Source organism: Ranitomeya imitator, chromosome 1, assembly GCF_032444005.1.
Source record: "Ranitomeya imitator isolate aRanImi1 chromosome 1, aRanImi1.pri, whole genome shotgun sequence".
NCBI lineage: Eukaryota > Metazoa > Chordata > Amphibia > Anura > Dendrobatidae > Ranitomeya > Ranitomeya imitator.
Genome location: NC_091282.1, coordinates 374,537,525 through 374,825,882, shown reverse-complemented (window position 1 = coordinate 374,825,882; position 288,358 = coordinate 374,537,525). Strand labels below are relative to the sequence as shown.

The 288,358-nt window shown below is 42.9% G+C and overlaps 3 protein-coding genes and 1 long non-coding RNA gene across 6 annotated transcripts; 1 reads left to right on the top strand and 3 right to left on the bottom strand.

The window, feature by feature from the left end:
• Positions 1–25,582: 25,582 nt before the first annotated feature.
• Positions 25,583–40,564, bottom strand: THTPA (thiamine triphosphatase). Of its 2 annotated transcripts, XM_069761803.1 has the most exons (4): positions 40,427–40,564; positions 32,888–33,433; positions 29,078–29,363; positions 25,583–28,351 (listed from the first exon to the last, which is right to left on the bottom strand). In XM_069761803.1, the coding sequence occupies exons 1-3, from the start codon at positions 40,434–40,436 to the stop codon at positions 29,263–29,265; spliced, it is 657 nt and encodes a 218-aa protein (XP_069617904.1). In that variant the 5' UTR covers positions 40,437–40,564; the 3' UTR covers positions 25,583–28,351; positions 29,078–29,262. The 2 variants fall into 2 exon arrangements, with proteins under 2 accessions (XP_069617904.1, XP_069617903.1); XM_069761802.1 differs by lacking the exon at positions 25,583–28,351 and having other exon boundaries at positions 29,047–29,363; positions 40,379–40,508.
• Positions 40,565–64,972: 24,408 nt separating this feature from the next.
• ZFHX2 (zinc finger homeobox 2) lies at positions 64,973–167,043 on the top strand. The gene is made up of 10 exons (XM_069761800.1): positions 64,973–65,015; positions 105,638–107,779; positions 108,377–108,930; positions 116,315–116,531; positions 121,364–121,435; positions 122,673–122,731; positions 134,086–134,286; positions 134,835–134,928; positions 137,711–141,916; positions 162,717–167,043. Exons 2-10 carry the CDS (start codon positions 105,679–105,681, stop codon positions 163,514–163,516), a joined length of 8,304 nt encoding a protein of 2,767 aa, XP_069617901.1. The 5' UTR covers positions 64,973–65,015; positions 105,638–105,678; the 3' UTR covers positions 163,517–167,043.
• On the bottom strand, positions 96,582–168,008 carry LOC138673459 (uncharacterized). 2 transcript variants are annotated; one of them, XR_011320091.1, is made up of 5 exons: positions 167,213–168,008; positions 154,181–154,261; positions 111,925–112,038; positions 110,286–110,444; positions 96,582–99,611 (listed from the first exon to the last, which is right to left on the bottom strand). It is a non-coding gene; the product is annotated as an uncharacterized lncRNA (long non-coding RNA). The 2 variants fall into 2 exon arrangements; XR_011320097.1 differs by having other exon boundaries at positions 111,925–112,033; positions 167,213–167,949.
• A 398-nt stretch (positions 168,009–168,406) lies between these two features.
• AP1G2 (adaptor related protein complex 1 subunit gamma 2) lies at positions 168,407–276,738 on the bottom strand. Its single transcript, XM_069761801.1, has 22 exons — positions 276,607–276,738; positions 276,289–276,490; positions 273,225–273,349; positions 272,474–272,615; positions 272,080–272,176; positions 270,061–270,137; positions 261,288–261,380; positions 260,931–261,011; positions 259,685–259,783; positions 254,054–254,109; positions 252,638–252,751; positions 250,824–250,964; positions 250,397–250,451; positions 206,966–207,088; positions 200,423–200,512; positions 186,912–187,039; positions 186,725–186,829; positions 172,780–172,915; positions 171,762–171,894; positions 170,874–171,037; positions 169,491–169,589; positions 168,407–168,795 (listed from the first exon to the last, which is right to left on the bottom strand). The coding sequence occupies exons 2-22, from the start codon at positions 276,487–276,489 to the stop codon at positions 168,694–168,696; spliced, it is 2,361 nt and encodes a 786-aa protein (XP_069617902.1). The 5' UTR covers position 276,490; positions 276,607–276,738; the 3' UTR covers positions 168,407–168,693.
• Positions 276,739–288,358: the final 11,620 nt, after the last annotated feature.

Here is a 288,358-nt window from a genome sequence, read left to right as displayed (position 1 = left end):
CATCACCCGCTCAATCATTAATTCCATCACCTATGCAATGCTAAGGAAATCCTGAAAACATGACCTGTTGGTGGGTCTTGAGTTGAGAAACACTGATGTAGATAAATGGGTACATCCCGTCACCAAAGAATGCATGGATAAGACTACTGATAGCGATGATATTGAGATGGAAGGTCCTAGCAGGGTAGTATATAGGTTTTTTGTTTTCTACAATAGCATTGGAGCGCACAACCAGTGCATGTGCAACAATCCAGCAGCCAAGCTAATAATGGTAAAACATTTTGGTAATAACAGTCTACTTTTTGTAGACTTCTACACAGTCTTCCTTCATTAGCGTCCCCGGCGCCTGCGCAGTTATTTATTTTTTTTCGGTCATGCGCAGTTGCGCTGCCCTTCGAACTTACAGCGCCGGGGACACTAATGAAGAGGCGGCGGCGCCGCCCAGCGCGCAGAGGCCATGATTGATAGCTGTGGTACGTCTGGATTAGGGGGGGAAAGCCTGCCCCCGTGGCGATTTCACGGTATGAGGGCCAAATTTCAAAAATGATTCTTTCAGCAGTGCCAGGGACCCGAACTAAAGGAGCCACCTTGTCAGAATGCAGCATTAGTGCTGCACAAGGTGGCTCGTTTGGTTACAAACGCCTGGGAGGGGAGGGGAGGGGGTGACAGGTTCCCATTAACCCTTTCACCCCAGAGCCTGTTTTCACCTTCATGACCAGGCCAAAAATTACAGTTCTGTCCACTGTCGCTTTATGTGGTAATAACTCTGGAACGCTACCACATATCACACTGATTCTGAAATAGTTTTTTTGTGACATTGTACAGGTGCTTCTCACAAAATAAGAATATCGTCAAAAAGTTAATTTATTTCAGTTCTTCCAATACAAAAAGGGAAACTCATATCTAGAGTCATCACTAACAGAGTGATCTATTTCAAGTGTTTATTTCTGTTAATGTTGATGATTATGGCTTACAGCCAATGAAAACCCAAAAGTCATTATGTCAATAAATTAGAATAATTAGCAAAAAACACCTGCAAAGGCTTCCTAAGCATTTAAAAAGGTCCCTTAGTCTGTTTCAGTAGGCTCCACAATCATGGGGAAGACTGCTGCCTTGACAGATGTCCAGAAGGCAGTCATTGACACACTCCATAAGGTGGGGAAACCACAAAAGGTCATTGGTAAAGAAGCTGGCTGTTCACAGAGTGCTATATCCACCATATTAATGGAAAGTTGAGTGGAAGGAAAAAGGTGCACAAGCAACCGGGATAACCGCAGCCTTGAATGGATTGTTAAGGCCATTCAAAAATTGGGGGCGATTCACAAGGAGTGGACTGCTGCTGGAGTCATTGCTTCAAGAGCCACCACACACAGACGTATCCAGGACATGGGCTACAAGTGTCGTTTTCCTTGTGTCAAGTCTCTCGTGACCAATAGGCACCATCAGAAGCGTCTTACCTGGGCCAAGGAGAAAAAGAAGTGGACTGTTGCTCAGTGGTCCAAGGTGTTGTTTTTAGATGAAAGTAAATTTTGTTTTTCATTTGAAAATCAAGGTCCCAGAGTCTGGAGGAAGAGTGGAGAGGCACACAATCCAAGCTGCTTTAGGTCTAGTGTGACGTTTCCACAATCAGTGATGGTTTGGGGAGCCATGTCATCCTCTGGTGTAGGTCCACTGTGTTTTATCAAGACCAAAGTCAGCCCAGCCATCTACCAGGAAATTTTAAAGCACTTCATGCTTCCCACTGCTGACGAGCTTTTTGGAGATGGAAATTTCATTCTCCAGCAGGACTTGGCACCTGTCCACACTGCCAATACCTGGTTTAACCTTCCTCTAGTGTTAGCTTTCTGTTACTCTTTCTTATGTTTTGACCCGTGTCTTAAATCACCCCTAGGATACCCTAAAAAACAGTTACCGTATATACTCGAGTATAAGCCGACCCCCCCTAATTTTGCCACAAAAAACTGGGAAAACTTATTGACTCGAGTATAAGCCTAGGGTGGAAATGCAGCATTTACCGGTGAATTTCAATAATAAAAATAGATCATTAATTCCCCATAGCTGTGCCCCATATAGTGCTCTGCACCGTTCATTATTGCCCTATAGCTGTGCCCCATATAGTGCTCTGCACCGTTCATATTGTCCCATAGCTGTGCCCCATATAGTGCTCTGCGCCGTTCATTATTGCCCTATAGCTGTGCCCCATATAGTGCTCTGCACCGTTCATTATTGCCCCATATAGTGCTCTGCACCGTTCATTATTGCCCTATAGCTGTGCCCCATATAGTGCTCTGCGCCGTTCATTATTGCCCTATAGCTGTGCCCCATATAGTGCTCTGCGCCGTTCATTATTGCCCTATAGCTGTGCCCCATATAGTGCTCTGCACCGTTCATTATTGCCCTCTAGCTGTGCCCCATATAGTGCTCTGCACCGTTCATTATTGCCCTATAGCTGTGCCCCATATAGTGCTCTGCACCGTTCATATTTCCCCATAGAAAGCTGTGCCATTGTCGCTGCTGCTGCAGTAAAAAAAAACAAAAAAATACCTCTCTTGCTTGCAGCTCCCGGCGTCCGGTGTCACGTCCCGGCGTCTCTGCACCGAGCCGCGCACACTATATGCGTCATCGCGCCCTCTGACCTGAACAGTCAGAGCGCAGAGACACCGGGAAGATGGAGCGGCGCCCGGCGGCTGGAACATGGACAGGTGACTATGCGATACTTACCTGCTCCCGGCGTCCGGCTCCTCCCGGACAGCTGTCTTCGGTGCCGCAGCTTCTTCCTCTATCAGCGGTCACCGTTACCGCTGATTAGAGAAATGAATAGGCGGCTCCACCCCTATGGGAGGTGGAGCCGCCTATTCATTTCTCTAATGAGCGGTCACACGTGACCGCTGATAGAGGAAGAACTGCAGCACCGAAGACCGTGGGACTGCAGGGGGAGCGCCAGGATCGCTGGAAGCAGGTAAGTATGCCTCAGCGCCCTCACCCGCCGACCCTGCCACCCACCTTGACTCGAGTATAAGCCGAGAGGGGCACTTTCAGCCCAAAAATTTGGGCTGAAAATCTCGGCTTATACTCGAGTATATACGGTATTTATGATCCAATTTGTTTCTTACCTCTTAGTTACCTTGTTAGGGTTTCTCATCCATGGAAGGATTGATTTTAATATTTTTGTTGTGGCCCCCTGGGCCTTTCATTTGAGAGCATACCCTTCATTTTCAATATAAAAATATTGTCAAATGAACCTCAAGAGAATAATATAAACTATACTCTGCAAAGTACCAACTCTAAGCTGATTTGACCATACATGCCTGGACATGTCCCTAACTCAAGTTGTTGGAGGTAGAGCTGGCTGTGGGCTGTTGGTTTATATTGTGTTTATGAGTTCAGTTTTGGGACTTATTGTTTTTTACTCTTATATTAGACCTGGGTCGAAATTGACCCCAACAACACAAATGTTATAATTTTAATAAGAGCATTTTACAATTTAGTAAAATAGTTTTATTTTATTGTATTTTGTTTAACAATAAGTTCCTGAAAAATTCAAAAAGTCTTGATGCAATAAACAAATGTGTGTAGAATTTGTATGCATTTAAAACCTAAAACGGGTCGGTCACGACCCTAACACTAGAGGAAGGTTAAAAACAGTATCACTGTGATTGGTCAGCAAACTCGCCTGACCTTAGCCCTATTTAAAGTGACTTTGAGGAGTCTATATGATAAATACCCAAAATTGTCCCAATTCTAAAAACTGCACCATTCAAGGTGCTCAAAACCACATTCAATAAGTTTATTAACCCTTCAGGTGCTTCACAAGGACTGAAGCAATGTGGAAGGAAAAAATGAGCATTTAACTTTTTTCACAAAAATGTTACTTTAGACCCCAATTTTTATTTTTTTATTTTCACAAGCGTAACAGATTAAAATGGTCCCCAAAACTTTTTGTGCAATTTCTTCTGAGCACGCCAATACTCCATATGTTGGGGAAACCTACTGTTTGGATGCACGGCAGGGCTCGGAAGTGGAGGAGTGCCATTTGAATTTTTGAATGCAAAATTTGCTGGAATCATTGGCAAGTGCCATGTTGCATTTGGAGAGCCCCTCATGTGCATAAACAGTGGAAACCCCCCACTAGTGACCCCATTTTTGAAAACTATAACCGTCAAACTTATCTAGATGTGTAGTGAGCACCTAGAACCCCCAGGTGCTTGACAGAAGTTTATAATGTTGAGCCTTGAAAGCAACTCGCATTTTTCCCACAAAAATATATTTAGCCCCAAATTTTGCATTTTCATAAGGGTAACAGGAGGAATTGCAACATACACTTTATTGTGCAATTTCTCCTGAATATAATGATGGCCCATATGTAGGGAAAAATTACTATTTCGGCTGACAGCAGGACTCGGAAGGCGCGCCATTTGACTTTTTGAATGCAAAATTTGCTGGAACTATTTGCGGATGCCATGTCACATTTGGAGAGCCTCTGATGTGCCTAAACAGAGGAAACCCCCCACAAGTGACCATTTTGGAAACTAGACTCCTTCAGGGAATTAATCTAGATGTGTGATGAGCACCTTGAACCCACAAGTGCTTCACTGATGTTTAGAATGTTGAGCCGTAAAAATATCAATTTTTTCACAAATGTTCCTGTAGCCCCAATTTTTTTATTTTCACAAGAGTAGCAGGAGAAACTGGACCCCAGAATTTATTGTGCAATTACTCCTGGTACGCCAATACCCCATATGTGATCAAAAACTACTTTTGAGCCACCGTGCAAAGCTCAGAAGGGAAGAAGCGCCATATCTGAGTTCAGATTTTACTGGACTAGTTTGATCCCTTGGGATGCCAGAACAGAAGAACCACACCCATAAATTACCCCATTTTACAAACTACACCTCAATGAATTCAGGGGTGCAGCAATGATATTGACACCACAGGTGTGTCACAGAATTTTATATCATCGGGCAGTGAAGAATAATTAATTACACTTTTACCACAAAAGTTTTGTTTTAGCCCCAGATTTTACATTTTCACACTGGGAAATGGGTAAAAACGGCACCAAAATGTGTCCACAATTTCTGCTGAATTTAGAAACAACCCATATGTGACTGTACAATACTGCTTAGCCACATTAAGACTCGAAAAGAACGGAGGATTATTTGCCTCCTGGAGTGCAGATTTTCCTGGAATAGTGTGCAGACTCCATATACAGAGCCCCTACGTGCTAGAAGAGCAGAATCCCTCCTCAAGTGACCCCATTTGGGAAATTATACCCGCAAATTTATCTACAGGTGTAATGATGATTTTGACTGCATGGGTATTTTCCAGAAACAAGCAGTAGTGGATTTTGCTCAGTGAAAATTGCAAACTGCCATTGTATGTCACAGTATGTTATGCCCAGCTCATACTTCTGGAGACGCTCACATATAAATAATTATAATTTTATTTATATAGCGCCAACATATTCCAGCGCTTTAGAAATTATAGAGGGGACTTGTACAGGCAATAGACATTACAGCATAACAGAAATCACAGTTCAAAATAGATACAAAGAGGAATGAGGGCCCTGCTCGCAAGCTTACAAACTATGAGGAAAAGGGGAGACACGAGAGGTGGATGGTAACAATTGCTTTATTCGGACCAGCCATAGTGTAAGGCTCAGGTGTTCATGTAAAGCTGCATGAACCAGTTAACTGCCTAAGTATGTAGCAGTACAGACACAGAGGGCTAATAACTGCATAAAGGGTATGAGAACATGTTGCGAGGAACCTGATTGGTTTTTTTTTTAATGGGCCACACAGGGATAGTTGGGTTAATGCGTTGATGTGGTAGGCCAATCTGAACAAATGAGTTTTTAGGGCACGCTTAAAACTGTGGGGATTGGGGATTAATCGTATTAACCTAGGTAGTGCATTCCATAGAATCGGCGCAGCACGTGTAAAGTCTTGGAGACGGGAATGGGAGGTTCTGATTATTGAGGATGCTAACCTGAGGTCATTAGCGGAGCGGAGGGCACGGGTAGGGTGGTAGACTGAGACCAGGGAGGAGATGTAGGGTGGTGCTGAGCCATGGAGTGCTTTGTGGATGAGGGTAGTAGTTTTGTACTGGATTATTGAGTGGATGGGTAACCAGTGTTATGACTGGCACAAGGTAGAGGCATCTGTGTAACCATTGGTGAGGAATATGATCCTGGTTGCAGCATTCAGGACAGATTGGAGCGGGGAAAGTTTTGTAAGAGGGAGTCCAATTAGTAGAGAGCTACAATAGTCCAGACGAGAATGAATAAGTGAAACAGTAAGAGTTTTTGCAGAGTCAAAAGTAAGAAAAGGGCGAATTCTAGAAATGTTTTTGAGATGCAGATAAGAAGAGCGAGCCAGTGATCGGATGTGGGGGGTGAATGAAAGCTCGGAATCAAGTATGACCCCAAGGCAACGGGCATGTTGCTTTGGAGTAATGATGGACCCGCACACGGAGATGGCAATGTCAGGCAAAGGTAGGTTAATAGAGGGAGAAAACGAGGAGTTCAGTTTTTGACAGGTTCAGTTTCAGATAGAGGGAGGACATGATGTTAGAGACAGCGGTAAGACAATCACTGGTGTTCACTATAAAGGTCGGCGTGATAACAGGAGAAGAAGTGTGTAATTGGGTGTCATCAGCATAGAGATGGTACTGGAAACCAAATCTACTGATTGTCCAATAGGAGCAGTTTACAAAGAGAAAAGGAGGGGGCCTAGGACTGATCCTCGAGGAACCCTAACAATAAGGGGAAGGTGAGAGGAGGAGGAACCAGCAAAAGATACAGTGAAGGATCGGTCAGAGAGATAGGAGAACCAGGAGAGAACGGTGTCCTTGAGGCCAATGGAGCGGAGCATAGTGAGGAGGAGCTGATGATCCACAGTGTCGAATGCTGCGGAGAGATCCAAGAGAATTAGCATGGAGTAGTGACCATTAGATTTAGCTGTTAGTAGGTCATTAGAGACTTTAGTGAGGGCAGTTTCAGTAGAGTGTAAAGAGCGGAAACCAGATTGAAGAGGGTCGAGTCAAGAGAGTTATCTGAGAGATAGCGGGTAAGACGGAAGTGGACCAGGCGTTAGAGGAGTTTAGAGATGAAGGGAAGATTAGAGCCAGGCACAGTTTTGATCGAGGGATGGTTTTTTAAGTAATGGATGTATGATGGCATGCTTAAATGAGGATGGAAAAATACCGGAAGTGAGAGAAAGGTTGAATATTTTTGTTAGGTGAGAGGTGACAGCCGGGGAAAGGGACTGGAGAAGATGTGACGGAATGGGGTCACTGGTGCAAGTGGTTGGGCGAGAAGATGCAAGGAGCCTGATTACTTCTTCTTCTGTAACTGGTTCAAAACCAGAGAGTGAACTAGATGCAGTAGGGGAGGGAGGACAGTGCATGCTATGAAGAGATTGGGAGATGATTTCCTGTCGCATGTGGTCAATTTTTTCTTTGAAGTAATTTGCCAGATTGTCAGCATGGAGATCCGTGGTTGGGGCCTGCACTCTTGGGTTGAGTAGAGACTGGAAAGTGTCAAAGAGACGTTTAGGGTTATTGGACAGTGAGGTGATGAGGGTGTTGAAATAGGTTTTTTTGGAGAGGTGAAGGGCAGAGTTGTATGTTTTTAGCATGAACTTATAATGGATGAAATCTTCGGGTAGATTAGATTTTCTCCACAGACGTTCGGCGCACCTGGAGCACCGCTGCAGGAAATGTGTTTGCAGCGTGTGCCACGGTTGTTGCCGTCTGTGCTGAGTTGTTTTATGTATAGGAGGTGCAGCTTCATCCAGAGCACTTTGCAGGGTTTCATTGTAATGCTTCAGAGCAGAATCAGGACATGAGATGGAGGAGATTGGGGCCAATGAGGACTGCAAGTTCTTCATAAGTCTGGGTGTTAATGGCCTGTATGTTTCTATAAGTGTGGAAAGTGGGGGTGACCTGAGCGGGATGGCAGTTCTTGATAGAGAATGAAAGAAGGTTGTGGTCAGAGAGCGGGAGAGGAGTTTGTGAAATCATCCACTGAGCAAAGCCGGGAGAAGACCAAGTCGAGGGAGTTAGGCGAAATTAGGCGAGCTGTCATTTCTACAGAAATGCCAAACATGGGGATGCTAAATGTGGTTTCGGCACACTGTGGGCCTCAGAAGGGAGGGGGCATTTGGATTTGGGAGCGCTGAATTTTTTCCAGAGCTTTTTGTATTACCAGTAACGTGGAAACCCCCTATATTTCCATTGACAGATGATGGATCTGAGTGGGGACTTGCTTTTTTGTGTTGATTGAGTTGAAGCTTTTATTGAGTACATTTTATATAACACTAGATGGTGGCCCGATTCTAACGCATCGGGTATTCTAGAATATGCATGTCCATGTAGTATATTGCCCAGCGACGTAGTATATTGCCCAGTCACGTAGTATATTGCCCAGCCACGTAGTATATTGCCCAGCCACGTAGTATATTGCCCAGCCACGTATATAGTAGAGCCACGTAGTACGGTATATTGCCCAGTCACGTAGTATATAGCAGAGCCACGTAGTATAGAGACTTAAAACAAAAAAAAACATATACTCACCTTCCGAAGGCCCGTTGGAAGTCCTGCTATGATGCAGGACCTATGATGACGTCGCGGTCACATGACCGTGACGTCACGGCAGGTCCTTGTCGCACACCAGCTCTGGGAGCGGAAGCTGCCGCTTGCAATGGAGCGGTCCCGGGAGCGTGGTGAGGAGCCGGAAAGGCGGCTGAGGGTGAGTATAGCAGTTTTTTTTGTATTATTTTTAACATGACATATTTTTACTATTGATGCTGCATAGGCAGCATCAATAGTAAATAGTTGGGGACGCACAATGTTAATAGCAGCGGTAACGGAGTGCGTTACACCGCAGGCCGTTACCGCTGCCATTAACCCTGTGTGAGCGGTGAGTGGAGGGAATTACGGAGCAGGCACCGGGCAGTGAGTGTAGGGGAGGGACTAATCGCACTGTGGCTGTCGCTGAATGGTCGCGGCAGCCATGACAGGCAGCTGCCGAGACCAATCAGCGAACAAATAACCGTGACAGAAGGACAGACAGACAGACGGAAGTTAGACAATTATATATATAGATTTGGGATCATATTTATCCAGCACTCTACGCTTAGCACTTATACCGGGGTTTCCATCTAAATCTCCCAAGTGATTCAGATGAAAACCTTGTGGGGTTCATTCACTATAATGAGGCAGCAGAGTTACTCTGGACTTTGTCTGGCCTCTGTTCAGCTGTGTCCTTCTTTTAGAAGTGCCCAAAACTGTGGTCGACCAAGCTGTTATGCACGCCTACAAAGGGGACAGAAAACACAAAGAGGTTAAATACCCCACCCCTCCCTGCAACCACCAGTGCTCTTCCTGTCCCCTATGGGGCATGAAGAGGTTCCTGATGGTGCTGCCATGGCCGGCGATCTGGAGCACCCAGGCTTACATACTTACGGTCGTGCAGCTGAGGTTGGGGGCTCCGCTCTCCTCCTCCATGTGCTGCTCCCGTCTCTGATCTTCATGCGACTCGGGACCTTTTCCCATCCCTCCTGCTCCTCCTCAGGGGGTAAAGCGGGGCAGTGATGCGTGGCTCGGGTCCTGCAGCTCCCCGGCGTCGTCCTCTCCACATGCCGGCAGTATCCGAATGCCACATGTACCAGAAGTGAATTTATACCATACTTCCCTTTCACTTCCTGGTGCGTTCCTCGGAATGCACGCGCTCCCGGCTTGTGTTGGGTTAGCTCCAGAGCTGCTGGCTTGTTGAGGTGTTCCATTCGGGGTTCCCCCCTGGGGGAGGAGGAGAACATGCATGGAACGCTGGGATCTCGGTTATTTAAGACTGGTTGGGGGATGCCTCCAGGTAAGGCCCATTGTCTGTGTCCCTCTGTGACTTCTGACGGACTGACCATGAAAGGCGACAAACCCTCTCTTTCTGCTTCTGCAAAGCCCAGCGTCCACCCTCCTACTGTAAGGAGTGGATAAAGGTCCCTTGCTAATAAGGTTATGTCCTCATGGGAGACTTAGCCCACTTTTTTCTCTCTCTTTAGGGAGACAGGGTCCCTGACCCTAAGAAGGATAAAGTGCCCAGCCGCAAGTGTGGTGTATGTGCTACCAAGCTTCCCTCAGCATATAAGAAGAAGCTTTGCCAGCCCTGCACAGATGATGTGTTGCGTGCCGAACAGCCCTCCCTGTTGGACAGCATCAAATCCCCCATCAAACAAGAGGTTCAATTCTCTTCCCTTTTCCCAGGCTCCAGTAGGAAAACCCCTCCTCCTAAGAAAAGGAAGATGGCACCTGTGGAGTCTGATTCAGGCGAAGTCTGTAACTCTGGTTCGGAGGATGTTTGGGAGAATTAGGGTTCCACTTCCACCCCCAAGTCCGATAATAAAAAGTATTATTTTTCCTCTGAGGATATAGAGGAATTGGTTAGTATGGTGAGAAACACCATGGGACTGAGGAGGAGGAAGTTAAGCAGTCAGTGCAGGACGAGATGTTTGGGGGGCTGAAATAAAAAAAAAAACACAAAGGTTTCCCCTTATATGAGAACATCCAAAGCCTTATCTTTCATGAATGGGACTTCCCCGAGAAAGGGCTTAGCTTCCAGTCTGATTTAAAAAATCGTTTTCCCCTAGACTGAGATTGTTATCTATGGGAGATTCCCAAAGTAGATGTGCAGGTGTCCAGGGTGGCAAAAAAAGACGGCTCTCCCGTTTGAGGACTCGTCTCAGCTCAAAGATCCCCTGGATCGTAAGATCGAAAGCTTGCTAAGAAAATCCTGGGACTCCTCCACTAACCTGCTAAAAATAAAGGTGGCTTCCACCTGTGTCGCCAGATCTCTATTCCGCAGCTCCATACATTAGAAGACCACCTCACTCAGGGAACTTCTAGGGAGGAGATACTTCACTCTCTTCCACTCCTTCAGAAAGCAACAGGGTCCCTTGCTGATGCTTCTGCTGAATCTGTACGCATAGCTGCGAAGTACACAGTCCTCTCCAACTCAGCTAGGAGAGCTCTGTGGCTGAAATCATGGAGTGGTGACGTCACCTCTAAGGCTAAACTTTGCGCCATTCCCTTTCAGGGACACCATGTTTTCGGTCCATCTCTCGATGAGATCTTGGAGAAAGCTACAGACAAAAAGAACGCTCCCTGAGAAAAGAACCCTAGGAAACTTTTTGTCCCTCCCGAGATCAGTATTCCCAGAGGGAATACAAAGGGAAAGGCAAATCAGGCCGTTGGAGCTATCCAAAACGTGGAAAGGGCAAAAATATCCTTGTCCCCCACCACCAGCAAACTCCTGATAAGCAATGACTGCTCCCCTGTCGGGGGCCGACTCTCGGGCTTCCTCACTCAGTGGCAATCCATCTCCACAAACTAGTGGGTCCTCCGTGCCATTCGGGACAAATTGAAACTAGAGTTCGAGAGTTTTCCCCCTCAATGCCTGAGAATTACCTCACTACAATCTCTACACCTTCAAGACTCCTTACTGTTAGGTCTTCAAGGTCTACTTCAGTCAAAGATGATCTCTCGAGTACCCCTACAAGAGGTAGGCAGGGGGCACTATTCTCACCTCTTCCTAGTCGAGAAGCCTTCAGGGAAGCACAGAATAATCATCAATCTGAAACCCCTGAATTCAGTGATCACATACAGATGGTTCAAGATGGAATCGATCAGATCGGCAATCCCACTCATTGGACAGGATTGGGTAATGACTAAAATAGATCTGAAGGATGCCTATTACCTTATGCCAATTCATTCAGATTATCAGAGGTTCCTCATATTCGCAGATTCCCATGGTAACCTGGTCAGCCATTACTAATTCAATATCCTCCCGTTTGGCATTTCATCAGCACCACAGGTATTCCCCAAGATCATGACAGAAGCAGTAATCTTTATTACTAAAAAACACATGGAAGATGCCTTGGTGTTTTCTGCTGTGCGTCTTTTTTTGTTTCTGCTTCGAAAAATGCTGGCGTTTCCTTCTTTGCTTAATGAATTTAAAGTTTGTAAAATGCTGGGGGAAAAACATCATAAAAGCACTCGGGAAACAACTAAAAGAAGTGAAAAAAGATACTCTTCAAGATTATAAAGTACCAGCAAAAGGAGCCTTCCCTTCCTTCTCTGGCTCCAGCTCTGCTACATGAGGCTGTGCTGCACAATTTGGCCATTCAGTCATTCCAGCACTGCTGTATTGTGGTAACTAGAGTTGAGCGACTTTTACTTTTTTCGAATCAAGTCGGGTTTCGCGAATTATTGCGGCCGATTATTGCGAAAAGTTGGGGCCCGACTGAAACACGAAACCCAATGCAAGTCTACGGGGAATTTACCTGGATCCTTGAACAAATAGTGAGAAACCCTCTTTTTGTATAACTACTTTTGTATTGCTATACGTAGATTGTTTTATGATGATGTATTTAATAAATGTTATACTGTTTTATTTATGAGTGAGCCTCTTTGACTCCATCTGCTTTATTGTTTATAGACTATTGGGAGTTGCTCTGCAGTAGATTATATGTTGCTCTAATCTATATACTTATATGCTGATTTCTGTGTCCTCACAGCTTCTGGTTTTGAGCACATGGATTACCGTGCACGTGAAAAATCATGGCTAAGTCAACTTGACAAAGTTTTTTGTGAAGGATCCGGTAATGTTTTAGATCCGAAATCCAGAGACATTTTTGAATTGAGAAATAAATTTAAGGAATTACTAAATAAACGAACACGTATTTGGTGGAACAAGGCGTTCCTTGAGAGGTATATAGCCTGTGGTCTGATACCCAGGGGACTGAGGGTCCAACTGTTCCCCTCATTTTCAATTGAAGAGGAGACGTTTAAAAACAAGTGGGAGGAAACTGCCTCACAGTGTTCTAAAGGCTTTATGGAATTACAAATCAAATCCAATGAGACGAAATTGATGGAATTAGACGCAGAACTAAACTCCTTACAGAGTGACATCACCAAACAGGCTTCGGCCGATTTGGTAACTAAATTTAGTGGGGAGATGGATGCGGATTTGGAGAGATGGGAAACAGATATTGTTTCCAGAAAAACAAAAAAATATCAGCGAGATTTGACTGATCTAAAAAACAACAGGATTTATAAATGGAGAAGAAATATTCCTAATCTAAATCAACATATACGTGGAAGATCAGTCTCATTTTCCTCAATATCATCTAATGAGGAGAGGAGTCTGACCACTGAGATACGGAGACCCTCAGTGGAAAGAAGGGACCCCCCAAAAGAGAATTGGTTGAGAAGTGGAAAGATGTATAACAAACGGAAAGCATTCTCTTCTCCACAAAAAGAGAAAAAAGCTAAAACAAACAACTTGGAGGTAATTAACCTCTCTTCTCAGCCTCTAACTAGTGATCAGATTGATGTATTACAATTGGGGTTATCCTTTGCGCCCACTAATTCTTTTGATTTATTTACAGTCCTAAAAGATTTTAATCTTTTTTCACGAAAGTTGGTGCTTAAACGTCTACATTCCAAATATGGGCCCCCTTCGGATATAACTCCTTTATCGGAACAAGAGATGATTCATGTCCTGGAGGAATTGGAATCTGAATCACTTCCGGATAATTCAGGTATTTCTCCTCCGCCTTTGGCCCCCAGATCGACCACATTCCCCCCCTTGTCACTGGTACCACAGGTTGACATCTTTACCAGATTGGTAACGGATGAATTAAGAAAAATGAGTAAATATAAGAGAAGAGATAATCTCACTTTTAGTCAAAAACAGGCTCTTAGACAATTACAGGATAGAACTGACGTGGTAATCAAGCCAGCTGACAAGGGGGGGAATGTGGTGGTCTGGCCGGTTGAGAAATATGAAAAAGAGGTGTTTAAACAATTGAGGGATAAAAATACCTATACCATACTTACAGAAAATCCAACTAAACAATTTCATACCGAGCTGTGCCACATATTGGAGATAGCCTTTGAAAGGGGGGTCATCACGAAAAAACTACGTGATGGCCTGACTGTGGACTGCCCTAGAACACCTACACTCTATCTCCTCCCCAAGGTCCACAAGGACGCTCTGAATCCTCCTGGGCGTCCTATTGTCTCTGGCATGGGAGGGCTAAACGAACTAATCTGTAAATACATTGATTACTATCTGAAATCACAGGTTGAGACGTTGCCCTCCTATGTCAGGGACACTACGGACGTCCTTAGACGTCAGGACGGATTGCACCTCGAGCCTGACATGCTCCTCGTGACGGCAGACGTTGAAACTTTATATACGTGCATTGATCACGAGGATGGCATGCGGGCTGCGAGTTTCTTTCTTGAGGTTAGCAATCTTGATCCAGATGTCCGAAAGCTGGTGTTGGACTTGTTGCGGTTCATCCTGGAACATAACTTTTTTACGTTTAAGGACCGTTTTTTTCTGCAAAAGCGTGGTACCGCAATGGGGGCGACATGTGCGCCTTCATATGCTAATTTATTTTTGGGATTTTGGGAGAGGGAGATTTTCCCTGATGACGCACATGCCGCCCCCCAAATCCTTAGCTGGTACCGCTTCATAGACGACATCTTTTTCATTTGGCAGGGGTCGGTCAGGGATTTAGATCTTTTTGTCTCCAGGTTGAACCGCAACAACTACAACATCAGACTCACCCATACTTACCATACTCATGAGGTTTCATTTTTGGACATCAAGATACAGGTGCAGCCTGATGGTTCACTAGGCACTGATGTGCACAGAAAGGACACCTCAGTGAATGCACTTTTACATGCCTCGTCAGCGCATACGGAGTCAACCATCAAGGCTGTACCTGTGGGACAGTTTCTCAGGATGAGGAGAATTTGTACCTCTGATGAGGACTTTGAGCGTCAAGCTGTGGACCTTGGGGAGAGATTTAGAGAACGTGGGTACAGTAGGAGGTGTATCAAAAAGGGATATAAAAGAGCAAAAAGAACACCAAGGACCACGTTGCTGTCCCAGAACCAACTCGGACAGGTTTGTACTAACAAAAAGGGAATGGATAAGACACAACAAGTGTCAACAAGATTTATCACAGTTTTCAACTCGAATTGGGACGAATTACGCTCCATCTTATCTAAATACTGGTCGGTTCTCCAAACCGATCCAATATTGAAACAACATCTCTCAGAATACCCACTGATGACGGCCAAACGTAGCCGGAACCTACGTGACATTCTCGTTAAGACTCACTATGTGGCAAAACCACCCATAATCCCTGGTATTGGAAAACCACGAGTGGGATTCTTTCCCTGTACTGATTGCTTGGCATGTAAAAACCATCAGAGAACCTCTTCGTTTTTCTCTTCAGATGGGGTACAGGAATATAAAATCAGAGAATCTATAACGTGCAAGAGCACATTTGTCATATACTATGCAAAATGTACCTGTAACCTCATATATATAGGCCTCACCTCACGTGAGTTACGTGTTAGGACACGTGAACACGTGAGGGAAATTACAGCCGCAAGAGAGGAAAAGGAAATAGGGAACCTCAAAACCATCCCAAGACATTTCAAGGAAAAACACAACTGTAATCCCAATGATTTGAGAGTATGTGGGATTGATAGGGTTCACACCGGGATTAGGGGTGGGAATTTAAAACGTCTTCTCTTTCAGCGCGAGTGTAGATGGATCACGATTCTTAATACATTAGTACCTCACGGTTTGAACGAACAAATTAGTTTCGCCCCATTCCTTTAAACCATATAGATTATCTCTGGATTTGGTTTTTATTTTTGTGTGTCTTTTATATTATGTGATGTCTCATTTTATTTTTATGTTCATTTCTAGTTGTATAACCAAGGGACTAAATCTATTTGTAATAGCCACTTTACCGAATGGATGATGAACGATGCGGGAATTTGAGCCACTTCTTCACTTCTATATTTCAAGAAAGAATCGCACTGAAGTTTTCATGTGTATTTTTAATATATACATTGCTCTACATGTAGCTATATATGTATTTATAAGTTATGTTTATTAATAATGTTTTGCTTTTTTGAAATTAGCTTTTATGTATTTCAACTCAGCATGTTTTTGGAACGCGCTAGCGTTTTATCTAACACAGCAGTATGCACCTTGTTAATAGATTGTTATGTGCTTTTTGACCCACACTCAATGTCACTTCTGCGTTTCATTTGATACGGCTCTATGCACTTTTACGACTTCACTGCTATGTGCCTTAATCTGGTACACATTTAGGAACGTTTTTGCGTTCTATTTAGTACGATTCTATGCACTTTTTATGATTCTGCTGTCAGGCACTCTTAAATTCTGGGCGCATTAAGGGTCGTTTCAGCGTCCCATTTAGCACGGCACTTTGCACTTCTTGTTTAGTCCCCGCTCTCGTCTTTTCCATCATGGGCCAGTGCGCATGACCGTGACGTCGGTGCTTCGGAGCATCGTTCCTGGCGCCCATTGGGTGATGCGCGCTGACCACGGTTGCCATGGAGATGGCTCCCTGGCATCGCGCATCGCTCGGGAGGCCGGGAGTGATGCAATTTCCGGCGCCTTTGTCGCGTGTACATGCGCCGCTGTTTAGGTCCGGTTATCCGGTGCGTCAGGTGCGGTAACACTATTTAAGACCCGGGAATGACACACTTGACACGGCCCCCTGAAGAAGCCTACGCGAAATGCGCGTAGGGGCTGGCGGTTCCCCGTCCACACTAAGGCAAACATGGGTGAGGTTCATTCCTTGTAATATCTTTACCATCTCGTAACGGTAGCCCCTGTATAGTGGCTATCTGTAATTGTAAGTCATATGGTGCTGAGAACTTGAACCTCTGGCCGATATACTTTATGTTTGTGTGGGTGTAGGAACGTTTTACCTGGATCCTTGAACAAATAGTGAGAAACCCTCTTTTTGTATAACTACTTTTGTATTGCTATACGTAGATTGTTTTATGATGATGTATTTAATAAATGTTATACTGTTTTATTTATGAGTGAGCCTCTTTGACTCCATCTGCTTTATTGTTTATGGGGAATCAAAGTCGGCAGTGAGTGGAGGACAGGAAAACCCCTACGGTGCCCATTTTAATGCCTAAAACATCAATTCTTATTACTTAAGCTTGTCATTCTTAATTTACTTTATAATAATAGTTAGGCATTGAAAACTGGGGGTCATTTGGCTAAAGTTGTGGGGGGGTAGGGCTGGCTCAAGATTTTCGTGGGCCCAGGAAACGCGGCATACGTCACGGCGGTGTAGCAGGGAGAGGTAAGTATTTCAACTTTGCAAGTGCTGTGATCCTGAGCAAGCAGGGGGGGGGGCACTCGTTAGCACTGGCATAGGGCCCCTCATAGTACGGCGGTGTGTTCGTGTTTGACGGCGGGTGGTGCCTCCCACTGGCAGACACTTTTGCGTACTAGGAGGGGCCCTGTGCCAGTGATGTCGCCAATGAGTATGCCCCCCCCCCCTACCTGATGAAGGAACCTGCACTTTCATCTGCACCTTCCTCTTTGTCCCCGTGTAAGGTGGTATAGTATGCGGGAAGGGGAACCTGACTTTCAGCAGGGTCAGATTCTGGCTGTGTAGAGTGCAAGGGGAATGTAGTGGTCTGGGTCAATGTACCAGCAGACTCATCTAGCAGTGGATGGGCAATGGGCAGGATGAGGAGGAAACACAGATATAGGCCCAAATAATAAAGTAGGCTAAATGCAGTTCAAAATTGGTAACGGGACTAAACAGGTGGCATAGCTAGGTAGAGGGGTGGGCTCCTCTGCTGAGTAGCAGACAGTGGTAGTAGGCGCAAAGTATTAACTGGTCAAAATCGAGGCCAGGGCCCCTGTATATTTTAACTATCATCTATCATTTCAACAAATTTGTATTGGCAGTGCCATTGAAGGATTTAACAGCACAGACTACTCAATGGTGGAGCAGGAAGAGGTAAGAATTGCAAGTGGTAGAGCACTGTTCGAGCTGGGGGGTGTTACGACGGTGTGTCTGACGTTGGTTGTGCACCACCACCGTCAGAGACACTTCATTGTACTGAGGGACCCTGTGCCAGTGCCGTCGCCCAAGAGTGGGCGCACCCACCTGTCCAGGCAAACGGCATGCGCACGGGTGCTTGCGCCAGGTGGTGACCACGGCCCTGTGGGGGGAATCAGCCCATTTAGGGAGGTATAAAAATGGCCTATGGTGGACATTCAGCAGCTGCAAATGGAGGAATTGGAGAAGTCAGTAAGAGGAGGCCAAAAGCAAGACATTTTTCAGGCAAGCTACGTGTCAGCAGGGGAAGGTGGGGCAAAATAATTTGAAATCCATGATTGGTTCATTTTAATGAAGGTTAGATCATCCGGCTTTAAAAGCTGTTTTCCTACTCCAAGATAAGGGAGCCTTCGAGGCCTTGTGTAGCCAGACGATGACGCTGGCTCAACACCTCCAGCCTTAGGTGCTATTGTGCTTTTGCCACTATCACCAAATGCACCACCACCACCATCAGTACCAGCTGGTAACCACGGCCCACGGGTCTTCCACCAGACTTCCTAATTTTTTGGAAAATCTAACCAAAATAACAACTGTTATATGGTACTGTAAAACAAGGTAGAAGGTGTATATAAACTTGTTGAGAATTTAAATCTCCCTTTTTTTTGGGAGACTGAACCAAAATTCAGGCCCAGTGTATATAACAACGCAATCTAAGTGGCAGAAAGTGGCTGGCTGACATACGACAAACTAACAGGACTGAAGTATATCCAATTTGTGAGAATTTGAATCTCACTTTTTTGGGGGGAGACTGAACCAAAACTCAGGCCCAGTATATAAAACAACACAATATAAGTGGCAGAAAGTGGCTGGAAGATATATGAAAAAATACCAGGACTGTAGTACAATTTCAATCTCCCTACAATGATCTCAGGAAAAGTATGGCAGCAATAAAAAGGACTGCTGCACACAAAAGTGTGGACAAATAAACAAGATAACTGTGCAGAAAGGAGCAACAGGATTTTTGCTTTTAAAAAAGCAGTTGGTTTGCACAGCAGTGTGCAAACAGCAATGCAGCTATCAGGGAGCCTTATAGGGCAGCCTAGTAAGCTACAGAGATGATGCACAAAAATCTAGCCTCCACTGTCCCTGCAAAAAAATGATGGTGTTGGACAGTGGAAATCACTACAGCACAAGCTGTTTGGGGGGTTAATCTTCCCTCCCTAACTATATCCCTTCTTCTGATGAAGCTGCAGCAACCTCTCCCTATGCTAAGATCGGCAGAAGTAAGATGGCGGCCGGCGTGCACGCCCCTTTATAGCCCCTGTGACGCCACAGAAAGCAAGCCAATCACTGTCATGTCCTTCTCTAAGATGGTGGGGACCGAGACCCATGTCATCACGCTGCCCACAGTCTGCGTCCTCCTTCATTGGCTGAAAAATGGCGCTGAAAGCATCATACGAAACGCGACTTTTGCGCGCAGATCGGCGACCTCATGGCCGATCCCACACTAGGATCTGGACGGGTTTCATGAAACCCGACTTTGCCGAAAGTCGGCGATTTTTGAATTTGTCCGATCCGTTTCGCTCAACCCTAGAGGCAACTTCTGCTGCTTTGCAGATCCAGCTTAAAGAAACCAGTCACTTCTTATCCCTCTCTGCCAGTGGCTTAACTTGAAGGTCATGGGCTCAAATGCAAAAGCTCTAATGGGGCCCCCAATTATTGCAAGTCTTTAATAGTACTGTTTTTTTCATATAGGCTAAAGAGACTTTTGGCTAAAGACTTATAGGCTAAAGAGACTAAAGGGCCCAGGTGCGATTGCCACTCCTGCACCTATTGTAGTTTTGCGTCTGTTCTTTGCTACATCAGTCATTGCTTGTCCATCTCTGCTAAACCAGACCCCTCTGATTCGACACCTCTTTTGTCCTGCTGCACCAACACCATTACTTATCCATAGTGCATTAGAACTGATCATTGGGAATGGACCAGGTGCTTTGTGAATCCACCACACCACTGGACATAACAGATAGGAAAGAAAGAGGGGCCCTCATCACCTTGGTAGAGTGGAGGCCAATGTCTAAATCGGGATTTCCAAAATGGAAATGCATTTAATTTCTAAGCATTCCTCTTAATAAAAAACTGATGAGGGGTGTTTAGTAAAGGGGATCATAATTCTTTCCGATCCCGAACCAATGCATGGAGAGCAGTTAAATGTTCAGATTATTTGGTTGTTTGTAGTTAGAAGGATTTGCTTGACACCTGATGATTGCGATCTTCTTCTGTTGATTTCCGCTATGGCACGTGTAGCAATAGAGCAAAATATTTGCCACCTAGAGCTATGCAATGTAATCAGTGTGGACATATACTTTATCTTCTGCATTCACAACTTCTAGTCCTGGACCTCGCTGCACACCTCCCGTGAAAGAACAATCTTGTTAGGCTATTAGGAGGAACTAGTGAGATCGAAGGTATTGAGCGAGGAGAAGGCAGCGGATTTCAGACAACTTAAACACTGATCAGCGCTAAGTGAAAGTCAATATGCACAAGCGGGAAATCAATGCGGGGCAGAGAAAGAGTCTGAGGGAGGGTGTAGGAGGGAGAGACTGGGAGTTTGTGTGTACGCCAGAGACTAAATGAGATGAAGTGACACAAGGTACGAAAGATAGATTATGTGTATGATTAGCAGTGTAGATCAACATTGCATGGGACTGGATACGACAGCCCATCATTACCTGCTATTTATACAATGTAGTATTATACAATGCTTATCACAACTTTCTGCATGGCTCGCTCATATGCCCAGACAGGAAATATGGTAGCATGGAAATGGCCATCAACACATGCCACAGAGAATGCAGAATCAATCTGAAAATTAGCTTTACTTACAGTTTTACCAGAAACATTACTAAATTCAGAGAAGCATCCTTCTGTACTTAGAGGTTATCCACTAGCCTAATTCAGTTACTGTTTTGCCATAAATACTTAAAGCGTAACTAAATATTTGCTGTTTTTTTATGTTGTTCACTTAATTACAAGTAGATCGATAGGGGGGTCTGGGACCCCATTGATCGCAAAACCGCTTTGAGGGGTGCATAGCTCTGGAGACATGAGAGCACACAGATCCGAGTATGGATGCAGTAGAAAACAATATGAATGGAAAAAAAAATTCTGGATGAAAAAATGGACGATTTTGCATACCTGTGGGTGATCCCGGCCTTATAATGAATAGAAGTAATGCACAAAGCACCAGAACACCACTGCATGCAATAAAGTTTATCAGAAATATAATTTTAAAAATGTCAGAAGTTATTAGGTATGTATGAAAAGCAAAAGTGCCCCTTTAATAAATACTTGTATTTCAAGATATCAAAATTTAAACCAATCCAAATACTCTGCAGTATGGCTATTAGGTACTTATAAAATGTCTAATTGACATTTAGAGGCATATTGGGGTTTATGATTCATAGACTAAAAAGGCTCATTCAGACGTCTTTGCAAATAGGTCCGAGATCGGGCTACAATACATGAAGCTGTCACACTCGGGTTGCGAGAGCCGCAGCCAGTCCATGCCTGGACCGATTGGCATGAATGTATGAATGAGCCCGTAGTGTTGATATGAATAATGTGCAAACAAATTAGCCAATTATGTACAAGATTTACTGTACTCTGGACTACCCAGATAACAAAAACTTGCCCCTCGTGTGCATAAACAGTGGAAACGCTCCACAAGTGACACCATTTTTGGAAACTAGACCCCTTAAGGAACTTATGTAAATGTGTGGTGAGCACTTTGAACCCCCAAGTGCTTCACGGAAGTTTATAACGTAGAGCCGTGAAAACAAACAAATCGCATTTTTTCTACCAAAATTATCTTATTGCCCCCAAATTTTTAATTTCCCAAAGGTAACAGGAGAAATTAGACCACAAAAGTTGTGCAATTTCTCCTGAGTACGTCGATACCTCATATGTGGGGATAAACCACTGTTTGGGTGCACCGCAGAGCTTGGAAGAGAAGGAGTGCCTGTAACGGGTCTACCAAGCTGGGGTACCTCTTTCAGTACCACCCCGTGTTTCAGGAGGTCCACTCTGCTTTGGCTGGAGTCTGAATGAAGGACGCTGGCTCGAAGTGCTTGGTTACATGGGCGCATATAAAAGATCACTGCTTCTCCACGTATTTCCAGTCTGACAACACTTTACTTACAGGACACAGAATATATCACACAGATACAGAGGGCAGGCCAATAGAAAAGCGGCAGGCCAGACATACAATACAATAGCTGCAGGTGGCCGGGGCCTGCCGATATTTACTGTGGGAATTACAAAGGTGGGGGGATCGGACAAAAGGAGAATATCGTGTCCCCTCTGCCCAGGGGCGCAGCCTGTGGGCTGATGCATTAAGGACATGCATCTCACATGGAACCTATTATACATACATATAACTGCACAACATATTCTGGGTGCTGAATGGTTCCGTAACACGCAACAGTGCCGTTTTACTTTTTCAATGTAGAATTGGCTGGAATTGAGATCGGACGCCATGTCGTGTTTGGAGAGCCCCTGATGTGCCTAAACAGTAGAAACCCCCACAAGTGACCCCATTTTGGAAACTAGACCCCTTAAGGAACTTATCTAGATGTGTGATGAGCACTTTAAACCCCCAAGTGCTTCACAGAAATGTATAAAGTAGAGCCGTGAAAATAAAAAATCCTTTTTTTCCTCAAAAATTATTTTTTTAGCCTGCAATTTTTTATTTTCTCAAGGGTAACAGGAGACATTTGACCCCAAAATCTGTTGACCAGTTTGTCCTGAGTATGCTGATACCCCATATGTGGGGGGCGGGGGCACTGTTTGGGCAGCCGTCGGGGCTCGGAAGGGAAGGAGCACCGCTTGGAATGCAGACTTTGATGGGATGGTCTGCGGGCGTCATGTTGCATTTGCAGAGCTCCTGATGTACCTAAATAGTAGAAACCCCCCACAAGTGACCCCATTTAGGAAACTAGACCCCCCAAAGAGCTTATCTAGATGTGTGGTGAGCACTATGAACCCCCAACTGCTTCACAGAAGTTTATAATGTTGAGCCATGAAAATAAAACAAATCATATTTTTTCCACAAAAATGATCTTTTCACCCCCAAATTTTTACTTTCACAAGAGTAACAGGAGAAATTGGACCCCAAAATGTATTGTGCAATTTATGCTGAGTAGGCTGGTATCCCATATGTGGGGGGGACCACTGTTTCGGCACATGGCAGAGCTCGGAAGGGAAGGAGCGCCGTTTTGGAATGCAGACTTTGATAGAATGGTCAGTGGGCGTTATGTTGTGTTTGCCGAGCCCCTGATGTACCTAAACAGTAGAAATCCCCAACAAGTGACCCCATTTTGGAAACTAGACCCCCCAAGGAACTTATCTAGATGTGTGGTGAGAACTTTGAATGCCCAAGTGCTTCCCCCAGTTTTTATTTTCATAAGGGTAACAGGAGAAATTGGACACCAAAAGTTGTTGTCCAATTTATCCCGAGTACGCTGATGCTCCATATGTAGGGGTAAACCACTGATTGGGCGCACGGCAGAGCTCAGAAGGGAGGGAGCACCATTTGACTTTTTGAGCGCAAAATTGGCTGTCGTGTTTGGAGACCCCCTGATGTACCTAAACAGTGGAAACCCCCCAATTCTAACTCCAAACCTAACCCCAACACACCCCTAATCCCAACCCGATCCATAATCCTAATCACAACCCTAACCCCAAAACAACCCTAATCTCAACCCTAATCAAAACTCTAAATCCAACACACCCCTAATCCTAATCTCAACCCTAACCTCAAACCTAACCCTAATCCCAATACACCCCTAACCCTAATCCCAAACGTAACCCTAATGCCAACCCTAATACCAACCCTAATCCAAACCCTAACCCTAACTTTAGCCGCAACCCTAACCCTAAATTTAGCCCCAACCCTAACCCTAACTTTAGCCCCAACTCTAACCCTAGCCCTAACCCTAAGGCTTTCACACTTGAGTCGTGTGGCATCTGTCGTAATCCGTCGTTTTGGACAAAAACGGATCCTGCAAATGTGCCCGCAGGATGCATTTTTTGCACATAGACTTGTATTGCCAACGGATGGCCACACGTCGCGTCCGTCGTGCACTAGATCTGTTGTGTTTTGGTGGTCCGTCGTCACAAAAAAACGTTCAAAGTAACGTTTTTTTGTAATTCGCGTCCGACATTTCCGACCGTGCATGCGTAGCCATAACTCCGCCCCCTCCTCCCCAGGACATAGACTGGGCAGCGGATGCGTTGAAAAACTGCATCTGCTGCCCACGTTGTGCACAATTTTCACAACGTGCATCAGGCCGACGCCTTGCGACGGCCCCGTACCGACGCAAGTGTCAAAGAAGCCTAACCCTAGCCCTAAATTTAGCCCCAACCCTACATTTAGCCAAACCCTAACCCTAAATTTAGCCCCAACCCTAACCCTAAATTTAGCCCCAACCCTAACCCTAAATTTAGCCCCAACTCCTCTAGCTGCCGGCTGGCAGATCATGGCGGGAGCACTGCGCATGCGCCCGCCATTTTCTTACCGGATGAAGAAGCCGGCGGGCAGGAGGGGACGCAGGAGGACCCAGGGACACCGATAAGTATGATAGGGTCCCTGAATCCCCCTATTTCTCTGTACTATGATGTGCAATCACATCAGAGGACAGAGAATTACACATCGCTTTTTTTTTTTTTGCGGCCGCCGATAAACAGTTAATTGCCGGCGATCGCAAAACAGGGGTCGGTACCTGTACCTGCCGAGACCCCAAAGATCTTCCAGATGCCCTGCGCCCGCCATTTTTTGGCCGGGACAAGATGGCTGCGCCCATCGGGAGCCATGAGAAGCACCGGGAAGACAGGTGAGTATCGGGGGACTATCGGGAACCCCATTTCTCTGTCCTCTGATGTGCGATCACATCGGAGGACAGAGAAATTAAATGGGAAATCGCGGTTTTTTTTGCGACCGCCGGTAAATGGTTAAATACCGGCGATCGCAACCCAGGGGTCGGAAAAAAAAACCCGAATCATGTTCTCTGGGGTCTCGGCTACCCCCGGCAACCGAAACCCCAGAGAAAATCTGACTCTGGGGGGCGCTATTCACTTTTTCCACAGCGCTGTTAAAGGCGTATTGGCGGTCGTTAAGGGGTTAAAGAACCTGTCAACATGAAAATGCAGACCAATCTGAAGAAAAGATGTTTTATAGCAGGAGGAGCAGGGTAGATTGACACATGGATTTGTGAGGAAAACAAAATCATTATAGTCTGTGTTTTCATCATTTTTGAACCGGTGGGCGGACCCATCAGTGATTGACAGCTGTGTGAGATAGCTGTCAATCACTGATAGGACTGCCTACTGGACTGCAAATCCTAGAAAGAACAGAGGTTTAAATGATTAAAACACAGATTGATACATGGATTTGTGAGAAAGTATTCGGTATAATCTGCTCAGGTCCTCCTGCTCTATAACATGGTGCCTGCAGATTGGTCTGCATTTTCATGGTGACAGGCTCCCTTTAAGCGCCTTTTCCCCCTCACACACACATTAGTCAGTGCTTCCCAAACTTCAGTCCTCACGGACCCCATGGGTCATGTTTTCAGGATTTCCTTAGTATTGCTCAAGTAGTGGAAGTATCATCAAGGCATCAGGAATTGTCTCACCTGTGCAACACAATGGAAATCCTGAAAACATGACCCGTGGGGTCCATGAGGACTGGAGTTTGGGAAACACTGCATGGATTAGATGGTTGTCGGTGGAACGATTGTTCAGCTGGCAGCTATCATGGTTGTGTCTCCCACACAAGAATGCTAGCGCTCCTGAGAGAGAGCAGTTGCCAGACATCTTAGGCGGTGAAATTGGACAGGTCGGATCATTAACCCCTTAATGACCAAGCCAAATTTTACAATTCTGACTACTTTGAGTTTATGTGGTTATAACTCTAACGCTTCAACGTATCCCACTGATTCGGAGATTGTTTTTTGTGCATAATGTACTTCATGATAGTGGTAACATTTCTTCGATATGACTTGTGTTTATTTGTGAAAAAAATGGAAATTTAGCAAAAATGTAAAAAATTTCACAATTTTCAAACTTTTTAATTCTTATGCCGTTAAATCAAAGACACATTTCCACAATTTTGAAAAACATTTTTTTGTTCGGAAATTAGAAGGGTTAAAAGTTGACCAGCGATTTCTCGTTTTTCCAACAAAATTTACCAAACCATTTTTTTAGGGACCACATCACATTTGAGGTGACTGAGGCATCTATGTGACAGAAAGTACCAAAAAGTGACACCATTCTAAAAACTGCACCCATCAAGGTACTCAAAACCACATTCAAGAAGTTTATTAACCCTTCAGGTGCTTCACAGGAACTGGAGCAATGTGGAAGGAAAAAATTAACATTTAATTTTTTTTTTTTTTCACAAAAAATAATTACTTAAGACCCAAACATTTTTATTTTCACTAGGGTAACAGGAGAAAATGGATCCCAAAATTTGTTGTGCAATTTCTCCTAAGCATGCCAATACCTCATATGTGGGAGAAAACTACTGTTTGGGCACATGGCAGGGCTCGGAACGGAAGGAGCGCCATTTGACTTTTTTAATGTAAAATTTGCTGGAATAATTAGCAGCCGTCATGTCGCGTTTGGAGAGCCCCTGATCTACCTATACAGTGGAAACCCCCCACAAGTGACCGCATTTTTGAAACCACACCCCTCAAGGATTTTATCCAGGGGTATAGTGAACATTTTGAACCTACAGGTACGACACAGAATTTGATAATATTAGGTCGTCACATTGAATATGTCATCATTAGTGTTGAGCGCAAGTGCTCGCTACTACAGTTTGCATTGGGTGCTCGGGTATGCACCAAATATCACGGGTGCTCCAGTGACATGCTTGAGTCCCTGCGCTGCATGTTTCACAGCTGTTAGACACCCAAAAAAAATCATACCGGGATCCGCGATACTCCATGCATACCCTAGCACCCCATGCAAACTTGGCTCACCATTAGCCGTCATAACGTCATTTTTTTTACTTTTGAAAAAAGCCCAATTCTAACCCCAACTCTAACTCTTACACACGCCTAACCCTAACACACACCTTAGTTCTAACCCCAACACACCCCTTACCCCAATCTCAACTGCAAAGAATGGAAAAAAAAATGTTATTTTTATCTAAGGGGGTGACAAAGGGGGTTTGATTTACTATTTTTTTATTTTAATCACTGTGATAGGGTCTATCACAGTGATCAAACGGAACCTATAGGAAAAATGTCCTATTGTTGATGGGTACCGGCTGGCAGATCTCGGCAGGCGAGCATGCAATATTTTTCCCAGGAAGATGACACTGGGCCAGGAGACGGAGCAGGAGGGACCAAGGGATGGGGATGGTGGAGGTACTGGGGATTCTCAGGGGGGCATCATTTTATCATTTCTCTCTCCTCTGACATGTATATCATGTCAGAAGAGAGAGAAATCATTGAAACACTTTTTTTTTTTACTTGTATGATTGCCGTTGTTCACTGAACAACGCCAATCATGTGCTTGGACACCAGAAAATCCAGCCCTGATCATGTTCTTCAAGGTATTGGTAGCTTAGACCCCAGAGATTTTTCGACTCTGGGGGGTGCTACAGTCTTCTTCCTGATCGCCCTTTTTTGAAGCGGGTAAGAGGGATAAGAACCCTTAGCAGCTCCCGTTTTATTGTGTATCGGCAGTAGCTAATGGCTTCTTTCAGCAGGACCCACCTAAGCCATCTATTTGGACATTTAGGTCATTGAGAGCTGAATAAAATGATACCTGCAACCGATTTCTTATTCCGGAGATATCCATATTTTCTTAATATGTAAATGAGCTGTTAAAATCTATAGGCCAGACATATAGTGTATCTCCTTGAAAATTTGCCTCCAGAGCTTATTTTAAACGAAGATGGCATTACCAGCATGAGACATGTATATCAGAAGATCAGACTGTCAATCATTACATCAGTAGAATAGAAGGACAGCATCCAAACTTGAGTAAAGTAAAAAATCTTTTTATTCTTCCAAGGCAAATACAGTGCAATGTCAGCCATTACATGTCTCGCACTGGTAACTCCCACCTTCTTTTAAAGCTCTGGGGGCAGATTCTGGGGGAGATCTATGTCTATGTCTGGCCCATATATCTTAACAGCTCATTTACATATAAGAAAAATGTTGATTTCTCTGTAATAAAACAGAGGATTGCAGATCAAGAGTTTTTTTTTTATTCAACTTTCTTTGTCCTGCTTGCTCATAGGAGGGTTAACCCTACTGACAGATTCCCTTTAACGCCTCCAACAATCAATTTCCCGACTCCTATACACACTAGACTGTCTGCCAAAGAAGTCGTTATTTGCGGGTTTAGCCAACATTACTCTAAAGGTACCGTCACACTAGACGATATCGCTAGCGATCCGTGACGTTGCAGCGTCCTCGCTAGCGATATCGTCCAGTGTGACAGGCAGCAGCGATCAGGCCCCTGCTGGGAGATCGCTGGTCGGGGAAGAAAGTCCAGAACTTTATTTCGTCGCTGGACTCCCCGTAGACATCGCTGAATCGGCGTGTGTGACACCGATTCAGCGATGTCTTTGCTGGTAACCAGGGTAAACATCGGGTAACTAAGCGCAGGGCCGCGCTTAGTAACCCGATGTTTACCCTGGTTACCATCCTAAAAGTAAAAAAACAAACAGTACATACTTACCTACAGCCGTCTGTCCTCCAGCGCTGTGCTCTGCACTCCTCCTGCTCTGGCTGTGAGCGTCGGTCAGCCGGAAAGCAGAGCGGTGACGTCACCGCTCTGCTTTCTGGCTGCCCGGCGCTCACAGCCAGACCAGAGAAGCAGAGCGCCGAGGACAGACAGCGGTAGGTAAGTATGTAGCGTTTGTTTTTTTACTTTTTAGGATGGTAACCAGGGTAAACATCGGGTTACTAAGCGCGGCCCTGCGCTTAGTTACCCGATGTTTACCCTGGTTACCGGGGACCTCGGGATCGTTGGTCGCTGGAGAGCTGTCTGTGTGACAGCTCTCCAGCGACCAAACAGCGACGCTGCAGCGATCCGGATCGTTGTCGGTATCGCTGCAGCGTCGCTATGTGTGACGGTACCTTAATGTGTATGGGGCTTTAGAAATTTGCAGTGCAGCACTATTTGAGGACTAGTTACACCTGATGTTTGGAGGAAACTCTTGCTAACTTGCATATGACATTTATTCTAGATTACACTTACAGCTTCATTTATTACAATACAATGGAGTGTCCATCAGACCGTTCCTGATTAGTTTCTACAAGGATCAAATTACATGGGCTTCCAACAGCTGCCTGTAATGATCAGCACGATTCATCTGGAGAAACGTTGACACTTTGCCCTGGACCGGTGTCTCCCGATACACTCCTGAAATAGGAAAAGTCACTTCAGCTGCTGGATGAATAGTAATACAGTCAGAACTAGCACATAGCCAAGTAACATTGCCACAAACCTTGTAATTTACACTGATTTTCCAGTGTAATTTTCATTACAGTACTTTAGACTGAATTACTATCACTGTAATTTGCTAATTGTGTAGGGTAGCAACAAACAACATTGGCTGTGGGAGAACTAGCTTGGATTTCCATTGTCATTGGGAGTGTAGGAACCATTCAAAATGGTGCTGTCTGGAAGCACTAAAAAGATTGTTCACCTTTAGAGGAATTTTCTTTATGCATGAATTGGAGCTAAAAATTACGTTTCCAAAATCTTGCACTTTTTAATATAATATTAATAATAATTTTTATTTATATAGCGCCAACATATTCCGCAGCACTTTACAATTAAGCGGGGACATGTACAGACAATAAATTCAGTACAAGTTAAGACAATTTAAACAGTGACATTAGGGGTGAGGTCCCTGCTCGCAAGCTTACAATCTACAAGGAAATGGGGGGACACAATAGGTGAAAAGTGCTTGTTATTTCAGGTCTGGCAATTATAATAAATAGTCAGTGAAAAGAGGGAGACACAAAAGCGCAAATAGGGTCTTATCAAACGTTACACAAAGTTGCCCACCAAGAGAACTACTCACCTGGTGAGATTGAAGGAAGGACATATATTAATGGCGGCTGCTGCAGATCCACAGGTCAGTGCAGGACCTGATTGAAGCACACACTTAGATAGGAGAAAAAAGGATCATCCCCGCGCTGCCGCAAGAAGAATTTCAAAAATTGTAGAGGTTTTCAACGTGGTTTATTCTACGCGTTTCAGGGTTCAGATGACCCCTTCATCAGGACATACCACAAATATTGTACCATATTGTACCAAATATTGGTACAATATTTGTGGTATGTCCTGATGAAGGGGTCATCTGAACCCTGAAACGTGTAGAATAAACTACGTTGAAAACCTCTACAATTTTTGAAATTCTTCTTGCGGCAGCGCGGGGATGATCATTTTTTCTCCTATCTAAGTGTGTAATTATAATAAATAGGGATTTTCATATAAAGCTGCATGATCCGGTCATCAGCCCGTGTGTTTAAGTGCAACAGTCAAGTATGAAGCGCAGTTATCGTGTGCATGGACGGTGTGGAGACAGATGAATAGTAGGGTGCAGATTCAGAGTAATATTTGGAAGGAGGGAACAGGGTAAAGTTAGTTTACTGAGTAGTTGATGTGGTAGGCTTGTTTGAAGAGATGGGTTTTTAAAGCGCGCTTGAATAGGTCGGGGCTAGGTATCAGTCTGATCGTCTGATACTTTTTGCATATTGCCGACTACAAAAGGAGACATTCGAGATGATTCTGACAGCACAATGGGAGAGTTTATTACTTTATCTGTCTTTTCCTTTTTACGACCAAAAACTACATAAAAGTTGAAAGTGGAAGGAAACAAATAGCTTGTAAAAGCCAAAGGGTGCAAAAAAACATTTCTAGCCCCAAATATCTGCTTTTAAGTAAAAAAAAAAAAGAATACAAATGTCCACAAAGCTGGACAACCGATTTAAGATTTCTAGTAGGACTCAGTAACGGCAGTTGTTGCATTTAGTCTCAGATCATTTTCACAGTATACAAAAAAAAAATAAAAATAAAACTGGAAATGAATTTTAAGGAGTACTATGAGGAAAAAGGATTTTAGCAAATACCTGAAAATGACAACATTGAGGCCAACTTAAATTTGGCAGAACTTTAGAGTTTATTGCAAGTTTACATAATCTATTTTTTATTTGAGGCCAATAACTTACACCGATTTTGGTGCAATTTTTAATGCACTAGATCTCCATGTACGTCACACCGCTTTTCCTGACAAAACAAGCCTCCTTTCTGATAGGCCATGCCCCCTTGTTGAGAATGGCTGAAAATGTGTCTTCAATCTTCATACTTTATTTTTGTGGTGCAAGTTGTGTTGTGCCAGAACTCTGGTGCATCTGGCTTAGTAAATCAGCACCAATGCATTCAGGGAGTTACATTTTTGTCCTCCACTTTTATTCTCCTGCAGGTGTCCAAGCACCTTGGTCCATTCTTGGATTGTAATGCATGGATTGCCTTGGGTCTGCCAACCCAAGAGCAACAGTTTTATAAAAGTACATGAAGAGGTCATGCTCCGGTGAAGAGACCCATGGCCAATCCGTGCATTAGTGGATCGGGCTCGGACATCTGCAGGAGCCCTTATTCTGGTTTTGTAAATCACAGCATTTTTTAAATTCTTTAAAAAGGAATGGATCTAGAAAAGAGTTAGCAGTCCCAATCACAAACCGCAGTGTTTGTCTTTTAAGCTAAAGGTGCATGTTAAAGTTTTCTTAGAGTATGTGGCCACGATCAGGAATTGCTGCGATTTTGACACTGCGTATTTATGCAGCGTCAAAACCACAGCGTCCAGATGTTACAGCATAGTGGATGGGATTTCTATAAATCCCCTGTACATCTACAGTATGTGCACCTGCAAATCACCCACAGACACTGACATGGGGTGCGTCTTTCAGGACCGCAGCATGTCAACTTCTCTTGTGGAGACACTGGTCATCAATAGAATGTATTGGACGCGGTGAATCTGCACGGTTCAGTGAACACACGCGGATTTACCTGCGTTCAATAGACTGCAATCTTTTGGATGCCGCAAAAATACTCTGCATCCAAAGCGCTGCTACTTCTGGATCGTGGGCACATAGCTTTACTTCACTACATAATGATGAGCAGTACCATGAATGGTTTGGTTCACACTTTGGATTGCATTGGCATTGTACCGTAGAACACAACAATAATTTTAATGTATAGACGGGCAACCTAAATGTACCGCAGTCTTAAAATGCGCCAATTTATCAAAGCTGTTAATGTTGTTTGATAAAGCTGTTCGAAGATAACACCCTTAATTAGCTTACTTTGTGCCAGAACTGTGTGCAACAATTTTGGCAGATGGTGTTGCATGTGAGGCCGCGTCCATTTGCTCGATAAGCCATGCATCTTTTCAGTGACACGTCATAAAAAATACACGTTGAGTATTTGGTGAGTTTTTACCTCAGAGGCTGAAAGCCAAACCAGGAGTGGGTGATAAATACAGAAGTGGTGACATGTTTCCATTATAATTTTTCTCTGATTGCCCTACTCCTAGTTTTGTCTTATACATACTGAGGTAAAAAACTCACCAAATACTGAACATGGTCTTAAGCATATAATAAATATGGTTCAAGTCACGAAAGACACCTTTGACCAGAATTCTGCATGTGGGTAGATATTTCCCAAAACGTTCTCCGTTTTTCTTTTGTACATTTACATTGGGCAATTATCTGTGAATAAACCTTATCTTTCATTGCAGGAATAAAATATTTGCAGAATTATGAAAAAAATATTTTAAAATATAATAGTTTTACAGTTCTTTGAGTTCCACAATATTGTCTGCTGTGATTTATATAATTTAGACCCCAACTTGTATTATTCCACGTAATTTCTCTTACCTAGTTGTCTGCAGATTTCTTCCACCTTCTGAAGAGCATTTTCAACTTCTTCCTGTGTTTTCACGAGGACTTCCACTTCACCTACTGCGAAACCAAAATCTGCCTCATCGAGGTCTACAACAACTTTGGTATTTGAGTTTTCAACCAAAGGCAACTGGAACCTGCGCCTGCGTGTCACAAAGCTGGCAAATTCATTTAGTCCAAAAGATTCTATGTTGTGGGGACGTGGGACACCCAGCTCTTCGCTCACTCTGCTAATAATATCATCTTCCGAAGTAAGCTCCATGTACTGCGTGGATGCTCCATATAGGCCTCTTGCTCCTCGTTGTGGTGGGTGCTTTAATTCCCAACTGCCTTCCCGTCTCCGCAACCACATGTCGTTCAGTGTCAGGCGCAGATCAGAGTTATCATAGTACGAGTCTTGAAAAGTTATTTCTTCAAGCAGACCTGCCCCTAGTGCACACAGTTTTTTTTCTACATCTGGTCCTGGGACAAACTTGCGTTCCACTTCGATGGGGCCAGGTAAATGCACAGAAGGTGACATTTCTGAAAAATAAGTATAGTATGATGTCTAACTAGAAAAATTAATGTACAGGGAATGAAACAGATTAGTAGTATTGTGTGTAAAGGCACAACACAGGATTTATAGTGATAAGACCATGGTCACATGGTCTGTACAAAACCAAAAACGTAAAATTATTATTTTCTGAACCAATAGCAAAGTTTCTATGTGAAACCAACTGCTCTATCCTTTACTGTACAGAAATATATTTATTGAACTGGAAATGCAAATTTATTTTCATGGTATATTTGTCCCTGATAATCAATTCTCGGCAAGCAGGAAAAGCCAAGTCATAACCCAATGTGAAATTAAGAACTTGAAAACAGAAGCACTAACAAAGCATCTGTCTATATACGTTTGAAGGAGTTTTATGCATATGTATCTATAGTGGATACCGTAAATAAAAATTCTACACGACTGATAAAATGCCAGGTTTTTGTCATGTAAAAAAAAAAAAATCATACAAAGAAGAATCATTTCAGATGTCACAACAATCTATAGAAACAAACAAATCATTTTGAGGGGAAAAATAAAAATAACAAAACTAACATAATGTGAACACCCTTATAATTGATGATGCTGTGTTTAAAATTAGCCAATCACATGTAAACTTACGTTAAATAGTAGTCAGTACGCAGCTGCCATAATTTAATGTGATTCTGATTCATTCCATATAAAGTTTAGCTGTTTCAGTAGGATTTTCCTAACATCTTCCTAGTTGCATTTTACAGCAGAAGCAATTGTTCGTAAACATCTTACAAACAACACAGCAAAGGAATCACATTGTTGAAAATTATCAGTCAGGAGTAGGGTACAAATTTTTTTACAAGGCATTAGATATACCATGGAACATTGTAAAGACCGTCATCAAGAAGTGGCTTAACTTTGGAACAATAGTAAAATTACCTCGAACTGGCTCTGATTGGCTACTGCATGTGACAGCAATGCAATCTCCTGTTTTTTTCATATGTGTTATGACTGTATAAGCATATTCACACAGGTTACGTACAATCAAGGAGAGCTCAACATTTGTACTCAACAGGTCCCTGTTCATACCAGCAAAGTCCATGATTTGTCCCTGCCTGACCTACATTAACCCCTTCATGACCTTGGGATTTTCCGTTTTTCCGTGTTCGTTTTTCGCTCCCTTCCTTCCTAGAGCCATAACTTTATTATTTTTCTGTCAATATGGCCATGTGAGGGCTTATTTTTTGCGAAACAAGTTGTCCTTTTGAACGACATCATTGGTTTTAGCATGTCGTGTACTAGAAAACGGGAAAAAAATCCCAAATGCGGTGAAATAGCAAAAAAAGTGCAATCCAACACTTGTTTTTTGTTTGGCTTTTTTGCTAGCTTCACTAAATGCTAAAACTGACGTGCTATTATGATTCTCCAGGTCATTACGAGTTCATAGACACCAAAAATGTCTAGGTTCTCTTTTATCTAAGTGGTGAAAACAAATTCAAAACTTTGCTAAAAAAAAAAAAAACAAATTGCGCCATTTTCGATACCCGTAGAATCTACATTTTTCATGATCTGGGGTCGGGTGAGGGCTTATTTTGTGTGCACCGAGCTGGCATTTTTAATGATACCATTTTGGTGCAGATACGTTCTTTTGATCGCCTGTTATTGCATTTTAATGCAATGTCGCGGCGACCAAAAAAAACGTAATTCTGGCGTTTCAATTTTTTTCTCGCTACGCCGTTTAGCGATCAGGTTAATTCTTTTTTTATTGATAGACCGGGCGATTCTGAATGCGACAATACCAAATGTGTAGGTTTGATTTTTTTTTACATTTATTTTGAATGGGGCGAAGGGGGTGATTTAAAACTTTTATTTTTTTTATTTTTTCACCTTTTTTTTTTAACTTTTGCCATGCTTCAATAGCCTTCATAGGAGGCTAGAAGCTGGCACAACTCGATCGCCTGTGCTTCATAGCAGTGATCATCAGATCGCTGCTATGCAGCAGAAATGCAGGTGTGCTATGAGCGCCGACCACAGGGTGGCGCTCACAGCTAGTCAGGTTCAGTAACCATAGAGGTCTCAAGGACCTCTATGGTTACCATTGTGATGCATCGCTGACCACCGATCATGTGACGGGGTCAGTGATGCGCTCATTTCCGGCCGGCTGGAAGCGCCGGTTAAATGCCGTTTGACAGCGGCATTTAACTAGTTAATAGCGGCGGGTGAATCGCGATTTCACCCGCCGCTATTGTGGGCACATGTCAGCTGTTCAAAACAGCTGATATGTCCCGGCTTTGATGCGGGCTCACCGCCGGAGCCCTGCATCAAAGCGGGGATCTGACCTCGGACGTACTATCCCGTCCGAGGTCAGAAAGGGGTTAAGTCTGCCAAAAGCATGTGGGAAAACATACTATGTTTGAGGAGACCAGGGTTGTACATAATTCCAAAAGGTATTTTTGGTGCAAAGCCAACACTATGCATCACCAAAAGAACACCATACCCAGAGTGAAACCTGATGGAGGCCACATTATGCATTGTGGCTGTTTTCCAGCAACTGGAACTTTAGTCTATTAGGAGGAATTTCATCATTCCGTACAACAACATGCCAAAGCATTCCTGCAACTCAACAATAAAAATGACTTTGCCAGTAGAAGATGAAGTTTTGGAATGCCCCAGGCAGAGCCCAGACTTGAATCCAATTGAAAACTCTCTGGGATGACCTGTAGAGGGTGATGTACACAGGAAATGTCCCCATAATCTGAAAGATTTGGAGCAATACTGCAAGGATGAGTGGGCAAACATTTCCAATTCTAGATGTGCTATGGTGATAGACCCCTAAGCAAAAAGACGGAATGCTGTCATAAATTCAAAGGGTACTTTAACAAAATAGTAGTTTAAGTGCATGCAACTGTGCATATTTATGCAACCACAGAATTTTAGTTCTTTATGTTTCTCTTACCACCAGCAAAGATTAAAGTTTGGACAGCTTATCAGTGATATTAAAGTTCTGAAATTATTCTTCTTGGTATTCTTTTGTTTTACGTGACTAAAGCCTGGCATTTTAATAGGGGTGCATAGACTTTTGATGGACATAACAGTGTGGTTTTATGTTATAAGGTTCATATAGTTTATTTATTTGCACTTATGAACAGAATTGTGTGTACATTGTTGGAAGGGATTTTGATATAACTTTATTATCATAATGGTGCAAGAACAAAATGTGACAATGAGCGCCATGTTATTATTCTCCAGAAGTGTTGCTTCTAGGTGATCGCATGGTGCTTAATATAGTACTTAGTCATGTCTGTTGGATCTGAAGGTCAAAACCAATGTGTATGTTTTAGTTACATTCCCATGAAGTGAATATGATGTGCATTTTCCATACCAAAAATCCTCTGTGTATTATTGTGTTGGATGATGTTGAAATTGTAACATCGCATTATGGTTCTCTATGGTGTTGCATTGGAATGTAGTCGTAATGGTTTCCAAATGTGTAAGGCTATGTTCACACGCTGGGGATTTTGCCGCGCAAGTGACATACTCGTCTCCGCTATTCCCACACAGGTGCAGTAACAGCCGCATCAATACTATGCGTGCTCGGGAATAGTGGTCAGTGTAAGTCTTTGAAAGCATGGTTCCGGGTCTCAGACTTACATTGAGTTGTGACTTCCAACTCGCCCAGCAAGCGATCCAGCAGGTCACAACTTGCAGTACATCTACTGGAGTGGTGCCGTTAAAAGACACTAGTGGCTGGTTAGTATGATACTATGTGCAGGGAACTTACATTAGTGGTGTTTTAAAGAGAACCTGTCAGCATAATTTTCCATTCTGTCATGTGCTGCTCCCATCCTGCGCCCGTTCTGTCATGTGCTGCTGCCATCCTGCGCCCGTTCTGTCATGTGCTGCTGCCATCCTGCGCCCGTTCTGTCATGTGCTGCTGCCATCCTGCGCCCGTTCTGTCATGTGCTGCTGCCATCCTGCGCCCGTTCTGTCATGTGCTGCTGCCATCCTGCCCCCGTTCTGTCATGTGCTGTTCCCATCCTGCGCCACCATTGTATTATATGCCCCCATAAGACGCTCCAGTGTGTATGCCCCCGTATGCTGCTGCCATATAAAAAAAAAAATATACCATACTCACCTATCGTCCGGCTCCACTGCAGGTCTGGCTTCAAGAAAATGGCACCGGAAAGCGCGGACTGTGCAGGCGCCGATTCCGGCAGCAGGAATCGGCGCCTGCGCAGTCCGCACTTTCCGGCGCCATTTTCTTGAAGACACACCTGCAGTGGAGCCGGAGTGTGTCTTCAAGAAAATGGCGCCGGAAAGCGCGGACTGCGCAGGCGCCGATTCCGGCAGCAGGAATCGGCGCCTGCGCAGTCCACGCTTTCCGGCGCCATTTTCTTGAAGATACACTCCGGCTCCTCTGCCTGTGACTGGTCAGAGGGCGGCGCAGGCACGCATTAAGCGCATCATCGCGCCCTCTGAACTGTCACAGCAGAGGAGCCGGGAGACGGAGCCGCACGCAGCGCTGGAACGGGGAAAGGTGAATATACTTACCCTCCTGGCGGTCCCTGACTCTCCAGTGGAGATCGCAGTATGCGTTCAGTGCTTACGCATACCGCGATCTCCTGGGAGCGTTACTCTGTGGGGGCCAGACTGCGCCGGCGCTTGCGCCGGCGCAGTCTATAAAGGCTTCGGACAGAGTGACGCTCCCAGCGTTATATTATAGATTATATATATATATATATATATATATATATATATATACACAGTGTCTCACTAATATATATACATATATATATATATATATATATATATATATATATATATATATATATAACATATGTTTTTATTATTTTTTTGAGCACATGGATCCCTTGTATATCCGTATGTCGGTTTTGCAAGCCTGCGAGAAAATCTCGCAGTACGAATGCCATACGGATTATATACGGAGGATGCCATGCGCAAAATACGCTGACACACCCTGCCTACGGAGGAGCTACGGACCACTATTTTGGGGACTTTTCAGCGTATTACGGCCGTAAATTACGGACTGTATTTTTATACGCTGAGTGTGACGCCGGCCTAACTCTTTAGAAATGGCCATTAATAAAGTTCAGAAAAGATTTGTCCAGCTATGTCTTTCTCTCTCATGATTAAAATAAAACCTATCAATATAGTTTTTTCATTTAGACAAAAAAAAAACCACATCTTAGCTATGTGTTCACTACCTTGTCCCAAAAATTAGATTCTGATTGAACATCTTGGCATCGGTTCAAGGTTTAATTTTTAATGGTTTTTGTATTTAGTTATCTGAAGACATATAGTCTTGGTTAGGCCGGCTTCACACATCCAACATCCGCATACATGGCTGTCAGGCTGTGGAGTAAGGGTCAGGAGACCCGCGGCCACTTTGTAAATTGCGGTCCAAGCCCAGATTGTGAATGTGGCATGTTTGAAGACGGCCATAAGGAAGAAGTACATTTTTCTAATAAATATCTTTGTATCTAAATGGCATCTACTTGGATTGTCACAAAGCTTAGTACTAGTGATGAGCGAACGTGCTCGGATAAGGAGTTATCCTAGCATCTTCGGCGTACTCAAAAAGTATGTTCGAGTTGCTGCTGCTGCCTGTCTTGCGGCTGTTTGACAGACACAACACATGCATGGATTGTCAATATCTGAGCACGTTCGCCCATCACTACTTAGTACACAAGTAAAAATCCAAAAAGATGAACCCTCTTGCGGTGTAGAAATTCCCCACATTGGATCTAACCCAATTGTTTCCCTGAATTGATTCATTGACAAAGATCAAAATCTATTTGATGAAAATGGCATTTGTGGCTGTTATTTAATTTTTTCATATGTAACAATTTATTGAATTTTTGCAATCATAAGTTGATATACTGACAAAAAAAAAAAAAACAAGGAGGCAGCTACGTGGGGATGAGCATCTTGTGACCATAGCTCTTAGTGAGAAGAGGCTAGGTAATGGAACTATGCTCGATTCTGAAATGATGTTCCCCCTGCATTTTTGTGTAAGTCTAATAGGCTGCCGTCACACTAGCAGTATTTGGTCAGTATTTTACATCAGTATTTGTAAGCCAAAACCAGGAGTGGGTGATAAATACAGAAGTGGTGCATATGTTTCTATTATACTTTTCCTCTATTTCCACTCCTGGTTTTGGCTTACAAATACTGATGTAAAATACTGACCAAATACTGATAGTGTGACGGCAGTCTAAGAGTGGACACATACTGTTCTCTCGGGAGGGAGATCTCTAGCTCTCCAGTGGATTCCCCCATTTCTCGCCTTCCCATACAGTCCTTAGTGTTCTACATAAGGCCACGTTCACACGTTCAGTATTTTACCTCAGCATTTGTAAGCCAAAACCAGGAGAGGTGATAAATACAGAAGTGGTGTATATGTTTCTATTAGAATTTTCCTCTGATTGTCCCACTCCAGATTTTGGCTTACAAATACTGAGGTAAAATACTGACCAAATACTGAATGTGTGAACGTGGCCTAACAGAGTAATTAATTTAAAGTAAGGAACTGATGGCAGATTTTGTTGCATTTCACACTGGAAGCACATACACTAATAGGCGTGAGATTTGGAATGTGGATAGCCATGATCTGCCCTTGTTTTCCTATATCTGATGTCAGCAATTCTCGTCTTGCCTATAAATGTCTGTGTGTGTGAAATGGATTGTCATACAGGTAATGCAAGATTTTCCTGGCGTGGACAAGTGTGTGTAAATGCGCGTAAAAGAAAAAAAAATGAGAAAATGTTGCGTTTACGGTGTTTAAATAACGTGTATTATAGGATCATGTCTGGATCATGCAAGAATTCATTAGTATGTATAAGCGGTGTTTTATATTGAATGCAGTTCCATTCCTAGACCCTGACTATAAGACGACGGGTATGCAGTGCGCATGTCTATGCTCCCACCAGCCATGTACATACTGTTGGCTTTTTTTATGTTTTTTGCTTCCGTAAATCCACAAATCAAACCTGAATTCATAATGCGGGAAATCTGCAGCCAAAGCACATTGCCCAGGAAGAATTCAGCAGTGTGCTCAGTCGTTGGAGGAGGGAATCTGGTGCTGCTGTGCTCCAGTTGGCTGGGTCAATCAGAGGCTTCTCTGCTGTGCAGTGTCTGATGGGATTTGTAGTTGTTTCCTAGTGAAATACCAATAGGTCGTGGCCAGGAAAACTACAAGTGCCAGAAGCCTGTGTTTAAATAGGACATGCTTTTTAAAGGAAACTGCTGAAAATTACAGCAACTCACGCACTGAGCAGGTTAAAAAGGATATACATGTAATAAAGGGAAAAATAACTGATGAGTCAAGGGGAGCTTTATATATAAAATAGAGATCAATTATTTGGCATCTTTTTTTTATTTTTTCATAGGATTTTGTTTTTCAAAAAAATTGAATAAAAGAACATATTGACTCTACTCCCATTTATGTCTACATGAGAGTTAACATGTTTATTTTACTCACTTATATAGCACTATTAATTCCTCAGCGCTTTACAGATATCATCACTGTCACCGATGGGGCTCACAATCTAGACTCCTTATCAGTATGTATTGGAATGTGGGAGGAAACCGGAGAACCCAGAGGAAACCCACGCAACCACGGGGAGAACATACAAACTCATTACAGATGTTGTCCATGGTGGGATTTAAACCTAGGACCCCAGCACAGAAAAAGCTAGCATTTTTTATAAAAAAAAGAACAGTAGCAAAATATATAGTGTCTTCAGAAAACAGCTGAAGAATGGTCAGCTCATATCTTCTAACCACTCGGCATCTTTGGAAACCTGCAGCAGTTAAAAAAATGCTCAAAAGACTGAACATATGACCAGAAAGTCGATTTTATGGTTGTGTGAAAAAGTGTTTCCCTTCCTGATTTCCTATTCTTTTGCATGTTTGCCACACTTAAATGTTTAGATCAACAAACAAATTTGACAATGATAACACAAGCAGCCACAAAATGCACTTTTTAACCTCTTCCCAACATTTGCAGTATATATATATAGAGAGAGAGAGAGAGAGGTGCTTCTCACAAAATTAGAATGTCATCAAAAAGTTAATTTATTTCAGTTCTCCAATACAAAAAGTGAATCTCATATATGATATAGAGTCATTACAAACATAGTAATCTATTTCAAGTATTTATTTCTGTTAATGTTGATGATTATGGCTTACAGCAATGAAAACCCAAAACTTTTGTATGTCATGGTCAGGAAGTATTTCCTGACCGTTGCAGTATATACAGGTCCTTCTCAAAAAATTAGCATATAGTGTTAAATTTCATTATTTACCATAATGTAATGATTACAATTAAACTTTCATATATTATAGATTCATTATCCACCAACTGAAATTTGTCAGGTCTTTTATTGTTTTAATACTGATGATTTTGGCATACAACTCCTGATAACCCAAAAAACCTGTCTCAATAAATTAGCATATCAAGAAAAGGTTCTCTAAACGACCTATTACCCTAATCTTCTGAATTAACTAATTAACTCTAAACACATGCAAAAGATACCTGAGGCTTTTATAAACTCCCTGCCTGGTTCATTACTCAAAACCCCCATCATGGGTAAGACTAGCGACCTGACAGATGTCAAGAAGGCCATCATTGACACCCTCAAGCAAGAGGGTAAGACCCAGAAAGAAATTTCTCAACAAATAGGCTGTTCCCAGAGTGCTGTATCAAGGCACCTCAATGGTAAGTCTGTTGGAAGGAAACAATGTGGCAGAAAACGCTGTACAACGAGAAGAGGAGACCGGACCCTGAGGAAGATTGTGGAGAAGGACCGATTCCAGACCTTGGGGAACCTGAGGAAGCAGTGGACTGAGTCTGGTGTGGAAACATCCAGAGCCACCGTGCACAGGCGTGTGCAGGAAATGGGCTACAGGTGCCGCATTCCCCAGGTAAAGCCACTTTTGAGCTACAGAGAAGCAGCACTGGACTGTTGCTAAGTGGTCCCAAGTACTTTTTTCTGATGAAAGCAAATTTTGCATGTCATTCGGAAATCAAGGTGCCAGAGTCTGGAGGAAGACTGGGGAGAAGGAAATGCCAAAATGCCTGAAGTCCAGTGTCAAGTACCCACAGTCAGTGATGGTGTGGGGTGCCATGTCAGCTGCTGGTGTTGGTCCACTGTGTTTCATCAAGGGCAGGGTCAATGCAGCTAGCTATCAGGAGATTTTGGAGCACTTCATGCTTCCATCGGCTGAAATGCTTTATGGAGATGAAGATTTCATTTTTCAGCACGACCTGGCACCTGCTCACAGTGCCAAAACCACTGGTAAATGGTTTACTGACCATGGTATTACTGTGCTCAATTGGCCTGCCAACTCTCCTGACCTGAACCCCATAGAGAATCTGTGGGATATTGTGAAGAGAAAGTTGAGAGACGCAAGACCCAACACTCTGGATGAGCTTAAGGCCGCTATTGAAGCATCCTGGGCCTCCATAACATCTCAGCAGTGTCACAGGCTGATTGCCTCCATGCCACGCCGCATTGAAGCAGTCATTTCTGCCAAAGGATTCCCGACCAAGTATTGAGTGCATAACTGAACATTATTATTTGTTGGTTTTTTTGTTTGTTATTAAAAAACACTTTTATTTGATTGGATGGGTGAAATATGCTAATTTATTGAGACAGGTTTTTTGGGTTATCAGGAGTTGTATGCCAAAATCATCAGTATTAAAACAATAAAAGACCTGACAAATTTCAGTTGGTGGATAATGAATCTATAATATATGAAAGTTTAATTGTAATCATTACATTATGGTAAATAATGAAATTTAACACTATATGCTAATTTTTTGAGAAGGACCTGTATACGTCATGGCGATCTCCCACGCACAGGAGGCTGATTCTTACAACCGACTCCCTGCACTGCTCCTGGAAGCCCTCCCCTGAAGCCAAGTATGCGGGGAGGTCTCATGGGAACACAGACCCTACAGTTTATTTTTCATTTATTAGTTTAATTATCACTTTGCTGTTATATTGGTTGGTTTCTGTTATGAATTTTTAGGGTTAAATGAGTAATGAGTAAAGCTGTGGTAACACGAGCTGGTTATTTCTGGTTTTTTTTTGTTGGCGCTCTTTTTATGCCTTCTCATTGGTCAGCTGTAAAAGACCGGGAAAAATCTTGTCTATAAATAGGCAGGTTTACCTCAGTTTTCCTCATATCGTTTATGAAGAGAGAAGATCCCGCCCGCCCTCCCTATTTTGTTGTGTTCCTTTCCTTGTCGTGGTTGTTTATTTGAGGGTAAAACCCAACTATTGGGTGGATTGTTTCAGTTATTTATTGGTGTTATTTAATTAATTTATGAAATTCTTGGTATTTATTTATTAAGATATTTATTGGTAATATTCAATTAATTTATTTCATGTCAACCTAAATAAACACCACGGCCATTGATTTCCAACTTGAGGTTTTGTGTCTTTATTTTAATTAAGAATGGGTTTTGTGTTACCATGGCACTTTAACCCGCTAAATGCTGTGATCGATATCAATCACAGCATTTAGCAGGCATGTGGAGGGAGGCAGGTCCCTCTGTTCTCCGATCAGCGCCCCCACAACATCATTGCGAAGGCCAATCGTTGCTATGGTGACCTAATATCATCATGACGACATCTGGGTCAACTTAACTACCAAACTCGCTAAATCATACTCGGAGCATGATGTAGCAAGTTTGTCTGTCAGTGCAGCGCTGATAGTTTGCAAAGCATAGCAAAGCTCCTCCTTTGCTATGCTTTACAAGAGATCAGACTGAAAAATGTGAAAAACTCATAATTGGACAAAAATAAAAAAAGTGAAAAAAATGTAAAAGCATTTTTTTAATTAATCACAAAATAATAAAAATATATTGTATCCATAAATAAATATTTTTCCGAAAAACAAAATGCACATATTTGGTATCACAGCGTCTGGAACAACCAGACCGATAAAACTGTCCCACTAGTTAACCCCTGAACACCGTAAAAAATAAACAAATAAATAAATAAAGAACGAGGCAAAAAATAATGCTTCATAATCATACTGTCGAACAAAAAGTGGAATAAAACGCAATCAAAAAGACAAATGTAAATAAATATGTTATCTCTGAAAACGACATCTTGTTCTGCAAAAAACAAGCCACGATACAGCTCCATCAAAAGAAAAAGAAAAAAGCAAAAATAATAATTTTTTTCTATAAAATAGGTTTTTTTGTGTAAAAGTGCCAAAACATAGAAACACTGAATGGCATTTAAAAAAAAAAAAAAAAACAATTCCTGAATTGCTGTTTTTTGTTCATTCTGCCTTCCAAAAATCTGAATAAAAAGCTATCAAAAAATGTCATGTGACTAAAAATGGTATCAATAAAAACGTCAACTCGTCCCGCAAAAAGCAAGGTTGCACATGACTCTGTTGGCTGAAATATGGAAAAATTATAGCTGCCAAAATATGGTGATGCAAAGAAAAAAAAACGTTTTTAGTGTGTGACAGCAGCCAAACAGAAAAAAACAATATAAATCTGATATCGCAGTAATCGCACAGACCCGAAAAATAAAGTTGTCTAATCACTTATATCGTATGAGAAACAGCTTAAAAAATAAATAAAACCAATTCTTCACCTGCTGTTGATTTGTTTATTCTGCCTCTCAAAGATTGCAGTAAGGCTTGGCTCAATATTTTCCCCGGGATTTAACCCTTTAATTTAATAGCTAGAGACCCCAAATTTGACACAAAGACACTTCTTACATTACTAAAGAGGAATATTTAATAAAAGAAGGGATATGAGATGGTTTACTGTATGTAAACCATGTCTCATATCCTGTCGGGTTTGTGAAGGAGATAGGAAAAGCCGGCAATTGAATTACCGGCTTTTCTGCTATCTAGCGCTGAATTAAATATAAATATATATATACATATATATATATATATACATATATATATATATATATATATGTGTGTGTCTCACTGACATATATATACAGTTAGGTCCATATATATTCGGACAGAGAGAACATTTTTCTAATTTTGGTTATAGACATTACCACAATGAATTTTAAACAAAACAATTCAGATGCAGTCGAAATTCAGACTTTCAGCTTTCATTTGAGGGTATCCACATTAAAATTGGATGAAGGGTTTGGGAGTTTCAGCTCCTAAACATGTGCCACCCTGTGTTTAAAGGGACCAAAAGTAATTGGACAGATTAAATAATTTTAAATAAAATGTTCATTTTTAGTACTTGGTTGAAAACCCTTTGTTGGCAATGGATGCCTGAAGTCTTGAACTCATGGACATCACCAGACGCTGTGTTTCCTCCTTTTTGATGCTCTGCCAGGCCTTCACTGCGGTGGTTTTCAGTTGCTGTTTGTTTGCGGGCCTTTCTGTCTGAAGTTTAGTCTTTAACAAGTGAAATGCTGCGCGATTGGGTTGTGATCAGGTGACTGACTTGGCCATTCAAGAATATTACACTTCTTTGCTTTAATAAACTCCTGGGTTGCTTTGGCTTTATGTTTTGGGTCATTGTCCATCTGTAGAATGAAACGACGACCAATCAGTTTGGCTGCATTTGGCTGGATCTGAGCACACAGTATGGTGGCTCTGAATACCTCAGAATTCATTCGGCTGCTTCTGTACTGTGTCACATCATCAATAAACACTGGTGACCCAGTGCCACTGGCAGCCATGCATGCCCAAGCCATCACACTGCCTCCACTGTGTTCTACCGATGATGTGGTATGCTTTGGATCATGCGCTGTACCACGCCTTCGCCATACTTTTCTCTTTCCATCATTCTGGTAGAGGTTGATCTTGGTTTCATCTGTCCAAAGAATGTTCTTCCAGAACTTTGCTGGCTTTTTTAGATGTTTTTTTTAGCAAAGTCCAGTCTAGCCTTTTTATTCTTGATGCTTATGAGTGGCTTGCCATGCAGTGAACCCTCTCTATTTAATTTCATGCAGTCTTCTCTTCATGGTAGATTTGGATATTGATACGCCGACCTCCTGGAGAGTGCTGTTCACTTGGTTGGCTGTTGTGAAGGGGTTTCTCTTCACCATGGAGATTATTCTGCGATCATCCACCACTGTTGTCTTCCGTGGGTGCCCAGGTCTTTTTGCATTGATGAGTTCACCAGTGCTTTCTTTCTTTCTCAGGATGTACCAATTTCTCGGATGGGTTTTTTCTGTTTTCGCAGCTTAAGGATGGCTTGCTTCACCTGCATGGAGAGCTCCTTTGACCCCATGTTTACTTCACAGCAAAACCTTCCAAATGCAAGCACCACACCTCAAATCAACTCCAGGCCTTTTATCTGCTTAGTTGAGAATGACATAACGAAGGGATTGCCCACACCTGTCCATGAAATAGCCTTGGAGTCAATTGTCCAATTACTTTTGGTCCCTTTAAAAACCAGGTGGCACATGTTAAGGAGCTGAAACTCCTAAACCCTTCTTCCAATTTTAATGTGGATACCCTCAAATGAAAGCTGAAAGTCTGAACTTCAGCTGCATCTGAATTGTTTTGTTTAAAATTAATTGTGGTAATGTCTGTAACCAAAATTGGAAAAATGTTGTCTCTGTCCAAATATATATGGACCTAACTGTATATACAGTATATACATATATATATATATACTAGCTATTGAACCCGTTCTACGCCCGGGTGGCGAGCATTTATATTGGTATATGGTCTCCATCCTGGTATGTACTGCTCCATCCTGCGTCCCCATCCTGTCATGTGCTGCTCCATCCTGCGTCCCCATCCTGTCATGTGCTGCTCCATCCTGCATCCCCATCCTGTCATGTGCTGCTCCCGTCCTGCGCCCCCGTTCTGTCATGTGCTGCTCCCATCCTGTGCCCCCGTTCTGTCATGTGTTGCTCCCATCCTGCGCCTCCATTCTGTCATTTGCTGCTCCCATCCTGTCATGTGCTGCTCCCATCCTGCGCCCCCGTTCTGTCATGTGCTGCTCCCATCCTGCGCCCCCGTTCTGTCATGTGCTGCTCCCATCCTGCGCCCCCGTTCTGTCATGTGCTGCTCCCATCCTGCACCCCGTTCTGTCATGTGCTGCTCCCATCCTGCGCCCCCGTTCTGTCATGTGCTGCTCCCATCCTGCTCCCCTGTTCTGTCATGTGCTGCTCCCATCCTGCGCCCGTTCTGTCATGTGCTGCTCACATCCTGCGCCCGTTCTGTCATGTGCTGCTGCCATCCTGCGCCCGTTCTGTCATGTGCTGCTCCCATCCTGCTCCCCTGTTCTGTCATGTGATGCTCCCATCCTGCGCCCGTTCTGTCATGTGCTGCTGCCATCCTGCGCCCGTTCTGTCATGTGCTGCTCCCATCCTGCGCCCCCGTTCTGTCATGTGCTGCTCCCATCCTGCGCCCGTTCTGTCATATGCTGCTGCCATCCTGCGCCCGTTCTTTCATGTGCTGCTGCCATCCTGCGCCCGTTCTGTCATGTGCTGCTAACATCCTGCGCCCGTTCTGTCATGTGCTGCTGCCATCCTGCGCCCGTTCTGTCATGTGCTGCTGCCATCCTGCGCCCGTTCTGTCATGTGCTGCTGCCATCCTGCGCCCGTTCTGTCATGTGCTGCTGCCATCCTGCGCCCGTTCTGTCATGTGCTGCTGCCATCCTGCGCCCGTTCTGTCATGTGCTGCCATCCTGCGCCCGTTCTGTCATGTGCTGCTCCCATCCTGCGCCCGTTCTGTCATGTGCTGCTGCCATACTGTGCCCGTTCTGTCATGTGCTGCTGCCATCCTGCGCCCGTTCTGTCATGTGCTGCTGCCATCCTGCGCCCGTTCTGTCATGTGCTGCTGCCATCCTGCGCCCGTTCTGTCATGTGCTGCTGCCATCCTGCCCCCGTTCTGTCATGTGCTGCTCCCATCCTGCGCCTCCATTGTATTATATGCCCCCCATAAGACGCTCCAGTGTGTATGCCCCCGTATGCTGCTGCCATATAAAAAAAAAAAAATACCATACTCACCTATCGTCCGGCTCCACTGCAGGTGTGTCTTCAAGAAAATGGCGCTGGAAAGCGCGGACTGCGCAGGCGCCGATTGCGGCAGCAGGAATCGGCGCCTGCGCAGTCCGCGCTTTCCGGCGCCATTTTCTTGAAGACACACCTGCAGTGGAGCCGGAGTGTGTCTTCAAGAAAATGGCGCCGGAAAGCGCGGACTGCGCAGGCGCCGATTCCGGCAGCAGGAATCAGCGCCTGCGCAGTCCGCACTTTCCGGTGCCATTTTCTTGAAGACACACTCCGGCTCCTCTGCCTGTGACTGGTAAGTCAGAGGGCGGCGCCGGCGCGCATTAAGCGCGTCATCGCGCCCTCTGAACTGTCACAGCAGAGGAGCCGGGAGACGGAGCCGCACGCAGCGCTGGAACGGGGAAAGGTGAATATACTTACCCTCCTGGCGGTCCCTGACTCTCCGGTGGAGATCGCGGTATGCGTTCAGTTCTTACGCATACCGCGATCTCCTGGGAGCGTCACTCTGTGGGGGCCAGACTGCGCCGGCGCTTGCGCCTGCGCAGTCTATAAAGGCTTCGGACAGAGTGACGCTCCCAGCGTTATATTATAGATATATATATATATAGACTGTATAAATGTTTTTAAGAATATTTGAGCCGATGGATCCATGATATGTCCATTTTGCAAGCCTGCGAGAAAAAAATCGCCGTACGGAAGCCATACGGATGCCATACGGACGACACATGGATAAATTTGTGCATAAAAATCGCATCCTCGCATTGAATATGGAACAGTGTTTTGGGACAATTATTGCGTATTACGGCCGTAAAAAACGGACCGTATTTACTTACGCCTAGTGTGACACCGGCCTTAGTGTCCACATGTTTGCCATTTCTGTAGTGATGAAAGCCCACCTAATTTACAGGTGCATTAGCTGGGCAAATATACAGGCACTACAACGTACTGGTCATTACAACGGCAGTTTGCAATTTTCACTCAGCAACATCCACTGCTGCTTGTTTCTGGAAAACACCGATGGAGTCAAAATCGTCACTGCACCTGTAGATAAATTCCCAAAAGGGTATAATTTACAAAATGGGGTCAATTGAGGGGAAATTCTGCTCTTCTAGCATTTGGGGGCTCTATATATGGAGTCCGCAAACTATTCTAGGACAATCTGCGCTCCATTAAGCAAATAACGCTCCATCCGTTCCAAGTCACACCATATCGCTAAGCAGTACTGTACAGCAGCATATGGGTTGTTTCTACCTTCATGAGAAATTGTGGGACAAATTTTGGTGCTATTTGCATCCATTACCCATTGTGAAAATGTAAAATCTGGAGCTATAACATAATTATGGTGGTAAAAATATAATTATTTTTTCTTCACTGCCCAATGATATTAAATTCAGTGACACATCTGAGGTGTCAATATCAGGGCCGGCTCCAGGTTTTTGAGGGCCCCGGGCGAAAGAGTCTCAGTGGGCCCCCCCCCTTTAACACATACCCGATTTATGATGCACAGATATGGCAGAGAAATGTATAGTACAATGCCAGATTTCACTTCTTACATGAGTGACAGCTATTGTAAATTCTGCAGTGTATATATACAGGACAGGAGGAGTGGTACTGTGCAGTGTATATATACAGGAGGAAAGGTGCTGTGCAGTGTATATATACAGGAGAGGTGCTGTGCAATGTATACATACAGGAGGAAAGGTGCTGTGCAGTGTATATATACAGGGGGAAAGGTGCTGTGCAGTGTATATATACAGGAGAGGTGCTGTGCAGTGTCGTGAGCAGGCCGTTGTTGTATCAGAAAATCTTTTCTGTTTTGAGTTTTTCTATGAAACAAAGACTTTTCTACATAAACAACGTTGTTTGGTTTTGCGGCCCTAACAGATCTGTGCTACAAAGTAACATTGCTCGGGCATTAATGAGGGACCTGATGCTGAATCCTTTCCACAAACCCTAATGACCCAATTAGTGCCCCGTCATTAGAAGCTCATTAAACGCCTCCCTGTCCCGAGCAATCATGTACAGTATGGGGGGATCCTGCAGCCCACCCGTGACTGCTCCATACCATACACTGCCCTCTGTCGCTCTCACTATTATCCTGTGCATTTCTCCTTCATCGTTACCCCATGTTACACTTGTCACCCCCCACTACAGAGTAGCAGGGTAGCCAATGTCACCCCCTCCCGGACCCTAATGGCAGCAGGAAATGTCTGCTCCTCTATTGGGTTGGAACCTGATTTAATCAAGGAATAATGTGGATTTGTTGCCGGTGGCTGCAGGGGAAGGGTTAAGTGATGCCATGTCCTTGGTGGGAGCAGTGGCAGCTGCTGGGACCTGGACAGACACAACCAATGTTGCTGTGACTGCACAGTGTGACCTGGAGGAGAGAAGCTGAGACTCCGGAGCAGGAATCACCCACATGCCAGCACTGGGCAGAGTCCCTCCAGTCACCAGCATGGGGCCACGGGGCCCCAACCTACAGCCCACATGGCAGCAGCTCCCCTTCCTCCTGGCATCTGGTTAACCCCATTTATGCGGGTCAGATTGTTATATTTAAGGTTTAGCAATAACCTTCATAAAGATGGGAAGGGGTTAAGCTTCTTCCTACCCCACTGGTGCAGGTTTGGTGCAGCATGCATGTATTCTGGGGTTCTGGGAGAGCTGGGTGGCTGCAGGCTGCACCCCACCAGCTGCTCCTCCAGACATCACCCACATTTTTAGGCAGCAGAGACAGACAGCAGCAGACTGAGCCACAGGACCAACTGCAATTATTGCTGGATACCTTTGCACTCTGGTAGGACTAGCTCCTCCGAAATCTTCCTGATAAGTTCAGCTCAGCAGCACTGTCTGCAGGCAGCCAGGGGCCAGAGCAGAGAACTGCTCTCTCCGCCCACAAACAGTCACGCTGGCTGCCTTCTCTTAACCCCTATGTGTGCCTGCCTGGCTGCACTGACTGAGTGAGAAGATGCTTGTGTCAGAGCTGGCACATAGGGGTTAAGAGAACGCAGCCAGCAGTGACTTTGTGGGCGGAGAGAGCATGTTATCTCCTGCTCTGCTCTCCCAGCTGCTAGTGGGCCCCCCTTTCTTCCCAAGGCCCCGGCATTTGCCCGCTGTGCCGGGTGCTGACGCCGGCCCTGGTCAATATGATCACTGCACCCCTAGATGAATTCATTGAGAGATGTAGTTTGTAAAATGGGGTCTCTTATGGGGGGATTCTGCTGTTCATGTCACCCTCAAACTAGTCCAGCAAATCCAATATGGCGCTTCTTCCCTTCTGAGAATTGCACTGTGCCTCAAAAGCAGTTTTCAACTACATATGGGGTATCGGCGTACTCAGGAGAAATTGCACAACAAATTAGGGGATCCATTTTTTCCTATCTTTGTTAAAATGAAAACATTTGGGGCTAAAACAAAATTTTTGTGGGAAAAATATATGTTTCATTTTCACAGATCAACGTTGTAAATTTCTGTGAAGCACCTGTGGGTTCAATGTGTTCACCTCATGTCTAGATAAGTTCCTTGAGGGTTCCAGTTTTCAATATGGGGTCACTTGTTGGGGGTTTCCACTGTTTAGGCACATCAGGAGCTCTCCAAAAGTGACACACCTGCAGTCCATTCCTTGAAAGTCTGCATTCCAAAACGCCACTCCTTCCTTTCTGACGTCTGTTGTGCACCCAAACAGTAGTTTACCCCTACATATGGGGTATCTGCGTACTCAGGAGAAATTGCACAGTAAATTTTGGGGTCGATTTAATCCAGTTACCCTCCTGAAAATAAATGGGACTAAAAGAACGTTTTTGTGGGAAAAAGTTGATTTTTTTTATTTTCATGACTCTATTTTATAAACGTCTGTGAAGCACCTAGTGGATCAAGGTGCTCACCACATATGTACATAAGTTCCCTAAGGAGTTTAGTTTCCAAAATAGGGTCATTTGTGGGGAGGGGTTCCACTATATAGGCACATCAGAGGCTCTGCAAACATGACATGGCATCTGCTAATTATTCCAGCAATTTTTTATTCAAAAAATAAAATAACGCTTCTTCCCTTCCAAGCTCTGCTGTGCACCCAAACAGTAGTTTTACTCCACATAGATGGTATCGGCGTACTCAGGAGAAATTGCACAACAAATTATGTGGTGCAATTTCTCTTGCTACCCTTGTGAAAATGCAAAATTTAGGGCTTAAATTTTTTTGTAGAAAAAAGTGATTTTTTTATTTTCATGGCTCAATGTTTTAAAGTTCTGTGAAGTACCTGGAGGTTCAAGGTGCTCACCACACATCTAGATACGTTTCTTAAGGGGTCTAGTTTCCAAAATTATGCTACTTGTGGGCGGTTTCCACTGCTTAGGCACCATTGGGGGCTCTTCAAACGCGATTTGGTGTCCGATGCTTATTCCAGCACATTTTACATTCAAAATGTGAAATGGAGGTCCATCCCAAAAAAGCCCGGCTGTGCGCTCAAACAAGATTTTTTTGTCTATATATTGGGTATCGGCATACTCAGGAGAAATTGGATAACACATTTTAGGGTCCATTTTTTCTGTTACCTTTGTGAAAATAAAAAAATTGGGGTCTAAATTAAAATTTTGTGAAAAAAAGTAAAACGTTCATTTTTTTCTTCCACTTTCCATTAATTCCTGTGATGCAGCTAAAGGTTTAATAAACTTATTGAATGTGGTTATGAACACCTTAAGGGGTGCAGTTTTGAGAATGGTGTCACTTTTGGGTATTTTCTGTCATATAGACCCCTCAAAGTCATTTCAAATGTAATGTGGTCCTTAAAAAAAATATGGTTTTGTAAATTTTGTTGCAAAAATTAGAAATTGCTGGTAAACGTTTAACCCCTATAACTTTCTAAAAAAATTGTTTAAAAAACGATGCTGATGTAAAGTAAACATGTGGGGAACTATATTTATTAACTATATTGTGTGACATAACTCTTTGAATTAAGGGCATTAAAATAAAAATTTGAAAATCGCAACATTTTCTAAATTTTTTATCAAATTTCCATTTTTTACACAAATAAATGTAAGTCATATAGAACAAATTTCACCACTATTATGAAGTACACTATGTCACGAAAAAAACTATTTCAGAATCGGTGGGATTCATTGAGGCGTTCCAGAGTTATTACCTCATAAAGTGATACTGATCAGAAGTGTAAAATTTGGCCTGGTCATGAGGTGAAAACAGGCTCGGAGATAGGAGTTAAATGAAGGTCTTTATTATTAAGGGAAATAGAAATCCAAACCTCCAGGGACCTGTGTGAAAATATGATTTTCTCCCCCCCTTAAAGCATAAATTAACTGGTTTATCAAATCTCTTCAAAGCTGAATTCAAATTCCCTAGCCACACGAAGGCCTGATTACTGCCACACCTGTTCACAATCAAGAAATCACTTAAATAGGACCTGCCTGAAAAAGTAAAATAGACCAAAAGAACTCAAAAGCTAGACATCATGGCACGATCCAAAGAAATTGTGGATCAAATGACAAACAAAGCAGTTGAGATCCATCAGTCTGGAAAAGGTTATAAAGCTATTTCTCAAGCTTTGGGACTCCAGCGAACCACAGTGAGAGCCATTATCCACAAATGGTAAAAGCATGTAACAGTGGTGAACCTTCCCAGGAGTAGCTGGTCAACCAAAATTACCCCAAGTGCGCTCTAACGACTCATTCAAGAGGTCACAAAAGACCCCACAACAACATCTAAACAACTGGTAAAAAATGATTTGCATTGCAGAGTTCCAAGATGAAAACTACTGCTGAGGAATAAGAACATAAAGGCTTGTCTCAGTCTTGCCAGAAAACATCTTGATGATCTCCATGCCTTTTGGGATAATATTCTGTGGACTGATGAGACAAAAATGAAACTTTTTGGTAGTTGTATGTCCCATTACATCTGGCGTAGAAATAACACAGCATTTCAAAAAAAGGAACATCATGCTAACAGTAAACTCTGGTGGTGGTAGAGTTGTGGTCTGGGGCTATTTCACTGCATCAGGACCTGGAAGACTTGCTGTGGTAAATGGAACCATGAATTCTGCTGTCTACCAAGAAATCCTGAAAAAAAATGTCCGTCCATCTGTTCGTGACCTCAAGCTAAAGCGCACTTGGGTTGTGCAGCAGGACTATGATCCAAAACATGGCTTAAGAAAAACTAAATTAAGACTTTGGAGTGGTCTAGTCAAAGTCCTGACCCTACTCCAATTGAGATGCTGTGGCCTGACCTCAAAAAGACGGTTCATGCTTGGAAACCCTGCAATGTGGATGAATTACAACAAATCTGCAAAGATGTGTCGGCCACAATTCCTCCAGACCGTTGTGAAAGGCTCATTGCCAGTTATCACAAACACATGATAGCGGTTGTTGCTGCTAAGGGCAGCCCAACCAGTTATTAGGTTTAGGGGGCAATCACTTTTTCACACAGGGCCCTAGGTTTGGATATCTTTTTCTCTTCATAAGGAAGACCTTCATTTAAAAGCTGCATTTTGTATTTACTTGTGCTATATTTGTCTAATATTTAAATTTGTTTGGTGATCTGAAACATTTAAGTGTGACAAACATGCAAAAGACTAGGAAATCAGGATGGGGTAAACACTCTTTCACACAACTGCTTAATTTTTAATACTTTCTGTTTTTTTTGCTTTGACAAAACTTTATTTCGATACTTACTTACAGATTGCATGTGTTTTTGATACGTTTTTAGCACAGAAATACACTAAAAACGCATATGTTTTTTTTTACCTGCATATTTTCCGCATCCATTGAAAGTCTATGGGGAAAATCTACACCGAAAACTCAGAGAGAAACTGACATGCTACGGATTTGAAAAACACACTGCAAGTGAGTTCACACAACGTAAATAAGAAGCACAGTGGGCATGAGATTTCTAGAAATCCCATCCACTTTGCTGGAACTGTAAGACACTACGTCTTTGAAGCAGGGAAAATACACAGTAAAGAACGCGATAAAAGCTCATTGTGGGAACGTAATCACTGGCATATGAATGAGGTGTTATTTTTTGTCTGTCAAAAATATCATATATATATATATATATATATATATATATATACAATATATAATACGTTATGTACATATGCATAAACATATATAAAGACCCCCCCAACAAATCTTGCATTTTTCACTATGTGGCCACTATGACTAGTGTTATGGATGGCTCTGACTCCTAGACTTTTGTAAATATGCTCTGATCTGGGTTTTAAATGTAATCTGAAGGTGTGGAGGTGACTTTTGACATTACTTACTGTAAATGGTAGCTCCCATTGGCAGACACATGCAGAAGAGGGCCCATGTGCAAGAACAATATATGGTCCCTTTGCTGTCCAAAAGCTCATCCGAATGTACAATTCCAACCGCTTTGGATGTGGTAGTGGGCCCCTTTACCTCTTGGGCCCCTGTGCGGCTGCATAGGTTGTACCCATGATATGTCTGCCCCTGGTATATCTTGTTTCATACTGTATATAGAGGTGTTACCTTTCATTATAATCCTGTCTGCCATATTGAGACTGCTGAAAATTGCTCTGTACAGAATAGGAGTTATATCTTCATGTATTTCTATGAGGCTGTCACACCTGGTCGGGAGAGCAGTGGCCAGTGCGGGCATTGCGGTCTGAAACTGGACCCATTTGCACTGATGTCTGTGATAATGAGTTACCTTTTATTCTTTCTTCCACTTTCCATGTTCCAATTAAACTGTAGTTTTCCTTCTGACCTAGAGGAGACCAGACCAATGTCTGTGGGCCATCTCTGCTGTATTATGTGGGTGATGCTGTAATGCATCAACACTTACCTGCAATTTCAGGTACGCCTTGGCCTACTCTAATCATCTGATATGTCTTTAACCTTCCAGGATAACTCGGTTTATGTGAGGCTTTCAGGCTGTAATACATGTCCATGATTGTAACAGTTGAGGCTCTACACTATAATATTGTGCAGGGCTGCACTGAGCTATTATAGCTCCTGAAGATAAAAAAATAGCAGTGTTCTCAAACCCTTTACTTTACACCTGTCATGCACCTTCAAAACTAAGTATTGGCAGTATAAATTATATCGATCTCTACCTGTGATGTTTAAACAGATTGTTGACTTGGTTTCAGGAGAAAAGTGCATAAAGGTAGATAATGCTTTTAGGAATCCTCCCTTGCTCTCAGATGGGTAGCAAAATCCTGGTGACAGATTCCCTTTAACCTATAGGTCTCACTAATAACCACTAAGCCAGGGCTCGCTCCCACTTGCAATGTAATTGTACGAGCGCAATCCGATAAAATATTGTATTGCACTCGGCCCAATATTAAACAATGAGCCAGATCACATCTGCGATTATTATAGGGCTAGTTAGTTTCTCAGGCTGTGCCGAGTTGCATAGGGAGTGTTAGGCGCAATCCACGGCTACCTCTAGTGTGGTGTGATAGGATTAGGGATTGCGGTCAGCAGAGTTCCCACGTCTCAGAGCTCGTCCTATGTTTTTGGTAATTGTCAGGTCACTTTGTGTGCTCTGAACTTCAAGGTTCATTGTGGTTCTGAATTACCTGTTCATAACAGTACTGGAGGCCCAAAGTACTAATGCTTCTCAATAGAGGGAAAAGAGATGTTCTGAGACCATTTTTTTTTTGTACTGTGTTGTACTGTCTTTCTTTTCCCCTTTACATCAGGGTGGTTCAGAACACAGGTGTGGACATGGACATTCAGGGTCTGTTCTCTTTGATGGATAATCTCGCTATAAATGTACAGAATATTCAAGATTTAGTGGTTCAGAATCCTATGTTAGAACCTAAAATTCCTATTCCTGAGTTATTTTCTGGAGATAGAACTAAGTTTTTGAATTTTAAAAATAATTGTAAACTATTTCTGGCTTTGAAACCCCGCTCCTCTGGTGACCCAGTTCAACAAGTTAAGATCATTATTTCTTTATTACATGGCGACCCTCAAGACTGGGCATTTTCCCTTGCGCCAGGAGATCCTGCATTATGTAATATTGATGCGTTTTTCCTGGCGCTCGGATTGCTGTACGATGAACCTAATTCAGTGGATCAGGCAGAGAAAAATTTGCTGGCTCTGTGTCAGGGTCAGGATGAGATAGAGATTTATTGTCAGAAGTTTAGAAAGTGGTCCGTGCTCACTCAATGGAATGAATGTGAGCTGGCAGCTATTTTCAGAAAGGGTCTCTCTGAAGCCCTTAAGGATGTCATGGTGGGATTTCCTATGCCTGCTGGTCTGAATGAGTCTATGTCTTTGGCCATTCAGATCGGTCGACGCTTGCGTGAGCGTAAATCTGTGCACCATTTGGCGGTATTATCTGAGCATAAACCTGAGCCTATGCAGTGCGATAGGACTTTGACCAGAGCTGAAAGGCAAGAACACAGACGTCAGAATGGGCTTTGTTTCTACTGTGGGGATTCCACTCATGCTATCTCCGATTGTCCTAAGCGCACTAAACGGTTCGCTAGGTCTGCCACCATTGGTACGGTACAGTCGAAATTTCTTTTGTCCGTTACTTTGATCTGCTCTTTGTCTTCCTATTCTGTCATGGCATTTGTGGATTCAGGCGCTGCCCTGAATTTGATGGACTTGGAGTTTGCCAGGCGCTGTGGGTTTGTCTTGGAGCCCTTGCAGTGTCCTATTCCATTGAGAGGAATTGATGCTACGCCTTTGGCCAAGAATAAGCCTCAGTATTGGACCCAGCTGACCATGTGCATGGCTCCTGCGCACCAGGAGGATATTCGCTTTCTGGTGTTGCATAATCTGCATGATGTGGTCGTGTTGGGGTTGCCATGGCTACAAGTCCATAACCCAGTATTAGATTGGAAATCAATGTCTGTGTCCAGCTGCGGTTGTCAGGGGGTACATGGTGATGTTCCATTTAGGTCTATCTCATCATCCACCCCTTCTGAGGTCCCAGAGTTCTTGTCTGATTACCGGGATGTATTCGATGAGCCCAAGTCCAATGCCCTACCTCCGCATAGGGATTGTGATTGTGCTATCGATTTGATTCCTGGTAGTAAGTTTCCTAAGGGTCGACTGTTTAATTTATCTGTACCTGAGCACGCCGCTATGCGGAGTTACGTGAAGGAGTCTTTGGAGAAGGGTCATATTCGCCCGTCATCGTCGCCATTGGGAGCGGGGTTCTTTTTTGTGGCCAAGAAGGATGGTTCGCTGAGACCTTGTATTGATTACCGCCTTCTAAATAAAATTACGGTCAAATTTCAGTACCCCTTGCCGCTGCTGTCTGATTTGTTTGCTCGGATTAAGGGGGCTAGTTGGTTCACCAAGATAGATCTTCGTGGTGCGTATAATCTTGTGCGTATTAAACGGGGCGATGAATGGAAAACAGCATTTAATACGCCCAAAGGCCATTTTGCGTACCTGGTTATGCCATTCGAGCTTTCTAATGCTCCATCAGTGTTTCAGTCCTTTATGCATGACATCTTCCGAGAGTACCTGGATAAATTCCTGATTGTACACTTGGATGATATTTTGGTCTTCTCGGATGATTGGGAGTCTCATGTGAAGCAGGTCAGAATGGTGTTCCAGGTCCTGCGTGCTAATTCTTTGTTTGTGAAGGGGTCAAAGTGTCTCTTTGGTGTTCAGAAGGTTTCATTTTTGGGGTTCATTTATTCTCCTTCTACTATCGAGATGGACCCTGTTAAAGTTCAGGCCATTTATGATTGGACTCAGCCAACATCTCTGAAGAGTCTGCAGAAGTTCCTGGGCTTTGCTAATTTTTATCGTCGCTTCATCAATAATTTTTCTAGTATTGCTAAACCGTTGACTGATTTAACCAAGAAGGGTGCTGATGTGGTCAATTGGTCTTCTGCTGCTGTGGAAGCTTTTCAGGAGTTGAAGCGTCGTTTTTCTTCTGCCCCTGTGTTGTGCCAACCAGATGTTTCGCTTCCGTTCCAGGTCGAGGTTGATGCTTCTGAAATTGGAGCAGGGGCTGTTTTGTCACAGAGAAGTTCTGATTGCTCGGTGATGAAACCATGCGCCTTCTTTTCCAGGAAATTTTCGCCTGCTGAGCGAAATTATGATGTTGGCAATCGAGAGTTGCTAGCCATGAAGTGGGCATTCGAGGAGTGGCGTCATTGGCTTGAAGGAGCTAAGCATCGCGTGGTGGTCTTGACTGATCACAAGAACTTGACTTATCTCGAGTCTGCCAAACGGTTGAATCCTAGACAGGCTCGTTGATCGCTGTTTTTCTCCCGTTTTGACTTTGTGGTTTCGTACCTTCCGGACTCTAAAAATGTGAAGGCGGATGCCCTGTCTAGGAGTTTTGTGCCCGATTCTCCGGATTTGCCTGAGCCGGTGGGTATTCTCAAAGAGGGGGTAATTTTGTCTGCCATCTCCCCTGATTTGCGGCGGGTGCTGCAAAAATTTCAGGCTAATAGACCTGACCGTTGCCCAGCGGGGAAACTGTTTGTCCCTGATAGGTGGACAAATAAAGTTATCTCTGAGGTTCATTGTTCGGTGTTGGCTGGTCATCCTGGAATCTTTGGTACCAGAGATTTGGTGGCTAGATCCTTTTGGTGGCCGTCTCTGTCGCGGGATGTGCGTTCTTTTGTGCAGTCCTGTGGGATTTGTGCTCGGGCTAAGCCCTGCTGTTCTCGTGCCAGTGGGTTGCTTTTGCCCTTGCCGGTCCCGAAGAGGCCTTGGACACATATCTCTATGGATTTTATTTCGGATCTCCCCGTCTCTCAAAGAATGTCGGTCATTTGGGTGGTTTGTGATCGCTTCTCTAATATGGTCCATTTGGTGCCCTTGTCTAAATTGCCTTCCTCCTCTGATTTGGTGCCATTGTTTTTCCAGCATGTGGTTCGTTTGCATGGCATTCCAGAGAACATCGTTTCTGACAGAGGTTCCCAGTTTGTTTCGAGGTTTTGGCGAGCCTTTTGTGCTAGGATGGGCATTGATTTGTCTTTTTCCTCGGCTTTCCATCCTCAGACAAATGGCCAGACTGAACGAACCAATCAGACCTTGGAAACATATCTGAGATGTTTTGTTTCTGCTGATCAGGATGATTGGGTGTCCTTTTTGCCTTTGGCTGAGTTCGCCCTTAATAATCGGGCCAGCTCGGCTACTTTGGTTTCGCCGTTTTTCTGCAATTCTGGGTTCCACCCTCGTTTCTCTTCAGGGCAGGTTGAGTCTTCGGACTGTCCTGGTGTGGATACTGTGGTGGATAGGTTGCAGCAGATTTGGACTCATGTAGTGGACAATTTGACTTTGTCCCAGGAGAAGGCTCAACGTTTCACTAACCGCAGGCGCTGTGTGGGTCCCCGACTTCGTGTTGGGGATTTGGTTTGGTTGTCATCTCGTTATATTCCTATGAAGGTTTCCTCTCCTAAATTTAAGCCTCGTTTCATTGGTTCATATAGGATTTCTGAGGTTCTTAATCCTGTGTCTTTTCGTTTGACTCTTCCAGCTTCTTTTTCCATCCATAACGTGTTCCATAGGTCATTGTTGCGGAGATACGTGGCACCTGTGGTTCCATCTATTGATCCTCCTGCTCCGGTTTTGGTTGAAGGGGAATTGGAGTATATAGTGGAGAAGATTTTGGATTCTCGTGTTCCGAGACGGAAACTCCAGTATCTGGTTAAGTGGAAAGGTTATGGTCAGGAAGATAATTCCTGGGTCTTTGCCTCTGATGTCCATGCTGCCGATCTGGTTCGTGCCTTTCATGTGGCTCATCCTGGTCGGCCTGGGGGCTCTGGTGAGGGTTCGGTGACCCCTCCTCAAGGGGGGGGGTACTGTTGTGAATTCTGTGGCCATGCTCCCTCCTGTGGTCGTGAGTGGTACTTCGGCTGGTTCTGTCTATGAGCTTCCTTTGGTGGATGAGAGTGGTACTGCGGCTTCTGAGTTTCCTTCCTCAGGTGATGAGGTTAAGTCGTTAGGTGCTGCTCTATTTAACTCCACCTGGTGCTTTGATCCTGGCCTCCAGTCAATGTTCTAGTATTGGTCTTGCTTCCTCCTGGATCGTTCCTGTGGCCTGTCTATCCTGCATAAGCTAGTTAGTCGGTGCGGAGGGTCTTTTTGCCCCTCTGCGTGGTTGTTTGTAGGTTTTTGTGTTGACCGCAAAGCTATCTTTCCTATCCTCGGTCTATTCAGTAAGTCGGGCCTCACTTTGCTAAATCTATTTCATCTCTGTGTTTGTATTTTCATCTTTACTCACAGTCATTATATGTGGGGGGCTGCCTTTTCCTTTGGGGAATTTCTCTGAGGCAAGGTAGGCTTATTTTTCTATCTTTAGGGCTAGTTAGTTTCTCAGGCTGTGCCGAGTTGCATAAGGAGCGTTAGGCGCAATCCACGGCTACCTCTAGTGTGGTGTGATAGGATTAGGGATTGCGGTCAGCAGAGTTCCCACGTCTCAGAGCTCGTCCTATGTTTTTGGTAATTGTCAGGTCACTTTGTGTGCTCTGAACTTCAAGGTCCATTGTGGTTCTGAATTACCTGTTCATAACAGGACCTGGTATAAGAAAGATGCCGTAACGGGGCTACCAGGTACACATAAAATTGGCGATTTTTATGCGCTAAATGCTCTCATTTTTCATATTTCTAGTGCAGTAATGCAGTTCAAATTTCGTTTTTCAAGTTTGTATGTTCTAGCGCTGCAGTGTGCTGCCTTATTTACTTAACTATATATGAGTTGGCGACTCTAGGTTCAGCACCTGTTCACACTGAGTCTATGTTTGGATGTGCTGGTCAGGTTTTTGAAATGTATTCTCTAGCCTTCTGATCGTGCACTCCGCCTCCTAGCCACAGGTGTTTTAATTACAGCAGGTCCAATACCCCTCCACAGAGAGAGAGAATTTTAGTCTAGGAAGAGGTTTCACATGTTCCCATTCAGATGGAGACGTTTATTCTCAGCGAGGTAAGGCAAGTGTAGGACCTGGTATAAGAGAGATGCCATAAAGGGGCTACCAGGTACACATAAAATTGGCCATTTTTATGCGCTAATCGCTCTCATTTTTCATATTTCTAGTGCAGTAATGCAGTTCAAATTTCGTTTTTCAAGTTTGTATGTTCTAGCGCTGCAGTGTGCTGCCTTATTTACTTAACTATATGTGCGTGAGAAACCTTACACTGCACTCGGATGTCACCCGACTGCAGTTTGATTCCCGCAGACGCTGGCAATGGAGGAGATGGAGAAATTGCTTTCTCCGTCTCCTCCGCACCTGTGCTGCGATTCTCTGATGCGAGCGGATGAGAGCTCACGCTCGCAGCAGAGGAAGGAGCCGAGTGTTATTAGCATATTAGATGCTCTCCCATCAGATGCCTTTCGCTAATGTGACTCCAGCCTTAGTTAGATTTGCACCCAACTCCAATATTGAGCATTAAACCACAGAAGACAAGCAACTCTACTAAACACAGAGCACATGCTGATGCCCACATACACTTAATCAAATGATCAATATCTTACAAGGCCATAATAGGTCGGTCACTTGAATACAGCATGAATAATACCCAGAGGTCTGAATCTCTTGACCAAGGGTACAGACCTGAGTGGAAGGAGGTGAAGGGCTCTTTCTTAATTCAAAGGAAAGCAAATCAATCTACATTTATATTGTAGCAGAATGCTAATGATCCTATTAGAATTGGTAAGGTTTTGATCACACTTTACTTTAGAAGTGTGCCTGATATGTGTTATTATATATCCATTGTAAAACAAATAAAAGCATTTCCTTACAGAATCCAATTGTATCAAAAAGCAAAGACGACTGTATGTTGCAATAGTTGGGAAAAAAAAGTACTGACCCAATCTATGCCCACGTGACTTTCTCTTTGCTCGTTTGGGCACATCAGCTTAGAATTAGTGAGCACATCCCAACCCCTCCATTGTTCAAGTGTGAACAAAGCCTCAGTACATTACTGAAATTACAGCTTTTGTTCTCAAATGTTCCAAATTGGATATTTTTTTACAAGTTTTCGCAAAAGCTGATGCTAAACTGGCTATGTCAATCACACGAGTGAACTGCCTTGACACAACGAGTTCCTGATTGATTTACTTACATCATTCCTTCACTACCACAACTGTTAACTGAACTTAACCCTCTTCATTTCCTTAAGGATGCTGCGGCCAAGTCATTAGCCTAATTAATTAGTTGACTTTTTTACTGGATTCCATTACAATCTCAGATCAAATAAAACAATCTTATGTTTTACGTGACAAAATGTGTTTGATTATAGTTCCCCGTAAGGATAATACAAGCCGGATTCCATACATTCTAAATTATTTGCGACAGTATTCAGCTTTGACCCAATATGTTCTTTGCTGTCTAGCGTCATAGAAATTGGGACTTTTTCAGAGATGTTCAACTTTTGAAAATCTCTAGAATGTGCCCCACTCCAGTATTTTTTACTGCAGCACTGGATTGGTGCCATTAATATAAGTTCCCTTACTTACCAGCGTCCGTCGTGTTATTAGCGCTGCTCCAGGTGGTCTTCCGCAGGTTGTGACCTGCCGGATCGCTCTAGTGTTTGCTGGACGTCACTACTCAATGTAAGTCTGTGAGGGCCAGAACGGGGCCAGAACAAGGCCTCATAGGCTTACAATGTGAGTTTGTGATTGTTGCCTCTGACTTCCGGTCGCCCAGAAGCTCCAATCATAAGACGGCGGTGTTGGACCGGAGCAGCACCGGCAAGAGCTGGTGGGTATAATACTAGGGGAAGGGAACTTAGATTAGTGACACCTCTCCAGTGGTGAAATAAGAAAAAGCTGGAGTGGTGCTATAAGTGCCTTCCTCAAGAACTCGGCATAACGTCACCTGTTCAGGACATGTCTATAGTCCAACTAACTTTAAGCTCTAGTGAAAACGTCTGATGGTCTTGTGCATGAGTGGAACTTATGATCCTGTGTGGGCCTGCAATCTGTCATCTCAAAGCTTGGGCCCACCATCCTCTACTGCGCTGACCCTTGCACTTGGCTTACTCATATTCCTTTATTAATAGATTGTAAAAATAAGTCATTTTTTGGATGAGAATGCATTCTTCTTAATATTATTAGATGGCCCCCTCATATTTTGAGATGTTATCTCGTGAAATGCTCTGTATTCTGTGGCGCAGTTAAACATCTTCCTTATGAATGGTTTTCTTAAGACATTTTGTATTTTTAGTGTGGCTATGCCGGTTTGTCACCTCTGGTGTCCTTTCCGCTGCCCCTCTGCCGCCACCCCTTCATGGCCAGAGGTAGGAAGCTGTGTGTTTCGCAGGCTGCTTCTCTTTGCACCTGCTCAGTCTCCCAACGCTGTCTTGTGTGTGAGTGTGTGTGAGTGTGTCTCTGTGCCTATTGATTATTCCATTGTGCTGGGGAGAGAGAGAGGAGCTGTCTGTGAATGGATCTGGGAAAGAGAGGGGGAGAGGGAGAGGTGTCTCGGAGACTGTAAATCAATAGGAAAAGCCCTGTCCACACAGAGAAAGTACCTCACACCACAAAGACATTGATTTATTTTTTCCTAGTCTTCATCTTCCTTCTGTAAAGGGGGGAGCAAGAAAGCCCGAGAGAGAGAGCGAGAAAGAGAGAGGGAGAGAGAGGGAGAGAGAGACCGCCTCCTCAGCATCCCTCAGACACAGCTTTATCCTCTCGCACCAGCTAAGCTGTAAGTAGCATTGATTTTACAATCTATTCCTGTTTTTTTTCCCTCTCTCTCTTTTCGTCTCTCTCCCTCCATCTCTCTCCCTCTTTCTCTCATTTTGTGGCTTGTGGGTCAGAAGGCAATTGATTGAGGGGAGTAGATGGATGTATAGAAATTGACATATATATAATTCCACCCATTTACAGTTACAGGCAGCAGCTCTATCTGCAATTACATGTGTGTATATATAGCGCTATGTATGTACACATCTGTATACGGACACACGTGTGCACATGCGCATTTACATGTACGTGTGTGTTATATGTACGCCGTGTACGTACGATCCTATAATACCTCAGACTTTTATTTACAATCTCACTGTAGCATTAAAATATTCAACGGAAATCCTGCCTCTTCGGAAATTACATTTCTATACTCATCAAACGCTATTTGATTTACTTATGCCCATACGTTTCAGTGTTTCCGCTATTTATACATATTGGTATGTGCTATCATTTGTATTATTTCATCTATATGCATGTATATATACATGTGCAGATCACATCTAAACAATATATAGTATGCATATATGAGCAAGATATACCACAACAACCCCCAATAATGTATGATAATGTCTATATACATGTGCAGATCACATCTAAACATCATACACATACACACACACACACACACACACACATGCACACACACACACACACACACACACACACACACATGCAATATCATACATTGTTGGGGGGTTGTTGTGGCATATCCTGCTCACATACACATATTATATGGGCTGTACACACAATGAAACGCATATATGCATGCTACGGTGGCTTATCGCAGCTCTAGTTTCATGGACGTGGTCAGATATTTGTAGGTAAACCCAGGACAGGGCCAGGGGGGGAGCAAACAGGGATAGACTCTCTGAACGAGACCAGCGGCGGCCTGACAGTCCTTCACACCTGTCCTGTGACATCACAGTCGTTGTATGCTGGTGATTGACTGATGGCCTCATCACATTACTGGGATAATGAGCGCCTTTACTATGGGAAGGGTTGAACTAAAATGTAGCCATGTGTATATGTATGATATGATGTATAGCCTAGGCTATATAGTATTATTACACATGCGATGCTCATATACGAGCTGATCCAGCCATCACTGCTTATGGTGGAAGGGTATGGGGGGTGGGCTGTACCAGAATAAGATTTATGTGCATATAGAAACAGTGGTATTGTGGATGTACACAGAATCTGTGGGAGGGATGAGATGTAGACTAAGGCAGGGAGATGCTGAATAAGGTACAAATAATCAGACGCGCACGCCAGCTATACACTGGAAGGCTCATATATATTTATGCACTTAGAGATAGATGGGGCTTTCACATACACAAAGGCCAGCAGGGTCATCTATATCCAGTGCCATAAAAAGGGGTGATCACAATATATGCAGAAATGCAAGCATAACGAGGGACGCTTAGTTGTCCGCTTGACAACTGATCGCGGGTATAATAATCATGCCCTGACCCTGTGTATATTAAGATATACACAAACATACGCCACACCTGGTTTTATGATGGAAAGGCTCTATTGCGCACAGACCAAAAAAAAACATGGAAGGAGATTCATATGTAAAGAAATAGAAATAGCGAGGAAGGATCGGGTAATCACAAAGTCAGACGCTGCAATACAGGCCCATATCTCTGCCGAGTAAGGGATACTGGATGTTCAGCCACAAATCTGTGGTTTCATATGGGTTCAGCTATACAGAAAGAGGCCGACAGAGGAAGGGTAATTCAGCTTTACCTAAAGACAGCGGCTGTATTAAATATGGCGTATATGTATAAATGTATTCCCAGGGGGTGATAAACCAAGGTAAAAAAACATAATGTAAAGACTCCGTCTCCATATAATATGATATATTACGGGAGGTTCACATTTGCATGGTCTGGGACAGAGAAGCAGGCCATGAACAGCGCCAAGGCATTTATATGGACATCTAGAAATGTGATATTGAGAAATGCTGGCATTTTCATTGAGATAATGACTAACAGTAACGGTTCCGAGATGTAGAAGGATACATCATAGACTTCCATAAAAGATATGGAGTAGTGCAAGGTCATTAGCTAAATGGATACATGTAATGTTATAATGCACAGCTATACAATTATAATGTATGGATTGCGATACGCGTAGTTAATAACCGAATAGTTAGATTTAAGATATGCAAACAATCATTAGTGTAGTCTGCGGTGGGAGACTCGTATCTGTACAGATTTGTGCTATGGCTAGGCCCTGGCTCACAGTATCTACTCAGCATTATTATTATTACTTAGAGGCCTTCGGCTCGATCTAGGGCCATGGCGACTTGATGGATTAACGATCTGTAGGATAATTGATCTTGTGCAAGCCTAGATAGGTCTACCGGGGTCTCCTGAGCTGTTATTTTGATAGTATCAAGCCATCGGGTTGCAGCTCTTCCTCTTCGCCTGGTTCCTTCTATTCTTCTGACCATGATGTTGTGCACCAATAAACTATATAAATACATATATACACACGTTAGCTGGCCATACATATGTTTAAATTGCTCTTAGACAAGCCATAAATTAGACTCAAAATGGCTGAGCTCAGCTATTTTTATAGACTCATGTTCTTCTATGGGAATAACTGATAACGGAGAAACAATCTGTCAAAACGTTAATCAGTCAGATCGGATCCATTTGGCCAGTTGTTGGTTACAACCTGAAGTTTTTACAATCTGCCTTTTCAACAAGACGTTTTAGAGTTGTTTTGGTTGGACTAGTTATAGGACATTATTCTGGAAGCTACGTAAGATCTCATATCTGGGGCTAAGTCATGCCGGAAGGCCTGGTTACAATGGGCAGTGATCATGATAATTCACTTATTTCCATACAGTCATAATGATTGCCCAGTTTGAATGCACAAAAGTGTAATGCTGTTGGTGGTAAAGGTACATAATGCTGATAACGACATTAATTACCCAACACTTAGCTCAGGTTTGCTCTTACCAGGTAATGATGACTGTCGGCCAAGTGGGGCTGTTTCCCAGGAATGTTCCTAAATGGGATAACCACTATAAAAGATGGCATACGCTAGTACGATCCAGCCTGAGATCAGATGTAAATGTATGAGATCCAATCAGCCGGGAACCAGACTCCCACCTATCTAATTTTGACAGGCTATCCTAAGGATTTGCTATCAATTTTAAATGGCTGTATAACTAATTCCTTTAATGTTAATGTGGTTGAAATATGTTAGGCTCCCGCTGATTTCAGATGTATAACAGATTCAGATTTTGACAATTTATTTGTTTAATTCGTTAATACTAACATATTGAGCAACACATTACATTCACTGTCACCAGTCGCAGTCGCCATTGGGAAACTCATGCAAGCACAGTAACGACATGCACACTTGCTGCCTGCTTTGCCCCATTTGCAATCAATATTGCATACAACTCCACAAATACAGAGAACTGTGCACCCATAAAAATACGACGATCAGCCATAACATTTGTAACTATTGAAAGGTGAAGTGAATAACATTGATCAGTTTGGCGCAATGGTACTGGTCAAGGGGTGGGATATATTAGGAAACAAGTGAACACTTAGTCCATGATGTTGATGTGAAGTGTTAGCATCTAAGCCATACCGTAACGGCTAGACTACTTCTCAGACTAAAAGCCTGGCCTCCCCTGTGAGCTGCCCCCTTACTAGGGCTAAAATGTGATTCTTGGACGACGGGGTCAGAGTAGGTCTTGTGATGAGTTCCTGCGATGCAGTGCCTATTGCAAGTGGTGCAATAGATTCAACAGGGCAACCAATGACAGAGTCATGAGCACCCAAGGCTCAGTGGTGTGTGTATGGCTTGCTCATCTCATCTGACGCCACAAAAGACCTACTGAAGCACAAATTGCTGAATAACTAAATTATGGCTATGATAGAACACGCCAGGAGATAAAGTGCATTACAGCTTGTTCCATATGGCCATGTGTACTGACAGTCTGGTCAGAGTGAGTGTCCTCTGCCCACTTCAGAACGCGTCTACAATGGTCTTCTCCCGAGAGAAGGGTGACTTGAAGCCATGATGCACTGTGGAAGTAAGGTAGCCTTGGGTTCAGGCATGCATGTGGATGTTACTTTACAGGTGCTACTTATCTAAAAAAAAGTACACCCCTTGAAGAGTTCAAGGTGTTGTCTTGGTCTCCAGATTCTCTATGGAGTCTGTGCCTCGATGGGCAAGAGTCGCTTTGGCAACCCTGAGTGGGATTTCATCTTATTAGTCAAGTGGCTTTGCTGTTCTGAAGATCAGTGTAGAGTTATGCATAAAGGAGACTCGTTTATGGACACAGACAATCTGAGGAAGGATAGGGTCAGATTGCAATCACTCGGTCTACATTAGGACAGGTAGACTTAAACCATGGATGGTCATCATGCTGACATTAAGGATTCAGCGCCGCCACGGTCCCATGCAGAAAAAATGGTAGTGAAGAAACATGGAGGGACCAACAGTGAGGGCACTTAATCCCCTCTGATAAGGTGGGCACATGTGCTGTCTCTACCTTTCACAACACCCCGTTAACGTGTATTTTGGGATCTCGCTGATAGAGTAAGGGAGAAGTGTAATAAAATAGTCAAAGCATAAGGTCATCCCATTCTATTTTTTTAATAAGATCATTTTTATTGATTATTTGATTTTGTAAACAATTACATACATTATACTTTATAGTATAAACGTAATAAACAAGTTTAACCCTTACAGTTTATATAGTCCTATTCCTGCCAAGGTGTTCCATGCCAAGCGAAGTTATCAATTTTGTCCAAATGACGATTTTCCCAAAGACTGGTGACACGTTATTAAATACAGGGATTATATCAAAACTAGTATTGGTTGTATGTTCACTAACAACATGCTTACGAACAGAAAATAATTGGTATCTATATGTCTTCAAAATACAATATTAATAATGCCGAAATAGCCAACCGGTCTAGTACAGTTATTCAGATACCACCCCAGGGGTAACCAGCCATCGGTCCCATATATTTATAAACTTTCTTATTGAGTTGCTTTTAATGTAAGTACCTCTCTCCAGGCATATGGTGTTATGGTAATTTTAGCTTTCAATTCCTCCAGTGTTGGGGGATTACGGTCTAACCAGTGCAACGTTAACAATTTCCTGGCTATAAACAGTATTCTCAGAATGGCGGTGGTCACAGGGGATCTTATATCTACCCACACCCCCAGAAGGGCCAGTATGCACACCCTAGGATAAAGTTGTATGTGTATGCCGAATCGGACCGATTATGCAAATGATACCCTGATCAAACTCTGGCCAAAGTCTCAGCATAGCACGATACGATTATCTGGGATGAAGAGAAGATAGATAACAAGATTTCGCCTTCTTCTCCAGTCAGTCAGTGTGCAGAAATCTGACTGCACTCAGATGTCATCCGAGTGCAGTCCGATGTATCCCACGCACTCATTGACTTGCATGGCTGAGTGTGACCCGAATATCAGATCAAACTGGGGCATGCTACAATTGTTTTGCATGCTGTCCAAGGACAAAATTGGTCATAAGCACAGCCTTGTAGACTAACATTGGTCCGAGTGTGATCCGATGTTTTGCCGAATCACCAAAAATAGAGACCAAAAATTCACTTATTCTTACATTGTAGTTCAATAGGTGTCGTAAGGATACTTTCCTGGAGAGTCAGACTGACACATAAAAAATATGGACTTGCAGCCAGCTAGTTAGTAGCATCGACCCTTATATACCAGCTTCTGTGTGGATGATCAGAAAAAGCTGCATGTTTCTATTAGTCATGCCAAGAGGGATACACCAAGTACATTGCCAGCGGAGGGACAGATCTTTCCAACTGAAAAACTTCTCATCTCCACCCCACTCCACTAATATGCTCAATCTACATAAGATATGTACACTTGCATCAGCCATGATGCCATTCATTCATCTCTCACCGCTGTAATGCCGTCCTATGGCTCCAGTGTGTGCTGTATGTAGAGGCTCATTTACACATAGCAATTATCGTTAAGATCTGGGAGATCATGAGGGTTCATAATGATAATTGCTCGGAGTGAACGCGAAAAATGAGCAGCGCAAAGCGATTGGCAAATATAGCCGTTCATGCTTGAAAAATGTTCTCCCCCTATGCGTTATCACTAAATGACATGCAACATGTAATTAATTAATTAATGGTCATCCAGCTTGTACCACTGAACTGTGTGTATATACATTTATATTTATAATTATTATTATTATTTATTATTATTATAGCGCCATTTATTCCATGGCGCTTTACATGTGAGGAGGGGTATACATAATAGAAACAAGTACAATAATCTTGAACAATACAAGTTATAACTGGTACAGGAGGAGTGAGGACCCTGCCCACGAGGGCTCACAATCTACAAGGGATGGGTGAGAATATAATAAAATACAGGCATTTAAAGAGTTACTGCCACCAGGTCAGAAGTGAGCATTTTTTCTTATTTTAATCCCACTGATCACCTTAGTATTCTGCTTTTTGTTTTCTTAAATCCATCTTTCAGGTCTCAAGATATGGGCCTTTTAATTCAGTGCTACTTTTTGTGGTCTTTCCAAGGGGGCGTTGCTCATGGGGATCCTTGGGGGCGTGTCTTTAGGTCGTTCTGTGTTATTACCCTGTGGGCCACACCCACTTCATAAAATTAGCACTAAATAAAAAGGCCCATATCTCGGGAACCATATTGTGGATTTGAAGGGAGAAAAAAATGGAATATTTAGTGGAGTAGCAGGAATAAAGTTAGATGAAATACTGGGCACTTTTGATCTGATGACAGGTGCTCTTTAAGTGTGAAAACCGTTTTTTCTGAGTGCTCAGCAATCCCTTTAACGCTAACATTTGACCCTTGCAAGGATCACCCACAGAATGCAGAGGTGTTAATCAAAATCCAACACATTTGGATTTCATATTGATTCCTTAGGGGGTGTGATGATGCTTTCCATGAACTCCAGTTTTCACTAGGGTCTTTCTTTGGCTTTTTATTACAATGACCTGGACCAGTAGACTACTTGTCTCCTTCTGCGCTCCTACTCTGCCCTAAATCTTGTCAGATATGGGACTGAGCAGCATGAGCTTCTTGATTAAGAAACTGTCCGTAGCTCAGCAGATGTTAGGAAATATCAGCATATAAAGTGCAGTGACATTTATTTTCAATTAAGATCGATCTAAAGAGCTGGTGACCATTGGTGATTTGCCTGACAGAGCCCTCTATACGAGCTTCCTGGACCCTTGTGTGATTTGGATGCATCCACTGCATTCACACCATTTGCAGGGTTCTGTTATCCACCTATGAAAAGTAAATGTTGTGGCATCGATACATTCCAATTGGTGCCAGCTATGTATCACATGTAATTGGTCATCTAAACTTATTGGGGCCTGTAATTGCATGTAAATGTTAGCTTGCATTGTGTGCTGACATTTCTGAAAAATTACTCCGGTTTACAAAGAGCATGATATACACAATTTTATTCAGCACCACCAAGTACGGTAGTTTGCATGTACTTCACTTTGATCAGTTGCCACCATCCTTTTTTTTCTTTTATGATCCATAAGGCCACATTTCAGATATTTAAAGGAAAATGGCATTTAAATCAAAGGAGCCAGGTCAGCACTGCAAAGACATGTCCATTTCTGTCAGCACCATATTAATGGCAGCATACTATAATGGTGTATGTTTATAAATAAATATACATATATATATATATATATATATATACATATATCTACTATATAATTGTCTAAGGGTCACTGCCGTCTGTCTTTCTTTCTGTCTGTCACGGATATTCACTGGTCGTGGCCTCTGTCTGTCATGGAAATCCAAGTCGCTGATTGGTCGTGGCAAAACAGCCACGACCAATCAGTGACGGGCACAGTCCGGAAGAAAATGGCCGCTCTTTACTCCCCACAGTCTCTGCCCGGCGCCCGCATACTCCCCTCCGGTCACCGCTCACACAGGGTTAATGCCGGCGGTAACGGACCGCGTTATGCCGCGGGTAACGCACTCCGTAACCGCTGCTATTAACCCTGTGTGTCCCCAACTTTTTACTATTGATGCTGCCTCTGCGGCATCAATAGTAAAAAAATCTAATGTTAAAAATAATAAAAAAACAAAAAACCTGCTATACTCACCCTCCGTAGTCCGCCGAGCCGCACGCGCCTGCCGCCATCTTCCGTTCCCGGCGATGCATTGCGAAATTACCCAGAAGGCTTAGCGGTCTTGCGAGACTGCTAAGTCATCTGGGTAATTTCGCAATGCATCCTGGGAACGGAAGATGGCTGCAGCCGCGTGCGTATCGCCGGAGCTCCGGTGGATCCCAGGGGGTGAGTATATGACAATTTTTTTTTTTTATTATTATTTTTTTAACAGGGATATGGTGCCCACACTGCTGTATACTACGTGGGCTACATGGCTGCTATATACTACATAGGCAGTGTTATATACTATGTGGGCTGTGTTATGTACTGCGTGGGCTGTGCTATATATTACGTGGCCACTGTTATATACTGCGTGGGCAGTGTTATATATTACGTAGCTGCTATATACTGCGTGGGCAGTGTTATATACTACGTTGCTGCTATATACTGCGTGGGATGTGCTATATATTACGTGGCCACTGTTATATACTGCGTGGCCTGTGTTATATACTACGTCGCCTGTGTTATATACTGCGTGGCTGCTATATACTGCGTGGGCTGTGTTATATACTACGTGGCTGTGTTATATACTGCGTGGCCACTGTTATATATTGCGTGGCCTGTATTAACGCATCAGGTATTATACAATATGTATGTATATAGCAGCCACATAGTATATAGCACAGGCCACGTAGTATTTGTCTGCTATATACTACATGGCTCCTATATACTACGTGGCCTGTGCTATATACTATGTGGCTGCTATATACATACAAAAATACATATTCTAGAATACCCGATGCATTAGAATCGGGCCACCATCTAGTATATATATTATATATATATATATATATATATATATATATTGTTTGCTTGTTTTTCCTCTATACATTTTGTGCTATGTTGGCCTTGATTCATATTATGATATTCTAATGGTATTTCTATTGTTATTTTTTTATTGATATATATTTTTTTTATGGAAGTCAACATAAACATTTGGTAGGTCATGACAATTCTAGAGAATCTTTTCTTAGAACTTTGTGTTGGGCCGTTCCTCTGTTATCCCTAAAATAAATGTATACACATTCATGACTGAAAGTTGTGGCACCCTTGAAATTGTTTCAGAAAATGAAGTGTTTCTCCCAAGAAATTATTGCAATTACACATGTTTTGTTATAAACATGTTTATGTGCTTGTGTGTATTGGTATAATACAAGTAAACAAAGATGAAAAGGCAAAACCCCAAAAATGGACCTGACAAGATTGTTGGCTCTTTTCCAAAATTGTGTGTAAACAACTTTGTTTCAAACATGTGATGCTCGTCCAAACTCACCGGTGGCAAGTAATATTTGTGGGCAATATGAAAATCGAATCGGAAACCAGATAAAAAGGGGAGAAGTTGACTCAGTCTTTACATTGTGTGCCTGTGTGTGTTACACTATGCATGGAGAACAAACAGAAGAGAAGAGAACTGTCTGAGGACTTGAGAACTGAAATTGTTGAAAAATACCAACAATCTCAAGGTTATAAGTCCATCTGCAGAGATCTTGATGTTCCTTTACCCCACGGTGCACAACATAATCAAGAGGTTTACAACCGATGGCACTGTAGCTAATCTCTCTAGACGTGGATGGCAGTTCAAAATTGATGAAAGGTTGCAAAGCAGGATAGCTCGTATGGTGGAAAAGCAGCCCCAATCAAGTTCCATAGAAATTCAAGCTGTCCTGTAGGCTCAGGGTGCATTAATGTCAGTGCGAACTATCCGTCAACATTTGAATTAAATTAAATGCTATGGAAGGAGACGCAGGAGGACCCCACTGCTGACACAGAGACATAAAAAGCTAGTCTTCAGTTTGCCAAAATGCACGCGAGTAAGCCAAAATTCTTCTGGGAAAGAGTCTAGTGCAGGGGTGTCAAACTGCATTCCTTGAGGGCTGCAAACAGGTCATGTTTTCAGGATTTCCTTTCATTGCACAGGTGATAATTTAATCACCTGCAGAGAATGATTCCAGCACCTTGTGCAATGCTAAGGAAATCTTGAAAACACGCATGGTTTGAGGCCCTCGAGGAATGCAGTTTGACACCACTGGTCTAGTGGACAGATGAGACCAAAATAGAGCTGTTTGGTAAAGCACATCATTGTACTGTTTACCGAAAATGGAATGAGGCCTACAAAGAAAAAACACAGTACGTACAGTCAAACATGGTGGAGGTTCAAAAATGTTTTGGGGTTGTTTCGCCGCCTCTGGCACTGGGTGCAAGGCATCATGTACTCTGAAGGTTACCAAAGCAGTTTGGGTTGCAGTGTAGTGCCTATTGACAGAAAACTGGGTTTACATCCTAGGTCATGGGGTTCAGCAGGACAATGACCCCAAACATACTTCAAGATGCAGCCAGAAATGGATGTAAAAGCGCTGAAGAGTTCTGAAGTGGCCAGAAATGAGTCCAGATCTAAATCTCATTGAACAGCTTGTTGATGGTTATAGGAAGCGATGACTTGCAGTTATTTATTCCAAAGGGTGTGCTGCCAAATATTAAGTTGAAGGTGCAAACAATTTTGTTCTGGCCATTTTGGGGGTTTATGTGAAATTATTTCCAATTTGCCTTTTTTTCCCTTGTTTTTCTGTGTTGTTCCAATACACACAAAGGAAAAAAACGTGTATAGCAAAATGTGTAGTTGCCATAATTTTCTTGGAGAAGTACTTCCATTTTCTTTAATAAATTCAAGGGTGCCAACAGTTTCAGCCATAACTGTATTATGTTTTATTATGTCATATTGTTATAAATAGACTTCACCAAATTTTTAACTTTCAAAGAACCAATAGCACAATAGGTGTAGACTACCGTATATATTTCTCATCCAAGAAAATCTGGTTGATTTTGGTAATTACACTCTGTCCAGAGTGTCAGCATAGTGCAAAGATACAGAATAAAATTTCTCCACTGTCTCCAATCTGTCAGTTCGTGGAAATCAGACATCACTCAGATGTCATCCGAGTGCAGTCCAATGTTTTCCATGAACTCATTGACTGGCAGAGTGCGATCTGAATTAAAGTTGAGCATGCAGTGATTTTTTTGGTCCGAGTGCGATCCAATGTTTTGTTGGATTGCAATCAGACCGAAAATACGCTTGTCTGCACCTGTCCTTATGGTTAGTTCTGTCCCATTTTATAATTAACAAGGAAGAGTTAAATAATTGCAATGTTGTAAAGTCTTGGGTCTTTCGAAGATAGCTACAGCTCACTATATTATTGGCCCAAGCAAAATAGCACAAAATTTATGGTCAACTTTAGTGCAGTTAAACAATGACTGCTTCCAAATTGATTGTAGCCATTTAACAATCACGCCAAAGTGTAGGCAAGGTACTAAATTATAACTGTGGAGCGGGTAGAAGAGAACTCCGGGAAGGTGGGTCAAGTGAGGGATCAGGAACAAGGACATAAAGAATGGGCTGTGAATAAAGTTAAATGCATCCATAGAAATATGAAAAGCTGCTTAGTTAAATTTTACACTATAATTATATATATTGTAATGTTGTTGACAGGTGGAAAAAAATGTTGAAAAGGAGTTTTTTATGTATTTGTGATGTAGAGGGCAAGAGAAGGTTTTAAATGGTTTCTAATCCTTTTGGAAATAAATTATACAGTCATTTCCATTTTCATATTTTGCATCTGTAATGGATCACATTTCTACATACAATGTAGACAATACACGCAAAGAACAGCACAGTTCATCCTTTGTTACCGTAGCTTTGTCTGTCACTCTTAAACTGTTTGAGAAACTTTTACATAATGGTCATGTGTGTAGAGATGGAAAAAGATCAAGGTGTAGGTCCCCACAAATCACTAATGGATACTGCTGATACTTCACTCATTTAGCATCATTATTCCACAGCACCATACGGTCAGGCAAACAGATTTATTACACTTTATTTTACTATGCTCCAACATTGAAACTGCAACAGCAAGAAAATAAATGTTGTGGAATTAAGGAAATCACAGGATCAGTAACAGTAATCATTTAGAAATGTTTACATTTTTCCCAACATTTACATCTCAGTTTGTTCATTATTGAGTAAAATACCGTGCATGCACTTATACGCCTTGACTGCTATCAGTGAGGGTAATAATGGAAGTCTGAGGAATGTTCTTCCATGCTGAATGCACTTGGGCACGCCAATCAGCAATATCTGCTGCTTGCAGCTTCCATTTCAATTGCAGACTGATGATGTCCCAGATGTCCTCGATGGAAAACAGGTCTGCAGTCGATGGTAGCACATTTAGGCCACCTTGGGTGCTCACAGTGGCATGAGCCTGGTATTATCGTATGGAAGAACAGCATCTTAGACACTTTGGAGAAATGGCCATACCATTGGTTCCACGACCAAATCAATGTAATGCCAAGTTGTTTGTGTACCTGGAATAAACACAAAAGAGGTCCAGCTACCATACATTATGGAACTACATACCAAGATCCTGGGAGTAAAATCGGTATGATGTTCATTCGTTAAGGCCTCTTCATGCCATTGCCCAAGTGGTCTCCAAACCAATCTCCGATAATAATTACATCCAAGATGAAACCAAGACTCATTGCTGTAGATTAGTGTTCCCCAACTCCGGTCCTCAAGAGCCACCAACAGGTCATGTTTTCAGGATTTCCTTAGTATTGCACAGGTGATGGAATTGTTGCCTGTGCAGGTGATGCAATTATCACCTGTGCAATACTAAGGAAATCCTGAAAACATGACCTGTTGGTGGCTCTTGAGGACCGGAGTTGGGGAACACTGCTGTAGATGATGGCCCTCCATTCCAATTTCCATTGCGTTTTTTTTCTCTGCATCATGATAGGCTTTGAGAGCAGTGGCGTGAGGTCAATGAAACACCAGTAGCTAGACATCTGGCTCATAGCCCAATGTCGTGCAGAATGAATCAATTATGGAACCAGTGGTACAGCCATTTCAACAAGTGCCTCATATTCTTCATGCTACTGTGAACATCTTTTGTAACCTAAATGTGCTACCATGGCCTGCAGTGTTTCTGGACTTGTCTCTCATCAAGCACATCTGGAACGCCATTGGTTGACAATGGCACAAGGAGCGTCCAGAAGCGGATCTTGATGATTTGCTCCTCAACTGCACTCAGCGTGGCAGAACATTCCTCATCCAACCATTAATAATCTCACTGATGACAGCATAGGCATGTAAGTGCAGGTATTTCTGTGCGTGGCGCCCATACTCGATATTGAGTGAATTAAGATGTTTGCAAAATGTTGTTTCTGTTTTTTCACCATTTGCATATCATTAACATGTCTATCGATCCTGTGATTTCCATAATTTCATGACTTTTCCTTCTTAGGTTTACAGTGTCAATGTTGAGGAGTACATAGTCTACATAATTTATAAAGGGGTTTTATGTGTTCAATATGCCCAAACCTATCAAAACCTAAAAAAAACCTATATAAGAAAGAATAGTGAAGCTTTACATATCAAACCTGTTTTTTTTTATTTTCTCTCCTTGCTATCGAGTGTAAATATACTGAGAGATCTACAAAGCTAAGAGCAGAAATACAGAAAAGTAAGGAGGTGGCGTAGGAGAGTAGAAATATAAGGGCTTCAAATAAACCAGAAGTTAATTCCTCAAAGAGGTTTTGGGTGAACATCTACTTCCTATGTTATTCTATTGGATTTATTCATCAAACACTGAGGACCTTTGCTCTACAGAGAAATACAGAAAGGAGTTTCTGCCCCCATTAGAGAAATTAGAATCTTTGATGGTTAGCATGCAGAGAACGGTTTACAGATAAGGATGGAAGAAGTTTTAGTAGAGTAGAAAAGACTGAAGGCCAGGTTTCCTTTACCCGTTGTGGTGTAACACATACTACTGTACAGAAAGAAAAATTACTGACCACAGAGCTGTCTTGTAATGCGTTATGCCACTTGGTATCATCTTATGTGGTTATCCCCCTCTTAACAAAACACTCCCAACAAAACGTGTATCCCCTAATCCTTTCCAAATATATACGATGTAATGTAGATGCATATAAAATACTTATTGATCAATTCTCTGATGTCTTCATACCCTCTGATTCTAAGGAGCCAGGGAGCCAAGGGGTTATTGTCCTGTTTATACACACAGTTACTAAGCAGGAGATGCTCCTCACCACCCATTGTTGGTTGAGTCCATGTGTAGGTCAGTAATGCCTTCCCTATCAGAGGAGGACTGGAGCGAGGCCTTGACCGCCGCACAATATGTTTCACCGGTAATTAATAACAAGCTAGTCCAAATGTATACAGTATAGTTCATCAATGTCACCTGACTCCTAGCTGATTATATAAAATGGGTAGATCCACCACTGTAGGTTGCAATGGGTGTGGGGAAATAACACCAGATTTTGTACACCTGATGTGATATTGACCTCTTATTGCAGACTTTTGGTAAGAAGTCATAGCTATCCTCATCAAGATCACACAATCCCCTGTAACACTCTGCCCTAAGGTGTGTTTATTAGGAATCCTTGATGAGGAGACCTGTCCTCACTACCTTCGCACTAAGGGAAACATTGTTTTGACCCGCAAAGCTATTGCCATGAGATGGATGAATAGAAGATCTCCTTAAATTTCACACTGGGTCAATATTGTAAATAATCCAGCTTCCTATGAGAGGGTGGTATATAAAAATAGATGGTGTCCTCAAAAATTTGATAGGGCATGGAAGCCTTGGTTTGATTCCCCCTTAACTCACATTAGTTCCCAACCAATGATAGGTATTCTCTCATGATAAACGTATTGTGATATTTGGTGCCAGACATGGGTGTCTTATTCTTTTGGTTACGATATTAGATCCATGGTATTTGAAGGGCAAGGTTAACATTGCCAGACAGCATTAATGAGCATTGAGAAATGCTGTTTGTTCTTCTGTTCTATGATGCAACCTTATTATGTTGTATAATCTTCAATAAAATGACTTAAAAAACCAAGAACTTACTGTTCACCATCTTCCCCAGTTTTCAGAGTCGTTCCGATCCTATTCTGGGTTTGGCCACTACATCCTATTTGACGGCTCATACAGAGTCTGTTGTGTGGGCTGGTGTAATGTCTACCAATGTAAGCCTATAATTCCTCAGAATACGGCTCCATAGACTTACATTATGAAAGTGATTTCCGGTTCACACACAGCCCTCTGTGTGATCCATCTAGTTTGATTTGAAGTCACGTGACCCAGAAGAAGAGCGGAGCTGCCCTGGAAATTGGGGAAGACAGCGATTGGTAAATATTTTAAGGCACTTAAACTACATCACATGCATATTTAGAAAAGATTAGGAGAATGTTAAAAGATTTATTCAGAATGCCTCCTTGGTATACTATGGAATGAAACACACTAGAATTATATTTGTTAGTTTCATCCTGTATCCTTAAACAATATATTTATACCTCCTTGGGAATTTAGCAGCATACAGAAAAAGTTCAAAGCCACTAGTATATACAGCTGTGTGGAAAAGTTTTTGCCCCCTTCCTGATTTTCTATTCTTTTGCATGTTTGTCACACTTAAATGTTTCAAATGAAGGTCATTATTATTAAGGGAAAAATAAATCCAAACCTACAGAGCCCTGTGTGAAAATATGATTGCCCCCGCCCTTTTTAAAACATAAATTAACTTAGTTTATCACATCTTTGGTAAGCTGAGTTCAAATTCCCTAGCCACACCCAGGCCTGATTACTGCCAAAACTGTTCTCAATCAAGAATTTATCACTTAAATAGTACCTGCCTGATAAAGTGAAGTAACTGAAAGATCATCAAAAGCTAGACATCATAATAAGATATTATGGAACAAATGAGAAACAAAATAATTAAAATCTATCCATCTGGAAAAGGGTATAAAGCCATTTCTAAAGCTTTGGGACTCCAGCAAACCATAGTGAGAGCTATATGGCAAAAATATGGAACAGTGATGAACCTTGCCAGGAGTGGCTGACAAACCAAAATTATCCCAAGAGCGCAGTGATGACTCATCCAGGAGATCACAATAGACCCCACAACAATATCCAAAGAACTACAGGCCTCACTTGCCTCAGTTAAGGTCAGTGTTCATGACTCCACCATGAGACACAGACTTGCCTGCATAGCAGAGTTCCAAGACGAAAACCACTGCTGAGCAATAAGAACATAAAGGCCCTTCTCAGTTTTGTAAGAAAACATCTTGATGATCCCCAAAACTTTTTGGAAATAATCTGTGGACTGATGAGACAAAAATTGAACTTTTTGGAAGGTAGATGTCCCATTACATCTGGTGCAGAAGTAACACTGCATTTCAGAAAAGGAATATCATACCAACAGTAAAATATGGTGGTGGTAGTGTGATGGTCTGGGGCTGTTTTGCTGCTTCAGAACCTGGAAGACTTGCTGTGGTAAATGGAACCATGAATTCTGCTGTCTACCAAAAAATCCTGAAGGAGAATGTCCAGCAATCTGTTTGTGACCTCAAGCTGACGCGCACTTGGGTTATGCGGTAGGACAATGATCCAAAACATGCCAGCAAGTCCATCTCTGAATGGCTTAAGAAAAGCAAAATTCAAACTTTGGAGTGACCTAGTCAAAGTCCTGACCTTAATCCGATTGTGATGCTGTGGCATGACCTTGGATAGGCGGTTCATGCTTGGAAACTCTCCATTGTGGCTGAATTACAACAATTCTGCAAAGATGAGTGGGCCAAAATTCCCGCAGAACGTTGTAGAAGACTCATTGCCAGTTATTGCAAAGGCTTAATTGCAGTTGTTGCTGCTAAGGGCAGCCCAACCAGTTATTAGGTTTAGGGGGCAATCACTTTCACACAGGGCCCTGTAGGTTTGGATTTCTGTTTCTCTTTAATAATAAATGTACAAACTGCATTTTGTGTTTGCTTGTGTTATCTTTGTCTAATATTTAAATTTGTTTGGTGATCTGAAATATTTAAATGTAACAAACATGCAAAAGAATAGGAAATAACGAAGGGGGCAATCACTTTTTCAAACAACTGTAGATGCTAATCTGACCTCCATGGTTTGTGGTCTCTATGATGGTAGTTTATAAGAGAACTTTATTACTGTGAATAGCAGGGCTTCAGCTAGCATAGGAACAACGTCCATTCTTCGGCCTATCAAATTATTTCCTTATTTAAACGCAGAGCTCAGACCAGTAACTTGTTTGTAGATGCCTGTTGTATTGAAAGAGGGTTGCCCTCAACATATTTTAAGGTTATATGTTATTTCACTTTTAAAATGTAAAGATTGTTTTTTAAGCTCCATCACCTGAACATTAAGAAGCCCATAAATTGTGATCATCCGATCAGGATTTAGCCAACTGGGGTGCAGATAGTACGACATCTCAAACTGACAGAATGTGTCCTACACAATGAATTTGATATATATCCCATTCTCCAGCTTTCTGAAGCTTTCTGCTGGTTCTGGGCTTTTCCCTGCTTTGAATTATTAGCATACATGTTTGCAATGCTGGTGTGTAATGTATACAGTGCATTGTCTAGGAGATATGTTGCAGGGCTGAGGAGTCTTACATACTGAGCAGGTCCATCTATCAGCTCCTCGCACAGTAATGATATTTGTGCGTCATAAAGCTGTTTGCAGCTTCTTTATTCCTCTCTCATCTTTCCTCTGTTCTCTTTGTCTCTCTGCTGTCTTCTGCATTTCTCTCCGCCCCCAACCATCTTGGGCATATTTTGTCACTCTGCTTTTGTCTTCCCCTTTCTCCGGCGTTTGCTTCTGTTCTTGCTCCCTCGTATTTTTGTGGGTCCATGTTTCTATCTCTATAGCATAGATACTAATTCTCCTGGCTCTGTTTTGCATTTTACCAACATCCCTTGTTGCCTGTGCTTGCCTCCATCTTATATCATAGACTCTCCTCTACATATTTCCATGTAAAATATTATTGCTTGCAAGTGCCTATAGTAAAGGTAGACGAGCAGTTAATGTGTTGCATTCACTGAAGCCCACTTTACAGAAGATTCTTATTATCTTGTTTTTTGCCCCGTCCCTCCCCCGGTGGTAATTAAGAATCGTTAGGATTTATTTTCCATTATTTTTACATGTAGGATTTTGTTAATAAACCATTAAAACTTGAGAAAGGTTTTTGCTAGAAATGAAAGCTGAAAGTGTTAATCAATTCTCTTTTCATCTCAGGAGGGAGCTGTTCGTTAGCAAGGGTAACAACCATAAGGGTTATGTTTACCATATTTTATGCTTGTGGCCACTTGAGGGTTAATGGCTTATCCGTAGGGGGTGAAGTCATTTTTTTTTATCTTTACCCATTTACATGCTATGTTAATGGACCACGTGCTCCTTTGATAACATACAGACACATTAGCATGCTGGACACCACTGATAACACATGTCATATCTTCTGATTGAACCATACTGCCACAGTGCATATACATCATTGTATACGTGACGGAGAACATATGCCGTGCTTCATAAAGAACGTGCTAAGACTCTATTCCAGCAGTGAAGAGACTGATCTGCGAGCTGCGAGACCCTGCCAGTATATATAGGGAGCTCATATTTTCCCTCACAGACAGTATGTCGACACCTCACTCTCTTAACACACCGTTAGAAAGTAATTGTATTGATTTTTCCATCCTTCTTCACCCTCCCTCTTCGGCTGTCTCTCGGAATATCCTTGTACTGTCTCTATCTTCGCTGCTTATTCCTTGTGTGTCTCTACCGTTACATGGACTGTCTCTTCTCATTTTCTGTCGTTACCTAATAATTCCTCTCTGCAATCCTATATATATATATATATATATATATACTGTATATATATATATATATATATATATATATAATGGCCCTATATGTCCTTCTCATCCCGTGTGCTTCTCCTCATCCCTCCGCGCTCCCGCTTGGCTTATCCTTGGTGCTTTTCCACTGTTGTTTTTTTTTGTGAGACCTATTACTTCTCTCAGCTGCCTCATCATCTTTCATCATTTGTCATACTCATTATGTTTCCCCTTGAGTATTTTGGTCATCCTGTCTTGTACTTTTCAAAGATCTGCTGCCTTGTACCTTTTCTGGGCTTTTTATACAGGTAGAGGAAGTGGTGACAGTTGTCCATGTAGTTGACACCCCACGTCCATAACTGGCATTTGTCCACATGGGGAAAAAAAGTTGCGTTTTTGTACATAGGGAATTCCCAGCAGCCTACGGAAGCTGCCATGTGCAGTGTATGAAATGATGTCTCTTCCACCGCATATCAGTTTCTGTTGCCTATTACTGTAGATTCTGTCAAGTGTTGGAATGGGGTGCCTAAAGGTACCGTCACACTGAACGATATCGCTAGCGATCCGTGACGTTGCACCATCCTGGCTAGCGATATAGTTGAGTTTGACAGGCAGCAGCGATCAGGATCCTGCTGTGCCATTGTTGGTCGGAGCAGAAAGTCCAGAACTTTATTTCGTCGCTGGACTCCTGCAGACATCGCTGAATCGGCGTGTGTGACGCCGATTCAGCGATGTCTTCACTGGTAACCAGGGAAAACATCGGGTTACTAAGTGCAGGGCCGCGCTTAGTAACCCGATGTTTACCCTGGTTACCAGCGTAAACGTAAAAAAAAAACCACTACATACTTACATTCCGGTGTCTGTCCCTTGGCGCTGTGCTTCTCTGCACTGTGTAAGCACCAGCTGGAAAGCAGAGCACAGCGGTGACGTCACCGCTGTGCTTTACAGCCAGCCGGCGCTCACAGCCAGTGCAGAGAAGCACAGCGCCGGAGGACAGACACCGGAATGTAAGTATGTAGTGTTTGTTTGTTTTTACGTTTACGCTGGTAACCAGGGTAAACATCGGGTTACTAAGCGCGGCCCTGCGCTTAGTAACCCGATGTTTACCCTGGTTACCCGGGGACTTCGGGATCGTTGGTCGCTGGAGAGCTGTCTGTGTGACAGCTCTCCAGTGACCACACAGCGACGCTGCAGCAATCGGGATCGTTGTCTAGATCGCTGCAGCGTCGCTAAATGTGACGGTACCTTAAGGCCCTCCAGTAAAACTAATTCTGAGGGCCCTCCCAACAACTCAATGCAGATATAACCTTAAACGCCACCATCCTCATTAACGTAGTCTTTACACTTCACTGGAATCTTGGCTAGGTTTTTGTGAGACCACATCGTGTGTCCATGGAGTAAAAAAAAAAGTGCTTCATCTATTTGCTTGAAAAAACTGTATCCCTCTAGTAATTATAGTAAAAAAAATAGTAACCCACACTTACCCTGATAGTTATTCCCAAGAAGTCAGAGCAGTCAACGCAAACCCCCACCACTTTAGTAGGCCCAAGAAGTGATAGAATTTCTCCAACCAGCCACCCTACATATCTAACTTCCTAGGCAGGAAATTAGTGTAAGCTAACCTGGGTGAAGGGACAGTGCATCTGATAACAGAGAACACCTCTCTAAGTGTGTATGTGAGAGCCCCTCTCCCTTTAAAGAAGAACTCATCAAAGTTTTTACCCTCTTAATATATTACCATCGTCATATTATATAGCACTGTGTACTTACAATTGCTCACTTTGCCTTTCTACCCAGCTAATTCTTCTCTTTTCTATGCTCTACGTAGAAACAGGAAGTCTCTTGTTCCTGCAAAAATCATTCCACTCTTCTACTCCTGACCCAACTGCTCCCTACTCCCCTCTGCCAGGGACTTTTGCAGTGATTTATCACTCATAAATGGAAAATTGACCTCCTGTTTCTACATAGAGCTTAGGAGGATTCAGCTAGTCAGTTTTTGATCACGTGATATCATGGGCCTAATGGAAAAGAGAAGAATAAGCTGGATAGAAAGACAAGATGAGCAGTTGTAAGTACACAGTGCTATATAATCTGATGACTGCAATATGTTAAGAGGTTAACGATTTTCATTGGAGTTCTTCTTCAATGCCAACTGGATGCCTTCAAATAAAAAAAATAAAATATTGTTTTTAATAAATAAAAACGCAGCTTCAGCACCAACATGCTGTACACAAATGCGATAGACACATCCCATTATCACACTGGACATGTTCCCAGTCACACGCAGAACACATAGCACACATGCTCCATTTACACGATGGACAAAACTGCAAAACTCTGAGTTTAGCATATCCTCTGTGCCTCCACCTCTTCCCGAGTCTATAATGTTTGAGTTAACTGATGACATCATGTCACCAGGGCTGCTGACAATCACTGAGCTGAGCAATTTGTGCCATCTACATCTGCTGAGATTAGTGATTGGCTGCAGTGTTGCAATGTGATGTCACTGATGCGGGCAAATATTAGAGACTGGAGCAGCAGCGGACATATAGCGCTGGCTTTGTTTTTTTTTTTACAGGTACAACAAAAGTTTGTAGCCCCTTTAACATAAGAGCCATGCTGAAAACATCCCACTCATACATTGGATATATACCCAGTAATGCACGAGAGGGATGAGCACGTGCTCCACTAAAGCATATAGACATAGAGCACATGCTATACACACTGCACACATCACCCGCCATACATTTTTCCAAAATATACAGAGTGCTGATACCTCCAGTTGTGTGCCTGTGTTTGCTGCACTGACTGTGTCATATAGCACTCACAAACACTGTACTTCAAAAATAATAGTATCACGACTATACCTTCCAAATTAGTACCAAATGTTATTGCCCATATTGTACCCCAGAATTGTGACCTAGGCATAAATCTTAGGGCCCTGCAACATATATTGAAATTGCCCCCATTCCCAAAAAAAGGTTGTAGAGATCAACATATACAGCCTATAAAGCTGTGTTCACACATGCAAGCAAGTACTCAGTTTAAGGCATTGTTCATTATCTGGTCAGTATTTTACCTCAGTATCTGTAAGCCAAAACAACTAGTGGGTGATAAATACAGACGTGGTGACGTGCTTCTATTATACTTTTCCTCTGATTGTTCCACTCCTGGTTTTGGCTTACAAATACTGAGGTAAAATACTGACCAAATACTGAAAGTGTGAACGTGGCCTAATTCTATTTGTCTTTCCTAAAAAGGAACACTGTTCAAAACAGATCTCTTCCATGACCCACTTACCTACTGGGCTGCACAGGTTGCTCCAATGATATGTCCGCCCCTGAATCTACCGTACTATTACAGTTACATCAAAAAGATAACGTGGGCACATGAGCTATGCATGTCCGTGACTTGTGGGTGCCAGCTATACATTACAGATAATACCCTACCCTTTTCAGATGGTACATGAACACAAGTGTGAACATGGACAGCATTTACAGATAACTTTTAAGAAGGCACAATCATTCGAGATCAGTCATTAAAACCTGATGATTTTTATTTGCACTGATTAATAATTATTTTAGGGGGTATATCAGTAGATTATAGTTTTGCTGATACATAAAGAGGCCTTAAAAGGGTTTGTACAGCAAGTCTCTCTTCCACCCAATCAGAGGTGTATCTAGGGGAGGACAGCCGGGGCATGTACCCCAGCGCAGACAGCAGGGGGCGCAGCCAGGCCGCCTAATTCGGTGACCCATGCTAACATGAAGCAAAGAGAGATCCGGCTGTACACTGTACTGAGGCAACCGTCTGAGGCAAGGAAGTTATCACACACATGTCTCATGCTAATTAGTGTTATGCAAGCTCGGACTGGCCCATAGGGTAACAGGGGAATACCCCGGTGTGCTGCTGTACAGATCTGGGCTCCCAACCCCACTGTATGGGCAGTACTTGGCATAATTCATTTGATTTACTCTGTACAGAAAAAAAAGTAGCATCTCATCGTTCACTAACCAAACTACTCAGTTTATTATTATATAGAAATATAGGTAAATTTATGAATGAGGGTAGTGTAATATTTGTATTCAGGTGAAAAGTGGGCCCCCCCAAAGTCAATGTTACTGGTGGGCCCCTGGCATCCCAATCCGACAATGATGTTATGTGTACTATACCTGCCGTGTGATGGGCGGCGCACAGCAGAATTTGTTCATGAGTTGTGTCAGATGTCTTATTTATACCTTTATTTTCTTGACAAAAAAAAAAATAAAATTTTGGAATGGCATAGCTGAATATATATACATATGCATAGATTTATAGGCATAAAACAGAGTATATACATAACAACACATATCTGCACATAACAGGCATATATATGTTATGCATAAATACACATATATGTTATGCATAAATACACAATACATACATCTCACACATACTTACATTTTCTGCAGAATAGCTGAGTGCAGAAGAAGAGGGCTCCAAAGTGATTGTGAAAAACTGATGCGACGGATCCATTTTTTCGAAGGATCCGGCTAGCATATCCAGATAATTAAAATAAAAAAAATTGGAGCATGCTGAGTTTAAAAAACGGAATCCGGCACCGGAATCCTTCATTTTCCTGATCCGGCACCTTCCGACTCCCATGGGCTCCCATTCTAGCAAAAAGCTGGAAGCACCGGATCCGACGCTTCCGGCTTTTTCACCAGAGACAAAAAACGTTACTGTGTACGTTTTTCCAGACGCCGGAAATGACATTTTTGCCAGATCTGGTGAAAACCGGAAGAAACGTAAGGTCATCCGGCGCAATCCGGTGCTAATACATGTCTATGGGAAAAAAACTGGATATGGCAGCATCTTTCGCCGGATCCAGTTTTTTCAAAATTTGCCAGCTTGAGCCTGACAGCGAAAGACGGATGTATGAAAATAGCCTAAGCTTGTTATCCCCTTAATGACCGCCAATACGCCTTTTAACTGACCTTACATATAAGAGAATATCCTCCCCATACAGATGACAATCCAGCATCTGTCGGCTGTACACTATAGCTGACAACTTGCTGCATCAGCCACGATCAGTATTTGCACCGTCTAAATCTGTTTAACCCCTTAGATGCTGCTGTCAATAGTGACTACATCATTATAAATGGTTAACAGAGTGTGGGGGCTTCTTCTTTATCCCAATTGGTGCTCTCAGATCATGATTGTGTTGTCCTGATGTTTGCCGTGGAAATTCATGACCAAATAGCGGCCTTAGAGTCTGCCGGCTGTAGTAATCTGTTCAGAAGTTTGAGGCATCTAGGTGGTAAAAATACACATTTTCATTTCTGTCATACCACTTTGCATTAACTCCTGTAAAGCACCTGAAGGGTTAATAAACTATCTGACTGCAGTTTTCAATTTGTCTGGGGGTGCTGTTTTTAAAATGGTATCACGTTTGGGGGTTTCCCAATATATGGGACCCCTAAAGTCACTTCAAACATCGATAAGTCCCTAAAAAAAAAAATTTGTAAATTTCTTTGAAAAAATAAAAAATTGCTGCTACATTTTTAAACCTCCTAAAATGCTAACAAAATAAAATAACATTTTACAAATAGTCCTGATGTAAAGCCGACATGTGGGAAATGTTATTTATTAATGGTTTGCTGTGGTATGACTATCTGGATTAAAGGGATAATCATTCAAATTTAGAAAATTGCTAATTTTTTACATTTTTCTCAAATTTTTGATATTTTTTTTATAAATAAACACAAAAAATGTTGAACTAAATTTACCGTTATCATAAAGTAGAATGTGTCACGAAAAAACAATCTCAAAATCATTGGGATTTGTTGAAGCGTTGCAGAGTTATTACCACATAAAGTGACACTGGTCAGATTTCAAAAATTTGGCTCGGTCACTAAGGGGTTAAACAAGGAAGTTGGTTCCTGTGTGAGGAGGAGCGAGCTAGACCAAAGGAGCCGGGCTGAGAAGGGAGACCAGAGGGGTTTATTAAGGTAGCACCAGCAGGTCATACAAGAAGCATCAATTAGCTGCAGCGCTGCCCACAACCACCGGTGTACTTTGCCTCCATCCCTCATGGTCCTGTAGAAGATCCCCAGCTTGCTTGTGCTGGATATACGGCACTAAAAGAGGGCCCATTTTAGGATGTGGGGGCCTTGGGCAATTGTACAGTTATTCCTACCTGGGCTGGCAACTGCATCGCGTTGTGTGCTGTTCCTACTGACTTACTCAGAGGCCCAGTGGGAAATTCACCGGTTCGCTGGTGGGTCAGTCCAAGCCTGATTCTACCCCTTTCAATGAAAATGGATAAAATCCACAGATTAATCGTCACAAAATCTAGATGATGTGTGCAGTTTTGCAGTGTTTTTTTTTCATCCTCTGTGGTGTACTAGATATGTGGTTTTATTAATCTTTCAAGATCTATACAGAATAAAGAGAATTGTAATACAAAGTTTTACATCAAATTAATGACAGTCTGGCTCTCTAGCCTTCAAAAAAAAGCCACAAATTGAAGACCTGACATATATAAATATAATGCCCATGGTGGCTGCCAGTCGTTTAGCAGTCAAGTGGTGGCCGCATTCAATTAATATGAAAATTCTAGCCAAACAGGGCTATTATTGGAAGAGCCATCCATCTTGATTCACCTAAGTTGGGTTTTTTTTGCCAACAATTAATGTATATCTGTGCCCAGCTTCATATGCAGGTCTTCGTAGCAGAAGAACTTAGTGTATTCAATTAGTATTAGGCTTAGTTCTGCTCAAAGATCATCCATCACCATCACTGCTTTCATGGATAATCCAGTATTTGATTTGGACAATAATGCGGTTTGGCAAAATTATCAGAACCCCTGAAAGACCCCATTAAAGTTAATTGGGTTTATCAATGATCGTTTTGATTTGTCATATCACAAAATCCATGATGGTAGTGTGACTAGAGCCTGAGTTTATATTAATATAAAATATTGAGGATGTGATGGAAAGCATTTTCTCCTTTTTCAAAGCAGGTTTATTTTTCATCAGTTAATTTTCCTGGATTTAAAAAAGATAAGAAGTTGGTTGTATCCGTCCCTTTTACATTCTGTCTCTTTAATATCCCCACTTAGTTTTGGCTTCAACAGTTGTATCAAACAACCTAATTAAACCTGTACATATACTAACACCCTAAGATATGTTCACATTACACTTTTTGGAGTGGCTTCACCCTAAAAAGTCTACCAAAAGTGGTCATAAGGGTCAAAAGAATCTGCTTATTAATTTATTTAGAAAAAAACCCAACACATTTGTTTATATGTTTAGATGCTTCAGGCTTTCAAGTTAGCCAAGCTTTTAAAAGAAGTGACCTGACCATTCTGCTGACATTTTCTGCTAGGAAGGCACTCCATTCATTATCATAGAAGTCAATGGGAAGGCTAAAAATGCCCAGTAATAGTAAACGAGCAAATGCATTGCTATATCACTTGCAGAGAATGATTGTATTGGCTATTGTTTACGGTGCATGGAATTTGGCCTGTTGGCAGTTGGCCTGCCGAATAGGCTGTTAACGACCCCTAATAGGCTTGCATGTAGTGGTAGTGTAGACTTGCAGAGATTGGGATGTTATCATGGACAGGAGGCAGATCAAGAGTTAACAAATTTATTAATAGATGAAATCTCCACGCAGGGAGAACAGGGGTATGGGAGGCAAAGGATATAACAATATGGGTACTGGAGGGGAGAACGGGGTAAACAGGTGTTAGGCAAATGTTCAGAAAGGGGAAAGAAGAGTACAACTTATCAGTCTGGCGGCTTCTTGATTGCAGCGTCTCGTTTCCAACGGGGGCACTGACAACGCAACAGCGACACGTGATGTCTCGGGGTTGTCCTGGATAGACAGAGGTCCGGTTCCTCGATGCAGATAGGGAGTCTTTGCTACACTAGGCGGGTTCCCGTACCTGCGGTTTCCTCGTACTGGTCTCAGTTCCTTATGCGGTGTGTAAAATGGTGATGTTGTTTCTATCATAAACAGTGTTGATGCAGTAACTGTGTTCAGCCACCGGAGGTCACTCTTGTGTAATAGACATGATAATTACAATGTTGTTGCAGTAATTTTGTTCAGCCACCGGAGGTCACCCATGAGTTAAAGACAAGAAGATTCTGGAAACAGGACAGTTACCTCAGAGAGAGTTTCTGGGCGTTGGAGAAGAAGCAGCGCGGTGATGGAGAGTGGAGAATCCAGATCTTGAGGCATTCCTGTTTTGGGACTGCGTGATTTCAAGAAAGCTATTCTTGTGAGTAAACAGAGAAGTGTGACCGGTCACCGACTATGTAGTTAGCTAGGGATAGCTAGATAGGAATCACAGCCTAATTAAGGACACTCTTGTATTAAGAATTGCATGATAACTAATAGACACTGTGTGGATTCCTGCGCTTCACGATTCTGGCTGTGGGATATTCCTGGAATTATTTGTGAACTTTATCTGGATCTGCATCAGAAGATTTCGTGGCTCAAATACCTATTTAATCCGCTGCTGGACATCTGTATAACAAATTCAGTTATTTACCGTTGAAGCATATATTGTGAAAGAGTACACTCTGAGCACTCAACAATAAGACAGTGCACTGCGTATACATTGAGTACATACTGTGATATATATATATATATCTACTATATAATTGTCTAAGGGGTACTTCTGTCTTTCTGTCTGTCCCGGATATTCATTGGTCGCGGCCTCTGTCTGTCATGGAATCCAAGTCGCTGATTGGTCATGGCAAAACGCCTACGACCATTGCCACGACCAATCAGCGACGGGCGCAGTCCAGCGGCAACATGGCAGCTCCTTCCTCCCCACAGTCAGTGCCTGCTCCATACTCCCCTCCAGTCAGCGCTCACACAGGCTTAATGGCAGCACTAATGGACCGCGTTATGCCGCGGTGTAACGCACTCCATTAACGCTGCTATTAACCCTGTGTGACCAACTTTTTCACTATTGAAGCTGCCTTTGCAGCTTCAATAGCCTCATAGCCTCATCATATACTCACATTCCGGCGCCTTTCCCGCTCCTCGCGACGCTCCGGTAACCGCTCCATGCAAGCGGCAGGTTCCGGTGGCAAGGATGGTATGCGACAAGGAACTGCCATGACGTCACAGTCATGTGACCGTGACGTCATCACAGGTCCTGCACCCATACCAACTCTGGGACCGGAAGCTGCCACGTGCACCGCACACAGGGCCACGACTTCAACGGAGGGTGAGTATATGTTTATTTTTTATTTTAAGTCTGTATACTACATGGCTCTGTGCTGTATACTCCGTCGCTGTGCAATATACTACGTGTCTGGGCAATATACTCCGTGACTGGGCAATATACTATGTGACTGGGCAATATACTACGTGGCTGGGCAATATACTACGTGGCTGGGCAATATACTACGTCACTAGGCAATATACGTCACTGGGCAATATACTACGTAGCTGGGCAATATACTACGTGACTGGGCAATATACTACGTAGCTGGGCAATATACTACGTCACTGGGCAATATATTATGTGGTTGGGCAATATACTACGTCGCTGGGCAATATACTACGTGACTGGGCAATATACGTGACACGGCAATATACTACGTCACTGGGCGATATACTACGTGACTGGGCAATATACTACGTGACTGGGCAATATACTACGTAGCTGGGCAATATACTACGTGACTGGGCAATATACTACGTGGCTGGGCAATATACTACGTCACTGGGCAATATACGTCACTGGGCAATATACTACGTAGCTGGGCAATATACTACGTGACTGGGCAATATACTACGTAGCTGGGCAAAATACTACGTCACTGGGCAATATATTATGTGGTTGGGCAATATACTACGTCGCTGGGCAATATACTACGTGACTGGGCAATATACGTGACACGGCAATATACTACGTCACTGGGCAATATACTACGTGACTGGGCAATATACTACGTGACTGGGCAATATACTACGTAGCTGGGCAATATACTACGTGACTGGGCAATATACTACGTAGCTGGGCAATATACTACGTCACTGGGCAATATACTATGTGGTTGGGCAATATACTACGTCGCTGGGCAATATACTACGTGACTGGGCAATATACGTGACACGGCAATATACTACATCACTGGGCAATATACTACGTGACTGGGCAATATACTATGTGACTGGGCAATATACTACATGGCTAGGCAATATACTACGTGGCTGGGCAATATACTACGTGGCTGGGCAATATACTACGTGGCTGGGCAATATACTACATGGCTGGGCAATATACTACGTGACTGGGCAATATAAGTGACACGGCAATATACTACGTGGCTGGGCAATATACTACGTGACTGGGCAATATACTACGTGGCTGGGCAATATAATACATGGCTGGTCAATATACTACATGGCTGGGCAATATACTACGTGGTTGGGCAATATACTACGTGGCTGGGCAATATACTACGTGGCTGGGCAATATACTACGTGACTGGGCAATATACGTGACTCGGCAATATACTACGTGGCTGGGCAATATACTACGTGGCTGGGCAATATACTACATGGCTGGGCAATATACTACGTGACTGGGCAATATAAGTGACACGGCAATATACTACGTGGCTGGGCAATATACTACGTGACTGGGCAATATACTACGTGGCTGGGCAATATACTACATGGCTGGTCAATATACTACATGGCTGGTCAATATACTACATGGCTGGGCAATATACTACGTGGTTGGGCAATATACTACGTGGCTGGGCAATATACTACGTGGCTGGGCAATATACTACGTGACTGGGCAATATACGTGACTCGGCAATATACTACGTGGCTGGGCAAAATACTACGTGGCTGGGCAATATACTACGTGACTGGGCAATATACTACGTGGCTGGGCAATATACTACGTGGCTAGGCAATATACTATGTGGCTTGGCAATATACTACGTGGCTGGGCAATATACTACGTGACTGGGCAATATACCACGTGACTCGGCAATATACTACGTGGCTGGGCAATATATTACATGACTGGGCAATATACTACGTGGATGGGCAATATACTACGTGGCTGGGCAATATACTACGTGGCTGGGCAATATACTACGTGGATGGGCAATATACTATGTGGCTGGGCAATATACTACGTGGACATGCATATTCTAGAATACCCCATGTGTTAGAATTGGGCCACCATCTAGTATATATATATATGTTGGAAAAAAAACGGGTACCCGTGATTTATTGTAAATTAGGCGGGTGTAAGATTGTATTCCTGAGAGGACCACGTGTCACAGGCACAGTATGACTCCATGTAGGCCCGTTACAGGTAAGGGAGGGAGTGGTATAGTTGTGGGGTAGTCGGATTCCTGTCTGTGAAGCTGGCACTTGGTGTCTCTCCGGCTGCATAACTTGTATTCTGTGAGTTGTGGCTGTTGTGGCCCATATTGTGTTGGGAGAGAAAATTCTGTCATTTTTTGCATAAGTCATAAAGAAAAGTTGGTTTAATATCATATTGTGCTCTGAGTCATTCATAGCAGCGCCGTATTCTGTTCTCGAACAGCGACCGGCATAACGGTCGTTTCAGGTGTCACTGGAGCGTGGCTTGGCTCCGCAGTGCAAGCGGGGAAGGGTCGGCATGTCCTGGCTCAGTCACTGGTACAAGGCTAGGCTGCACGCATGCAGCAGTCACAGGTCCCATGTGTGAGTAACCTCCCGGCACGGGGGACGTCGGGAGAGTAGCTGTCTGATGTCCGTGAGCAGTGGACACAATTACAGGGGTTGTACTAGGTGGGCCTACGCTATCAAGGTCTGCACCTCACCCTGTGCAGCCCTTTTTATCTCTGACCACCCCCCCCCTCCCCACTCCTGACATGTGTAAAGGTCGGTCTGGGCTAGAAAGCTCTACCCCGTGCACCAATGGTGACAGGCCCGACAGGTCCGGAACTGGCACAAGAGAGGTACCCCTGGTCCGGTTCATCTTCTTACAGTAGTTTAACATGTAAGTGCACCTATGGTTTGTTGAGCAGTTATTTGCTGGCTGCATTTGCATTATCTAGGTGTAATTACAGTAACAGTTTGGGTTTTGATTGTTTTCTTACAAGTATATTGGATAGCTCCAGTTGTATTTGTTCATTTTCCTGGCACATACTTGAATTGATTTATCGTCATTGCGCTTTAGCTGGCTATGTTTCTACTTCTTGGTTAAGTCTTTCATGATATTAAAAGAAACATTAGCGCTCGTTTTGTTAATTGATCCTACTTCCATGATATGCAAGGGCTTTGCATTATTCCTCTCTGTAGGATGTGGTGAACCTCTCGATTGGCAGCACTTTCATTTTTAGGCTAGCTAAGCTCATTTCCCTCCACAATTGCAGCATGCCATGTCCCCAAGGACTGGAGATGCGCCACTAGACAATGCCCCAAGCTGTTGTTCAGTTGATTATCACACATCAATAAGATTGACAGGAGAGCTTTGAAAAGTGACATATGATTAAGGAATAGAAGTCCACGCTCAAGTCAATGGTAAGCTCTGCCTCCAGGCATACTAAAATCTTCACAGAAAACAAATTCTATAGTGAATATTATCACCCATTAATTTATTTACATTGAATCAAGATATTATTATTGAAATATTCTAAAACAGTTATGTTCTTCAATGCTGTAAAGAGAATATGTAGATAAACTTATTACAATAGTTCAAAATTCATTTTCATAAATATGTTCGCAAAATAATGTCCTATTTTGTACAAAGCTGGCAACTGCCCGACATATTGATATGGGTAATAAATCCTATAATGAACATTTGTGGTGGTTGTTTTTAAGTATTTACATCTGTAGCAGGAAAAAATTTTTTTTAGGCCAAAACAAACTTGCTGAATTGGTTGGAAAATGTATTACTAGGAATCTTTTTGATTTTAAGCTCTGAACCCGATTCGTCACTTGTGTTTCTTTTTTTTTTTCCAAGTCAGTTTCCTTTTTTGTCTTGTAATATTAGCTGCCATTTTTAGTGCCAAATTCATGAAAATGTCATACACGATTCATGAATTTGGTGCAAAGTAAAACATGATCTTTCTTTTTGCCTTTAACTGTGGAGTTGCTCCAAATTTAGCACCTTTTTTTCAAAATGGATAAATCAGGTGAAAACATCTGGCATTGCTAGACTATGCCCACAAAACGGAAAAAAACATCTGGCGAACACATATAAAATAGACTTAAAAAACATCATAAATAGAATAAAAAAGAAAACTAGGCACAAAGGCAGTGAATTGGGGCCTTTATCTCAGGAAGACAGCCCAATCCATATTCCTTGTTAGGGCATCTGGACATCATAGAAGGGTTGCCCAATCGGGAATCCCTCTTTTATGATAATCACAGTGAAGAGACTCTGTATGAGCAGCTCCCTCCCGTTCTGCATGATGCTGCCTGCTTATGATTGGTCAACCTCCTACAGTGGAAGAAGTGCACGCCCCCAAAGACTAATCTCTGCTAATGTCCAGTTTACCTGTAACAAAAATTATAACCTAAACTTTACAAGCTAATGTCTCCACAATGGAGAGGAGTATTTACAAACGAAAAACTATATTTTACTAGGCTCTGTAGACACTATTCCATGATGTCTCCAGTTTACAATTCACAAAGGTCAGTTAAAGTTAAGTGCACTACAGTTAGTGGTTTTACTTCTAAAGAGCTAAACTATAATGGACACTGGTACACGGGAGAGTTCTGAAAGTCACATGTCACCTGAGCACATCACAATGTTACCAGGATCCACGTTTATTCTGGCAAGTGTACTGTCTTTTATTGTAATGGTGAATGAATATAACCTCAATTTGCCATAACACTAAAACCACATCTTGTATCGTGTGGGTTCACTTCATGCTTCCAAAACTGCTGTGACCCATAAGATAAGAAGTTATCCTGTGGTATCTTTCATCGGGACATTAACAGCAAATTCTTTAAGTTTTTTAACTCACAGGCAAAGACTCCATGAATCAGATTATTTTTTTTCCAGGAAATCCCACAGATTCTCGAGCAGATAGAGATATCGGGATTTTGAAGGCCAAGCCTATACTTTTAACTCTTTGCCATGTTCCTTAAACTATTCAATTAACAATACTGTTGCCATGAAGGGATATATACAGTATGTACAATGTTTAGGTAGGTGGAGAGATTCCCAACAAAACGGTGTCCAGAGCATCACATTGCCCTCAGCTTGGCGTCTCCCTAGTGTATTATGGTGCCATCTCTTCCCCCGGTGAGTGATATCCACACGGCTGTTTACACGGTGTAAAAGAAAGCTTGTTTACTCAGACCAGACTCCATTTTTCCATGGCTCAGTGGTTAGGTTTTGCTGCTCACGTGTCTCTTGCTGGCACTTTTGGTGATTGACAATGGTCAGTAGTTCTCAACAATTCATGCTATAATAATTGTTCTTTTGCTTGGACTAAAAAGGATAGCCTTCCCTTTCTATATGTATTAGTGAGCCATGGGTGCTTTAATTTTCCCCATTCCCCTGTTGACCTTCTTTCAGTAAGTAACTGACAACAGATCATGCACATACCACAAAGCCTGATCTTTTGGAGATGCTCTAACCCTTTCCTCTAGCCATTCCATTATGGCCAAGATGGTCTGATCCTTGGCTTAGGCGAGAAACTCGAGCATCAATACTCGGCACTGCCGCCGGCACACGGGACCGGAGCGTGCAACTGCATAGAAATACATGGAGCCGCGTGCTACGGTCCCTAGTGCCGGCGGCAGTGCCGAGTCTTGATGTGAGAGACTCGTGCCAGAGACTTGCAAGTGTGACCCAAGCCTTACAAAGTTCTCCTTCTTCCAAGGCATAAACTTCAATAACTGACTGTTCACCCCTTGACAAGTGTGATTCTATAAGATGATCAATTGAATTTACCGTACTTCGCCTGCCAATGGTTTTAATGTTATAGGAATCCTCTGGAGAAAACAAGTTTTCATCTATCCAGAGCATAGGTGATAATTCATTGATCAGTGGGGTCTGATTGCTGAGACCCTCTGCAATCAACTGAACTTTTATCCGTTAGACTGGAGCTGCAGTCTGCATGCTAAACTCTGTTAATTCCTTAGGAGTGCTTTTTTTGGCAGGCCCACAGAGAATGAATGCAGCAATGGTCTGACGCTGCGCTGCTGATCCATTCTAACGGGGAAGAACATTCCCCAACAGGTGTTGGTCGTTGCAGTTAGATCCCCAAAAATCAAGAAGTTATCAAACATAGGTGAAAACTCATTTTTACCAGATGCCTCCTTTAAGGCAGATTGACCTATATACGGTAACCTCCAGTATATATATATATATAATATACTTATATTTGCCGTCTTCTGACCTTGGAGTTCATCCATTCTATAGGCAGTCAGTTTCTACTTCGTGCAGTTTACCAAGTAGTAAAAGCCTTTGCCTTTTTAGCTTTCAAATTAGCTACATTTGTTTCTTTGATTGTTTATTGATAGACCAATTTGTCATTTTCATGGTTTGTTTTCTTGCAAAGTTTGGCTCCTGCTTAGACAGTGCAACAGGAATAGTTTATTGACTTTCACTGTTTTGCACTCTTGGTCTTGTCTAGACAGGACATTTTCAGTAGATCTGTGAAAATGGAAAAAAAAAATACATTAAAATAAATTAAATCTATCAGCAGTTTTTGCAACCTGAGTGCAGCATAATGTAATAATGCATAATGCAGCAGAGACAGAGATCCTAATTCCCATCCCTACTACTGATTGGCAGCTTTCTGCCTATGCCACAATGTACGCAAAAAGCTGTCAATCACTGTGGGCTCAGCATTCAGAGAATTGCAAGATCTGCAGCAATAAAACAGTGATTTTAGCAAAACTGCAGCAAGTAGCCCAGTAACTGATACATCACTGGAATCAGGTTCTCTGGCCCTACATCAAAAAGGCCAAGAAACAATTATTCCTAATGTTCTACCTATCCTTAATTGATGAACTGTGCATGTAGCGTGCATTAACTATTACAGAACCAACAGATTCTTATCATTTTGATCTGGATGTGTCTATATTCTAAATGTTGAACTAAATGTTTGGCCCGATAAAATTAAAAAGCCTATACTCCCCTCCCGTGCTGGCGGCGTTCCAGCGGTGTCAGCACTCGCGGTCCGGGAGCTCTCATGCGGTGTTGTAATGCGTTGTGCCCGGCACCCAATCAGCACTGGCATCACTCTCCGTTTGCTTGACCAGCTCTCTTTAAAAGGAATCTGCCAGGAGGATTTCATCCCTCCCAAAACTATGTATTACTTTCAAAGATAAGTCCAGTAATATCTTTTACATTGCCATTCTATTGCTCTGTTACTGAGAAATCAGTGTTTGAGTTGATATGCAAATGGTTATTGTAGATCGGAAGCCTCTGTCAGTCCAGCTCTATTCCCTACCCAGAGCCACTTCCTCCTGCTTGACTGATGGCTCCTTTGCCTGAAGTCGCACTGAATAAATGTGGTCAGTCAAGCAGAAGAAGGAGGCTGCGCTGGGTGGGAAATAGAGCTGGAGTGACACAGGCTTCTGATCATCGGCCTGTAAATTCAAACTCTGATTTCTCAGTAACAGAAGAATGGTCTGATGATGTAAAGGTATTGCTTTAATCTTCTTTAAGGCTGTCTGTGGCAAAAATACTGCAGTCTAAGAAGCCCAAAGGGGAACCAAATAATATAATAATAATAATAATTTTTATTTATATAGCGCCAACATATTCCGCAGCGCTTTACAAATTATAGAGGGGACTTGTACAGACAATAGACATTACAGCATAACAGAAATACAGTTCAAAACAGATACCAGGAGGAATGAGGGCCCTGCTCGCAAGCTTACAAACTATAAGTCAATTGGGTTATCCAATATTCCTCAGGATGTATTAAAAATAGATTTGTCATAGCTGCCATGGATGATGGCACTGTTCTGGACAATGGCGGCAACACTAATTTGAATACAGCTTGTAAGTGGGTTTGCAAATTGCAACAAATAAATTGTAACAAAAACGATGCATTTCTGCAATAAAATTTGGCAAAAAACGTGGGGCAGTATGTGAATTCATCTTTAATCATATTGACCAATTCAAGTTGATGTACTCATATCAATTAGCACAATTTCACGCCACTCGTTTATTGATCTGGCTGAAAAAATGATTAGCTCACTATTCTTTTAAGCAGTAGACATCGGGGCATTATATCACTTGTATAACCTACAGTCATGACCAAAAGTGTTGACACTCTTCAAATTGAAAAAGAAAATGAAGTGTTTCTCCCAGAAAATTATTGCAATTGCACTTCTTTTGTTATACACATTTATTTCCATGGAGTGTTTTGGAACAACACAAAAAAAACTGAGAAAAAAAGCAAATTGGACATAATTTTGCCAAACAAAATTGTTGGCACCCTCAACTTAATATTTGGTTGCACACCCTTTGGAATAAATACCTGGAATCCATCAATTTCCATCAACAAGCTTCTTACACCTCTCAACTGGAATTTTGGACTAATCCTCTTTTGCAAACTGCTCCAAATCTCTCATTTGATGGGTGCTTTCTCCCAGCAGTAATTTTAAGATCTCTCCACAGGTGTTCAGTGGTGCTTTCTGACACTGGGCACTACAATGTTTGGTAATCTTCAGGTTTCATGATACTTTGCACACTGTCCAGGCACCCAGTGCCAGAGGCAGCAAAACAACCCCAAAACATCTTTGAACCTCCACCATATTTGACTTTAGGTACTGAATTATTTTCTTTGTTGGCCTCATTTCGTTTTCGGTAAACAGTAGAATGATGTGCTTCACCGAAAAGCTATCTTGGTCTCATCTGTCCACAAGACGCTTTCCCAGAAGGATTTTGGCTTAGTCATATACATTTTGGCAAAATGCAGTCTAACTTATTTATGAGACTGTGTTATCAGTGGGGGTCCTCCTGGCTCTCCTGCCATAGCATTTAATTTAATGGATAGTTCCCGCGGACACTGATGTGCCCTGAGCCTGCAGGATAGCTGAAATTTTTTTGGAACTTGATTGGGGCTACTTATCCATCATCCGGACTATCCTACTTTGCAATTGTTCATCATTTTTTCTCTGCCATCCACATCCAGGGAGATTACTTACAGTGCCATGGGTTGTAAACTTCTTTATTACATTTCGCACCGTGGATAAAGGAATATCAAGATCTCTGGAAATGGACTTGTAACCTTGAGATTGTTGACATTTTTCAACAATCTTGATTCTCAAGTGCTCAGACAATTCTCTTCTCTTTCTGTTCTCCATGTCTTCATGCTCAGTGTGGCACACACAGGCATACAATGCAAACATTGAGTCAACATCTCCCCTTTTTATGTTGTTTCAGGTGTGATTTTCATATTGCCCCCTGTTCCTTGCCACAGGTGCGTTTGAATGAGCATCACATGCTTGAAACAAAGTTGCTTTTGCCCGGTCCATTTTTTTGTGATAATGTGTCCAATTTGCCATTTTTTCCAGTTTTTCTTGTATTGTTTCACTACACACAAAGGAGATAAACATGTGTATAACAAAACATGTGTAATTGCAATAATTTTCTGGGAGAAATACTTCATTTTCTGGAACAATTTCAAGGGTGCCAAAACTTTTGACCATGACTGTACATGCACAACCATCATGTAACTAAACTTCAATGCATCGTGACCCTTAAATTCCCTGCAGATTGGTGAGTTCCGGCCGGGTAATAAGACACTTAAGCATTGCTTAAAAATATGGCTCAGAAGTGTGCAGCTCAGGAGATGGAAGTTCTCACCTCCTCAATTAGCATGTGCACAGTGGAGTGCGGACTCAATAGAAAGTCTATGGGTCTGTACTGCGATCTGCGCACACTCAGGCAGGAGGTGAGCCGTCTGCCTCCTGAACTGCACACTTTTGAGTAATCTGTTGGCATCTCAAAACTCAGACCCCCACAGATTTGCAGTGAATTTAAGGGCCTACAAAATATAAAGAAATACATCAAAAGTTGAGTATACTTTTAATGTAATATACAGTATATATAATTTATATGATAACTGTAGCACGGTCAGTGATTACAAGGCATTGGAAAACAACCCATACTCCCCTAATGTCGAAATGGTTTGCCGAGATGGTTAATATTTGTAGGATGGAAGAACTCACAACCGAAAGCTCTGGACATGGTGATAGATTTAGGAGATTTAGGAGATTGTAGAGCGACTGGATCCTGTTTCAGGACTTAGGCTGGTTTCACATTTGCGTTTTTTGCCGCTGCGTTCTAGTGCAAAAAAACGCGTGCGGTTTTTTTGCTATACATAACATTAAAAACGCATGCTTTTTTGCATGCGTTTTGCCGCATTTTGACGACGCATGCATCGTTTCTATGCTTGCGTTTTGTTGCGGAAATGCAACCTGTAGTAATTTCTAGCGGCGTTTTTTTGCCGCAAAAAAACGCATTGCTGTCTATGTAAACGCATGCGTTTTTAAGCACATGCGTTTGCATGCGTTTTTAAACGCATGTGTTTCAATAGAAAAACACAAGAATACACACTGATAAGCCACCCCCAACCCTAACCCTAACCCTCGGTATCCTAACCCTAACCCTAGGGATCCTAACCCTAACCCATAGGGTTAGGGTTAGGATCCTAACCCTTAGGGTTAGGGTTAGGATCCCTAGGGTTAGGGTTAGGATCCCTAGGGTTAGGGTTAGGATCCCTAGGGTTAGGGCTAGGGTTTGGATCCCTAGGGTTAGGGTTAGGATCCCTAGGGTTAGGGTTAGGATCCCTAGGGTTAGGGTTAGGGTTAGGATCCCTAGGGTTAGGGTTAGGATCCCTAGGGTTAGGGTTAGGATCCCTAGGGTTACAAGGGATCCTAACCCTAACCCTAACCCTAGGGATCCTAACCCTAACCATAGCTATTTCTTTTTCTAGTTGATTTTGACTGATTGGCATCTGTCACACACTTGTCATCATGCATTTCAAAAATGCAAACGCGGTAAAAAACGCATGTAAACGTGTCAAAACGGCGCGTTTTTTTACCACATGCAAAAACGCATGCGTCTAAAAAACGCAGCGTTTGCACACGTTTACATGCGTTTTTTGCACCACATGCTTTTGCGTTAAAAACACTGCGTTTTTTAACACAAATGTGAAACTCACCCCATTTCCTTCATCCTTCCCTCCCTCCCTTTTTCCATACCCCTTCTCCCTCTCATCCATCCTAACCCCCCTTCAAATTTTTTTTCCCTTCTTTCTTTCTACTTATAGGAACTACTCACATGGATTCCCACATACCATATCTTTTTTGCTAACCTCTATGTTGGAATTTTCATAATAATTTTTCATTTGCTGATATGAAAATGTTGGTCTTTTTTTATGCAGCTGCAATGTTGATATTTCCGCATGAATACTGTTATCTTTACAAGCTTTGTTAAGTCCTGCGTGACTTTTTTTGATCATAATGTATTTGGTCTAATGTTGTTTTTTGGTGTTTTCACTATGTATGAACATAATTTCTATGAATCTTTGCTCTTCGGAGGAGGAGGACCGGCTTACCGACTAGTATACCACTACGTGATTTATTGTAAACCAAGAATTGTATAAACATAATGTAGCAAGTGCACAAAAGAAGGCAGACTGATCTTTTCTAATGAACCCATTTCTAAGCACAGAATGTGGTAGATGACTCTCGTGTTGTAAGGCTTGATTAATAGTAATAAATACCCTCTATTTGGGAAACCAAGTACACGTGCTTCTTTTTTAGATGATATATTCTTGAGGGCACAGCAGAATTACTTGGTTGTCCCCGCACTAGCTGCTCATTACTATGCTGGCCTGTGATGGCTGCATAAATTGGCTAGTTGAGGCTAGCGTGGGTTCTGATTATGAAGAGGAATATAAACAATTAAAGTGATTATCGATAATGATGACAGCTACATATTGAGCTCTTACGGAGGTATTTATCGGTGTTAGTGGGTACATACACCTATATCTTGATATATGGAAGCTTGATAGTGGGATTACAATAGCAAAGCTCCTTCTATCCTTATTTTTATTTTATTCCTTTCCTCAACAATTTCGCCCCCCATTATTGCACCAGTGATTCACCCCCGCCCAACCCCCACCCTATATTAAACCCCCTCCGCTCTCAAGCTGTAGAATGAAACTCTTTAGTTAATAATTTCCATACTCATTAACATGCTAATGTGCTCAGGCTCACAGCTCTTTAATCACCTCAACATCAGACTCTGTGGGGAGCAGAATTATAAGGACTCCAGGGAGGGAGGAGGAGAGAGACCAGCAGAACAGCAATTAACCCTTACCTTGTCATAACATATTCCTTGTCAAAGATTAGATTGGTCAAATTCTTTCAAGCCAGAGAGGCAGGTGATTGTTCCTCAACCCTCACACAGCCCCAGGCAAATCGTATATAAATTAACTCTTGTGTTAACAGGCAGGCATGCAGTGAAAAGAGCTTTTTATATGTAGCTCATGCATTGAATTATAACCTATTTGACAGCTCGTGCCAAAAACCCCCAAAGCTAAGCAATTCTACTAAAAATGATTTACTTACTGAAAAACAGTGATTTATTATTAGTTTTGCTAACTGTTGTCTGTTTTTCTTTTTTCATAAATATTCTTCTTTTGTACACAGGGCTGTGTCTGAGATGATTCTTGCATATCAACCGTGCAGCTATGGATGCTGATGAGAGCTTCCTTGCCTCTTCTGAGCAGGATGAAAGAAGTTCCTGGCCTCTGGACCTCAATATACCCCTTTGCCGAACAGCCAAAGATACCCCTCTCCCACCTCCAAACCCATCTCCAAAATTGTCCTCCTCCACCTCCTCCTCTGTGTCTGTTGCTGGAGGAGGATATCAAGATGTCAGCCCGACATCCTCCTTGTTGCAGCGACCTGTGACTCCCAGTTCTCCACACCCAAATTATCTGCCAAAGCTCTCATCCCCTTTACAGCCAAACTGTACAGAGGAAAATGAGGACAGGGGGGAGGCCCTGGTGGGACATGTGCTTTTTTCTAGTGATGGAACTGTCTACCTCCTGAAAGGTGAGGAAGAGGAGGAAGGTGCTTTTCTTTCTCCGACTTCACCACGGGACTCCCCTAAAAGCACATTGTTATCACGTCCTCCACTCACCTCTTTTCGTCTCACCACCACCTACCAAGGCTTTCGCTCTAACCAAATATCCCTACATACCTCAGCTCAGGCAGCCGATCTTACTCAACTGGCGCCTGGCAACTCGCCCAGAAAACAAGACCAACCCAAAGAAAAGGAAGCAGAAGGGCAAAAAGGGGAAGATGATTTAATACACAAATCAACTTGGGAGTCCATAAGGACACAAAGAGTGGATGGTACATGGATTTGTCTCCCTTGCCAGCTCAATTTTCGAGGTGGAAAGCAGCTGGGATTGCATGCTTCCCACTTCCATGAGTTAGAGCACCCATATCAAGATCAATTGGCATCAGGGGAGACTTCTGGTATCATTCATAGATCAAATGGGCAAGTTTTTCTCAGCCTTTTAGAACCAAAAAAAAGCCACATTGTGTTAGATGCTGGCCAAGAGCCAGAGAATGTTGCCCTTTCTGATGTTCAAGACACTCCACTCTTAGATGTAATCCAAAGTACAACTGATCAGTCTGGAACATTGGGAGATTTAATGAAAGACACAAAACATAATGATACCAAAAGTCATGTGACTTTACAAGGGGAACCAGAAAGTCCCAAACTTTCGATGGGCCTGGTGCCCAAATCATCCTTAAGTTATCACAAATGTGAATCAACAGGAACATCCCACTCAACTGAAGCCAAAGATTCAAGGGCCAACAATAATGAAAAAAACAGTGTTGAAAACTGGTGCTCAGCAGGAGCAGAGACACTAGTTGAAGATGTTGAGGGAGAGGAAGAGGATATCCCAGAAAGCAACGCTTCTGCCTCACAGACCTCAGACATTAATGAGCAGCTACTTGCAAACCAAAGCTTCTATGGTCCAATAATGACAAATTCCTTGTTACAAATGGGAGCTTTTCATGGCTCTGACAAAGGGGGTAACCAAACAGATGCAGATCGCGGGCCTCTGGCCTTCGATGAATGCACAACATCCTCAGGCCCCCAACCATTCCAAAGTCTTTCTCTTCAAGGCCAGCTTTCCCTGCTACACTCTCGCAATTCATGCAAAACTCTTAAATGTCCAAAATGTAACTGGCATTACAAATACCAACAAACACTAGATGTTCATATGAAGGAGAAACATCCCGAAAGTCATAGCCATTGTTCTTATTGCCACAGTGGCCAACAGCATCCACGCTTGGCACGAGGTGAAAGCTACAACTGTGGCTACAAGCCATATCGTTGTGAAGCTTGTAATTATTCCACAACAACTAAAGGAAACCTTACCATACACATGCAATCTGACAAACACTTGGCCAATCTCCAAGGCTACCAAGGTTCAGGTCCTGCAGCCAACACATCAGCTCCAGCCTTAGCAGCCCCAACCGTGAACACAGGGCAGGGAGAAGGAAGCCAAATATCTCCCACCGACCGTCAACTTAAGCAAAAGGCATCATGGCACTGTAAGGTGTGTAATTATGAAACTAACATTTCTCGCAACTTACGTATACATATGACCAGTGAGAAGCACATGCAGAATGTACTTCTGCTTCACCAAGGCCTGGGAATGGGCCAAGATAGTTTTCCATTCTATGGCGGTCCACTTGCACCGGATCAGGGACTGGAGCATCCACTTCTTTTCAATCCCATGCACTTTGGCTCAAGTGGAAACCAAGGTAAGGGCATGCATTGGTAACAATCATGCTTCACAAAATGTATATTTGTAACATCTGAACACTCCCATTGGATTCGGCACTACCTTATGAAAAGTAAACGTGTAAAGTGGTCAATTTTGCCCATTAGAATAGAGTTCTAATATGTGAAATGGTAATGTTTCACTACAGAGTAATTTCATATACCTCATACATTATTAAATAGAACTTAGTCCTTATGAAACTGGTGTGCTTGCTTTTTAAGTCCATGTCAGAAACGTCGTAGATTGCTGAAATAACTACAAGCATTTCATAAGTTCATTTAGAGGTGAACTCACAGCATGCTCATTTTCATACCAGGCAGGGAATCCTTTAAAATGGGTTATACTGCCATTCTGACATAGATATTCGCAGTAAATAAAGCAGCCTCATCAGGTCTAAGAGATCTACTTAATATATGCAGGTTGCATTGGAAAATCTTGTGACCGAATAAAATTAATCTACAATTTAACATATTTTCAGGGAAGCGGTTGAGTATGGAATAGTGTGGATCACATGTATACTACGGTATTTTACACCTGCTTACTATACTGCTAATACAGTGTTCTTTTTACTCTGCAGCTTGTAACCTTCTCACTCCAGACTCCCAGCCAAATTCACAGCTGAATACTACAAATCCTTCTGGAATGGCCATTCCTGCTCCGCCATCTTTACCAGACGCATCTTCAAGCCCTGATGAAGAACTATCCCCTGGTGTATTCCGTTGTTTGGTGTGCCGTTGTTTTACCACCGATAGTCTGGAAGGATTGCTTTCCCATGCCGGTAGAGGCCGGTCTCTACCTGAGAGGGAGTGGAGAGAGGTCAGAGGAGACTTGCACTGCTGCCGCCTTTGCTCTTATAGCACCCAGCTTAAAGCTAACTTTCAGCTGCACCTGAAAACCGACAAACATGCCCAGAAATATCAGTTGGCTGCCCATATGAGAGAGGGAGGTGCCGCACTGGCCACCGCACAAGCCTCCGCTGCCGAGCTTCCCATCAGTGGATATAGCCAGGCTTCTTCTTTCCCTCCTTTGCACCTGAGATGTAACCTGTGTGGATATGAAAGCAACAGCAGAGAGAAAATACAGCTGCATGTGCAAGGAGGGGGACATGAAGAGAGCCTGCGTGTCTACAAGGTGAGGAACACAGAGGGGCCCAACATTCAAGTAGATATCAGAATCGGTGGGCTAAATTTCTAAAACGAACATCTCTTTTATGTTTTAAGTATATGATGATTTACTTTGTAATTTCAGAGATGTTGCTGCACTTAAAGAGGTTTTCTTCCAGGAGATCTTTTAAAATAAAGATTAAATCCCCTTTGTGAACCTCCTGCCAGTCCTATAGCACTGTTCTGGTTGTCCTTGGTGGTATCAGCAATGATTACACCCCATCAATCAGTCTCATGACTGCTGCATCCAGTCACTGGCCTTAATGTGCAAACTTCACCCATAGTGGTGATTGGCAGTAAGTGATTGGCTGCAGTGGTCATGTGATTGATGAATGGGATGCAATCACTTCCTATAACTCTAGGGTCGACAGAAAACAGCGTTGAAATTCAGAAGGTGAGTAATGCTTATTTCTTCATCTAACATTCACTTCTCTTGACATCAAACTCAATTATGGAAATCCCCTTTACCACTAGACGCATGTACAGGGTTCCAGGAAGCTGAGATGTAGGGAGCTGTTCAGTTACTTTCTCACACAGGGTAGCCTTCCAGATGTCAATGAGACATATTAGGCTATGTGCACACAATGCGAATTTGCTGCGGATCCGCAGCGGATTTTTCCGTGCTGAAATGCTGCAGATCCGCACTGTGATGTACAGTGTAATGTTATTCTATGGGTAAAAAAAAGCTGTGCAGACGGTGCAGAAAAATCAGTGCGGAATTGCTGCGAATTTCAAAGAAGTGCATGTCACTTCTTTTGTGCGGATCTGCACCCCTCCATGTTAAAATTCCGCAGTGGCCCAAAACTGCTGAAAATGCGCACAAAATCCGCATCAATTCCGCATAAAAAACGCGGAAAATCCGCAGCTGCGGATTCTGCCAGGAGATGCGGATTTTGTGCAGAAAATTCTGCACCTCTTTTCCTACGTATGCACAGAGCCTAAGAGAAGACTCTGATTATAATTTGCTGTGTAGTGGGATGAATATGTCCATGTGATCCATGTCCAAGGCCTGAATCACTAGAACTATGAGTAAATGACCAAATGATTAATGTCCAACCAATTTTGGAAGAGAGGGTTACAAGTTTTTTTTTATAAATAATGTTCTACCTACAAACATTATATTTGCAGCTTGTATCCTTTTTCCCATTATTGGTTTGAATCTGCTAAAGCTGCATACAGCTCCATTTAATCTTAGTAGATCGCAATGAACATGGTAGAAAAGCGTTTTGATTAGCCAGATTTAAACAGTTAAAGGGGTATTTCCATCTCCAAGATCCTATCCCAATATGTAGCAGGTGTAATAATAATAAAATTAACAAATACCTCCAATTAGAAATGTAGTATAGTTCTTCTGATTTGCTATGTTGCTTGCCCCATGTGTAGGGCATTGCAGTAGTTTAGATATCCATAGATAGGGCCTCTCCTATAGTGACGGTAATGGCTCATACTCATCTGCGTTTAGAGAATCCGTCCGATGTTGGTCTGGAAAAGTCGGACAAGTGTCATGCGAGAACAATGCGATTTTCCTCACCTAGCATCCGTATGACAGGCGTATGCAATCCGCATGCAATGCGTTTTTTACATCAGCTTTCACATACAGCAATTCTGTATGTAATTTCAAGCTAGTTTAGCACCTAATAAAGCAATCTTAGATCCAGATATAGACCGATAGATAGATAGATAGATAGACTCGTAGATAGATAGATAGATAGATAGATAGATAGATAGATAGATAGATAGATAGATAGATAGATAAAAATAGAAAAAAGAGGACTTTAATGGCCCTGGTGGTGTGGCAATGTTTCAGCTACTCTGAGGGCTTGAAAAAGGCTCACAGTAGCCGAAAAGTTGCCACGCCACCAGGGCCATCAAAGCCTTTTTTTTTCAAATAGAAAAAAGAGGCAGCACTGCAGTACTTTTCCAAGTGAAAAAAGGACTTTAGTGGTCCTGGTGGCGTGGCAACGTTTCGGCTACTCTGAGCTTTTCTCAAGCAAGGGCATGCTGCCTCTTTTTTTTTCTATTTTTATATTATCTTGCAAAGAAGGGATTCGAAGCTTGGGAGGCCTTGCACCCGAAGTGCCTTTGTAGTTGTGCTGTTCCAGTATTTTTTTTTGATAGGTAGATAGATAGATAGATAAAAAGCTAGATGGATAAATAGATGTAATTGAGATATGTAATCAGTGCATTGCAGCTTACTGTACATGTGTTTAACTCATAATTAAATATGATTTAAAAAAAATGGCTTGTAGTCCCCTGAAGGAATGCCGACAGCTGGAGGCTGATGTTTATAGCCTCCAGTAATGCCTCTCCATTACTAACTCCTGGGCTTGATGTCATCCACAATGAAACAGATGACATCAACCCCAACCCTATTACCCCACTTGCCACTGCATCAGGGCAAGTGGGAAGAGCGAGGCTAAACGCCAGATTTGGTTCATCTTATCTATGCGCCATTTCTGGGTTGGCTGAGGGATGATGTTCCTAGCCTATTAATATCAACCCACAGCTGTATGCCTCTTCTTTGCTGGTTATTAATTATAGGGGGACCCCACATCCTTTTTTTGGGAGATCCCCCATTTTAACAACCAGTAAAGGCTAAGTAGACAGCTGTGAGCTGAAATTAATAGCCTGGAAAGCTGCATGTTTATTATCCCCCACCCAGACTATAAACATCAACCCCCAGCTGTTTGCTTTCGCTCAGTTGGTTAAGAAAAAGTAGGGGGGACCGCACGCCAATTTTTCTTCAATTTATTGAATTATTAGCTAAATACATGAACACTAAGCTACACACGCACTGCAATCATTATATATTTCACTGACATCTTTCTATCTATTCTATGTATATATCTGTTATATCTATTCTATCCTAATGGGTCACACAGTGAATTTACTGTAAAGTACTTGGATGATGAAATGTTGTGTTTTCTAGGAGATGAGTGTGTAAAAATCAGATAGCACTTACATGGTCCATGTGCCGTGCGTTCTTTTTTCTCGCGACCATTGACTTGCATTGGCGAGTCTCGTCTGATATACATGGCCATTTGCAGCATGCTGTGATTTTTTTTCCCAATCTGATCTGAGAAAAAAAATGCAGATGAGCAGGGAATTATAGAATAACATTAGTCAGAGTGTAATCCGATTTTTTTCATTGGATTGCACTCATCCGTTTTTAACGCAGATGAGCATTAGCCCTTAGTTATTTAGTTGGTAGTGGTCAAACCATGGATACCTAGGCTACTGCAATGCCCTGCACATGTGGTAAGCGGCATAACGAATCAGAACTATCCTACATTTCTAATTGGAGGTATTTGCTAATATTATTATTATCCTATAAACCTATAAATTTCAGAGAGCATAATGCCCCATGTCCGAAAAATGCAATTTAATCACTTTTGAATATAAAATCGATAAACTTTATTAACAACAATACAAAAAGAGTACAACAATAGGTAATGAGGATAAGGTGTGTGACACTAAAGGACATTCACACCGGAGTGCGCACATATAACAGAGTATAGGCGCAGCAGGAACATAATATGGTGAGAAGTGATAAATAACAACGGCTAGTAATAAAGTGCCAGAGATTCTGTGTGCATATACCGGGTGATAGCACAAAAAGGGACAAAGGGGTTAAATAGAACCGGTAACCCTATAGTGGGAATATACCCTGTCCTTATAAGCGCTCACCCATATTGTAACCTGCCCAGGTAATATTACACCATAAAAATACACCCCTAGACCTGCCTACTGCTTACCCATGTTCGCAGACTCCAGTATGGAATGTCCCACCGAAAGCCCCGACGCGCGTTTCGCGTTATAAGTGCTTCCTCGGGGGGCATTATGCTCTCTGAAATTTATAGGTTTATAGTATAGGAGAGTTTTGCCCCTCCTTTGTCCCCTGTTGGAGTGCAATGGGCACGTCCTATAGAAGGGACTTTTCTATTTGTGCTTACGTCCTTAGGTTTGGTTTTTGTCATAATATTATTATTATCCTGTAGACTGTGAGCCCTCGCGGGCAGGGTCCTCTCTCCCTCTGTACCTGTTAGTGCCTTGTTTTACTCATGTTTATTGTACTTGTCTATATTTGCCCCGTTCACATGTAAAGCGCCATGGAATAAATGGCGCTATAAAAATGAATAATAATAATAATAACACTTACCACATATTGAGAGAGGAAAATGAGGATTGGAATACCCCTTTCAGTGGATTAAAGAAAAGTTTCCAGGAAACTAACAATTGTGATAGAGTGGTTTTGAAACTGTATAATAAAAGCACATTTCTATTGCTAGAGCGACACACAAATAGATAGGACATTGAGCGATTTAATAAGTAACCCACAATGCAACTGTGAACTGACCCTGTTCATTAGAGCTTCTAGTCTAAAGTATAGCTTTGCTGGTAGAGCCCCCTACAGGCAATTCTTGATATCATTATTGTGCTGCACCCAATCCATGAGGTAGCACAGTATGTCTTGACATATTTATCAGAGCTATTCTTAAAATGTAAGTGAAATCTGGTTTGCAAGAGATGCCACTATGCAGCACAGTTATACCCTTGCTAGGAAAATACATTTCTGATATTGGATACTTTGAGTTAACTGTATCATAGTTTTGCAGTAGTTTCTACTGGGGATGATACACTGCTATTCATAAATGAGTACCCTGCCTTTGAAAAGTAAGATTTTAAGCAATATCTCACTGAACAGAAGAACAATTTCCAAAATGCTGACAAAACAGCGTTTCATAGAACATTTCTTTAACACATAACATGAAAGTAAGGTTAATAAAATATATCTTTCATTACAAAATCTTCAGTTTTGCTCAAATTAATTGATGGAAAAATGAATACATTCCACATCAAATACAACTATATCTAGCATTTTGTATGACCACCATAATTTTTAAGGACAGCACCAAGTTTTCTAGGCATGGAATGAACAAGTTGGCAACGTTTTGCAAAATCTATCTTTTTCCATTTTTCAAGAACAGCTTCTTTTACAGGCTGGATGCTGCATGGATAGTGATGCTAAACTCATTTCTTCATAATTGCCCATAGGTGTAGAAAACTGAAGTTAGAAAAATGTATGGTGCCTACAGTGAAACATGGTGGTGGCAGTGTCCTTATATGGGGCTGCATGATTACTGCTGGTGTCAGGGAGCTACATTTCATTGATGGTATCGTGATTTTGCAGCTGTACTGCTCTATATTCATAATTTTAAAGTTAAAGGTCAACTTAATTCTTAAGGGTTCAACCTATATCCTTAAATGTTGATCCAGAGAAAGGCAAAAAACCCTTGGAGCAGACATAAATAGCTCAATATTAAAAGAGAAAATACTAAAACCACTCCATGCCCTTGGTAGATGTGCACTTTTCTAGCATGAGAATGATTCAAATCACACACTTGTATTTCTGAAGAAGAACAGGGTGAAAATGATTCAGTGGCCAAGTACGTCTCCTGATCTGGACCCAAACAAACACCTATGGGAATTCTGAAGTTGAGCACCACTCTCCATCCAGCATTTAGTGCATTTACATTTGTAGTTTACTGTATGTGTCAGCATGACACCCTATAATTTACAGATGTGTACTATGCTTATTGAATTACCTATAGTTATAAAACCAGTTAAAGGGAGCCTGTCACCAGGGGGGTCAATCTACAACTTAATAGCGTTATTAACCTGCCCAGTGCCCGCATTTACCCTACGGGGAGAAAATTTACTTTATTCCCCCCCGGCAGCGTTCCTGTTTCAGTCACAGGGGCGTACCCGGTGCTGGTCCGGCTGTTACAGTGTCCCAAGACTTCACGGCTGAGACCCCAATGCAAAGCCGCTCTCAGCCAGTGCCAGAGGCGAGGTTACAGCCGTCGCTCTGCATCGGCACCACCCCCATAACTGAAACCTGAACGTTGTTGGGAGAATAAAGTTCATTTTCTCTCTGTCATGTTTGGGTAAGTGTGGGCACTGGGCAGGTTAATAACGCTATTAACCTGCAGATTAACCCTGTAGCAGCAGGTTAATAGCATTTTTTTTTGGTGACAGGTTCCCTTTAATGATAACTGTATCCTAGGCCTGCCGTTATCTCAAGTTGACCTATCTGATGGCCACACATTGTGAAAACTGGGATAGTATTCTTGCTGTTAGATAAGTAGTCTGAGACTTTGTTGGCTATTTATCTCCAAACTCTTAAGGTATCATCACACTAAGCGACGCTGCAGCGATACCGACAACGATGTCGATCGCTGCAGCGTCGCTGTTTGGTTGCTGGAGAGCTGTCACACAGACAGCTCTCCAGCGACCAACGATCCCAAAGTCCCCTGGTAACCAGGGTAAACATCGGGTTACTAAGCGCAAGGCCGCGCTTAGTAACCCGATGTTTACCCTGGTTACCAGCGTAAACGTAAAAAAAAAAAAACACTACATACTTACATTCTGTGTCTGTCCTCCGGCGCTGTGCTTTCCTCTGTACTGTCAGCGCCAGGCAGCCGTAAAGCAGAGCGGTGACGTCAGCGCTGTGCTTTCCGGCTGGCCGGCGCTCACAGTCAGTGCAAGGAAAGCACAGCACCGGGGGACAGACACGGAATGTAAGTATGTAGTGTTTGGTTTTTTTTACGTTTACGCTGGTAACCAGGATAAACATCGGGTTACTAAGCGCGGCCCTGCGCTTAGTAACCCGATGTTTACCCTGGTTACCAGTGAAGACATCGCTGAATCGGCGTCAGACACGGCGATTCAGCGATGTCTGCGGGAGAGCCAGCGACGAAATAAAGTGCTGGACTTTCTGCGCCGACCAACGATGGCACAGCAGGATCCAGATCGCTGCTGCATGTCAAACTCAACGATATCGCTAGCCAGGACGCTGCAACGTCACGGATCGCTAGCGATATCGTTCAGTGTGACGGTACCTTAAACCAAGTTCAAACATTGCAGATTTGCGTTGTATATTCTGCATTCAGTATAATACAAATAAATGGGCTTATCAAAATCCAATTTACATGTTGATGTTCATTATCTTGCGGTAAGATTGCTGATTTTTTGCAAATTTTCGCCATTTAAAATCAATGTATTTGTTTAATCCCCAATTAAAAACTGCGAATCTGAATTTGAATTGTGGCCTAATGTAGATTAAATCCGCTACGTGTGAATTTGGCCTTAATAGTTGCTGGCTTGCTGAATAAATGTTGGCCATAGGTTGTACTTGTGGTGTTTCTGTTGATTTTCATGTTATTAATGTAGTCATTCAGTACAAAATATCTAGGTGTTTACATTTTCCAAAATTCTTCTGTAAATGATTTGTTAGACTTTTTCTATATCTCAGATTTGTCCACGATGCTAAATATAAAGTCTATGTGCAGTTTTTGCAGGCCATTGAAGGTGCTGGTGGAAGTGATGTATGTTTTCGCTGTGACCCATGTGACAGCACAGTGGGATCTCGCTTTGGTATGATGTCACATCTACGTTCAGCAAGTCACCATCAAAATCTTAGTCAGTGGAGGCTGATGCACGGTGAAGCCATACTTGAAAGAATTGTGATTGTCTGCAGGAGCCAATCGGAGGAACACACGGAACATAGTAAGTCTAACTTTCGTTTAGAAAGCAGCAGTATACATAGTACATGGAGAGTCTGAGATACGTTTGATGAAATATGTCCTACAACCACCCATTTAGGAGAATATAATGTACAGTAATGGTTTACACATTTACACACGTGGTCAAAATTGTTGATACCCCTTGTTTAATGACAGAAAGCTCCATAATGGTCACAGAAATACCGTAACTTGAATCTGATAAAAGTAATAATAAATAAAAAATCTACTACCATGAACAAATGAAAGTCAGACATTGCTTTTCTACCAAGCTTCCAAAGAATAAAAAAATAAATAAAATTAGGAAATAGTCCTGGACAGAAATTATGGTACCCTTAACTTACGGTAATATGTTGTTGCACAACCTTTTTATACAATCACTGCAATCCAACGATTCCTGTAACTGTCAATGAGACTTCTGCACCTCTCGACGGGTATTTTGGCCCACTCCAAAAGAGAAAACTGCTCCAGTTGTCTCGTGTTTGAAGGTTGCCTTTTCCAGGCAGCATGTTTCAGCTCTTTCCAAAGATGCTCAATAGGATTTAGGTCATGGCTAATAGAAGGCCACTTCAGAATAGTCCAATGTTTTCCTCTTAGCCATTTTTGGGTGTTTTAGCTGTGTGTTTTGGGTCACTATCCTGTTGCAAGACCCATGACCTGCGAATGAGACCAAGCTTTCTGACACTGGGCAGCACATTTCTCTCTAGAATCCCTTGATAGTCTTGAGATTTCATTGTACCCTGCACAGATTCTAGACACCTTGTGCCAGATGCAGCAAAGCAGCCCAGAACATAACAGAGCCTCCTCCATGTTTCACAGTAGGGACTGTGTTCTTTTCTTGATATGCTTCATTTTTCTGTCTATGAACATAGAGCTGATGTGCCTTGCCAAAAAGTTAAATTTTGTCTCATTTGCCCATAGGACATTTTCCCAGAAGCTTTGTGGTTTGTCAACATGTAGTTTGGCAAATTCCAGTATGGCTTTTGTTATGATTTTTTTTTCAACAATGGTGTCCTCCTTGGTCGTCTCCCGTTGTCTCGCAGTCCACTTTGGCTCAGACAACAATAGATGGTACAATCTGACACTGATGTTCCTTGAGATTGACGTGCACCTTTAATTCGTTTAGCTGTTTTTCTGGGCTCTCTTTGTCACCATTTGTATTATCCGTCTCTTTGATTTGTCATCAATTTTCCTCCTGCGGCCATGTCCAGGGAGGTTGGCTACAGTGCCATGGATCTTAAATTTCTGAATAATATGTGCAACTGTAGTCACAGAACATCAAGCTGCTTGGAGATGGTCTTATAATTTCCTTTGCTTCCTCTGGTCCCTGGTGAGTGTGATATACACCAGGTCACCAAACAGCACAGTGAGTATCTGTAGCCCTATATACAGGCTCACTCACTGATTCCAAGATTGTAGACACCTGTGATGCTAATTAGTTGGCACACCTTGATTTAGCATGTCTCTTTTGTCACATTATTTTCAGGGGCACTATCATTTCTGTCCAAACCTTTTTCATGAGTTTTTTTTTTTAAATTCTGTGGAAGCATGGCTGAAAAGCAATGTCTGACTTTCATTTGTTCATTGTCATAGATTTTTTATTATTACTTTTGTCAGATTCAAGTTATTTCTGTGACCGTTGTGTTTTTTTTTGTCATTTAACGAGGGGTACCAACAATTTTGACCACGTGTGTACACATCAGTCACACTTCATATTGATTGGGATCATTCAACTGTGAAATATAAAAAACAGCAAATACTTTGGGGTCTTCTTTAAAGAGAACTTGTTAGGACATTTTTGTTGACCTCAAGTGGATAGATGAAGAGTTATGTAGACTAGATTGTTAATAAATGGAAATTAAGGTCAACCTGAAAATTTGTTGTGCACCTGAAAAACAAACCACTGTAAAAATCTCAAATTTAATCACAAATTTCTTCTGAATAATTGCAATTTGATATGCTCGGATTTGCCCCATTCAGTGGGTCTAATCTATTTATGGCCACCAACCATGGAAGGAGTGTCCAGTAAGAAACATTTCACTTATTGTTTTTCAAATAAAAAAATAAGTATTAAATAAATTATGAAGCGATTCCCATTAAAACTAATGGGAGGCATAATACACATGGATCTTGGCGTGGGCATTCTGGATGAAGACTCCCTGAGATTTCTAGCTTCCAAACATAAGCCAAAAACCGAGTCTGTGCTACATGAAGAGCCTAGAGTATGGGATGAGAGCTAAGCAGCTATACAAATGGTATATGAAACCTATAAAGATCTGTGAAATGTAAGTGACACAGATTGCAGTGTTTATTAAAGCCACTTTGTAGATGAAACAAAAACAGTAGTAAATGAAAAGAGTTATTCTAAAAAATGAAGTTTTCCCTTATTGGTGCACTAATGCTTTTCATTTGTGTGTTATATTCTTCTTTCTGCCTTGTATTATCCTCTTTTGTGGTTGTGTCTCTCTCGCACAGGGTTACTCTGCCCCCTTGTCTCCCCCTCCTTTTCTCCTGGCTCCAGGCCCATCTCTGGATCAATATTTTATGATTTTGGCGGCGGTTGAATGGTGTTAAAGAACTTTAACACTTTAATTAGCTGAAACAGGAATAAATTCCCCACAACTGTCAATTTTCAGTATAATCGTTTATCTGGTGACACTGTGGCTGTCCTCTCATTTCTCTCTGCTGCTGTATTCTCTCCTGCATCGGTTTAAGGCATCATCCAAGATCTCAGGCATTTTTTCACTCTTGATCAAAAAACCTATTTTCTTTAAGAAGTCAGATCGATTTATTGAACATACTGGTCACAGTTTATCTCCCTTTTGTTTTTTACCCTCCTGTGATAAGACCAGCTCAATATGTTAATCTTTAACTATAACATGGCATCTTCGCCACTGAGATTACCTTTACGTGTAGTGTGCGGACATACTAATGGTGCCACCCATAGAGCTGTAGAGGTGCCCAAGAGCTAAGGGGACCCACTACCACCTTCAAAGCCACAAGAAACTTCTGTAAAAGGCAGATATACTGTTCTTGCACAGGAGCTCTCTACTATCTGTGTCCGCCGATACTATTCAGTATATACATACAGGTGCATCTCACAAAATTGGAATATCATCAAAAAGTAAATTTATTTCAGTTATTCAATACAAAAAGTGGAACTCATATATTATCTAGAGTCACTACAAACAGAGTGATCTATTTCAAGTGTTTATTTCTGTTAATGTTGATGATTACGGCTTACAGCCAATGAAAATCCAAAAGTGATTATCTCAGTAAATTAGAATACTTTATAACACCAGCTTGAAAAAATGATTTTAAAATCCGAAATGTTGGCCTATTGAAATGTATGTTCAGTAAATGCACTTAAAGGGAATCTGTCACCCCATTTTAGGCCTATAAGCTAAGGCCACCGCCATCAGGGGCTTATCTACAGTATTCTATAATGCTGTAGCTAAGCCCCCTATGTAACCTGAAAGGGAAGAAAAACAAGTTAAATTATACTCACCCAGGGGCGGTCCCGGTGCGGTCCAGTCCAATGGGAGTCGTGGTCCGGGTCCGGCGCCTCACATCTTCATACGATGACGTCCTCTTCTTTGCTTCCTGTCACGGCTCCTGCGCAGGCGTACTTTGTCTGCCCTGTTTAGGGCAGAGCAAAGTACTGCAGTGCGCAGGCGCCGGGAAAGGTCAGAGAGGCCTGGCGCATGCGCACTGCAGTACTTTGCTCTGCCCTCAACAGGGCAAATCAGTGCGCCTGCGCCGGTGTCGCAACAGGAAGCAAAAAAGAGGACGTCATTGTATGAAGATAGGAGGCGCCGGACTGGACCGCAACGCCCATCGGATCAGACCGCATCGGGACCGCCCCTGGGTGAGTATAATATAACCTGTTTTTCTTCTCTTTCAGGTTACATCAGGGGCTTATCTACAGCATTATAGAATGCATGCTGTAGATAAGCCCCTGATGGCGGTGGCCTTAGCTTATAGGCCTAAAATGGGGTGACAGATTCCCTTTAATACTTGATCGGTGCTCCTTTTGCATCAATTACTGCATCAATGCCGCGTGGCATGGAGGTGATCAGCCTGTGGCACTGCTGAGGTGTTATGGAAGCTCAGGTTGCTTTGATAGCAGCCTTCAGCTCATCTGCATTGTTGGGTCTGGTGTCTCTCATCTTCCTCTTGACAATACCCCATAGATTCTCTATGTGGTTAAGGTCAATCGAGTTTGCTGGCCAATCAAGCACAGTGATACTGTTGTTTTTGAACCAGGTATTGGTACTTTTGGCAGTGTGGACAGGTGCCAAGTCCTGCTGGAGAATGAAATTTCCATCTCCAAAAAGCTTGTCGGCAGAGGGAAGCATGAAGTGCTCTAAAAGTTCCTTGTAGATGGCTGCACTGACTTTGGTTTTGATAAAACACAGCGGACCTCCACCAGCAGATGACATGGCTCCCCAAACCATCATTTATTGTGGATACTTCACACTAGACCTTGGAAATCAAGGTCCCAGAATTTGGACGAAGAGTGGAGAGACAGACAGTCCAAGCTGCCTGAGGTCTATTGTGAAGTTTCCACAATCAGTGATGGTTTGGGGAGCCATGTCATCTGCTGGTGTAGGTCCACTGTGTTTTATCCAGACCAAAATCAGCGCAGCTGTCTACCAGGAAATTTTAGAGGACTTCATTCTTCTTCATAACTTTTTGATGATATTCTAATTTTGTGAGATGCACCTGTATGTTATAGCCATAATATAAACATAATATCGGTGCATACTCCATGCTCCTTTAGATAAAGTATATAATTTGTTATTATTTTTTTTTCAGGTAAAGCCCCAATGGACATAGAGATGACATCAAATCCTGATCCAGCAGAGGAAAATGCAGACACATCCCAAGGTGAGGACCTTCTGTGCTTTGTCTACATATAGGATATCCCAAATTAGAGGAGAAATTAATGTTACTATCTATTCATGTTTCCAAATTTTTGGAGACAGTTACTTTTGTAAATTTAGTTATTTCATATTACATTTAATTACTGATTCCAAGTGTTCCCCAATTACCTTGTGTCTTCAAGAACTTCACTAGTGATTAAAAGAAAGACAGTGGTCCCTCCGCAAGCTCCAAAAAGCTGTTCTCTGGAGCAATATAAATAAGGTTTATTGAAGGGCAGCAGTATATATACTGAACAGCAGTATTATGGTACATATTGAGACATAGTAAGTGATCAAAATTCTAATGCAAATTGTGCTTAAAAATGCATGATGTGTATTACACATCTGTTAGGTATAGGTCAACCATTTTAAAAAGCATCTCAGAACAGGATGTAGTTAAAAGTCAAAAAGTCCCTCTACCAAGATGTGCGCTATTTTTTGGCAAAAAATATTGGTTTACATCTACCCTGTCTGGGAAGCTTTATCTCTCAATAAAATGTATTACTACACCATGCATGCTGCTGCTCCATTCAAAGTCTATGAGAAAGACAGAAATTCACAATTGCAATGCTCAACTAGCTCTGTCATTGCTGTAGACTTTAATTTGCGCATCAGATGTGCTTAACCAATACTTTATTCAAATGTGGCATGCCCATTCTGATTGGTGGAGTCCCCAGTCACCAGACCCTGATCACAAGATAAGTGATAGGTTTTGATTCAGAAAAAATCCAGTTGTGCCATCTATATTATTATTCTACACACCATTTTGTTAGTAGGCTTACTTGCATACAGACATTCCCTGCCTGTGTAGACGCTGGGAGCTAAACACAAAATGGGAAAGCATGAACCTAATTGATCGTTACAGTAGCGCAGACACTTTTTTTTTAGACCATCAGCAGTGTTTGTGCACAATCCCCCTAATGCTCCATTCAATAAACCTTATTCATGGCATCCTGGAGAAGACCTTTATTGATTTACTCTCCTACTCTCCTTAACATTCAGTTTATTGGCCCAATGTAACTGTGAATTAGTCATCTAATTTGTCTTACTAAATCATGCATGCAATTTTCCCCGTATAATGATCCAAAGACACTTACCAGTAGAAACAGTTAACCTCTCGCTTCTGCATGTGTAGGACCAGTAACCCTAACCCTTGTCTGATAGCTGTTTATCCCTACCTGACCCCTAATCTCCTGATTCAGCTTCTGTACAGGATGAGACATCGAAGGCTGAAAGTGAAAAAGCTGCCGAAGGGACTACGGTACGTGTTCTCCAGTTCACATAGGTGTCACTAAGGATCCTGGTCACAGCCTATGGACTTGATCAGGTTGGGGCTCCTTGACCAGATGCACTGATAAATTAACAGGAAATTTGTAGTAGATACTGAAACAACACGGGGTCGTTGAATTTTTTTTTAAATTCTAAAAAATTATAAGCACACAAATATTCTAAATATATTGGTGAGATTCGTTAACATTATCAGTATCAATATCTGTGATTAGTCTACTAAGGATTGTTCATTCCTCAGCAATCACTCCTCACATACGGTTGGCTCATCTGGATGCACATTTTATTTCTGTAGAAAAAGGATAAGCAGCTGTCAAAAAAGCCTCTGACACTGCTTGCCTCTGAGAGGTAAAGGATTGGACAGATACAAATACGGCTGTCATTATTACTTTTGTAATTGATAAATCTAATCAAATCAACCAAAACGCCAGTATGCATCAGTAGATCATTGAACGTGCTGTATTTAAGCCCTACATTTGGCGCATTCGCCAGCATGTATGTGTAAAACGTATCTATAAGAATACATTCACCCTCTGTCATTATCCCTTTTTGGTACTGTACGCCGCAGACTATGCTTTCCTTCACATTGGATCACTGGCGGACACAGACAGAAGAGGCCCCTGTGTAAGAACAATATATAGGCCCTGTGCAGCCCGAGAGCTCATCATAATGCACAATTCCACCTGTTACGGAGGACGAAGCGGGCCCTCTTACCTCTTGAGTTTGCACCAATGATATGTCCGACACTGCATCAGAACATTACACAAAAACATCCACTGTGGCGTATGCCACCATATGGCTATGCCATGGCATACTTCAGAGCCCGCCGTCAGAGGTTTATGATGGGAAATTTTCCTAACGTACTACTTTTTAACACTGTGTCCAAACTCTGTGCTGTATAAAATAGCACAGTTTATGTGAGCTACTCTTTACAGAGGCTTCTGGTAAAAACCATATACCGTGTGTATACACAGTACACATATATACTAGCGCCAATCGACAACGGTGCTCATTACTTGCCGAAAAATGTGCCTATGTGTAAGGAAACTAATTTATGCAACTATAAAAAACTAAACTGGTCCGTTGGTTAATAAATGCCTTATAGTCACTTAATGTGACGTTTTAATTAAACACATTAATTATAGTATACACATCCAAATAGATGTATGCGTATGTGAGTGTATTTGTATGTAGATGTGTGTGTGCGTACTGTATATATATAGTTATACATTCTGTCTATAAGTATCATATTCGCACATTTCTTATGTACAGTTCCTGAAACAATGAAATCTCTGCTTTGTACGTGGAGTTGTTGAAGTCGCTTCTTTCCATGGTAGGATTTTTTTTTATGACAACAGCTAGTCTAGTTCTGCAGGAAAAGATCTACAAAGCCATTACTGATCACAGGCAGAGATTGATTGAACTTGTAACACCAGTGAGAAGCAGTCACTGGTTCCAGCATGCCCCTTCTTTACTTCTGTCACATGGTCTGCATTACCCAGGAGCAGCAGGAAGTGATCAGACATATTTCCCAGGGAGGGGGGCGGGCATCTGAGGGTTAAACGCAGGCCCAAGTCTGTAACACCCAGCAGGGGAGGAGATAGGAGGGGGAGAGGATTTGTTTACCAGCTAGGCCGAAAGAAGAAGGAAAGAACGAGAAAGAGAGAGAAAAGAAATTTAAAGAGAGAAGAAACAGCAGACTATAGATAAGTGAGAGGTGTAGAGAGTGCCTTAGCGGTTATTGCAGGGGAATAACACTCGCATTGTGCCTTATTTCAGTAGAGGAGAAATATTGTGCAACTGGGGGGAGTGAGAAAGTGGACATGAGGGGTGACAGAGGTAACTGAAGGGTGGAGAGAAGAGAAAAGTGAATAGAGAAAGTTTACACTGATACTAGTGAGGAGTGCAACAAGCAACGTGCACAGGAGCCAGGCTCAAGGGGCACAAAAGTGGGAACTGGGGGCAGAGAGGTCACTGACACTGAGGAGAGAAGTGAGTGACAGCTGCGTGTTGGCATCGGTGCACCCGGATGGATTTGGAAGATGGTTATTTCGTATTCAGAACGGTAAGTGCCCTGATCGGAGTCTAGACTGAGGGGGGAGCGTGGGGCGGTAGTGGTGGTCATCAGAAAGGTATGAGGAGATTTACTGTATGAACTAAGGATTCTATATTTCAGTGTGTTACGTCTATAAATGTAAAGGTTACGGTAAAAGTGAGTACAGGCTGAGAACGCGCTGCACGCCAATAGAAGAAGTTTACGGGCTAAAATTAGAAGCTATTGTGGTGTTCGGGTTAGCACAGCACGGTATTCAGCTGTCATGACAACTGTCATGTTGTCAACGATCAGTAACACCCGTGACATTTGAATTGTGGGCCGAAAACCACGGGACCACCATCAGATTCCCATGGGTTAGATTGACATCCCATTGTGCAGTTATGTTGGGTGGGATCGCTTAAAACCTTCCCACTCATCGTATATTGGATGTATGGAACTGCGCACCAGCCATTACAAAAAGGTATGCTATGTGGTATACGTTTATATCGTAGTGCTGAAAGCGTAGCGCTTATAGATCCTGACATATAGCGGCCAAATGGAGATGGAAAGGATGCCCTATTAGCATACAATAACCAGTAGCCACATCAGCTATTGCCTGAGGTTTCTGGGCTTATGTGCTGACCAGACATACCACAAATTGAAGCAAATAAGTACATGAGATTTTCCTGATATTTTTTGCAGGGTTTTTATTGCAGTGGTGCATCTTGGTGTTAAATAGCAGAAAAAGCACTGGCATTAATATCTTCGTATAACTGCATGCGTATTATCAAACAGTATCCAAATTCTGAAAATACTACAAATGATCTCATGGCCTGGATACCTGTAGCGCCATATGCAAAAATCAAAGTATGTTTTTCCTCTGCCCACATGTGCACTGCACTGCCCTGTATGCAAATCAGGCAGAGAGATTCATTCTTGGGCACCGGCTGGCCGAGCGATGTTACACAGCATTACAAGGACTGTCAATGACAGCCGCTCGTGTGCTATTTACATGCACAATAAATGTTTTTTTTTTCTGTTCCCTTTACGAAGTTACACAGCATAGTTGGCAATATGTGAGGTCATACTTTGTCATACAGGGCGTATCATGCTGTTTCCACCTTGGCTGTAACTGGAGGGGCATGGTGACACATGGGCCTCACCAGTGGCTAAAGTCCATATCAAAAGGAAAATATTGCTCAATTGCCTTTTCATTTGTAACTATGAATCAGTACAACAATAAAAAATCCCCAAAGTAGCCTATTATCTTGCTGAATTATATCCAGATAAAGGCCTGTGCAGCTGGAGGGATCACCATATGGTTTCCTAAAAGAACAGCCTCTCCACCTACTGCCTTACAGTGTGAGACACAGCTCTTTGTAATACCTGACAAAGTTACTTTGCACCTTATGTGACATTATGAGCAATTCCATATGTTACATACGTTTGTAAATGGAACAGTTTTCCTACTGCGGTACATTTAATCATCACAGTATAGGCTGTTTATAGCAATCTATATACGAGGACCCACGTTTTCAATGGCAGACAATCTGATGCCCACCGCCAAGGTCTCCGTGAGCCTTTCGCTGTAGTAGCCCTTGGAAGCCATGAGTAAGCTTTAGATCACCACTTATAACAGTCTACAACTAGGATAAACCTAAAGCGTGGAGATAGCTAGATATAGGCCCACAGTTTGTGGTCTTTATTTAAACAAACATGTCCATTTTTGTGTTTGCAGAAACCAGATTTGTGAAAAACTGCTGTCTTTTGTTTCCCATTTTGAATAGTGCGCCATAGATTTTAGTGGCGTATTCTGATCCGCAGAAATACACCAGAATAGGACATGCGTCAAATGTAACTGTACGGACACATGCAAATTGAATCTGTGAATAGCGCAGTTACAATGCATGTGTCCATTTTTAAAATGCAGCATTTGGACAAGAAATACTGTCATGTGCATAGCTCCCCCTTGTATAGATTAGATGGCTGTCCGGCAGCTATCTCAGTGGTCTCTTTCATAGGAGCACTCACTCTGCTTCTTGCTATAAGGCTATGTGCACACGTTGCGGATTCGTGTGCGGATTTTTCCGCACCATGGGCACTGCGGATATGGTTTTCCATAGGTTTACATGGTACTGTAAACCTGACAGATAACTGCTGCGAATCCACAGTGGCAAATCCGCAACTTGTGCACATACCCTTAGAGAGCAAAAGGCTCAGCAGTCCAAAATTGGACATACCCGAGCAGTAATGTATCTTGAAGCTCATGGGCCCAAATTCAAAATCTCCAAGAGTCCCCCAATTATTGGAAGTAATAGTCTTATGGACCAAAGTGACCTTTTGGCTCCAGGACACAGGTGCGATTGCAACGCCGGCACCTCTTATAGTTATGCCTCAGCGCAGGGCCGGACTGGCCATTTGGCAATTCTGGCAAATGCCAGAAGGGCCGGTCTGGTCGTGGGCTGCCTTGTCTGCTATGCTGTTAACAGAATCAATGTTCGCAAGACACCCATACTGTTAACAGTTGAGACGGAGCACAAAGCCGGTCACTCCGTCACTTACCTCAGCATGCGTGGTATCATTAGAAATATTGGTCTTGTAGTAAATCTTGCTCTCCTCCATCCAGGGTAATATTAGTGATATATCCCATCTGGTTCTTGGGGACGGGGACACCATGGGCCTATGTGATTTCAAATGCCAGGGCTGAATTTCATCCCCAGTCCGTACCTGCCTCAGCGCCTAGGTACTTATATCCCCAACAATCATCTGTCAGACATAAGACTGTCATCCGAAACCGTCAATATCGGTGGGTTCGGCCGATGTTAGTCTAATGGATGGCTTTACTAGGTGATAACTTCCTCTAATTATAACAGTCGATCTCCAGTAGCCATATGCATTTCCAGGTAAACAGCTTTTTTTTTTCACATGGGTTAGAGACATATGTTAGCTATGTCATATAGCCAGCATCTACTGCCTGTGAGGAAAGCTGTCCTACAAAATCACAAAACACCGATCTTGCACTGCAGAACCTTGTGTTTCAAGCCCTAAAGGTGTTGTCCTAACTTTAACTCTCATATACTGCGTAGATTATAAAGAAACAAACAATATCTGCAATAAACCCGAAAAAGCATGACATTTACCAACACTTCTAGGTTTCAAAGTGTGTCCACCTAATGAGCTGAGAGCATGCTCGGTTACATTTCCCATAACCAGTTCTCTGCATGGTCATGCTTCCTGTGTATGACTACTCAGTCTAGCTCTCTTCCAGAAGGCTATCTCTTCTAAGCTAAATCAGAGACACTTCCAAAAAAAGGGAGATCCACCCTCACACAGAAGGTCAAAGGTTTCCATAGAGCATAGCCTGCAAATAAGACTTCATGTACTGTTATATCTCTCTCTTCAATAAGAGTTGCTGCAGGGGAAGTAAGAAGGAACTACAGTGTCAGCTGCTAGAGGGGGAAGGAGACTGATTTTTCTCAGAGGCCTTCCCAGCAGCACAGTTTAGTAACTGGTTCAGGGTTGTGTTGGGTTGTGGGGTAAAAAAAAACATGTAAACTTTTATTGTGTGTGTGTTCTCTTAATTGTGTTCCAATTCTTCCTGTAGCTGCTATTTTGTATTTTTGAATTGTTCACTTACACTGCGTGTTTGGCTGAGTCGAGAAAAAGGAAAGAAAAGTTTCTTTTCCTACTTCCTCTATTGCTTATTTGAGTCTTTTCCAAAAGCTCAGAGATTTTAACAGCCATCTTATCTGGGTGCAGGGAAGATGCAGCCCCGGTAGGACAAACCTAAAGGATGTGTATTGGCATTGTAATAATGTGGTGTGCAAAGATGAGAAGGCAGCTTGGTGTTAGAAATGTTACCTAGATCAAAGTGAAGGAAAGTGAGAAAACCTTTTAGAAGCTAAGTGAGAACAGTAGTCAAAATTATGTTGGTTTAGCAGAAACACGGATTTTTTTTTTGCTTTAAATTTTCATTCTTCAATTTAAAAATGTTGGGAGTGTTTTATAATCTGACGATTCTGCAGTTGAACATAAAGTACCGTAGTTCTGACATTGGGGCTAGTGAGAGCCAGTTAGTGGCTCAATGCTCAGGTTTGCTGTACAGTTGGTCAGATTTCCAGTGAGGGTACAATAATAACTGGCCAGTAAAGTAGAGGGCATGCTTCAGTTCAGAGTTTAGTAACATAGTAACATAGTTAGTAAGGCCGCAAAAAGACATTTGTCCATCCAGTTCAGCCTATATTCCATCATAATAAATCCCCAGATCTACGTCCTTCTACAGAACCTAATAATTGTATATAGTAACATAGTTAGTAGGGCCGAAAAAAAAGTTTCTTCCATTGTATATGACAAAATATAGTTGACAACCAAATGTTGAAGGTCTAAAGATCATAGTTGTGATATTGGATTCTTCAATGGTTTTTTGAACTGTGTAGAAAAGAAAACTCCTCATGTTATGTGAATTGTTGTGAAGACCGTGGCTGCCATCTTGGCACCCATCCTGTATTTGTTTCCATCATTTTGTCTTCCAATGGTGCACTCATTCTTAGTGGTGTATTGCCAATGGTGGCAGACCATTATGGGGCCCGTGAGTCAGAGGGGGCTGGTGCCAGCTCCAGAACTCATGGGACGCATAAGCCATAATGAGAAGATAACCACCATAAAAGAAAAGCTAAAGTTGCCCATGCACCTTAGTTTAGTGTTGGCTCATTTATACGACAGCTCCCTTCTGACTCCCCCATACACATGAATGATCGGCCAAGCTGAGCGTTCATGTGTCCCATACTGGAAGAGAGGCATAAGCCGCTGATAAGCTGCTGTCAGACGATTCGATCTCATGCAGAAAGTATCAAACATTAAATAATTGGCCGATCCTAGAGAAGTTGATGGGCTCGACCTAGTTTTAGCCAATGTGTATGGGGGGGTTTACTTTTTAGTCTTAAGACATTTGAAATAGAAGCTGTAATACTACAAAAAGTTTATGTAGCCACAGTCGAAAATGTGTTTTTTTTATCAGTCTCAGAAAAGTCAGTTACAATTTAGATGTGGTGATATATAGCTTTCAAATTCCTTACAAATAACGCTACAATAAAAGTGAGTGGGGGTTTTAAAGCGCCTTTCACACTTATGTAATTTATGGCATGCCCCATATTCCAATTAATTTGGTGTGTAGTACTGACCGCACTGTGGATAATTCATTACTTCTGTAGATACCATGTCAAAGTCACTGATTAGCTTGAAGAACTCCAGTGTAGATCCTTGTGCAAATCCCTAAAGCTCACAGGAAAAAAATATATCTTGGTACCGTGTTAGCCAGTAGATAGAAAAATATTTAGAATTGAGAGTCCTCAGTGGTTGATACCTTTTAATGGCTAACTGAAAAGATGGTAACAAATTGCAAGCTTTCCAGACTACATACGTCTCTTCATCAGGCAAAGACACAGTTCACAGTGTTCACAGTAAAGTTCACAGTGTATTTGTCTGTTGCAATTCCTGACCCTGTGAGCATGGCCTTATATTTTGCTATGGTGCTTTGCAATAGAAATACACCCTGAGGCCGGCTTCACACTTGCGAGTTTTACGGACGTAAGAGCGCAGAAACTACGTCCGTAAAACTCGCAAAAAATACGGCACAATTATTCTCTATGCCTCTGCTCCTATCTGCCGTATTTTACTGATCAGTATTATACGGCTTTCTACGGCCATACAAAATCGCAGCATGCTGCGTTTGTCACCGTACTGCGCAAGAAATACGCCAATGAAAGTCTATGGAAGCGTGAAAAATACGGATTACACACGGACAAGCAGTGTGACTTGCGAGAAATACGCAGCGCTGTTAGATAGAAAAGCCGGCAATTCAGTGCGGTGTACAGTAAAATCACACTGACAGCTTACAGTAGAATAGGTAGAATAAATGTGTACACATAGAATAGGTATATATATATATATATGTCAGTGAGACACATATATGTATATATATTAATATTTTTTCCAGCGCTATACAGCTTGAAAGCCGGTAATTCAATTACCGGCTTTTTCCTTCTCCTTCCTAAAACCCGACATGATTTGAGACATGGTTTACATACAGTAAACCATGTCTTCTCTCCATTTTTTTTGCAGATTCCACACTACTAATGTCAGTAGAGTGTATCTGCAAAATTTGGCCGTTCTAGCTCTTAAAATAAAGGGTTAAATGGTGGAAAAAATTGGCGTGGGCTCCCGCGCAATTTTCTCCGCCAGAGTAGTAAAGCCAGTGACTGAGGGCAGATATTAATAGCCTGGAGAGGGTCCATGGTTATTGGCCCCCCCTGGCTAAAAATATCTGCCCCCAGCCACCCCAGAAAAGGCACATCTGTAAGATGCGCCTATTCTGGCACTTGGCCACTCTCTTCCCATTCCCGTGTAGCGGTGGGATATGGGGTAATGAAGGGTTAATGCCACCTTGCTATTGTAAGGTGACATTAAGCCTAATTAATAATGGAGAGGCGTCAATTATGACACCTATCCATTATTAATCCAATTGTAGTAAAGGGTTAAATAAAACACAAACACATTATTTAAAATTATTTTAATGAAATAAAAACAATGGTTGTTTGAGTATTTTATTCTACGCCCAATCCAGTCACTGAAGACCCTCGTTCTGTGAAAGAAATAACATAATAAACCAACAATATACTTACCCTCCGCAGATCTGTAACGTCCAACGATGTAAATCCTTCTGAAGGGGTTAAAACATTTTGCAGCAAGGAGCTTTGCTAATGCAATGCTACTCCTCGCTGCAAAACCCCGGGGAATGAGTCTAAATATAGATCAATGAGCTATATTTAGCTTCATTTGCGGTGAGGCGCCCTCTGCTGGATGTTCATAGATCGTGGGAAATTACCTAGAAAGCCTGGGAGTTTATTATGTTATTTCTTTCACAGAACGAGGGTCTTCAGTGACTGGATTGGGCGTAGAATAAAATACTCAAACAACCATTGTTTTTATTTCATTAAAATAATTTTAAATAATGTGTTTGTGTTTTATTTAACCCTTTACTACAATTGGATTAATAATGGATAGGTGTCATAATTGACGCCTCTCCATTATTAATTAGGCTTAATGTCACCTTACAATAGCAAGGTGGCATTAACCCTTCATTACCCCATATCCCACCGCTACACGGGAATGGGAAGAGAGTGGCCAAGTGCCAGAATAGGCGCATCTTACAGATGTGCCTTTTCTGGGGTGGCTGGGGGCAGATATTTTTAGCCAGGGGGGAGCCAATAACCATGGACCCTCTCCAGGCTATTAATATCTGCCCTCAGTCACTGGCTTTACTACTCTGGCGGAGAAAATTGCGCGGGAGCCCACGCCAATTTTTTCCACCATTTAACCCTTTATTTTAAGAGCTAGAACGGCCAAATTTTGCAGATACACTCTACTGACATTAGTAGTGTGGAATCTGCAAAAAAAATGGAGAGAAGACATGGTTTACTGTATGTAAACCATGTCTCAAATCATGTCGGGTTTTAGGAAGGAGAAGGAAAAAGCCGGTAATTGAATTACCGGCTTTCAAGCTGTATAGCGCTGGAAAAAATATTAATATATATACATATATGTGTCTACTGACATATATATATATATATATATATATATATATATATATATATAGACAGTATATATATATTTTTTTTTCTTTTTGGGACACATGGATCACTTCTATAGCGGTATGTTGGTTTTGCAAGCCTGCGAGAAAACCACGCAGTACGGATGCCATACGGATTACATATGGAGGATGCCATGCGCAAAAAACGCTGACACACCCTGCCTACGGAGGAGCTACGGACCACTATTTTCGGGACATTTCAGCGTATTACGGCCGTAATATACGGACCGTATTTTCATACGCTGAGTGTGAAGCCGGCCTGAATCAGAAAAAAATCATGTCACCTACAATACATTGACGGTGACACTGCTGACCAGCTGTCTTTTGGGCAGGTCAATCCAATTCAGTTGAATATGTCAGGGCTGCAGTGAGCCACTTAATAGAAGCCCATGTGACAGTTTTGTTTGGTCATGCTTCACCACTCCGAACTTCCACCGGTGTATCGTACAACTGGCACGGGAACTATCCTGACGAAAGTGTCCTTCCACACCCCGATGCGTGTTGATACTCTTCACCACAAGAAAGATTTTTTGCTGTACATAGTCTGCCTCAAGACCATTTATAAGTAGTATAGAGGCTGGCTTTTTAACCTGAAGGCTCTTTAACCACTAGGGCTTTGATCACATGTTGTGTTTTTTATGCAAATTAAAAGCTGCTTACAGTATCGGCAAAACTTGTGAGATTTCAGAAATCTCATGCACACACTTGTTTTTTTCCCCCGACTGAATTGGAATTTAATTCTTTCAGTGTTTTTGCAATGTTTTTTTCACCACAGAAAGCAATGAGAAAGAGCAAAAACGGTGGCAAATACACAACCATGCATTTTTGCTTTGTTTTTGGTGAAAAAAACTAACTTTGTTAAACATGTACTGTAGATAAATGACACATGTAATCCACCAAAAAAACGCAGCAGAAACACACCAAAGCCTGCCTTTTGTAGGCCGGTTTCACACGTCAGTGGCTTCGGTACGTGAGGTGACAGTTTCCTCACGTACCGGAGACACTGACTCACGTAGACACATTGAAATCAATGTGTCTCTGCACATGTCAGTGTGTTTTCACGGACCGTGTGTCCGTGTGCAAAACACGGAGACATGTCAGTGTTCGTGGGAGCGCACGGATTACACGGACCCATTAAAGTCAATGGGTCCGTGTAAAACACGTACCGCACACGGACGCTGTCCGTGTGCAGTCCGTGTGCCGTGCAGGAGACAGCGCTACAGTAAGCACTGTCCCCCCAGCGTGGTGCTGAAGCTGCCATTCATATCTTCTCTCCAGCAGCGTTCGCTAGAGAGAAGATATGAAAAATCAATTTTTTTTGTGTTTAAAATAAAGATCCCAAAATCAACATAAAAAATCACTGCAAAATTTTATGTTCACGATCGTGACAGAAAAAAAAAAATCTGCTATATGTGTACATAACCTTATGGTGTTTTCATTCCTTTGTGGAGACAACAGATGGCAAAATGTTCATCTACCGATGTGGAATTTTTCAGTGCATCTTATATGACGTATAATCTAAATTTTTTATGCTTCTAATTTATTTTCCCTGTTTTGATCTTCATTTTTAATTTTATATTCGGAATCTTATTTGTTGAAAAATCATATAACTTCTTCTTTTTTTTTTTTTTTTTTACACCTTTAGGTTTTTTGCTGTCCATTTTGTGCTTACGTTAGTCCCTCTGAGGAACAGGTCCACAGTCATGCTGTGTCTCAGCATTCTTTGCAACCTACTTTTCGCTGCCCATTGTGTCAGGAACAGTTAACAGGAACTGGAAATCTGAGAGGACACCTGGGACATGGACACAATGTTGTGTCTGAATGTGTGGAGAAATTGTTACAAGTGGTGAGTACTGTACTAAAACAGAGTAAAATATGTAACATTTTTAATAGAAATATTGTGACTTTTCTTAACTTGTATCTGGTAGAAAACTGTATATTGGCGATATAGTATAGAAAACTTAGCTTGATATAATGCAGCCATCCATTCCTCAAAAGAATCGTAGATAAATGCTGCAGAATATGTCTTGTAAATAAATTATTATTTGTAATGGATAGATAGCTGGTGACTAAGGTTGCCACGTAACGACATCAGACATGATGGGTGGGAGATGACTGGGATGTTATAGATGTTGCTTTAGAACAGTGTTCCCCAACTCCGGTCCTCAAGAGCCACCAACAGGTCGTGATTTCAGGATTTCCTTAGTATGGCACAGGTGATGGAATTATTGCCTGTGCAGGTGATGCAATTATCACCTGTGCAATACTAAGGAAATCCTGAAATCACGACCTGTTGGTGGCTCTTGAGGACCGGACTTGGGGAACACTGCTTTAGAATGAGGGAGCCAATATGTATGTCTCTGGTTGTTCTGTAACCTTTGTTCTGTTTTACAGGCACAAAAAGTTAATATAAGTTTTAGGACCAGAATTATTCCTTTGAGAGTGATAGAGGAATCTGAGCAGCCTGTCACAGAGAGCGCACCTTCTAGTGAGTTTTCTAACCTCATGTTTGTATATTTTCACGTACAACTGTTATCCATTAGGAATTATGCTGTGCCATTAACTCCTTCACCCTGAAGCCTGTTTTCACCTTCCTGACCAAGCCACATTTTTCAGTTCTGACCAGTGTCAATTTATGTGGTTATAACTCTGGAACGTTTCAACGGATCCCACTAATATTGAGATTTTTTTTTCTCGTGACTTATTCTACTTCATGATAGTAGTAACATTTCAGAGATATAGCTTGCATTTATTTGTAAACATATTGGAAGTTTGGCTTAAATTTTAAAAATTTAGCAATTCTTTAAATTTAATTTTGATGCCCTTAAATCAGAGAGTCACGCAAAATAGGTAATAAATAACATTTCCCACATGTCAACTTTACATCAGCACAGTTTTTGAAACATTTTTTTTTTTTGTTAGGAAGTTATAAGGGTTAAAAGTTGATAAGCGATTTCTAATTTTTCCAACAAAATTTACAAAACCTTTTTTTTAGGAACCACCTCACATTTGAAGTGACTTTGAGGGGCTTATATGACAGAAAATACCCAAAAGTTACACCATTCTAAAAACTGCACCCTTCAAGGTGTTCAAGACCACATTTAACAAGTTTATTAACCCTTCTGGTGCTTCATAGGTATTAATGGAATGTGGAAGGAAATAATGAACATTTAACTTTTTTTTCACAAAAATGTTTCTTTAGATCCACATTTTTTAATTTTTGCAAGGGTAACATGAGAAAATGGACTCCAAAATTTGTTGTGCAATTTCCCTGAGTACGCCGATACCCTATATATGGGTGAAACCACTGTTTGGGCACACAGCAGAGCTCGGAAGGGAAGGATGTACCTAAACAGTGGAAACCACCCACAAGTGACCCCATTTTGGAAACTAGACCCCCCCAGGGAACTTATCTAGATGTGCGTTGAGCATCATGAACTCCCAGGTGCTTCACAGAACTTTGAGCCATAAAAGTAAAAACAAAATCACATTTTTCACACAAAAATGTATTTAGCCCCAAATCTTGCATTTTCACAATGGTAACAGAAGAAATTGCACCCTACAATTTGTTGTGCAGTTTCTCCTGAGCATGCCGATACTCCATATGTAGGAGAAAAATACTGTTTGGGTGCACGTCAGAGCGTGGAAGGAGCATCATTTGACTTTTTGATTGTAAAATTTGATGGAATACGGTAATTAGCGGATGCCATGTCATCCCCTGATGTGCCTAAACAGTGGAAACCCCTCACAAGTGACACCTTTTTTGAGACTAGAGAACTTATCTAGATGTGTGCTGAGCATCATGAACCAATAGGTGCTTCACAGAAGTTTATAATGTTGCTGTGAAAATAAAAAAAATCACATTTTTCACACAGAAATGTTTTTAGCCCCAAATTTTGAATTTTCACAAGGGTAACAGTAGAAATTGCACCATACAATTTGTTGTGCTATTTCTCCACAATTGTTATGTAGATTTTTATGTAGTTTTATTCTACCTTTTGTTCGGCGGTAAAGCATAGTGTTATGTCTCATTTTTTATTTTACTTTTTTAAGGTGTTCACTGAAGGAGTTAACTCGTGGAACACTTTTATAGGTTGGGTAGTTCCGGACACGGCGATACCAAATATTTGTTGTTTTTTTTCTTACATAAATAAATGTTTTTGTTGGATTAATTTTTTGGGGGGGATCTTTATTTTTGAAAAAATATTTTTACAATTTTTATTAACTTTTTTTTTACATAGTTCCATGATGTGACATCAACTGTATAATGACAGATCGCAGCCACCTTGGGACCCAGGGTCATCATGGAGACCATCGACACAACGCGATCGCATCGTGTTGTGCCGATGGGAGCAGTGAGGGAGCCCTCTGCGATGCCCCACGATGTCGCTGTCACTATTGACAGCACTGATCGTGAACATCGCTGCAAGTTATCAGATCTCACTAAGATCTCACATAGAGATTGCTCCGACACTCGGTTGCGGCAGTGCGGAGTGTGAACCCGCCCAATCGCGGCGCCGCATATATACTGTGGTTTGTGGGAACGCAGCTCCCGCAGTGCCGTATAAATACAGAACATGTCGGTAAGGAGTTAAAGGGAATCTGTCACCAAATTTTTGCCACCTCTTCTGAAAGAAGCATAATGTAGAGACAGAGACTCTGAGTCCAACAATATATCACTTATTGAGCTCCTTGGTCTAGTTTTGATGATCTCTTGCTAATAAAACAGTCATTTTATCTCTAGAGGACTAGTAAACCTGCTATCCTGTAGTCCACCATATTCATGAGCTCTGTATAACCACACCCCCACCACTTATTGGCAGCTTTCTGCCTATGCACATTGTACACAGAGAGGTGGCAATCAGTGGTGTGGGCAACGATAAAAAGAGCTCTGCACTCATAGAACTACTACATCTGCAGTAGAAAAAACTATGATTTTAATAAAATAAAAGCAGCATTGTAAGTAACAGAACTCTCTAATCATGTTATCTGGGTCATCTCATGCTGCTCTCAGATGGGATTGTGACAGATTCCCTTTAAGGGTTTTGTAAGTCAAAATTCTCTCTGGAAAAATTGTGAAATTATTTCCCATAGCTACAAGTCAGAATCCAGATTATATTTTTAACTGCACTTCTATCCATTCTAATTCGATGCCCTTTTACTGCTTCAGTTTTGTCTCAAGATCCTCGATTATTATATGTGTTTTTAATTCACAAATGATGCAGATAATACTAGCTGTTCTTTAATTATATATTTTGTTTTTTGCACAGGTGAAGTTACAGAATCCTCCCCTCCAGAATCTCCAGGAGACCTTTCCACAAACCCTGTTGATGCTGTTGACGCTGTAGCAGATAATGAGAAAGTACAAGATGAAACTGCGTGCCCCTTATGTCCACTAACTTCTGAAAATTCTCAAGACTTAAGAACACACTTGGAGAAGTATCATCCTGAGCTCAGCCCATCTGATATTCAGCAAGCATGTGAAGGTCGTGGCCGTGAAGTAGATATTGTGGAGCAGGAGGATAGAAAGGGCTCTCAGGAAAACACACTTACTCAGCCTCAACAATCTACGTATCGAAAGACCGCCAACTTTGCTATGGACAAGTTTATGGATCCATCAAGGCCTCATAAATGTGTCGTTTGCAAGGAATCTTTTACCCAAAAAAATATTCTGCTTGTACATTATAATTCAGTATCTCATTTGCACAAAGTGCGTAAAGCCTCTCTTGACCCTTCCCTTTCCACCAGAAATGAGTCTGGAGTAGGAACCACTGGACATGGTGTACAGACAGGACAAGACAAACCTTACAAATGCACAGTGTGCCACGTATCATACAACCAAAGCTCAACATTAGAAATTCACATGCGCTCTGTTCTCCACCAGACCCGCTCTAGAAGCTCAAAGCAGGATCCTGCAAAGATATCCTCTGAAAAGCCTCAAAGAGACTCTGGAATTAAAAGTGAAACTATTACTGATAGCAGAGGAGAGACATCAGATGTTCAAGGAATTGAATGTACTAAGAAGAGACAACAGCAAATTGGACCATGCATGGGAGTTCCACTATTGCCCACTACAGTTTCCCCTCCATCTGTGCCCCTATCAATGGATTTATCTAGGCCACCCCCACTTGTCCAGCCTTCTCCACTTTTTGCACCATCACTTCTTCCCTCATTTCCACTGATACCTGAAACTTTTTTGAAGCTCCAGCGTCAGCAGCAGCAACTTCTTCTTCCATTCTACCTTCAAGAACTAAAAGTCAGTGGAGATGGGAGTTCAGTTCCTTTACTACCCTTTGGAGGTGCCCAACAGCCACCACCTATCAAAGATGAAGGTGATCAACCAAGTGCAACTCCTAGACAAGCAAATGAAAAGGATGAAAAAGTGTTGGATGAACGTGATGCAGCCACTGGAGAGACAAATGCTTCACAGAATCTAAATGCTTCTTCCAAGGATTCTGGAGACCCTACAGGGTCTGCAGCACGAGCTTTGTTAGAAAATTTTGGTTTTGAGTTAGTCACACAATACAACGAAGGAAGACAGCCAATAATTTCCCAGGCACAACCTCAACCACGACCGCCTGCTCCTCCACTTGATACATCACCTACTCCTTCATCCACTGAGAAGCTGCAGTGTGGTACTTGTGGTAAACTTTTCTCAAATAGACTAATTTTGAAAACACATGAAGAGCATATGCACCAGCGCTTACTCCCTTTTGAAGCATTAAGTCGCTATGCTGCAAATTTTCGTCGTTCCTATGACAGTCACAACCCTTTAGGACCTAACTCTGATTTAACAGGATCATCAGTTACTCCCCTTGACTTTTCTGTTACTTCACAGCTTTCTCAATGTGCAAAAGAGTTGGAGCAACAAGAAGTTACACTTGACCATGGTGTTACAATTGAGCAGCTCAGTTTCCTGCAAAGTCTTTTTGACTTTCCAGGGCCTTTGCTTGAAGAGCAAATCATGTGGGTAGCTAATAAAACTGGGCTTGCCCCTCCAACTATCAGACACTGGTACAAGCAAAAAGAGAATATTATCCAGGAGAATCAGGAGGAAGAAACAGAGGACAGCATAAGACTTGATCGAATGGGTCATCGTCGTTTCTCACGGACAAAATTCTCAGAATTTCAGACCCAGGCCCTAAACAGCTTCTTCGAAGCCAGTGCATACCCTAGAGATAGTGAAGTCGAACACTTGTCCGAGTTGTTGGGCCTTTCAGGAAGAGTGGTTGTTGTATGGTTCCAAAATGCTCGTCAGAAAGCAAGAAAACAAGCTGCAGAAACTGGGACCCCTCCTTCACCACCTCTTCACCTTGGTCAACCAGGGGAACGCCCTGCTGCCAATAGTAAAATACCACCTTGTCGAAAATGTGGTATTACTCTTCCTTGCATTTTTCAACTGATCCATCATCTCAAAATTTGCTATAATGATCACTCTGAAGTAACAGCAGAATTACAAGAAAATGAAGAGGAGTCAGAAAAAAATAAACAAAAAGAAGAGCCTATTACTGACTTTATTGACAACCAAGAGAACACATTCAAAAATGAGCCAGAAATGCAAGAAATTGAAAGTGATAATGTAGAGGAACAAGAACCCATAACTCCAGGAACAAAAGGAAGTATTAGTTCACCCATTATGAATGAAGGAATTACTCAGACTGATGAAATTGATCAGCCTGCAGAACAAAATGAACCATGCAACCTAACAAGTTCAACTGATCAGAAACAAGCAAAATCATTAACTAATAGTGGTCATCTCTCTGCACCACTGATGGATCTATCTCTTCTTATCCCTGTTGGGACAGGTGATGTGGCCTGTCCCAGAAAAAGAAAACATGAGGAGGAAAGCCTGTCTCCAACTGGAAGTGATGGTGGAGATGAACCTCCCAGAGACAAACGTTTAAGGACCACCATATTACCAGAACAGCTTGATATTTTACATCGGTGGTATCTGCAAGATTCTAACCCCACAAGAAGCACTCTAGAACGCATATCTCTTGAAGTCGGCTTAAAGAAGAGAGTAGTTCAAGTTTGGTTTCAGAATACAAGAGCTCGTGAGCGTAAAGGTCAATACCGAGGTGGAATACCATCATCCGTTTCAGCTCCCAAGCAGCAAGATGATTCTCCAAACGAGGGATCAAAAAGGGATGGAATAAATTTCTGTTACAATTCTCCACCAAGTCAAGTGGTGCCCCAGTTACCAGCAAAAACAGGCCTATCCACGGTGCAGACTTCATGTTCTTTAATACTGCCAACAAAACCGCCACCTTCTTGCAGTGTTACAACTCCAGTTACAAAACCTCTGGTCAGTCCAACCCAGGCACTTTCAGGAATAATTAATGCCACACAAGTTTTACCTAGTTTAGTTAATCCTTCACAAGCTCTAAATAATCTTGCCAATGCTCAGGCTCTGCCTGGCTATGTGAACTCTCCTCAAGCTTTATCTGGTTTAGTGAGTCCAAACCAAACATTTACTGGTCTTGTTAATCCAGCCCATGTACTCTCTAGCTTTGTTAGTACTTCTCAACCTTCACAAGGTTTACTATTGGCTTCATTCACAGCGAAGCCTGCAACAACAATTTTAATGTCTTCTACCCCGGAAATTAAGTTGCATACCTCAGCAAGTCAGCAAGTTACTGCCCAGTCATCAGGAGGGCAATCTGCTGAACTTGAAAAAACACTAACAACACCATTTCCTGAGGTGTTGGATTCTTCTAAAGTCATAAATTCAGAACAGCAGACTACTGAAAACCAAACTCTGGAGATCCAAAGTATAAACAGCCAAAAATGTGTAGATGAGAAAGGAGCTCCAAAAATTATGGAATCACTTATGCACAGTCCACAAGGCGGAGACATAAGTGATTCATCAAGCTCAGATCCTGGCCCATCTAGTCCTGGTAAAGGATCTTTCAATTCTGAAGGATTGTTGGGTTCTTCTGGAGCAAGACGTTATCGTACCCAGATGAGTAGTTTGCAGTTACGAATACTCAAGGCCTGTTATGCTGAATATCGTACTCCAAGCATGCAAGAGTGTGACTGCCTTGGAGGAGAAATTGGGCTCCAAAAGAGAGTTGTTCAAGTGTGGTTCCAGAATGCCAGAGCCAAGGAAAAGAAAGCCAAATTACAGGGTTTGGTTGGTTCAGGCTCTACAAATGATGGACCGTCACCTACAGAATGTACTCACTGTAACATAAAATATGGCCCTACCATTCTATGTCGCGCCCATATATTCTCCCGACAACATATTGCAAGATTGCGAGTATCAATACAACAGCAACTAAAGGAAGAAAGTCGATACCGGGACACTCACCCCAGTGGAGGAGCAGCTCCTGTTTCTGAAAGCAAACCAGCCTCACAAATTCTCAACTTCCAGAGTCCTACCACAGTGACTCCGCAAATCCAGAGGCTCACACCCTTGTTGATGCCTGGTCAGGGCATTCCTGCACCAATCGGCGGATTGGCAACTTTTAACACAGGTAAAATACAGTTTGGGGATAGGAAATATATCAAACGAAGGACTGCAGTCAGATGGGAATGCTTCAGCTTAAAACTAGGAAAGAAACAGTACAGCGTTAAGCTTCTAACATCACTTTGCCTAGCAGCTCCCTAAAAAATGTATTTCACAATGTAAAGAAACGTACATTTTTAAAATCACTTTAGAAAACCTACAGCATAGTGGGTGCAAGGGTGGCACAGTAGAAAAACAACAGCTACATGCAGCTCAGGTGCCAGCTGCTTTACATAGCCGGTACCCAACAGTAATTAGTATTGATAGAGGTAGCTCCAATGGCAGTCATCACTTCTGTTGGCGATCAGCACCCCGTGCAGTGTGATCAAGGGGGCCAATATGTTGAAACGACAGCCATGGACATACTGAAAGCATCCGTGTCTGCTATGTGGTACCTCCTGAAAAGTCCAGCCTTTATTGAAGTTTGTCAATTTAGCAGTGCATTGCTTTACCCTAGTGGGGACTATTTAAAAATGTAAAAAAAAAGCACAAAAAAATATACGGTATATATTTATCACATGCGGTGAACGCAGAAATGGAAACAACAATCTACACCAGAATTGGCATCATTTTGTCACTGCAATTCCCTCCCCCCTCATATGGCTATGTTTACACAGAAAAATAACAGTTATGGCTCTTGGAAGAAGAGGAGAAAAAAACAAAATAGTAACAATGAAAAATCGCCCTCTCCTTAAGATGTTAAGGATCAATTGAGCTATAATTGTTGCCTCATTGAATACATTTAGATTTTTCACTGAGTTAATTTAAAGTATTTTTGCTTATGGAAAAAAAAGAATTGTCTATGCAGCACTCGTTAGGCATATCAACAAGGTTCTGCTTTAGCACAGTAGATACTAAACAAACTTTACCCACAAGAAGAATCTAAAGGTACCGTCACACTAAGCGACGCTGCAGCGATACCGACAATGATCCGGATCGCTGCAGCGTCGCTGTTTGGTCGCTGGAGAGCTGTCACACAGACCGCTCTCCAGCGACCAACGATGCCGGTAACCAGGGTAAACATCGGGTTACTAGGCGCAGGGCCGCGCTTAGTAACCCGATGTTTACCCTGGTTACCATCGTTAAAGTTTAAAAACAACCACTACATACTTCCCTACCGCTGTCTGTCCCCAGCGCTCTGCTTCTCTGCTCTGGCTGTGAGCACAGCGGCCGGAAAGCAGAGCGGTGACGTCACCGCTCTGCTTTCCGGCTGCTCGGTGCTCACAGCCAGAGCAGAGAAGCAGAGCGCCGAGGACAGACAGCGGTAGGTAAGTATGTAGTGTTTGTTTTTTTACTTTAACGATGGTAACCAGGGTAAATATCGGGTTACTAAGCGCGGCCCTGCGCTTAGTAACCCGATGTTTACCCTGGTTACCAGCGAAGACATCGCTGAATCGGTGTCACACACGCCGATTCAGCGATGTCTGCGGGGAGTCCAGCGACGAAACAAAGTTCTGGACTTTCTTCCCCGACCAGCGACAGCACAGCAGGGGCCTGATCGCTGCTGCCTGTCACACTGGACGATATCGCTAGCCAGGACGCTGCAACGTCACGGATCGCTAGCGATATCGTCTAGTGTGACGGTACCTTAAAACTACAGCAGAAATGGCATTAGTCACACTTAAAACCTTATTACACTTGCAAAACCACTTTCCTGCATGTTGTAACATCTCCTCAGCTATTTATGACTTAGGGCTCGTTAGAGGTCAGACGAGCATATTAAAAGTCTGTGTGCTGTCCGTATGCAAATCGGATAGCATAATGACAGCACATGGACCCATGCAAGTCAATGTGATAGCTCACATGAATGTTTTTACACATGAATCGATAATCTACGTGTAAGGCCCCCTTCACATGTCTATGTTTCAGGTATGTGTGGCGTCTTCATGCATATTTGAGACACATATTTTCACACACCCATTATAATGTATTTTCATATGGATCGTGTGTCCGTGTGACCCACTTGTAGACATGTCAGTTTTTTTCAGACAGCACAGATAACAACATGTATCGCACACGTACACACAGATGACATCCGTGTGCCGTCCATGCCACATGTACTGGAATAGAATAGTTAGATTGATAGTGAATGAAATATATAATTAGTAGTGATGAGCAAATATACTCATTACTCGAGATTTCTCGAGCATACCCGGGGGTCCTCCGAGTATTTTTTAGTGCTTGGAGATTTAGTTTTCTTGCCGCAGCTGAATGATTTACATCTGTTAGCCACCATAAGTACATGTGGGGGTTGCCTGGTTGCTAGGGAATCCCCACATGTACTTATGCTGGCTAACAGATGTAAATCATTCAGCTGCGGCGCTAAAAACTAAATCTCCGAGCACTAAAAAATACTCGGAGGACCCCCGAGCATGCTCGAGAAATCTCAAGTAACGAGTATATTCGCTCATCACTAATAATTAGTTGTGTGAAACTGTACATGTATGTAACATAATAAATAAATGAAAAAAATAAAGTGGGGTCCTCCACATTTTCGTTAACCAGCAAAGGTGAAACAGAGATCTGTGAGCTGATATTATCAGGCTGGGAAGGTCCCTGGTTATTGGGCTCTTTCCAGCCTAAATATACAGCCTCTTTCTGCAGCCACCCCAGAAGTGGCTCAAAACATGGCTCAACACATGACATTCTCCAATTCTGACGCTTCACCTTCGCTCTTGCCAATTACCCTGGTGTAGTGGCAATCGAGATAATGATAGTTTTGGGTGATGTCAGCTGTGAATTATCCAAAACCACAGCTATGTGTGCATGTGGCCTAAGCTTACATTCCCACAATGAGTTTTTGATGTTGCAGAAATTTTTGCACCCATTATGTAAATTAGTTTTTTTCATTGCATTTTTAGTACATATTTTAGATGCGTTTTTATCCAGGTTTTGATGCAGCGTCTTTTGTCTCTTGTTGGTATGTCATTATTGTCATGTTTTAAACAAAGCTGCTTTGTTTTTGATATTTCCTGGTATTTGCAATTTGACAAAACTTTATTGATACAATCATGTGCGGATCACATGTATTTTCGCCATAGAAATGCACTAAAAATGTATTTGCGTTTTTTGCCTGGAGATTTTCCGCATCTAATAGAAGTTTGTGGAAAAACATGTAGAAATAACTCAGCATACCCGCAAGAGAAATTGAGATTTGAAACACGCACCGCAGGCCAGTTTATGCTGAGTAAAGAAGCACAATGGGTATGAGATCTCTATAAATCCCATCCACTGTGATGGAACTGTAAGAAGCTGCATTTTTGACACAAGAAAAATATGCAATGTCAAAATTCACCAAAAACTCAATGTAGGCAAACAGCCTAAGGGCTCTTTGACAATCTGCTGGCAGAGCAGGGGTGAATGATGAGAGCTGGCTTCAGCACCTGCCGCCAGGGAACAGCGCTTCTTCCCCGGCACCGATGCATGTCACACGGATGACATCAATTTGTTTTCTCTGTGTCCACGGGTGCGGGACATTTTGCCGCCCGTGCCGACAGTAAAAAATGGACATGTCTACGTGTGGAGCGCACGGACACACGGTTTGTGGAAACACACTGACATGTGCACAGACCCATTCATTTGAATGGGTCTACGTGTGTCAGTGTCTCCGGCACGTGTGAAAACTGTCACTACACGCACCGGAGACACGGATGTGTGAAAGAGGGCTTATAGTGTGTTTCAGCAGTGGAAACACCTTTTAAAACAGGTATGTATTTTTCTACCTGCAAATTTTCCGCATCTAATATAATTCTATGGGGAACATTTGCAGATAAAACTCAACGTATCCGCAAGAGAGTTACATGTTGCACATATGAAACAGTTTGTGCAGTGTAAAAATAGTACAGTAGGCATGAGATTTCTATAAATCCCATCCACTTTGCTGGAGCAGTAAGAAGCTGCATTTTTACCCAACGGAAATATACAACATGAAAAAAAAATTAACCAAAAACTTATTTTGGGAACTTAACCCCTTAAGCCCCAAGAGTGGTTTGCACGTTAATGACCGGGCCAATTTTTACAATTCTAACCACTGTCCCTTTATGAGGTTATAACTCTGGAACGCTTCAACGGATCTTGGCGATTCTGACATTGTTTTCTCGTGATATATTGTACTTCACGATAGTGGTAAAATTTCTTAGATATAACGTGCGTTTATTTGTGAAAAAAATGGAAATTTGGCGAAAATTTTGAAAATTTTGCAATTTTCCAACTTTGAATTTTTATGCCCTTAAATCACATAGATATGTCACCCAAAATAATTAATAAGTAGCATTTCCACATGTCTACTTTACATCAGCACAATTTTGGAACCAATTTTTTTTTTTGTTAGGGAGTTATAAGGGTTAAAAGTTGACCAGCAATTTCTCATTTTTACAACACCAATATTTTTTAGGGACCACATCACATTTGAAGTCATTTTGAGGGGTCTATATGATAGAAAATAACCAAGTGTGAGACCATTCTACAAACTGCACCCCTCAAGGTGCTCAAAACCACATTCAAGAAGTTTATTAACCCTTCAGGTGTTTTACAGGAATTTTTGGAATGTTTAAAAAATAATGAACATTTAACTTTCTTTCACAAAAAATTTACTTCAGCTCCAATTTGTTTTATTTTACCAAGGGTAACAGGAGAAAATGGACACCAAAAGTTGTTGTACAATTTGTTCTGAGTAAGCTCATACCCCATATGTGGGGGTAAACCACTGTTTGGGTGCATGGCAGAGCTCGGAAGGGAAGGAGTGCAGTTTGAATTTTCAATGCAAAATTGACTGGAATAGAGATGGGACGCCATGTTGCGTTTGGAGGGCCTCTGACGTGCCTAAAAATTGAAACCCCCCACAAGTGACACCATTTTTGAAAGTAGACCCTCTAAGGAACTTATCTAGATGTGTGGTGAGCACTTTAACCCACCAAGTGCTTCACAGAAGTTTATAATGCAGAGCCGTAAAAATAAAAAATCATATTTTTTCACAAATATGATCTTTTTGCCACTAATTTTTTATTTTTCCAAGGGTAAGAGAAGAAATTGGACCCCAAAAGTTGTGCCATTTGTTCTGAGTACGCCGATACCCCATATGTTGGGGGTAAACCACTGTTTGGGAGCACGGCAGAGCTCGGAAGGGAAGGAGCGCCGTTTGATTTTTCATTGCAAAATTGACTGGAATTGAGATGGGACGCCATGTTGCGTTTGGAGATCCCCTGATGTGCCTAAACATTGAAACCCCCCACAAGTGACACCATTTTGGAAAGTAGACCCCCTAAGGAACTTATCTAGATGTGTTTTGACAGCTTTGAACCCCCAAGTGTTTCACTACAGTTTCTAACGCAGAGCCGTGAAAATAAAAATTCTTTTTTTTCCACAAAAATTCTATTTTAGCCCCCAGTTTTGTATTTTCCCAAGGGTAACATGAGAAATTGGACCCCAAAAGTTGTTGTCCAATTTGTGAAGAGTACGCTGATACCCCATATGTGGGGGGAAACCACCGTTTGGGTGCATGGCAGAGCTCAGAAGGGAAGGAGCGCCATTTGGAATGCAGACTTAGATGGATTGGTCTGCAGGTGTCACGTTGCATTTGCAGAGCCCCTGATGCAACTAAACAGTAGAAACCCCCCACAAGTGACACCATTTTAGAAACTTGACCCCCCAAGGAACTTATCTAGATGTGTTGTGAGAACTTTGCACCACCAAGTGTTTCACTACAGTTTATAACGCAGAGCCGTGAAAATGAAAAATCATTTTTTTCCACAAAAGTTTTTTTTTAGCCCCCTGTTTTGTATTTTTCCAAGGGTAACAGGAGCAATCGGACCCCAAAAGTTGTCCAATTTATCCTGAGTACGCTGATACCCCATATGTGGGGGGGAACCACCATTTGGGTGCATGGCAGAGCTCGGAAGGGAAGGAGCGCCATTTGGAATGCAGACTTAGATGGATTGGTCTGCAGGCGTCACGTTGCGTTTGCAGAGCCCCTGATGCACCTAAACAGTAGAAATCCCCCACAAGTGACCCCATATTGGAAACTAGACCCCCCAAGGAACTTATCTAGATGTGTTGTGAGAACTTTGAACCCCCAAGTGTTTCACTAGTTTATAACGCAGTCGTGAAAATAAAAATTAATTTTTTTCCCACAAAAATGTTTTTAGCCCCCCAAATTTTTATTTTCCCAAGGGTAACAAGAGAAATTAGACTGCAATCGTTGTTGTCCAATCTGTCCTGAGTATGCTGATACCCCATATGTTGGGGTAAACCCCTGTTTTGACGCACGGGAGAGCTCGGAAGGGAAGTAGCACTGTTTTACTTTTTCAATGCAGAATTGGCTGGACTTGAGATCGGACGCCATGTCGCGTTTTGAGAGCCCTGATGTGCCTAAACAGTGGAAACCCCCAATTCTAACTGAAACCCTATCCCAAACACACCGCTAACCCTAATCCCAACCATAACCCTAACCACACCCCTAACCCTGACACACCCCTAACCCTAATCCCAACCGTAAATGTAATCCAAACCCTAACTTTAGCCCCAACCCTAACTTTAGCTCCAACCCTAACCCTGACTTTAGCCCCAACCCTAACTGTAGCCCTAACCTTAACTTTAGTCCCAACCCTAACCCTAACTTTAGCCCCAGCCCTAACCCAAACATTAGCCCCAGCCCTAACTTTAGCCCCAACCCTAACTGTAGCCCTAACCCTAGCCCCACCCCCAACCCTAACCCCAACCCTAGCCCTAATCCTAGCCCCAACCCTAACCCCAACCCTAGCCCTAACTTTAGCCCTAATGGGAAAATGGAAATAAATACATTTTTTTATTTTTTTATGTTTCCCTAACTAAGGGGGTGATGAACGGGGGATTGATATATTTTTATAGCGGGTTTTTTTAGCGGATTTTTATGATTTGCAGCCGTCACACACTAAAAGACGCTTTTTATTGCAAAAAATATTTTTTTCGTTACCACATTTTGAGTCCTATTATTTTTCCAGATTTTGGTCCACATAGTCATGTGAGGTCTTGTTTTTTGCGGGACGAGTTGACGTTTTTATTGGTACCATTTTTGGGCATGTGACTTTTTTGATCGCTTTTTATTCCGATATTTGTGAGGCAGAATTACCAAAAACCAGCTATTCATGAATTTCTTTTGGGGGGTCGTTTATACAGTTCCACGTTTGGTAAAATGGATAAAGCAGTTTTATTCTTCGGGTCAGTACGATTACAGCGATACCTCATTTAGATTATTTTTTTATGTTTTGGCGCTTTTATACGATAAAAACTTTTATAGAAAAAAAATAATTTTTCTTGCATCGCTTTATTCTGAGGAGTATAACTTTTTTATTTTTTTGATGATGATGCTGTATTGCGGCTCGTTTTTAGCGGGATAAGATGACATTTTCAGCGGTACCATGGTTATTTATATCCGTCTTTTTGATTGCGTGTTATTCCACTTTTTGTTCGGCGGTATGATAATAAAGTGTTGTTTTCTGCCTCGATTTTTTTATTTATTTTTTTTACGGTGTTTGCTGGAGGGGTTAACTAGTGGGACAGTTTTATAGGTCAGGTCGTTACGGACGCAGGGATACTAAATATGTGTACTTTTATTCGTTTTTTTTATTTAGATAAATAAATGTATTTATGGGAACAATATTTTTTTTCTTCTCTTTATTTAGGAATTTATTTATTTTTTTTTACACATTTAAAAAAATTTTTTTTTACTTTTCCCAGGGGGACATCACTGTATAGTGACAGATCGCTGATCTGACACTTTGCTGAGCACTGTGTCAGATCAGCAATCTGACGTGCACTGCTCCTGGCTTACCAGCACCTGCTCTGAGCAGGCACTTGGTAAGCCACCTCCCTGCAGGACCCGGAAGTAGCCCCGCGGCCATTTTGGATTCGGGGCCTGCAGGGAGGAGACGCTCGGTACAAGGTGAGCACATCGCCTTGTACCGATCGTCTCAGGGAAGCCCGCAGGGAGCCCCCTCCCTGCGCGATGCTTCCCTGTACCGCCGTAACACTGCAATCATGTTTGATTATGTACCGGGGGTTAATGTGCCGGGAGCGGTCCGTGACCACTCCTGGCACATAGTGCCGGATGTCAGCTGCGATAGTCAGCTGACACTCGGCCGCGATCGGCCGCGCTCCCCCCGTGAGCACGGCCGATTGCATTTGACGTACTATCCCTATCACTGGGAGTTAAGTCCCAGGTCACCTTGACGGGATAGTACGTCATATGGGATTAAGGGGTTAACTTTAAATTATTGGATTTTTTTCTTGTCTCACACTTACAAGGAGGTATCCAAAAAACGAGAATTACCGTATATACTTGAATATAAGCCGACCCAAGTATAAGCGGAGACCCATAATTTTGCCACAAAAAACTGGGAAAACTTTATGACTTGGGTATTTTAACCTTGGGTGGAAAATGCAGCAGCTACCGGTAAATATCAAAAATACAAATAGATACCAATAAAAATAAAATTAATTGAGACATCAGTAGGTTAAGTGTTTTTGAATATCCATATTGAATCAGGAGCCCATATAATGCTCCATACAGTTTGATGGGCCCCATAAGATGCTCCATATTAAAATATGCCCCATACAATGCTGCACAAATGCAGATTATTGCCCCCATAAGATGCTCCATACAGACATTTGCCCCATATAATGCTGCACAAATGTTGATTATGGCCCCATAAGATGCTCCATAAAGATATTTCCCCCATATAAAGCTGCACAAACATTGGTTATGCCCCATAAGATGTTCCATGTAGACATTTGCCCCATATAAAGCTGCACAAACATTGATTATGTCCTATAAGATGCTCCATGTAGACATTTGCCCCATATAAAGCTGCACAAACATTGATTATGCCCCATAAGATGCTCCATGTAGACATTTGCCCCTTATAAAGCTGCACAAACATTGATTATGCCCCATAAGATGCTCCATGTAGACATTTGCCCCATATAAAGCTGCACAAACATTGATTATGCCCCATAAGATGCTCCATGTAGACATTTGCCCCATATGCTGTTGCTGTGATAAAAAATAAAAAAATCACATACTCACTTCTCATCGCTCAGGCCCCCGGCACTTGCTATATTCACCTGCTCCCCGTTCCAACACTGCCGGCCGCCGCTGCTTCTTCCCCGTCTTCTGCATTGATTGTTTAGGCAGAGGGCGGCGCACACACTAGAGGATGGGGAAGACGCAGCGGCGGCCGGCGGCGGTGGAACGGGGAGCAGGGGAATATCGTGCACTGCGTTATAATCACCTGCTCCTTGCGTGGTCCCTGGTTCCCCGGCGCCGGCAGCTTCCTGTATTGAGCGTTCACATGGTACCGCTCATTACAGTAATGAATATCCCATCGGGGTGGAGCCGGGTCCATATTCATTACTGTAATGAGCGGTACCATGTGACCGCTCACTACAGGAAGAAGCTGCCAGCGCCGGGTAACCAGGGCTGTGTAGGGACCGCGCCAGGAGCAGGTGAGTATTATTAGACAGCTGCCGCTCCCCCTTCCCTGCCAACCCCTGGGTATGACTCAAATATAAGCTGAGAGGGGCAATTTCAGCCTTAAAAAAATGGGCTTTGGTTTTTTCCATAGCGAACATTAACCTTAAAAAAAACCCATGGGAGGCACTACTTAACAAGCGCATCCCCAACATCCCTAATCATACCCGATCCCTTATCTCATTTATATTTTTAGCAGCGAAACAAATCATTGCTTTGGCATGGAAAAAAACAAACTTAGACTTTTCCGCGGTCAAAACACGCCTCACCTGGTACATGATCAACGAGAAATTGTCGGCTATACTAATGGACAAAGTTGGAAAATTCGAGAAAATATGGCTCCCCTGGGCGGAATACACCAACCATACCCCTTTTGCCACACCGGTACTATACCCAACTAACTACATTCAGTCGGATTCAGAATAACCTACCAAACCCTTTAGACGTTATACACCTCTTTACTCGGGCTCCCCTCCCCCACTCCCCCTTTCCCTTACTTTGGTTAGGTTGTATGATTGCATGTCAGTTAACCACATGCACTATTGTTCAGATTGTATGTAAAGACTTATCCTGATTTTTTTTTTTTTTTTTTTTTTATTATCTTGATTATCGCGTAAATGTAAACCGAAAACTTTCAATAAAAATTTATTGTTTAAAAAAAAAAAAAAAAAAAAAATGGGCTGAAATTCTCGGCTTATACTCGAATATATACGGAACTTTTTAAAAAATGTTTTATTCAAGATAACATCTTGAAAACATTAATACCCTTTACAATACGTTCCATTAGATGATCTGCATTTGTCCCAATGATTTTTCCACTGTCCAAAGCATTTTTCATATCTTCTGAACTAATGCTGTTAAGTGACTCCAGCTATTTTTTCTTAACTTCTTCTACGTCCTGAAAACACTTTCCCTTTAGATTTTTCTTAATTTCTGGGTATAAGCCCTCTTTCACACGTCAGTGTCTCCAGTACATGTGGTGACAGTTTTCACACGTACAGGGACACTGACACATGTAGACCCATTCAAATGAATGAGTCTGTGCACACATCTGTGTTTTTTCACGGACCGTGTGTCCGAGTGACCCACACGTAGACATGTCCGTTTTTGTGCACCTGCACGGATCACACAGACCCATTCAAGTCAATTAGTCCATTTAAACACATACCGCACACGGATGCCATCCGTGTTATGCATCAGTATCACTCTGACGGCCGCCGGTGAAGACGCGCTACAGTAAGCGCTGTTCCACGGCGGCAGGTGCTGAAGCCGGCTCTCATCATTCTCCCCTGCTCTGCTGGCGATCTGTGCAAGCAGAGAGAATGATGAGAGTTATAATAAAGTCCGAACAATGACTGCAGTTGGGGACTTTTGGGACAATTACTCCCATCATCTGACACTTGCAGCCGCTAATAACAGTGACAGCAAGAGCGGATGATCGGGGTATTCCACAGCCACCTCCTGCAGTCTAACGAAATAAATGAATGAAAACAATCTAACTAAATGAATGAAAAACATGATGTGGTTTCCCCCCTATTTTCTTGAACCAACCAGACAAAACTCACAGCTGGGGGCTGCAACTCTCACCTTTCAGCTTCTGCAAGGTTGGTTATCAAGAATGTGCTGCATGTAGTACACACACGGACACACATATCTCCGGTACCATTTTTTCCGGTACTGGAAATATCAGGACGTGTGAAATCGGCTTAAAAAGAAGTCGCTGCAAACTAGATCGGGCAAGTAAGGTGGGTGAGAAACTGGTTGCTTTTCAATGCTGTGTGGGCAGGTGCATTGTCATGATGAAGCAGTCAGTCCCCCGATCACCACAATTCAGGTTGTTTTTTCTCGCTGTTTCACGCAATCGTTTCAGCACTTACAGATAGTAGTATTGATTCACTGTATTGCCCTGAATAACAAATTGAACATGAATGATTCCTTTGATGTTGAAAAAACAAACTATCAAGGAGTTCAAATTTGATTTCCCTTGTGCTTTTTTGGTCTGGGTAATGAAGCGGTCTTCCACTGGCTGGACTGCTGTTTTGTTTCAGGCCGTGTTAAAGGCGTGACACCAAGATTCATCGTGACGACTTTTGACAAAAAATCAGGGTCACCCCCTTATTTGTTCGAATTAGTCCCATGCAACTCCTTCTTATTCCCAAGAATGAAGAAAAACCTAAAGGGAAAGCATTTTCAGGACGTAGACAAAGTGAAGAAAAAATAGCTTCACAGTGGAATACTTTTTGGGACAACTGATATCATTCAATGGACAGTATTTTGAAGAGGGTTAATGTTTTCAAGATGTTTTCAAGATGTTTTCTTGAATAAAAAAATTGAAATCATTTATTCTCTTTTTTTGGGTAGCCTCTTGTATTCCTTCGCTTGTAGTTTCTGAAAGATGTCATAGCTCCCTTACATAGTCTGGGTTCACTAAGAAGCTTTTTCCACTGTAGATTTCCTTTCAGAATAATTTGTAAAGTGATTTTGAGAGTCCTCCTCATGTGTAGGTATGAACCACACATGCTATGGCTGTTACAATCCACAGCAAGCACTGTACATGGAGTTTCTGTGTTTTGTTTTTGTCCTGCATGGAATGTACGTTGGAAATTATTAACTACACATGGTGCTGTCTTTTGGATGAGGCAGACTTATTTGACCCCTGCTGTTCCTCTATCTGAACACTTGAGAATAACCTTAATGTATACAGCTTTTCAACTCCTTATTACTCACCGTTATGTAGTCACGTGCACTGTGTGAATTATGTCCTATTATGATGTTGAAAAAAGTCGATTCTCCTATTATAGCAGTCATCTGTGGGAAACAAGCAGAAATAGTTCTAAATTCTGTATAATAGCTCTGACACATATATACATTTTAAATGTATTTGTCTACCATAAGTCGGCTTCAAGAAACTTGTATTGGTAGTGGGCTTTAACCATCTAGGCTACGTACCCACAATGAGCTTTTTTATGTTGCAGAATTTCTGCACCAATTATTTATATTAGGTTACTTGCGTAAGGCATAATTTCAGTTGTTTCACACTTTTTTGTTAAGTATATAATTCCACATGTGTTAATTCATAGTTTTGATGCCTTCAGTGTGAATGTACAATTTTCATAGTCGTGAAAATACAGAAAAATCTTTAAATGAGAAGGTGTGTCCAAACTTTTGGTCTGTACTGTATACATCAATACCACAAAATGTATATTTCTAGACTTGATGGGATGTTTAACTAGAAAGGTGAATAATAAATCTCTATACACTTCTGAAATTGCCCCCCTTGTCCCGCTGTTCTCCAAAATGGAAGCCAGCGTGATATCTATCTGGTTCTCAATAAGTTTTCTCCTACATTGAGACTGATACGCATGCTGAATTCTTTTATAATTATATAAATTTAAATGTGATAACTGGAATTCTGTTTGTAACTCCACAAATGACTTATGTCTCCCTTGACCCATTAGCTGACCCATCCTTCTAATTCCTGCCTCTCTCCAGGGCCCAGATCCTTCCATTTGCTTAAATTCTTGTACATTTATATTATCCCGTAGAGGAGAGTATTTGGTAAGGCCTGTGACACCCCTAATCTGTTTAACTTTTTCCCATACCTTATGAATTAGGAGAACAGTAGGAAACCGAGAGCCCAGTTTTAAAAATTGCCCCCCTTCCAAACTCACCCAGAGGCCATTTTCTAATCAAATATCTCAAACTACTTGGCGATTGCCCCTTTCCTGTCTCCTCCCCCCATCCTCCAATATGCTGGCATTGTGCTGATAAAAAATATACCCAAGGGTTAGGGAGCGCCAAGCCTCCTTCCGCCTTTGGCCTCTGCAAAGTTTCTTGTTTAAACCTTGGGCTTCCCCCCCTTCCGCATATTAGTTCGCCAAACAGCGATTTAATTTTACGAAACCTACTCTGCGGAATCCAAATTGGAGAATTATGCAGTACATATAACAGCTGTGGCCGCACAAACATCTTCAAAAGGTTCATTCTTCCAATTACAGAGAGATGTAATTTGTTCCACGCCGAAATTTTGGTACGTGTTTTTTTAGATTAAGTTCTTCAAACCTCGTCAGAGGAAGGGCGATTTGTATCCCCAAATATTTAAATTTCGAAACTACCTTCAATTTTGCTGACGTTTCCACCTCCGCAGTACCCCTCTCTACCTCATCAATGGGCATAATGCACGATTTGTCCCAATTTATTTTGAGTCCCGAAAATTCCCCGAATTCCTCAATTAATGCCACCGCGTTATCCAGATTCTCCCCTGAGTCCCCCAAGAATAACAAAATATCGTCGGCATACAAAGACACCTTCTCCTCCTTAATTCCATAGACAAACCCTTTTATCTCTCGTGCATCCCTTATTTTAGCGGCCAAGAGCTCCACGGCTAGGGCAAACCGCAACGGAGACAATGGGCACCTCTGCCTTGTACCCCTGTGCAATGAGAAACTATCAGATAATTTATTATTTATTCTAATTTTTGCCATTGGAAAGGAGTATAGTAACCCCACCCAAGATATAAACTTAGGCCCAAACCCAAGGCACAACAAAACCGACCACAAGTAATTCCATTCTACACAGTCAAAGGCCTTATGGGCATCCAAAGACACTACTACTCTCTTTCCAGCATTTTCGGCTGGAATTTGCAAATTTAAATATAATCTTGTTAAATTGATTGCTGTAGATTTTTTGGGCATAAATCCAGATTGATCTGGGTGGATTACTTTATCAATCACATGGGTTAGTCTGTTGGCCAAGGACTTTGCCAAAATCTTTATATCTGCCGTAAGGAGGGAGATTGGTCAGTAGGACTCCGGATTCAATGGATCCTTATCAGCTTTAGGAATGAACACAACAATGGCCTCTCTCATAGATGTAGGCAATATTCCCCTCTCCAACAACTCATCAAATACCTTCTCCAATTTAGCTATTATTTCTTCACTAAATGTTTTATACACCTCTGCCGGAATGCCGTCCACTCCCGGGGCCTTATTACCCACCATATCCGCCAGTGCCATCCTCAGTTCCTCCGCTGCCAGCAGCCTATCCATCCATTCTCTGTCTTCATTACCTAATCTAGGAAGCTTAATCACACTCATATACCTGTCCATCTCCTCTTGACCTTTATGTATCTTAGAGGAGTATAGCTCACTGTAAAATTGTTTAAATACATCCAAAATTTGAGGTAACTCTGTAGGTTAATAGCAGCGAACAGTGTGTGTGCCGATCACTTCAGTGAAGAGTTGGATGCCAGCTATGTATATAATATAGTTGACATCTGCCAAGTATGCAATGGGCTCTGCCTTTGAATACATGAAAAGTAAGGGGTTAAAGAGGACCTGTCACTTTCCCCCCCAATATTGAGTTCAACAAAAAATCCCTGAGCTCCCCACAAATCTGCCATTATTTTCCTTTTTGCACTGCGTCACTCCATTACAAAGATATTGTGTTGCTATTGGAGCATAGATGTGACAGCGCCCTTCCAGAACATTACCACCATGAGGCTGGGGTCAGATGAGCGTATGAAAAATTGTCCAATTTACATCTAGAAACACACGATTTGCATCCATATTGTCATCAGTGCTCTATGTTATCTGTGTGTCCGTATTGATTAGAATTATATCAGTTTGGTTCGTACACATAGATTTGCACATCTATTAACCAGTAGACCCTACATGAATAGATAGATTCAGAAACTGGATGCATAGCCAAGGAGTTTTATTCTGAAAATGTGTACAATAATTGTTATATGTTTTATACTGTATAATCCCAAACTAAAAAATATGTACCCCTACAGAAATGGTGAGAAAAAAAATGCAACTGGGAATTTGTCAGTTAGAACACTGAAGAGATCATGTAGATCCCAGCACTGCCCCCAATTTGTCAAAGAACCCACAGAGGAAATCACACAGAGCTCATGACTGGTACCAATTTGTCAAGTAACAACATTCCGCTGCCTCCAGTTGTCAGGACAATCAGACGCAATTGGTTGACAAGTGATGAACGAGGCTGCGGCTGTTTTCAGTACTAGGCCAGTTATTGGGGAACTCACAGTGGGCATATAGTATTTACACATCTGATTCCATCACATGGAAAATATCTAAATACCCCGTTATGTATACTGCAAAACTCCACAATAACAAAATGAACTTACTGGCACCACCAACCTTTGGAAACCCATTATAGATAGATTATTGATTCAAGGGTGTGGTTTATAGAGCAAAAGGAACAGAGCTATTGCATATTTAATCCAAAAAGTAGGCAGTGTTTATAAAAAAAATATGCAAAGATGATACAAAATGGGAAGAAAACAATACATTATGTACAATCACAGATAAACAGAATAAATCTTCTAAATCTGATGTTGCAGGGTTGGCGCTGGCTTTTATGAAAAGGAGCTCTCATCTTTGGAAATGGACAGAACTACAGTGAACTGTATTTCCCAAGACTAGCAAAGATTATAGTTCAGTATTTGCTTTTAATTAACACCTGTCATGCCCACATACCTCCCTTCCTGTGACTTATAACAAGGCTGGTCAGGGATGTGGCTAGTTCTTTTTTTAGAAAAATATGGGATTACCAACTGCTACAATATTTTTGCCCTTGGAGGTCCTAGGTCCCTATCATGTTTCTTATCACGTTTTCATATTGTCATTCCTCTGCCCGATAGTAATTTGTAAGTGTTACCGTAACTGCCCTATAACATAAGGCAATGCGTTATGCTTGCCACTTTGTCATGATTCTGAAAATATTACTTTCATAACTGATAAAAAAAAACAATATTCATAACTTGAAAGGAATAAAGAAGCACACATCACTGCTTGCAGTTCTGTGCAGTTAGGGAAGCAAGGGCCATAAATCTGATACCTCTCGCATGCTTAGGCACGTGGGAGTGGAGGGGGGGGGGATTTGTATCTGTGATCTATCAGATGACCACCTTTATATACTTGTTTGCAGGAGTGGTAGGTAGGGGGTCTCGGCTGCAGTCAACGTTCATCTGGAGATCATGGAGCTAGTCTTGTTCCATTCAATCCACACTTCAATGTTAATATGAGAACTCCATAGATTTTATAATTATATCTATAACAGTATTAATATAAAAAATATACTTTATTGATACAGATAAATAAGGATTAAAAATGTGTCAAACAGCAATATGGCAACATCACCAAAAGGAAAAGCCATTCATTATGTCTATTATGTCTATTCAGTTATTTAAAGGGGTTGTGCCTCCATAAAGAATACATTTAACTAAGCAGCAAACGTGGAAATAAATGGTTTTGTAATTTACAGTTTTTAAAAATGATGCTCCGTTTAAAATATAACAATCTTTTATCTTGTGAAGTATGCCCCCTGGCGTTATTCCTTCTGCAAGCTTTATCCGTCCTCTCAGTGGCTGATCAGCTGGCCGAGCATGCGCAGTTCCTGTCAACTTAAAAAAGTTCCCCCCACCTCACCACCGCCAGTGTGCACAACATATGTGAGACGCTCTCCGCACGCACACAGGTCTGACAGCGTGTGCAGGATTCAGATTGCTGAGAATCGCTGAAACATGTGCAGTGATTTTGTCCCCTGCGCTTACACAGGTCTGACCTCTGGGTGAGATAGTTCTGCTTCACATGCGTGTGGTCAGAGCTCTGTGAGCGCGATGGCAGACAGACTTCCCACGCTCACACAGCTCTGAACGCGCTCATGTGTAGCAGAACGATCTCACATACGTTAGGTTCTGACTCTGAATTTTATGGTGAGGATGCAGGAGAGGTTTTCTTCTGATGACTCTTCCATGAAGGCCATATTTGTGCACATGTCTCTGAACAGTAGTACAATGTAGAACAGCTCCAGAGTCTGCTAAATCTTTCTGAAGGTCTTTGGCAGTCAAGCAGGGTTCTGATTTGCCTCTCTAGCAATCCTATGAGCAGCTCCCAAAGACATTTTGCTTGGCATTTGCAGACCTTATCTTGACCTCCACTGTTCCTGTTTACTGCCATTTCTTAATTACATTTTGAACTCAGGAAAGGGCAACTTTTAAACGCTTTGCCATCTTCTTTTGCTTTGTGGGCCTCCACCATTTTCATTTTCAGAGTGCTAGGCAGCTACTTGGAAGAACTCGTGGCTGCTTTTTTTACCACAAGGTTAGAGGAGGCTGGGTTTTTACAAAGCTGCAAAATTTGCATCACCTGACCTTTCCTAACGATGTTAGTGAACAAGCCATAACCCTAACAGGTTAATTAAGGTCTGAAACCTTGGTCAGTTATCTGAGCACACAAATCTCCAAGGGTGTCCAAACGTTTGCATCAGCTCATTTTCCTTTTTGTAATTTTTAAAATTAAAAAAAATGACAATATAATTATCTTTTTTGCTTAAAATACAAAGGAAATGTGTCATCTTTAACTTTATGCCTTTTAAAGATCATTTCATCTTCAACTTGCTTAACTGTTCACAATAACAGTAATTTTGACCAGAGGTGCCCAATCTAATACATGCCACTGTATATCAGCACCAATTAAGTAATGTGAAAAATCTCACTTCTTTGATCTGACCCCCAATATCACAGGTGAGGGGATGGGGATTAATAAACATAACACATCCTCCTTTCAGTATCCAAACCTTTCCACTGCTAAGACAGACCAGCTTTACTACTGACAATATATGAAACCTATACTCAAACTTTTTCTTATCTCTATTGAAGCCTGGTCATAATGCAGAATATTTCAACTCACTGGTAGTTTACAGTCATCATTAACATCAGCAGCGTGTTAACACATGTCAGTGTTGTTTTCAGCACCAGGGATGCAACAAAGAACTTGGTGAAGAACAAAGACAATCATTTTTCTAGTAATCAATATGTAGTTCTAACAGAAATGACTTTAATATATGACATTACTATTTATATTTTATGCACGCCATAAAAACATTTCCATCCAACATGTAATTCCACATGGATTCCATCATCAACCATAAAGCAAAGACACTGCAACATTAACCCCTTCATGACCTTGGGATTTTCCATTTTTCCGTGTTCGTTTTTCGCTCCCCTCCTTCCCAGAGCCATAACTGTTTTATTTTTCCGTCAATATGGCCATGTGAGGACTTATTTTTTGCGAAACGAGTTGTACTTTTGAATGACATCATTGGTTTTACCATGTCATGTACTAGAAAACGGGAAAAAAATTCCAAGTGCGGTGAAATTGCTAAAAAAAAGTGCAATCCCACAGTTTTGTTTGGCTTTTTTACTAGGTTTACTAAATGCTAAAACTGATCGGCAATTTTGATTCTCCAGGTCATTACGAGTTCATAGACACTAAACATGTCTAGGTTCTCTTTTATCTAAGTGCTGAAAAAAAATTCCAAACTGCGCCATTTTCCGATACCTGTAGCGTCTCCATTTTTCATGATCTGAGGTCGAGTGAGGGCTTATTTTTTGCGTGCCGAGCTTACGTTTTTATTGATACCTCTTTTGTGCAGATATGTTCTTTTGATCGCCCGTTATTGCATTTTAATGCAATGTCGCTGCGACCTAAAAGCGTCATTCTGGCTTTTCTAATTTTTTTCTCGCTATGCTGTTTAGCGATCAGGTTAATGTTTTATTTTTATTGATAGATCAAGTGATTCTGAACGCGGCGATACTAAATATGTGTAGGTTTGATTTTTTTATTGTTTTATTTTGAATGGGGCGAAAGGGGGGTGATTTAAACTTTTACATTTTTTTTTTTATTTTTTTCACATTTTTTTTTAACTTTTGCCATGCTTCAATAGCCTCCAGGGGAGGCTAGAAGCTGGCACAACTGGATCTGCTCAGCTACATAGCAGCGATCATCAGATCGCTGCTATGTAGCTGAATTGCAGGCTTGCTATGAGAGCCGACCACAGGGTGGCGCTCACAGCAAACCGGCATCAGTAACCATAGAGGTCTCAAGGACCGTTACTATGTGACGGGGGACGGTGATGCGCTCATTTCCGGCCCAATGGCCGGAAGCGCCAGTTAAATGCCGCTGTCAGCGTTTGACAGCAGCATTTAACTAGTTAATAGCAGCAGGTGGATCACGATTCCACCCGTCACTATTGCGGGCACATGTCAGCTATTCAAAATAGCTGACATGTCCCGGCTTTGATGCGGGCTCAGCGCCGGAGCCCGCATCAAACCAGGGGTTCTGGCCTTGGACGTACTATCCCGTCCGAGGTCAGAAAGGGGTTAACAAGAAATCATAGATGTTGTCACCTTTATACCCCCTGTCATCCTTATGGGGCTCGCATAGGGAACATGGTGAAGAGAACTGTGTAGAGTTCACACAGCATCTGCAAGGAGTTTGTACTGTATGTTCTCCCCGTGATTGCGTGGGTTTCCTCCTGGTTCTCCGCTTTACTCCCACACTCCAAAGACATATGAGCCCCAGTGGGGACAGTGACGATAATGTCTGTAATGCGCTGTTGAATTAATGGCGCTATATAAGGGAATAAAATAAATAAATACACCTCTTGCCAAACTAGAAAAAACATCAATACACTGATTCAGAACAGCAGAAGGATTTCTTTAAATAATTGGTAATATTGAATAATTACATTATTTGCAAAGTTGCCAATTTTTTGTCCACGGGCAATTTATGTTTTGTCAACTGAAATGTTCCATTTTTTTTTCTGCATTTAAACATATTTTTAATCAACTATCTAAAATGCCTAGGATAATCTAAATTGATATTCCATGTAGGGACAATCAAATCTATTCATTTAAAAACTAATTATATGCTGTTTCAGTATATAAGAAGGCTTTAGTTGCTTGAAGCAGATTATCATTTTAATACAGTATAAACTAAGGGCCCAAAATTAATAAATTGTTCATTCATATGAGATATAACAATAATACAGCAAGACCAAGCTTGATGGACTTGTTCGTATATGGCCAGCTAATACTACAGATTTTACCAGTTTCACTTGGGTGCCTATTGTAGACATTTGCAGTTGTGAGACGGTAGCGAATATGAAGTCTTAATTTGGAACCACTGTTCCATTAAAGCCTTTTGGCATTAAAAATGGCTTGGCAAAAGATCAAGGTTTAAGGATTATGTTGGAGAACTACGTTCTAATATTAGTTCACAAAGTCTTTATTAGACATTCAATGAGTGCTTCGGCAAGACTGATACTAAGGAAATCTCCATCTTTGTATAACTTTATTACATTTGCCACCATTACTTTTTATCCTCCTGGTTTTCAGATGATTATTATTTATACCAGTATGACTCATTCCACTAATCATGGTTTTCTCTCTTAGGCCCTCCTCCAAGCCTCATCGGGATGACTTCTACTGTACCTCCTGCTCTACTTCCCCGTGCAACACCATCTGCCCCCACTTCTTCACACACTACCATTGATACCACTAAAGAGTCATCACAACCTGCAATGACCCCTGAGACTTTTGGTCCCTCACCTCTAAAGGCTGCTCCTCTCATGGGGGCTCCCTTTATGCCTTTTTCACTTGCTCCAGCTGCCACTCCCTTGTTCACCCCCCAGATACAAGGCCCATATTTTCAACAGCTATATGGATTAAAGAAACGTCTATTTCCAATTAACCCAGTGATTCCCCACACTCTCCTAGGGCTGCTCCCCGCACCCCTTAAATTGGCTCCTGAGGCAACATCATTCCGTAAGCCAGAGCCTTCACAGACGAAAGCTTCAAGTGAAAGTGGGGGTCAGGAACCTACACTGGGAGAAGAAGAAAGTGTGGAACGAGATGATGACTTAGAAGATGAAGATATTCCAATGGTGGATGTGGCAATTAGGTACCAGTGCCAACGCTGCAAGACCTCTTATGATGAAGAGGGAGAAGCTGAAGCTCATCAACGTTCAGGCTGTTACACTGACCCTCCACCGCATCCTCCACCTTTTAGAGTGAGGGTCTGTACCTATCACTGCCTCTCCTGCCAAGTACTACTGCAGGGTCCCGCAGCTCGAAGCCAACATCTGAGGTCACAGCAGCACCGTGCACAAAGTGCATGCAGTGATGGAGCATCCTCTGCAATACCTCAACTCAGGCCAAAGAGTGCTGCTACCTCTGTGCTCATGGCTTTATAGAGACACTCTATTGCTGTCTCATACTTCAGCTTTGAGGTTGTCTCTCTATTTTATTTCACTTCTTGTGTATGTTTCATTTACCTCCTAGAGTGTTCATGTGACTTTCCCTTTTTGTGATTGTCTCCCTACTTGTGTCTGTCTGTTACAAATGAAGCATTCCCTCACTCAAGATTGCTTCCTTGCCCTTTAACCTGCTGGAGGGACACTTCCCCTACTTTCATGACTGTGTCCCCCAGCTTGTATGTGTGTGTCTCTCCAGCAGGGACGTATACACAAAGAAATACATCATAACACAGGCCAAAAAGAAAATGAAAAACCCTTAAACCTCTGCATAGAAATACTGAGAACCCAAAGCTTTTCTGGATTTTCTGAACCTGGTGCCAAAACAAGAGTGACCTCCCCCTGTCTACAAACTCTTTACCCAAACTCCCTGACTTGGGGAATGGTAATGAACAATAAACCAATGAACAGGGGGAGGGAAAAAAAAACTAAATATAACCAAAAGTTCCAAGACTTATGGAACCAAACAAGAGGCGATGCCCGTCTCCTGTCACACATGCATGTACACATGTGTGTACATGGAGATTTTGGGAGTTTTATTTCAATATGGAATACAGCACCTCTCAACCAGTGACTTGAACTTTGTAATACTTAGGGGTGTTAACACCACTCCATGAACTCTCGCTGTGATGCTTTAACCATTTGTGGAGGGGACAAGGGAAGGGCTTTATCTCTCTGGGGAGGGTTATGGGGGGAGGGACATTTTTCACTCCCTTGCTCCCCTGTATCGCTCTCCCCATACCTCACTCTTAATGTTTTAAGCTTGGGGATTTTTTGGGGGGATGGGGAGGGAAGGATTGGGATATTAAACCACCAAACAATGAAACACAAGTAAAATACTAAATACAAAAATAATTACCTTTTAAATCCAAAGTTACAGAAAATATTTACACCAAAAAAAAAGTGGATGGAAAGATTGGCATCTGAAATGGACGATGATTTGTTTTATGGGTTACAGAAAATGCTGTGTCACTACGTTTAGTTCATCACTCAGAGAAGCATGGCATCTACATAGGTAAACAGGCATGTGTTTGGCATGGACTCCTCTGTCATCTGAATAGTCTAGCTTGGATACTAACACATATTCTAAAACAAAATCTATACATCTTTTCTCATATTTTCTACATTCCCTGATTTATCCCAAGTCTTCCGTATGTAGTATAATTGTTAGAATCATTACTTTCCCTCTCTCCGAGCACATAACTAAAGCAACCTGTAGGCCTCCAGCTGTTGTGGACTTGAAGAGGTGCACATACGCAGTAGCTATAAATTGGCTGTACCTGTCGATTTCATTGAGACTGGTCCACTATCTTATGTGTATGGTCTGTCATGACAATTCCCCTATAGTATATGTTTAGGGAACAACAAATTTTTAACAGGCTTGTTTCTCTGTTGCCACCAGAGACAAGCCATTGCCAGAAAATGTTGGCAGCTGCCTCTACCTTTTCATGCTTGGCATGTGTATGGGGGAGTCCAAAGAAGTAACTGTCAGCCAAACAAACAAGCTTTTAGCTTAAGGTGTTTGGATACCTTAAGGATTTGCAAGAAAAGAAACATTTACCTTGACCACTTTCATTATACACTAAAATATGATCTTAAAAATGAGCATGGACAATATATAATGGTTTGCAAGTTTACATTAACAAGCCAAAAAGCATACTCACTTCTCCATAAGATACAGATATGCATTAAAGACCATATAGAAACTTTTTTTAATATATATTGCTGCCATAAACACATTTTGTAGTTTTTGCCCTTGCGCTATCTATTAGTCCCTTCCACAATACCAAACCTCTAGGTGCGCCACAGCTGTAGAACCTTAGGATGCTTTCAATTCTGCATTCTCATTGGTTATCGTAACCAGTCTTTATTAAAATGTTTGCATCCATCCGATATCACACACGTCCTTTACATTTCTTGCTAGCCACCATATTCGCCTTTTCATATGTCCTTGCGATAGCTTGCCTTTGCACCATCATTTTCTCTTGCCAATGGCTTCTCTAGTTATATGATCCCCCCTTCCTCTCACAGGAATTATAGAAGCCCTAACGCAGCAAGCCCCCTCTAAGCACATTGGTTTACAACTACTTGTACATATTACAATTAACTAGACTTTTTTTTGATATGGTCATTCTTTTATCCCTCCAATTCATTTAGTTGTCCTCAGTGGCCCATAAACAGCCAAAGACCAGTTGTGGTATCCACCAATAACAGATAAATTAATTTACAACATGTCGAAATCATCGGTAAAAATAAAAAAAATCCCGATTTATACCCATGTTATGGCTATTGAAAAACAAGTCACGTTATCCCATAATCACAGGGTTGCTATCAACCTAAACAAAGCACAGGACACAAGAGGATCTCCGACAATGCGCAAAGCCTGCAGTAGACTGCTCGAGGAACGTTCTTAGCTGCTCGTCCTTTGCAGATTTTTCAGTGCAATTCTCAAGTCCCTATTTCATGTAAATGCATAAATATCTTTTAAAAATTAAACTGTCAAGCACTAATACATTAGGAAGCCAACCAGTTCACCGATGTCATTACTATTTATTATTGCAGACTGAACATATTAAACTTTAAGACCGCATAATATGGTGAAAGAAGTACTGAAGTTCCAAAGGTTTCTTTGAATTGATTGATGTTTGGCTGATGTGATATTGAGCAAATGCTGTTTGCTGTACACTGCCACATTGTGAAATATTATGATGGCTTTAAAAATGAGCTTTTTCACTTTTTAAAATTTTAGTGGAGACCCCCATCAAGTGAAAATGATGAAGATTTCTCGTGGTTTTCACTTGCTGTGTGCATGCGTTGAAAATTTGTGGCTGAATATGATGGTCTTAAATAAACATACATTTACTTGCCTAGCAAATTTGACAAACTTTAAGTAATATGCTGACGCATCAAATAAATTCTAGTAATACTTCACGTAAATGGCACATGCGTAGAGTTTATTTCTACAAAAATCTATAGATTCTTTTCCTCTCTAAAACCTATGTCTGATTCTTTTGTCCCACCAGCTGTCAAACACTCAAGCATCCAGTGACCTATTAATATCAGTCTTACCTTCTCATTGTCTTTCTTTAATTTTTTCCAAAAATTAAACGAGTACTGTTAAATATAAAGGTTATAACACTACAGGATACACAAAGGGTGGCACAGATTGGGCCTTGGACTTTATTAATGCCTTCGTAGATCCTGCCAGCTATATAATTTAACGTAGCCAGGATTGGTATACTAACCAAACATTCTAACTAGTACCAAAGCCGTAAATCTGACCTTCAAAGAGCACATCATGCCAGCTTAGTATAGGATATAGCCCATGCTCTTCCTGTATCTTTTAGCCTGTCTAGTGACCAGCTGCTCACCTAACATGGATTGTCGCATGCAAAGAGTTTGAGGATTTCCTCAGAGTGATGTATAAATGGTTAAAAAACTATAAAAATCTAAACTTAAAATGTCAATTTGGTGTTTGTGTGTTTTGTAAATCATTATGTCTACAATAAATTGACAACAGGACGTTGTCTCTCCTTCAAGCCATAGGGGTATAGATTCAGAATATATCAAGCCTTTACCTCCCTATGTGCGGTTATAATGATGCATTGTTATTTTTTGGAGTCAGTTCTGTCTCACCGTTATCTGGAGGCCTCTGGTATCCTTCCACCGTCATTTCCGATACGGCCATTGTTGAGTAGCTCTTGATGGTCTTCTTGATGGGCATGGTAGAATTTCGTTTGGCTTAGCCATTGTTGCTGAAACGCTAGGGTGTATTATGGCAGGACTAGACGTCTGCACCCAATAGCACATATGCATGCCATGCGACTCGTACATATGTACCAACATCAAGCACTCCGGGAGCAGGAGCAATTAACACTCGTAAAATGAATTGGCGTGCCATCCTCTTCTTTTCTCGTACCATGTCCTGTCATATCCATGCACGCTAGCTCTTTTACACTCGGTTTCATGCATACTGTTTACGGCACAATGATAAGTACCAGGTGCCATCTCCAAGGGGGCCGCGTCTGTGCCAGCTTCTTCGCCAACGTCTGTAGCTGTGCCAACTCTCGCTATCTGCCTCTTTCTGCCCATCTCTTTCTATGTATATCTCACGCTGTGTATTTCTCTGCCCCACACACTCTCTCTGCCAAGCTCTCTGCCCAGATATGCGCACACAGGGCACAGACAAACAGATGCAAATGCATGAACACGCACACAGATGGCCAGTGCCCACAGCTGCCAGCTCACACCTCAGGGAGCAGAAGTGGGTGAGTTGGTGGGGGTGAAATATATACGATTGGATATTGGTGGGAGGGTAGAGAAGATGCTGATTTTTCGATGGCGGATGCATCTGCTACTCTGCGCACTCTCCCTCCTTCGTCACTGCGCTCTCTCTCACTGTTGTCTCTTGCAGTCTGTCATCTTGAAGGGGGCAGGTACAGGCTGGCTCGGTGCCACTCACATGAACCCCCCCACATCACCGCTGGCTGCTCCCCCCTTACACACTATTTCAGGCAACCCCCTCATCATCACTACACAGCATTAATTAGCCGGAGAATTCATTATACTCGCAAATCCTAATTAACACAAACAGCCTAAAGGGAATTGGCAAATCTGTAAACGGCGAATTAAAGGGTTAACCATTTCTGTATTTTTATGTTGCTCTAATGGGATTTCTTCTGTCTTCATACTGAAGCTATGATACATGTTTTGAGTGCCTTAGTGTAGAGACTGGTACAGTATTAAGCAACACTGGAATAGTGGGAAGGAAGCAAGGTTAGAAATAAAGTCAAGGTAGAATGATGCCACCTAGAGGCGGAAAATAGCATGTCTGGTCTTTAAAGGAATTTTATTACAATATCTTTCGAATATCCTTCCTCACTCTTTACAGGTTCACACTTAGTGATGATATTTCATGTGCGTGTTCTAAGCTGTAGCTGTGTAACTCTATCCTGTAAGCATCACACATATATAGAAACTGCCACCTTCCTTGGTTTCCAGTTATTACGTATCTGCTGAGTGTAACACATTAGTCGGTTTATTTTCTATTTCCATCATTCAGAAAAACTCTATGATGTCTCTGGCACTATCCGAGTGTCCATGCAATCCCGACCATGTCACTGCCATGCTTCTGCAGGAAAGTTGTTCACTTCAGATATTTCTTGAACTAGATGTCCATTATGTGTAAAAGACAACCGTAGCCGCATGCGTAAAGGTACCTAGAAGATGATACAATATTATAAGAAAATCCAAAATTGGGATACTGTGTCCGAACTTTGACAAATTAAAGGCATCTTTAAACTGAATGCTCAGAGGTGTCACGTTTCATTAAACCTTAGATGTATTTGTTAGATTTCTTTATAAATAGCTGTAGCATTTTAGATTTAATAAGTTAAATCGTGACAACAATTCCAAAAGGGATGTACCCTTCCCCCATTGGGCGCATTTTGGTCACTGAGGTCACTGGTGTGATATTTGTACTTTTTAAGTACAGTCCCTACATAGATGTACCCTTCCCCCATTGGGAACATTTTGGTCACTAGTGTGCTATCTGTACACACTTCCATCAATCCATACATGGATGTACCCTTCCCCCATTGGGTACATTTTGATCACTGTGGTCATTGGGGTGCTATCTGTACACACTTACTCCAATCCCTACAGCAATGCACCCTGTTCCCAATTGGGTACATTTTGGTCACTGAGGTCACTGGTGTGCTATCTGTACACACTTCCAACAATCACTACAGCGATGTACCCTGTTCCCATTGGGTACAATTTGATCACTGAGGTCAGTGGTGTGCTATCTGTACACTCTTCCTACAATCTCAAAATAGATTTACTCCAAAAATGTGTGTGGTGGTTAATCCAAAAAAGATTGACACGTGTTACATCAATACTACATCCATAGTACCTTTTGAGGGTTTAGAATACGGAGAGACTGTGTAACAGATCCTCCACCAGAAGCTGGAAGTGAAGATCCACTAGGAGCCTGAAGTTGGATCTGAACATTCTGAAATATAGGAAACATACAGTAACATAATAATTCAAGTAGAGAGCAACTGTGGGTCTATACAGGCTGCATTAAAATTATTGGCAGCTCCTGGTAACTTGGATCAGAGACCAAATCATGTATTCATCTATGGTGACAAATCAGCATTTACTGTGGTCTTAAAACTCTGCCATGTTATAGAGAAGACTTCACCCCCAAATGCCAATGCATTGAGATGTAGAAAAACAACAATGCAGACAGAAATCAGAGTAGTTTATGGAAACTAAACTGGATCATTTCTTTATATTGATACTTATAGAAGCACTCCTCTCATCAAAATTTGTATCCTCTCAATATATTACAGTCATCATATTATATAGCTCTGTGTACAGTACTTACAATTGCTCATTTTGTTCTTCTACCCAGTTTATTCTTCACTTTTCCACTAGGTTTTTGACGTCATGTGACTTAAAACTGGCTAGCTGAATCCTTCGCTCTATGTAGAAAAAGGAAGTCTCTTTTTCCTGCATGAGTCATCAGTAGAGTTACAAGTCTACATCACTGCAAAGTCCCAGGCATGTGGTAGGAATTGAGCAACTGGGTCAGGAGTTCTACACAGCTTTATGAAGAAACAGGATGTCTCTTTTCCCTGCATGAGACATCATTACAACTAGAATTCTACATCACTACAAAGTCCCTGGCATCCCAGCTCCACTCACTCTTTAACTCTTGACCTAGCTGCTTGGTTCCTCCTCCATGCCATGGTCTTAGAATTGTAGTTATAATGATGACTCATGCAGGGAAAAGAGACTTCCTGTTTCTATTTAAAGCTTAGAAGGATTCAGATAGTCTATTTTTAATCACGTAATATGATAGACCTAATGGAAAAGAGAAGAATCAACTGGGTAGAAGGGCAAAATGAGCAATTGTAAGTACGGTATATTGTGCCATATAACATGACGATTGCAATATATTAACAGAATGAAAACGGTATTGGAAGTTCTTTTTTAAGATCTGAGGTTTATTACATGACCCAACTGAAAAGCACTAAAGAATCTTTAAAGAAAAACAAAAATCTTCTAAGATCAATGAAAAGAATATCATTTAAAGTCAGTGCCCTATTTGGACATCATTGATCTTGTCTTAAGCTTCCATTTTTTCTACAGATAAATGTAAATACCCTAAATGTGTATTATCACACAACTCTGTAGAGGATGCTAAAGCTCCCCTGGAGGAGGGGACAATTTTCCATTTTTGCCTATGGGTGCACGATAAGCAATGAAGATGTAGATTTCAAGGACTCACCTTGGGCACAGCAGCCTGAAGCTGGAAGTCCGAGATGTCACTAGATGAGGAGTTTGTGGCACAAGAATTGATGACTAGGAGAGCTGGGCTAGATGGTGGACGCACAAAGGAGAATTCTACCAGCAGCCCATTATTATTATAGGCAACAAGTGGCAGTGGAGCTGCTGTAACAAATTACAGAAATGTGAGTTGAAGAGAGGTAAATCAGAACTCGGTGCAGCGTGGCCATAGTTAATATAAATGGTACTACATGTAAGTATGCCCAACTTTCATGGTTGTGCTTAATCCCAGCCCGCAGAGTAGAAACCCAAACCCCCTTATAAAGTGCCTGATGCAGGGATATTCAATCTTACCCATGAACACTGAAGAGCGCAGAGAGAGAAATGCGTGGGTGCGTATTCAGTGAGTGCAGCCATTAGGACCACGGGAAAACTGAATATCAGACAGTATGTTAGGATGTATTACCTCGCCTTTCCATTTAGGAATGGCCATTGATAGGAGAATTTAAGAGAACCTGTCAACAGCCAAAAAAGTGGTCTGTTTTACTCTTATATTATTACTGCTCCCCTGAGCAGTAATTTTTTTGTGTGCTTTTTCTGTGACAATCTGACAAGCCTTTTTATTTAGTGCTAATTAGTATGGTCTTTACTGATGGGAGCTCACAGGATTCCCTGGGGGAGTAACTTTAGGCTGCTCTGCAGACCACAAAACTTAGCGCTAAATAAGGCAGCCTCTAGAACCATATGCCGGGATTAAAAAAAATAAAAAAACAGAATACTCTCGAAATTGAGAACATATTTACCAATATTAGAGCCTCCCTTTAAAGGAATAGTTACCAATATTAGAGCTTCCCTTTAAAGTAGTTCTTAAAAATATGTTTTTATATACCTGGGTTTGGAGTTTCATCTAGAAGATCCAACAGGCTTCCCCCATTGGGCACATTCTGGTTTATAGACGAGATCCCTAAGGTCACTGGTGTGCTATCTGTACTCTCTTCCAACAATCCCAAAAGATCTGTAACCTACAGAATAAGCATGTAAGATATAATGCAAGGAAGTGCTGATCTGAAGTGCATATTCAAACTTCTAAAAAAGTCCTTACAATAACATTTATACAATTCACCAGGGAACCTGTCAGTACAAAAATGCAGTCCAATCTGCAAGCACCATCTTATAGAGCCGGGGTAATAAAGCAGATTGATATATAGTTTTAGAGACAATATTCAGTGTAACCTGTCAATTAATCATTGCCTTCTCTGCCTTTCTGACATTTTCGGTATCATGGACGGCCCTATTAGTGACTGAGTACCTCTGTATGTACACTTTTGTACAGAAAGCTGTCAATCACTGATATGACCGACAACTGGACCGAAAATCCCTGAAAGAGCAGAGCTTTAAATGATTAAAACATGAGCTATATGGAATATCATCTCATATCATCTCAATCTACTCAGCTTCCCCTGTCATAACATGGTGCCTGCAGATTTTTTGTGGTCTGGGTCCAATATGGGTAAGCATCAGCAGGCTTTCATTTGAAGTTTGCTTCCTATTTCACTTTATTATATGGGGCCTTTATTTGCATTATGGTGATACATGTTACTAGTTTGATGACTAGTTGCTGATTTTCCCCTACCTTACAATAGACTCTGCCACTCCCTGCATGCTTTCCAAGTTTCCTTCTTTCATATACACCTTGATGCTATATGGCATGCATATATATATATGTTGGTGGTTTATGGTTAGTCCGATTTCTTGGTGTTTAGTAAAAGCTAGGATTTAGAATGTTTCTTCTAAGCAGAAATGTTATATCATATGTTATAGGTACAGCGCCCAATACAACAATGTGTGATATTCATGTAACCGCTCATGGATTTATCCAGTAAAGCTGCAGCCCCAAGAATACTCACGTGGCTAACTGGCTGGCTTATGGAGGGAGTGCTCTTGGACTGGCTGTCACTGTTTTCTTTGACCTCTCCAATGCAAGTTTCAGTTTCTGCTAAAGTAGATTTTTCTGCCAAGGGCATTTTCTCCAGAATGGCTGACCTGACATGAGACAGAGGGCGAAATCAATTCATGTTTGAAATTCCTATGAGTTTGCATGTTAGGTTAAAGGGTTGTCTCTTGTCGCAAAATCTTGTTGTAAAAAACAAACTGTGCTTTACTTACCATCTTCGAGTCTAGTGCGTAGTTTTTCACTGCTCCTGGGTTCTGGTATTGGCTGCGGTGCTGATGTCATGTCAACAGGTGGAGCAACCAATCAATCAACTCAGTGGCTCTGCCTGTGTAGATGGCGCGACCTGCTCAGAGCCGCGAGCTCACTGATTGGCTGTTGTGCCGTCAACGTGATGTCAGTGCCACAGTCAATACTGGACACCAGGAGCAGCATTAGGGATGATAAAGAAAGCCGGTTTGTTTGTTTGTTTACATAACAGACTACGCCTGGTTGGCAAGATTTGTAAGAGGGGTTAAGCACTAGTGATGAGCGAATATACTCGTTACTCAAGATTTCAAGAGCACGCTTGGGGGTCCTCCGAGTATTTTTTAGTGCTCGGAGATTTAGTTTTTAGCGCCGCCACTAAATGATTTACATTTGTTAGCTAGCATAAGTACATAAGTACAACAATTTGTTAGCCAGCATAAGTGGGGGTTGCCTGGTTGCTAGGGAATCTCCACATATACTTATGCTGGCTAACAGATGTACTGTAAATCATTCAGCTGCGGCGCTAAAAACTAAATCTCCGAGCATTAAAAAATACTCGGAGGACACCTGAGCGTGCTCAGGAATATATTCGCTCATCACTATTAACCACTTTAAATTAAGTTACTTGTATGTGCTGTAGTGATAAATGTTTTATGCACTGTGGTGCAGTGACCAATGTTACAGCCAGGGGGCGCTGTGTGTGCACTTCAAGATGCACTTGAAGGCATAATTGGAATAAGACAAAGTCCGGCAGAGTTATAGATGGCCGGTATGTGGGTCGCAGATGAGGACACTCTGCGCTGTCAGTCTGAAGTTATGTTGTGGTCTGGGACCTGTAGTCCCACATGCAAATGTTTAGTTCTAATGGGAGACCGGCGGGGCTAGCTATGAGAGATGGGCGGGTCAAACTAGCCACATCCACACTCCCACCAGGGAAGTGGTTACGGGTATATAATGTGACGAGGGTGTGGGTCACATGTTTCCTGTGTTTGGATCTGAGTGGTTCAAGTGCAAGGTCCTGGATGGTTGGTGTTGGAGTCTCCTGGTATTGGAGAAGTCCTGCAAGCACCTGAGACCGTGGAGCTGATGAACGGTCAGTGTTGGATTGTCCTGGTATGGACTGGAGTTCTGGAAGCACTGAGGAGAGTGAGTCCTGCAATAGCCTGGGTGTTGGATTGTCCTGAAGTGGGCTGGAGTCCTGCAAGCACCTGGTAAGAGTGTGAGTCCTGGAATGGTCAGAGTGTTGGATTGTCCGCGGATGGACTGGAGTCCTGTAAGCACTTGGTAAGATCATGGACTCATGGCCTGTGTGTTGGAAGTGCCTGTGATTGGACTTCCTGGAAGCGCATGGAAAGGCTGCATCTACAGAGCCTGAGACGGTTTCTGTGTTAGGGAAGCTACAGTTCCTACTGTGGGTCTGGACTGTCCGAGGGCCCTGGGCACAAGGACAGTGATCCCAGTGAGGCAGTTTCCCTGTAAACTAACACTGGCAGGAGTCAGTGTGTAGAGCCGAAGCTCCTGAGGTAATCCCTGGTATGGGATAAAACCTGTAATGTACGGCAGAGACGTATCTGCCATTGGAACAGACTGTCGGGGTTTAATATGTTCCGTTGATGCATGTAATGTAATGAAGAGAAAAGATGTGCAAGAAGCCTGTACCGGTGAAGGTGTGCATGAGGCCTTTAAGAAGGGAGTCGAAGCGCATAGTCGAAGCGCATAGTCTGAACTGGGCACCAGAGACGAAACAGTTGGTGATACTGTCCACTAAGGAAGTCACAGTAAAGCGGGTGTCTATCCTGAAGGATATGCACCTACAATGTCTTCGCACAAAACAGATGATCCTGTTAAGGAACAAGGAAACAGCTCGACGTTTGGAGCATGCCAGGAAAGCGCAAAGTCGGCTGGGCTTTGTGGAAGACCCCATTCGAGTACCCAGAAATCTGGTGGGGAAAGTCATTGGTAGATTTGGAAAAGTGATGCAGGACCTGGTGAATAGATCCGGTGTGGCAAGAGTGAGGATTCCAGATGTTGGCGAAGTCCAGGTAGCTGGTGAAGATGGGATGGTTCCATGTGGTGTAATTGGCTCAGTGAATAGCATCAGGAACATTCAAATGCTTCTTGAATATCGTGTGACATATCTGAAGGAGATAGAGCAGCTAAGACTAGACCGTCTGAAAATTAATAAGCAGCTGCAGAATATAAGATGGCGACCTTTTCCAACCCAGGGTAGGGAGATACGAAAAGATTCCCTAAATAATAGAAAAGTCCAAAGAAGTGACTCCTCTGTTAGCTCAGGGCTGAGTGACCGAGGTGGGAGACCCTGTAGCAGACGTAGTAGCGAAGGGTCAGACTCAGACCAGACAGTCGGCTCAACTGTAAGTGGGACTTTTGACCGTGTCAATCGGGGAAGCCGACTATGGAAAGAAAGGTCACATGAAGGGGTACATGTGGACAGTGAGTTGACAAAAAAGGGTCTGGTGACACAGACGGATGGTGACACAAGGGTTGAAGACCAAGGCTGACAAACTGACCGCTGGGAGTAAGGGAGGCCTATTAAAGGTGACGTGGGTTCCCGGTATCGGAATCCCAGGTTTATGTCATGTGTCCACCCCAATAGAGTTGAACAAAGGGGGAGGTATGTGGTGCAGTGACCAATGTTACAGCCAGGGGGCGCTGCGTGTGCACTTCAAGATGCACTTGAAGGCATAATTGGGATAAGACAAAGTCCGGCAGAGTTGTAGATGGCCGGTATGTGGGTCGCAGAGGAGGACACTCTGCGCTGTCAGTCTGAAGTTATGTTGTAGTCTGGGACCTGTAGTCCCACATGCAAATGTTTAGTTCTAATGGGAGACTGGTGGGGCTAGTTATGAGAGATGGGCGGCTCAAACTAGCCACATCCACACTCCCACCAGGGGAGTGGTTACGGGTATATAATGTGACCAGGGTGTGGGTCACTGTTGTGAATTCTGTGGTCAGGCTCCCTCCTGTGGTCACAAGTGGTACTTCGGCTGATTCTGTCTCTGGGCTTCCGTTGGTGGATGTGAGTGGTACTGCGGCTTCTGAGTTTCCTTCCTCAGGTGATGAGGTTAAGTCGTTAGGTGCTGCTCTATTTAACTCCACCTAGTGCTTTGATCCTGGCCTCCAGTCAATGTTCCAGTATTGGTCTTGCTTTCTCCTGGATCGTTCCTGTGGCCTGTCTGCCCAGCATAAACTAAGTTCTGCTTGTGTTGCTTTTGTTGCTATATTTTCTGTCCAGCTTGCTATTTTGGTTTTTCTTGCTTGCTGGAAGCTCTGAGACGCAGAGGGAGCACCTCCGTACCGTTAGTCGGTGCGGAGGGTCTTTTTGCCCCTCTGCGTGGTTGTTTGTAGGTTTTTGTGTTGACCGCAAAGCTCTCTTTCCTATCCTCGGTCTATTCAGTAAGTCGGGCCTCACTTTGCTATTATCTATTTCATCTCTGTGTTTGTATTTTCATCTTAACTCACAGTCATTATATGTGGGGGGCTGCCTTTTCCTTTGGGGAATTTCTCTGAGGCAAGGTAGGCTTATTTTTCTGTCTTCAGGGATAGCTAGTTTCTCAGGCTGTGCCGAGTTGCATAGGGAGCGTTAGGCGCAATCCACGGCTACCTCTAGTGTGGTATGATAGGATTAGGGATTGCGGTCAGCAGAGTTCCCACGTCTCAGAGCTTGTCCTATTTTATTTGTAACTATCAGGTCACTTGTGTGCTCTTAACCACCAGGTCCATTGTGGTTCTGAATTACCTAATCATAATAGTACTGGAGGCCCAAAGTACTAATGCATCTCAATAGAGGGAAAAAAGAAGTTCTGAGACCATTTTTTTTTCTTTGCACTGTGTTTTGCCTTTTTTTTTCCCCTAGACATTTGGGTAGTCCAGGACACAGGTGTAGTGATGGACATCAAAGGTCTGTCTTCATGTGTTGATCATCTCACTGCAAGAGTACAAAATATTCAAGACTTTGTGACTCAGAATTCTATGTTAGAACCAAGAATTCCTATTCCTGATTTGTTTTCTGGAGATAGAGCTAAATTTCTGAGTTTCAAAAATAATTGCAAACTGTTTCTGGCTTTGAAACCTCGCTCCTCTGGTGACCCAGTTCAACAAGTTAAGATCATTATTTCTTTATTACGTGGCGACCCTCAAGACTGGGCATTTTCCCTTGCGCCAGGAGATCCTGCATTATGTAATATTGATGCTTTTTTTCTGGCGCTCGGATTACTGTACGATGAGCCTAATTCAGTGGATCAGGCAGAGAAAAAATTGCTGGCTCTGTGTCAGGGTCAGGATGAGATTGAGATTTATTGTCAGAAGTTTAGAAAGTGGTCCGTGCTCACTCAATGGAATGAATGTGCGCTGGCAGCTATTTTCAGAAAGGGTCTCTCTGAAGCCCTTAAGGATGTCATGGTGGGATTTCCTATGCCTGCTGGCCTGAATGAGTCTATGTCTTTGGCCATTCAGATCGGTCGACGCTTGCGTGAGTGTAAATCTGTGCACCATTTGGCGGTATTATCTGAGCATAAACCTGAGCCTATGCAGTGCGATAGGACTTTGACCAGAGCTGAAAGGCAAGAACACAGACGTCGGAATGGGCTGTTTCTACTGTGGTGATTCCACTCATGCTATCTCCGATTGTCCTAAGCGCACTAAGCGGTTCGCTAAGTCTGCCACCATTGGTGTGGATACGGTGGTGGACAGGTTGCAGCAGATTTGGACTCATGTAGTGGACAATCTGACCTTGTCCCAGGAGAAGGCTCAACGTTTCGCTAATCGCAGACGCTGTGTGGGTCCCCGACTTCGTGTTGGGGATTTGGTTTGGTTGTCATCTCGTTATATTCCTATGAAGGTTTCCTCTCCTAAGTTTAAGCCTTGTTTCATTGGTCCGTATAGGATTTCTGAGGTTCTTAATCCTGTGTCTTTTCGTTTGACCCTTCCAGATTCTTTTTCCATCCATAACGTATTCCATAGGTCGTTGTTGCGGAGATACGTGGCACCTATGGTTCCATCTGTTGATCCTCCTGCCCCGGTTTTGGTGGAGGGGGAGTTGGAGTATATAGTGGAGAAGATTTTGGATTCTCGTGTTTCAAGGCGGAAACTCCAGTATCTGGTTAAGTGGAAGGGTTATGGTCAGGAAGATAATTCCTGGGTCTTTGCCTCTGATGTCCATGCTGCTGATCTTGTTCGTGCCTTTCATATGGCTCATCCTGGTCGGCCTGGGGGCCCTGGTGAGGGTTCGGTGACCCCTCCTCAAGGGGGGGGGTACTGTTGTGAATTCTGTGGTCAAGCTCCCTCCTGTGGTCACAAGTGGTACTTCGGCTGATTCTGTCTATGGGCTTCCGTTGGTGGATGTGACTGGTACTGCGGCTTCTGAGTTTCCTTCCTCAGGTGATGAGGTTAAGTCGTTAGGTGCTGCTCTATTTAACTCCACCTAGTGCTTTGATCCTGGCCTCCAGTCAATGTTCCAGTATTGGTCTTGCTTTCTCCTGGATCGTTCCTGTGGCCTGTCTGCCCAGCATAAGCTAAGTTCTGCTTGTGTTGCTTTTGTTGCTATATTTTCTGTCCAGCTTGCTATTTTGGTTTTTCTTGCTTGCTGGAAGCTCTGAGACGCAGAGGGAGCACCTCCGTACCGTTAGTCGGTGCGGAGGGTCTTTTTGCCCCTCTGCGTGGTTGTTTGTAGGTTTTTGTGTTGACCGCAAAGCTCTCTTTCCTATCCTCGGTCTATTCAGTAAGTCGGGCCTCACTTTGCTATTATCTATTTCATCTCTGTGTTTGTATTTTCATCTTAACTCACAGTCATTATATGTGGGGGGCTGCCTTTTCCTTTGGGGAATTTCTCTGAGGCAAGGTAGGCTTATTTTTCTGTCTTCAGGGCTAGCTAGTTTCTCAGGCTGTGCCGAGTTGCATAGGGAGCGTTAGGCACAATCCACGGCTACCTCTAGTGTGGTATGATAGGATTAGGGATTGCGGTCAGCAGAGTTCCCACGTCTCAGAGCTTGTCCTATTTTATTTGTAACTATCAGGTCACTTGTGTGCTCTTAACCACCAGGTCCATTGTGGTTCTGAATTACCTAATCATAACAGGTCACATGGTTCCTGTGTTTGGATCTGAGTGGTTCAAGTGCAAGGCCCTGGAAGCCTGTGTTGGAAGTCCTGGATAAGAGGATTCCTGAAGAGCACCTGGTGGGGCTCTGGACCTGGCACATGCCAGTGTGTGAAACGGTCTGATAAACGTAGGCAATGCTGACCGGGGTCAGTGAGAACGTCTGAAGGTTACATCTGTGGAGGAGAGGAATCTGAGAACCTGTGCGGCACCAACAGGTAACGGAAAGGGATCCGTGTTATGCTGACTGGGGTCAGAGGAGAAAGACATTATGTATGGGGCACCTCTGAGGCCAAGAGGTGTCCAGGAACCTGTGAAGGTCGCCCACAGGTAACGGACAGGGATCCGTGTGTTATGCTAACCGGTGTTAATGGCGGACTGTGGTGAAGTTGAATATGTACAGATGGTGTTCAATTCCGATACCGAGTTCCGATATTTTTGCGATATCGGAAATCGGAATCGGAAGTTCCTATAGTGCAATTATGCAGTATAAAGAAGTGTGGGCGGTGCATGGGCGGAGACTGGGTATGTGTGTGTGTGCGGGCGGTGTCTGTGCGTGACCGTGGGGCTCTCTGCGTGTGTGCCGGGGCTCTATGCGGTGGGCGGAGTCTCTGTGCGGCGTGCGGAGGTCTCTGCAGGCCGTGCGGGAGTCTGTGCGGCGGGTGGGGTCTCTGTGCGGCGTGCGAGGGTCTCTGCCGGCCGTGCGGGGCGTGCCGGGGCTTCTGCGGCGTGCGGGGGTCTCTACCGGCTGTGCGGGGGTCTGTGTGGGGCGTGTGGGGGTCTGTGCGGGACGTGCGGGGTCTCTGCGGCGGGTGGGGGTCTCTGTGCGGCGTGCGGGGGTCTCTGCCGGCCGTGCGGGGGTCTGTGCGGGTCGTGCGGGGGTCTGCAGCGGGCGGGGGTCTCTGTGCGGTGTGCGGGGGTCTGTGCGGGGCGTGTGGGGGTCTGTGCGGGGCGTGCGGGGGTCTCTGCCGGCCATGCGGGGGTCTGTGCAGGGCGTGCGGGGGTCTCTGCGGCGGGCGGGGGTCTCTGTGCGGCGTGCGGGGGTCTCTGCTGGCCCCTCTCTTCCCACTCCTGTGTAGCGGTGGGATATGGGGTAAAAAGGGGTTAATGTCACCTTGCTATTGTAAGGTGACATTAAGCCGGGTTAATAACGGAGAGGTGTCAATAAGACGCCTATCCATTATTAATGCAATAGTAAGAAAGAGTTAATAAAACACGCACACATTCGGAAAAAAGTATTTTAATATTCTTCATTTAACCATACTTACCAATGGCTCCTGCAGTGTATCACTGAGGTTACTAAAGTTCAGTCTCTCTTTACGGCAATTGCTGCGTGGGAAAGTTTCTCATGCAGCAATGCCATAAGTGAGGCTGGGGACTATTTTTTTTTTACAGCGGCGGAGGAATCCCTTCCTCCCGTCATTGTGTATCTGGGGCCTCTGGGGAGCGGTTGCAACAGCTGTTGCTGCTGTTCTCCACGGGAGATCGTCGTGGGACACTCGTGGATTTCTGCGGACAGGTAGTATATTGGTTGTTTGTTTTTTTCACCTTTTTTACAGATGACACTGGCTTCGGGGAACAAAGTGACAAGTAATGGTGAGTATGAACTCTATGTTTAATGTACTGTATGTCATGTATGTAATGTATGAATGTACTGTATGGAGTATGTATGGAGTATTTTTTTTTTTTCATTCAACACATTAGCCGGATGATGGGACTTCTACTGTCCTATCATTGGCTAATGTGTCAATCACTGTCAATGTAGCAGGCATCGTCCGATGGGACTTGTAGTCCCATCGGACGATGCCCACACTGAGACACGCCGCAGAGACCCCGCATAGACCCCCGCACAGACCCCCGCACAGACCCCTGCACGGCCGGCAGAGACCCCCGCACGCCCCGCACAGACCCCCGCACGGCTGGCAGAGACCCTTGCACGCCCCGCACAGACCCCCGCACGGCCAGCAGAGACCCCCGCACGCCGCACAGACCCCCGCACGCCCCGCACAGACCCCCTCACGCCCCGCATGGCCGGCAGAGACCCCCGCACGCCGCACAGAGACCCCCGCACGCCCCACACGGCCGGCAGAGACCCCCGCACGCCACACAGAGACCCCGCACGGCCGGCAGAGACCCCCGCATGCCGCACAGAGACCCCGCACGGCCGGCATAGACCCCCGCACACCGCACAGAGACCACCGCACGCTCCACACAGACCCCCTTGCACCCCCCACACCCCCGCGTGCCCTGCAGAGACCCCTGCACACCCCGCAGAGACCCCCGCACAACCCGCACTGCCGGCAGAGACCCCCGCACGAGCCGCTGAGACCCCGCCCACCGCAGAGACCCCCACACGCCGCACAGGCCCCAGAGAGCCCCGGTAGGCAGGTACACATCCATGGCAGGCCCGCACAGACCCCGCCCGCACAGACATAGTGTCCGCCCACGCACCGCCCATACTCTTCCCCCCTCCAATACAGGATGTTTAAGGAGTCAGAAAGGGCTTATTTACATTCCGATATTTTTGTCCCATTGACTTGCATTGGTATCGGTATCGGTGAGATCCGATATTTTTGGGATATCAGCCGATCCAATCCGATACCGATAATTCTGGGTATCGGAAGGTATCGCTCAACACTAGTCACAATTATTAATGACATGTATCACAATTTTGGAGCAAAATACTGGTATACAGACAAATAAAGTTCTAGAAAAGTTTCCTAGATTCGCCAAACTATCACACAGCATGCGCTGCTTTTATAAATTTGGTGCATATTCAAGCTTATTTTAGTTTGATTTTGTATAATATTAATAAATTGTATAATATTAATAAATCTGAAACATTTTTGCATTACACCACTTTATAATATTGACACTAATATCAGGCACCAAAAAATAGTAAACTTTAACCCCTAAAGGGACACTGTCACCTGAATTTGGAGGGAACAATCTTCAGCCATGGAGGCGGGGTTTTTGGGTGTTTGATTCACCCTTTCCTTACCCGCTGGCTGCATGCTGGCTGCAATATTGGATTGAAGTTCATTCTCTGTCCTCCGTAGTACATGCCTGCACAAGAAAATCTTGCCTTGCGCAGGCGTGTACTATGGAGGACAGAGAATCAACTTCAATCCAATATTGCAGCCAGCATGCAGCCAGCGGGTAAGGAAAGGGTGAATCAAACACCCAAAAACCCCGCCCCTATGGCTGAAGATTGTTCCCTCCAAATTCAGGTGACAGTGTCCCTTTAAGGACCAGGGGTATTTCCATTTTTGCATTTCCATTTTTTTGCTCTCCTTCTTCCCACGGCCATAATTTTTTTATTTTTCAGCCAATATGGACATTTAAGGGCTTGTTTTTTGCGGGACAAATTGTACTTTTGAATGGCACCATTGATTTTACCATATCATGTACTCAAAAACGGGAAAAAAATTCCAAATGTGGTAAAATTGCAAAAAAAGTGCAATCCCACACTTTTTTTTGGATTTTTTTTTTCACCATGTTCACTAAATATTAAAACTGACCTGCCATTTTTATTCTCCAGGTCATTACGAATTCACAGACACCAAATATGTCTAGGTTCTTTTATTTGTTTAAGTGTTGTAAAAAAAAATAAAACGTCGCCATATTCCGATACCTGTAGCGTCTCCATTTTTCGTGATCTCAGGTTGGGTGAGGGCTTATTTTTTACGCGCTGATCTGACGTTTTTTAATTGATACCATTTTGGTGTGTATATGATTTTTGTAATGCCCGTTATTGCATTGTATTGCAATGTTGCAGCAACCAAAAAACATAATTCTGGCATTTCAATTTGTTTCTTACAAATATGTATGCAGGCGCCATCGACTTAATAAGTCACCTGGGATCACCTAATGCATATATTTGTAAGCAATCCATGAACTGATAAAAAAATAAGATGAACCAAGAAAAAGTATATGCAAGTAGCAAGGGATCACCATAAGGCTAAGTGCACACGTTGCACTTAGCAACTCCTGCCGCGGGTATATTGCATGCGGAATTGGCATGCGTATTCCCGCTAAACACTAGCGTTCTGCAAGCATAATTAGCTTGCAGAATGCCAGCATTTTCCAAGCGATCTGTAGCGTCGCTTGGAAAACTGATTGACAGGTTGGTCACACTTGTCAGACATAGTGTTTGACAAGTGTGACCAACTTTTTACTATTGATGCTGCCTATGCAGCATCAATAGTAAAAAGATCTAATGTTAAAAATGGTAAAAAAAAATAAAAAAATGGTTATTCTCACCTTTCAACGGCCCCGGATCTCCTCAGCGGTGCACGCAGCAGCGTCCGTTCCCATGGATGCTTTGCGCAAAGGACCTGGGATGACGTGCGTGCACCGCTGAGAGGCGGGAGGACTCTGAGGGCCATCGAAACGTGAGTATATCCCTATTTTTTTACTTTAATTCTTTTTTTTTAACAATTATAAGGTGCCCAGTCCTTGGAGGAGAGTCTCCTCTCCTCCACCCTGGGTACCACCGCACATGATCCGCTTACTTCCGCTATGGCCACCATGCGGGAAGTAAGCAGACCAATGCATTTCCACCTCTCGTGTCTCCCCTTTTCCTCATAGTTTGTAAGCTTGCGAGCAGGGCCCTCATTCCTCTTGGCACATCAATGCGAGCTGTGGCAAGAAGGTTTGCTGTTTCTGTCAGCGTAGTGTCTATAGGCTGGAGGCGCTACCAGGGGATAGGCCAGTACACCAGGAGATGTGGAGGGGCAGTAGGAGGGCAACAACCCAGCAGCAGGATCGCTACCTCAGCCTTTATGCAAGGAGGAACAGGAGGAGCACTGCCAGAGCCCTGCAAAATGACATCCGGCAGGCCACAAATGTGCATGTGTCTGCACAAATGGTTAGAAACTGACTCCATGAGGATGGTCTGAGTGCCTGACGTTCACAGATGGGGGTTGTGCTCACAGCCCAACACCGTGTAGGATGCTTGGCATTTGCCACAGAACACCAAGATTGGCAAATTTGGCAAATTCGCCATTGGCGCCCTGTGCTTTCACAGATGAAAGCAGGTTCACACTGAGCACATGTGACAAACGTGACAGTCTGGAGATGCCATGGAGAGCGATCTGCTGCCTGCAACATCCTTCAGCATGACTGGTTTGGCAGTGGGTCAGTAATGGTGTGGGGTGGCATTTCTTTGGAGGGCCACACAGCCCTCCATTTGCTTGCCAGAGGTAGCCTGACTGCCATTAGGTATCGAGATGAGATCCTCAGACCCCTTGTGAGACCATATGCTGGTGCGGTTGGCCCTGGGTTCCTCCTAATGCAGGACAATGCCAGACCTCATGTGGCTGGAGTGTGTCAGCAGTTCCTGCAAGATGAAGGCAATAAAGCTATGGACTGATCCGCCCATTCCCCAGACCTGAATCCGATTGAACACATCTGGGACATCATGTCTCGCACCATCCACCAACGTCACGTTGCACCACAGACTGTCCAGGAGTTGGCGGATGCTTTAGTTCAGGTCTGGGAGGAGATCCCTCAGGAGACCATCTGCCGCCTCATCAGGAGCATGCCCAGGTGTTGAAGGGAGATTATTCAGGCATGTGGAGGCCACACACTACTGAGCATCATTTCCTTGTCTTGAGGCATTTGCACTGAAGTTGGATCAGCCTGTAACTTCATTTTCCACTTTGATTTTGAACATCATTCCAACTCCAGACCTCCGTGGGATATTAGTTGTGATTTACGTTGATCATTTTTAGGTTTTATTGTTCTTAAAACATTCCACCATGTAATGAATAAAGATTTACAACTGGAATATTTTATTCAGTGATATCTAGGATGTGGGATTTTAGTGTTCCCTTTATTTTTGTGAGCAGTGTATATAACTCTCTTTTGGGACTATAGCAAATATATCTATGTTTCAACGGCTTGTGGGTCTATAAGTATTTTACTCTTGATTGTGGATCTCTTCTCTCTGCGCAATGGGTAAGTGTTTTTAAATGAATTGTGTGCTGTATTTCAATAAAATTTGTAATTTTTATGGTGATCCCTTGCTTGGTTCATCGATTTTTTTTACTCGCTAAGCCATTTACCGATTGGATTAATTCTTTTTATACATTGATAGATCGGGCAATTCTGAACACGGCGATACCAAATATGTGTATATTTGATTTTTTTATTGTTCTATTTTGGATGGGGTGAAAGGGGGGTGATTTGAACTTTTATATATATTTTTTAAAATATTTTTAAAAACATTTTTTTTTACTTTTGGCATGCTTCAATAGTCTCCATGGGATACTAGAAGCTGCCATAACCCGATTGTCTCTTCTACATACAGGCGATGATCAGATTGCCTGTATGTAGCAGAATTACTCACTTGCTATGGCGCTGACCACCATATATATGCGTCATTGGACGTTAAGGGGTTAAACCTGTTATTTTTTTTTTTATCCTTGGCAGTAACTTTAATTACATGCATAGTGATGGAAATCTGGATCGGGATACCCCTACCGATCACTTAATAAACACCCAAAAAGTGTTCAGCTCTGCAGACAGGAGCTCAGAGCACCCGTTTGAGGGCACACACAGGATATACACCGCCAAGTGCCCCCTCAGACAGGAGCTTTTTACTCCTTTCTGCTGAATTGCACACTGTTCAGAAGTCGATTGAGCGACTGGTAGGGGTATTCCACTTTTTTTTTTTTTGTTAAAAATTCCACTGTGAAAGCTTTTCTTTTAAATTGCTGAAAAATACACAAACAATTTACCCTACTACGGTTTTGTGTGCACAAAATACAGATGAAACATAAGAATTCCATACAGTAGCTACCTTTGGACCTGTTCTGGATTTGAGGGTATTGTGCTCTACTGTAGACTGTACAGGTAATACAGATGCATATGGTAGGTTAGCACACACTTTTGGAATCGTTCACACGTTCAGTATTTGGTCAGTATTTTACCTCAGTATTTGTAAGCCAAAATCAGTATTTGGAACAATCAGAGGAAAAGTATAATAGAAACACGTCACCACTTCTGTATTTATCACCCACTCCTGGTTTTGACTTACAAATTCTGAGGTAAAATACTGTCCAAATAGTGAATATGTGAACGTAGCCTTAGAATCAGCCACATGGATAATGCATAATAGATAATGGTTCACAAATGGTGCATTTGTTGTAAAAAATAGTGTAAATGTCCTTTTTATCAGAATAAGGCTTGCACAAATGCATATATATGCTGCACAAACAACCCTGAAAATGGAACAAATTTTCCTCTTTAAAAAGAACTTTCTGAATGTTTATTAATGATAGGTATTGAGACAATGAGTCAGCCAAGGCTGGAGTAATATGGCGGTATCACTATGATGTGATTTAGGTTCAGCCGTAATATGACAGCGTGCTTTGGCTGAATCATTAGTATAATTTTTCTTTTGCTTACATGCAAATATGCTATGCCAGAAATCCCTTCTTTTTATTTGGAGAGACGTTTTTACACAAAACATATTTCAGAACTGTAAATGTGACAGAACGTCCTTACATGACCTGCGTAGAACAATTTATACCTCATGTGATCATATTTCTTGAATAGGGCATTGTATTCTACGGCTCTCTGCTGTAACTCCACATCATGACAACATCCATATATAGACACCACTCGACGGATACGGCTGGAGAAGAAAGAAAAAATGACAATGTATACCTTCCATAAAATCTTTAAAGTGGTGATGGTATTACTTATAGCTTACTTACTCTATGGCGGTGTTGAAGCGTGTACTAAGTTTCATTATTGCTGTTAGGGTGTATGCCCGCGTACTTGGCAGAGAAATATGTGATTGAAGAACACCTTCCAGCACATCAAGGACATCATCCTCAGTCACCTAGAAGCAATTCTTATATTACACTTGATCTATGTAATACGGTTAGTATGTGATGTCATGCTGCAGTTTTCACCAAATTCAAAACTAAGGAGGAAAGTAATTGCATTAGTATGAAAGGAAAACGCCAGGGTAATGCACTAACACTTAAAGAGAGTCTATCACTAGCCATTAGTGATGAGCGAGTGTACTCTTTGCTCGGGTTTTCCCGAGCACGCTCAGGTGACCTCCGAGTATTTGTTAGTGCTCGGAGATTTAGTTTTCATCACCGCAGCTGAATGATTTACAGCTACTAGACAGCTTGATTACATGTGGGAATTCCCTAGCAACCAGGCAACCCCCACATGTACTCAGCCTGGCTAGTAGCTGTAAATCATTCAGCTGCAGCGATGAAAACTTAATCTCCGAACACTAACAAAGACTCTGAAAACCCGAGCAACGAGTACACTCGCTCATCGCTACTAGCCATAAATATGTACTTTTTTTTACCTGGTGTAAATAGCGCCGTTCTCCTGAATCGAGCAGTGTTTATTTTTTATGCCTGCGCCTCTCCATTCTTGACATATGGCTGCTGCTTCCATATGGATTGTCTTTCTAGATAACTTGTTGTGATCCTCAAGAAGGCTTACATGGTGAAGGTTTGAGGACCGCATCCACTAAGGCTAGGGTCACATTGCGTTAGTGCAATCCGTTTAGCGCTAGCGCTAGCGGATTGCGCTAACGCAATGTTTTTAAAGGGTCGCGTTTCGGGGTCGCGTTAACGTCCCCGCTCTCGCAGATCCCCGATCTGCGAGAGCGGGGAACGGACCTCGGGCGCGCCGCGGACGCTGCAAGCAGCGTCCAAGGCGCGCTACAAAAGACCGGCGCGTCGCTAGCGCGTGCCGAAAATGACACGCGCTAGCAATGCGCTGGTACATTGCGGGCAATGGGAGCGCTAACGGACGCGTTGCATGGCGTTAATTTCGCCGTGCAACGCTGTCCGTTAGCGCTCTGACCAAAACGCAATGTGACCCCAGCCTTAGATAAAAAAGACTACCTTTACATATAGGGAAGAGGGAGTCATATCTTAAGAACGGAAAGGAGCATGTGCTAAAGAAAAACAATTACAGATTCATAAGAGTCAAGTAACAGGTTCTCTTTAACACAATACTTAATGCACAAGGATTATGATAAAGATGATTGCATCTTTACAGTGGGGTTGTTATTTTCATGCTTAAAAATGTCCATAGCCTAAAGTTCCAGATAATGGTCTTCATTCTGAGTGGGGAAGGGCTTTTTTTTTTTTTTTTAAATGCTGTGTTGCCATTTTCTGCCACCCATAACATTTTTTTACAATTTTTTTTCCCATAGATAGATCTAGGGCACACACAACAACTCTGGTGTTTCAATTAAAATGTTTACTGTAGGGGTTGAATCATTTTTTTTTTTTTTTTCATTTTTAATAGATTGGACTTTTACTGATGTGGCTTTACTGAAAAGCAGGTTATGGTCTTCCTGAGGACTTTGATCACTTATACGATAGACTGCAATTCTATGTTAATTAGCAGAAAAGAAACTTCATTATCAGCTCTCGGAATTAAAAGGTGCAGTTTGGCTACTTTAGTGATATACAGGTGCTTCTCACAAAATTAGAATATCATTAAAAAGTTAATTTCAGTTCTTCAATACAAAAAGTTAAACTCATATATTACCATATTTTTCGGACTATAAGACCGGTTTCACATGTCAGTGGCTCCGGTACGTGAGGTGACAGTTTCCTCACGTACCTGAGCCACTGACACACGTAGACACATTAAAATCAATGCATCTGTGCAGATGTCATTGATTTTTTGTGGACCGTGTCTCCGTGTGCCAAACACGGAGACATGTCAGTGTTCGTGGGAGCGCACGGATTACACGGACCCATTAAAGTCAATGGGTCCGTGTAAAACACGTACCGCACACGGACGCTGATTGATTGGCCCCATTCCCTTGCTGGTATGATTTGTTGCGGTGAGTATCCATTCCTCTTCAGTATTTCTCTTAAGTATCGGCACATGTGACCGCCGGCCGCAGCAGGAAGCAGGCGGTTGACAGTGCGCCCTACTGAAGAGGGAAGGCGCGCCATTTGACTTTTGAATGAAAAATTTGCTCCAATCATTAGCGGACATCATGTCCGTTTGGAGAGCCCCTGTGTGCCTAAACATTGGAGCTCCCCCACATGTGACCCCATTTTGGAAACTAGACCCCCCAAGGAACTTATCTAGATGCATGAAAAAAGATAAATAACACGGCACTGCTTCACCCACCTATCCAATGTACCCGCGACTGTAAGCTGCTGCTATGCCAATGCTGCCAAAACTACCTGCGCAGACTCTTGGGTGCACTTCATGCAGTAGTATGCAAATGGTCCAGACGAAAAGAAAAAATGATGGTGCACTCACCGGTCCTGTGATTCAACAATCATTTATTACGGCATGTGCAGGGAACAACAAGGGAGAACGTGGATGAGGAGGACAACGGCCGTTTCGCGCGGCTGCGCTTCCACGGGACCCGTGAGCACTTTGAACCCCCAGGTGCTTCACAAATTGATCCGTAAAAATGAAAAAGTACTTTTTTTTTTACAAAAAATGTCTTTTAGCCTCAATATGTTTATTTCCACATGGGCAACAGGATAAAATGGATCCTAAAATTTATTGGGAAATTTCTCCTGAGTACACTGATACCTCACATGCGGGGGTAAACCACTGTTTGGGCACATGGCAGGGCTCGGAAGGGAAGGAGCGCCATTTGACTTTTTGAATGAAAAACTAGACCCCCCCTAATCTAGATTAAACCCCCAAGTGCTTCACAGAAGTTTATAACGCAGAGCCGTGAAAAGAAAGAATTTTCTTTTGTCAAAAATTATTTTTTAGCCCGCAATTTTTTATTATCACAAGAGTAACAGGAGAAATTGGACCCCAAAAGTTGTTGTCCAGTTTGTCCTGAGTACGCTGATACCCCATATGTGGGGGGTACCACTGTTTGGGCACACGTCGGGGCTCAGAAGGGAAGTAGTGACTTTTGAAATGCAGACTTTGATGGAATGGTCTGCAGGCGTCACGTTGCGTTTGCAGAGCCCCTGATGTGCCTAAACAGTAGAAACCCCCCACAAGTGACCCTATTTTGGAAACTAGACCCCCCAAAGAACTTACAGTTATATGAAAAAGTTTGGGCACCCCTATTAATCTTAAGCTTAATGTTTTATAAAAATTGTTTTTTTTGCAACAGCTATTTCAGTTTCATATATCTAATAACTGTTGGACACAGTAATGTTTCTGCCTTGAAATGAGGTTTATTGTACTAACAGAAAATGTGTAATCTGCATTCAAACAAAATTTGACAGGCGCATAAGTATGGGCACACCACCAGAAAAGTGACATTAATATTTAGTAGATCCTCCTTTTGCAAAAATAACAGCCTCTAGTCGCTTCCTGTAGCTTCTAATGAGTTCCTGGATCCTGGATGAAGGTATTTTTGACCATTCCTCTTTACAAAACAATTCCAGTTCAGTTAAGTTTGATGGTCGCCGAGCATGGACAGCCCTCTTCAAATGATCCCACAGATGTTCAATGATATTCAGGTCCGGGGACTGGGATGGCCATTCCAGAACAGTGTAATTGTTCCTCTGGATGAATGCCTGAGTAGATTTGGAGCGGTGTTTTGGATCATTGTCTTGCTGAAAGATCCATCCCCTGCATAACTTCAACTTTGTCACTGATTCATGAACATTATTGTCAAGAATCTGCTGATGATGGAACCTCCACCAAATTTTACTGTGGGTAGCAAGTGTTTTTCTTGGAATGCTGTGTTTTTTGGCCGCCATGCATAACGCCTTTTTGTATGACCAAACAACTCAATCTTGGTTTCATCAGTCCACAGGACCTTCTTCCAAAAATAAATTGGCTTCTCCAAATGTGCTTTTGCATACCTCAGCTGACTCGGTTTGTGGCGGGCTTGCAGAAACGTCTTATTTCGCATCACTCTCCCATACAGCTTCTCCTTGTGCAAAGTGCGTTGTATAGTTGACCGATGCACAGTGACACCATCTGCAGCAAGTTGATGCTGCAGCTCCCTGGAGGTGGTCTGAGGATTGTCCTTGACTGATCTCACCATTCTTCTTCTCTGCCTTTCTGATGTTTTTCTTGGCCTGCCACTTCTGGCCTTAACAAGAACTGTACCTTTGTTCTTCCATTTCCTTACTATGTTCCTCACAGTGGAAATTGACAGGTTAAATCTCTGAGACAGCTTTTTGTATCCTTCCCCTGAACAACTATGTTGAATAATCTTTGTTTTCAGATGATTAGACAGTTGTTTTGAGGAGCCCATGATGCCACTCTTCAGAGGAGATTCAAACAGGAGAACAACTTGCAAGTGATCACTTTAAGTAGCTTTTCTCATGATTGCATACACCTGGCTATGAAGTTCAAAGCTCAATGAGGTTAGAAAACCAAAAAAGTGCTTTAGTAAGTCAGTAAAAAGTAGGTAGGAGTATTTAAAACAAGAAAATGATAAGGTTGCCCATACTTATGCACCTGTCAAATTTTGTTTGAATGCAGATTGCACATTTTCTGTTAGTACAATAAACCTCATTTCAAGGCAGAAACATTACTGTGTCCAACAGTTATTAGATATATGAAACTGAAATAGCTGTTGCAAAAAAAAAACAATTTTTATAAAACATTAAGCTTAAGATTAATAGGGGTGCCCAAACTTTTTCATATAACTGTATCTAGATATGTGATGAGAACTTTGAACCCCCAAGTGCTTCATAGAAGTTTACAACGCAGAGTCGTGAAAATAAAAAATAATTTTTCTTTTTTCAAAAATGATGTTTTAGCAAGCAATTTTTTATTTTCACAAGGGTAACAGGAGAAATTGGACCCCAAAAGTTGTTGTCCAGTTTGTCCTGAGTTAGCTGATACCCCATATGTGGGGGGGGAACCACTGTTTGGGCACACATCGGGGCTCGGAAGGGAAGTAGTGACTTTTGAAATGCAGACTTTGATGGAATGGTCTGCGGGCGTCACACTGCATTTGCAGAGCCCCCGCACCGTGTGCACATAGCCTAATTCTAACCCAAATTTTCATTGGTGAAATATTACTATCACTCTGATTGAAAGTGAAACGTCAGAGCGATCGTAGCCACCGGGGAAGGGGGGGGGGCAAGCCACTCCCCTGGGCTCAAGTACCACTCCCCCTGTCCCTGCAGGTCAGGTGAAATTACAGTTAACCCTTTCACCCGACCTGCAGGAGCGCGATCTGACCATAACGCATATGCTGCGTCACAGGTCGGATTGGCACAGGTTTTCATGACGCATACGTTGCGTCAAAGGTCGGGAAGGAGTTAATGTTGATGATTATGGCTTACAGCCAATGAAAACCCAAAAGTTATTATCTCAGTAAATTAGAATAATTTACAAAAAACACCTGCAAAGGCTTCCTATGCTTTTAAAAAGGTCCCTTAATCTGTTTCAGTAGGCTCCACAATCATGGGGAAGACTGCTGACTTGACCGATGTCCAGAAGGCAGTTATTGACACACTCCACAAGGAGGGTAAGCCACAAAAGGTCATTCCTAAATAATCTCGCTGTTCAAAAGTGCTTTATACAAGCATATTAATGGAAAGTTGAGTTGAAGGAAAAAGTGTGGTAGAAAAAGGTGCACAAGCAATCGGGATAATCGCTGCTGGAGTCATTGCTTCAAGAACCACCACATACAGACGTATCCAGGACATAGGCTACACTACAAGTGTCACATTCCTTGTGTCAAGCCACTCATGACCAATAGACAATGCCAGAAGCGTCTTACCTGGGCCAAGGAGAAAAAGAACTGGACTGTTGCTCAGTGGTTCAAGGTGTTGTTTTCAGATGAAAGTAAATTTTGCATTTCATTTGGAAATCAAGGTCCCAAAGTCTGGAGGAAGAGTGGAGAGACAGACAATCCAAGCTGCTTGAGGTCTAGTGAGAAGTTTCCACAATCAGTGATGGTTTGGGGAGCCATGTCATCTGCTGGTGTAGGTCCACTGTGTTTTATCAAGACCAAAGTCAGCGCAGCCGTCTACCAGGAAATTTTAGAGCACCTCATGCTTCACTCTGTCTACAAGCTTTTTGGAGATGGAAATTTCATTCTCCAGCAGGACTTGGCACCTGTCCACACTGCCAAAAGTACCAATACCTGGTTTAAAAACAACACTATCACTGTGCTTAATTGCCCAGCAAACTCGCCTAACCTTAACCCAATAGAGAATCTATGGGGTATTGTCAAGAGGAAGATGAGAGACACTAGACCCAACAATGCAAACAAGCTGAAGGCTGCTATCAAAGCAACCTAGGCTTCCATAACACCTCAGCAGTGCCACAGGCTGATCCCCTCCATGTCACACCGCATTGATGAAGTAATTAATGCAAAAGGAGCCCCGACCAAGTATTGAGTGCATTTGCTGAACATACATTTCAGTAGGCCAACATTTCAGATTTTAAAATCATTTTTCAAGCTGGTATTATAAAGTATTCTAATTTACTGAGATCATGACTTTTGGGTTTTCATTGGCTGTAAGCCATAATCATCAAAATTAAAAGACATAAACACTTGAAATAGATCACTCTGATTGTAATGACTCTATATATGAGTTTTACTCTTTGATTTGTGAACAGCCAGCTTCTTTAGCAATGACCTTTCGTGGCTTACCCTCCTTGTGGAATGTGTCAGTGACTGCCTTCTGGACATCGGTCAAGTCAGCAGTCTTCCCCAGAGCCTACTGAAACAGACTACGGGACCTTTTTAAATGCTTAGGGAGCCTTTGCAGGTGTTTTTCGTTAATTATTCTAATTTACTGAGATAATGACTTTTGGGTTTTCATTGGCTGTATGCCATAATCATCAACATTAACAGAAATAAACACTTGAAATAGATCACTCTGTTTGTAATGACTCTAATATATGAATTTCACTTTTTCTATTGAAGAACTGAAATAAATTCACTTTTTGATGATATTCTAATTTTGTAAGAAGCACCTGTATGTTGCTAGAAATGTATGATTCCACATATATCAATACAAACTTCTGAATCTTGACAGCGTGTGATGCATATGCTGTCTGGATTCTTCGGTATTGCCGATGCGAGCGATTGGTCATGTGACTTCAAATACGGTGCTCAGCATAAAGGAATAAATGAGCACATCCCCTATGAAAAGTAAAATTGTAATCAATATCTCACTAACTGCAAGAACAATTTTGAAAATGTTCCTAGTTTCATAAAACATTTTTTAACCGATCACATGAAAGCAAGGTTAATAATATAACTTTAATTACAATATCTTCAGTTTTACTCAAATTAGTTGATGCAAAAACTACTACATCTAGTATTTTGTATGGCCGCACCAAGTCTTCTATGCATGGAAGAAACAAGTTGGCGACATATTGCAACATCTAGATTTTTCTATTCTTCAATTACGACCTTATTTAGAGCCTGGATGATGGATGGAGAATAATGGTCAACTTTTCTCTTTTAGGTGTTTTAGAAAAATAAATTTAGAAAAATGCATGGTGCCTATGTAAGAGGGTAGTGCTGTTATGAACAGTAACACGCTGCCACTTTAAGAGACAGCACCCCCTTGTCTGGTACGATGGAATGTCCTGCTTCCCCCTGCTTTAGACGGTGAAGATAAACTGCCCTAGGATGAGGGGAGGAGTTGAGCCTGAACTGTGTGTGTGTGAGCTGAAGCTGCTAGAGAGAGAACTGTGTGCTGTTTGCTGCAAGAAAGGTCCCACAGCTTGGGAAGAAGTTTACTTGTGAAATTTGCAAGACTTTTCCGGGTACAGCAAAGGTGGCTCTCCTGTGCTAGCTTGTGAAGCCATGAAGATACTGAGAAAGGGACTTGCGGTTTCCAGGAGCATCCCTAGGATCCAGAAGCAAGGAGAAGACCACGTTTCACAGAGCAAACAGAAAGCCGTGTGCACCACCATGTTGGACTTCTGGGGGCCCACTGGGACTGGACCTGAGTCCCCAACATCACCGTGAGTCTGTTCCTGTTTGGTGCACCTGTTAGGGCCTAGTGTAGGCTTCAGTAGTCAGTGCACGGGAGCCGTGTGGCCTGCTTAGTAAAGGCCAGGGAGGTTATACATAGAGTAGCATCGTTATTTGTTAATTGTTTAAACTTGCTTGTGGGACATGTTCTGAGTCTGTAATAGTTGTAGCACCGTGATATTTTACAGGAAAGATAACACATATACATTGTCTTTTGCCATTGTAAACCCCTGTTTGCATCTTCCTCATTCCCTTCATTCCTTGCCTTCTAATAAATCAACCCTTTGTTGTTTGCACCTCATCTTGTGTACAGTAGTCTTCCTGCACAGTGGTGGTCCCCCGGCCATCGCTTCACCTACAGTGAAACACGATGGTGGCAGTGTCCTTATCCTGGGCTGCATAAGTGCTGCTGGTGTCAGCGAGCTACATTTCAATGATCTAGTAAATGGAGAGGGGGCACCACAGAGAGAACGGGGATCCAACCTGGTCTATGCTATCATGAACTATAAAAAACACACAAGGAATAGACCATATAAGGGGATCACCCGAGGCTATGGATTAGGTGTAAAAATGCAAATTTTATTCATATAACATCAATGGGCACAGAAAAAACCCACATGGAGCACACAATTAAAAGCATTTAAAATTGGTCACACATGTGACCTAGAAACATAAACAAATGGCCCATAATGGAGCCCTCCCCCTTGATGCGATCACTCCACAGACACAATACAATAGCTAGTTTTAATAAACACAGTATAAGATGTCTGCATGAACAGCACTCCTAAGCTGAGAGATAAAGTGTCACTGCTTTGAAAGTATATTTGTAACTGTAGTATACCAGTATATGGATACCTCACATAAGCAGGTCTAACCATATATCACCGTGGATCAAATATAAGCAGCAAAACTAATTGCAATAGCACAGGACATAAAGAATGGCATATGGGAACCCATAATGATGTATACTCACTAGATTGAATTACCTCCAGACCACAAATATAACAAACAGGTGTATTCAGAGAGTATAGAGTTAAATGTAATGCTGGATCAGACATATACAGGTTCCACTAGTCTAGTTCCACGTGGTATAGAGACCATCATGCTAAAATACAAAAGCCCCCATGATAAGGGGTATGAGAGAACCTGCTAGAGAGTGAAGACCCAGGTAACCATATGACAATAGCTGGTATGCAAACCTAGGTGCTGTTCAAAGCCTGTGTGAAGCCCTGGGAAGTATCGACAGGAGGAGCAGAGACCCGACGCGTGTCGCCACAGCAGTGGCTTCGTCAGGGGTAACTTCTATGGAGGTCCTGTGTCCTTATCTAGTGAAGTACTTGCAGTTTAAGCAGCTGCAGCTGCCATTTGTTTATGTATCTAGGTCACATGTGTGACCAATTTTAAATGCTTTTAATTGTGTGCTCCATGTGGGTTTTTTCTGTGCCCATTGATGTTATATGAATAAAATTTGCATTTTTTACACCTAATCCATAGCCTCGGGTGATCCCCTTATATGGTCTATTCCTTGTGTGTTTTTTATACTACATTTCAATGATGTCATCATGATTTCACAAGTGTACTGCTCTATAGAGAAAGAGAATAAATTACCATCACTCTGTCCCCTTGGTAGACATGCATCGTTTTCTATATGCATGGTACCTACATTGAAATGTGGTGGCAGTGTCCTTATGTCGGGCTGCATGAGTACTTCTGGTGTCTGGGATCTACAGCTAATAGAATGGTATCATGAATTCACAGATGTACTGCTCTATATTGAAAGAGAAGATGCTACCATCACTCCATCCCCTTGATAGATATGCACTTTTCCAATATTTCTGAAGAACAGGGTGAAAGTGATTTAGTGGCCAAGTAAGTCTCCTGATCTAAACCCAACTTAAAAATCTATGGGGAATTCTGAAGAGATGAGTTGAGCATCACTCTCCATCCAGCATGCAGGCTCAAAAAGAGGTCGCTCTTGAAGAATGAAAAAAGATAGATGTAATATGCAATTTGTGCCAAGTTTATCAAAATGTCACTCAATCTTTCAAAACAGATGAAAAAACATTGAAACATATCTCCCTAAGATTGAAAGCTAGCCTCTGTAATCTATGGTATCATACAAGTACAGATTGTGGTAACCGAGTCGTGTGACGCCTATTACATGCCAGACCGGACAAACTGGTATTCCTCATAATCTTTCCTTTTAGCTTTCAGACACTGCTACAATTCCACATTACAGACATCCACCACCCTTCTAGACTTTCAGCCATCTTATTGCTGATATGTGCAGGAACCCTTGAATTCTATAAGTAATTCTGCACTCTGATAATGTGTGCAAACTGTAAAGTGCTGCGGAATATGTTAGCGCTATATAAAAATAAAGATTATTATTATATTATTATTATACACTTTCCAGCCTCCAGCAACTATCCTGTTACAATCATTCAGCTTACATCTGCATGTCAGACTTCACCAGTGAATTGGCATTTTAACCCCATCCTGTCAAAGTTAATTTTGTTTTCCTGCTTTTGTTTTTTTCCTCTTCTTCGTCCAACAGTTATTAGAACTTTTTTTTTTTACATCAACATGGTCATATGAGGTAAAAACAGGAACATAATTCAGTGCAGTGAAATAGTGAAAAAAAAAAAACTGCAACTCCCCCATTGTATTTTGGGTTTTGTTTTTACATTGTTCATTGTGCGGTAAAAATCACTTAGCAGCATGATTCTTCAGGTCAGTTCAATTAGGGCAGGTTCACACAAGCATATAAAAAATAGTCATCTACAAGTTTCATCCAGAAAATTCAAACAATTTTTTACTCACTTGCTTGACATCCGTGAGCAGTCCGTGTACAAAACGTTTTTTTATAGAAGCAGTTATTAATAATTTACAAGACCAGTACAGTTTCCTAGGTTAAAGAATGCAATGTGTCCTTAGAGAAGACACAATATAGTAGGGCTCCTTATGGAATCCGTTATAAAATGCCCATATACTCTTGAATGGACGAGTCTCATCCGACACATGGAAAAAACTGGTGCATGCTGCAATTATTCACACATAGATTTGGTCGGTGAAAATAAATTACTCATCTGCTCTGCGTCTTTGAGTAAAGGTTTTTTCACGGACAGCACTCGGACTGAAACTATGCTCTTGTGAACCTACTGTGATACCAAACTTGGATAGATTTTTTTTAAAGTGAACCAGTCAGCCATTTTGATGGAGCCGATTTTTTTTTTTCTTTAGCAAAATGCTGCCAGCAGGGGTGCCTGCGCTGTAGCATCTATCGGAACGCGATAGATGCTACTTCGCAGGCGCGGCCGCTGGCGCCATTTTGATTAACATCATTTTTTTTTGCCAACAACACAAAATGCCTAAATAAAATGAATATACGTACGCCTATTATAAATCATATCATGCTACAGCTCAGGCGCCTGTATGATGGATGTTTTTTTTTTCCCCAAACAATAGAATATTCAGTATGGTAAATAGGGGGCAGGTCAGTGAAGGATCAGTAACCTGTCATAAGCCATAAGGATGAATATGTAAACAGATCACCGTATGAAGCCCCGCTCACAGGCCGCCCCGGAGCACGAGAATCTCACTGACTGAAAACTGCAAATGCAGACACTAAAACAACCTCAAGACGGATTTCATCAACCAAGGTATAATTTTAATTATTGTAACAGCGTCAACCTGACAGTGTATGTAGTTTACTGAGAAACATCCTGCTGACAGGTTCCCTTTAACTATATTTTAGTAGTGAAAAAAAAAATTAAAAAATTTGTGAAAGAAAATCCTGTAGCTTTTTAATTGTCTGACCATTTGGATTGTTTATCAGGTGATCACCAGCATGTTTACACCGACAGATAATAAGGAACAAACACATGTTCGCCTATTATTGCCTCTTGTAAAAAAAAACATAAGTTCAACTATTTTTTATTCATCGTTTTCTGGTTTTTTTTTAACCTATTTCTGACATGTGCCATAATAGTACGGACATGTCAGATTCTCCTTGTTTGGTGAGGACTTCGGCGCTGAGCCCGCACCTTTCCGTGCACATGACAGCTGATCTATACAGCTGACATGAGCCCACAACAGCCAGGGGTGGAATCACGATCCACCCAAAGCTGTTAACTAGTTAAATGCCGCTGTCAATCTCTGATAGTGGCATGTAACTCGCGTTTACAGAAAGCGCCTCACTGATCCCACCCATCGGTGACTCAGTCACATGATCACGGGTCACCAGTGGGTCAGCATAACAACGAGAGGTCTGCAACAGACTTCTATGGTTGTCATTGCCTGATTGCTATGAGTGTTGCCCGGTGGTCAGTGCTCATTGCAAGTGAGCATTTCTGCCTCACACAGGCGATTTGATCATCGCCTGTGTGTAGCAGAGGCGATCAAAGTACTGCAGCTTCTAGTCTCCCATGAAGCATACTAAAAGTAAAAAAAAATGTTTTTAAAAATGTAAAAAAAATAAAAATATAAACGTTCAAATCACCCTCATTTCGCCCCATTCAAAATAAAACAATGCAAAAAAAATCAAATAAGCACATATTTGATATCGCCGCACTCAGAATCGCTCAATCAATCAATATAAACAAAGAATTAACCTGATCGCTAAACGGCGTAATGAGAAAAAAATTTAAAACAGCAGAATTATGTGTTTTTGATTGCCACTACATTGAAATAAAATGCATTAACGGGCGATTAAAACGATGTATCTACACCTAAATTGTAATAATAAAAACATCGGCATGCAAAAAATATGCCATCACCCAGCCCCAGATCAAGAAAAATGGAGACACTACAGGTGTCAAAAATGGCGCCTTCTTTGGGGAGGATTTTTTTTCACCACTTAAATAAGAAGAACCTACACATGTTTGGTATCTATGAACTTGTAATGACCTGGAGAATCATATTGGCAGGTCAGTTTTAGCATTTAGTGAACATGGTAAAAAAAAACAACAACTGTGGAATTCCACTTTTTTTTGCAATTTCACTGCACTTGGAATTTTTTCCTGTTTTCCAGTACACAATATGTTAAAACGAATGGTGTCGTTCAAAAGTACAACTTGTCCTGCAAAAAACAAGCCCTCGCATGGCCATATTGACCAAGAAATAAAAAAGTTATGGTTTAGGATGAAAGGGAGCAAAAAAGGAAAACGTAAAAAACGGAAGATGGCTGGGGGGGGGGGGGGGGTAAGGGGTCATAGATTCCTAATGGGCTACTCGATTCTCAATATTATCTAAATGAGGGTTTTGGGCTCCATTTACATCTCTGTTTAGTTAGAGAACCTTGCATATGACTGTGTGTTATATAAGTAATTATAAACCCACCTGTATAGCTTCTTCTTCATCACAGGCTCCAATTATTAGTAGGTCCCCATACTCCCCTATGCACCATGATGCCACCTGCACCAATGGTTGCTGTATAGAAAATGTGACATTGTATAAAACAGCAAATTTGAATGCAATATTCACTTACAATCCATACACACAGGAATAAAACCTCTGTTTACTGTGGTCTGTGAAGCCAAGTAACTGCTAATCATAGTATTAGTGTTAATATTCATGTTCCTCACATCACACTACATACATGCAATATTTATATGTTTTTATTACTAGCCTTATTACTATTAAATGTTATTTTTCTTCCAAAGACTGTGCTTTCAGTATGGCAGCTGTGCACTTTTCTAGCGCTATTTATCTGCAGAGTAACCCTATATTTGCAGGTATCGTGAGATTTTGAGTGCAAACCTCCTTCCATCAGCAAGGGCATTTAAGATGAAATGTGGCTGGGTCTTTCAGCATGATAACGATCCCATGCACACCGCCAGGGCAACGAAGGAGTGGCTTCGTAAGAAGCATATGAAGGTCCTGGAGTGGCCTAGCCAGTCTCCAGATCTCAACCCCACAGAAAATCTTTGGAGGGAGTTGAAAGTCCGTGTTGCCCAGCGACGCACCCAAAACATCACTACTCTAGAGGAGATCTGCATGGAGGAATGAACCAACATACCAACAACAGTGTGTGCCAACCTTGTGAAGACTTACAGAAAATATTTGACCTCTGCCACTACCAACAAAGGATATATAATGAGATGAACATTTATTAATGACCAAATACTTATTTTCCACCAGATTTTGCTAAATAAATCTTGCCAAATCAGACAAGGTGATTTTCTGGATTTGTTTTCTCATTTTGACTCTCATAGTTGTTGTCTACCTACTATGTCAATTATAGGCCTCTCTCATCTTTTTAAGTGGGAGAACTCGCACAATTGGTGGAGTGTTTTTTCAACACTGTATTTCACTGCCGAGAATAATGACAGCCGATGCACAATGAACAATCTATTACTAATTGTTAGGTTGCATCTGAAGTGAGGTTGGCCTGTGTAAGCAGGTTATTAAATAACTGCCAACTGGCAAACACTTTGCTGTCTGGCGGTCGCTTATAGGGGTTTTCCCATGAACAAAAGTTAATTTTAATTAATAGATCTTGGAATAATAATAACTTTCACAATTGGATGTGTTTAAATAAAATGTTCCTGTGCTGATATAATCTTATACATGTGCCCCTGCTGTGTAATGGCTGTGACAGTGCAGGAACATGGTCTGATCATACCACAGATCCTGGGCAGGGGAGGACGGAAAAGAGAATACAGACATTACAGCAAGGGGATTGCAGCAGCTGATTCTTTTTGTGAGTGAAATGGTTTCACTACTTGTTTTTAACCCTTTTCTGACATTAGACGTACTATCCCGTCGAGGTGGGGTGGGCCCGTATGACCACCGACGGGATAATACGTCATATGCGATCAGCCGCGCTCACGGGGGGGAGCGCGGCCGATTGCGGCCGGGTGTCAGCTGACTATCGCAGCTAACATCCGGCACTATGTGCCAGCAATGGTCACGGACCGCCCCCGGCACATTAACCCCCCGGCACACTGCGATCAAACATGACCGCAGCGTTCCGGCGGTATAGGGAAGCATCGCGCAGGGAGGGGGCTCCCTGCGTGCTTCCCTGAGACCCCCGGAGCAACACGATGTGATCGCATTGCTGCGAGGGTCTCTTATCTCCTCCTCCCTGCAGCAGGCCCGGATCCAAAATGGCCACGGGGCTGCATCCGGGTCCTGCAGGGAGGTGGCTTACCAGCGCCTGCTCAGAGCAAGCACTGGTAAGCCTGCAGGAGTGCACATCAGATCGCTGATCTGAGACAGTGCACAGCAAAGTGTCAGATCAGCGATCTTACATTATAACATGATGTTCCTTCCCCTGGGGCAATGTTATAGTGTAAAGAAAAAATATTCACATGTGTAAAAAAAAAAAAAAAAAAAAAAAAAATCCTAATAAAATATATATATATATTGTTCCTATAAATACATTTCTTTATCTAAATAAAAAAAAAACAATAAAAGTACACATATTTAGTATCGCCGCGTCCGTAACGACCCGACCTATAAAACTGTCCCACTAGTTAACAACTTCAGTAAAGACCGTAAAAAGAAAAAAAAAAAAAGAGGCAAAAAATCCCCCGCTTTATTATCATACCACCAAACAAAAAGTGGAATAACACGCAATCAAAAAGATGGATATAAATAAGTATGGTACCGCTGAAAATGTCATCTTGTCCCGCAAAAAACGAGCCACCATACAGCGTCATCAAAGAAAAAATAAAAAAGTTATAGTCCTCAGAATAAAGCGATGCAAAAATAATTATTTTTTTTCTATAAAATAGTTTTTATCGTATAAAAGCGCCAAACATAAAAAAAGATATAAATGAGGTATCGCTGTAATCATACTGACCCGAAGAATAAAACAGCTGTATCCATTTTACCAAACGCGGAACGGTATAAACGCCTCCCCCAAAAGAAATTCATGAATAGCTGGTTTTTGGTCATTCTGCCTCACAAAAATCGGAATAAAAAGCGATCAAAAAATGTCACGTGCCCGAAATTGTTACCAATAAAAACGTCAACTCGTCCCGCAAAAAACAAGACCTCACATGACTCTGCGGACCCAAATATGGAAAAATTATAGCTCTCAAAATGTGGTACCGCAAAAAATATTTTTTGCAATAAAAAGCGTCTTTCAGTGTGTGACGGCTGCCAATCATAAAAATCTGCTAAAAACCCCGCTATAAAAGTAAATCAAACCCCCCTTCATCACCCCTTAGTTAGGGAAAAATTAAAAATTAAAAAAATGTATTTATTTCCATTTTCCCATTAGGGTTAGGGCTAGGGTTAGGGCTAGGGTCAGGGCTAGGGTTAAGGCTAGGGTTAGGGCTAGGGTTGGGGCTAGGGTTAAGGCTACAGTTAGGGTTGGGGCTAAAGTTAGGGTTAGGGTTGGGGCTAAAGTTAGGGTTTGGATTACATTTACGGTTGAGAATAGGGTTGGGATTAGGGTTAGGGGTGTGTCAGGGTTAGGGGTGTGTACCATTGGGATTAGGGTTAGGGGTGTGTTTGGATTAGGGTTTCAGTTATAATTGGGGGGTTTCCACTGTTTAGGCAAATCAGGGGCACTCCAAACGCGACATGGCGTCCGATCTCAATTCCAGCCAATTCTGCATTTAAAAAGTAAAACAGTGCTCCTTCTCTTCCTAGCTCTCCCATACGCCCAAACAGAGGTTTACCCCAACATATGGGGTATCAGCGTACTCAGGACACATTGAACAACAACTTTTGGGGTCCAATTTGTCCTGTTACCCTTGGAAAAATACAAAACTGGGGGTTAAAAAATAATTTTTGTGGAAAAAAAAGATTTTTTATTTTCACGGCTCTGCGTTATAAACTGTAGTGAAACACTTGGGGTTCAAAGTTCTCACAACACATCTAGATAAGTTCCTTGGGGGATCTAGTTTCCAATATGGGGTCACTTGTGGGGGGGTTTCTACTGTTTAAGTACATTAGGGGCTCTCCAAACGCGACATGGCGTCCCATCTCAATTCCAGTTAATTTTGCATTGAAAAGTCAAATGGCACTCCTTCACGTCCGAGCTCTGCCATGCGCCCAAACAGTGGTTTACCCCCACATATGGGGTATCGGCGTACTCAGGACAAATTGTACAACAACTCTTGCGGTCCATTTTCTCCTGTTACCCTTGGTAAAATAAAACAAATTGGAGCTGAAGTAGATTTTTTGTGAAAAAAAGTTAAATGTTCATTTTTGTTTAAACATTCCAAAAATTCCTGTGAAACACCTGAAGGGTTAATAAACTTCTTGAATGTGGTTTCGAGCACCTTGAGGGGTGCAGTTTGTAGAATGGTGTCACACTTGGTTATTTTCTATCATATAGACCCCTCAAAATGACTTCAAATGAGATGTTGTCCCTAAAAAGAAATGGTGTTGTTAAAATGAGAAATTGCTGGTCAAATTTTAACCCTTGTAACTCCCTAACAAAAAAAAATGTTGGTTCCAAAATTGTGCTGATGTAAAGTAGACATGTGGGAAATGTTACTTATTAAGTATTTTTATATAAATAGGAGAAAAATTGGAGTAACCAATAAATAAGTAAGAAAGTACAAAATTTATTTAAAAAAATCAAAGAAAAACACATATAATAAAATTGTCAATCAGGACAAGAACACGGAAGTACATACAGTAGTGAGGTGCACATGGGAGTTCAGAGGTAGTACATCTATGGCTACTTTCACACTAGCGTTTTTTTAAATCCGTCACAATGCGTCGTTTTGCAGAAAAAACGCATCCTGCAAAAGTGCTTGCAGGATGCGTTTTTTCCCCATAGACTTCTATTGACGACGCATTTGCGATGAATTGGCACACTTCGCATCCGTCTTGCGACGGATGCGTCGTGCTTTGGCGGACCGTCGGGAGAAAAAAACCCTACATGTAACATCTTTTTCTCCCGACGGAACTCCGCCCCCACCTCCCCGCACCTTACAATGGGGCAGCGGATGCGCCGGAAAAATGCATCCGCTGCCTCCATTGTGCAATGCAGCAAACGCTACCGTCGGAATCTCTCCCCGACGCATTGCGACGGGGAGATTCCAACGCTAGTGTGAAAGGAGCCTAACTGATTTACATTTGAATGTTTGTCCATGTGCTAGGTAAGTAGAGCCAAAAATAAGGCACAGTAAATAAAGCCCAAGTATTGTATAACAATGCGGGGATCCACAGAAGCAGCGGGAGCTCTATAGCAAGGTTTAAAGCCAAAAGTAAGGCAAAAAAAGTAAAGGGACTGTAACATAAATTAAGGGCAAAACTTACCAGGCCCAGTGCACAACACTAATCAGATGGTAATGAGCCCCAAATGATGGCGGGTGACCCCGACGTACGTTTCGTGTCTATGCCAGACACTTCCTCAGGGGGTGTGATGTAAGTGTGAATAGAAGGACCTTATATTGCCATGACAATGGGTCACAGGGTGTATCACATGATTGTGATCACCCTATGAGAAGTGGCGCTGTCGGAGCGTGCGCAGTGCGTCCCCGCAGGTCCTAGCATCCAGACAAAGCGTCAGGCATCACTGTGCATGCGCCGCATTTTTTTGCCTTACTTTTGGCTTTAAACCTTGCTATAGAGCTCCCGCTGATTCTGTGGATCCCCGCATTGTTATACAATACTTGGGCTTTATTTATTGTGCCTTATTTTTGGCTCTACTTACCTAGCACATGGACAAAAATTCAAATGTAAATCAGATAGATGTACTACCTCTGAACTCCCATGTGCACCTCACTACTGTATGTACTTCCGTGGCCTTGTCCGGATTGACAATTTTATTATATGTGTTTTTCTTTGATTTTTTAAAATAAATTTTGTACTTTCTTACTTATTTATTGGTTACTCCAATTTTTCTCCTATTTATATAGTTACATTACGGAGTCAATAAAATATTGTGAATGTGGGTTGATACTACGTAGTATCCCCACTTTTGGCATATTAAATATGCAATGGGGTTTTTTTTCTTCTGTGTCTTATTAAGTATTTTGTGTGACATATCTCTGTGATTTAATTGTATAAAAATTCAAACTTGGAAAATTGTGAAATTTTCTAAATTTTCGCCAAATTTCCATTTTTTTCACAAATAAACACAGGTAATATCAAAGAAATTTTACCACTATCATGAAGTACAATATGTCACGAGAAAACATTGTCAGAATCACTGGGATCCGTTAAAGTGTTCCAGAGTTATAACCTCATAAAGGGACAGTGGTCAGAATTGTAAAAATTGGCCCGGTCATTAATGTGCCAACCACCCTTGGGGGTAAAGGGGTTAAACAATATTTTACTTCAAAGAAATAATTATTTTTTAGAGCCCCTGCTGTCCTGTCTGTATTCTCTTTGCATTCTCCCCTGCCCAAGAGATGTGGTATGATCAGACCATGTTCCTGCCCGGTGAGACACAGCCATTACACAGCAGGGGCACATGTATAAGATTATCTCAGCACAGGAACATTTTATTTCAACATCCAATTGTGGAAGTTATTATTATTCCAAGATCTATTGATTAAAATTAACTTTTGTTCTTGAGAAAACCCCTTTAATGCTGCGCATCTCACAGTATACAGTAAATGGATCCTGTAAATGGATCTGATCCTCAGATTTCAACGAGATTGGAAAACCATCTACTGTGTATGACGGACGGAGTCCTGACTCTCCCCGACAATAGATGATGGAAGAAAGAAGGGTCAGCCATGTTGGAAGTAAAGTGTATGGCCAGCTTTTGTTACTTCTATAACCAGATGAGAGAAAGGTTTAGCTCTGTCATTGTAAACCATGTTATGTGATCATTTACTCATGTTTTGTTTCTATTTTATAGAACGGATTCTTTCCTGCCAGCACAGTTTTCACAGTGCACTTCTCTTTATCTTATAAAACCTACAGTATACTTCTTCTGTTCCTTTTTCATGCTGTTACTAATACCTGTACAATATCTCGTCTCACTGCTTTATAGAGTCTTTGAACAATGTAGCCGTAAAGTTCTGATGACCCACTGATCAGCTGAATAAGGTGCGAAACTGCATCATCACGAACACTCTCCCCAGCCTGGAAAACAGTAGACAAATGAAAAAAAAAAGTTATCTATGCAGTATATTACTTTCTATTTCTGTAAAATAAAAATGTTACATACTTATTTTGATGACACTTAGGTCAAATACTCCACTTCAAAATCGAATGAGTTTAGGACAGGTCTAACATATATGGTACATGTCTCCTACTAATAGAAACGCACTGAATCAAGACCTCTGACAGTGAAGGACTACTGTTGTGAATTCTGTTGTCGAACTCCCTCCTGTGGTCGTGAATGGTACTTCGGCGAGTTCTGTCTATGGGCTCCCTCTGGTGGCTATGAGTGAAGCTGCTGCTTCTGAGGTTCCTTACACAGGTGACGTGGTTTATCCTTTGGTTGGCTTCTCTATTTAACTCCACTCAAATCGTTACTCCATGCCAGCTGTCAATGTTTTAGCATTGGTTCAGTTCGCTCCTGGATCTGCCTGGTGACCTGTCTTCTCCTGCAGAAGCTAAGTTCCTTATTGTTATTTTTGCTCATTGTTTCTTTGTCCAGCTGGTTATCCTGATTTTGTCTTGCTAGCTGGAAGCTCTGGGATGCAGAGTGGCACCCCCCGCACCGTGAGTCGGTGCGGAGTACCCTTTTGCACACTCTGCGTGGTCTTTTGTAGGTTTTTGTGCTGACCGCAAAGATTCCTTTCCTATCCTCTGTCTATTTAGTAAGTCTGGCCTCCCTTTGCTGAAACCTATTTCATTTCTGCGTTTGTGACTTTCATCTTTACTCACAGTCATTATATGTGGGGGGCTGCCTATTCCTTTGGGGAATTTCTCTGAGGAAAGGTAGACTTTATTTTCTTCTCTAGGGCTAGCTAGCTCTGAGGCTGTGACGAGGCGCCTAGGGAGCGTCAGGAGCGCTCCACGGCTATTTTTAGTGTGTGCGATAGGATTAGGGCTTGCGGTCAGCAGAGCTCCCACATCCCAGAGCTCGTCCTGTATGAGTTTAACTATCAGGTCGGGTGCTCCTAACCACCAGGTCATAACATACTACATTCATTATAGTGATAATGCGCAGTGTCCTCCCCGAGATGATCCAAACTTGGATCGTCTATATAAAATTTGGTCAGTGGACACTTCAGCACAAAATTAGCTGAGGCGAACATACCCCAGAGGGATATCACTATAGATGAATCTCTAGTTCATTTCAAAGGGAGGCTAAAATTCCGACAATATCTGCCCAGTAAGACAGCCAGGTACGGAATAAGACTATACAAACTGTGCGAGAGTACCTTGGGGAACACCCACAGATTTTGGGTCTACGAGGGTAAGAACAACCAGATTAACCCCATTGAATGCCACCCCCCCATCCTGGGGGTGAGTGGGAAAATTGTGTGGGAATTGCTGCACCCACTGCTGGATAAGGGTTATCACCTCTACATTGATAACTTTTACACCAGCATCCCGCTCTTCAAGACTCTCGCTGTCAGAGGTACAGTTGCATGTGGCACTGTGCGAAAAATACAGACCTCCCAACACCGTGACAACAACTCCTTTGTCACTGTTTGTGGGACCACAACACAAGTCTCAAAGCCAGATTGTATCTTGGATTACAATCGGTACATGGGGGGTGTAGATCTTTCAGATCAAGTCCTCAAACCATACAGTGCCATGTGAAAAGCCAAAGTATGGTACAAAAAATTGGCCATGCACATTGAAATCCGAAAGGACACAACTTACCATTGTGAAACCTGCCCTGAGCAATCTGGCCTTTACATTAAGGATTGCTTCAAATGTACCAACACATCCACAAATTAATAAAATTATTTTATACCCTGTTGCACAACACACTTTTATAATCTGATGTACCCTACACATCTTACACATAACACCGCATTATAATTTCATACACCAGTAAAACCAAAAGCATTATAACCATTACTATAAAACTATGCCTCTAGATAAATTCCTTCAGGGGTGTAGTTTCCAAAATGGGGTCACACAATTCTATCAAAGTGTGCAATCCAAAACGTCACTCCTTCCATTCCGAGCCCTGCCGTGCGCCCAAACAGTGGTTTTCCTTCACATATGGGGTATTAGCGTACTTGGGAGAAATTGCACAACAACTTTTTCAGTCTATTTTCTCCTACTACCCTTGTGAAAATAAAAAAATGGGGCTCAAATTCATTTTTGTGAAAAAATGTGTTTTTTTTAATTTTCACGACTCAATTTTATAATTTTCTGTGAGGCACTTGGAGGTTCATGGTGCTCACCATATATTTAAATAAATTGCTTGGGAGGTCTAGTTTCCAAAATGGGGTCAATTAGAGGGATTTCTACGGGGTTCTGCAAACGCGACATGTCTAGATAAGTTCCTTGAAGGGTCTAGTTTCCAAAATGGTCTCAATTGTGGGTGTTTTCCTCTCTTTAGGCACACCAGGGGCTCTTCAAACGCGAGATGGCATCTGCTCTCAATTCCGACCAATTTTTCTTTCAAAAAGTCAAAAAATTCTCTTTCCATTCCGAGCCCTGCCATGCGCCCAAACAGTGATTTCCACCCTCATATGGGGTATCGGCGTACTCACGAGAAATTGCACAACAACTGTTGTGGTCCTTTTTCTTCTGTTACTGTAACACGCCAGGTAACCGGTTGTTACAGTGATGTTGCCTTCCTTTCGGCGAGGGCAATATCATGTTTGGAGGCAAGGAGGATTTCCTTTTACCAGGTAACACACCTACATACAACACATTCCGAATCCAGGCCAGAAGGGGGAGCTCTGAACCCGGATTCAGGGGATCTTCCCTCAGATAGTTATTTCCTGGTCTGGAGGAGGAGTTAGTCAGTTGTTGAGAAAAGAGTGAGGACAGAGAGCAGAGACTGTGGGGGTGTGCAGCCACGTGTGAGCTGCAGCTCCAGGAAAGGAAGATAACCTGAAGGGTTGGATTGTAGTGAGCATTAGAGGAAAGGAGCACAGGAGCAGGAATGGGCTTAGAGGGGAACTGTGACCGGGCACCCTCAGTGCCGAAGCGCAGGAACCGGGCACCGGGAGCCTGAGGCTGTGTTGTACTCCAGGTCACATGGCAGAATCGGAGGGCATAGGACTTTATGTAATTTGCCCGCACTTACACCTGAAGGTGCAGCAGCACACTGAAAGTCCAGGTCATGATAGAGACCCTATAAAAAGGCTCACACTACCCACCATACGGGTAACTGTCCCAGGACAGGAGAGAGAGGACTTTGCCAGCAAGCTACAGGCAGCAGGGACCTTGCATACGAGTGCGGGTAGGAATGCTTATGGACCTCACCTGGGAGAAGGATCAACCTTTGCCTCCAGGCCAACCGAACCATATCACCACCTGTTCCTGGTAGCCTGGACTGTGGCTGCTTACAACCAGTAAACAAGGTAAAGATGTTACAATCTTGTGTCCTCTGTTTATTTGCCGGCACCCACCATCCCTGCCAACACACACTGGAAGCCCTGGGGACCCTGATTCACCTGTGGGAAGCGTCACCATCTTTGCTGCAGTAACATCACCCCAGAGGACCCCTTTAAGCAGCGTCGGTCACCTCTGACCCGAGCACCACAGGTGGCATCATGAACACAAACTTTATTACTACTCCCTTTAAAAGACCTTTCCCTGTAACTGGGCGCCCAGGGCCATGGACCGGGCCGCAGCCACCGTGACATCCCCTTTAAGTGCGACCAAACCGGTACCAAGTGTCCCACTGCCCTTGCGGGCGTTCCATTACCTTGTGAAAATAAAAAAAATCAGGGCTGAAAGATCATTTTTGTGACTAAAAAGTTAAATGTTCATGTTTTCCTTCCACGTTGCTTAACCCTTATAGCTTCCTAACAAAAAAATGTAGTTTCCAAAGTTGTGCTGATGTAAAGTAGACATGTGGGAAATGTTATTTATTAACTATTTTGTGTGACACCACTCTCTGATTTAAGGACATAAAAATTAAAACTTTAAAAATTGTAACGTTTTCAAAATTTTCACCAAATTTCCATTTTTTTTCACAAATAAACGCAAGTCATATCAAAGAAATGTTACCAATATTATGAAGTACAATATGTCACGAGAAAACAAACTCAGAATCAGTGAGATTCATTGAAGCGTTTCAGAGTTATGATTTCAGAATGTGATAGTGGTCAGAATTGTAAAAATTGGCCCGGTCAAGAAGGTTAAGACAGGCTTCGGGTAAAGGGGTTAAATAAAGCTGCTTTGTTTTTGACATTTCTTGACAAAACTTTATTGACATAGTCATTTGCGGATCCCATGTGCTTTTTATGCAGCGGAAACACACATAAAACTTATGCACAATTCTTACCTGCAGAATTTCCGCAACTAATGTAAGCACAGAAATCTCAACGTACCCACGAGAGAAAATGACTTGCTGCAGATATGAAACACGCACCGTAGGTAGTTTACTCTGAGTAAATGAGATTTTTATAAATCCCATCCACTTTGCTGGAACTGTAAGTTGTTGCATTTTTGAAGCAGCAAAAATATGTAAGGTTTTGATCCACTGTAATTGCAAGTATAATAAGGAAATCCAGTTTTTCAATTAGAGATGAAGAAATAGCCCATCACCAGGTGCATTTTTGAACGGTCTCATCTCTTCATCCACGTGTGTAGGAGACAATTAATTATTGTAGGATATAATATTGACTATTTTTTAAAGCCAGTGGACCACTACTATTTAAAAGCACATTTATATTTAATTCAACTTGGAGGGGTAAAAAAAGGTTATGCCACACAGAGATTAGTGGTAAACATAAGAAGGAAAGTTTATATGAATATTTATTTTTGGCCTAGAAAGAATGTGTAAGGCCGGGGACACACACAACGTATAAAATAACGGTCCGTTTTTGACGGACGAGAATCGCACAAATGTTACCAAAACAGTGATCCGTGTGCAGTGCGAGGATGCGATTTTCTCACATCAAATGATCCGTATGACATCCGTGTGACATCCGTATGGCATCCGTATGGCGAGATTTTCTCACACACTTGCAAAATGAGCAAATAATGGCTGAGCCTTTCCTGTCACCTGCCCAATACTTGAGAATTTCTCGCAAGTCACACTGATGGTCCGTGTGCTGTGCTATTTTTTCTCACCCCCATAGACTTTCATTGGCGATTCTCGGCCGAGATACGCGGACAATCGCAGCATGCTGCGATTTCACTCGGATCCTGAATACGGCCGAGAAAATATCGGATGATGGGAACTGCCCCATAGATTAACATTGGGACGAGCGCTATGCGTTTTTTTATCGCATTACACTCGTCCGTATTACGGTCTAGTGTGACCCCGGCCTAAGAGTGGGAGTAAGAGATTTTGGACCAAGATTTGTCATGAACCATATGAGAGAAGAAATAGTAGTAGGCAACACATCTGGAATGTCAAGATACACTTACAAGTGCTTCTCACAAAATTAGAATATCATCAAAAAGTTAATTTATTTCAGTTCTTCAATACAAAAAGTGAAACTCAAGTATTACAGGTGCATCTCACAAAATTAGATTGTGGATACTTCACATGAGACCTTGGAAATCAAGGTCCCAGAGTCTGGAGGAAGAGTGGAGAGGCACACAATCCAAGCTGCTTGAGGTGTAGTGTGAAGTATCCACAATCAGTGATGGTTTGGGGAGCCATGTCATCTGCTGGTATAGTCCCACTGTGTTTTATCAAGACCAAGGTCAGTGCAGCCATCTACCAGGAAAATTTAGAGCAATTCATGCTTTCCTCTGCCAACAAGCTTTTTGGAGATGTAAACTTAATTCTCCCGCAGGACTTGGCACCTGTCCACTCTGCCAAAAGTACAATACCTGGTTTAAAAGCAACAGTATCACTGTGCTTAAAGGGACACTGTCACCTGAATTTGGAGGGAACAATCTTCAGCCATGGAGGCGGGGTTTTTGGGTTTTTGATTCACCCTTTCCTTACCCGCTGGCTGCATGCTGGCTGCAACATTGGATTGAAGTTCATTCTCTGTCCTCCATAGTACACGCCTGTGCAAGGCAAGATTGCCTTGTGCTGGCATGTACTACAGAAGATTGTTCCCTCCAAATTCAGGTGACAGTGTCCCTTTAATAGCCCAGCAAACTCACCTGAACTTAACCCCATAGAGAATCTATGGGGTATTGTCAAGAGGAAGATGAGAGACACCAGACCCAAAAATGCAGATGAGCTGAAGGCTGCTATCAAAGCAACCTGGGCTTCCATAACACCTCAGTAATGCCACATGCTGATTGCCTCCATGCCACACTGCATTGATGCAGTAATTGTTCCAAAAGGAGCCCAGACCAAGTATTGAGTGCATTTGCTGAACATACATTTCAGTAGGCCAATATTTCAGATTTTAAAATCATTTTTCAATCTAGTGTTATAAAGTATTCTAATTTACTGAGATAATGACTTTTGGGTTTTCATTGGCTGTAAGCCATAATCATCAACATTAACAGAAATAATCATATTAAATAGATCACTCTGCTTGTAATGACTCTATGTAATATATGAGTTTCACTTTTTGTATTGAAGAACTGAAAAAATTATCTTTTTGATAATATTCTAATATTGTGAGAAGCACTTGTATATTTGATGTATCATGTTGCCTGTCCAGGGAACGTATTGTTGCCGCATAATAATTCTTGACTATTAGGAATACTCAGGCTTTCATCTGACCATAAGGAGTACAGGTTGGAACTGGACAATCAGGGGCACATAGTATACCCTAACTCACTCAGCGGTACACGGTAGAAAACAGGAACACTGTCTCTTTAAATCTTAGCTTGGTTTATTATATGGTGGCATAAACCAACAAGTAGGGGAAAGTAAACACGGCCCTAAAGGCAAAAAAACAGGAAAACAACAAAGAAAACAAAATGCAGTTCTGCTGAAAAAAGACTGCCTCTGGAGCCCAGCTATTTAAGCCCCAGACCATGTGACTCCTCCCTCATGTGACTGAACACATGACTGTGACATCACACAGGTCCTGTTAGCACTCGGCAGTGACGGGTCTGCAGGTGGAGAGGAGGTGGACGTCCTCTCACCCACTCTATGGATGTCCACATAAAAGCCAGTCCATTTAGGCAACCTAGCTTAATCCTCACAACACTTAGTGTGCTGGAGGAAAATACTCTGGGTTTCACATATCTGATGCCATTAAGCAAAGTGACACATATCTACCTCCAGTACTTTACCAGTGACTTTGTTACACCTACTAAAGAGATACAATTGATTTATGATGTAACTTTATAAAGAGTCCTAAATAAAAAAAAATATTGAGATATAATATTCAATTTTGACTCTCTGGATACGACTGATCCATGTTTGTGATTCCTTAGTTATCATTGTAAATAATGATTGATGATGATCTATCAAGTCAGTGGATAATAGGAGGGAAATCAGCAGCACATAAGTAAGTCATGAGCTGAGGTTATATCAATTACCAAATATTTCACAGATTGTTTTGACCACTGAAGCAGGAAAGGAATCCTGTATTGAATGTTGTATTTCCAAATGGAGATTGATGTTCATTGCTACTGATTGTTTAAATGAATAGTAAATCCTGATATAAATGCCAAATCTGACAGGAATAAAGAAGCAATCAATATATATTTTTTAACCCCTTCCCGACCTTTGACGCCACGTAGGCGTCATGAAAGTCGGTGCCAATCCGACCCATGACGCCTATGTGGCGTCATGGAAAGATCGCGTCCCTGCAGGCCGGGTGAAAGGGTTAACTCCCATTTCACCCGATCTGCAGGGACAGGGGGAGTGGTAGTTTAGCCCAGGAAGGGTAGCTTCACCCCCTCGTGGCTACGATCGCTCTGATTGGCTGTTGAAAGTGAAACTGCCAATCAGAGCGATTTGTAATATTTCACCTATTATAACGGGTGAAATATTACAATCCAGCCATGGCCGATGCTGCAATATCATCGGCCATGGCTGGAAATACTAATGTGCCCCCACCCCACCGATCGCCCCTCCAGCCCCCCGATCTGTCCGGTACACTGCTCCGGCTCCCCTCTGTCCTGTGCTCCGCTCCCCCCCGTGCTCTTGTCCGCTCCCCCCGTGCTTCAATCACCCCCCCGTGCTCCGATCACCCCCCCTGCACTCCGATCCACCCCCCTCCGTGCTCCGTTCCACCCCCCGTGCTCCGTTCCACCCCCCCGTGCTCCGTTCTACCCCCCGTGCTCCGTTCCACCCCTCCCGCGCTCCGATTCACCCCCCCATGCTCCGATCCCCTCCCCGTGCTCCCCCCCACCCTATCATACTTACCGATCCTGCCGGGGTCCGTCCGTCTTCTCCCCGGGCGCCGCCATCTTCCAAAATGGCGGGCGCATACGCAGTGCGCCCGCCGAATCTGCCGGCCGGCAGATTAGTTCCAAAGTGCATTTTGATCACTGAGATATAATCTATCTCAGTGATCAAAATAAAAAAATAATAAATGACCCCCCCCCTTTGTCACCCCCATAGGTAGGGACAATAAAAAAAATAAAGAATTTTTTTTTTCCACTAATGTTAGAATAGGGTTAGGGGTAGGGTTAGGGGTAGGGTTAGGGCTAGGGTTAGGGTTAGGGGTAGGGTTAGGGGTAGGGTTAGGGATAGGGTTAGGGGTAGGGCTAGGGTTAGGGTTAGGGGTAGGGTTAGGGGTAGGGTTAGGGTTTCGGTATGTGCACACGTATTCTGGTCCTCTGCGGATTTTTCCACTGCGGATTTGATAAATCCGCAGTGCTAAGCCGCTGCGGATTTATGGCGGATTTACCGCGTTTTTTCTGCGCATTTCACTGCGGTTTTACAACTGCGATTTTCTATTTGAGCAGTTGTAAAACCGCTGCGGAATCTGCACAAAGAAGTGACATGCTGCGGAATGTAAACCGCTGCGTTTCCGTGCAGTTTTTCCGCAGCGTGTGTACAGCGATTTTTGTTTCCCATAGGTTTACATTGAACTGTAAACTCATGGGAAACTGCGGCGGATCCGCAGCGTTTTCCGCAGCGTGTGCACATACCTTTAGAATTAGGCCATGTGCACACGGTGCGGATTTGGCTGCGGATCCGCAGTGGATTGGCCGCTGCGGATTCGCAGCAGTGTTCCATCAGGTGTACAGTACCATGTAAACATATGGAAACCAAATCCGCTGTGCCCATGGTGCGGAAAATACCGCACGGAAACGCTGCGTTGTATTTTCCGCAGCATGTCAATTCTTTGTGCGGATTCCGCAGCGTTTTACACCTGTTCCTCAATAGGAATCCGCAGGTGAAATCCGCACAAAAAACACTGGAAATCCGTGGAAAATCCGCAGGTAAAACGCAGTGCCTTTTACCCGCGGATTTTTCAAAAATGATGCTGAAAAATCTCACACGAATCCGCAACATGGGCACATAACCTTAGGGTTAGGGTTGGAATTAGGGTTGTGGTTAGGGGTGTGTTGTGGTTAGGGTTGTGATTAGGGTTATGGCTACAGTTGGGATTAGGGTTAGGGGTGTGTTGGGGTTAGGGTTAGGGCTGTGATTAGGGTTATGGCTACAGTTGGGATTAGGGTTAGGGATGTGTTGGGGTTAGGGTTAGGGTTAGGGCTGTGATTAGGGCTATGGCTACAGTTGGAATTAGGGTTGTGGTTAGGGTTAGGGGTGTGTTGGGGTTAGGGTTGTGGTTAGGGGTGTGTTGGGGTTAGGGTTGTGATTAGGGTTATGGCTACAGTTGGGATTAGGGTTAGGGGTGTGTTGGAGTTAGTGTTGGAGGTAGAATTGAGGGGTTACCACTGTTTAGGCACATCAGGGGTCTCCAAACGCAACATGGCGCCACCATTGATTCCAGCCAATCTCGTATTCAAAAAGTCAAATGGTGCTCCCTCAATTCCGAGCCCTGACGTGTGCCCAAACAGTGGTTTACCCCCACATATGGGGTACCAGCATACTCAGGACAAACTGCGCAACAATTACTGGGGTCCAATTTCTCCTGTTACCCTTGTGAAAATAAAAAAATGCTTGCTAAAACATCATTTTTGAGGAAAGAAAAATGATTTATTATTTTCACAGCTCTACGTTGTAAACGTCTGTGAAGCACTTGGGGGTTCAAAGTGCTCACCACATATCTAGATAAGTTCCTTGGGGGGTCTAGTTTCTAAAATGAGGTCACTTGTGGGGGGTTTCTACTGTTTAGGCACACCAGGGCCTCTGCAAACGCAACGTGACGCCCGCAGACCATTCCATCAAAGTCTGCATTTCAAAAGTCACTAATTCCCTTCTGAGCCCCGACGTGTGCCCAAACAGTGGTTTACCTCCACACATGGGGCATCAGCGTACTCAGGAGAAACTGAACAACAAATATTGGGGTCAAATTTCTCCTGTTACCCTTGGGAAAATTAAAAAATTCTGTGCTAAATAATTATTTTTGAGGAAAGAAAACGTATTTATTATTTTCACGGCTCTGCATTATAAACTTCTGTAAAGCACTTGGGGGTTCAAAGTGCTCACCACACATCTAGATAAGTTCCTTTCGGGGTCTAGTTTCCAAAATGGGGTCACTTGTGGGCGGTTTCTACTGTTAAGCCACATCAGGGGCTCTGCAAACGCAACGTGACGCCCACAGAGCATTCCATCAAAGTCTGCATTTCAAAACGTCACTACTTCACTTCCGAGCCCCGGCATGTGCCCAAACAGTGGTTTACCCCCACATATGGGGTATCAGCGTACTCAGGAGAAACTGGACAACAACTTTTGGGGTCAAATTTCTCCTGATACCCTTGGGAAAATAAAAAATTGCAGGCTAAAAGATCATTTTTGAGAAAATAATTTTTTTTTTTTCATGGCTCTGCGTTATAAACTTCTGTGAAGCACTTGGGGGTTCAAAGTCCTCACCATACATCTAGATTAGTTCCTTTGGTGGACTAGTTTCCAAAATGGGGTCATTTCTGGGGGTCTCCAATGTTTAGGCACACAGGGGCTCTACAAACGTGACATGGTGTCCGCTAATGATTGGAGCTAATTTTCCATTTAAAAAGCCAAATGGCGTGCCTTCCCTTCCGAGCCCTGCCGTGCGCCCAAACAGTGGTTTACCCCCACATATGGGGTATCAGCGTACTCAGGACAAACTGGACAACAACATTTGGGGTCCATTTTCTCCTATTACCCTTGGAAAAATAGGAAATTCCAGGCTAAAAAATCATTTTTGAGGAAAGAAAAATTATTTTTTATTTTCATGGCTCTGCGTTATAAACTTCTGTGAAGCACCTGGGGGTTTAAAGTGCTCAATATGCATCTAGATAAGTTCCTTGGGGGGTCTAGTTTCCAAAATGGGGTCATTTGTGGGGGAGCTCCAATGTTTAGGCACACAGGGGCTCTCCAAACGCGACATGGTGTCCGCTAACAATTGGAGCTAATTTTCCATTCAAAAAGTCAAATGGGGCGCCTTCCCTTCCGAGCCTTACCATGTGCCCAAACAGTGGTTTACCCCCACATATGAGGTATCAGTGTACTCAGGAGAAATTGCCCAACAAATTTTAGGATCCATTTTATCCTGTTGCCCATGTGAAAATGAAAAAATTGAGGCTAAAAGAATTTTTTTGTGAAAAAAAAGTACTTTTTCATTTTTACGGATCAATTTGTGAAGCACCTGGGGGTTCAAAGTGCTCACTATGCATCTAGATAAGTTCCCTGGGGCGTCTAGTTTCCAAAATGGGGTCACTTGTGGGGGAGCTCCAATTTTTAGGCACACGGGGGCTCTCCAAACGTGACATGGTGTCCGCTAAAGAGTGGAGCCAATTTTTGATTCAAAAAGTCAAATGGCGCTCCTTCCCTTCCAAGCTCTGCCGTGCGCCCAAACAGTGGTTTACCCCCACATATGAGGTATCAGCGTACTCAGGACAAATTGCACAACAACTTACGTGGTTCAGTTTCTCCTTTTACCATTGGGAAAATAAAAAAATTGTTGCTAAAAGATAATTTTTGTGACTAAAAAGTTAAATGTTCATTTTTTCCTTCCATGTTGCTTCTGCTGCTGTGAAGCACCTGAAGGGTTAATAAACTTCTGGAATGTGGTTTTGAGTACCTTGAGGGGTGCAGTTTTTAGAATGTTGTCACTTTTGGGTATTTTCAGCCATATAGACCCCTCAAACTGACTTCAAATGTGAGGTGGTCCCTAAAAAAATGGTTTTGTAAATTTCGTTGTAAAATGAGAAATCGCTGGTCAAATTTTAACCCTTATAACTTCCTAGCAAAAAAAAATTTTGTTTCCAAAATTGTGCTGATGTAAAGTAAACATGTGGGAAATGTTATTTATTAACTATTTTGTGTCACATAACTCTCTGGTTTAACAGAATAAAAATTCAAAATGTGAAAATTGCGAAATTTTCAAAATTTTCGCCAAATTTCCGTTTTTATCACAAATAAATGCATAATTTATTGACCTAAATTTACCACTAACATGAAGCCCAATATGTCACGAAAAAACAATCTCAGAACCGCTAGGATCCGTTGAAGCGTTCCTGAGTTATTACCTCATAAAGGGACACTGGTCAGAATTGCAAAAAACGGCAAGGTCTTTAAGGTCAAAATAGGCTGGGTCATGAAGGGGTTAAATTATAAATCAATTGCTAAATAATTCTGTTTTGTCTTCAGGATCTAGCGATGTAATCAATGTAGATCATTAAAATGGTGACTACCTTGTCATACTGACAGAAACCTGTCCTAGAATGTTAAGACTATGTGCACACGTAAGAAAAGAGGTGCAGAATTTTTTGCACAAAATCCGCATCTCCTGGCAGGTTTTTATGCGGTTTTAGTGCGTTTTTTGTGCAGAATTGATGTGGATTTTGTGCAGTTTTTACCACTGCGGATTTCTGTTAATGGAGGGGTGCAGAAACGCTGCAGATCTGCACAAAAGAAGTGAATTGCACTTCTTTGAAATCTGCAGTGTTTCTGCGTGGATTTTTCTGCACCATGTGCACAGCTTTTTTTTTTTTTCACATTGATTTACATTGTACCGTAAACCACAGTGCAGTTCTGCAGCGTTTCTGCGCAGAAAAAAACGCAGCAGATCTGCACTAAATCTGCATCGTGTGCACACAGCTTAAGGCCGGCTTCACACTCAGCGTATAAAAATACGGTCCGTATATTACGGCCGTAATACGCTGAAATGTCCCGAAAATAGTGGTCCGTAGCTCCTCCGTAGGCAGGGTGTGTCAGCGTTTTTTGCGCATGGCATCCTCCGTATGTAATCCGTATGGCATCCGTACTGCGTGGTTTTCTCGCAGGCTTGCAAAACCAACATACCGCTATAGAAATGATCCATGTGTCCCAAAAAGAAAAAAATATATATATATACTGTCTATATATATATATATATATATATATATATATATGTCATTAGACACATATATGTATATATATTAATATTTATTCCAGCGCTATACAGCTTGAAAGCCGGTAATTCAATTACCGGCTTTTTCTTTCTCCTTCTTAAAACCCGACATGATTTGAGACATGGTTTACATACAGTAAACCATGTCTTCTCTCCATTTTTTTTGCAGATTCCACACTACTAATGTCAGTAGTGTGTATCTGCAAAATTTGGCCGTTCTAGCTCTTAAAATAAAGGGTTAAATTGGCGGAAAAAATTGGCGTGGGCTCCCGCGCAATTTTCTCCGCCAGAGTAGTAAAGCCAGTGACTGAGGGCAGATATTAATAGCCTGGAGAGGGTCCATGGTTATTGGCCCCCCCCTGGCTAAAAATATCTGCCCCCAGCCACCCCAGAAAAGGCACATCTGGAAGATGCGCCTATTCTGGCACTTGGCCACTCTCTTCCCATTCCCGTGTAGCGGTGGGATATGGGGTAATGAAGGGTTAATGCCACCTTGCTATTGTAAGGTGACATTAAGCCTAATTAATAATGGAGAGGCGTCAATTATGACAGCAGAGGGCGCCTCACCGCAAATGAAGCTAAATATAGCTCATTGATCTATATTTAGACTCATTCCCCGGGGTTTTGCAGCGAGGAGTAGCATTGCATTAGCAAAGCTCCTTGCTGCAAAATGTTTTAACCCCTTCAGAAGGATTTACATCGTTGGACGTTACAGATCTGCGGAGGGTAAGTATATTGTTGGTTTATTATGTTTTTTCTTTCACAGAACGAGGGTCTTCAGTGATTGGATTGGGCGTAGAATAAAATACTCCAACAACCATTGTTTTTATTTCATTAAAATAATTTTAAATAATGTGTTTGTGTTTTATTTAACCCTTTCATTCAATTGGATTAATAATGGATAGGTGTCATAATTGACGCCTCTCCATTATTAATTAGGCTTAATGTCACCTTACAATAGCAAGGTGGCATTAACCCTTCATTACCCCATATCCCACCGCTACACGGGAACGGGAAGAGAGTGGCCAAGTGCCAGAATAGGCGCATCTTCCAGATGTGCCTTTTCTGGGGTGGCTGGGGGCAGATATTTTTAGCCAGGGGGGGGGGCAATAACCATGGACCCTCTCCAGGCTATTAATATCTGCCCTCAGTCACTGGCTTTACTACTCTGGCGGAGAAAATTGCGCGGGAGCCCACGCCAATTTTTTCCGCCATTTAACCCTTTATTTTAAGAGCTAGAATGGCCAAATTTTGCAGATACACACTACTGACATTAGTAGTGTGGCATCTGCAAAAAAAATGGAGAGAAGACATGGTTTACTGTATGTAAACCATGTCTCAAATCATGTCGGGTTTTAGGAAGGAGAAAGAAAAAGCCGGTAATTGAATTACCGGCTTTCAAGCTGTATAGCGCTGGAATAAATATTAATATATATACATATATGTGTCTCACTGACATATATATATATATATATACCTATTCTATGTGTACACATTTATTCTACCTATTGGACTGTAAGCTGTCAGTGTGATTTTACTGTACACCGCACTGAATTACCGGCTTTTCTCTCTAACAGCGCTGCGTATTTCTCGCAAGTCACACTGCTTGTCCGTGTGAAATCCGTATTTTTCACGCTTCCATAGACTTTCATTGGCGTATTTCTTGCGCAGTACGGTGACAAACGCAGCATGCTGCGATTTTGTACGGCCGTAGAAAGCCGTATAATACTGATCAGTAAAATACGGCAGATAGGAGCAGGGGCATAGAGAATAATTGTGCCGTATTTTTTGCGAGTTTTACGGACGTAGTTTCTGCGCTCTTACGTCCGTAAAACTCGCAAGTGTGAAGCCGGCCTAATAGTGAGCATGTGGTTTGCCCTTAACCCCCATCCCTTCATATGTAACAAGATGTGCTTGATACCAGGTGGAGATACCAGGGGTGCTGATGTAAAAAGAGGCTGCTCACACTGCGGTGCAGCTTGTCTTTCTGATCTAATAATGGAGATACCAGGGATGCTGAGGTAAAAGGAGAACACTCACACTGCTATCCACCCTGTCTTTCTGATCTAATAATGGAGTTACCAGGGATGCTGAGGTAAGAGAACACTCACACTACTGTCCACCTGGTCTTTCTGATCTAATACTGGATGTCATGATTCGTTCCAGGGTTTAGTCCTGTCTGCTCTTTTTCCGGGCGGATCATGTTAAGGGTTAACTTTGCTCTGCCTCATTCTGGGCTCAGGTTTGCTATTGAGCTCCCAGGCATCCTGCTGGTGGTGTCAGCTATAGTTCTGTCTTCGGCATGTGAACCTGACTCTGGTAACTCTTGATTTGTCCTGCTGTGATCCCTAACTTGTCCAGTGTCTGTTTACTCCCTCTGTCTGCCCTTTTCCCATCATTTCTCTGTTTATCTGCTTGATTCTCTGGTTCCTGACTTGGCTCGTATTCAGACTCGCTTCTGCCTTTGGTACTATTGTCTTCTCCGGTTCTGACTTCCTGGCTTGGCTATTGACTCTTGCTGTTTGTCCCTATTGTACCGTATATTGCCCCTTCTGGTTTACTGATCTCTTGCTACGTCCTGACTATCTGTTTTATCTAATCCTTTTGTACTGTTGTGCTATCTCGTGCTTTGACTCGGTTTGTCTGACCATTCTCTCGCCACTTGGTGGCGTCTGTGCTGCTGCTCTGGGTGTGCAGTCTCACTTCCCTCTCAAGCTCCCCCAGGTGGAGGTTGCGCTGTACTGCACTGCAGCAGCATGACACTGGAGATACCAAGAGTGCTGACAAAAGAAGAAGTTTATCATACTGTTGTACACCCTGTCTTTCTGATTAAATACTGAAGATGCCAGAGGTCCTGAGATAGGAAGAGGCTGCTCACACTGCTGTTCAAACAGTCTTTACGATCTAATGCTGGAAATATCAGGGATGCTGAGGTTGGGTCTGTGGGATCTCCTCCGTTTGTCATCTATTCTGTGTAATTACAGGGCTTTTTAGCACTCTGACAACAGTCAGACTTTGCCAATTGTAGATTTGCTCAAGCATTGTGCGTATATCTGCTCTGTAATTGTATCCTGATCTTCGTTGATGACATTGGAATTAACTTATGATCATCCGTTTGACTTACCCCTTTGTCTTGATCCGCTACCTTCCTGATACTTTGACCTCGGACTGTTACCTGACATTTGTCTTTTCTCCTATGTCTATTACGAGCCCTCTTGGTACTGACCCTGGACCTCTTGACTATCCTTCCTCACAGTAAGTCCGTGAGTAGTAGTGACTAGTGTCACACTGAGTAGTGACTAGCATCACACCTGGTGTGAACAGTACAGAGAACAGTTGTGAAAACTTGGTAATTTTCTTGCTCAGAGGTAGTTGTGGACAGCACATAGTAAGCTGGACTAAGTTTGGAAATAAAGCTGGTTATACCATGGATGTCAGGATTAGCAGAGGAGGTGATTAAACACCTAGCTGGAGCTAAGTTAATTAAAGTAGTAGTAAACTCCTGACAAAACAGACAACACCTGGCCTCTGCTTGAGACGATCTTAAAAAGTACTAAGGTGAAGATATCAGAGGAGTTCGATAGGTTACCCGATAAACCTAGAGTAGACTACTGCAAAGTTAAGTGTCTATAGGAGAATGGAGCAAGGCCTGGTGCTGAAACTGGTACAGGTGAGTAACATCCTGGTTGATGGTCAGCACATCTGTTGTGATTCCTTTTCTTATAGCAGTCACACCATTAACTTGAAGGGAGTAAATCAATATAATGAAAACAAAAACAACCTAATAGAATATTTTGGCAAAAGAACACCCCTAAAAATAATTTACAGGTGATTTTTGTTTTGCTTGTCTTTAAAGTTACTGCTACTGATATTTGTATTACAAGAGAATATTCCCATTTTCTTTACCCTTGATATTGTTTAAACCTTACACATTGTCAAGGGAAAAAATAATGATAATAATCTTTTGTAGTAATCACTCTAAGGCCCCATTCATCATTAGATACTTCATGTTACTGTCAGATGGAGCACACAGGTGGATTATTGGATAAAACAGGAAGACATCCGTCATGCTATGGCCTTTCCATTTTGCAGTCTAGCTGAGGTCATGGATTGCATTAGCAAAAGTCCCTCACCACTATTTTCTCATCATTGTCTATAATTTATGAGCCTTAGCCAGCATTTTTTCTTGCATTCAAATTATTATATATGTGGTCATCTGAGCTGCTGAAAGGTATGGCGATAGTAGAGTCCATTCTCGGCTCAGTGCTCTTTAGTCCATGAGAAGTTGTGTCTTTTCATTTGATGGACTATTATTCAGAAACATCTAAACATCATGATCTAGCCATACATGTTAGTTAATGTGTGAGGCCGGCATCACACAAGGCGTAAAACAATACGGTCCGTATATTACGGCCGTAATACGCTGAAAAGTCCCCAAAATAGTGGTCCGTAGCTCCTCCGTAGGCAGAGTGTGTCAGCGTTTTTTGCGCATGGCATCCTCTGTATGTAATCCGTATGGCATCCGTACTGTGTGTTTTTCTCGCAGGCTTGCAAAACCAACATACCGCTATAGAAGGGATCCATGTGTCACAAAAAAAAAAAAATATATATATATATACTGTCTATATATATATATATATATATATATATATATATATATATATATATATATATATATATACAGTGCCTACAAGTAGTATTCAACCCCCTGCAGATTTAGCAAGTTTACACATTTGGAATTAACTTGGCATTGTGACATTTGGACTGTAGATCAGCCTGGAAGTGTGAAATGCACTGCAGCAAAAAAGAATGTTATTTCTTTGTTTATTTTTTTTTTAAATTGTGAAAAGTCTTTTCAGAGGGTCATTTATTATTCAACCCCTCAACCCACCAGAATTCTGTTTGGTTCCCCTAAAGTATTAATAAGTAGTTCAGGCACAAAGAACAATGAGCTTCACGTTTGGATTAATTATCTCTTTTTCCAGCCTTTTCTGACTATTTAAGACCCTCCCCAAACTTGTGAACAGCACTCATACATGGTGTAAGACTCATGCTGGTGTGGTAGATGGAGGCAGGTATATCTCGCCCAGGTGTTTGTCCTATGTGAATTAGGCCACTCAGTATCTTCAGGGTGCTAATGGGTTAATGATTGCAGGAATAAAAGATGACCAGCTGGGTGTTTCCAGTGTCTGCCTGGGGCACACAGATTGCCTGCCTGTGTGAGACAAACGTGAGTGAAGAGCTCTGCTCAAGATCTGTGTGATGTTAGCTGGGTGGGAGAAGCCCCCCCAGTTGTTGAGATAGCAACGTATTTGTTTAGATAGTGCCGGACAGGCTAGGATATATTTTTATGTTTTGTTTTTTGTGTTGCTTTCACGTTAATAAATCTGACCTGAGGTCAGCCTGCTCAGAAACCTGCTGTACGCCTCAGATTCAATGCACAAACCACGTGTCCTTTGACCCCAGCAAAGGCGATCCCAGAGTGTTTTGTCACATTGTGGTGGAGAACGCGGGCATACCGTGGCACAGGCGACAGCATGGAAGACGTGGTGAAAGCCTTAGTACAGTCCACTGCCGTACAGCAGCAGGCCACTGCCGCACAGCACGAAGCTAATCGCTTGATGGCCGCACAGCTGAAGGAGTTACTGGACATGACGGTTGCAGACCGCCAACTTCTCCAACAGGTGGCGCAGCGCCTGGTGAGCATGCCTGACGCTGACCCGGAAGCAGAGTCCAGAAGGATCCATGTGAGTCGATACTGGCAAAAGCTGACTGCAGAAGATGACGTCGAGGCATACCTGACAACGTTTGAGCGGACGGCGTTGAGAGAGAAGTGGCCGAAGGCACGATGGGCCGACTTGATTGCCCCGTTTCTCTTCGGCGAGGCCCAAAAAGCTTACCATGATTTGGACCCGGAGGTCGCTCAGGACTTTGAGAAACTGAAAGCTGAGATCCTGGCCCGGCTGGGTGTGACGACGGCTGTCCGGGCACAGAGGGTACATCAGTGGACATACCAGCAAGATAAACCGGCGCGGTCTCAGATGTTCGACCTGATCTACTTAACAAAGAAATGGCTGCAACCCGAGGTACTGACAATACCCGAAATAATCCAGCGGGTTGTCCTGGACAAGTACCTGAGAGTACTACCCCCAGCGCAGAAAAGGTGGGTAAGCCAAGGAAATCCCACGACAGCGGATCAACTTGTGGAGTTGGTCGAGCGTTATTCCGTGGCAGAAGGACTTCCCGACGACACCGCCAACCCCCGGTCTGTGCCTCCTCCTCGTGGAACCGGTAAGACTGTTCCAGGGACCACGGGTGAAGGAAAATCGCTTAAAACTGTGGGGGAGGAGTCCGGGACTGCTCGCACTCCGAGACCAAGAGTATTGGACGGTGGTCTCAGTAGGGGACCTGTTAGGTGTTTCCGCTGCCATGAGAAGGGTCATGTTTCTGCGAACTGTCCTGTTACCGCTGAACCCATGCAGTGCGACGTTATAGACTCTAGAAAACGCATGTCTTTGGTTACACAGCTAGTGAGTGTGAATGCGGGTCAAAATGATACAGTGAAACACCTGTGTGAATTATCTGTTGATGGGAAAAATGTTGTGGCATTACTAGACTCTGGAAGTGTGGTGACTCTGGTGAAAGCTAGTCTGGTGGCACTTCCGTCTGGTCCGTCTGACAAGTTTTCTGTGACGTGTGTGCATGGTGACACCCGCTCGTACTTAACAGCGGTCATATGGATTTCTACTCCATATGGGTCAGTGCAGCACAAAGTGGGACTCGTTCCCGCATTGTTACAGGATGTAATCCTGGGAAGGGATTTTCCCTATTTCTGGCAGTTGTGGGAGAATCAGTTGCTCCTTCACGGTAGCTGTACCCGTGAATCTTCTCCCATGCCATCTGGAGGTCCCGAGTCCCTAGAGGAGACCCCACAGGAAGATGTTGCTGGGGAGGTTAGTGAATCTAACCTTCAGTACCCCTTCTCCGTCATGGCGGGGGAAACAGAGGAAACTGAGGAACCTCAGCGAGAGGCGGAGGCAGACAGCCATCCGGCACCCTGCCTGCCAGATTTGGGAGTCCAGGTGGATGACTTCCACAGCGAGCAAATGAAAGATCCTACCCTGACTCCGGCTAGGAAAAATGTAAAAATGATAGATGGGGTACCCGTAGAACCTGACACTAGGCTAGCGTACCCGTATATGGTTCTTGAAAATGATTTGCTTTACCAGGTAGAAAAAAAAGGGGAAGACACAGTGCAACGGTTAGTGGTACCCAAACCTTATCGGCGGAAGGTACTGGATTTGGCCCACGGACATATAATGGGGGGACATCTGGGGGTACAGAAAACCACAGAAAGGATATTGCATTGTTTTGTGTGGCCTGGAATACATTGTGATGTGCGTAACTATTGTGAGTCCTGTCCAGAGTGCCAAATCGCGGCCCCTAAATCTCAGTTCCGTAGCCCTTTGGTACCCCTTCCTATCATCGGGGTCCCTTTTGAGAGAATTGGGATGGATTTGGTTGGGCCCCTTCCCCGATCCGCACGTGGGCACCAACATATCCTCGTCATCGTGGACTATGCCACTCGTTACCCGGAAGCCGTCCCTTTGCGTAACACAGCAACCAAGACGATCGCCAAGGAATTGGTACAAGTGTTTAGTCGGGTGGGAATTCCAAAACAGATACTCACCGACCAGGGGACTCCCTTTATGTCGAGGGTAATGAAGGAGCTCTGCAGGCTCTTACAAATAGACCCGTTGCGTACATCTGTCTATCACCCTCAAACAGATGGCCTGGTTGAGCGCTTCAACAAAACCTTAAAACAGATGCTCCGGAAGGCGATAGACAAAGATGGGAAGAACTGGGATTACTTGTTACCCTATTTGCTGTTTGCCATTAGGGAAGTTCCCCAGTCTTCCACAGGGTTTTCGCCTTTCGAACTGTTGTACGCCCGTCGTCCCCGGGGACTGCTGGACGTCGCAAAAGAAACCTGGGAAGGTCAAGTCACTCCCTTTAAAACGGTGATCGACCATGTAACACAAATGCAGGATCGTATTGCCGCTGTCATGCCCATTGTTAGGGACCATATGTTACAGGCCCAGGGAGCCCAGAGGCAAAGTTATGATAGAGGCGCTAAGGTCCGTACATTTGCACCCGGCGATAGGGTGTTGGTCCTAATCCCTACGGTGGATAGTAAATTCCTGGCGAAATGGCAGGGCCCATTTGAGGTCCGAGAAAGAGTTGGTGAAGTGAACTATAAAGTGTACCAGCCGGGTAAGAGAAAACCGGAACAGATTTATCATGTGAATCTGATAAAATCCTGGAAAGACCGCTCTGCCCTAACGGCGGATCTGCCCCGTCCGGTTTGTTCACCTACTGTACCAGAGGTGCAGGTTGCTGAGACTCTCTCAGAACGACAAAAATCTGAGGTTAAGCAATTGTTGTTACAGAACCGACAGTTTTTCTCCGAAAAACCTGGCCGGACTAAGTTGGTGAAACATGAGATTGTCACAGAGCCTGGCGTCACTGTTCATGTGAAGCCCTACCGGATTCCGGAAGCCCGCCGTGAAGCAGTCTCCCGGGTAGTGATGGCAATGTTGGACTTAGGAGTCATTGAGGAGTCACACAGCGCCTGGTCCAGTCCAATTGTGTTGATACCTAAACCGGATGGCTCCATCCGGTTTTGTAATGACTTTAGGAAACTGAATGCAGTTTCTAAATTTGATGCGTACCCTATGCCCCGGGTCGATGAGTTGATCGACCGGCTTGGTAAAGCCCGATACATTACGACCCTGGATTTAACAAAGGGGTACTGGCAGATTCCTCTGGCCGAGGCGGCCAGAGAGAAGACGGCATTTGCTACACCGGAAGGTCTGTTCCAGTATGTCTATATGCCGTTTGGACTTCACGGAGCTCCCGCAACGTTCCAGAGATTGATGGATCGAGTCTTGAGGCCTCACAGACAGTACACTTCTGCCTACCTGGATGACATCGTAATTTACAGCATGGACTGGGAAACTCATCTCCAGAAGGTACAAGCGGTGATTGATGACCTGCGAGATGCAGGTTTAACGGCAAACCCCAAGAAATGCCACATCGGGCTTGAAGAAGCCCGATACTTGGGCTACGTGATTGGCCGAGGAGTGGTTAAACCCCAGATCGACAAAATACAGGCAATTCAGGGCTGGCCACAACCAGTGAACAAGAAACAAGTGCAGGCTTTCCTGGGGATTGCAGGCTATTATCGCCGGTTCATATCCAATTTTGCAGCCATGGCTACTCCCTTGACGGATCTTACCAAGGGGAAGGGTTCCGTCATGGTAAAATGGACCTCAGCTGCTGAAGAGGCCTTCCACAGCCTGAAACGGGCTTTGTGCTCTCAGCCCGTACTAGTGACTCCTGATTTCAGCAGCGAGTTTGTGGTACAAACTGATGCCTCTGATACTGGTGTCGGAGCTGTACTTTCCCAGGTGAGGGACGGAGTCGAACACCCGGTCCTCTATCTCAGTCGGAAACTGAATGTACATGAGCAGAGGTATGCGGTGGTTGAAAAAGAGTGCCTAGCCATTAAATGGCCTCTCGACTCCCTCAAGTATTACCTGGCTGGTAGGAAGTTTAGGCTGGTCACAGACCATGCCCCTCTCAAGTGGATGCACCTCCACAAGGACCGTAATAGTCGGGTAACCCGGTGGTTCCTTGCCCTGCAGGCTTACTCTTTTACGGGGGAGCACCGACCTGGGGTGCAGATGGGGAACGCCGATGCCCTATCCCGAGTGCACTGTTTCAAAAGTGTTCTTGCTCGACCGGAGTGGTCTGAGCAAGGGGGGGAGATATGTAAGACTCATGCTGGTGTGGTAGATGGAGGCAGGTATATCTCACCCAGGTGTTTGTCCTATGTGAATTAGGCCACTCAGTATCTTCAGGGTGCTAATGGGTTAATGATTGCAGGAATAAAAGATGACCAGCTGGGTGTTTCCAGTGTCTGCCTGGGGCACACAGATTGCCTGCCTGTGTGAGACAAACGTGAGTGAAGAGCTCTGCTCAAGATCTGTGTGATGTTAGCTGGGTGGGAGAAGCCCCCCCAGTTGTTGAGATAGCAACGTATCTGTTTAGTTAGTGCCGGACAGGCTAGGATATATTTTTATGTTTTGTTTTTTGTGTTGCTTTCACGTTAATAAATCTGACCTGAGGTCAGCCTGCTCAGAAACCTGCTGAACGCCTCAGATTCAATGCACAAACCACGTGTCCTTTGACCCTAGCAAAGGCGATCCCAGAGTGTTTTGTCACATTGGTCAACATGGGAAAGACAAAGGAGCATTCCAAGGCCATCAGAGACAAGATCGTGGAGGGTCACAAGGCTGGCAAGGGGTACAAAACCCTTTCCAAGGAGTTGGGCCTACCTGTCTCCACTGTTGGGAGCATCATCCGGAAGTGGAAGACTTATGGAACTACTGTTAGCCTTCCACGGCCTGGACAGCCTTTGAAAGGTTCCTCCCGTGCCGAGGCCAGGCTTGTCCGAAGAGTCAAGGCTAACCCGAGAACAACAAGGAAGGAGCTCCGGGAAGATCTCATGGCAGTGGGGACATTGGTTTCAGTCAATACCATAAGTAACGTACTCCACCGCAATGGTCTCCGTTCCAGACGAGCCCGTAAGGTACCTTTACTTTCAAAGCGTCATGTCAAGGCTCGTCTACAGTTTGCTCATCATCACTTGGAGGACTCTGAGACTGACTGGTTCAAGGTTCTCTGGTCTGATGAGACCAAGATCGAGATCTTTGGTGCCAACCACACACGTGACGTTTGGAGACTGGATGGCACTGCATACGACCCCAAGAATACCATCCCTACAGTCAAGCATGGTGGTGGCAGCATCATGCTGTGGGGCTGTTTCTCAGCCAAGGGGCCTGGCCATCTGGTCCGCATCCATGGGAAGATGGATAGCACGGCCTACCTGGAGATTTTGGCCAAGAACCTCCGCTCCTCCATCAAGGATCTTAAGATGGGTTGTCATTTCATCTTCCAACAAGACAACGACCCAAAGCACACAGCCAAGAAAACCAAGGCCTGGTTCAAGAGGCAAAAAATCAAGGTGTTGCAGTGGCCTAGTCAGTCTCCTGACCTTAACCCAATTGAAAACTTGTGGAAGGAGCTCAAGATTAAAGTCCACATGAGACACCCAAAGAACCTAGATAACTTGGAGAAGATCTGCATGGAGGAGTGGGCCAAGATAACTCCAGAGACATGTGCCGGCCTGATCAGGTCTTATAAAAGACGATTATTAGCTGTAATTGCAAACAAAGGTTATTCCACAAAATATTAAACCTAGGGGTTGAATAATAATTGACCCACACTTTTATGTTTAAAATTTATAAAAATTTAACTGAGCAACAAAACTTTTTGGTTTGTAAGATTTATGCATCTGTTAATAAATCCTGCTCTTGTTTGAAGTTTGAAGGCTCTAACTTATTTGCATCTTATTAAACCTGCTAAATCTGCAGGGGGTTGAATACTATTTGTAGGCACTGTATATATGTATATATATATATATATATATATATATATATATATATATATATATATATATATATATATATATATACAGTGGGGCAAAAAAGTATTTAGTTAGTCAGCAATAGTGCAAGTTCCACCACTTAAAAAGATGAGAGGCGTCTGTAATTTACATCATAGGTAGACCTCAACTATGGGAGACAAACTGAGAAAAAAAAATCCAGAAAATCACATTGTCTGTTTTTTTATCATTTTTTTTGCATATTATGGTGGAAAATAAGTATTTGGTCAGAAACAAACAATCAAGATTTCTGGCTCTCACAGACCTGTAACTTCTTCTTTAAGAGTCTCCTCTTTCCTCCACTCATTACCTGTAGTAATGGCACCTGTTTAAACTTGTTATCAGTATAAAAAGACACCTGTGCACACCCTCAAACAGTCTGACTCCAAACTCCACTATGGTGAAGACCAAAGAGCTGTCAAAGGACACCAGAAACAAAATTGTAGCCCTGCACCAGGCTGGGAAGACTGAATCTGCAATAGCCAACCAGCTTGGAGTGAAGAAATCAACAGTGGGAGCAATAATTAGAAAATGGAAGACATACAAGACCACTGATAATCTCCCTCGATCAGGGGCTCCACGCAAAATCCCACCCCGTGGGGTCAGAATGATCACAAGAACGGTGAGCAAAAATCCCAGAACCACGCGGGGGGACCTAGTGAATGAACTGCAGAGAGCTGGGACCAATGTAACAAGGCCTACCATTAGTAACACATTACGCCACCATGGACTCAGATCCTGCAGTGCCAGACGTGTCCCACTGCTTAAGCCAGTACATGTCCGGGCCCGTCTGAAGTTTGCTAGAGAGCATTTGGATGATCCAGAGGAGTTTTGGGAGAATGTCCTATGGTCTGATGAAACCAAACTGGAACTGTTTGGTAGAAACACAACTTGTCGTGTTTGGAGGAAAAAGAATACTGAGTTGAATACATCAAACACCATACCTACTGTAAAGCATGGTGGTGGAAACATCATGCTTTGGGGCTGTTTCTCTGCAATGGGCCAGGACGACTGATCCGGGTACATGAAAGAATGAATGGGGCCATGTATCGTGAGATTTTGAGTGCAAACCTCCTTCAATCAGCAATGGCATTGAAGATGAAACGTGGCTGGGTCTTTCAACATGACAATGATCCAAAGCACACTGCCAGGGCAACGAAGGAGTGGCTTCGTAAGAAGCATTTCAAGGTCCTGGAGTGGCCTAGCCAGTCTCCAGATCTCAACCCTATAGAAAACCTTTGGAGGGAGTTGAAAGTCCGTGTTGCCAAGCGAAAAGCCAAAAACATCACTGCTCTAGAGGACATCTGCATGGAGGAATGGGCCAACATACCAACAACAGTGTGTGGCAACCTTGTGAAGACTTACAGAAAACGTTTGACCTCTGTCATTGCCAACAAAGGATATATTACAAACTATTGAGATGAAATTTTGTTTCTGACCAAATACTTATTTTCCACCATAATATGCAAATAAAATGATAAAAAAAACAGACAATGTGATTTTCTGGATTTTTTTTTCTCAGTTTGTCTCCCATAGTTGAGGTCTACCTATGATGTAAATTACAGACGCCTCTCATCTTTTTAAGTGGTGGAACTTGCACTATTGCTGACTAACTAAATACTTTTTTGCCCCACTGTATATATATATATGTCAGTAGATACATATATATATATATTAATATTTCTTCCAGCGCGAGATAGCTTTAAAGCCGGTAATTCAATTACCGGCTTTTGCTCTCTCCTTCCTAAACCCGACATGATTTGAGACATGGTTTACATACAGTAAATCATGTCATATCCCCCTTTTTTTTGCATATTCCACACTACTAATGTTGGTAGTGTGTATATGCAAAATTTGGCCGTTCTATCTACTAAATTAAAGGGTTAAATGGCGGAAAAAATTGGCGTGGGCTTCCGCGCAATTTTCTCCGCAAGAGTAGTAAAGCCAGTGACTGAGGGCAAATATTAATAGCCTGGAGAGGGTCCACGGTTAGGGTTGAGCGAAACGGGTCGTTCATTTTCAAAAGTCGCAGACTTTTGGCAAAGTCGGGTTTCATGAAACCCGATCCGACCCCTGTGCGGGGTCGGCCATGCGGTACGCGACTTTCGCGCCAAAGTCGCGTTTCAATGACGCGAAAAGCGCCATTTCTCAGCCAATGAAGGTGAACGCAGAGTGTGGGCAGCGTGATGACATAGGTCCTGGTCCCCATCTTAGAGAAGGGCATTGCAGTGATTGGCTTGCTGTCTGCGGCATCACAGGGGCTATAAAGGGGCGTTCCCGCCGACCGCCATGTTACTGCTGCTGATCTGAGCTTAGGGAGAGGTTGCTGCTGCTTCGTCAGAAGCAGGGATAGCGTTAGGCAGGGTCCATTAACCACCAAACCGCTTGTGCTGTAGCGATTTCCACTGCCCAACACCACCTTCGGTGTGCAGGGACAGTGGAAGCTACATTTTTTTTTTTTCCCCCTCAGCGCTGTAGCTCATTGGGCTGCCCTAGAAGGCTCCCTGATAGCTGCATTGCTGTGTGTACGCCGCTGTGCAAACCAACTGCTTTTTTCAAAGCACAAATCCTCTTGTTCCTTCCTTTCTGCACAGCTATCTTTTTGGTTTGTACACACTTTTTATTTAATTTGTGCATCAGTCCACTCCTTATTGCTGCCTGCCATACCTGGCTGAGATTACTGCAGGGAGATAGTAATTGAAGGACACTCCCTGTTTTTTTGTTTTTTTTTGTGGGAGATTAAGATTGACATTTCTGCTAGAGTGCCATCCCTGTCTGTGTCATCTCGCACTCAGTGGGCCATAGAAAGCCTATTTATTTTTTTGCTTGATTTGGGTTATAAAATCTACCTGAAAAAATTACTACATCAATCAGTGGGAGAAAAATATTGGCCTCTGGGCTTGTGTGCCACTCTTGACTCCTGTGTGTATCATCACTCACTCAGTGGGCCATAGAAAGCCTATTTATTTTTTTGCTTGATTTTGGTTCTAAAATCTACCTGAAAAAATCACTACATCAATCAGTGGGAGAAAAATATTGGCCTCAGGGCTTGTGTGCCACTCCTGACTCCTGTGTGCATCATCACTCACTCAGTGGGCCATAGAAAGCCCTTTTTTTTTTTTTTTTGCTTTATTTGGGTTCTAAATTCTACCTGAAAAAATCAATAAATCAATCAGTGGGAGATTAATATTGGCCTTTGGGCTTGTGTGCCAGTCCTAAGCGTGCCATCTCTCTCTCTCAGATAGTGGGCCATAGAAAGCCTATTTATTTTATTTTTTTTTTATTGGGTTTATAAATTTTCCCTGGAAAAAAAAAAAAAAAGTGGGAGATTAATATTGGCCTCTGGGCTTGTGTGCCAGTCCTGAGCGTGCCATCTCTCTCACAAATAGTGGGCCATAGAAAGCCTATTTATTTTTTTTTTTTTGGTTTTATAAATTCTCCCTTAAAAAAAAAAGGGAGATTAATATTGGCCTTTGGGCTTGTGTGCCAGTCCTAAGCGTGCCATCTCTCTCTGTCTCTCAGATAGTGGGCCATAGAAAGCCTATTTATTATTTTTTTTATTGGGTTTATACATTTTCCCTGGAACAAAAAAAAAAAAGTGGGAGATAAATATTGGCCTCTGGGCTTGTGTGCCACTCCTGACTCCTGTGTGCGTCATCTCTCACTCAGTGGGCCATAGAAAGCCTTTTTTTGTTTTATTTGTTTTCTAAATTCTCCCTGAAAAAATCATTTTATTTTCTTTGGTTTCTAAATTCTTCCTGAAAAAATCATTTTATTCTATTTTTTTTTCCTAAAATCTCCCTGAAAAAAAAAACAAAAAAACCAAATCAGTGGGAGATTAATATTGCCCTTTCTGCTTGTGTGCCAGTCTTGACTCCTGGGTGTGCCATCTCTCTCTCTCTCTCTCCAATTGTGGGCCATAGAAAGCCTATTATTTTTTTTAGCTTGATTTGGGTTCCAAAATCTACCTGAAAAAATCACTACATCAATCAGTGGGAGATAAATATTGGCCTCTGGGCTTGTGTGCCACTCCTGACTCCTGTGTGCGTCATCTCTCACTCAGTGGGCCATAGAAAGCCTTTTTTTGTTTTATTTGTTTTCTAAATTCTCCCTGAAAAAATCATTTTATTTTCTTTGGTTTCTAAATTCTTCCTGAAAAAATCATTTTATTCTATTTTTTTTTTCCTAAAGTCTCCCTGAAAAAAAAAAAAAAAAAAAAACAAATCAGTGGGAGATTAATATTGCCCTTTCTGCTTGTGTGCCAGTCTTGACTCCTGGGTGTGCCATCTCTCTCTCTCTCTCCAATTGTGGGCCATAGAAAGCCTATTATTTTTTTAGCTTGATTTGGGTTCCAAAATCTACCTGAAAAAATCACTACATCAATCAGTGGGAGATAAATATTGGCCTCTGGGCTTGTGTGCCACTCCTGACTCCTGTGTGCGTCATCTCTCACTCAGTGGGCCATAGAAAGCCTTTTTTTGTTTTATTTGTTTTCTAAATTCTCCCTGAAAAAATCATTTTATTTTATTTGGTTTCTAAATTCTTCCTGAAAAAATCATTTTATTCTATTTTTTTTTTCCTAAAGTCTCCCTGAAAAAAAAAAAAAAAAACCAAATCAGTGGGAGATTAATATTGCCCTTTCTGCTTGTGTGCCAGTCTTGACTCCTGGGTGTGCCATCTCTCTCTCTCTCTCCAATTGTGGGCCATAGAAAGCCTATTATTTTTTTTAGCTTGATTTGGGTTCCAAAATCTACCTGAAAAAATCACTACATCAATCAGTGGGAGATAAATATTGGCCTCTGGGCTTGTGTGCCACTCCTGACTCCTGTGTGCGTCATCTCTCACTCAGTGGGCCATAGAAAGCCGTTTTTTGTTTTATTTGTTTTCTAAATTCTCCCTGAAAAAATCATTTTATTTTATTTGGTTTCTAAATTCTTCCTGAAAAAATCATTTTATTCTATTATTTTTTTTCCTAAAGTCTCCCTTAAAAAAAAAAAAAAATCAAATCAGTGGGAGATTAATATTTACATTTGTGCTTCAGTGACAGTCCTGCGTGTGTGGCATCTCTCTCATTTGTTGCCACCAACAACAGAGTGTGTAACATTGTGCCTGATTTTCGTTGTGGTCTCACTCACCTGTAAAGGGGTAGCTAAATCATACTGAAGTTATAGCTCACCGTGTAATTTGTGTGACAGCAACAAATACCGTTAGTTTGTTTACGTTTTTAAAACAATGAGGAAGTATGGTGGAAGAGGTCGTGGCCGGGGGCGTTCATTGTCAGCTGGTAATGAGGGTAGTGGTAGTGGTGGAGCATCAGCTGGTCGTGGGAAAAAAAATATTGCACCTAAGTCTGGAGCTGTGGAGCCAGGTTCGTCGTCTGGCTACACAAGGCCTCGAACGCTCCCTTTTCTGGGAGTAGGAAAACCGCTTTTAAAGCCGGAGCAGCAAGAGCAAGTTTTGGCTTATCTTGCTGACTCAGCCTCTAGCTCTTTTGCCTCCTCTCGTGAAACTGGTAAATGTCAAAGCAGCGCGTCGTTAGTGGATGTTCACGGTCAGGGACAAGTCGCTTCCTTGTCCTCTTCAGCAAAAACAACAACAGAGAAGAATGCAGCAGGCGACACAACGGGTTACTCCATGGAGCTCTTTACACATACCGTCCCTGGCTTAGAAAGTGAAGCAGTTAACAGTCCATGCCCATTACAAGTTGAATCTGACATGGAGTGCACTGATGCACAGCCACAGCCAGACTACTATGCTGGTCCTTTGACTCAGACCACAACATTGCCCTCGCAGGGTGCTGATCAAGAATCAGACCCTGATGAGACTATGTTGCCCCATCACGAACGCTATACCACCGACCGACACGGTGACACAGACGAAGTTGCACACGAGCTACAAAGAAGAGGTAATAGATGACCCAGTTCTTGACCCCGATTGGCAGCCATTGGGGGAACAGGGTGCAGGCGGCAGCAGTTCTGAAGCGGAGGAGGAGGGGCCGCAGCAGGCATCAACATCGCAACAGGTTCCATCTGCCGGGCCCGTATCTTGCCCAAAACGCGTGGCAAAGCCAAAACCTGTTGGAGGACAGCGTGGCCATCCGGTTAAAGCTCAGTCTGCAATGCCTGAAAAGGTATCCGATGCTAGAAAGAGTGCAGTCTGGCATTTTTTTAAACAACATCCAATTGATCAGCGCAAAGTCATCTGTCAAAAATGTTCAACTACCTTAAGCAGAGGACAGAATCTGAAAAGTCTCAATACAAGTTGCATGCATAGACATTTAACCACCATGCATTTGCAAGCCTGGACTAACTACCAAACGTCCCTTAAGGTTGTAGCACCCTCGGCCAATGAAGCTAGTCAGCAACGCAACATCCCTTCCGGCAGTGTAGGGCCACCATTTTCCGCACCACCTGCAGTATCTGTGCAGGTTTCTTTGCCAGGCCAAAGCAGTCAGGGTCAGGGAATCACCAGTTTCGTAGTAGGAAACACTGCATCTAGGGCACCGGTGGCAACAATACCATCTCCCACCGTCTCTCAGTCTGCCATGTCCACCGGCACCCCCGCTAGTTCCACGATCTCCAGCTCTCCAGTCCAGCTCACCCTACATGAGACTATGGTTAGAAAAAGGAAGTACTTAGCCTCGCATCCGCGTACACAGGGTTTGAACGCACACATAGCTAGACTAATCTCGTTAGAGATGATGCCCTACCGGTTAGTTGAAAGCGAAGCTTTCAAAGCCCTGATGGACTACGCTGTACCACGCTACGAGCTACCCAGTCGACACTTTTTTTTCCAGAAAAGCCATCCCAGCCCTCCACCAGCATGTTAAAGAGCGCATCGTCCATGCACTCAGGCAATCTGTGAGCACAAAGGTGCACCTGACAACAGATGCATGGACCAGTAGGCATGGCCAGGGACGTTACGTGTCCATCACGGCACACTGGGTAAATGTGGTGGATGCAGGGTCCACAGGGGACAGCAAGTTTGGGACAGTTCTGCCTAGCCCACGGTCTAGGAAACAATTGGCTGTAGCCGTTCGCACCCCCTCCTCCTCCTCTTCGTCCTCCTGCAGAAGCGAGAGCTCGTCCACAGACCGCAGTCGCACAACCACTCCATCCGCAGCTGCCACTGTTGCACACCAGGTCTCCCATTATGGGGCAGCTACTGGCAAACGTCAGCAGGCTGTATTGGCTATGAAGTGTTTGGGCGACAACAGACACACCGCGGAAGTTCTGTCCGAGTTCTTGCAGAAAGAAACGCAGTCGTGGCTGGGCACTGTAGATCTTGAGGCAGGCAAGGTAGTGAGTGATAACGGAAGGAATTTCATGGCTGCCATCTCCCTTTCCCAACTGAAACACATTCCTTGCCTGGCTCACACCTTAAACCTGGTGGTGCAGTGCTTCCTGAAAAGTTATCCGGGGTTATCCGACCTGCTCCTCAAAGTGCGTGGACTTTGCTCACATATCCGCCGTTCGCCCGTACACTCCAGCCGTATGCAGACCTATCAGCGTTCTTTGAACCTTCCCCAGCATCGCCTAATCATAGACGTTGCAACAAGGTGGAACTCAACACTGCACATGCTTCAGAGACTGTGTGAACAGAGGCGGGCTGTTATGTTTTTGTGGGAGGATACACATACACGGGCAGGCAGTAGGATGGCAGACATGGAGTTGTCAGGTGTGCAGTGGTCGAAGATTCAAGACATGTGTCAAGTCCTTCAGTGTTTTGAGGAATGCACACGGCTGGTTAGTGCAGACAACGCCATAATAAGCATGAGCATCCCCCTAATGCGTCTGCTGATGCAAAGTTTGACGCACATAAAGGATCAGGCGTCTGCAGCTGAGGAAGAGGAAAGCCTTGATGACAGTCAGCCATTGTCTGGCCAGGGCAGTGTACAGGACGAGGTAGCGGGCGAAGAGGAGGAGGAGGACGAGGAGGATGATGGGGATGATTATATTTTTAATGAGGAAGCTTTTCCGGGGCCACTGGAAATTGGTGGCGCGGCAAGGCCGGGTTCTGGTTTTTTGAGGGACACAAGTGACGTGGATTTGCCTGAAACTGCCCCTCAACCAAGCACAACCGCAGATTTGAGAACTGGAACTTTGGCCCACATGGCGGATTATGCCTTACGTATCCTCAAAAGGGACACACGCATAACTAAAATGATGAATGATGACGATTACTGGTTGGCCTGCCTCCTTGATCCTCGCTATAAAGGCAAATTGCAAAATATAATGCCACATGAGAACTTGGAACTAATATTAGCAACCAAACAATCAACTCTTGTTGACCGTTTGCTTCTGGCATTCCCTGCACACAGCGCCCGTAATCGTTCTCACACGAGCTGCAGGGGCCAGCAGACCAGAGGAGTTAGAGGGGCAGAAATCAGAAGTGGCGTTGGCCAGAGGGGTTTTCTGACCAGGTTGTGGAGTGATTTTGCTATGACCGCAGACAGGACAGGTACTGCAGCATCAATTCAAAGTGACAGGAGACAACATTTGTCCAGTATGGTTACAAACTATTTTTCATCCCTTATCGATGTTCTCCCTCAACCGTCATTCCCATTTGATTACTGGGCATCAAAATTAGACACCTGGCCAGAATTGGCAGAATATGCATTGCAGGAGCTTGCTTGCCCGGCAGCTAGTGTCCTATCAGAAAGAGTATTCAGTGCTGCAGGTTCAATACTAACAGAAAAAAGGACTCGTCTGGCTACCCAAAATGTAGATGATCTAACCTTCATTAAAATGAACCACAACTGGATTTCGAAATCTTTTGCCCCACCTTGCCCAGCTGACACCTAGCTTTCCTATGAAAAGGTCTTGCCTGTGGACTATTCTGAATGCCTTTTCCAATCTCGTAATTTTCTGCACCTGATTGTCCAGCATACGACATGTTTACACCTCACTAAATGGCCAAACTCCCCACACGGGGCCGTGGTATCGACACTTGGCGACAGCACCCGTGAGAGTGCAGTTTGTCTGAAGAGGTGGGTGAGCCAGCTTTTGGTCGACGGCACTGCCACTGGGTCCCTCCTAGTACAATAAAGTGTCTCTGGCGGTGGTGGTGCGCACCCAACGTCAGACACACCGTTGTAATATGAGGGGCCCTGGGCCTGTACCGCCGGCCACAAGACAGTTTCCCCCCACCCCAGCTCAAACAGTGCTCTACCACTTGCAAAATTATCTCACAGCTCCACCAATGTTTAGTCTATGCGCTGACATCCTTCAATGCCTGCCACTGACAATACCATTGTATTGACATTTTTGTTATGTTAGGCCTTCGATGCCTGTCTGTGGTCACTCCTTCCATTAGGCCTCCACTGACCACATCACTGCTGCCCGTGTACCCCTGGAACCAATTTAAAATTGCCTACAGCCATGTGTTATTATTTTAGGCCTTCGATGCCTGTCTGCGGTCACTCCTTCCACTAGGCCTCCACTGACCACACCACTGCTGCCCGTGTACCCCTGGAACCAATTTAAAATTGCCTACAGCCATGTGTTATTATTTTAGGCATTCGATGCCTGTCTGCGGTGACTCCTTCCAGTAGGCCTCCACTGACCACACCACTGCTGCCCGTGTACCCCTGGAACCAATTTAAAATTGCCTACAGCCATGTGTTATTATTTTAGGCCTTCGATGCCTGTCTGCGGTCACTCCTTCCACTAGGCCTCCACTGACCACACCACTGCTGCCCGTGTACCCCTGGAACCAATTTAAAATTGCCTACAGCCATGTGTTATTATTTTAGGCCTTCGATGCCTGTCTGCGGTCACTCCTTCCACTAGGCCTCCACTGACCACACCACTGCTGCCCGTGTACCCCTGGAACCAATTTAAAATTGCCTACAGCCATGTGTTATTATTTTAGGCCTTCGATGCCTGTCTGCGGTCACTCCTTCCAGTAGGCCTCCACTGACCACACCACTGCTGCCCGTGTACCCCTGGAACCAATTTAAAATTGCCTACAGCCATGTGTTATTATTTTAGGCCTTCGATGCCTGTCTGCGGTCACTCCTTCCAGTAGGCCTCCACTGACCACACCACTGCTGCCCGTGTACCCCTGGAACCAATTTAAAATTGCCTACAGCCATGTGTTATTATTTTAGGCCTTCGATGCCTGTCTGCGGTCACTCCTTCCACTAGGCCTCCACTGACCACACCACTGCTGCCCGTGTACCCCTGTAACCAATTTAAAATTGCCTACAGCCATGTGTTATTATTTTAGGCCTTCGATGCCTGTCTGCGGTGACTCCTTCCAGTAGGCCTCCACTGACCACACCACTGCTGCCCGTGTACCCCTGGAACCAATTTAAAATTGCCTACAGCCATGTGTTATTATTTTAGGCCTTCGATGCCTGTCTGCGGTCACTCCTTCCACTAGTTAAGTAAAAAGGGCAGCACACTGCAGCGCCAAAACATGCAAACTTGAAAACACGAAATTTGAACTGCATTACTGCACTAGAAATATGAAAAATGAGAGCTTTTAGCGCATAAAAATGGCCATATTTATGTGTACCTCGTAGCCACTTTACGGCATCTCTCTTATACGAGGTCCTACGCTCGTATAAGATGCCGTAAAGTGGCTACGAGGCCGTAAAGATGCCGTAAAGAGATGCCGTAAAGTGGCTACGAGGTACACATAAATATGGCCATTTTTATGCGCTAAAAGCTCTCATTTTTCATATTTCTAGTGCAGTAATGCAGTTCAAATTTCGTGTTTTCAAGTTTGCATGTTTTGGCGCTGCAGTGTGCTGCCCTTTTTACTTAACTATATACGAGTTGGCGACTCTGGGTTCAGCACCTGTTCACACTCAGTCTATGTTTGGATGTGCAGGTCAGGTTTTTGAAATGTATTCTCTAGCCTTCTGATCGTGCACTCCCGCCTCCTAGCCACAGGTGTTTTAATTATAGTAGGTCTAATACCCCTCCACAGAGAGTGAGAATTTGAGTCCAAGAAGAGGTTTCACATGTACCCGTTCAGATGGAGACGTTTATTCTCAATGAGGTAGGTGAATCGTAGGACCTCGTATAAGAGAGATGCCGTAAAGTGGCTACGAGGTACACATAAATATGGCCATTTTTATGCGCTAAAAGCTCTCATTTTTCATATTTCTAGTGCAGTAATGCAGTTCAAATTTCGTGTTTTCAAGTTTGCATGTTTTGGCGCTGCAGTGTGCTGCCCTTTTTACTTAACTATATACGAGTTGGCGACTCTGGGTTCAGCACCTGTTCACACTCAGTCTATGTTTGGATGTGCAGGTCAGGTTTTTGAAATGTATTCTCTAGCCTTCTGATCGTGCACTCCCGCCTCCTAGCCACAGGTGTTTTAATTATAGTAGGTCTAATACCCCTCCACAGAGAGTGAGAATTTGAGTCCAAGAAGAGGTTTCACATGTACCCGTTCAGATGGAGACGTTTATTCTCAATGAGGTAGGTGAAGCGTAGGACCTCGTATAAGAGAGATGCCGTAAAGTGGCTACGAGGTACACATAAATATGGCCATTTTTATGCGCTAAAAGCTCTCATTTTTCATATTTCTAGTGCAGTAATGCAGTTCAAATTTCGTGTTTTCAAGTTTGCATGTTTTGGCGCTGCAGTGTGCTGCCCTTTTTACTTAACTATATACGAGTTGGCGACTCTGGGTTCAGCACCTGTTCACACTCAGTCTATGTTTGGATGTGCAGGTCAGGTTTTTGAAATGTACTCCTTCCACTAGGCCTCCACTGACCACACCACTGCTGCCCGTGTACCCCTGGAACCAATTTAAAATTGCCTACAGCCATGTGTTATTATTTTAGGCCTTCGATGCCTGTCTGCGGTCACTCCTTCCACTAGGCCTCCACTGACCACACCACTGCTGCCCGTGTACCCCTGGAACCAATTTAAAATTGCCTACAGCCATGTGTTATTATTTTAGGCCTTCGATGCCTGTCTGCGGTCACTCCTTCCAGTAGGCCTCCACTGACCACACCACTGCTGCCCGTGTACCCCTGGAACCAATTTAAAATTGCCTACAGCCATGTCTTATTATTTTAGGCCTTCGATGCATGTCTGCGGTCACTCCTTCCACTAGGCCTCCACTGACCACACCACTGCTGCCCGTGTACCCCTGGAACCAATTTAAAATTGCCTACAGCCATGTGTTATTATTTTAGGCCTTCGATGCCTGTCTGCGGTCACTCCTTCCAGTAGGCCTCCACTGACCACACCACTGCTGCCCGTGTACCCCTGGAACCAATTTAAAATTGCCTACAGCCATGTGTTATTATTTTAGGCCTTCGATGCCTGTCTGCGGTCACTCCTTCCACTAGGCCTCCACTGACCACACCACTGCTGCCCGTGTACCCCTGGAACCAATTTAAAATTGCCTACATCCATGTGTTATTATTTTAGGCCTTCGATGCCTGTCTGCGGTCACTCCTTCCAGTAGGCCTCCACTGACCACACCACTGCTGCCCGTGTACCCCTGGAACCAATTTAAAATTGCCTACAGCCATGTGTTATTATTTTAGGCCTTCGATGCCTGTCTGCGGTCACTCCTTCCACTAGGCCTCCACTGACCACACCACTGCTGCCCGTGTACCCCTGGAACCAATTTAAAATTGCCTACAGCCATGTGTTATTATTTTAGGCCTTCGATGCCTGTCTGCGGTCACTCCTTCCACTAGGCCTCCACTGACCACACCACTGCTGCCCGTGTACCCCTGGAACCAATTTAAAATTGCCTACAGCCATGTGTTATTATTTTAGGCCTTCGATGCCTGTCTGCGGTCACTCCTTCCACTAGGCCTCCACTGACCACACCACTGCTGCCCGTGTACCCCTGTAACCAATTTAAAATTGCCTACAGCCATGTGTTATTATTTTAGGCCTTCGATGCCTGTCTGCGGTGACTCCTTCCAGTAGGCCTCCACTGACCACACCACTGCTGCCCGTGTACCCCTGGAACCAATTTAAAATTGCCTACAGCCATGTGTTATTATTTTAGGCCTTCGATGCCTGTCTGCGGTCACTCCTTCCACTAGGCCTCCACTGACCACACCACTGCTGCCCGTGTACCCCTGGAACCAATTTAAAATTGCCTACGCCCATGTGTTATTATTTTAGGCCTTCGATGCCTGTCTGTGGTGACTCCTTCCACTAGGCCTCCACTGACCACACCACTGCTGCCCGTGTACCCCTGGAACCAACATCAGAAAATATAAAAATAAGTATGTTGCTTATAAAAAAGAAAATACTGGAGAGATATCAAATGCAGACATTTTAACATTAAAAACAAACACATACAACAAAAATCTGGTACAGTACTAAAAATAGCCACCAGCTACAATAACTTTCTCCTGCAAGTAGTTAACTGAAAGGTTTTTTCAATTTTAAACACAGATATGGCATCCACCGAGTGTTGTCCTGTCGCGTCTTCTTTATATTATTGCCAAGAAGATGCAAAACAATGAAAATAATAAAATCATTATTTACCAAAAAAATAGAGTAAGTCAAAACCACATTGCAAATAAACATTCATTACAAATAAAGAAGCAGGGCGCGTCCGAGGGTGAGTATATACCTAATAAGAATATAATCACCCTCGGACGCGCCCTGCTTCTTTCCGACAGCCTTCCTTCCTAAGAATCAGCCCTTCCGTGGTGTAGAGAGAGGGTTTGTTACACTCCAAGGTGTTCCCCAGGTTGCCTTTCCTGAGCTTCGATCTTCCGGCTCTCGTTTATTAGTTGTTGGAAACTACGCTGCATTAGGCCTACAAATTGGGTATGGGGTGTAGAGAGATGGTGTGTTACACTCCAAGGTGTTCCCCAGGTTTCCTCTCCATTGCTTCGATCTTCCGGCTCTCGTTTAGTAGTTGTTGGAAACTACGCTGCATTAGGCCTACAAATTGGGTATGGGGTGTAGAGAGATGGTGTGTTACACTCCAAGGTGTTCCCCAGGTTTCCTCTCCATTGCTTCGATCTTCCGGCTCTCGTTTAGTAGTTGTTGGAAACTACGCTGCATTAGGCCTACAAATTGGGTATGGGGTGTAGAGAGATGGTGTGTTACACTCCAAGGTGTTCCCCAGGTTTCCTCTCCATTGCTTCGATCTTCCGGCTCTCGTTTAGTAGTTGTTGGAAACTACGCTGCATTAGGCCTACAAATTGGGTATGGGGTGTAGAGAGATGGTGTGTTACACTCCAAGGTGTTCCCCAGGTTTCCTCTCCATTGCTTCGATCTTCCGGCTCTCGTTTAGTAGTTGTTGGAAACTACGCTGCATTGGGCCTACAAATTGGGTATGGGGTGTAGAGAGATGGTGTGTTACACTCCAAGGTGTTCCCCAGGTTTCCTCTCCATTGCTTCGATCTTCCGGCTCTCGTTTAGTAGTTGTTGGAAACTACGCTGCATTGGGCCTACAAATTGGGTATGGGGTGTAGAGAGATGGTGTGTTACACTCCAAGGTGTTCCCCAGGTTTCCTCTCCATTGCTTCGATCTTCCGGCTCTCGTTTAGTAGTTGTTGGAAACTACGCTGCATTAGGCCTACAAATTGGGTATGGGGTGTAGAGAGATGGTGTGTTACACTCCAAGGTGTTCCCCAGGTATCCTCTCCATTGCTTCGATCTTCCGGCTCTCGTTTAGTAGTTGTTGGAAACTACGCTGCATTAGGCCTACAAATTGGGTATGGGGTGTAGAGAGATGGTGTGTTACACTCCAAGGTGTTCCCCAGGTTTCCTCTCCATTGCTTCGATCTTCCGGCTCTCGTTTAGTAGTTGTTGGAAACTACGCTGCATTAGGCCTACAAATTGGGTATGGGGTGTAGAGAGATGGTGTGTTACACTCCAAGGTGTTCCCCAGGTTTCCTCTCCATTGCTTCGATCTTCCGGCTCTCGTTTAGTAGTTGTTGGAAACTACGCTGCATTAGGCCTACAAATTGGGTATGGGGTGTAGAGAGATGGTGTGTTACACTCCAAGGTGTTCCCCAGGTTTCCTCTCCATTGCTTCGATCTTCCGGCTCTCATTTAGTAGTTGTTGGAAACTACGCTGCATTAGGCCTACAAATTGGGTATGGGGTGTAGAGAGATGGTGTGTTCCACTGTAGAGAGATGGTGTGTTCCACTCCAAGGTGTTCCCCAGGTTTCCTCTCCATTGCTTCGATCTTCCGGCTCTCGTTTAGTAGTTGTTGGAAACTACGCTGCATTAGGCCTACAAATTGGGTATGGGGTGTAGAGAGATGGTGTGTTCCACTCCAAGGTGTTCCCCAGGTTTCCTCGCCAATGCTTCGATCATCATGCTCTCGTTTAGTAGTTGTTGGAAACTACGCTGCATTAGACCTACAAATTGGGTATGGGGTGTAGAGAGATGGTGTGTTCCACTCCAAGGTGTTCTCCAGGTTGCCTTTCCTGAACTTCTATCTTCAGGCTCTCATTAAATTGTGGTTAAACGGAACAACTGCATTTGGCGTACTAGTTGGTTTGGGGCCTACTATCGGTGTCTGCCGCTCCTTGCTGTTCTCCTGGTTTCCTGTCCTGAAATTCCGTTTTCAGGCGCTCGTTAAGTAGTTGTTAATGTTAGACTGCATTTGGCCTACTAGTTGGGTTGGGGCCTACTATCGGTGTCTGCCACTCCTTGCTGTTCTCCTCCACTGAACAAAGCTGTGCCGCCTGTTTACTACTGTTGCCAATTTTGAACTGCATTTCGACTACTTACTGATTTGGGCCTACTCTCTGTGTCAGCCTCTCATTCCAGTTGTCCTCCACTGCAATGCCCACTGATTAGTCCTGTGTTACCAATTTTGAACTGCATTTAGCCCACTTTATTCTTTGGGCCTATATCTGTGTTTCCTCCTCATCCTGCCCATTGCCCAGCCAGTGATAGATGAGTCTGCTGGTACATTGACCCATAACGCAACATTTCCCGTGCACGCTACACTGCAAGATTGTGACCCTGCTGAAAGTCAGGTCCCCCTTCCCGCATACCATACCACCTTACACGGGGACAAACAGGAAGGTGCAGATGAAAGTGCAGGTTCCTTCATCAGGTGGGGGGAGGAATACTAGTTGGCAACGTCACTGGCACAGGGCCTCTCATGGTACGCAAAAGTGTTGCTGCCGGTGGGAGGCGCCCCCGCCGTGCAAACACACCGCTGTACTTTGAGGGGCCCTGTGCCAGTGCCAATGCCAACGAGTGGGCCCCCCCTGCTTGCTCAGGTTCACAGCACTTGCAAAGTTGAAATACTTACCTCTCCCTGCTCCACTGCCGTGACGTGGTCCAGATTTCCTGGGCCCACTAATTACTTGAACCAGCCCTACCCACCACAACTTTAGCCAAATGACCCCCAATTTCAAATGCCTTCCAATTATTATAAGGTAAATTACGCTTGACAAGCTTCATTAAGAAGAATGGATGGTTTTGACATTAAAATGGGCACTCTAGGTGTTTTCCTGGCCCCCACTCACTGCCGACTATGCTGCCCCATTGACTTGCATTGGGTTTCGTGTTTCGGTCGATCCCGACTTTACGTCATAATCGGCCGATTTCACTCGACCCGACTTTTGAGATAGTCGGGTTTCGCGAAACCCGGCTCGACTCTAAAAAGGTCAAGGTCGCTCAACTCTATCCACGGTTATTGGCCCCCCCTGGCTAAAAACACCTGCCCCCAGCCACCCCAGAAAAGGCACATCTGGAAGATGCGCCTATTCTGGCACTTGGCCACTCTCTTCCCATTCCCGTGTAGCGGTGGGATATGGGGTAATGAAGGGTTAATGCCACCTTGCTATTGTAAGGTGACATTAAGCCAAATTAATAATGGAGAGGCGTCAATTATGACACCTATCCATTATTAATCCAATACTAGTAAAGGGTTAAAAAATACACAAACACATTATTAAAAATTATTTTAATGAAATAAAAACAAAGGTTGTTGTAATATTTTATTCAACGTCCAATCCAATCACTGAAGACCCTCGTTCTGTAACAAAAAAAACATAATAAACCAACAATATCCTTACCTTCCGCAGATCTGTAAAGTCCAACAATGTAAATCCATCTGAAGGGGTTAAAATATTTTGCAGCCATGAGCTTTGCAAATGCAACGTTGTTCGTGGCTGCAAAACCCCGGGGAATGAAGGTAAAGTAGGTCAATGACCTATATTTACCTTCATTTGCGGTGAGGCGCCCTCTGCTGGTTGTTCCTAGATCGTGGGGACTTTCCTAGAAAGCTCCCAGGCTTGAGTTCATAAGAGGCGCCCTCTGCTGGTTGTCCTCATAAAGTTGATGTCTATCGTTAGCCTCCTCTGCTTGTAACTCTTAAGGTACCGTCATACTCAGCGACGCTGCAGCGATATAAACAACGAGCCGACCTAAACTAGATCACTGGAGCGTCGCTGTTTACGTCGCTGTAGAGACGTCAAACACAGCAACTCCAGAACGATGCAGGAGCGATCCAGTGACGTAATGGCGACTCACTTCTCGTTCTCGCTGGTTGTTAGCTCCATGTCAAACAACCGGAGTGTACCGATCCGACACACATCTAGGGGCCCTATGCTCGTTGCAGGCGTAGTTGCTTTTGATGTCAAACATGAAGATACACGCCGACCTGGCGACGAAATAAAGTTCTGGACTTCTAGCTCCGACCAGCGATGGCACAGCGGGATCCAGATCGCTGCTGCGTGTCAAACACAACGAGATCGCTATCCAGGACGCTGCAATGTCACGGATTGTTGTCGTTCTCTTTGCAAAGTTGCTGAGTGTGACGGTACCTTTAGACACTCTCAGTCTGGTTATTTTCAGACTTGATGACCTTCAATACTATGTACTAGACTTTCATTCGACCATATCTACTGCTGTAGGCCTTGGCGCTCAGCTAGCACAGAAGAACAGCAATGCTTGTTTTCTTAGTTTATCATCTCTAGAGGGAATGGTATAGGTAGAGGCAACTAAGCCACTTATATCTCAAAAAGCAACTTACAGTGCTGTGCAAATTAATTGGGACAAAGCATTTTTTAAGTAAAATTGTAAGTTGGTTACCAGTCAGTGATTCAAACCAGTTTTAATATATAATAAATAAATCTTGGTCAACTAGCCAGTGGAAAAAGGTAATGTTCAGAATTAGTATGTAACAGTGCATTATGAATTTTTTTTTTTGCTTTGTCCCAAGTAATTTGCACATCACTGTATTTGCCGTTAGCAAGAGTTACAGGGGTGGCCCTACAATCCATGCAACATTCAATTATTACTAAGGTAGAGTAGAGATTCCTTGTAAGCCCACTAAATTTGTAAACAAGCACAGTATGTAATATTTCACTTTACATGGGTATGTTTCAGCTTATGTAATAAAACCTTCCTGTTGTTATGTGGGTGTTAAGCTAAGTTATACTGTAATGTATCAATGAAGGACAAAGAAAAAAGAATCAGTTTACTTACTGTGACCAGTGTTTCCATTATGGTATCTATGTGCCAACGCTTGGAAGGAGAAAACCTGGGAGAGGAAGAAGATGATAAGTATCCCATTATCTAAGTAATGTTTTAATCTAAGATCAACAACTTCTTATCTACAGAACTTAAAATACAGTAAACCTTTCAACAATGGCTGGAATAGTGCAAAGTCAATTATAGTGATTGAAATATTATTCTCTACTACTAATATGCCACAGAAGATGGAGATTTTCAATATGGCCCACACATTATATTGCAATGTAGCTCCCTACATCCACTGCAGCTTTCCCCATTTGCCATGGAGGAGAGCTGATAACATGAACTTGTCCCCTTGGTGGTCCTAGCTCATAATGTAAATTGATCTCTGACTTTATAACCCTATGATTTATTGCCCTCTATTACCATATGATCTTACTTCTCTGCACAAAGGAATATTCCTGATGTACACTGCTCCTTTAGCTCTGGTGAGCAGGATTGCAGGAACCTCTGAAGTTCCTTCATCATTACACGTATGTTTGTTTCATTCACAAGTGCAAAACACAAGTCCAGCGCCTTCCTGGTGGAATAATGGATATATGATTACAGATTACAGTTTTTTGACCAATGGTTGACCGATATAAAGAACTTAGTGAATAATGAAAAAAAAAAACATCTAATACGTTCATAGTTACATAGTTACATAGTTACATAGTTATTAAGGTTGAAGGAAGACTTCAACCTTATACCAAGGAAGGTGACGGGCACAAGGGGGCATTCTTTGCGTCTGGAGGAGAGAAGGTTTTTCCACCAACATAGAAGAGGATTCTTTACTGTTAGGGCAGTGAGAATCTGGAATTGCTTGCCTGAGGAGGTGGTGATGGCGAACTCAGTCGAGGGGTTCAAGAGAGGCCCGGATGTCTTCCTGGAGCAGAACAATATTGTATCATACAATTTTATTAGGTTCTGTAGAAGGACGTAGATCTGGGGATTTATTATGATGGAATATAGGCTGAACTGGATGGACAAATGTCTTTTTTCGGCCTTACTAACTATGTTACTATGTTACTTTAAGTCCATCTAGTTCAACCCATAGCCTAACCTAACTTGCCCTAACAGGTTGATCCAGAGGAAGGCAAAAAAAACCCATGTGGCAAAGAGTAAGCTCCACCTTGGGGAAAAAAATTCCTTCCCGACTCCACATACGGCAATCAGACTAGTTCCCTGGATCAACGCCCTATCAAGGAATCTAGTGTATATACCCTGTAACATTATACTTTTCCAGAAATGTATCCAGTCCCCTCTTAAATTTAAGTAATGAATCACTCATTACAACATCATACGGCAGAGAGTTCCATAGTCTCACTGCTCTTACAGTAAAGAATCCGCGTCTGTTATTATGCTTAAACCTTTTTTCCTCCAAACGTAGAGGATGCCCCCTTGTCCCTGTTTCAGGTCTATGATTAAAAAGATCATCAGAAAGGTTTTTGTACTGTCCCCTCATATATTTATGCATTAACATAAGATCACCCCTTAGTCTTCGTTTTTCCAAACTAAATAGCCCCAAGTGTAATAACCTATCTTGGTATTGCAGACCCCCCATTCCTCTAATAACCTTGGTCGCTCTTCTCTGCACCCGCTCCAGTTCAGCTATGTCTTTCTTATACACCGGAGACCAGAACTGTGCACAGTATTCTAACTGTGGTCGAACTAGTGACTTGTATAGAGGTAAAATTATGTTCTCCTCATGAGCATCTATGCCTCTTTTAATGCATCCCATTATTTTATTTGCCTTTGTAGCAGCTGCCTGACACTGGCCACTGAACATGAGTTTGTCATCCACCCATACACCCAGGTCTTTTTCATTGACGGTTTTGCCCAGAGTTTTAGAATTAAGCGCATAGTTATACATCTTATTACTTCTACCCAAGTGCATGACCTTACATTTATCCCCATTAAAGCTCATTGGCCATTTATCAGCCCAAGCTTCTAGTTTACATAAATCATCCTGTAATATAAAATTGTCCTCCTCTGTATTGATTACCCTGCAGAGTTTAGTGTCATCTGCAAATATTGAAATTCTACATAGGCCAATAAAACCTTTGTGTTAGTCCAACTTCATTAAAAAGAAGAATATGCAGTTGCACTCCAACCCAAGTGCAGTCCATGCAGGAAGCTCCAAAGCTGGATGATGGTAAATCTGTACAATCTCACTCTTTTTTCTACAAATTTAGTGAATACCCATGGTGGTACCTGTTTACAGATGTGTCTGTCTGTCTAAGACACTCCACGATTGTCCCTCTGTGCCTCTGTACTGCTGCATGGTCTGACTGCACCAAGCGCTGGAGCGATGTTAGGGCAACGAATCTACAGAGAATATAAGGAAATTAGACAATCCATTTCCTATTCGTAACAAATTTTATTCATGTTACACAAAGAATTTGTAATTATGGGAATGTATAAATATGATGTCTTACTGTATGTAGTACTATGTTTATTTTTCTGTATTTTTTTTTTTTTTCAATATTAGGACTCTTAGATCTGATGATGCTGGTCTAATTACTTTGAAAATCCAGTCCTGTTCTAGGTAGACTCATGAAATGCCCACTCTAACTTTCAAAAACGATAATTCAGTCATTCTAACATGGATCGCGTCAGAAATCCAATGACAGATCCACTATAGATTATGGTAAAGTTAAAGGGAACCTGTCACCCCGTTTTTTCAGTAGGAGATAAAAATACTGTTAAATAGGGCCTGAGCTGTGCTTTACAATAGGGTATTTTTTGTCCCCTGATTCCCTACCTATGCTGCCGAAATACCTTACAAAAGTGTCCTTTTTCGCCTGTCAATCAGGCTGGTCAGGTCAGATGGGCGTGGTCATTCTCCCCCACATCTTGCTTATGTTCCCGTTGGTGGCGTAGTGCTTCTCGCATGCGCAAGTGCCGAATGCACTGCGCAGCTGTAGAAAAATAGCGCGCTCGCCGCTATTCAGCGGTTTCTCGGGGGGCGCGGCCATTTTCCTGAAGCCCCGGGAAGCAGGAGACTCCATCTGCGCACGCGCGGCCTCAGGAAGATGGCCGCGCCCCCCGAGAAACCGCTGAATAGCGGCGAGCGCGCTCTTTTTCTACAGCTGCGCAGTGCATTCGGCACTTGCGCATGCGAGAAGCACTACGCCACCAACGGGAACTTAAGCAAGATGTGGGGGAGAAACAGCGCTGTGACCACGCCCATCTGACCTGACCAGACTGATTGACAGGCGAAAAAGGACACTTTTGTAAGGTATTTCGGCAGCATAGGTAGGGAATCAGGGGACAAAAAATACCCTATTGTAAAGCACAGCTCAGGCCCTATTTAACGGTATTTTTATCTCCTACTGAAAAAACGGGGGTGACAGGTTCCCTTTAAGCATATTCACATTTACTGGTTCTTACAGCAATGATACAACATATTGAAATGCACTCATAAGATCAATGAACTATTAGAATACAAAATAAATGATACAAGAGTCACGTTATTTGCCCTGATCTGGTGATTTCAGTAAAATATGCATTGTTGTAAACAGTCAACCATGGTGATCTGTATTAGGAAATAAGAAATACATGAATATTGCTGTGAGCTATATGATTTAAACTTCAAAAACTGCTAAAAAAATACCGAAACAACCATACCTGATGTTTTTATCATTACTTAGAAGAAAACGTCCAAGAATGTTAACAGCAAGAACCTGAAATGTGAACACAGAAAAGACAAATTATGCACAGACATTGATAGTTACATCTTCATCCTTTGCATATAATTAAAATGTTTATCCATCCTATGATTTCCATAATTCTATGACTTTTCCTTGTTGGTGTTGCAATATCAATATTAACGAGTGCATATAAGAACTAGGACTGTGATAAAAGGGTAAATGACGATTTCAATAACTTGAAAGGAAATTGGTGATTGCCATCCCTGTCCCTAACGCTAGGGGGAGCCCTAGTTCGTCCCGTTCCCTGGGTTACTTCTATTGGTGAAGATGCCAGGGCCACATACCTTGCCCTATCTCCTGAATCTGCCCTCCGTCTGTATCCTTCCCTCCGCCCAGGGAAGAGGGGAGCAGATGTGCACCGTAGTACACCAACCAGACAAACAAGGCAACACGAACAGGGGCATATACCAAGCATACAAATATTCACTCACATATAACAGAGGAATGCATTAGAGAGTGGAGGATGGGGAAAACCAAACTAGGAGATGGAAAGAGAATTATCAGGCCGGCGTCACACTAGAGAGTTTTACGGATGTATGAGAGGTGCAAAAACAACGCATTGCACACGGACCAATGATTCTCTATGGGGCAGCTCCTATCTGCCGTATATTTCTCAGCCGTATTTTACGGGCTGAGAAAATCGCAGCATGCTGCGTTTGTCAGCTTATTGCGCAAAAAATCCGCCAATGAAAGTCTATGAAGGCAAGAAAAATACGGATTACACACGGACCATCAGTGTGACTTGCGAGAAATACGCAGCGGTGTTCTAGAGAAAAGCCAGAAATTCAGCGCAGTGTACAGAAAAATCACACTGACAGGTTAGAATAGAATAAATCAAATAAATGTCTACACATAGTATAGGTATATATATTTATGTCAGTGAGACACATATACATATATATATATTTATATTTAATACAGCGCTAGATAGCTTAAAAGCCAGTAATTCAATTACCGGCTTTTGCTATCTCCTTATGAAACCCGACAGGATATGAGACATAATTTACATACAGTAAACCATTTCATATCCTTTTTTTTGCATATTTCTCACTACTAATGGTAGTAGAGTCTGTGTGCATAATTTGGGGGCTCTAGCCGTTAAAATAAAGGGTTAATTCACGGAAAAAACTGGCGTGGGCTCCCATGCAATTTTCTCCGCCAGAGTGGGAAAGCCAGTGACTGAGGGCAGATAATAATAGCCTAGAGAGGGACCATGGTTTTTGGCCCCCCTTAGCTAAAAACATCTGCCCCCAGCCACCCCAGAAAAGGCACTTCTGTAAGATGCGCCTATTCTGGCACTTAGCCTCTCTCTTCCCACTCCCGAGTAGCGGTGGGATATGGGGTAATAAAGGTTTAATGTCACCTTGCTATTGTAAGGTGACATTAAGCCTGGTTAATAATGGAGAGGTGTCAATAAGACACCTATCCCTTATTAAGCCAATAGTAGTAAATGGTTAATAAAACACACACACATTAGGAAAAATGTATTTTATTGAAATAAAGACACAGGGTGTTGTAATAGTTTATTATACTCTTAATCCAAATGACGACCCTCGTTCTGTAAAAGAAAAAAAAGAAAAAAGCAACAATATCCCATATCTTTTTGGCGCTCAGCCACGTCCCACGCTGTAAATCCATCTGAAGGGGTTAAAAAATGTACAGCCAGGAGCCTGCTAATGTAGCTGTGCTCCTGAGTGTAAAATCTGGGGAATGAATAGAATGCAGGGGAACAGTAGCTACCTAGACTTGTGGTGCTGCGCCCCCTGCTGGTATAAACTCATGAGCTCTAGCGTGGGAATTTTTCAGAATATTTTCTCACGCTCAAGTTCATATGAGGTTATGCCAGCAGGGGGCGCAGCACCGCAAGTCTACGATGCTACGTTCCCCTGCTTTCGATTAATTCCCCAGATTTTACAGTCAGGAGCACAGCTGCATTAGCAGGCTCCTGGCTGTAAATTTTTTTAACCCCTTCAGATGGATTTACAGCGTGGGACTTGACTGAGCGCCGGAAAGGAATGGGATATTGTTGCTTTTTTCTTTTTTTCTTTTAAAGAACGAGGGTCGTCATTTGGATTAAGAGTATAATAAACTATTACAGCACCCTGTGTCTTTATTTCAATAAAATACATTTTTCCTAATGTGTGTGTGTTTTATTAACCGTTTACTGCTATCGGATTAATAATGGATAGGTGTCTCTCCATTATTAACCAGGCTTAATGTCACCTTACAATAGCAAGGTGGCATTAACCCTTTATTACCCCATATCCCACCACTACAGGGCAGTGGGAAGAGAGTGGCTAAGTGCCAGAATAGGCGCATCTTACAGTTGTGCCTTTTCTGGGGTGGCTGGGGGCAGATGTTTTTAGCCAGTTTTAATATCTGCCCTCTGTCACTGGCTTTCCCACTCTGGCAGAGAAAATTGCGCCGGAGCCCACGCCACTTTTTTCCGTGATTTAACCCTTTATTTTAACAGCTAGAGCCCCAAAATTTTGCACACACACACTACTAACATTAGTAGTGAGGAATATGCAAAAAAAAGAGATATGAAATGGTTTACTCTATGTAAACCATGTCTCATATCCTGTCGGGTTTGGGAAGGAAATAGCAAAAGCCGGCAATTGATTTACCGGCTTTTCTGCTATCTTGCGCTGCATGAAATATAAATATATATATATATATATATATATATGTGTGTGTCTCACTGACATATATATATATATATATATATATATATATATATATATAGACTGTATATATGTTTTCACGAATATTTGAGTCCATGGATCCATTCTATGTCCATTTTGCAAGACGGTGAGAAAATCTCGCTGTACGGATGCCATACGGATTACATACGGAGGTTTACATATGCAAAATACGCAGACACACCCTGCCTACGGATGACATACAGAACACTGTTTTGGGATCATTTCTGCGTATTACGCCTGTAAAATACGGACCATATTTCCCTACGCTGAGTGTGACGCCGGCCTCACGCTTACTAATCCAAGCAACAGTCACAGATAAACCCACAAAACGCCTTCTCATATAACCACTAACTCCGATCCTCCCAGCCATGCAGCATAAGCTAGCTCTGATGATGTGTGTCAGTCAGGACCCAGATTATATAGGGGATGGGAGTGGCTAACCAGCTCAACTGAGAGCCCTAGCTTCCAGAGTTCTTAACATGGCCGATTAACCCCTGTATTGCTGAAAGAACTTTACACCTTTTAAAAAGTTGAAGTGGTTCTTTTCAGAGCAGGATTAGGAGCAATAAGATGCTGCGGTCTTCTGGCTCCACACTGTCGCGGTAACCCTGTGTCAAATCACCTTTAAAGTACAAATTAAGGATAAGGTGCACTAAAAGTAATCCACCTAAAAACTTCCTAAAAGGGAACTTGTCATGAAATGAATTCTGCCCAACCCAAAATACACTGGCTGCATTATTAAAACCAATCTTTGACATTCCAACATGGGACCTATGTGTGTGTATGGGAAAAGACATGTCAGTCTAGGTGAGTCGGGCAGAGGACCAGCTTCGGACTAGTTATCTGAGATGTATGGTCACTGACTGGCTTTTTTGAAAGGCATAGTAAAATATACACAGCTACAATATTGAAGTTATTGTTTTATTCATACTGCCAGTGGTTCCAGCAGCCTGACTTTCATGACCGCTTCTATTTAAAAGATGTTACTCATTTTGTATTTAATTTACTAATGTAGAATTAAGTATAAGTGCTTAAAAGTATTATTCACTTCCAGGCTACACAGTCTACTATTTTCTATGTATACAATAGATTAGTGCTGAAGAGACTTGAATTTCTGAAGCCCTTTACTTCCTACCTGCTGATGTGAACTGCAGAAATTGCCAAATAAATAGAGACTTTATTATCACACAGGCAATAACATGTAGAGTGATCCTTGGATTACTTTGGACCAGCAAGGCTTTTTTTAAATAAATTGATAAACCAGGGAGTTTTTTTAAATTAAAATATTTTTGTGTGTGTTTTTTCTTTAATTTTAACTTACAGGTAATAGAAATGTTACACTAGTTCTACTTGTATGCCTCATATTAATGGTCTTGTTGCTGAGAAATGTTACATTCTGTCTTTATGCTAATAATTTCTCACGTGCGGTGCCTGGAAGAAATTTCTGCCCTCTGTCCTCAGTACAATACTATCACCCCCACCCCCCATGCACGTCAGCTATGGCACCGGAATTCTGCGCCTGCACTCCCTCAGAAATACATACCTCATCCTCCCTTCTATAGGCGCTGCATACAGGGATCTTCTGCGCAGGCACCAGTGACTTCTGCTCCAGTGACCTCTGCCGATAAGGTGCTCTCCCCACTTCCTCCCTGCAAAGTCATCACCATGTACACAAGGGTCCTAGTGATGACTATGCAGGGAGGGAGTGGGGAGAGCACCTTATTGGAGCACACACCGGAGGTCACAGTGAATCGCCTGCACAGAAGATACCTGAATGCAGTGCCCATAAAAGGGAGACAGAGTAATTGCCGACGGTCATGTGTGCCAATACTTAAGAGAAATGAATATTCATAATATTCATTTGTCTTAAGTATCGGCACACGTGACTGCCGGTCGCAGCAGGAAGCCGCTGACTGACACTGCGTGCTACTGAAAAGGAATGGATACTGTTGGAGCCAACATGGACGGCTTATGTATTATAAGAGCAATTGCACCCCAAAACTCAGCAGATTCTACAGATACTCACTGCTCTCTGCGATTAACGGTCCCGGTGAGTATGCTGGCAGCTGTGCTCTGCTTGTGAGCAGCGCATGACGTCTCTGCCATGCGCTGCTTACAAGCATTAAGCAGCTGCTGGCATCGGAGCAGGAAGCTGCGAGGGAGCGCCGTGTAGGTGAGTGTAATGTTTTTTTTTCTTTAATCTTTCCTGATGTGGCCATGCACACCAGGAACGGGATTGGGCAAATTATAAAAGAAAAGGGATGGGACCAATCATACCAGGAACAGGATGGGGCCATTTATACCAGGATGCCAGAAAAATTAATATGCATTGCCTTCCACGCCCATGGGCCTGGAATGCAGTGCATATTCATTTGTCTTTAGCAGCGGGCACAGGAGTTAGCTGGAGCCGCCAGCTCCAGCCTCCTGTGACCTGACGCTCCGCCAAAACCGCTCCCCCACCCGCCCACCACAGCCAGAGCCCACACATCTGGACTATAAGACGCACCCCCCATTTTCCTCCACATTTTGGGAGGAAAAAAGTGCGTCTTATAGTCCAAAAAATACAGTGTGTCCCAGGGGTGACAGATTCCCTTTAAAGTAAATTGAACTGCAGTAATGCAAGAATTACTAGCATAACAGCAATAGCCAATGGACAGGTAGTATAGCAGGGCTCAATAGCAGAAACCTACTAACATCATTTTCACCTATGCAAAAAAAAAACAATGTTCCTGCACCTGAGTGAGCCTTCCTAGTCTTTAGCCACAATGGCTAGTATAACATCTGTGGTTATGGTCACACAGTGTGTATGTCCACTGAACATATCTTCCTTTTTGTAAACTCACCCGTAGACCACTTGCAGACTTCGTTTCCACAATAGTGAGCACTGTTTCATACAAGACCGCATTACCAGCATTTGTCTGAGTTTCTGTACAAGTGGATACCTGACATATAAAAAAAAGCCATTAACTATCACTGTGATATATTCCCATTAATTCTATTAACCTATGGTACCTGTGCTATCATTATTTATATTATATTTATATTATATTTAATACTTTATAATTTTGTATACCTTAGGTTAATGGATGTTGGTAAAAAATAAGTTTTCCTCGTCAAAAATGTAGGTTACACAGCAGTTAATCTTATACATCGATGGAAGGGATCAACAAATGCAGGGGCAACTCTACCATGGAACTGGACTTTAATACACATAATTTTAAAAGTAAAGATTAGTGAATCTTTTGAAATTTTATTTTCTAACCTTTGGCAAATTTTCCAAAGAATTTAATTAGTGGTGAATTGCAAGTACTCATATTGTCCTGAAAAAACATGTGTAACACTTTGAGGTCTCCTAGTACTGTACACAACCCCTTTCAAGCTCTTCAAGCTAAACCAGCCTTAATGAGGTTACCCACTACTTTTTCATTCATGACCTGTCCTTAGGATAGGTCATCAATATCAAATCAATAGGAGGCGGATATGCAGTACTCTGCTGCTACCACTATCAAAAGATGGAGTAGCACTGCAATCGAGCAGTTCCGGCCAGCAGCTGTCGCCGCTGACACCGACAACAGCTGATCGGCGGGGGTGCCTGGTGTCGGACCCCAACAAACCAGACATTGATGACCTATACTAAGGATAGGTCATCAATAAAAAGGTAGTGGGCAACCTGTTTAATCATGTCAAACTTACGTCAAAATATGTTTATAGGTAAATGGATGGCAAAGGTTCTTCACTCTTGTGCTGTGACTGACACTATCTGTAATGTTTATTCAGTGTTTTACGGCTTTCTGTCCCAGTCTATATTGCTAAGCTGTGATGTCCTCTCACTATCCAGATTCACACCAAAATGGCTGCTGATTTCCCTAGCATTGCTTTTAAGCAGGCTACGATAGTCCCTCCTAGTTGCACCTAATGCCATTTGAGCCTTTTTGGCTGATCCAATCTTCTGCAATGTGTAAAATGGAGGTGGGTTCAAGTTGATTCACTCATCTCTATTTGAAAGTAATAAATGGGAACATTTTTGTGCAATATTAGAAAATGTTAAAGAGGTTAAATATTTAGTTTCCTCGCAAGGCTCTTTTTTACCTGGGCTAACAAGTCACTCATTGTATCACATACACTTTCATCATTGTGTCCCAAAACTCTCAATAGTCGTAAAATGCGGACCTGATTGGAAATATATAATTTAATTTGTTAGTTGCAAAGTAGTACACTAGGTGATCAACAGGAAACATACAAAATATAAAAAGATGTAAGCTCTTAGCCATATTATTGTGTGAACTTGAGTCATAGTTATAATTAGAAAAAGTCCAGAGAGGTAGGTAAAAACATAAAAGTATAAAATGAAGTAACTCTACTACATAATGTACCACACGAAGTGAAATATCTTACGAGGGTTATAAATAGAAAAATAAATAAATCAGTTAAACGATGGAAACAGACCTGTAAAAAAGGGTCGGTGACACCAGACACTGCGTGTTCTGGGGAATAACCAGACATGACCTGCTTGAGTTTTTGAAGGAGCAGTGGAAGTATCTGAAGATATAAAATGTAAACGATATCTTTGCAATATTTATGGTAATAAATCACACATTAAAGGGACTCTGTCACCTGAATTTGGAGGGAACAATCTAAAGCCATAGGGGCGGGGTTTTCGGGTGTTTGATTCACCCTTTCCTTACCCGCTGGCTGCATGCTGGCTGCAATATTGGATTGAAGTTCATTCTCTGTCCTCCGTAGTACACGCCTGCACAAGGCAATCTTGCCTTGCTCAGGCGTCTACTATGGAGGACATAGAATGAACTTCAATCCAATATTGCAGCCAGCGGGTAAGGAAAGGGTGAATCAAACACCTGAAAACCCCGCCCCTATGGCTGAAGATTGTTCCCTCCAAATTCAGGTGACAGAGTCCCTTTAAGTAACAATTTAAAGGTACCTGGAACTTTCTATGACAAATGAAGCATATTAATAAAAATAAATAAATAACACCAAAATACTCAAAGGGGGTGTACAGGCGGCTGCTATGCGCCCTGCGCTCCTGCGCATGCCTGCCTGATAAAACTGGGTACATTTTGTATTAAAAGTGTGCTTATGTTATTATTTTGTGTAAAACATATATTTTTATGTGCTAGGGACAGAATTAGGGTAAAATAGTATTTGGGATAGGTTCAGTGTTAGTACAGTGGGGGCACTTTAGAGTTAGATATTAAATTAATATGGGAAAAGAAATGATTCAGTAACAGTTAAATAGATAAGCCAATAGGATGTTAGCTAGTGGAAGGAGCTAGAGCAGTGTGAGGAGAATTGTTCTAGAAGGTTAGTAGTTGAGTATAGGCAGAAGAACAGTGAGGTATTAGACTGGAGCTGTGGTAATTCCGAGGCTTGTCAATCTAGGCACTAAGGGTGGACAGACATTAGAGCAACGGCAGATCTGGGCAGCATGAGAGGAATAGCGGCTAGGCTTATGGGAAACTTCCGTGATGGCCGCGAATTACGGTCCGACCAGGATTTGCAGTGGCAGCCTGAATTTTCGCCTAAGATGGGGAAAATGGACGGGGAGCACCAGGAAAAAGCTAGTTCGGCTCCTCCGGTACCTGCTTTGAGAAAGGACAGTAACTGCAACTTGTCCTATGAGAAGCAAAGTTGTGCTAGTTGCACCTTACGGATACGGGACTGTTCTGCTTCCCTGTGGGCAGGAGCCCTGAAATGTGAAATTGGGACTGTTTGGCATCCCTGAGGACAGGAGTCCTGAAGATAGTGCGGTCGGAGCAACCGCCGTTGAGAAAAGTTAAGAAGTTTTTGCTTTCCTCCTTCACATGTTATGTTGCGCCTGTTGCCCTTCCCTGCTGGATTGCAGGACTCAGACCCTGCTGGAGAAACGGTGCCCTGTGGACTGTGTGTGGCTGCTTCAAGGACTGTATTGTAAACTGTGAAATTGTCTTTGGTTAACCTGAATTTTATTTGCAGGAGGTTAAATGCAGCACACATGATTTAAAGGGACCATGGTCTGGAAATAGGAGGGAGGGGGAAAACATGATCAGGAGGACCCGCTGAGTGAGCCAGGTCAGAAGAAAATGGACTTTGTGCTCCTGGACTGTTGGAGCTGTAGTGAACTGGCCATATGGGCCATGGTGCATAACTGGACATTCTAGACAGTTTTAAGGACTGGTCTCTGGATCTGAAGAGTCCTATGGAGAACTGCCTGTTTGTCCAGGTCCCAGAAAGAGAGGGACCAGGATCAAGTGGACCCATAACTTTGTTTGGAGAACCCGAGGATCGACCTGGGTTATACAAAGACTGTGCTCGCGTGATGGTGAGCTGGAGAGAACTGTTAGCCAAACTTGGATCATGTCTCTAAAAGAACTCAACTGTTTGTTCCAGGGTCTCAACCAAGTGGGACCGGTGCCCGTCCTGACCAGGAACAGGGTCAAACGTGGTTAAGTGGAACAATGAATTCTAATGTGAAGAGTAATAGTTGTTGTGCTTTAAACATGTTTTAGTAGAATGTTTTTTACATGTTTTTTGCATTTTGTGTGTATCCGTATCGCATGGTCGGGGAGTCGGGGATGACCATGGTTTTAGGAGGGAGGTATGTAGGGGGTGTGCAGGCAGCTGCTTTGCCCTGCACTCCTGTGCATGCCTGAGGAGAATTGTTCTAGAAGGTTAATAGTTGAGTATAGGCAAAAGAACAGTGAGGTCTTAGACCGGTGCTTTGTCAATACCCAGGCTCGTCAATCCAGGCCCTACGGGTGGACAGACATTGGAGCACCAGCAGATCTGGGCGGCATGAGAGGAATAGCGACTAGGCTTATGGGAAACTTCTGTAACGTCCAGGAATTACGGTCCGACCAGGATTTGCAATGGCAGCCTGAATTTTCGCCCAAGATGGGAAAAATGAACGGGGAGCACCAGGAAAAAGCTAGTTCGGCTACTCAGTGAGCTGAGGTAGAAGGCTGGGACTCTGCAGCTTGAGGAAAACTCTGACCCACAGGTGGGTGAAATGCACAACACACACAGCACACCAGAGAAAGGACACTTTGTTAACACAGCAGGGAGCCGGAATGTGTTGGAACAACAGCATCCCCTTGCCACAACTACCACCCTGGCCCCCGTTACACCTCAACAGAACAAGAGACTATTGTCGCCTTCTTCTCCTGGTCCTGGAGTTAAATCAAGGTGCTTTTTGTGTCCAGCTGTATTCATCTAATATCATCACTTACAGAGATAATGCTCCACACATACAGGTGACAAGCCAATTCATTAAATTCCTTCTGGCTGCACTCTGGCAGCCAAGAGAGGAACACAAGTGCCCTCAGGTGATTGGTGGGGTCCAAGCAGTTATCAACTACATTAAACAGACAAATGTATCAGGAGACACATCTTAATGTGACGTGGCCAATTTTTTTGCGTTTTCACTTGTTACTCCCCTTTTCCAAGAGCCATCTTATTTTTCATCAACATAACTAAATGAGGGCTTGTTTTTTCAGAGATGAACTGTAGTTTTGAATGACACCATTCATTTTACCAAATATGAAATTGTAAAACTGGAAAAATATTTCAAGTACGCTGAAATTGCAAAGAAAATTGCAGTTTCAACATTGTTTTTCTTGGATTTTGTTTTCACAGAATTCATTCATGCTTCTTCAGGTCAGTACAATTACAGTAATATCCAACTTGTAATTTTTTTTATTTAAGTGGTGAAAAAAATCTGAAATTAACAAAAAAAAAAGTTTGTAATTCCATTTTTGAAGACATAATGACAAAACATTTTATTTTTCTGTTTTTCTCTTTCTTTTGCAAGACAAGATAACTTTTTATTGATACTAGTTTGGGGTACATACAATGTTTTGACCACTTTTTTATTGAATTTATTGTGGAAACTGGAAGTTCTGTTGTGTCAATCCTTTTGCTTTATGGCATTTAATGTACAGGTCAAATAATTTTATATACCGTACCCTATATATCCACATCCATAAGGTATAAAGATTCCTTTTTAATGAATATGGACTACATCTTCAAACTCTGTTTAATTCCGAGTAATCTGGATCATTTTCACATATTTATTGTGTGTTTTGGGGTTATTAACACTATTTTACTATAAGGTGCATTAAACGTAATGGCTATGACATCGTACTGGCTAGGACATCGTACTGGCTATGACTCAATACTGAATCAGAATTGCTATCTCTATGTCCAGCTTTTGATTACTGTAGTTCTTCTACTTAAAAGATAACAACATTCAGCCATGTATATTATATTAATATTTGGGTTGAATTGAATAAATCAACTGAAGAAAAGATCTTCATACGATTTTGGTAATATACAAAGAATGAAAACATACCGTAATTATCTGAAGCAATGTTGTAACATCAAAGAAGTATCACAGTGTCAACACATAAAGGAAATTCACTGGATGATGAAAAGTCATATATTCTTTGCAACTTTCAACATATCTGCTAGCTGTCATTAAAACCTCTCATAGTTTACTCATAGTGAATTAATATATGACTTTGCCATATGTTTGATCATGTTAATCATACAATTAGGAGTAGGGTTGAGCGAAACGGGTCGTTCATTTTCATAAGTCGCCGACTTTTGGCAAAGTCGGGTTTCATGAAACCCGACCCGATCCCTGTGTGGGGTCAGCCATGCGGTCAGCGATCTTGGCGCCAAAGTCGCGTTTTGTATGACGTGTTTAGCACCATTTTTTCAGCCAATGAAGGAGCGTGGGGAGAGAGAGAGAGAGAGAGAGAAAAATAAAAAAAATAAATAAAAAATAAAACCCACTGACTTTGCATTGGGTTTCGTGTTTCGGTCGATCCCCGACTTTTTGCAATAATCGGCCGATTCCACTCGACTCGACTTTTGAGATAGTTGGGTTTCGCAAAACCCGACTCGACCCTAAAAAAGTAAAGGTCGCTCAACCCTAATTAGGAGACTTAGCTCTGATACACATACTGCAATTGTAATCAGACCTGTGTGTAAGGGTTTATATCCTTCTGGAAGTACATACAATGGGGAAAATAAGAATTTGATACACTGACGATTTTCCAAGTTTTCCCACCTACAAAGAATGGAGAGTTCTGTAATTTTAATCATAGGAACACTTCACCTGTGAGAGACAGAATCTAAAAATTAAAACCAGGAAATCACATTGTATAATTTTATAATAATTAAATTATATTTTATTGCATAAAATAAATATTTTATCACCTACCAATCAGCAATAATTCTGGCTCCCACAGACCTGTTAGTTTTTCTTTAAGAAGCCCTCCTACTCTGCACTCATTACTTGTATCAATTGCAACTGTTTGAACTCGTTACCTGTATAAGACACCTGTCCACACTCTCAATCAATCACACGTCAACCTTTCCACAATGGCCAAGACCAAAGAGCTGTCTAAGGACACCAGGGACAAAATTGTAGACCTGCACAAGGGTGGAATAGGCTACAGGATGATAGGCAAGCAGCTGGATGAGAATGCAACAAGTGATGGTGCAATTATTAGGAAATGGAAGAAACACAAGATGACTGCGGCTCCATGCAAGATCTCGCCTCGTGGGGTAAGATTGATTCTGAGAAAGGTCAAAAATCAGCCCAGAACTACACACGAGGACCTGGTCAGTGACCTGAAGAGAGCTGTCATGGATTAAAATTCTGCAGTGCAGTGCGTGTACGGTCCCCCTGCTCACATGAGCACATGTTCATACCCATTTGAAATTCGCCAATGACCATCTGGATGATCCGGAGGAGATATGGGACAAGGGCATGTGGTCAGATGAGACCAAAATAGAACTTTTTAGTATCAACTCCACTAGCTGTGTTTGGAGGAAGAAAAAGGATGAGCACAACCCCAAGAACACCATTCCAACTGTGAACCATGGTGAAAGAAACATCATACTTTGGGGGTGATTTTCTGCAAAGGGTACAAGACTAATTCTCCGTATTGAAGGGAGGATGGATGGCATCACAAAAGTTTAGCTAACAACCTCCTTCCTTCAGTAAGAGCATTGAAGATTGGTTATGGATTGGTCTTCCATTATGACAATGATCCGAAACACACATCCACGGAACTAAGGAGTGGCTCCATAAGAAGCATTTCAAGGTCCTGGAGTGGCCTAGCCAGGCTCCAGACCTGAACACAACAGAAAATCTTTGGAGGGGGCTGAAACTCAATGTTGCCCAGTGACAGCCCCGAAACCTGAAAGATCTGGAAAAGATCTGTATGGAGGAGTAGGCCAAAATCCTTGCTGCAGTGTGTGCATACTTAGTCAAGAACTACAGGAAACGTCTGACCCCTGTAGTTGCAAACAAATGTTTCTGTACCAAATATTAAGTTCTGTTTTTCTATTGTATCAAATACTTATTTCATGCAATAAAATACTTATTCATTATGTAAAAATCATACAATGTGATTTTCTGTTTCTTTTTTTTTTTAATTCTGCATCTCACAGTTGAAATGTACCTACGATAAAAATTTCAGTCCTCTCCATTCTTTGTAGGCGGGAAAACTTACTCAGTGTATCAAATACTTATTTTCCCTACTGTAGTTTACGTTTCTATTGAATTACTGCAAGCATAAATTGCAAAAAAACAATTAAAGAAAACATTTATAAAAATACATATCATATCTGTGAGTTTCAATTTCAGAAATGTTATGTTGTCTGATACTACGCAGTTGCATTAAAGTGATGAACAGTCTCCTCCTATTGCTTCAGTGAGAAGATAAAGTACATATAGAGCCTGATTGTTGCTGGGGCCATGCCCAATCACATTATCTAAACAAAATAAAATGAATAGTCAGGCCTAATAGTATATATTGGAATGTTGTTTCAATTACATATATACTTTATAAGCAGCAGAGGACGAGCCCCTGTGCGTATGCCTGGCTTTGCATTGTTGTTTTCTTGCGGCGTTTAACTACAATGTTGAATGGAAAGTGAAAGAGGAGCTGATCCCATTCTTTATAATGGTATCGTTCCACCTGTCAAGCACACCAGTTGTTATGCTGAAAAGATGCAGCTGCCGGTCATGGTGGCCTGATCACAACGTTTCATCTGGTCTCGAATCAGTGCTTGGGAGTAAAATGATGAACAAGTCTGATGGCAAATGATACATTTCTGCATCAGTTTTATCATCAGTTCTAATCTGGCTGAGGTGCATCAGGCTAAAAAAAACTGATCATGATGCAATGGATAAAAGTAAATGTAGGGCAGCCAACCATTAAGTTTCACAGGCTGATAACTTAGTTTAATGGTTGTTCACGCACAGCATTTCTTGGAAAGAGGCCACTGCAGTTTTTGATGCAGTTTCTTGAGCTGAAGCCAGTAGTGGAGCCAAAAAAATGTAAAATATAAAGAAATAACTTAGGGTATGGGCACATAAAGTCTTATAATTGTGGGTGAACCGTCGAGTTTTCAAAGACGATTCAGGACATGTTGACAATTTTTAGTGGAAAGAAACGTGTGCACTACTGGTAGGATGGTGCTAAGGTAGGCTCCCACACCTTAATGCAAATAACGAAAAGAACCTAGCACTCAACTTGATGCTTATGTGCAAATTTTATTGTAGTACCCAACAAACGTTTCGGTCCATCATACGGACCTTCATCAGTAACGTACTATACTGGAGTAAGGGCAAAGAGACCATAGAGTCTCGGGGCACTAGTGAATGCGGCGTCTTATAAGAACGCTGGGCCGGTTAATAGGCTTAAATGGGTGAATAGTGATGTGCCACTGACAGACGCGGAGTCCACCGGTTCTCCAGCGGTGGACTCCGCGTCTGTCAGTGGCACATCACTATTCACCCATTTAAGCCTATTAACCGGCCCAGCGTTCTTATAAGACGCTGCATTCACTAGTGCCCCGAGACTCTATGGTCTCTTTGCCCTTACTCCAGTATAGTACGTTACTGATGAAGGTCCGTATGATGGACCGAAACGTTTGTTGGGTACTACAATAAAATTTGCACATAAGCATCAAGTTGAGTGCTAGGTTCTTTTCGTTATTATGTTGACAATTTTTGTCCTAAAGTGCATGTTTTATGTCTTTTTAAAGAACTACTAGAGAGGGGCAAAGCACACATAGTAAGGTGGTACTGTTTAAAGAGAACACCACAGAGGAGGCACAACACCTGTTTAAGCGTTAATATCCATTGCTGCTGCCCCATGGCAGGAGGAGATATCTTCCAGATGTGTATTTACCAGAATGGAGAGAATCACGTTAGATGGGCTGTGAGGAGCCCTAGTGCTTCGGATAAGATTTTTATTAGTACCAACGCATTTTTGGCACTGGACGGACTGATACCTTTCTCTAGGTAAAAAAACAAACAAATAAATGACCAGGGTACAACAGCTACAAGCTTTATAAAGGTAAAGGGATGGCAATAATAGAGAGAAACACCTCTAAGGGGAGGGTGGAAGGACTAGAAAAAAAGTGAGGAGGTGGGATAGTCAATAAAAAAAAGAAAGCAAAAGAAAGGAGGCAGGGAAAGAGAATGATAAGATCATGGCTTAAAAGCAAAAGCATGAAAATGAAAGGAGAGTTCGGTCCGGTGCCGAAATGCATTGGTACTAATAAAAATCTTATCTGAAGGTCCAAGTCTCCTTATTTCTCGCAGCGTAGTACGCTTAACGTGATTCTCCCCATTCTGGTTAATGTCTTTTTGGCATTTTCTGAATGCATGGTCTACATTTTTGACCATCAGCATTTCTTTATTCAGCATTCATCCATTGTTTTTGGCTTTTGTACTAGTGTTTTCCTGTAGCTTTTATTTCCCTCCATTCAACAATAAAAAAAAAATAAAAAGGTTAAAAAAAAGCTCAAAAAGACACCAGGGTGTTTTCCAGACATCTTTAAGGCTTCCCATAATTTGTATTGTAAAGTATAAAGCATCTTCTTAGTGGAAGACGCCTAATGAATGGTCAACTCAGTTCTTTAAGCACTTGGCTTCTGAAAGACTGGACATGGGATTGGTTAGAAACGCATGTGTTGATTCTTTTGAGTGTTTGCCAAGCGCTTTTTCTTTTTTTTTTCCATGTACACATACCATCATACTTCTTCTTCCTGATGGATCTACTTTAGACTTTGGTTTCAAAAACTGCAGTGGAATTTTTTTTGTTTAAACTCATTATGCATGAAATGAAACCACCCTAATAGTTCACCATCTAAACCAAGATCACAATATATGAAATGGGTATGCCACACATAAACTGACCTTACGAAAACCTTTAACGGCTGCAGGATGTCGCTGGCATATTTCAGTTGCCAAGAGAACAGCTCCATAAAACACACCTGAAATAAAAAAAATAAAACCTCTCTAGATCTTAGATAAAGGGGAAAATAAGTATTTGACACACTAACGATTTTGAAAGTTTCCCACCTACAAAGAATGGAGAGGTCTGTAATTTTCATCGTAGATACACTTCAACTGTGAGAGACAGAATCTAAAAAAAAATCCAGAAATTCACATTGTTTGATTTTAAATAATTAAATTGCATGAAATAAGTATTTGGTACAATATAAAAACAGAACTTAATATTTGGTACAGAAACCTTTGTTTGCAATTACAGAGGTCTGACATTTCCTGTAGTGCTTGAGCAAGTTTGCACACACTACAGCAGAGATTATGGCCCACTCCTCCATACAGATCTTCTCCAGACCTTTCAAGTTTCAGAGCTGTCGCTGACAATGTCAAGTTTCAGTTCCCTCCAAAGATTTTCTATTGTGTTCATGTCTGGAAACTGGCAAGGCCACTCCAACCTTGAAATGCTTTTCAGGTTATTATGCTGGATACCCAGCCACGACCCATTTTCAATGCTCTCACTGAGGGAAGGAGGTTGTTGGACAAAATCTCACGATACATGACCTCATCCATCCTCCCTGCAAAACAATGCAGTTGTACTGTCTCCTTTGCAGAAAAGCACCCCCAAAGTATGATGTTTTCCCCACAATGTATCACAGTTGGGATGGTGTTCTTGAGGTTGTACTCATCCTTCTTCTTCCTCCAAACATGGCGAGTGTTGTTGATACCAAAAAGTTCTATTTTGGCCTCATCTGACCACAAGACCTTCTTCTGGATCATCCAGATTGTCATTGATGGACTTCACATGGGCCAGGACATGTGTTGGCATGAACAGTGGGACCTTGTGTGCCCTGCAGGATTTTAATCCATGACAGTGTAGTGTATTACTAATGGTAATGTTTGAGATTGAGGTCCCAGCTCTCTTCAGGTCATTGACCAGGTCCTCCCATGTAGTTCTGGGCTGATTGATGACCTTTCTCAGAATCATCCTTACCCCAAGAGGCGAGATCTTGAATGGAGTCCCAGAAGATTGACAGTCATCTCGTAGTTTCTTCCATTTTCTAATAATTGTGCAAACAGTTGTTGTCTTCTCACCAAGCTGATTGCCTATTGTCCTCTAGCCCATCCCAGCCTTGTGCAGATGTACAATTTTGTCCCTGGTGTCCTTAGACAGCTCTTTGGTCTTGGACATGGTGGAGAGATTGGAGTGTGATTGAGAGTGTGGACAGGTGTCTTTTATTCATCTAATGACTTCAAACAGGTGCAATTAATACAGGTAATGAGTGCAAAGTAGGAGGGCTTCTGTGAGAGCCAGAATTCTTGCAACTTGGTAGGTGATCAAATACTTATTTCATGCTAAAATGCAATTAATTTTTTAAAAATCATATAATGTGATTTTCTGGTTTTCATTTTTAGACTCTGTATCTCACAGTTGAAGTGTACCTACGACAAAAAAATACAGACCTCTCCATGGTTTTTAGGTGGGAAAACTTGAAAAATCAGCAGTGTACCAAATACTTATTTTCCCCACTGTATAGTTGTATCTCATTCATTGTTAAACAGTCATATCTCATTCATTCTCCATCTTAAGACCTCATTTCCATACATTTGATGCCATAAGGGGTTATTCACAAGTAACAGCCATACTGTGGTTGTTGACTCGCAGCCATGTACTGAGCTGCAAGAAAGGCAAATAGTTTTACTGCAATTTGCTGTGGTTCCATGATTTTAATGAGCTTCATCCATGCTTTCCACAATGCTACGGCAATTCACAGTAAAACCACTATGTATGAAAACAGTTTGAGTCACACACTGGGGTAGGTCACACACTGATAGTAAATGTTTTTATGTTGACTGCTCCCATCAGATCAATGTCCATAATAACCAGCTTTCCATCCATAATACCAGCTTTCCATCCACTCAACAACTTACCATGCCTCTTCTCTGCTAGCAACATCTCACTGGTCGGGATGAACATTTCCACTAAATCAGGGACCTTCCTGATAATATGTACAGCACACAAAACAGCCTGTAGGTGTGAATCGTAGGTGAGCAATACAAGAGGTAGTATACAAGGCATGGCTGAACTTCAGAGATCAATGAGTCAGTATGTGGGAGGAGTAGAAGAGGCTCAAGGGTTAGTAATGTGGAGGAAAATAATGGACAACTGAGCTAAAAATGAAAAGTTATAAAATAATTTAGCCCCTCTTCAGTCTGCTGATTGTCTGCCCCTCTTCTTTTTAATTTCTCCTACTCCATCCCCCAGTTTATTTTTCATTAACAACCATTTTCTGACTTCATTTTGTACTATATTGTTATGTGACACCTTTTTCTTGACATGGCCATTCGATGTTTGTAGAAGATGTTCAACTTCTCCAGCCAGATCCCGACACATCTCTACAGATCCTAAGCATGCAAGAGTACAAAGAGCCAGACCTTGCACTACTGCGGAGCTGTGTTCTAAATCTCTAGAGGGGAAACATAATAAATAGTGTATGGTAAAATTACATTTGTGTAATGTAATTTATAAAATTGTAAATCAAGACTGAAACTTTGTAGTTATATACATATGTATATATATATATATATATATATATATATATATATATATATATATATATATATATAGTTCTATAAAACTTTGTAATTGATGTGGGTCTCATGCACCACATGTTGTACTCCATACTAAATTTGGTGTGACCTTCTGCCATGTCGATAACTTTAATTCATGGCACTATGCAGGCATTGACTTGAGAAAGACCCTTCTTGAGAAAGACCCAAAACAATGTCAAACTTTTTATTAGAAAATGAATGAAAACTCAGTTATTTATAAACAAAAACAAATGTCAGGCTATGTTCTGTGATTCTCCCCTAAAATATTTCCTTCTCATGTAAAATTTCTGTAGCACAGAGACAAACAGAGCACTTTACAGCTCTGCATGTCTCTATTGTTTGCAAAGAGCATGAAACAGCACTACATGGCTCTAATGTGTGAATGAAGTTTTAACTTGCACGCTTCATAATTTTCAATCTATAGAATTAACAATTTCATTTTGGTCAATTTTTAGTCATCTCACCTCTTCATACTATTGGTTATCAATAAATGGGCATCCTGCCTTTCATCAAGCAACATCATAGCGCCAAGGTATCCAATTCGTTTGTCTGTAAATCGAGGGGAGGCTATCAATTTTAAGCACTCCATCTGAAATTTGAAAAGCCAGAATTTATTTTAATTATACAATATATAAATAAAAAGTTATTAAGGCATGAAAGGACCTAAAACAATGCATCAAGATACTAATAACTTATCAAAAACTGAAATTTTTCATAGTATTGTTGCATTATCAGAACCCAAAAATCTTAATGATATACAGTGGGTACGGAAAGTATTCATTTTTCACTCTTTGCTTCATTGCAGCCATTTGGTAAATTCAAAAAAGTTCATTTTTTTCTTTTTAATGTACGCTCTGCACCCCATCTTGACTGAAAAAAACTGAACTGTAGAAATTTTTGCATATCTATTAAAAAAGAAAAACTGAAATATCACACGATCATAAGTATTCAGACACTTTGTTCAGACTCTCATATTTAAGTCACATGTTGTCCATTTCCTTGTGATCCTCCTTGAGATGGTTCTACTCCTTCATTGGAGTCCAGCTGTGTTTAATTAAACTGATAGGACTTGATTAGGAAAGGCACACACCTGTCTATATAAGACCTCACAGCTCACAGTGCATGTCAGACCAAATGAGAATCATGAGGTCAAAGGAACTGGCCAAGGAGCTCAGAGACAGAATTGTGGCAAGGCACAGATCTGGCTAAGGTTACAAAAGAATTTCTGCAGTAGTCAAGGTTCCTAAGAGCACAGTGGCCTCCATAATCCTTAAATGGACCACCAGAAGTCTTCCTAGACCTGCCCGACCAGCCAAACTGAGCAATCGTGGGAGAAGAGCCTTGGTGTGAGAGGTAAAGAATAACCCTAAGATCACTTTGGCTGAGCTCCAGAGATGCAGTAGGGAGATGGGAGAAAGTTCCACAAAGTCAACGATCACTGCAGCCCTCTGCCAGTCGAGCCTTTATGGAAGAGTTCCGACGGAAGCCTCTACTCAGTGCAAGACACATGAAAGCCCGTATAGAGTTTGCTAAAAAACACATGAAGGACTCCCAGACTATGAGAAATAAGATTCTCTGGTCTGATGAGACAAATATAGACCTTTTTGGTGATAATTCTAAGCGGTATGTGTGGAGAAAACCAGGCACTACTCATCACCTGCCCAATACCATCCCAACAGTGAAACATGGTGGTGGGAGCTCCATGCTATGGGGGTGTTTTTCAGCTGCAGGGACAGGATGACTGGTTGCCATTGAAGGAAACATGAATGCAGCCAAGTACAGAGATATCCTGGATGAAAAACTCTTCCAGAGTGCTCTGGACCTCAGACTTGGCCAAAGGTTCACCTTCCAACAAGACAATGACCCTAAGCACACAGCTAAAATAACAAAGGAGTGGCTTCAGAACAACTCTGTGACCATTCTTGACTGGCCCAGTCAGAGCCCTAACCTAAACTCAATTGAGCATCTCTGGAGAGACCTGCATATGGCTGTCCACCAACCTATCCAACCTGAGGGAACTGGAGAGGATCTGCAAGGAAGAATGGCAGAGGATCCCCAAATACAGGTGTGAAAAACTTGTTGCATCATTCCCAAGAAGACTCTAGCTCAAAAGGGTGCCTCTACTCAAAACTGAGCAAAGGGTCTGAGTACTTAGGACCATGTGATATTTCAGTTTTTCTTTTTTAATAAATTTGCAAAAATTGCTACATTTCTGGTTTTTATTTCTGTCAACATGGGGTGCAGAGTGTACTTTAATAAGAAAAAACTGAACTTTTTTGAATTTACCAAACGGCTGCAATGAAACAGTGAAAAATTTAAAGGGGTCTGAATACTTTCCGTACCCACTGTATATGTCACCCATTAAACAGTGGTTTACTCAGGATGTCTGTAAGCTTAATTCTTATATCGGGGGTGTACTTTATCCATGTTAGGGTTGGCGGAACGCACCAAATATATAGTTTATTAGATGGAATTAGTGCGTTCGCAACCCGGGATCCACCGTGCAGGAAAGCACCTGCTGCTAAATAATGGCGGCTCTATATGGCGGCATATACCAACTCTGTTAGCTTCACAGAGTAACCGCAAGAGGCAGGCTCTGTGCCCTGTTAGACTTTCACAGAGGCACAGGCCAACTACCCAGAAGTGAGCAGTGAGTGGTCATGCATGCATACACAATCTCCTCGCCGGAGGAGCCAGCATTCTAGGGGCTTATTTCGGCCGGGTCCCTGAACATACTTATACACAATCTCCTCGCCGGAGGTGCCAGCATTCTAGGGGCTTATTTCAGCCGGGTCCCTGAACACATACAAACGCATGACCACATTGGCGCAAAGCATATGACAAAAGACGATACTAGCGCATGGCCGTGCGGTCATGCGCAGTTTATATAGTTGCAGCACAGGAAGCTGCTACTGAAGTTTTTGCCCTTTCAGGACCTTCCAGAAGGACCAATGGAAAGTGCTGCAGTACCTGAGCATGTTTTGCCCTTTCAGGACCTTCCAGAAGGACCAATGGAATGTACTGCAGCACCTGAGCATGTGACCGAACATGTGGCCCTCGACCTCCAATGGGAGACCCTGCCCTGGGCATGCTCAGTGTGAGTAAACAAGGACTTAGTCCCAGAGAGGCTCGCTCGCCGCAGATCAGTGCAGGGTACCATAGGAAAGCCAGAAAAGGCAGTAGTGACCCTATGCACCGAATCAGCCCCAGCGAGATGCTGGGAGCGATGTCTCCGCTGAGCAGAGCCCACTGCGGCCGATACCGAATGGGAGACCGTAGCAGACACGGATCGAGATTCCCCCTGTGCAGCAGAGGAAACTCGACTCCTAACAATCCATATTGTATAAAGCCATCAAAAGGGCTAAAGACAATGAAGCCAATCATTATTTCAGTACCCTTTAAAAAAAGGTATCCCGACATGAACCTTTTAAATATATGACATTATCTCCAATTTACAGACAATCTAACAATGACAGTCAGGAAATCCCTGGTAAATTAGACATTTTAAATACAGAAAAACCTTCCTACCTGTCCGAAGTGTGCTGGGTAACCCAGCATGTGCATGTACAAGAGTTTGGCCACACTTCGCCCACGGTACACTGAATCTTCATCTCGAAATGAAGATCGGATTTCAGCACACTCCCTCTGGATCACCTCTCTCTCCTCATTCTGTGTTTTAACACTACGGATGGCTCGAATCAGCTCATGCAGCCTCAGAGGAGGGCCCATCCTGTCCATTATGTGACAAAAGAGCAAACACTGCAATGTTAGGACAGGTAGCATAGCATGCAAATCAAAGACAAGACACAGACATTTACAGAGTTTGTAAAGCGGCTGAATCTTTACCTGTTTTCTCAGCTTTTGTCAGCGTTAATGTGTCAGCCTTCCTGAGTCTTTCATGCACCTGTTTCTATGTGTCGGTGTAGCTTACCTTCCTGCTTCTCACCTGGATCACTTTGTGCCGGCTTATTACTTCCTGAAAAATAGTGTGACAACTGCTCTTACAGCAGACAGGACTTGCACAACAACTTTTACACTTCCCTGCCAGGACCTGACTGAGATCACAGATACTGGAGCATATTTCTTCCCCACCATAGTTCTGGAAAAACTATGCACTTACCTGAGCATTTAATTATAGTTAAAGGGGTATTCCCATCTCCAAGATCCTATCCCAATTTGTAGCAGGTGTAATAATAATAATATTACTAAATACCTCCTATTACAAATGTGGTATAGTTTTTCTGATTCACTATGTCACTTATCCCATGTGCAGGACATTGCAGTAACTTAGTTATCCATGGTTACAACCCGAGGTGTATGTAGGTTTTCCGTGCAAGAATTCAATTTGCCCCCTCAAGCACATACGCGATTTGGACACTTAGTCACATGCCGATGAGCTGCTTTCCCTAATTCTCTCCTTGTTCCTTGAAAAACTGAGAGAAGCAGGAAGAGAAGCTCCTTGTCACACGACCGTATGTATGAAATTCGCATGAGTGAAGTGGCTGGAACCAGCAAGCAGAGCTGAATTTTGACCACGAGCGGACATACCGCATGTGCAGCCTGTGCGGCTGCACCGAGGCCCAGGGGCTACGGGGGGCCCCTGCAGGGCAGCTAATAATGAGGGCAATGTGGCCTGTTTATCCAGCCCCGGGGCTGCGGGGGCCACTGGCCAGATTGCCATCATGTGCGGCGGGCAGGGAGAGATCCCTGCAGCTTCGCTGGCTACAAGAGAAAATGGCAGCAGAGCTACAGCGATCCGTCCTGCTTCCTGTCACAGCAGTTAGCGGCGAGCCTGGATGACATCATCATTCAGCGCTGCGGCCGCTGTGTCAGTGAGAGGAAGCTGACGGTGATCCTGCGGCTGCAGGAGAGCGTGCGAAGAGGTGAGAGGTGCTGTGTTTGTGTACGTAAGTGTGTGTGTGTGTGTGTGTGCAGAGAGGTGAATGGTGTGCTGTCTGTGTGTGGGTAGGTGGAGGAGAGGGGAATGATGGGGGTGATGTAGGAGAAGGCAATGATAGGGGTGCTGGAAAGGACAATAATGGGGTTGTGGGGGAGGAGGAAATGATGGAGGTGGTGGAATTGGGCAATGATGGGGTGGAGGGGCAAAAGGTGATGGTAGGGGAGGAGGAAATTATGGAGGTGGTGGAAAGGACAATGATGGTCGTGGTGGGGGAGAAAGCAATGATGGGGTGGTGTGGAAAAGGCAATGATGGTGGCGGTGGAAAGGACAATGATGGCTGTGGTGGAAAGGGCAATAATGGGGGTGGTGGGGGAGGAGGAGGAAATGATGGAGGTGGTGGAATGGGCAATGATGGGGTGCTGGGGAGAAGGCAATGATGGGGGTAAGGGAGAGGACAATAATGGGATGCAGGGGGAGGAGGACAATGTGGGGTGTGGGGGATTGGGAAGGGAGGAGGGGGGATTTATAATGGATTTAGAACAGGGGGAGGTGGAGGAAGACATTATTATCACTAATTATGTTTAACACAATCCCTTAGTATATAGTGTACTCACTTATTATGTATAACACCATCCTTAGTTACATAGTTTCCTCTTTTGATATGCATAACACCGTCCCTTATTACATACCATCTTCTCTAGTTTTACATGATGCCGTCCCTTATTTTATAGCTTCCTCTGCTGTTATGTACTGTGCTGTCTCTTACAGTGTATTCTTGTTATTTTTGTTATTCATAGCGCACTCTTTTATGACATAGTCCGCTCTCTTGTTAGATATAATGTAAAATGATTAGAAAAGAAGCTTTCCCATGCTACATCAGCCATCATGGCATTATACAGCTAACAAGACAGGATGGTATGTAATAAAAAACATACTGCTGTACATAGCAAGAGAGGGCACTGTTGAGATATATACTGTATATATATTTATATAGCTTTGTCACCATAAAAGGAGGGGAGACCCAGACACATTTCTTGCACAGGGGCCCCAAGCTGTCAGTGTCTGCGCCTGACTGACAGGGAGTATATTGCACGCTGTTAGGATTGGCATGCTACAGGGCTTCATTTCATAATTAAAGGGCTTGTCTAGGTTTGAGTGGAAAGTCTGCAATCACTCTAGGTGACAGTAGTCTTCTGAATTCTCACAGCGAATGCACTGCACACTTTTAGGATTCTTTCTTGCTGGTGGCAAGAGTGGACGATCATGTCAGCACAAGTATGTGATTTGTATACTTCTGGCCACATTCTGACTAATTTTCATTGAGTGAGGCCACGCATGTCTAGTCGGCATGTGACTACATGTATGCAAATCGGCAGCACCAGAGAATCCTGACAGCAGGTAGAGAATAAAAAAGTTTTTCAGTCCCATATAATGACTGCAGGCTCATCACAAACTTGGACATCCCCTTTAGTGCTCTGTGAGAATGTCACTAGTAAAATTTTGGAGGGGAAATTAATTCCTCAGGATGATAGTCTCAGTGACAGGAACATGGAAAAATGCTCCAACATACTATATAATGTATAGCACAAAAGAACATATAATACTTTTTGTATATTCGAAGTGTTAACTATTAAGACAAACTCTATGTGCCCGCAATATACCCCTGTAGATTGTGCCTGTATTGGTTGCTGAAGGTCTATGTGGTACATCAATGGACATAGATACTATACACTAATGTTAACAAATAGTGGGAGCATGGTGCCCTTAGAATATGGTGGGAGAGCACTATGCATCATACAAGGCACTGGAATTTCCGGGGGTGTATAGATAGTGGCCGTAACCATACCACCGTTGGGTATTACAATGTGTTTATGGGGGTGACGTGCTCCGTAAAATGATGGACGAAACTGATGCCCTCTATACGGTGTCGTAGCCACTGGTCATGTGTGCTGTGGCGGCCGATACTCCCCAGCGTCATCATGAACTATAGGGAGCACTGTGCTCCAATAACATGGTGGGCGGAAGTGACGCTTGCAATATGGCGTCCAAACTTCCGGTATGGAGTGTTGATGCCGCTCGGCGGCACGAGGGATTATAGGGAGTACCATCGGGCTACAATAACATGGTGGGCGGAAATGACGCGCACAATATGGCGCCTATACTTCCGGTAACAAGCGTTCTAGCGACCGGAAATGCCCAGCATGTGGCGAAAGAATACACATGGCTCTGAACCAGGTATGTATTACCAACCCACTCATTGGGGTAATCATCCTTAACAGCTGACGTATTAGGGGGGCTATATAGGGGAGGTACTTGGATCAGTATGCAGGGACTCCTTACAAGTTACGGATACAACGGACATCTGTTAACCTCATATGGGTATTCCCTGCCACTGCGGGACCCAGGCTCTACACGGACCCTCATGAATGAGATCTGATTATTTTTTACGGACTATCGCAGACCCATTGGTCGTGAATCATACAACTCCCCTGATGATTCTCCCCCATCGGAGTTGAAACGCGTTGGGAGATTATAGACATTATTTTCTTTTCTTTTTTTCTATTGTTTTTTCTCTTTGGTTGGTGGGTATCCATAGCAGGATCTACTTGGGGCCTGTCCTTGTCAGGACAGGAGCTCGTGGAGGGTTCACAGGGAAGACAGTGGTTTACATATTATTTCCCTACCCTCTTACCTGGCTAGTACAATCGGTACCACCTTCCTCCTACAATCTGAGGGATTTCCCTTATTTGTCCGTCTAATTGGTAAGACTGCTCCAATTTTTTATCTTGAGCACTGTTTCACTTGAGCACGGTTTTCTTTTCTGTTTGTGTTTGTTAGGATCCATATTTTAACTAGATGTATTAAAAGTTATGTTTTATATAATGGATATCCTCCACTGCTGCTATTATATCTGAGAGGAGAATAGCACGAATGGTATGGCTGGGGTGGTGACTACTAGCGTGCAGAATCGTGCAATAGCCCTAGTATGGATCTGTTCCATTCCCTGTTATTCACCCCCACGCAGTGTCCACAGCCGATTGAATAATCACAGACAACAGGTCTTGGGGATAACAGCTGCTTTACTTCAGCAGAACGGGGAGATATAACATGTAGTAATAGTTTACAGTTCACATGGGGAATCCACGGCCAATACAGTTCAGAATTGGGTTCTGACACAGAATTGAGTTTCTGAAGCTTTAAGAACCTGTATTAGTTAGAAGAAGTACTTGCAGGTAATTATAAGAGAGTTCAAAGTCTTTTGGGGCATATAAGTAGAAAAGGAGATATATAGTCAAGGTATTTACAAACGTGGTGTCCTGTATCCTTTTCACAGCTTGTTGTGGTCCATGTAGAAATAAACTTGAAGTAAATAACGGATAATTCGTGGTGAGGCAGGAGACCCTCAATTTCCTCAACATGCGGGGCAATAGGTTCTTCTGTGCACTTCAGTGCAACCTAATGCTGGAGAAGCACTGGTAAATCCGGACATCGCAAGACCCAGGGTTAAAAGAAAAATGTAAAAGTCTTTAGCCATCTTGGCTGTAGAAGCCAAGGGAAAATTCCTAGGCATTAGGCCTGGCTGTAAGTCTTTAGATGAATAACATGAAAAGAAGGATGAACCTCCAGGCATGGAGCCTGGAGGGAGTGAGGAGACCCCTCAACTGAAGTCTGCTCTGGGTCACAGCTTGTATCAGACTCCCTAGAGATTGGAACTTTTCAGATCCTTGACTTGTCTAGACAGAGACTGGAGGTAGCTTCCCCTACTGAATCTTGGAGACAGGGTCTCTGACCAATAGGATCTATGCTCAATTCTGTGTGAGATTGTACATTGTCAGAATAATATAAATCATGTGTTTCACAAGCAGATGGTGCTGAAACACACCAAAGGAAAAGTGCACTTAATAGAACACTGAAACACATACCTGTGGAGTATATGAGATTAGTGAGTTTAGGATTCATTTAGACCATATAACAGTTAGGCTATGTGCACACGTTGTGGATTTTGCTGCGAATCTGCAGCGGATCTGCAGCTGCGGGTCCACAGCAGCTTTCCATGCGTTTTCAGTACAATGTAAACCTATGGAGAAAGCAATCCGCAGTGCCCATGCTGCGGAAAAAAAGGCACGGAAACGCTGCGGGTTACATTCCGCAGCATGTCAATTCTTTGTGCGGATTCCGCTGCAGTTTACACCTGCTTCATAATTGGAATCTGCGGGTGTAAAACCGCAGGTGGAATCCGCATAAAAACCGCAGTAAATCCGCAGTAAATCTGCAGGTAAAACGAAGTGCCTTTTACCTGCGGATTTCTAAAATCCACAGCGGAAAAATCCACAGAGCTCAAAAATATGTGTGCACATACCCTAAGAGGATAACTTAGGAGTGATTTGCAGTGTACCGAAAATACTCACGGTCCAGAAAGGCCGTATTGGGCCTCTGGCCGTTAGGGAAGGCCGACATGACGAGGAGACGTGGGAATATAGGGACCTCATAAACCTGGTATGTGCTATAGGGTTAATATTGGGTTTATGGGAGGAGTGGAGTTTGAATTTGAGGGGAGTAGGTGGGGTCAGAGGTGGGGTTGAGGGGATCTTATAAATGGGGGTGGCCATGTTAGGGGGGCAACCATTTTAGGTACTCACCGGCTGAATCCTGAAGCTGCGGAGTACTTATTCCGATGGATGTGGAGGCTTGCTGCAGCGTTTGAGGGACGCGGCGGGCACTCAGGGCGCGGATTGGTTGCAAGCCTCGGTCAATGACCTGCTCCAGGGGACAGTAGCTGGAGCTTCCAACGCTCCACCAGCAGGACGCCGGCCGCAGAGGTCTAGGCCTCCGGCGCACCTAAGTCCGGAAGTTACCCCCACGGGTCCGGCGCCGTGTTAGGAGCCCCCCGGGGACCCTCCAGTAGGCGACGCCGGATACGGTCCGGCAGCAACGCACCCACAAGCTGAGAGGAATCCACCACAACAGCAGGACCTGCATCAGGGGGAGGGGTCGACCCCCCTCGCGGCAGAGAGGCGGTGGGATCCGGGACCGGCGGGCAGCGGCGTTACCGCAGGGCCTGCTCGGTGAGCAGGACCGCGTGGAGCCAGTGGGCGGGCCCCTCAGCATCGGCGGCCTAACGGGCGGCAGTCCGTCGGCCTGGTATCCAGTGCGCTGCGAGAAACAGCGCTTGATGTGCCAGGAACGAGCGGTGAGACAAGGGCGGCACCTGGGATGGGCGGGCAGCAGTCGGCTGCCTCGGTCGGCAGCACAGCATCGGCGTCACAAGACCGGGACCAGGGACGACACCAAGATGGCGGCGCCACATTCATTACGGCGGCAGCTCCGAGGGTCCCTGCGCAGGTTGCCGGTTTTCCTGCTACGACCAGTGGGCAGCTGGTGAGGCAGGGAGACCCGGGAGCTGCCGAGCCAGCAATGGATTGTTTCAGTGTGGGACCAGCACACCCTCGGCAGGATCTAGGACCTTCGGCTGCTGGGTTCACAGCGCCCAGGCAGCCAGGTGAGAACGAGCAATTATTTCCATTTAACCCCTGCTTGGCTCCTAATGAACTTAGGGAACGGGAGGCATTTTCGGGGGGTGCTAGCGGGGGTATGGGTCTGATATTGCATGGCCTTAGAGATTTAGCCAGGTTATGGTATGGGGGCCCTCAAGGGGGGGGGGGTCACCAGCAGCTGCTTGGTTAGGGAATGCGGAGACGTCTGTGGGTTTTGGGACATCACTGGGCGTTCAGGGAGTTTCACAGCATTTGGGCCAGGGTACAGCTGTTTCAGCTTCGCCGGGGGGAACGGCAGGGAATCCGAAGGGGGAACAGGGTCGGTGATTTGGGAGGTGTGAGCCAGAATAGGCGGACCAGCAAAGAAAAAGATAAGGATGAGACGGTACATTTGGATGATGTGGCCAGGAGTGAGGTATATGTATGCTTTGAGGGACCACTGGGGTCCCATTTGAAGGAGGAAGTGAAGGAAAAAATTTGGAAGGGGGATTACGTGGATATATTTTCATTATTGCCGTTGGAACGATTTAATCTTGATAGGCTAAGGAGAGACGATTCCAAAAAAGATGATGAAGAGGAGATACCGTCTTATTCCTTGTTCCTTTTCTAATTGGTTGCAGGTGTTTGCCATATTGGCAAGCGTGATAGGTGAGAAAGCGCCGGAGAATTGTTCGGGTCTTTTTTGCTATATGGATGCAATTGGGGAGGATTATCGGGTTTACGGCGGTCAGGGCTGGCTGAGATACGACGAGCAGTTCCGGCAGCATAAGGCGGTCCGACATGGCATACGGTGGGATCATAAGGACATAGCGTTATGGATGAGAGTGATGGTTCCGGCTAGGGGGAATCAAGGAGGTCAGCCGTTTCAAGGGGGCGCCGGGAATTCAGGGCAGTCAGGACACTCGGTCGCAATGCAGACGGGACTGTGTTTTTCTTTCAACGAAGGGACCTGTCGATTTGGGAGCAAGTGTAAATTTAAGCACGAATGCTCAGGTTGCGGGGGCACACATGGGGCGACGAGATGTTTTAAAGGGGGAAAAGCAAGGGGAGGAGACGTTGCTGAAAAAAGGGGAGACGCCGGTACGGCTGGACGCGATGGAGGCTTACCTAAATAGATACCCAGACGTAGCAGCAGCGTCACTTTTGAGGGACGGTTTTAAAATTCCATTTATTGAGCACGATGTTCGTTTGTCAAAGAAGAATTTAAAATCGGCACTGCAGTTTCCAAGTGTAGTTTCCGAGAAGTAAAAAAAAAAGAGGTTGATTTGGGAAGGATGGCTGGACATTTTGCAGCTGCTCCGCTTAGTAATTTGAGGGTGTCACCGCTCGGAGTGGTTCCGAAGAAAGAGCCTAACAAATTTAGGCTTATTCATCACTTGTCTTTCCCAAAAGAGTTGTCAGTGAATGACGGGATCGACCTTCAACTGTGTGCGGTTTCGTACATGTCGTTTGATGTAGCAATGAATTTGGTTCGATTGTGCGGAAAGGGGGCCTTGCTGGCAAAAACGGATATTGAAGCTGCATTTCGCTTGTTACCTGCGCACCCTGAGAGTATACACTTGTTAGGTTGTTTTTGGGACAGGGGTTTTTTCATTGATCGTTGTCTTCCCATGGGCTGATCGCTGTCGTGCGCTTATTTTGAGGCGTTTAGTACATTCTTGGAATGGGTCGTTAAGGATGTGTCAGGTTTGAATTCTTGTTTGCATTACCTCGATGATTTCTTGTTCGTAGGCCCGGCACAATCTGCGGTTTGTTCGATTTTACTGCATACGATGGAGAGGGTGGCAAAAGGATTCGGGGTTCCGTTAGCGGCCGAAAAGACCGTCGGGCCAGTGACTACACTGAGTTCTTTAGGTATAGAAATTGACACTGTGGCGATGGAATGTAGATTGCCTGATGAAAAGCTGGTTGCCTTTCGAGATGAGGTTAGAAGAGCAAGTACGCGGCGTAAGATAACGCTACATGATTTACAATCTTTATTGGGCAAGCTGAACTTTGCTTGCAGAATTATGAAGATGGGCCGCGCATTTTGTCGGCGTTTGTCTTTGGCGACGGTGGGAGTAAAGTCTCCCCTACATTTTATCAGATTGACAAAGGATTTGAAGCAGGACTTGAAAGTGTGGGCTCTTTTCTTGGAGGAATTTAATGGCAAATTCATTTGGATTCAGCCAGTTGAGAATGCGGTAGACTTAGGTTTTTTCGTTAACGTGACTGAAAAACATGGCTTTGTTTTGCAGTACCACGATCAGAGGTTAGTGGCAGAGTGGCCATTCTCTTGGCGCGAGCGAGGTTTGTTGCAAAATCGGATTCTGCTTCAGTTATTCCCTAGAGTTGTGGCGTTGTCAGTATGGGGCGAGATGGTGATGAATAAAAAAATCTGTTTTTCTTGCGAACATGCGGGAGTCGTGGAGGTTATAAATACGTTATCTGCGGCGTCTCCAGAGGTCGTCAAGATACTGCAGCATCTGGTTTTCCTGGGTCTAAAGTTTAATTTGTGGATTGTGGCGGATTTTAAGGCTACTGTGACTACTCCTGCTGATGATGTCTTTTTCCATTCACAGTGGCATCGGTCTCAAGAGCCGAGACATTGCATGGAATCAGTGGGCCAGGATTGTCCAGCGGAACTGTGGAACCTGCCCTTTGGGCTGTAAGGGAGTTGTTTTCTAGATCTTTGTCGGATAGGTCTTGGATGCAGTATGATCAGGCTTGGAGTACATGGCAAACTTGGAAGGTGTCCCATGGGGCAGGAATGGACGATGAGAACAGGCTGCTGTTGCTAGTAGGGCATGTTTGGAGGGCGGGTTGGTCGGTGTCCAAAGTGAGTAAGTTCTTAGCCGGTTTAGCGTTTGGCTTTAAGGTTAGAGGTTTGCTGGACGAGACAAAATCATTCTTGGTGACACAAATAGTGAAGGGCTGGAAAAAAGGGCAGAAGTCGATGGACGGTAGGTGACCGGTCTCATTTGAAGTGTTGCTAACGATTGGAAGGCAATTATGGGTTGTTTGTTTTTCAGAATGGGAGGTGAATTTACATAGTAACATAGTAACATAGTTAGTAAGGCCGAAAAAAGACATTTGTCCATCCAGTTCAGCCTATATTCCATCATAATAAATCCCCGGATCTACGTCCTTCTACAGAACCTAATAATTGTATGATACAATATTGTTCTGCTTCAGGAAGACATCCAGGCCTCTCTTGAACCCCTCGACTGAGTTCACCATCACCACCTCCTCAGGCAAGCAATTCCAGATTCTCACTGCCCTAACAGTAAAGAATCCTCTTCTATGTTGGTGGAAAAACCTTCTCTCCTCCAGACGCAAAGAATTCCCCCTTGTGCCCGTCACCTTCCTTGGTATAAACAGATCCTCAGCGAGATATTTGTATTGTCCCCTTATATACTTATACATGGTTATTAGATCACCCCTCAGTCGTCTTTTTTCTAGACTAAATAATCCTAATTTCACTAATCTATCTGGGTATTGTAGTTCTCCCATCCCCTTTATTAATTTTGTTGCCCTCCTTTGTACTCTCTCTAGTTCCATTATATCCTTCCTGAGCACCGGTGCCCAAAACTGGACACAGTACTCCATGTGCGGTCTAACTAGGGATTTGTACAGAGGCAGTATAATGCTCTCATCATGTGTATCCAGACCTCTTTTAATGCACCCCATGATCCTGTTTGCCTTGGCAGCTGCTGCCTGGAACTGGCTGCTCCAGGTAAGTTTATCATTAACTAGGATCCCCAAGTCCTTCTCCCTGTCAGATTTACCCAGTGGTTTCCCGTTCAGTGTGTAATGGTGATATTGATTCCTTCTTCCCATGTGTAGAACCTTACATTTATCATTGTTAAACCTCATCTGCCACCTTTCAGCCCAAGTTTCCAACTTATCCAGATCCATCTGTAGCAGAATACTATCTTCTCTTGTATTAACTGCTTTACATAGTTTTGTATCATCTGCAAATATCGATATTTTACTGTGTAAACCTTCTACCAGATCATTAATGAATATGTTGAAGAGAACAGGTCCCAATACTGACCCCTGCGGTACCCCACTGGTCACAGCGACCCAGTTAGAGACTATACCATTTATAACCACCCTCTGCTTTCTATCACTAAGCCAGTTACTAGCCCATTTACACACATTTTTCCCCAGACCAAGCATTCTCATTTTGTGTACCAACCTCTTGTGCGGCACGGTATCAAACGCTTTGGAAAAATCGAGATATACCACGTCCAATGACTCACCGTGGTCCAGCCTATAGCTTACCTCTTCATAAAAACTGATTAGATTGGTTTGACAGGAGCGATTTCTCATAAAACCATGCTGATATGGAGTTAAACAGTTATTCTCATTGAGATAATCCAGAATAACATCCCTCAGAAACCCTTCAAATATTTTACCAACAATAGAGGTTAGACTTACTGGCCTATAATTTCCAGGTTCACTTTTAGAGCCCTTTTTGAATATTGGCACCACATTTGCTATGCGCCAGTCCTGCGGAACAGACCCCTGTCGCTATAGAGTCCCTAAAAATAAGAAATAGTGGTTTATCTATTACATTACTTAGTTCTCTTAGTACTCGTGGGTGTATGCCATCCGGACCCGGAGATTTATCTATTTTAATCTTATTTAGCCGGTTTCGCACCTCTTCTTGGGTTAGATTGGTGACCCTTAATATAGGGTTTTCATTGTTTCTTGGGATTTCACCTAGCATTTCATTTTCCACCGTGAATACCGTGGAGAAGAAGGTGTTTAATATGTTAGCTTTTTCCTCGTCATCTACAACCATTCTTTGCTCACTATTTTTTAAGGGGCCTACATTTTCAGTTTTTATTCTTTTACTATTGATATAGTTGAAGAACAGTTTGGGATTAGTTTTACTCTCCTTAGCAATGTGCTTCTCTGTTTCCTTTTTGGCAGCTTTAATTAGTTTTTTAGATAAAGTATTTTTCTCCCTATAGTTTTTTAGAGCTTCAATGGTGCCATCCTGCTTTAGTAGTGCAAATGCTTTCTTTTTACTGTTAATTGCCTGTCTTACTTCTTTGTTTAGCCACATTGGGTTTTTCCTATTTCTAGTCCTTTTATTCCCACAAGGTATAAACCGCTTACAGTGCCTATTTAGGATGTTCTTAAACATTTTCCATTTATTATCTGTATTCTTATTTCTGGGGATATTGTCCCAGTCTACCAGATTAAGGGCATC

Excerpts from the sequence above, each read along its gene's own strand:
- THTPA (XM_069761802.1), bottom strand. The coding sequence starts at position 40,436 with ATGAATTCAGGTTTGATTTGTGGATTTACGGAAGCAAAAAACATAAAA. Across the intron at positions 33,434-40,378 it reads AAACATAAAAAAAGCCAACA|AAATGTCACCTTCTGTGCAT; the intron begins GTATGTACATGG and ends CTTATTTTTCAG. Across the intron at positions 29,364-32,887 it reads AGAAATCTGCAGACAACTAG|GAGTGTATCGGGAGACACCG; the intron begins GTAAGAGAAATT and ends TTCCTATTTCAG.
- ZFHX2 (XM_069761800.1), top strand. The coding sequence starts at position 105,679 with ATGGATGCTGATGAGAGCTTCCTTGCCTCTTCTGAGCAGGATGAAAGA. Across the intron at positions 121,436-122,672 it reads AAATGCAGACACATCCCAAG|CTTCTGTACAGGATGAGACA; the intron begins GTGAGGACCTTC and ends CTCCTGATTCAG. Across the intron at positions 134,929-137,710 it reads CACAGAGAGCGCACCTTCTA|GTGAAGTTACAGAATCCTCC; the intron begins GTGAGTTTTCTA and ends TTTTTTGCACAG.
- AP1G2 (XM_069761801.1), bottom strand. The coding sequence starts at position 276,489 with ATGGGCCCTCCTCTGAGGCTGCATGAGCTGATTCGAGCCATCCGTAGT. Across the intron at positions 272,177-272,473 it reads ATGGCCATGTCAAGAAAAAG|GCTGTTTTGTGTGCTGTACA; the intron begins GTGTCACATAAC and ends TCACACCTACAG. Across the intron at positions 250,452-250,823 it reads ATATTCCTTTGTGCAGAGAA|GTTTTCTCCTTCCAAGCGTT; the intron begins GTAAGATCATAT and ends TTCCTCTCCCAG.